General features: G+C 39.1%; 6 protein-coding genes across 6 annotated transcripts; 4 read left to right on the top strand and 2 right to left on the bottom strand.

Annotated features, from left to right (window-relative positions):
* Positions 1 to 5,929: 5,929 nt before the first annotated feature.
* LOC139721067 (scavenger receptor cysteine-rich domain-containing protein DMBT1-like) lies at positions 5,930 to 31,628 on the bottom strand. The gene is made up of 6 exons (XM_071632397.1): positions 31,397 to 31,628; positions 30,452 to 30,781; positions 29,455 to 29,802; positions 11,156 to 11,485; positions 9,633 to 9,950; positions 5,930 to 6,240 (listed from the first exon to the last, which is right to left on the bottom strand). Exons 1-6 carry the CDS (start codon positions 31,626 to 31,628, stop codon positions 5,930 to 5,932), a joined length of 1,869 nt encoding a protein of 622 aa, XP_071488498.1.
* Positions 31,629 to 58,109: 26,481 nt separating this feature from the next.
* LOC139721066 (focadhesin-like) lies at positions 58,110 to 106,878 on the top strand. Its single transcript, XM_071632395.1, has 34 exons — positions 58,110 to 58,227; positions 62,591 to 62,755; positions 64,119 to 64,399; positions 65,327 to 65,428; positions 65,795 to 66,002; positions 66,619 to 66,910; positions 72,062 to 72,303; positions 72,883 to 73,146; positions 74,329 to 74,526; positions 76,104 to 76,237; positions 77,420 to 77,605; positions 78,230 to 78,305; positions 78,752 to 78,886; positions 80,910 to 81,078; positions 81,902 to 82,093; positions 82,564 to 82,685; positions 83,380 to 83,472; positions 84,714 to 84,850; positions 85,106 to 85,328; positions 86,098 to 86,331; positions 89,693 to 89,917; positions 90,555 to 90,842; positions 91,669 to 91,791; positions 92,614 to 92,760; positions 93,460 to 93,562; positions 94,732 to 94,950; positions 96,343 to 96,461; positions 98,045 to 98,296; positions 99,114 to 99,206; positions 100,229 to 100,313; positions 101,599 to 101,792; positions 104,212 to 104,547; positions 106,214 to 106,292; positions 106,746 to 106,878. Exons 2-34 carry the CDS (start codon positions 62,615 to 62,617, stop codon positions 106,820 to 106,822), a joined length of 5,769 nt encoding a protein of 1,922 aa, XP_071488496.1. The 5' UTR covers positions 58,110 to 58,227; positions 62,591 to 62,614; the 3' UTR covers positions 106,823 to 106,878.
* Positions 106,879 to 113,383: 6,505 nt separating this feature from the next.
* On the top strand, positions 113,384 to 233,257 carry LOC139721054 (sorting nexin-27-like). Its single transcript, XM_071632384.1, has 12 exons — positions 113,384 to 113,776; positions 180,076 to 180,307; positions 182,983 to 183,175; positions 192,926 to 193,008; positions 217,627 to 217,737; positions 222,551 to 222,629; positions 223,965 to 224,131; positions 228,326 to 228,418; positions 229,709 to 229,858; positions 230,866 to 230,994; positions 231,940 to 232,140; positions 233,112 to 233,257. Exons 1-12 carry the CDS (start codon positions 113,532 to 113,534, stop codon positions 233,157 to 233,159), a joined length of 1,731 nt encoding a protein of 576 aa, XP_071488485.1. The 5' UTR covers positions 113,384 to 113,531; the 3' UTR covers positions 233,160 to 233,257.
* An 8,919-nt stretch (positions 233,258 to 242,176) lies between these two features.
* Positions 242,177 to 251,794, bottom strand: LOC139721041 (mitochondrial outer membrane protein SLC25A46-like). The gene is made up of 6 exons (XM_071632371.1): positions 251,614 to 251,794; positions 248,199 to 248,299; positions 247,456 to 247,533; positions 246,442 to 246,542; positions 245,718 to 245,832; positions 242,177 to 243,527 (listed from the first exon to the last, which is right to left on the bottom strand). The coding sequence occupies exons 1-6, from the start codon at positions 251,744 to 251,746 to the stop codon at positions 242,925 to 242,927; spliced, it is 1,131 nt and encodes a 376-aa protein (XP_071488472.1). The 5' UTR covers positions 251,747 to 251,794; the 3' UTR covers positions 242,177 to 242,924.
* A 9,180-nt stretch (positions 251,795 to 260,974) lies between these two features.
* Positions 260,975 to 269,999, top strand: LOC139721040 (proteasome subunit alpha type-4-like). Its single transcript, XM_071632370.1, has 8 exons — positions 260,975 to 261,036; positions 263,546 to 263,588; positions 263,925 to 264,087; positions 264,347 to 264,424; positions 265,846 to 265,934; positions 266,577 to 266,707; positions 267,937 to 268,060; positions 269,615 to 269,999. The coding sequence occupies exons 1-8, from the start codon at positions 261,034 to 261,036 to the stop codon at positions 269,755 to 269,757; spliced, it is 774 nt and encodes a 257-aa protein (XP_071488471.1). The 5' UTR covers positions 260,975 to 261,033; the 3' UTR covers positions 269,758 to 269,999.
* Positions 270,000 to 275,916: 5,917 nt separating this feature from the next.
* Positions 275,917 to 282,716, top strand: LOC139721039 (stabilizer of axonemal microtubules 2-like). The gene is made up of 4 exons (XM_071632369.1): positions 275,917 to 276,113; positions 279,855 to 280,031; positions 280,784 to 280,986; positions 281,673 to 282,716. Exons 1-4 carry the CDS (start codon positions 276,076 to 276,078, stop codon positions 282,671 to 282,673), a joined length of 1,419 nt encoding a protein of 472 aa, XP_071488470.1. The 5' UTR covers positions 275,917 to 276,075; the 3' UTR covers positions 282,674 to 282,716.
* Positions 282,717 to 288,358: the final 5,642 nt, after the last annotated feature.

Genomic DNA, 288,358 nt, shown 5'->3' with positions numbered 1-288,358 from the left:
TACTACACACACTCCCATAATGATATGTCTAAAAATTTAAATTGTGACATGTAGGGTTTGGATTCACCATACCAAGACTGACACACAAGTTTTTATTATGATCCTTTCTCTCTCTTTCTATATCCATATTTCACTCGATCTCTTCGAATTAAATGAAAAAAAAAACCACCATCTTTCCATAAATCACCATTATTTAGGAGTCATTTCTGTAAACAAAGCGGAAGATAGTGGAGCAATGAATTCGCAGGTTCTTCGAATTTGAAGGTGTAAATATCATTGATTTCGCTATGTCAAACTTGAAAGTTGCTTAACGTTGTACCTTACCCCCTTTGTTCGAATGTTATCTTTACTTTATTTCATTCCGTATCAATTTCGAAAAAAATAAATCAAAATGTAATAATAAGACGTCAAACAATACGCATGCGTATATGTGATTGTTGACCAAATTCATACTTCGTCTCAAATTCAATCTTATAAGAAATTTTTTATCGTATTAGACAACTTGTAAGCAAAAGAAAACTCAATTAGTAAAGTGAAATGACGTATGGAGAGGGATTTTTTGTAAACTTCATTATTCTTTTTCAAAGGAAGAGGAGAGATGCAACCAAAAGACAATTTGCCTCTGAACCAACGGCAAAGCGAATTGATTTAATAAGCACATTAAATAGTCAGAAAATTAATGCAGATTTACACATTAATGTTTGGTTTTGCTAATCGTTATATCATACAAGTCATTGAAACTAAGTGGAGATGTTTCTTTTTCAATTAATTATTGTCGGTTTTCCGTTGTTATATATCGAAAGAAGTTGCTGAGAGAATCTTACAGCTTTTTGAGGCTAATCTGAAGTATTTGTCTATAGTAAAGAAGCAGGTCTATTGGTAAAGAAACTTGTCTGGCCCGTTTGGAATTCACCTTCAGAAATGGCATTTTAAAATGGTCCAGTTATATTATCGCCCTCCTCATTTCACGGCACATGCATTGTCTTATAACAATGACTCAATTTCTCTGACATGGCTGGTTTATAGACCTATAGCCTTAACAAAAAGACGAAAGCCCAACGTCTTCGACGTATATCACATGCAATGAAAAAGAAACAAAATAATAAACTTGCCACTATTTTGAGCAGATGCTGTTCCAGCAGTGATCGCCAACAATGTCCAAATGAATCCAAAACGCGCCATATTGATTCCTTCCACAATGCTGCTTTCCCACCCCGTTGTGTTTTTCTCGATGACGTATTGTATACTATAGTATACGCTATCCAAGGTGTCTTAAACTGACCAGTGAAACAAACTGGCCAGAGGGTGCGTAACTACACCCTAACTCTTGTGACGTATTTTCCATCATCTCATCAAGCAGTGTGGGCAAACATAACCTTTGGACCAACTGACCACTGGCCAGAGTGAAGATTGCACAATAACATATCATAAACAAATAGGCTGTCCACCTCCCTATCTCAGTGTTGATCGTTCCCCTTCCTCAAGGAATCATAATGGAAGCCTTGCTATAGGTAGAAAGACAAACGTTTTTAAGTTAAAGGGATGATACAGTTTCAGTTGAGATGTGGCTTCAGGTTTCAAAATGCTTTTTGATGATGATCTTCTGAGATAATGAGAAACCTGTTATAAAATATCAAAGAGCATATAATTCTAAAAGGAATCCAACGTTTATTGGATGAAAATTGGTTTTGAAATGGCCGAGATATCCCAAACAAAGGATCCTTATAAAATATGGGACCCACCCTTTATACATTATATAGGATTGCTTTGTTTTACTTTGTTTTTGGATATCTCCGCCCTTTTAAAAACCGATTTTCATCAAATAAATTTTAAATTCTTATTAGAATTGTATGCTCTTTAACATTTCATGAAGTGGTTTCTAAGTATCTTGCAAAAAGTTTTAAGCCGAGTCCTCACCTCAACCAATACTATACAATCCCTTTAAACCCACTGATGACAAACTGATTTTACTAAAACACGCATTTCCCACAGACATCTTCCCGAATATACTTAGGACCAGTCTTTGATGGGTTAAGGTAGATAGTAAGTGAAGCCTGTTAACTCATCAGTGCTTTGATCTTATAGCAAAATGATGCTACTCGTAATGCAACAAAGATAATCATACCACTGATGATACTTGAAGGTAAAGCGTAATTATGGAGAATCTTAGGTGCTTTTTTCTTAGGTGTGTGTTTTTTTTTTAATGTTGAAGGGTTACTTTCACAAAATGATTATGACTCTACATGATAGCACAATGATGTCTGCACTGTAAGAAATGTGTTTCATACTTGTATCAACGTAGACCTTTTAACAAAATGATTTGTCTTTGTTTTATCAAGGAGCTTCAAAAACAATTTCTTTAAATTCTAGAAATGAATTAATTCATATAAGAATTAAAGATCTGCATTAAAAAGTCCTTTGAAAACTGTGGAAACAAATGTACTTGTAATATACAGAGTTTTGCGTCTGACCATTGTACTTGCAAAATAAGAAGTCTGTAAAATAACACTGAAGCATCCACTTAGTGATTTGTGCTTTTGTATGAACAGAAATATTCAACTTTTTTAGCTGAAAACGATCCCATAACAATGTTCCCTCAGTAATAGACACAAAAGTTGATGTGTGATGCACATATTATTACTGGAACTATTCTTGCAGATATGTTGAGCTAAGCTTATGGAAGAGGATATTCTGGAAATAAAAATAATGGACAGATAGTGTAAAACATAACAAACGGATCATGAATTCTAAGCTCCTGAATAGACAAACACGCTTTCTTCAAAATCAATGTCCCTCGTGAAGAGAGGTGAATATCAGAATACAAAATCAAATTTATAACTGCAACACTCCGTATTTTGACAGGACAATTAAATGGCCTGCATGCACTCAATGATTAATATAAATGACGCGTAGATGCATATAAAGAAGGACTTATCTCCGTGTTCTCAAAGTGTCTTTTACGTCCTCGGGGGAACATAAAGCGCTTATATGAGCACTTAATATCGTCGGAACAGTGATGACTACACTATTGAAATATTCATTCTCAGGAAGGTGATTATCAACTTCAAACAACTTTAATATACATACCGAAACAGATCTTCCGTGTTCCTTGGAAAACTGTCTAATCATGGAATAAAAGGACCTTTAAAGAAATAAAAGAAAAAAATACATCCTTTTACATCCATTTCTGGCGTTGACCACGTGAATAGAAATGATATACGATAAATCTTAAGAGCATTTTCCCCACGAAGTAATTTAGCCTGTCCAAGGAACGCTTCTATTCTTCAACAATCATTAAAGGCACAAAGTGTGAAGACAATAGACCTCCATAGTCTTCTATTTCTATGGACGCAGAAAACTTCTTCTACTACCCCCCCCCCCCCCCCCCCCCCCCGCCCCAACCAAGCCCTGATCGGGAAGGCAATGAACGTATAATTGCCAGTACTCCGGGTTAGCACTATATTGCGAGTTGCGATGACTAAGTGCATGCATTGCTTAATGGCAAACCGCTGATCACGTGTGGAGGTAATAAGCTTGTCTCACCGCCTTGCGGACATAATGTTAATTATTAATGTATATTCAACCCAGCTTTAAATGACATCAGGGATTTCCTTCTTTCTTTCTCCTCACCTCACCCTACATAATTATTCTATCATGTTTGTGTGTATGTACGTGTTTGTGCTCTTGCGTTCCCTCCGAAACATGCGCGTTTTCAAGTATTGTAAACTTTGAACATCCTTATCAAACGTTTTTGGCTCATGACTTATGTGTAAGCATACGTGCAAGTGGATCACATATAAACTAGCTAGGTTTGTGTGTGTGTGTGTGTGTGTGTGTGTGCGCGAGTGTGAGTATGTGTGTGTTAGCAAGGAGGGCCTCTTGAATGATTGTATATATCATGGGTCTTCATCATTTGACAAAAGTTGGTGTATCACTTACTATAATGATTTGTCATGGTCAAGCTACATGATTATATTTCACCTATCTTATAATTCCCTAAATTCATGTACAACACATACATACACACACAGACACACACACGCACACACAAACTTATACATTTCGATATACATGTATTCATAATAGATCACCTTTATACACAGTTTGCAAGTTTCCAATTGAAGATTTCATGTCGACCCTCTTGGCATATTGATATAATACCTTCGAATCTATACCATGCTTCATCACATCCTGTCATTTTGTGAATTATTTTAAAGTGTATAAACAAAATAATGTTAAGTGAATAGTGCCATAAACCACCTTATCTTCTCTGCGATGTCATGTGTGATCATTATAACCGATAATGCCGTTTCATGGAAACATGTGGAAATTCGATATAGCACTTCTTTAAAATGTTCTGTCTAGTCTGTTGAAAAGGCAAGCAATCTATGCTAAATGCTACTCTGGTTATTAAAGCCAATTTGAATAATTATATGAAGTAGAGTAACATTTTGTTATGGTTTCACTGTGGAATTTCCGAGAAATTCTAAACAAAACTGCGATTGTAGGATCAGATTTAATTCGAAATTTCAGTTCATTGTGTTGAACTCTAAACAGAAGACGATGGTAAAAGGAAACAACCAGGTCCCCGTTGAAAAATGAGACATGAGATATGTTTATTTCGCAGTAATATTACGACCCCATTTGAGGACTTTCAAAACGCACACTAATTTCCTAAATACTAACGGATTTATTGCAAGACTCCGGTTTTTTTTTTAATCTTTTCAATTTTTTAAGACTATCAATACATTCGTTATCAATTTATCGAGATTTCTGTTCTTTAAAAAAAAAAAAGTAAAATGAAATCCTCTGCTTGAATGGGTGAAACTTCTCACATTCACACACGCAATCACACACACATACACACACACACACACACACACGCACACACACGCACACAAACACATACGTATAGCCTATAGGCCTACATGATAGGGCCGACATTTTGTGACCTAAAATGAAAGAGGGCAAAACCATGCATTTCAGAAGATAATTGGTGTTCAACTCTCTGATTTATACATATTATTGCTTACACTGGCATTACTAAAATGTTTTGTAAATAAAGCTTGGAAATTGTTGTAGGTAATCATGTTTATAAGCTTGAGTTTAGAAAGGTTTGAATAGTGATTTTATTGACTTCATTGAATCGGTCGTGCGGACAGGCGAACAATGAAAATGCATTGAATTCACAACTTAACCCTGTAGGCCTATGTAATAATAGGAGACATCTTTAATAAGAAACTCTACATGCATTGAATGTGAATTGGAATAGGTACGAGTAAAAAACGTGATTCTTTCAGCATTGTTTTATCTAAAATTAGTAAAAAAACATTTGCCACAAGTTTGGGCGGTCCGGTACAGAAGTAAAATGTTTGATTATAGATGATTCATCAAATCCATGGGTGTATTTTAATAAACCAAACATAAGTTAAACAAAAAAGCTGCAGATGACAATTCCGATTAATGAACTTTACAATATCATTTGTCTATTTCAGAAACGTTATAAGAATATACGCACTTGAATACAGATGTGGAATACAATGTTCACATTTTCTGGGTTAAATGACAATGTTTATACGAGTATGATTCTGATTATGGGATAGACGCACAAAGTACGCATGTGTACACAAATGTAAGTGTGTCATTATGTATGGATGTTTATGTACAGTCCATGTATGGACTCTATTTCAGAAACGTTATAAGAATCTACGCACTTGAGTACAGATGTGGAATACATGTTCACGTTTTTTTTTAAAGGTTAAATAACAATTTATATACGAGTATGATTCTGATCATGGGATGGACGCACAAAATACGCATGTATACACAAACGCACGTGTATAACATGTAAGTGTTTTTGTGTATGGATGTTTATGCATAGTCCATGTGGACCGTGGACTGTGGATGAGTCCACCAGGCAAAGCACTGCTTATTGCTGAGGAGGAGGGTAAGCGTAGGAAGCCATCATTGCAGGTGGCTGGGTCGGAGGCGCCATTGTCGCGGTGTAGCTCGGTGGTGGTTGGGCTACTGATCCAGCTGGGGGCACGCTGGGGTAGAGGGTCACGTCAGCAGTACGCGAGACAGTCGCCATGCCGTGTGCGTTTCTGACATCTACAGCTTGAGTTCGCTGCTTCCTCTTTTTCTTTGATGAGCACACAGTGCCGATGCAAGCCACGACCAGCACAAAGAAAAAGATAGAGCTGATCACGATCACTGATATCAGCCAAGCCTGCATACCACCTAAAAAAGATGGAAACACAATGGACAATTCTGACAAAGGGTCTTGTTTTTTAAAAGTGAGAGATGGTTATACAGAGAAATAGTGATATATATATAAACATGTTGAAATTCCACGTATTGGTTCCACGAAGAAATGAAGAAACAAAATGGTAATGCATTTTTGGCCAATTAAGCATGAGTTTATTCGACTCAAATTTTCGGCGTCCTACGCCTTCTTCAGGAGTCTTGACAATGACGGTATCAAAACAAAGCAAAAAAAAAAATTGAACATGCAGAGCGTGCATCTATGAGTGCGCGCTCATGATATAATGATTTATAAAATGGGTTCAAGAATGTAGCCAATAGGAAGCGCTGAAATGAGACACACCTCCTTCCTTTGCTTCAGTACAATTGCACTGCCTGTAATCCTATGGTAGATTGCCGATCGTCTGTGCGCGCGGCGGCTCCTTTGATGAATTGCATGCATACGCGCTGTCAATCCTGTAAACAACTTCTAGTTCGGGCTGCCGGCCGGCCGGCCTGTCTTCCCTTGTGCATAACATGTGTGGCGTACGTACGTATACTCTACGTACACTTTGTACATTACAGTAGACCAAGCGTTATGGGACCGGACGCGTACATGGAGTCACTTTGAAGAGCAAATCCAACGATTTAGCAGGTTAATTCTCACGCCGTTTTCAGAGTATGTTGTCTAGTAGGCCTATATGAGGAGTCTATATCAAGTCTTTAAGGTAAAGGGTGCATATTCTATGTAGAATAAGTAAGTTTTCATGCGGGAACTTAAGTGTCCGGAAACCCAACCCCCGCCCCCCCCCCCCCCCCCCCCCATTATACTTATACTGTATGTGCGGGACTTCCGCGAGTGCGACGTGCGTAAATGTTTGGGACGAACATCTTCGGACGTCTTGACCCACAAAGGTACGTGAAAAACGCTGAAAAATGCTGTTAGTTTTGGAATTTTCGACCCATTTTATAAAACAAATGATGCACAGGATTATTTCGTGGCGTTAGTGGAGGCGTATAGCTCACTCTCGGGTATTTACAATGTAGTGCATGTTTCACAATTGTAAATACCCTCGAGTGCACTATACGCCTACACTAACGCACTCTATCCTGTGCATCATTTGTATAATAATAGCGAGAGAGAGAGAGAGAGAGAGAGAGAGAGTAGAAATCTTGTAGTCGGGTCAAAGAGGTTGACGCGTCATGTGCCAGTTAAAAAGGAAATAATCCTTATAAACAGTAATAGTCAATACGCTACTGGCATCATTATGTATCTATATATCTATCTATCTGTATACATATACAAATCTATAACATCTGCAAGATTGTTTTGAATGCATGACTCAATAACTAATTAGTATCGTACTATGTTAAAATGTTCATGTGCTGTTGTTGGTGGGAATAAAGCATATACATCTAAGAGCTGGAAACCACTTATATACTCGTCGCATACCTAAATCTTGCAGAATGAATATCAAGCAGTGCTATCTATACAGATACTCATGATGAAGACAACGTGACGATGTAATATTATCGATAAGCTCTCACAAATATGAACATGCTTGGCTTGACATACCATGGTCAATCATACGTTTCCAAAGTTTTTGGCAAGCAGTTGGAAAAAAAAATCACTTACCTCTGATGAGAAAGGATTTTTTTTTCTTAATGGTTCCCTTGAGTAGGAATCTTAAACAGCGACAATGTTTACTAGACATTGACTTCCCCTTTTCTGATACTAGTATATGCCAACAGAAAAACGAAGTTGTTTATTCAGTTAGTCTCCCCCTTTAATTTCTTTCTCTCTTATAGCTCTGAAACATTACTGACAAACTGCAACAACCTGGGGGTGATTCATCAACGTTTGTCAGCGCTGAAAATTGTCAGCGCTGACAATCACCATAGTAACAGTCAGTGACCAGAGCATCTCATCCAATCAAAACCAAGGATTTTGCTGAAATTGTCAGCGCTGACAAACGTTGATGAAACACCCCCCTGTTTTAATGGATAGTTTCGAATCAGGGAACGAGGAGTATAAACGAAGAGTTGGTGTACAGTGCTAAACGGCACGATATATTAACTCTTAATTAAAAAAAAAAACACACACACACACACACATGAGAAAGATGGTCATAATTATATTTTACAGCAATCAGAGAATGAAATTCGTAATATCAGTTCAGTTCAGTTCAGTTCAGTTCAGTTCAGTTTTTATTTCTGCATTTCAAAATCAATACAAATCAACAAATCAACAAAATGCTTACATAGTCATTTACAGAGCTAATATTCGTAACGTTTGGATCATACATACATTTTTTTTTTCAAGAACGAATATTATACATATATAAAAGGAAGCAATGGGAAATGATAAAAATGAAATGCAGGGGACCATCATCATAAGCTAAGCTTGACGGGGAAGATGGCCCCAGGTAAAGAGATACATAAAGAAAATCTTGCCACTCACTGAGTGGGAGGTAATTGTGCGAAGGGCACAATAAAGAGATACATAAAGAAAATCTTGTCACTCACTGAGTGGGAAGTAATTGTGCGAAGGGCGTGCGGTGCAGTGCGGTGTGCATTGTGCTGGGATGAATCTTGGTTTGTACGTTGAGTGTTATTTTGTGTATCAGCGTGATGAGGTGAATGTTACTTCAGTTATGGCCGTGAACTCATTGTTTAGGGTGTTTGTTGACCAGGTGGTATGAATATTTATGTGTCAGAAGTATACTGGATTATGAGGGTGTTTTTTAGTTCTCGTTTGAAAATGTTCAACGACGTACTTTGTTTTAAATTAGGGGGTAAAGAATTCCAAATATCTGGTCCATTATGTTTTAATGATTTTTTAGCTAAAATGATTCTGGGGTTTTCGAGATGGTAATCGGACGACTGACGTGTTGGATATGAATGAACGGTGGAATTTGGAATGAAGAAGCCATCAAAAATTTTTGGAAGACAATTAAATGTATATTTATACATAAAAACAGCACTTTGAAAGGTGTGGAGATCCTCAATTTTCAATGTTTTTAGTTGACGAAATAGGGGATTGGATGGGGATAAGTATTGGGAATTGGTAAGTAAACGTACGTAATATCTTTAAGCAATGATTTTTGATGCGATTGACACCTTTTCATACAGATTATGCTGTAAAAGAGATTATGGATGGCTGTTGACACTTTGCATCAAAATATTCCTTTTGCTGAAAGACTTAAAACGCGGGGAGAATGTGGGTGAGAAGGATTTAGATGTTTGGCAGTAACTTGGTCCATTTTTTGTCTCATATTCTTCAGACAATTTTGTTATTTTCATCATTATTATCATTTTTTTCTCTGCTTTAGATTGGCAATCAAAATTCGTGTGATATATTTACGTCTCTGCCATAAAGAAATACTTACTGTATGTGGAGCAGCGCACGCCAGTGTCTTCGGAATGGTCGCAGTTGTGTTGTCCCCAGGGATCGTGCAAACAGTCGGACAGCTCGCTTTCATATCCAGAACAGACGACATCGTCTAAGTGAATAGGTCCAGTGCCCTGTCCGTAGTAAGTGTGAGAGTCGTAAACGCCCGGGTACCCCAGCTGACGACACACCACCCTAGCTTCGTTGGACCCCCAACGGTCATTGCAGACCGTGCCCCACACACCGCTGTGGTAGATCTCTACGCGGCCATTGTATGGTACACTGCTTCCCGCCAGACGAACTTGACCTTCGTAGCCTAGAATTGGGGGGGGGGGGGGGGGGGGAGTTTAAAAACCATCGCGGGAAATTGACCAAAAGATAATTTCATATCACTTCCGTATTGAAGTTTATAACTTCCGTATCCTATGTCATCGGACAAGGAAACATTTAATTATGTTTGATTGGTGTTTGAAATTCACAAATTGACTTTTAGGAACCCTAGATGAAACGAACGATATTGTGTGTAACATGGTACAAGCAAGAGCAATGCCGAATTTCGGTTCATTGGAAGTTACTATCGTCTTGATTTTGAATGTTGAAACGAACCTTTGGTCATACTTAATCAAAGGTAATAACCAAACAATGTTTGTTTTGTCCAGTAGTGAAGATGAAAAGGATTCATAACTTTTTTTCAGAAGTAGGCCTGCTGTTCTGCTAGTGGAACTGTAATGATTATGCCACACTACAGTGTGTCCCGCAAAAAAAAAAAATACAATCGGATTTCTGCATTGATAACACAAAATATGATTAAACCTTCTAATGGTTACCTCAGGGTCTTAAAACGTAACATCTTAGCTCTATTTTGCAGAAAACCCTAGTCAGTTTGGTTAAGCGGTCACAGAGAAATGTGGATTGTTGTAAAACATGTCATGAGTCTGATTCTTCCACGTTTAGCACTTGGATGCTCTTGGAACTGCATAAAAAGAACTTGGAGGTATAAGGGATTCCTGACATGCTCTCCAAAAATCCTCATTATTTTCTCTTTGACCACTGAAGCAAATTGAATGGGATTTTCTGTAAGATGTGGGCAATGATTTGTAGTTTCATACCCTGAAATTGTGCTTGGATTGATTTACTATTTTTAATGTTATCGTTGCGGAGGGCACCATTGTATGTATATATATATATATATATATATATATATATATATATAACTTTTTTTTGGGGGGGGGAGGGGGGAGGGGGAGGGGGATGGGGCGACATACGGTATAGTACACCTGAGTCCAGACAACTCAAGAGGGTAAAACATATCTACGGCCGTACAAGCCCGGCAGGTTTTGGACTCGAGATCTCCTGTAGAGTCCAGATCTTTAGGTCTATTTACTGTATTTTACCTGAATTGGTTACCCCCAAAGTAAAATGGGTACCATAAGATGACGATGATAATTGGGGAAGAAGCAACGGGACTACGGGACTATCACAGATAAGCTGAGGATAACCGATAGGGCACCGTCGATTTACCAGAAGATGTGTCGCAAACCACTCCCGCGTCTTCACTGTGAAGGCAGTTGGTGTTGCCCCATCCCCGATGACTGCAATACATTAGTTTTTCCTCGCGTCCCGTACAGCCTACGTTGTCGAGCCAGACCGGCTGGTACCGGTCTCCCTGGCCGAACTCAGCGTTGTCGGCGTACCGTATGGCGCCTCCGCTGTAGCCGAGCTGACGGCACACGACTTCCGCGTCGTTCATGCCCCAGCTGTCATCGCACACGGTTCCCCATTCTGAGTTGTGGAATATTTCGATCCGCCCTATCGCAGCAGTAGTACCACCGACTAGACGAACGTCACCCTCTGTGTGTTCAATAGGAGGACATTAGGAGCACATCAATTTTGTTTGATTGATAACCTTGTCTGAGCATTGTAATATTCCACTTTTCTGACTTACAAAAGTTAGTGTTATGGTGTTGTGTTGGATGATTGCCACACTGACCAATTTGCAGTATAGTTACTATGATATTCACTGGCTGATGGAACGTTTAGAATAACGCACCAGAGGAATAACGAACGCAGTTAGAAACCTTCGAAATAACAAGTGAACCATATTCAGATGTAGTGGCATCAATACGAAGGGTGGGTCTGGTGGGTCAATTAAAATTTGATTTGATATTTTGCGCACGTGCTAAAGCCATGATCAACAGGACCTAATACTCGTAGTTTTAGTTTTTTACCGATTGGTGGAAACCATCTTACTATATAATCGAGTGTACAAAATAACTCGCCGTTTTGTGTCCATACTCCTTCGACGAAGAGAGCCAAAAGAACTCCTAGAACACAATGCAGCATCATAGTATTCACTCTAATTAATCACTTTTTTTCAGATTGGTTTTAATGTGTCTTCCTTTGTCTTGGAGATGGCAAGTTAGACTTTTGTCCTTGAACTACAATATTCGCTTACAAGATACAGAATGGTGAACAGTAGTCCAGTCGGGGCGCAATGGATATGGAATATACCGTCCTGCGTTTCTGAAGTGTTTATGGGTAAACAAGGTCTTTGGACTCATCGTTAGTTATCGGTTCATCTACGATAATACAAAGAGGAGAGTTATACCGCGCCTATCCTATGGTTAAAGAATAACCGAATCATAAAGCATAATTGTGAAATTCCTTAATCCATTGATTTCAGAGTATAAAGCGAGTGACGTATTAATGTAAACTTTACCCGACTGAAAAGTAAAGTGACATTAAACAATGACGGAATGTGGTAAGATAGCCTTATCACCATTAGACTGACATTTGTTATGTAAATAATGATTGCATTTTTCTTCTTGTTTTTCTCATTACAGAGTTTCGAACACATACCGAGCGGCAGACGGTATGAAATAAAAATCTAGGATAAAATGTGAGTACGCGTGGGTATAGTTCACACGCAATCCAAAACCATATCCAAAATAACATTGGTGCATTAAATGAAATAATAGGTTAAAAGTATAAATTGGACATGAATAAGACATCATTGAATTTACACTTCCACATGTTCTCACTGAAATCACACAAATTGAATAAGGTAAATTATTCCCTCACAATTTTTCTACAGATTAGCACACAATGATAGATTTCATATCCTACTGTTTGTTGATGATTTTGTAAACAGCAACAACTCTCCAAAATAATGCGTTGTTTAAGATTAAAACAATTTAAATAAAAACGACGCGTCTTATTTTGTACAATTCCATGTCATAAAAAGGGACGCCAGGCGAAGATTTGCATGCAGCTCAATGAGAGACTTCTGTTCCTTACCTCTGTCAATTTGAATGTGATGGCGAGTTATGTCCTTTCTTGAAATAAAACTTTGGAAACATTAAATTCTATAACTTAACAACACAATCTTATTTTTTTTTCATGGCACGTCTATCATTTATTCATCTAACATTACTTGAGCCAAATTGAACTTTGTGTTGTATTGCATAATAATTTTGTTAGAGTCACACGACATAGTCTACGTCTTACCCTCTATATACTCCCTGGCAGTGCTAATAACTTTGATGACCAGAACATAATGTTGCCATAAGCCGCAGTCATACTGGCCAAAGATCGCAATCTTTAAGAGCTTGATTTTAAAGATCGCGATCTTAAAAATCACGATCATTAAGATCTCGATCTTTTACCAGTGTGATTGCGGGTAAAGACGATGATTAAAGGTCTGGAATAAGGCATCTGTCATCTCATCTCTCTGTGGAGATTATTTTCATTTCAACAACCAAACAAAGCCAGCTTCGTGGCATAGAAATGCGGAGTGGCCAACTTGTGTTTGGTACCAACACAACTTTAATAATGTACGTAAGGATACTGTGGGGACCTTTTATTTCTACCATTGTCAAAGTTATCAAACACGAGAAAGTAAAGATTATATCAAGTGATATAGTCTGGGTGCCGAAGCCACTTTTTGGGCCTAACCTTGTTTTACCGTCCACCCAATGTTTTTAATGGTTTTGTCCTATTTCGAGGGTGCTGAATCCGAATCTGCATGATGCAACTCTTGCATCCTTGAGGGTTTTGAGATATTCAAGATAGCCGCCAAAGTGGCCGCCGAAATGACCGCCAATTAAAACCAGAAATTCCGATGTATTTCCTTCTAAATGGTGAGAAATTGAAAACAATTGATGGTTTTACCCTATTTCGAGGGTGCTGAATCCGAATATGGATGATGCATCTCCTGCATCCTTGAGGATTTTGAGATATTCAAGATGGCCGCCAAAATGGCTGCCCAAACCGGAAATTCCTATGTATTCCCTTCTAAATGGTGAGAAATTGAAAACAATTGATGGTTTTACCCTATTTCGAGGGTGCTGAATCCAAATCTGGATGATGCAAGTCTTGTATCCTTGAGGATTTTGAGATATTAAAGATGGCCACCAAATGGCCGCTCAAACTGGAAATTCCTATTTATTTCCTTTTAAATGGTGAGAAATTGAAAACAATTGATGGTTTTACCCTATTTCGGTGGCGTTGATTCCGAATCTGGATGATGCATCCTTGAGGATATTGAGATATTCAAGATGGCCGCCAAAATGGCCGCCAAAACCGGAAATTCTCACGTATTTCATTCTCAATGGTTCAGAATTGAGAACAATTGATTGTTCTATTCCGATTTCAAAATGGCCGCAAAACCGGAAATTTCCACGTATTCCAATTTTAATGTTTCGCAATGGAGAACAATTTTATTGATGATTCTACCTTATTTCGATCACTTTGCTGAATGCGAATCTGGACGATACCACCCTTGCATCATTGAGAGTTTGGAGATACAAATTCAAGATAGCCGCCAAAATGCTCGCCGGAATGGTGAGAAATTGATAACAATTGATGGTTTTACCCTATTTCAGGTTTTCGTCAATGGCAAAATCTAAATCAAATCATAGTCTGCTGATAAACGAACATATTGTACATCCCAGTTTGAACTGTGAAACCAGCTTTACCGGATATCTTGGAGTTTGTAAGATACAGCTGTGCCAGGAATGAATCCTGCAAGACTACAGATGCGGTTGAATGTTTGAAAGATTACACTGTTTCATCTATACATATCATGGATATGTTTTGAACACTAACAATCAGTGGACAAGACATACCCATCTCGATCATATAGTGATAGTGATGTAGAGAAGTTTACCATATTCAGATGTAGTGGCATCAATACGAAGGGTGGGTCTGGTGGGTCAATTAAAATTTGATTTGATATTTTGCGCACGTGCTAAAGCCATGATCAACAGGACCTAATACTCGTAGTTTTAGTTTTTTACCGATTGGTGGAAACCATCTTACTATATAATCGAGTGTACAAAATAACTCACCGTTTTGTGTCCGTACTCCTTCGACGAAGAGAGCCAAAAGAACTCCTAGAACACAATGCAGCATCATAGTATTCACTCTAATTAATCACTTTTTTTTTCAGATTGGTTTTAATGTGTCTTCCTTTGTCTTGGAGATGGCAAGTTAGACTTTTGTCCTTGAACTACAATATTCGCTTACAAGATACAGAATGGTGAACAGTAGTCCAGTCGGGGCGCAATGGATATGGAATATACCGTCCTGCGTTTCTGAAGTGTTTATGGGTAAACAAGGTCTTTGGACTCATCGTTAGTTATCGGTTCATCTACGATAATACAAAGAGGAGAGTTATACCGCGCCTATCCTATGGTTAAAGAATAACCGAATCATAAAGCATAATTGTGAAATTCCTTAATCCATTGATTTCAGAGTATAAAGCGAGTGACGTATTAATGTAAACTTTACCCGACTGAAAAGTAAAGTGACATTAAACAATGACGGAATGTGGTAAGATAGCCTTATCACCATTAGACTGACATTTGTTATGTAAATAATGATTGCATTTTTCTTCTTGTTTTTCTCATTACAGAGTTTCGAACACATACCGAGCGGCAGACGGTATGAAATAAAAATCTAGGATAAAATGTGAGTACGCGTGGGTATAGTTCACACGCCATCCAAAACCATATCCAAAATAACATTGGTGCATTAAATGAAATAATAGGTTAAAAGTATAAATTGGACATGAATAAGACATCATTGAATTTACACTTCCACATGTTCTCACTGAAATCACACAAATTGAATAAGGTAAATTATTCCCTCACAATTTTTCTACAGATTAGCACACAATGATAGATTTCAAATCCTACTGTTTGTTGATGATTTTGTAAACAGCAACAACAACTCTCCAAAATAATGCGTTGTTTAAGATTAAAACAATTTAAATAAAAACGACGCGTCTTATTTTGTACAATTCCATGTCATAAAAAGGGACGCCAGGCGAAGATTTGCATGCAGCTCAATGAGAGACTTCTTGTTTGATAGATACTTTATTTTCTGCAAATCAATATACATTGTACATAAACTGAATAATCGTGAACATGGGAAATATACAAAGTATATTTGAAACAGAGTCGTTTGACTTGCATAAACAATGATATAAAAGGAATTTAATGATATTACAGTATGCATGTCTATGCAGCTGGGATTACAATAACAATATTATATTTAGGAAATGATAATGCAGAGGGCCGCCATTGTAAGCATTGCTTGAAAAGATGGCCGGCCCGAGGAAAAGGTAGGTAGGTAAATTGGTAAACAATACAAACTCTGCTGCGAGGATAGCAGGGGAAAATAAACTCTGATGTGTGAAGGTGGTGAATGTGCGTGCGAGTGCTTGAGAGTGCACAGGGGCAGATAGGCTGGGATTTGGAATGATAAAATTGGTTTGCTGGAAGAGGGAATGACTTACGATGTTGCTACTATCGGGAGACCAACATAAGTCATATAAATTATTCGGGCTTAATTCGTATTTGAAGTATACTGTGATAAAATATGCTTCTTTAAGTTTGCTTTGAATGAAAACAAGGAGGCACACTGTTTCAACTCTTCAGGAAGAGTGTTCCATGTATCCGGACCGTGATGTCTAATCGACTTTTGAGCAAGTAAAAGCTTTGGATTACTTAAATGAAAATCATGGGAACGACGGGTAGGGTATGAGTGAATATAATCATTAGTAACTAGGGCATTATGGAAAAATGGTAATAAATTTCGAATGTGTTTGTACATAAATATAGCAGTTAAATATGAATGTATATCATGGGCCTTTAGGGTTTTTAGGCGATAAAATATGGGATCAGTGTGAGCCAAAAAATTTGAATGTGTGCATATACGAAGAGCCTTTTTCTGAAGAAGAAAAATTGTGTTCAATTTGGTTTTGCTACAGTTGCCCCATACAATATTACAGTACATTACATATGGTAGAAATAAGGTGTTGTATAACATCATTAAAGTTTGATCATTAATTAAGTATTTTATTCTCCTTAACACACCAGTTGCCTTAGATATTGCTGTTATAATATTCTGGACATGAGTATTCCAAGTTAGATTGTTATCTAGGGTCACTCCTAGGAACTTGGTTGAATGTTTCTCAGCAATGTTTATATCATCAATAGAAATACTTTGAGGAAGGGTGGGTTGAGATTGAAGCGTATGAAAATGTATAAAACATGTTTTATCAATATTCAATGAAAGCTTATTACTTCTAAACCATTTCGAAATATTACTTAATTCCATGTTAAATGTATCCACCAATGTTACAATATCCTTGTGGGAATAAAAAACATTGGTGTCGTCTGCAAATAAAATGAAGTTTAAACGAGGAGAGGAATTAATGATATCATTAATATAAATCAAAAAAAGTAGGGGCCCGAGGATAGATCCCTGAGGGACACCACATGACACGTTCAAATGGAACGAATGACTGGATTTAAATGCAACATATTGTTTTCGATGACTTAGATAACTTCTAAACCATGACAAAGTAATCCCTCTCACGCCATAATTATGTAATTTTTCAAATAAAATGTCATGATCAATAGTGTCGAATGCTTTACTAAGATCCATAAAAACTCCAATTATGTGCTCCTTTTTAATAAGCGCATCAATAATATTATCAACAGATTTAATTATAGCATAATCGGTAGAAAATCCTTTCCTAAAACCAAACTGATTCACATTTAATATTTCATTTTCAATCATAAACGAGGAGAGACGCTTATAAACTAATTTTTCTAAAATTTTCGATATTGCAGGTAACAATGAGATGGGTCTATAATTTTTCACCAATGATGGATCTTCTCTTTTATAAATGGGGATAACTTTGGCGATTTTAAAAGAGTCTGGAAACTCACCGTTAAGTAAGGATAAATTAAATATATGGGTGAGAGGGGCTGCTAAGGGGTAGATTATTTTTTTCAAAAAATTCACCCTTAATTTGTCAGGCCCACAGGAATTACTACATTTCAGAGATCGAACAATATCGATAATTTCTGATTCATTTATTGGAGTAAAAAACAATGAGTTTTGATTACTTTCAGGTAAGTAATCTTTATAATTTTTGATATCATTTATGGGAATAGATGCAGCTAAAGAAGGACCAACATTAACAAAAAAATTGTTAAAAATATTTGCAATTTGATCAGAATTAGTAATAACTTTATCATTATGGGTAATGCTATCAGGACATTCCGTAGGTTTCTTTTTGAGTATTTCATTAACAATCCGCCAAAGAGCATTTTTATCATCCTTATTAGATTCGAGTTTATTTGAAATATATGATTTACGTGAAACTCGAATCAAAGAAGTTAATCTATTTCTATATGTTTTATACCTTTTCACGTTTTCAGGAGTAGGCTTCCTCAGAGATATTTTATAAAGACGGTTTCGAGTAAGAATGGAATGTATAAGACCTTGAGTAATCCACGGTTGCCGGGCTCTTTTCCTTCCATTTACTTTGGGAGTTAAAGGAATATGTTTATCATAATAATCTAATAGTTTTTGTAAAAAAATTTCGTAGGAAGAATTAACATCTTGGAGTTCAAAGACGTCATTCCATTGTTCTTCGAATAAATCTTGATTCAATGACTCAATATTTTGTGGCGTTTCATTTCGATACATTTTCAAATATTGTTTGGGTTGGCGACGTATTGGAGTTATTACAGATTTATCATTAATCATAAAAATCGGTAAATGATCAGATATATCTGAATAAAGGATACCGTTCATACAGGTTTCAGTTATAACATTAGACAGTATATTATCTATTAATGTTTTACTGTTGGTGGTGTTATTTATTCTGGTAGGTTTATTGATGTGGGGATGCAGTGAGTTGGAAAGTAATATGTCATGGAAATGGGTAGGTTGTAATAAATCTATATTGTAATCTCCCATCAAAAAAATGGATTTTCTTTCTCCAAAAATTTCGTTAGCACATTGGTCGAAGTTGTCAATAAAAGATTGAACGTCATTTTGTGGAGGACGGTAAATAGTACCAACTATAATATTTTTCTCATTATCATTTAAGATTTCAATAAATAAACTTTCTGCTCCCTGAATACCCAAATCAGTTCGAATTTTAAATCTAATATGATTATTAACGTACATGGCAACCCCACCTCCTATGCCATGTTTTCTGTCATTACGAATAAAATTATAATTTTCAATGCCAAATAGGTCCGGGGAATTGGTGTGCAACCATGTTTCGGTGACTCCTATAACGGAGAATGGAAAATCATTGAGGGAACTTAAAAATAATTCAAACGTATCGAAATTTCTAGTTAAGCTTCTTGAATTAAGGTGAATTAAACTGAAATTAGCACAAATCTGATTTGCCTTATTGAAAAAAAACTGACTGTTGAATTCATTGATAGTGAAATACTGGCTTGTGTGGTTGACTAGCTGATGGTCATCTATTCCAAAATCAAAATCCATTTACAATGAGTGACATTACGCAGTAATGGCCTATCATGAAGTATGGTGCAACGGGAAGTGCAGTGCACACCGTATACACGGGATGTATACGATGAGGTGCATCGGTGCGTGACGTGCTGTAACTGACCATTAGGAGGAGTGACTGAAACAAAATTACTGACATGATCTGCAGGACTGCAGAGCATAGACACACAAAAACACAAGAAAGAAAAAAAAAGTATTGAAGAGTAATAATCGACCGTAACTATCTGCCTTACGCAAAGCAACATAGAATCAAAACGGCAATAAACCAGCTCTGAATTTATCGGTTCTAACATTAACTTTAGAAAATAAACGTAAACTTTATAACTGAACTGAGAACAATATCACGATTTCGGTAATGAGAGTGACATGAACAGCAAAGTTTCTCGTAAATTTTACCACTGAATACCGGCAAAACCCGCGGTTGGTAAAGAGAGAGGGAGAGAGAGAGAGAGAGAGAGAGAGGAAGAGAGAGAATCTTTAGAGATTTTAGGAATAAAGTTTGAAACTTAAATCAAAATTGCAATGAGAAATCAATGTAAGTACACTATGGTCTAGCATCGACGTCAAGTCAATGAACCCATGGATCACCCCCCCCCCCCCTTCCACCCTCCGCAACAAGTCACCCAGTCAACCCGACGTACAACAACACATTATAACAATAAACAGAATTCTGCATTCGGGGCAACCTCATGCAGGCCACCGGTAATCATGGAAACCTCGGTGAGGCATGACAGAGGCATGCATAGAATACTTTGATCTAGTTTCAATAGTTAAAAAAAAAACAAGAACAACAACAACAAAACTTGATATTTTTGGTCATAAATGAAAACGTACATGTATATGTTATGGGCTGAATGGGGACCCTGTTTGTGAGGCATGTGGTGGGTCGGAGAACGTCCCTTCGGCTGGAACAATTAACAAACATACATAACTTATGTTTACAAAAGTGAATATGCCATTACCGACTCAATGATATACATGTAGGAGACGTTGGTACAGGATGATTCCCATTGTACCCTATAGGGTCGCCTCCAATTATCATACGGTTACAAAATGTAAAGGGAAGAATATAACACATTAGTACACTATCTTGTATTTCAGTGTAAAGTGAAATACACTGAATATTTAACATTCAATAAAAGGAAGACCCCCAAAAATACCATGTACCATGTAAAGAAGGAGGAGGAATCGGCCATGGCTATCTCATTAGATCCACGAAACTGTCGAAATGAGCTTTGATGTAAGCGATTTTCGAAATCAGAGTTTATGCATGTACATATGGATATTTCGGTAAAGAAACAGAATTTAACGAAAAATAAGTGATTCTTATGAATAGCAGAGGATGTCTCTACCCGACACAAGTGTTGCCAATTTAAAAATTCACTGATTATTTACATTTTACGTATTGGCAACTAGAATGGTATGTATAACAGGGAATCAGGGAAGAGGGAGCTCCTCTCTCCACTGGGTTAAGGAGCCCTTGAATTTCATACGTATTGTACATAAATTGTAAGAAAGAAAATGTAGAAGACGGAATAAGGTGTAAGAAAAAAAAAACAATATGGGACAGATTAAGGGGCTGAAAATAACGGCCAAAAGGCATATTAGGGATTAAATTACTCAGGATCACTTAGTTTTACATGGCCAGAATACGCGTGGGTAACCACAAAAGAAAACAATAACAACTAATCTTATGCGGTTAAAAGATTGAGTAATCTTATTAAACATGCACAATATGATAAACCACATTCGTATAAACATGCATATTTTCCGTGGATCAATGAGTAGCAAAAATAATTTCCGATCTATACTATCAAGTGACTCGCCAAAAGGATTGACGGAAATCACATCAAATCATTCAACATCGAATAAAACGACATACCCTTGAGTTGCGTGAACTCGGGAACCAAACTCATTCTGATAGTCATAGCCTAAGACCAAGCAGTGTGGATATGTGAAATACAATGATAATTCCAGATACATTTTTCAGCTAGTTCAGTCAGGTTTTGCGGGACATAATCTCAATTGTAAATGAAATGCGTGCTTGACAAGTGATAGAAGTAATCGCAAGAATTGAGAGCAGCTGATATCATAGCTTGGTGGTATAGTTGGTAGAATGTATAAACACAAAAGATATAAGACAAAATCACCGCATACATGTAGGTTTAAGACCTTTTATCTATGGACTGGTTGTATCACATGAGAGAAATTCAAAGACGTATGGGGACAAAAAGTATGGATTGCCAAGCACTAAAACATGAGGACAGGTGAGAAGGACTTCACTTCTATCACAGATAGACATTGATAGCATAACAGTTTGGGTTCATTCACCTGCGATTTCACGGCAATGTGAAAGAAATTTGGCCTTTGAAAAAATAGAGTCTGTTGGTTTAATAGACAAAATTGCTCACAGTTTTGTAGGTTAATTGTTGCGAATAGCTTCCTAAGCCGATGATTGAAAACATACCACTGTGAAGCCAACGTTTGGCCTGTATGTAAACACTTCATTTTTCTTTTCAGACTTAAAAAAAAAAATCGTCTTTTAGAGTGCATTAAAGCTTTCGCTGTGTATGAGCATGCTTATGACTCATTTGTCATATTTCGTTGAGGTCGAAGAGAAGAAAAAAAATCATTCAATCAATTGTAATCCTTTGTTGGGAGAAAAATAAAACAGATTTGTAATGAAGGGAACCAAAATAATGACCTTTCTCGATGGATTTTCAAGCATGTCGCTATATACATAAACTTCACATGATATGGATACATTTTGGATAATCATAAACTGTTATACTCATTCAAAATATTTATCCGTTTTATAAATGCGGAACTTTTATTTGCTATAAAGCAACAAATCATTATTCCTGTTCTTTTTAAGTGTTATAATCATTTGAACAAACTATTCATTAACTCAGAATGAATGTTCATGGGGATGTTGCTTCCAAATGTGTTTTTTTTTCCTATGTTGTGTTATCCAGGGAAAGAAAAAAGAAGAAGAGAGTAACATATATAAAAAGAACAACTTACTATACGTTATACAAAACATCAAGGTAAATCAGGGTAACAACACATTTTAGGAAAGGGAATTACCTTCAGAGGTGATTACAGAATGAATCGTCAGCCAACCGATCGTTGTTACATTATTTAACTGGTGCACGTTGTCCAAGTGGATCCCGATTCGGATGGCTTCTTGGATTGGAGAACAACTTTAGCTCCGAAGATCTTGATTCGGGTTTTGAGACCTCGATCGTTGGCACGTAGATTGTATGCGATGTGGGCGAGGCGACCCCGCTCACGTTTCATAGATGGCGGAACTTCTGTTCCTTACCTCTGTCAATTTGAATGTGATGGCGAGTTATGTCCTTTCTTGAAATAAAACTTTGGAAACATTAAATTCTATAACTTAACAACACAATCTTATTTTTTTTTCGTGGCACGTCTATCATTTATTCATCTAACATTACTTGAGCCAAATTGAACTTTGTGTTGTATTGCATAATAATTTTGTTAGAGTCACACGACATAGTCTACGTCTTACCCTCTATATACTCCCTGGCAGTGCTAATAACTTTGATGACCAGAACATAATGTTGCCATAAGCCGCAGTCATACTGGCCAAAGATCGCAATCTTTAAGAGCTTGATTTTAAAGATCGCGATCTTAAAAATCACGATCATTAAGATCTCGATCTTTTACCAGTGTGATTGCGGGTAAAGACGATGATTAAAGGTCTGGAATAAGGCATCTGTCATCTCATCTCTCTGTGGAGATTATTTTCATTTCAACAACCAAACAAAGCCAGCTTCGTGGCATAGAAATGCGGAGTGGCCAACTTGTGTTTGGTACCAACACAACTTTAATAATGTACGTAAGGATACTGTGGGGACCTTTTATTTCTACCATTGTCAAAGTTATCAAACACGAGAAAGTAAAGATTATATCAAGTGATATAGTCTGGGTGCCGAAGCCACTTTTTGGGCCTAACCTTGTTTTACCGTCCACCCAATGTTTTTAATGGTTTTGTCCTATTTCGAGGGTGCTGAATCCGAATCTGCATGATGCAACTCTTGCATCCTTGAGGGTTTTGAGATATTCAAGATAGCCGCCAAAGTGGCCGCCGAAATGACCGCCAATTAAAACCAGAAATTCCGATGTATTTCCTTCTAAATGGTGAGAAATTGAAAACAATTGATGGTTTTACCCTATTTCGAGGGTGCTGAATCCGAATATGGATGATGCATCTCCTGCATCCTTGAGGATTTTGAGATATTCAAGATGGCCGCCAAAATGGCTGCCCAAACCGGAAATTCCTATGTATTCCCTTCTAAATGGTGAGAAATTGAAAACAATTGATGGTTTTACCCTATTTCGAGGGTGCTGAATCCAAATCTGGATGATGCAAGTCTTGTATCCTTGAGGATTTTGAGATATTAAAGATGGCCACCAAATGGCCGCTCAAACTGGAAATTCCTATTTATTTCCTTTTAAATGGTGAGAAATTGAAAACAATTGATGGTTTTACCCTATTTCGGTGGCGTTGATTCCGAATCTGGATGATGCATCCTTGAGGATATTGAGATATTCAAGATGGCCGCCAAAATGGCCGCCAAAACCGGAAATTCTCACGTATTTCATTCTCAATGGTTCAGAATTGAGAACAATTGATTGTTCTATTCCGATTTCAAAATGGCCGCAAAACCGGAAATTTCCACGTATTCCAATTTTAATGTTTCGCAATGGAGAACAATTTTATTGATGATTCTACCTTATTTCGATCACTTTGCTGAATGCGAATCTGGACGATACCACCCTTGCATCATTGAGAGTTTGGAGATACAAATTCAAGATAGCCGCCAAAATGCTCGCCGGAATGGTGAGAAATTGATAACAATTGATGGTTTTACCCTATTTCAGGTTTTCGTCAATGGCAAAATCTAAATCAAATCATAGTCTGCTGATAAACGAACATATTGTACATCCCAGTTTGAACTGTGAAACCAGCTTTACCGGATATCTTGGAGTTTGTAAGATACAGCTGTGCCAGGAATGAATCCTGCAAGACTACAGATGCGGTTGAATGTTTGAAAGATTACACTGTTTCATCTATACATATCATGGATATGTTTTGAACACTAACAATCAGTGGACAAGACATACCCATCTCGATCATATAGTGATAGTGATGTAGAGAAGTTTACTGAAATTCCCAACATTACCTGTTTTGATCCATGAACAGTTTTAATCGTTTCATCCATGAACACTCACATTGGTTAATTGGTTCATATTGGTGGTCTTGATGACATTGTTGACGACAATGTCGGACATTTTCATAGTTCTGCTTCAAAATTTTCTTCAATATGATGTAATATGTATAATAATGAGGCGAAAAACCTCGTATCTACAAAAATTATCTGACTGTTTATTCAAAAAAGTCTTTTTCACTAACATTTCAGATACAGGGTCTTGTCGTCAAAGCGACGATATCATATACACACGAGGGAATGGAAAAATCACAGGTAACGCGCAGTAAAAAAAAAAACAAACAAACGACAACATGTAAGGTAATAGTTGATAGTCCAGTACTTACGAATATCATAATCACGCTGAGTGCTTTTGAAATTACCCTTATATTGATATCTACGATAGTGGTCATGGATCCAACCATTTCTAGTGACGTAATCAGAATATGCCACAAGTTTCATAAGAGTACGCGGCGAGACTCATAATAATACAAGAAAAATTTCAACACCAAATACCAGCAGGCCATAATTTGATATTACTGTTATATCCAAAAGGATTAACTTTACATCAGTCTGCAGAGTTCTTATTGGCTACCACAGGCATTACTTTATAACAATTGTGCATATAAAAAAAAAAATCAGTCTTATCTTTGTGTTTGTACGTTTCAGTATGATGTCAATATCATTTTTCTTTCAATTACGTGTTAAAGTTCCGTTTGAGACATATCGGAATATCTCAGTATATTACAATACCATTGTGACAGTCATTTTGGATGCCATTAATTGTTGGCTGATTTGACAAATTTGCTCAACCGAGTTGAATTCAAGAATACGGATTATTGCTTTTAATCCCTCGCTTCACGTTATAACACAATATTTCACATTATTTATAAGAAAATATCAAGGAATTTTCGTTTATACAGGACATTATTTTGTAAATATCTCAAAACCTTCAGCATCCTCGAAATGGGGTGAGACCATCAATTTATTTTCAAATTTTCACCATTTAGAAGAAAAAATATCAACATTGGAATTTCAATTTCTGCCAATTATTTTGACGGTCATCTTGGACATCTGAAAACCCTAAGGAATGCAAAAATGGCAACAACAAAATGTCGAGGGTGCTGGATAGGCTCTCAAAAAATTCAATATTGACAGTTATTTTGGCGGTCATCTTGGAATTCTCAAAACCCCCCAAACACAAGAGTTGCATCAACCAGGTTCGGATTCAGCACCCTCAAAGGGTAAAACCGCATTGTTTTCAATTTTACACAATTTAGAACGAATTAGGGGGCCTACATGGGAATTTCCGTTTTTGACGGCCATTTGGGGCCATTTTGGCGGCCATCTTTATCATCTCAAAACCATCAAGGATGCAAGAGCTGTATCCTGCAGCTTCAAATTCAGCAAACTCAAAATATAGGGTAAAACCATCAATTTGTTTTCAATTTTACACCATTTAGAAGGAAAAAGGGGGTCTACATGTGAGTTTCCATTTTGGGCGGTCATTTTGGTTTCCATCTTTATTATCTCAAAACCCTTAAGGATACAAGAGTTTTATCAAGATTCTGATCCAGTACCCTCGAACTAGGGTATAAAACCATCAACAGTTTTTCAATTTCTCACCATTTAGAAGGAAATACAGGGGAATTTTCGGTTTTGGCGGCCATTTTGGCAGCCATCTTGAATATCTCAGAACCCTAAACGATGCAAGAGTTGCATCATCCTGATTCGGATTCACCACTGTCGAAACAGCTTCGAACTATCAATTGTTTTCAATTTCTCACCATTGAGAAGGAAATACATAGGAATTTCCGGTTTGGGCGGCCATTTTGGCGGCCATCTTGAATATCTCAAAATCCTGAAGGATGCAAGAATCGCATCAGCCAGATTCAGATTCAGCACCCTCGAAATAGCTTAGAACCATCAATTGTTTTGAACTTTTCACCATTCAGAAGGAAATACATAGGAATTTCCAGGTTTTGGCGGCCATTTTGGCGGCCATCTTGAATATCTCAATATCCTCAAGGATGCAAGAGTCGCATCAGCCAGATTCGGATTCAGCACCCTCGAAATAGGGTAAAACCATCAATTGTTTTCAATTTCTCATCAGTTAGAAGGAAATACATGGGAATTTCCGGTTTGGGCGGCCATTTTGGTGGCCATCTTGAATATTTCAAAACCCTCAAGGATGCAAGAGTTGCATCATGCAGATTCGGATTCAGCACCCCCGAAATAAGGTAAAACCATCAAAAAACATTGGGTGGACGGTAAAACAAGGTTCAGCCTTTGGCACCCAGACTAATAATTGAAACTCCACTGTTCATTAGGGTATGTATTCAAGTTGACTTTAATGCCTAAAGTTAAATAGGAAATAAAAACCTATGTATGGAATATTTAAGTATTCCAAGTTCCATGAAAATTTCATTTTCTGATTGATGAACCTACGGAATAAAGCCACAAAATTTATTTTCGGATTTACGTTCATCTGAATGTAAATTGGATTGTGTTATTCGGAATAACGAACATTTCGGCATAATGAATGGGGTGTGATTCGGAATAACGAACGTTCGGTGTACAAACATTGTGAAAGTGTTGTATTGCTTACTGATACATGCATCCAGATAATGATAATGATAGCACTTTTGTCAGTTTGCTTTCCAGAAGAAGTTTGATGTCTTCTTTCGTCTTCCATACTCTAAAAATGCCTTTTGGTTCACTCATTAAATTTGATCAGAAATCATAACAAAAACTTGTCTTCGGCAGCTCTTTACATAATATATCTATACGCTTAGCCATTTTGCACATGTCCTTGCGAAATGAAGCAAAAATCACTAAAAATAAGTCTCTGACACAATATAGATAGAGTTCATGTCGCATTTAGTTGTTTTTTCTTCAAATGAACAGTTATTCAAATTGACGACACCATAATGTGGAAGGACCAAAATCGATGTATTGATAAAATGTATCTGGCACAAAATCGGTTTTCTTTTAAGTTACGATATCATGTGCCTAGACATATTGCCATTCTTTTGAATTAATTCTTTGTACAATCACACTGTACCTTATGGAATTGAAGTTTATGGAAGTGTTTACAAAACCACCTAAATTACATATTTCTGGCACAGAAAATGGCCATGAGAACAGGTACATTTTCCCCATTTCGAACAAGCTCTAGGCCTTTATTCGCCAATCTAGAAATAATGGATGTTTATAATCTTTCTGAATTTGCAGTATCAGCAATTTCGTATACGATTTACACAAAGATTATTTACCACATTCTTTAATGCAATATTACGATACTTTGATGCATTATACACATAGAACCAATGGCAAAGAACACCCCATGCGAAGACTCCTGAATGTAAAACAACCAGTGGTATGCATCCTACAATTTTCTTTGCAGGAACAAAGTTTTGAAATCGTTTGCCGCTAAGTATTCCATAGGTAAAACAAGTTTTTCATTTCGTAAAAATCTCAAGATTTCATTGTTAACAAAGATTGACGATAAAGTATGAGCTCTATTATGAACTAAGCTTAAATTGTACAACATTATGCTCTGATTTCTTTTTTTCGCCCTCAATGTATACACTAGCACTCGTGCTATACATACATAGCATTATATACGGTGTGTATATAAATCTTCGTTTGAATCCATATTGTCATACTCACACGCTCATTCAATATATATATTCAAGTACTCAATGATTAAAGTGAGGGAGCAAAAACCGATAGTCACATCGATAGTGGGTTATCGTTTGCAATCGTTATATTTTGCGTGCACTATAACTTTTGACATGCACTGTCGCCCTGTATCGTAAGTATGTATGCTATTTTATATGTATATATATATATATATATATATATATATATATATGATACACAGTATATATATGATTACATATATGTATAGTATATGTATAATTATATATATGTATATATATTATATAAATTCAAACCTGGAGTTAGAGCAGCTGCTACTGATAAGCTATGATCTCTTTTTGACTTGTTTTTGTTCATTTCCTTTGACCTTATTGGCCGAAACCCTTGTTTTTGCGGGTTTTTGTTCATTTCCTGTGACCTCACTGGTCGAAACCTTTGTTTGTGCGGGTTTTTGTTCATTTCCTTTGACCTTACTGGTCGAAACCCTTGTTTGTGCGGGTTTTTGTTCATTTCCTTTGACCTTATTGGTTGGAACCCTTGTTTGTGCGAGTTTTTGTTCATTTCCTTTGGCTTTATTGGTTGGAACCCTTGTTTGTGCGGGGGGTTGTTCATTTCCTCTGACCTTATTGGTTGGAACCCTTGCTTGTGCGGGTTTTTGTTCAGTTCCTCTAATAACCTTATTAGTTGGAACCCTTGTTTGTGCGGGTTTTCGTTCATTTCCTCTGGCCTTGTTGGTTGGAACCCTTGCTTGTGCGGGTTTTTGTTCAGTTTCTCTAATAATCTTATTAGTTGGAACCCTTGTTTGTGCAGGTTTTCGTTTATTTCCTCCAATAACCTTATCAGTTGGAACCCTTGTTTGTGCGGGTTTTTGTTCATTTCCTCTGACCTTGTTGGTTGAAACCCTTGTTTGTGCGGGTTTTTGTTCAGTTCCTCTAATAACCTTATTACTTGGAAACCTTGTTTGTGCGGGTTTTTGTTCATTTTCTTTGATCTTATTGGTCGGAACCCTTGCTTGTACGGGTCTATTCAATGGTTGTCGTTCATGGGACGTCTTCGGATGCAATTTTCCTTTCTCACTTTCCTTCGGTCTTGCCATACACTCAACGCCAGCATCAAATTTGTGCCCACATGATGGCGCTCTTCCAGCTGGCCTGGCTTGAGGACAGTTCCTCAGCCAGCCTTCTTTTCCTTTACACATCACCATATGGCGGAGGACGTACTGATGTCGCGCCCCTTCGCCGAAGCGGCCCGCGTTCTGCCGGGCGGCCAGTGCCGGTCCCAAGCCGAGTTCGCGGCAGACCACCATGGCGTCCCTGATGTCCCACGAATGCCCGCATATTGTGCTCCACTCGTGACGATGCATGATCTCCACGCGACCTTCGTGAGGCGTGGAACCCCCGACTAGTCGCACGGAACCCTCTCTCGCTGTCATCAAAACATATGGATAAAGTCATATACAAATAAAATGTAAGTAGTCAAGTAAAATTTGCGCTTTGAACTACATATGTGCACCGATGATACAGAAATATGTAAATAAAGTTAAACAACAGCTACCTATATCGATTATCTAATCTTTTGTTGCCATAGCTCAGTTGAAAGAATGTCCTCATTGCCATGTAGTTCAATAAGGAAAGAATGAACGCATTTTTAAAATATTTTCATAATTAATTGATAACAACTGAGTTAGGAAAGCTTCATCGCCGATACCTCTTTGTCTTACTCTCTAAGCTTTTACAGGTTTTTGTTTTTTCTCTCATCTACGTGTGATTTCTGGGTAATATATGAAGAGTTTGTTCGCAAAAACCGATAAGTCCATTTTTGAAGATTTTGAAGTACGGTGTCTGTCATAAAGTACAAAATAGTACCTTTTAAATGATACATTGGTCACTACATATAAAGGTACATTTTTGAAGTTATGGTCAAAAGAAGCAAAAAATTTCTTATCATTCTCTTTATTTTTCTTGACCTTTCATTGCAAATATCTCCATTTGGCAAATATGGACTTATCGGTTTTTGTGAACAAACTCTTCATATATTACAGAACACTTGCTCTTGTAATGACTATTGAACCAACCTTCTTTACCGCAGACGATACCAATATCCTGGAAATTTGAGCAGTTTCTCTCATCTCTGAGCCTGCTGCTGAAACATTCCTTGAAGTGTGTTTCCCGCCCTGAGCATCTGAAATCTGCGGCGTAGAACGGTTGCCTGTCGTTGACTCTCCCGAAGAGGGAGGGTCCGTTGGTGATCGTTGCCGACAGGAACCCCAGTTCACCGCATATCACCACGGCATCGTTGAATTGCCAGGATGTTGTGCACAATCTCCCCCAGTGATTGTTGTAGAAAATCTCGGGGCGCCCTCTCCCATTCATGTTTCCGACAAGACGAATGTCACCATCTTCATCTGCAGAATACAGAATGAAATCAAACACAAAATGATACAAAATCTAATGTATCTGGATTGACTGACTGCATCAATAAAGAAAATGATAAAAAATAAATTCAATGTAATATGTTATTTGATTTGCTATGACAACCGAGCTCTCCCTTATACATAGTCGAAGACACCATTCCTTTCTTATTGCAAGGAAACGCGCAACGGTCAAAACTTTATAACTGTCAAAGGGCATTGGCACTAGGTCTATAATGAGAAAACCCTCTAAAATGTTCTGACGAAATCTGCTCCGTCGTGAACTATAAGGGTGGACTATAACTTGTGATTATGTATACCTTTGATAAGTTTTGATAAGTACAGGCCCTATGATCTGCTGTCGGCCGTCTGATCAATGGATAGAGGTCAGATCGAGGCATCAGCACATGACAAATTGTGTAGAACGTGAAAATGAGTCAATCTGAAAACAGGACAGGCTTCTCTGTGTTTACGTCACAACATTACTATAAATGGGCATCAGGTCTTTTCAGACAAGAGGTGATTTGCAACCTTAATTTCGTAGTTTTCCTATAAGAGGGATGGGGTAGGATTTGAAGTGGTATAAGAGTACCCCTTCCATATAATTACCTTCATCCACTCTGCTGCAGACAACTCCGACGCCGCTTCCATGAGAACAGTTAGTCTTCCTCCAGACGTTCTCACTCCTACAGTCGACAAGCCGCCTTTCAAAGCCGGTGCACTGAACATTCTTAAGGTGAACTGGCTGTAGTTTGCTGCCACCACCAAAGAGGGCCCTGCCACTAGAGAGGGCAGCTCCGTCGAACCCCAGCTGCCGACAAGCTACAGTGGCGGCATTCATATCCCACGTGTTGTTGTCACAGATTGTTCCCCATGAATTTTGATGGTAGATTTCAACTCGTCCCTCGAACAACCGAGATCCGTTGACCAGTCGGATGTTGCCCTCTATCAAGAAAACATTTTTCCCCTGTTTTTGTGTTTTTAAGCGATACTAGGAACATTCGTGTTGCAGACAAATGGATTTAGATTTGTGTCCAAAACACCTGATAATTCCTATATGTTCTTAAGATCTTCTTTTAACATTTTGGAAATCAATACTCGGTAGACACCAAAATCATACAAAAAGAATGTCGTGCATATCTGCAGTGATATAAATATTGTTGAAGATGATGATGATGATAACACCAACAACATTATTAGTGATAATCATAACACTAATAATAAGAATGATAAGAATGATAATGATGATGATAATGATTATAAAAATGATAAGAATAATGATGATGATAATGATGATAAAAATGATAAGAATGATAATGATGATGATAATGATGATAAAAATGATAACAATGATAAAGACAACGATAATGATAATGATAATATAGTAATTGGACTTAATGATCATGTCTTATTTACACAGGTTAGCTTTTCTAGTTTTTGCACTGTATTTTCCGCATTCCCTGGCCTGGTAATCTAGTGTATGCTTGGACTAATCTATCCTGTCCAACATTTTGAACAGGGATAGGCCTATACCTCCAAAGCTTCATCCATTAAACCACAGTGGGTCCTCTTAGAATGTCCTTAAGGAAAACGAATAAGCATACATAGTTGATTCAAACACCCACCTTAAAAATTCCTATATATCGTCAGCAGATGTTCGTGGTGTGTGTATATGTTAAATTTGAAACGTCTTATATACTTTGAAACTCACCAATCTCACATCGTGTTGAGTGCAGGAAAAGAAGGACGAGACTTACGCAAACGATCCGAAAATTACCCATTGTTTGGGAGGTAAATCTCTGCAAAGATCCAATGTGGTTCTCGATAGGTCCCTCAGGAAGCGCGACTTTAACTCCTGGAGCAGACACTGTAATCGGTTAGTATGTCTTCTCCGTTAATTACTGACCCTAACACAAGCAAATACCAGACGACAGTTCTCGTCCCTCCGTGACCTTCTTAACTGGGTCGGTCAATTAAAACTCTGAGGAGAAAGATACATACATTAGATACCGCTAATCTGTCGATAGTTATGGGGGGTATCAGACTGCAGTGTGGGACAATAATGGTTTGTTGCAGAAGGCTGAGTACTCTGCTATCGGAACTCGCAATGCTCCACTTCCCTTGTGCGTTTGCCGGTGATGTGTTTTAAATGTGGTCGATTTGTGATTTGATCTGTTTGTCACTTACATCAAATTGTTTGTCTCATTGAACTTTCGTGATCATGCTTTGTGAATCAGCGTCGATCAGGAAATACAAAAGACAGAAGGTTACTTGTTTCATTTCAGTGGCTGCTTGTTATTTCACTTCTCATGCCAACTAACTCTTGATGATTGTTGCATGTGTTACTGCTCAGTAGCTCTCCAATATATGCCCCCCCCCCCAAAAAAAAATACAATGGGATTTCCGCCTTCATGAATTTCAAAATGATTAAACAATCTGCATGCTATTTCACGGTATGAAACTATAACTTCTTACCTACATCTTGCAAAAATATCCCATTTAATGTGGTTAAGTGGTCAGAGAGAAATGTGGATCGTTGTAAAGTATGTCATTGGTCCGTTTCTTCCAAGTTTAGCACTTGGATGCTCTTGGTATCCATCTGAACGAAAAATTATTGCTCACAACTGACAGGGCAATTAACTTATAGAATTCAAATTCTGTGCATGATCCCATATCAGTATGTAGTGATGAAATGAATATGTAAATATTTGAATATTATTGTTCATTATCGAAAAGAGGGGAAAAAGAAGAAAAAGGAGGAAGAGTTCAATCCAATCTTCAATTTGTTAATAATTAAATATCTATATACCTTAATCATTCATTTTCACACTTTACCAGCGCTTTTGCAAACTCAGAAAATCTGCTTCCTTTGTGATGTAACGAAACTTTCAGTTTGTAAGTTGAAAGTGTAAAGAGACAAGAAGTCACTAGAGTCAGAGATATTTTTTTTTTTGTGCGAGAACACAATAAACAATTACTGTGTATTTGTAAGGTGTGCACACAATGAACAAAACTTATTAGAGGGAAGGGATTCCTGACATGCTCTACAAAGATATCCATTTCTCTGTTGACAACTGAAGCAAATCCGATGGGGTTTTCTGGTAGGATGTAGATAGGTAGTAAGTTATGATAATTATCATGTCTTCAAATTGCATTTTGATTGTATGACTCGCTATTTGTAAAGTTATCATTGCAGAAAGTCCCATTGTATTTTTTTTTGACAAGCGGTACTGTTGTCAGTACAGCATGTTCCCGTGACGTACTTCTTCCTTGCTCGTTATTTGAAGGCCTCGTCACTCACGTAATACGTTGTTATGTGGTTGATGGTTTTTGTAATAACAATGATAATAATAATAATAACAATAACAACAACAACGACAATAATAATAGTGATGATGATAGTAATAATAATGATAGTAATAATAACATCATCATTACAATGATAATAATAAAACTAGGGGGTATTCATAATGCACTTTACAACTCAGTCTGAGTGCTCAAAGGGCATGAAAAAATCTCTAACATAGCATAAAAGAGAGAAAGAAGTATATAGAGGAAAATGAACTCATGTTTATAAACTCATGTTGTTGTTTTTTTCTCTTAGAATGACGGAGGCAGGGAGAGAGAAGACCTGGTAAAATGAGTAATATTAGAAGGCTATAATTAGCTGCAAAACAAACTTTCAATTTTTGTCGTATAGTTTATTGTCTTCTACAAGCCCTCCATCCTCTAACAAAAAAATCATGTTAAAGGTCGCAATTTTGTGTCCATGAAAAAAGTGACTTCTCAAATGCATACATGAATACATGAGAAGATTGTAGGGCCTATACGAATATGACATAATTAGCCCAAGATCACGGGGGTGGAGGGGTGGGGAAGGGGTGGGGTGGAGGGTTGGGGAGGTGGCACCACACTTCGGTGAAACACGAGGAGTGCCTCAAGACTGCGAGGCAGACTTCGCATTACTTGTAAATACGTGTATTTGGTTATAGTAACAGTGTATAGGACCAAAAACAATGTATGTCAAATAGTGCTAGATTAACCATCTACACATTAAGATATGAATAATGTTTACTTATGATAATGTAGCTTTGACTTTCTTTGGCTTGGTTTAACAGGAGCAAGCATCTTTCAGTTGTTTGAAGATAAGTCTTGATTGTCATTTTCATGCCTTATTTATAATGTGTAGGGACAAAGATGATTTTCTGTAAGGCATTCACTGCACAGTGTATAGTTCAGAGGTAATTTAAGCTAAAAAACAGCAGTGGCACACCCAATTATTTTATTTGAAAGCAGGGACAAATGTATGTGTCCAGTTCATTTCATTCTATTCCATTTAGACCTAGGCCTATATCTTATCAGATTGAACAAAAAGATGAATGTTGTACGTGAGGTTTTTTGTTTTGTTTTGTTGTTGTTTTTGAAGGGGTGCAATCTGGGCACCGTTTCATGAAAGTTGTCAGCCCTGACAATTTCAGTAAAATCCTCGGTTTTGACTGGCCGAGAAGCTCTGGTCACCTGACTGTTACTATGGTGCTTATCAGAGACTGACATCTTGTCAGGGCTGACAATTTTCATGAAATGGTGCCCTGGAATTCAACTTTAGATGTCAACCTTGGAACGGTTTTCATGCCATGTATATAGCTGGTAATTACTTAGCATAGCGTTGGATGATTTTGACGAAATGATTTAGCGAAGATAAAGACTTTAACTGCGATTATAGTGATGAAAATCAAAGTGATTATAACAATGATTATAAATATTAGTCACTATGAGATAGCTATCATTATCATCATGAGTGGTATTATTTTCATCATTCTTATCATCATTGATAATAAAAACAGTAATATGTGCATCATATTCATTATTCTGATAACAAATAAGATTATATAGGAACAATAATGATAATAAAAAGTAGCAATGACATACGAAGATGAGTAGATGGAATCCAGTTAAAGAAAATCTGACATGGAGACAATGCTGCAACATTAACGAAAAAAAAATCGAACTTTGCACAGAGAAGATGTGTTTTAAAAGATAAACTCCCACGAGCCCGTCACACACCAACCCACAAACAACACACATGGTTTGTATAAACAATCACGACCCAGTTATTGTCACCCACATAGGCTTCCTATACGGTTCTGTGATGTTGCTGTAATGGCAGTGCAAATGGCGGTCTGTTCTGAAGTGTGACTTCATGCACGCCATACATGTTCAAGTTGACCAATTGGATGGAACAGGGAGGTGGAAAGAGATGGAACGTCTCTGTATGAATTGACTTTGAGGAAACTTGTGGACACTCATGAGAAAGCTAGGGAATATTGTTGTATCTGAAAATATAGATGTTGACTGTGGAGACATATGAAGCAAATTACCTGTAAGGGCATGGTGCATGTTATATTAATATCCTCACAATTCTTACATTAAAATAACACACACACACACACACACACACACACACACACACACACATATATACTTATCATAAACATGGTTTCGGTAGAATGATCTAGCGATTATAAAGTTTCTTCTAAACATAAACACATAATAGATTATACTTATCTTGATTTTGGTTGTCTTGATGGTAAACAGAAAATGTTAGTAAAGGTGATTTCAAATTTGTAATTGATGATCAGTTGTTTTTGTTAATACACTGTTGATGGAACTGAGAGCAGTGACAGTTCTATATGCTATTCGACAGAAAAAAAAAGGTAATAAGAAGTAAGAACAGAAAATTATCTTGTTAATAAAATAGTTGAATTAGAAAGATTGTTAGATCAAAATATGAATATCAGAGAAAATGAAAATATAGATAGAATTAAGTCATTGAGAGAAGAATTGGTACAGCTTAGATAACAGAAATTTGAAAGGGCAGCAATTAAATAGACTACGGCTGAAAGAAATGCAGTTTGGAGGAAAAAAAAACCCAACAAAATATTTTTGAACTTACAAAAACCATTGAGGATAGTACAAAAAAGTGAAATTGATTGATTGATATCTGCTCCAACATTATTTTGATGGAAAAGAAGCAAGGTTCCCTTTTTGATTCCTCGTAAAAATAATACAAACTTGAATGATGAAGATTAATAATTTTTGTAAGTGTCTATATTAGGGGATTATTGAAAACTTGTGGGACAACAACGCAAATCACTCATATTATCATTTTATTTGCATATTGGTTGTTTTAAATCACCAGGGATATCTATTCAGGTATAGAGAAACTATTGTAAATTATTGGCACATGCACCTTACCCCTATGACACACACTATCACCAAGTTCTGCAAGAATCTTCAAGGTTGAAGGAAGCAGACTACTGACAAGAAGAAGAAGAAGAAGAAGAAGAGAAGAGAAGAAGAGCAATGTTTTCGCAATTTGTATACAATACAGTATGCGTATAGGTTCTACGTGTATAGCATGACAACTGAATCTGTTTGGACCAAAGAGCTAGCTAGACGAGGAGAAAATATATTTTGTTTCGACCAGAGTATAGAAGAGCCATGGGGCTACTAGCTCCATGGAAGAGCTAGCTTCTTACCCGTAAGTTTGGTTTCGACTGGTATTACGGCACTGATACAGGCCAGTGCCGTATATTAATAGAGTCTGGCCAACTCGGTTTTCGGCTTATGTGTTTTAAAGCCTGTGATTGGTCAAAAGCTGGTCCCGTGATCTACAGGCGCCATGTCGTTACCAAAGTCAATCACGCGGGCGCGAGCAGAGCTCATACGCAGTGCCCATTGTTCAATATGCGCAGCTACGCACTAACATTGCTGGACTTTGGGACATCCCCAGTATCAGTCAATAAACTGCCAATTGTTTCTGGAAGATACAATCAGATTCCAAGAAACGAAAGATTTTGTACCCATTGTAATGAAGAGAAAATTGGTGATGAATTTCACTACCTTTTTCAGTGTAGACTTTTTAATGAACAACGAAAGAAATACTTAAAAAAATATTACTGGAAATACCCCAACACTATGAAGATGGATCAATTATTTAATTGTCAAAAGAAAACCGTCCTTTCCAATTTATCCAAGTTTTGTAATTATATAATGACACATGTTTAGATTATTAGTATTTTTTATCCTTTTTGCAAATACTACATGCCTTTTTTACAGGCTGTGCCTTCTTTACAATTGATTTGTAACTTATTTGTCTTTTCATTCTCTCCTCCTTTTTTCTTCCCCTCTCTACTTCTTCTTCTTCTCGTCCATATTTCCTTCCTTCTTGTTCACTTAGCGTATGAATTCATTTCCATATGTCTTTGTGTGTTTTCTTTTTTTCTGTTTTTTTTCTTTTTTTCCTGAACCAAAAGTCACTCGTATATCCTTTGTTAATTCACCAGTCTTGTGTCCTTCTCACTCTCCCTCTTCACCTCCATATATCCCCTCTTTCTCTCTCCTCTCTCTCTCTCTCTCTCGTCATATTTCCCTTTCTTTGTTTTTTTTTCTCACTATATATCGTGTATATATTGTATATTTCTGTACATTTTTTTTTCTTTTCATCAATCGCATTTCATTCTTATTTTGTTTGTTATAGTTGTTTTGTACACTTTTCAGAGTTATTTGCAATTATTATTTATTGATATTATAATGTGCTATATGTTTTTCATTGGACTCCGATACCCAGAGTTTGGGTTGTGAGTAAATAAACTTTCAACTTTCAACTTTCAACTTTCAACTTTCAACTTTCAACTTTCAACTTTCAAGTCACGGTGCAGTGAGGGTCTTGCCGTTGTCTACTTTATTGAAGTAGAACAGTGGCGGATCCAGAGGAGGGCGCAACCGGCGCACGCCCCCCTTTATTTTTCGTTAAAAACAAAAGAAATAAAAAGAAAAAAATGAAATGAAACCCGAAAGTGGCACCTGAAAAATTAATCACGCCCCCCCCCCCCCTTTACACAATTCCTGGATCCGCCCCTGTAGAAGATTAATAGGCCTGCACGAAAGATATTTTGATATCTTACTGCGATAAACTGAAGATTCGTCATGCCTTAATTCCTGCGCAGCATGGCGTTGCGCGAACTGACTTGGCTCAAATGTAACGATGTACCGCTTTCCGACAGATCCAAAACGAAAGAAAAAAGAAGTGGGAAATCCGAGTGCGAGGGGAAAACTTTATGATCTGTCTTCTTTAGGTTCCTAGCGGTGTCTTTCAGACTATCCAAGTTTTTATTCACATTTGTATGTCACCGCCATAACGTACGAAGTGTCGCCTGAGGCATTAGCTTGTCTTGGTCGTCCCGTCCGTCCTTCCGTCTGTCCTTCATTCCGTATGATCAATTTTGTGGACACCGTTTGTAATGAAACTTGACATTCATGCATGTGTGAGTGGACGAAGTTCTGTTTACCTATAAACTTTTGTGTAAACACGCTCAAACACGGTCAAAATCATGTACATAATGGTCAAATTCCTAAAATATTACTATTTCCCCCATAATGCAATTTCTGAAGGTGAGTACAGTCGTATTTCCAGACGAAAATTACTGCCCGACCGTGATTCTCTTGTGATTTTATTTTTTTTTTTTTTTTTTTTTTTTTTTGGGGGGGGGGGGCGAGTCATGGGGGGGGGCAAAAATCAAGGATCAATGTTAGGTAACATGTTAAAATTCTACTATCTCATTGTTGAAATATTATTTTATACCCAGTTCCTCCATACCTTGGAGATTGCCCAATGCACAAACTCAAAACCAAACACGATATTTGCATGCCACCATTACTACATAATGACGCGTAGGGAAGATTTTGGCTTTGATGGTCAAAGGTCAAGTGAATATACAAAAAGGACAGGATTTTCCATATATCTTTCAAATAAGCGCTCAAAATATTGCCATGAAAATAGATTGGTCAACTTACGGGTAAAAATGCTCAAATGCCTAATACTTGCTCTCTTAAACAATAAAAGTCATCCATTTATTTATTTATTTATTTCATTTTATTTCATTCTCCTTTTTCCAACAAAACACAACACAGTATGAATTAGGTTATTATCACAATCGTATACACACAACTTACAAATGATATCAAATGATACAATAATAAAGTAACATTTTATGTATACGCAAAATAATATAAGTCTTAGTTTCAGTTGAAAAAAAGGAGAACTGAGAGGTCCACTAAAAAGCAAGCTTGTAGATTGTGAACCACTCAAGAAACTCTAACTAAATACTTATTTGTATATGCTGGACACAAGTATGATTTACACAAGACGGAAACAAACGGGAGACACACAATAACATGACACGACTAGACAGAAAGGTGGAAAATGAAATGAAGGAAGGAAGAAAGAAGGAGAATGCCTACACGCTGATCAAAGAAACGAAAGAGAGAATTGAAGAGGGAATTGAAGAAATTCTTTAAACAGCCGGTGGTTGCATACAGCTGTGTAGAAATTATAATGGCTATTTCATAAATTAATGAATTCAGAAATCAATTGATTGATGGTTGGATGATAAACTCTGTGGTTGTTGGAACTTGATTAACAAAAACGAACATCAGAGAGGGTTTAACAGAAAGGATTTCAACTTACGCTTAAAGGAATACAAAGAAGGAGAATTTTTTATTTCGCTACTTAATGAATTCCAGAATCTAGGGCCTGTGTATATAAATGTATTCTGAGCCAATAATGTTCTCAGAAGAGGTAGATGAAACTCAGAAGATTGTCTGGTGGGATAATTATGGAAAAATTGATTCCTTGCAAACATTGAATTGAATATACAGGGAAGTGCATTTGTGTTGAAATTAAACATAAACTGTCCAAGCTGAAAAAAATACAAATCTTTAATTTTTAAAATCTTATATTTAGTGAATAATGGATCTGTATGGGAACGTGGCGGGACGCCACAAATAACACGAAGTGCCTTTTTTGTAATACCAGTAATCTATCTAATAAAGTTTGATGAGCGTTACCCCATGCTAAAAGACCGTAGTTAAGATAAGGTAAAATTAAAGAGAAATATAACGTTAGCAAAGAAGACAATGGAATATGAAACTTAAGTCTATTAATGATTCCAATATTACGTGATATTATTGTACTTATGTTAATAATATGCGGCCTCCATGAAAATTTATCGTCTACTGTAATCCCCAGGAATTTTATATGAGATACGCGTTCTATTTGAATGTCATCAAAAATAATCTCTTTACGTAAAACTTCTGTAGAGTTACTAAATAACATATACTTAGTTTTCAAAAGATTAAGAGATAATTTGTTAGCTCTTATCCATTGGGTCACTTTTTTTAATTCGGAATTAACAATGTGCACAAGTTCATCTGGATTTTGATGTGAAAAGAAAACATTTGAATCATCAGCAAAAAGTATAAATGACAACACGTCGGATGATCTGCAAAAATCATTGATATAAATGATAAAAAGTAAAGGACCTAATAAGCTACCTTGTGGGACGCCACACTTAATGAATTCGAGACTTGAAACGTTCTCGTTCAGAGATACGTATTGTTTGCGGTTTTGCAGGTAGCTCCTGAACCACTCCAAGGCCTTCCCCCTTATCCCATAATGAGACAACTTGTAAAATAAGATTTCATGATTTATTGTGTCAAAGGCCTTGGAGAAGTCCAGGAATATACCAATAAGATGGGAATGATTATCAATAGTATGCGCTGCGTGGTCGATAAACTTCAAAAGGGCATGAATGGTACTGTGTTTTTGTCGAAACCCAAATTGAGAATTTGTAAAAACGTTATGAAAAGTTAAAAAATTAATTGTTCTTTTAAATATCAATTTTTCCAAAACTTTAGATAAAGATGAAAGCAAAGAAATGGGCCTGTAATTACTCATATCAGAACTATCGCCTTTTTTGAATAAAGGGAAAACCTTAGCTATTTTCATAAAATCAGGAAAAACACCACATGATATAGATCTATTAAAAATATGTGAAAGTGGGTCAGCGATTGAAAATATAATTCCCTTTAAAATAAAATTACTTATGTCATCGTAACCAGCACTTCGCTTGTCATTCATTGCAGTAACAATATCAATAACTTCATATTTCGTAGTTGGAACAAAAAAGATAGAACTTGGGTTTGGTTGACCTAAAAATGTTGAAAAATGCGTATTTGACTGTGGTACCCTTCTAGCCAAATTCTCCCCAATCATTGAAAAATAAGAGTTAAAAATATTAGCTATGTCACTTGGATCTTCATATATTTTGTTGCCATATCTAATTGTTGTAATATTTGATTTCTTTTTTGATATATTCATGGCCTGGTTCAAAACCTTCCATGTATTCTTCATATCATGTTTATATTTTTCTAACTGAAACATATAATATTTCCTCTTTTCTAACCGTATAATCTTAGTTAAAGTATTTCTATAGGAAGTATATTTTTCTTTTGACTTCTCAGTTTTTTCCATTTTGAATTTATAATATAGCCTATTTTTCCTATTGATTGAACGAAGAAGAGATTTTGATATCCACGGAAATCTGGGGGATGTTTTATAATTAACTAACTTATCTTTTGATTTAGGTATATACTCATCTAAATAATTACTAATTATCCCTGAAAAATTGTTAAATGATATATTAACGTCATCACTATCGTAAACACTAGACCAATCAGCCCTTTCTAGGCTAGCACCAAGGCTAGCCAAATTTTCTGGTGTAGCTCTACGTCTGGTTGGAGAAAAACCAAATTTATCTACCGAATACCCGAGATCAAAACACGCTATAATAGGGAAATGATCAGTCATATCAGATAAAATAATAGAAGAGTTTAAAATTTGCAATACATTAGTGAAAACATTATCAAGAAGGGTGGCGGAATGATTTGTAACACGTGTGGGTTTCGAAATTAATGGCAAATATGAGGCTGACAAAAATATTTCAAAAAATTCTTGTGACGTATTATCGTCATTTTTAATCAAATCAATATTAAAATCACCCATTATAAAAATATTCTTATTTACCAACAGGGGATTTTTCAATAAATTTACAATACAACTCAAAAAATCTTTAGGATTAGAACTTGGGGGTCTATAAACAATACCAACAATGATGTTTTTATTTTGCGGAATGGAAATTTCCACAAACGAGGACTCTATAGTATCATTCATAATTTGTAATTCCTCACAAACAGTAAACTCAAATTTCTGTGATAAATAAAACGCAACACCCCCACCCGTCCTATTCACTCTATTATTGACAATTAACTCATAACCATTTAATGCGTATGGTAAATTAATATCAGAAGATAACCATGTTTCCGTTAAACCTATTACAGAAATTTGTTTTTTCATTTGATTACCTAATAATATCTGTAAATCATCAAAATGCTTATTTATACTCCTGATATTCAGATGTAACATTGAAAATGTACTTTCTGAAAAACTTTTGACAAGATCTGTGAATTGATCAACTGTAACATACTTTGAAGAAATATGGGAGGAATCATATTCACAATCGTAATCATCATATAAATCTTTCGAAGATAAATTAACATTATTGGCAATGAGGTTATCAAAAGTAGCGGAAGAACGTGAATTTATCCGACTTAATTCTGTAGGGGAGCATCTAAACAAATCATAGAGTTCATCATCATTAAGGGAATCAAACGCTGAATTGAGTTGACTAGCCATAAGGAGGAGCATAAAATCCAAAATGAAAGCATATCAACTGCCGGGGTTGAGGTATAAGATATTTTGACATACATGTAGGTGAAGCACAAACAATTCCGGTTTCGCGAATCGTACAGCGAGTAGGCAAATACACATAAACATAGAATTCTGAAAAAGAAGATAGGTGAGAGAGGACAAACATAAGGAAGATGACAGAGAAAGAAGGACAGAAAGACAACATACATACATACATACGCAAATCGTGTCGTAACATGAGAATTGAACATTGCTAGTCTCAAATCAGATAAATTTTCAAAGTAGGGGACAAAAAGGACAACTAAACACCGTTAACGGGTTTTTTTTTTTTTAGTAAACAGTAGCAAACACGGAAAAGGTAGTCATGTATACGCAAAAAAGGGAAGAAATCAAATATATCAAACTATATTCCTTGATTATTGTGAGGTAATCAGAATCATATGTAGTGGGAATAAAACTTAACTGGATAACTTAATGGGACAGTCATGCATACATATAATACATGACTGTTCACATTATAAACAAAGGGTTCTTTATCCCAATGTAGTAGGCTGCATACCGGGACGCAGGGTAAGTGACCACGACTCCATTAATGTGAACAGCATACAAATAGAACCTACCCACACGTAAGCTCAAACAAATGAAAAGTAGCCGTGAACATTCTTGGGGTCGATGAACGAATCACTATTGAGAAAGAAAAGAGCTACAAAGCCAGAAGTTTTAGGAGAGTGTTTACAGACTTAGAACATAACTGGAAAAAATTTCCCGGTGTCAGACAACCGTACACAGATCTCTATTATATAACATTTTAACACAACTGCAATCTGTTCAAATTAACATTATAACAGAACTGCATAACTATGAGATGCGTGTGTGTGTGTGGCAGGTTGACATTGTGATGCAAACTTATAAGGATAATAGTAATGAGAAAAAAAATCAGATCGTTTGATTATATATGAGTCCATGATACAACGACCCATGCAAATACTGGGTTGTTTATCAGCAGAGGCTTACACGAAACAAGAATTTGCAAATCGAACTCACATGCCCGCATTCTCGAACAAAATTCTAACAAACAAAGGAACCGTATGACAATACATTTCAGAGGGACCCCGTCGTTGCAGTGTCACGAGGGGCAACCAAGGCAGACAAAAACTATGGGGTAGGGTTCATAATCACTGATTAAAGAGCCGATTGCTTTGCCAAGGTAAGTAGATAATCATCAATGACAGGGACCAGTAATGATCGTATAAGTAAAAATACTACTTAAATGAAAAGGAAATTAAGAATGAACAAAGTGCAAATTTCCGAGGGCGTTCTGTAAATATCGTGTGATACAAATATCATAATTGAGGACGGACATTTCTGTGGCCTATTTATCCAGCTTTACTGAACACCATGGAAAACTTTGAGAAAACAAAGTTACGGAGAAAATCGGCAGTAAGTCGCTTTGTACAATAGTTCACTAAAACGTGGATCATGTCTACCATAACTATAAATATAGTTGCGCTCGTGTATGGAAAAGAAACATTATATATTCGAGTTGCGGGGAAAAAGAAAATGATTGATGGCTAACGTTTCTGCATAAATGAAAGTAGACATGTCATTGAGAAAAAAAAGCGAGAAATATTCGTAAATGACATTCGTAATGTACACGTAGACGACCTAGTCATAAACGTGCGTTATGTGACTTGCTTTATAGATTGCACATGCACATCAGTTTTACGAGTCAACTAAAGAACTATTCCGTATAATGGTGTAGTAGAAGATGAGTATTCCTATTTATAACTTCAAGTCAACTAGGACACTGCTATACATACAACTTACATCAAACAGATAGACGTTGTATGGGTGCAACAAAATGGAAATTCGAATTTACAGCCGTTATTGCATCTATAAATGAGAAAGAGGAACAGTTTATATAAAAACAGCTCTTCTAAAGAAATTCATTTATAGCTCATAAAACTTGATATATATTTTTTTTTCCATTGAGAGAAAGAAAAAAAATGAAGTCACCGTGAAAACTTTGCAAAGGTGTATCGCTTGTTATTTGAGTGATGGTCAACAACAGTTATAAAATTTGTGTCCTGTTTGATCCATTTCTTTTAAACAACCGTTTCGTTTTAGCTATGATGGAATACCAAGGATCAAAACAACAGGGCTATCTATAGTGACTCAATAACGAGCACCTGCCGTCATGCAGCTGTAAATAAAAAAGGATAGTGAAAAACACAGCATGTTGTAACAAGTGGGAAATAGCTTCTTTTTCTTTTTGCGATGATCTCAATGGATACATGAGAACAACCTAGCAAAATTATGCAAAAAAAAAATAAATAAATAAATACTGATGGGGGCGAACAGATTGAGAGACTGTATAGTCGGTCCTGGATGGCCAAATACATTGTAAGAGGCGATTATGGTTGTTTGCATTTCGACTGTAGTGACTCAAAGAAAAAAAAAACACACAAATCAGCTAATTACAAGCGTATGTTATCAAACATAGCGCTTGCAGAAGCCCTCCGAAAAAAAAAATCATGTACATTATCTAGAATGTTTTATGAATTTACATCATAGAACAACTATAACAACAATCATAGTGAATGTTCCTTTAATATGACTGAAAATTTTACGTACACCTGTCATATTGTGTCAGATATCCATGCAGTAACTCCATTCTATTCAGTAAATGTTGCCATGATAGGATGGTGTCAGGAAACTATCTGAATGCCAAGCAGCTAGTGTATAACCAGCTTGAGCTTGTACAACGGATTGGATGCAATATCAAAACTCCATAAAACAAATTACACAATTTATATCAAATGTCCGAGCATCCGTATTTAACTCTGGTTATTGTTTCTTTTAACGAAAGAGAATCGGAAATTAATAAACATTTGGCTTATTCAAATTATAGATAATCGTTTATAGGTCACCGTTTTTACCGTTAGTAATAATACTTACAGAATATGAATACGTTCATATTAAACGTGACTGTTTTATTATATCTTAAGATTACAGACAGGCTAATTTATCCCCCCCAAAAAACAACAACTATGCAGTTCCTATCAATGCAACAAGAATGGGAGAGATAAAAAAAAATAAGCAATCATGCCATGGCATGAAGATCAAAAAGTTTTTTTTTAAACAAATACGGTAAATTTATAATTTTTCTACTTTATCACTCCATGTTATAGAAAAAAAAATACTCCTTCTATTTCAAAATCACTTTTCAATCACCCAAAAGTGATTGAGGACAAAAAAGGTGAGTATATAAGCACTGCATCAGTACCAGTTATTTTTAAAACTGTCGGTTTGTCTTATAAGAAATTTTAACATAAGTTTTCAGCGTCAACTTTTATATACAATTCTGATTCCCTATCAGAATTATACACTCAATACATGGTTGTTAAACGGATTCCTGCCTGTCTTGAAAATTTAAACCTACATTTAGTAAGGTAAGTTTAAGTGGTGTAAAGAGAATCCTCACTCAAAGTTAAATGGGACACCACCGGTTTGGCGCCACTTTCCTGCAAAAAATCGAAGTTTAGTACCTTGTTTGTACAGGTCTTGGACTTTCTTGACATGTTTCTGTTTTTCCTGTAGGTCGCTTGGGGTGAGATCATCAACCATGAAATATGGCTCGTTTTTCAGGACTTCACGCGCACGTTTCATCACATCTACTTTCTGCCTGTAGGAGAGCAACTTGACCAGGATATGCCTCGGCTTGCCTTCGGATCGTCGTCCATCTCTGTGGGCTCTTTCCACCTTGCAGCTCATATCAAATTTCTCTCGCAGGACTTCCTCTACGATGTCGACACAATTTTCCCGTTGGCCCAATGGAACCTCCTGTATTCCAACAAGACGGAAGTTATTCCTCCTCAGGAACCGCTCACTCTTGTTTGCAGCTGCTGCGTTTCTGCTCACGTTGGCTCTCATTTCTTCCATTTCTCTTTCCATTTTCTCCATTCTCTCCTCCAGCTTGGACTGATTTGTTTGCAGGTTGTCGATTCTTTCCCGCTCAAACTCCAAGGAGGCACCAATTTTTCCTTCCAAGTCACTGAGCTTTAAAATGAAGCTATCCACCGCGTTTCTGATCATGCGTTCAAATTTTTCTGTTGTAGATGCGAAGAATGCGTCAAGCTTCAGGGACATAGGAGACAGGATGGAGTCGGAGATATCAGGTGGTGCGAGCGGGACTTCAGAGTCGTCCACGGCGGCCATGTTGTCTTGAATATCAGGTTCAGCGATGTACGAAGCGCCGTCTTCCTGCTGCGCCGTAGGTGTGGGCGTTGGTTCAGCTCCAGGGCTACAGGTGCTTGCGACGGCAGCAGACCCGGGCAACGTATTTGAATTTGGCGGGCTTTTCGAGTTAGTAACAGGCGACTTGCGGATGGTGTGAGTTGTGCCGTAGTTTTTCGGTTTCGTGGCGGCCAGCCTCTTTGGTCTTTTCTGAAGCTGCTGGTCCATTTTGAAAGTTTACGTCGATGTTTCAAAGCAGGCTTTACGTGAGTTCCACAGAATGTGTCCTTTTGACTCAATTTGGGAAAAATTAGATGCCTTTTTGAGACAAGCAAAAAATTGTGTGCTCACTCCATTGACGCCCTCTACGTTATCCATTCACACCTAGTTCAATGAAAGGAAACACTCGACGCATTAAATTTTGTGATAAACATGCCATTTTTTTTTGTCCTGCCAACTTATGTGAAACTGTCGTTTAACATTGTCAAGACGTACTCTACACTTGCCAAGAGAACATTGTAATATGGCGGAGGTATACCGGTCGCTTTTTGGACATTTTTATTTTATGTTTCTTGACTTATTTCATAATCTTCTATTCAACTGACGTGATCATCGTTTCTTTTGGTACGGATGTCACTGAGGATGTCCCACAAATCATGTTATTCAGGTACTTGTGCTTTCGTTCAATTACAGGTCTTTAAAAGTATTTTTAAACAATCTGAGATCCTTTCACATACCTTAATAAGCACTTGCCGATGACGTTTTATGCTGTACACTGTACATGTGTAGGCCTATATAATTCCTTTTGAATTACATACTAGTATACCTTCATGTCAGTTTAATGCATACATAATAATGGTACTAAATAAGATGGTAATTGATGGTTCCTTATGACGTGCGAAACAGATTTGTCTATTGTCTGTGCACAGCTATAGACTTGTAAATTTATGTCATTATCATTTTGTTATACTATACTTTTGTTCCTTGGACAACTTGCTAAATACAATATAGCATACAGTTTAGTGAAAGTTTACGAAACTGCATACTCTGATTTCTTCTTTTATTTTGACAGCAATAATCTATCTTATCAATATTCAGGAATTATGTCCTTTAGACAGCCGCCCCATTATTTTTCTGTGTATACAAAACCTGTGTCTATTTGAATGTATAAAAATGATTGATTGTTGGCTTTGTTCAACGTGGATGGAATGAAAGAATATGTTCCCCCAACCTACACCCTTCTCTCTCTCCCTCCCTCTCTACTCTTTCTCTATAAAAAAAAAAAAAGTCAAGCAACACAGTCTTGCGCCTTTGGGACGCTAACCCCCAAGCGCACACGCTAAAACCATAAGCGCACTGTACGCTGGGTAACGACATGGCGTCCAATTTATGAGTTGGCCAGACTCTCTTAATATACGGCACTGATACAGGCCAGTGCCGTATATAAAGAGAGTCTGGCCAAGTCGGTTTTTGGCTTACGTGTTTTGAAGCCTGTGATTGGTCAAAAGCTGGTCCCGTGATCTACAGGCGCCATGTCGTTACTGAAGTGAGCTCATACGCAATGCCCATTGTTAACTGCCCCTTATTTGGCTTGGTTATTTTGTTACGTCTGAGCGTACACGCTAATCCTGTGACGCGTAATACGCGCGGTAACGACATGGCGTCCAAATTAGCAGTTGGCCAGACTCTCTTAATATACGGCACTGATACAGGTAGTGTAGATGGCGCTGTTGATGATACTGCCGAAGATTACCGAAGTAGAGCTGTCATCAAGAGTAAAGTGCGTAGGTGTTGCTAAGTAACGTTGCCTTTGTTGTCTTCTCTGCGCATCGCGCAGTCTGTAGTAATGCCAGGGTGCGTGCATATGTGCTTCTTATTATGACATCACAAAAGAAGTTTGCTGAAGCTGTCATCCCCCTCAGCCAAATCATGAGCCGAAGTGTGATCGGACCACTGACTACAGAGAATCGGACTTCTTCGGACTCGGGAAAGTGGGCCAAAGCGTAAGCGCCAAAAGAAGTCGATAGCGTAGGTCTCTATAGGAAACTTGCGCCGTGCGCCCGCGTACGCATTTGACTAAAACACGGGGACCATGCACCTTTAAGAGAGTCTGGCCAACTCATAAATTGAACGCCATGTCGTTACCCAGCGTACAGTGCGCTTATGGTTTTAGCGTGTGCGCTTAGGGGTTAGCGTGTACACGCAGGCGTCCCGAAGGCGCACAGACTTTTTTATTGAGAAAGAGAGAAAGAAAGGTTGTAGGTTGTGGGAGGGACATTCTTTCATTCCATCCATGTGGAACAAAAGCCAACAATCACTCATTTCTACTTTAAATAGACTCAAGCACATAAGGAAGCTGTCTAAAGGACATAATTCCAGAATAGGTACCCTACCAATATCATGAGAAATTATCGCTGCAAAAATAAAAGAAGAAGCCACATTATGCCGTGTCATAAACGGACTTTTATTTTTTTGAAAATCATTGATTTTCATTTTTTGGTGGCCCGAAAGTATAATCTGGCGGCCCGAAAAAAAAAAAAAAAACACATAAGAAACACTAAATCGGTCCTACTTGAGATAGAAAAATAATATAATATTAAGTATTACTGAAGTGATACAGGTACCCATATTTAAAATAAATGAATAGAAAATTCAATCATCTTAACCGTTATTCTGAGTTCTAAGATTTAGCAAACAGGCTTATAGATTTTTATAAAAGTTGATGCCTATTCAGGTGGTCAAAACTTACGTTTGAAATGAGAAAGTGGGAGCATTTGCAGACATTTGTAAATATCCGACATCTGTTTTTAGTATTGTAAAGAGCCGAAAGTTGCCGTTATTCATTTCTGATAGTAAAAACAATCATCCAACATTTACTAGTATTCTAACACCTTTCGGAGCCGAATATCACCGTTAGTCATTTTCAAATATAAAAGCAAACAACCGGCATTCATTTTAGCATTTTACGGAGCGGAATATTATCCTTATTCATTTCCCAACGTGAAAGCAAACATCCGCTATTTATTTTAGCATCTAACCACGTGCTAACTGAGCCGATTCATACCCTTAATCATTTCCAAATGTAAAAGCAGCAATCTGTTATTTATTCTAGCATCGTACTGAGCAGAATATTGAAATGAAATGAAATGAAATGAAATGAAATGAAATGAAATGAAATGAAATATTACCGTTATTCATTTCCAAATTTAAAAGCAAACATCCGACATTTATTTTATTATCGTACGGAGGCAATATTACTGCTGTCCACTTCCGAAAGTGAAATTAATCAATTATCTTAGCATCGTATGGAGCCAAATGTTACTGTTTTTAATTTTTGAACATCAAGGCATACATCAGACATTTACTTTACCATCAAACGCAGCTGAATGTTACTGCTATTCATTTCAAATGTAATAGCAAATGTCCGACATTTATCTAAGCATCGTATGGAGCAGAATATTACTGTTATTCACTTTCGAAAGTAAAAGCAATCATCTGACATTCATTTTAGCATCTTCCTGAGCCGAATGTTATTGCTATTTACGTTCGAAAGTAAAAGCAAACATCCGACAGTTGTTTAATCATCGTACTGACTTGAATATTATTGTTATTCATTTCCGAACGTCAAATGGATCATTCCACATTTATTTCAGCATCTTTCGGAGCTGAATGTTATTGCTATTTACTTTCGAATGTAAAAGCGAACACCCGGCATTTATTTTATTATTTGTCGATTTCTTATGTATTTTTTGTTTTCTCGACCTTTTGTTTTCTTTTTTTTTTTTGTTGCCAAAATCTGTTGCAGGCACCTTTTCAAGCTTATCTACATTAGAATTGATTAATTTCAATATTCAAAAGTTGAAATAATCTAATTTATATCAATTAAACCCCCCCCCCCAAAAAAAAAAACCCAAAAAACAAAACAAAACACCAAACACACAATTTGCATTGGATTTGCACACGAAATCATGAGTTTGAGCTGTTTTCGGGTTGACATGCATATGCAAAACATTGCGTAATTGCAGAACGGTGTACCCGGACGTCGCAAATTTGGTCTCAAAATATGCGGGAGATGAGATTCAATGAAAAAAGTCATGAAACGACGCGGCAAAAAAAAAACGCGGCGCGAAATGTCGAGGGGAGTTAATTTGACACCCCCAATTAAAATAGGGTTAATCATCGTACGGAGTTGAATATTATTGTTATTCATTTCCGAACATCAAAGCAAATATCCGACATTTATTTCAGCATCTTCCGAAGCCGAATGTTATCCTTATTCATTTCCGAACGCAAAATCAAATATCTGACATTAGTTTTAGCACCGTACGGAGCTGAATCATAAGGTTATTCATATCCAAAAGTATAAGCAAACATTCGGCATTTATTTTAGTATCGGAGTCGACTATTACCGTTATTAATTTCCAAAAATAAAAGCAAACATCTGACATTTATTTTAGCATCTTATGGAGCCGATTGTTACTGCTGTTCATTTCCAAAAGTACTGAAGGCAAACATTCGACTTTTTTTGGTGGGTCGATCGGGCCACCAAAATCTTCTGAAATTTTGGTGGCCCCGGGCCACCGGGCCACCGTTAAAAATCTTTCCCTATTATACGCGTCATTGTGTAGTATTAATGATGGCATGCAAATAGGGCCTATAAATGTTTGGTTTCAAGTTGGTGCATTGAGTAATCTCCAAGGTATGGAGGAACTGCATGGGTAATAATATTTCTACAATAGATAGTAGAATTTTACGTGACATTGGTCCTTGACATTTACGCCCCCATCCCCCCGCCCTCCCCCCCCCCCCCCCCCCCCAAAAAAAAAAAAAAAAAAATCACAAGAGAATCACGGTCGGGCAGTACGTTTCGTCTGAAAATGCATGCACTTACCATCAGAAATTGTATATAGATATCGAGGAAATAGTAATATTCTCAGAATTTAACCATTATATACAGGATTTTCTCTTCCCACCTCCCTGTTTCGACTGTTCACCTTGAGCGTGTTTACACGAGTTTATAAGCTAAAACAAAACTTTGTTCACTCATTACATGCATACATGTCAAGTTTCACAAACGGTGTCCACAAAATTGATTATGGAATGAAGGACGACAGACGGAAGGACAGACGGAAAACCAAAATAAATGCCTCTGGCGACTATATGTTATGGCGGTGACATACGAAGTGAATCAAAACCCGGATAGTCTGAAAGACAACGCGAGGAATCCAAGGAAAACAAATCATATAGTTCTGCCGTCGCACTCTGATTAACCACTTTTTTTCCTTCGTGAAGGAAAGCGGTGCATCATTACACTTGAGCCAGGTCGATTAGCGCAACGTACGCCATGCTGCACAGGAATTAAGGCGTGACGAATCTTTAGTTTATCGCAGCTAGTTATCAAAATATCTTTCGTATACTTTCTACTTCAATAAGTGGACAACGGCAATGTTTTTGTTTTTTGTTTTTTTGTTGTTTTTTTTTGGTTTTGTCCCCAGGCCACTGCACCGTGACTGATATTGGGGATGTCCCAAAGGCAGGCAATATTAGCGCGTAGCTGCGCAGGATAAACAATGGGCACTGCGTATGAGCTCTGCTTGCGCCCGCGTGATTGACTTTGGTAACGACATGGCGCCTGTAGATCACTGGACCAGCTTTTGACCAATCACAGGCTTCAAAACACATAAGCCGAAAACCGAGTTGGCCGGTGTCACAGTCGATCCGTTCCGGGTTCCGGGGGAACCGATATACTGGCCGAATCCAGTCGATTAGTTCCGCGGAACAAATATACCGCACAATAGGCAGTACGCAGAAACGTTCCGCAACTGCCGATCCTATCCGGATTGTGCGAGGTAGGCCTCATTAAAAACAAAATAATATCTGTTTATTGTGGATGCCTATACCAAATCTAAAAAAAAAAATCTAAGCAAGCTATTTCTTTATTTTTTTAAATGATATTAAGGACAAACCTATTTTTACGTTCTGATAATTTCCCTTTAAATGAATCATATTATAGCCTCGTACAAGTAGCGCGAAGAAATGAATTACTGTAGGGCCTACAATGTATTAGCTAAATAGCATGCACAAAAAGTACGAGTCGATCATCTGGAGCCGTTGCACAGACAGTGTGGTGCGATTAGCCTTTATTCATAGACAAAACTTCAAAGAATAGTTCAACGAAAGAGCATGATAAAACTATAGTTAAAGGTCCTACATTTATAAGAGACTGCTTGAAGTGGGAAGGAAGAGAGAGGGAGGTTTTTCTGGTAGGGTACAGCGTGGATAAACATTTCTTTTTTCAGTGAGCTTTGTTCTGATAAGAAAATGATTGTTCAGCTGTACTTCAAAACAAAAAAAGAATGTTGGTCTAATAGTCTGCAAACAAATTGTTAATGTGTATGCAGGGGACTAAAATGGAGCTATGCATGTGGATTTCATTTCATTTATCTATGTTATTCTCATTTTTCTTTCAACAAAACATAATACAAAGTAAATCAAAAATGCAATCATAAGCAAATATACATTACAAAGTATGGCATTCAGTGGTAATTAACAAACTAATAAAGATATGCACACATACTGGAATTACAAAGTTATGTTTGCAGGGTAAAAATGAGAACTAAGAGGTCCACTTAATAGCATTGCTTGTAGATTTTAGACCACTCTAAAATATCTACAAAAATACTTATTTTAATTACAAGTACGTAATGCATAATGCAATAAAAAATAAGACAAAATGAAACAAACAACAGAGACACAACAACATAACATGACTAAACTGAGGGAATATACGTATGAAAGGATTAGAGCAAAAACAAAATCAAAGGAAGAAGGAGAGAAAGAGGGAGAGAGAATGCCTACACGCTGAACAGAATAAACGGAAGAGGATATTTATTGATTGATTACTTAAATTGTCCACTCTGGAAATTCTTTATACATTGGATATCGCCACTATATCACTTTCATATAATTATTCCACTCATAGATATATTTGATAATATCCTTTCATACATCATCATTGTACACCAAACAATTATATCACCTACATATTTACGTGAGTTTGTGATACCCCATATTTTGCATGCACTCTAATTTCTTTCAAGGGGAGGGCTAGTAACTGATCAATGGGAATCAGTGGGAATGCTCGGGAATGATTGTTCCAATTCTAGTGGGACTTATTACAGAGTACATTAATATAATTATCTATTGTTGTATGAAAATTATTTACTGCAGAACGGTCTCATATTCAAGTAATGTGCTGTTTAATTCCCCGTCACTGATACAGGCATGCTAACCCGGAAACATTAAATTGCTCATTACTTGAATATGAGACCATTATGAAGCAAATAATTTTCACAGAACAAAAAATGTACTCTTAAATGAATCCCCGAAGGATAGGAACAATCACCCCCTAGCATTCCCACCCATTCCCAATGATCAGTTACTAGCCATCCCAGCTTTTAACAGAAGATCTTTTTTGGGGCCGCAGTCCCTATCATGAAAAGGGAAGGCATTCAAGATGAAACGGATGGTACAGTTTTGAATATAAGATGGTGTTTAGAACAAACAAATAATGAGAAACCTGCAATACTAAAGAGAATTCAATTCTTTTAGGAATTCAGAGTTCATTTTACACAAATTAGCTTCAAATTGCTGAGATATATGTAGCTATAGTGCGTAAAAAAAAAATGCAACAAGATCTTCGTGCAAAACTCTACAGAGCAGAGTTCTGTGACTGTACCATGGCCACCATGACGACGAAAGAGATAAGGGAGGAAAAAAAAAAGAATCGCTTTGCAGTCCGGGTTTCAAATTGGCAACTTCGTTCGGTTGGCTGGTCAGAGAGATTTGGAGAAGTTCATTGGCTGTAGAGGGAGACTGGAAGAGTACATTTTACTGCAGGGGTGTTTCCCCATTACCGCTTTGCATACATTGTACGGTAGAGACCCGGATCGAATCGGCGGTGGGGGATCTTATCGGCGGTGAGGCAAAAATCCCGCCGATTGGATCCGGGGGATCCGATATACTGGCCAAAGCCCGCCGATAAGTTCCGGGGGAACTTATCGACTGGCCGGAACGGATCGCCTGTGACACCGGCACTGATACAGGCCAGTGCCGTATGTTAAGAGAGTCTGGCCAACTCGGTTTTCGGCTTATGTGTTTTGAAGCCAGTGATTGGTCAAAAGCTGGTCCCGTGATCTACAGGCGCCATGTCGTTACCAAAGTCAATCACGCGGGCGTGAGCAGAGTTCATACGCAGTGCCCATTGTTGAACATGCGCAGCTACGCGTCAATATTGCTTGCCTTTGGGACATCCCCAATATCAGTCACGGTGCAGTGTCCTTGCCGTTGTCTATTTTATTGAAGTATACGAAAGATATTTTGATATCTTATTGCGATAAACTGAAACTTCGTCATGCCTTTCCTGCGCAGCATGGCGTTGCGCTAACCGACGTGGCTCAAGTGTAATGATGCACCCCTTTCCGACAGATCCAAAACGAAGGAAAGAAGTGGGAAATTAGAGTGTGATGGGAAAGCTATATTTTTTTTTCTTTGGATTCCTCGCGGTGTCTTTCAGACTATCCAAGTTTTTATTCACATGAAGATTGTATGTCACCGCTATAACGTACGAAGTGTCGCCTGAGGCATTTGTCTGTCCTTCATTCGTAATCAATTTTGTTGAAACCGTTGGCCATGAAACTTGACATGATTGTGTGCATGTGGGAGTGGACGAAGTTTTTTTTTTTAGCATATATTATTTGTGTAAACATGCTCAAAGTGAACGGTCTAAATCATAATGGTTAAAATCTAATACTGCCATTTCCCCCATATCTGTATATTTCTGAAGGTGAGTACATGTATTTCCAGACGAAACTTACTGCCCGACCGTGATTCTCTTGTGATTTTTTTTTTTTTTTTTTTTTTGGGGGGGGGGGGGGGGGTTGGGGTTGGGGTTGGGGGTCTTGAGGTGGCAAAGGTCAAGGATCGATGTCAGGTAAAATGTTAAGATTCTACTATCTATTATTACCCAGTTCATCCACTGTGCCTTGGAGATTATACCCAATGCACAAACTTAAAACCAAACGCGGTATTTGCATGCGCTCATTACTACACAATGACGCATAGGGAAAGATTGTGGCCATGATGGTCAAAGGTCAAGTGAAAATACTAAAATGACAGTAATTTCCGCAGATTTGTAAAATAACCGCTTAAAGTATTGCCATGAAAATAGATTGGTCAACTTACGAGTAAAAAATGCACAAATTCCTCAATACTTCTCTTTTAAATAAAACTCATCCATTTACACCTAGTTCAAGGAAAGTAAACACTCGACGCATTAAATTTTGTGACAAATTTTTCTGCCAATAATATGTGAAACTGTCGTGTAACATTGTAGAGGCGTACTCTACATCTGCTAAGTTATGGCGGAGGTATACCGGTCGCCATTTGGATATTTTCATTTTTGAAACTCATTTCATATCCATTCAATGGTCCTGATCATAGTTTATATTTGGTACGGATGTCACTGAGGATATCCCTCATGATTATTATGTTATCCAGGTACTTGTGCTTGTTCAATTTTTCAATTACAGGTCTTTTTTTGAAATTATTTTTAAACAATTTGAGATCATTTTACATGCCATTGTGCACTTGTCGATGACGTTACATGTTGTATCCATTGTACATAGGTGTATTCCTCTTGAATTAGGGCCTTCTTATACTAGTAGGCCTTCATGTCAGTTTATGGTACTAAATAGGATGGTATATTGATGGTTGTTTATGTGCGAAACAGTAAAACTGTGAAATTCGTCTATCGTCTGTGCACAGTACAGCTAGAATTGTAAATATCATATAGTTGTACATTGTATCATTTTGTTATACAATATTCTTGTTCCCTGGACAACTTGCTAAATATACAATATAGCATAGGGGCCTACAGTCTAGTGAAAGTTTACTACACGACATACTGTGAATTCTTTTATTTATACAGCAATAATTTATCGTATTTTTATTCAGAAATTGATGTCCTTTAAACAGCTTCTCTATTGTTTATATACCTGTGTGCTTGTGTCTATTTGAATGTGTAAAAATGATTGATTGTTGGCTTTGTTCAACATGGATGGAATGAATGAATGTCCCTCCCCCAACCTACACCCCCCCCCCCCCCTCTCTCTCTCTCTCTCTCTCTCTCTCTCCCTCTCTCTAAAAAAAAGTCAAGCAACACAGTGCCTTGCGCCTTTGGGACGCCTGCGCTAACCCCAAAGCGCACACGCTAAAACCATAAGCGCACTGTACGCTGGGTAACGACATGGCGTTCAATTTATGAGTTGGCCAGACTCTCATACGGCACTGATACAGGCAGCACCAGCGCGCCCTCTCTCACCCAGTGCCCACGGTACTGCTGCTCGACCGATCACAGGTGCATCTCCGCCACTGCAATCTGGGCCACAGTACAGAACTCTTCACACCTGGGCCCGCATCATCATCCATCGATCCGCGGTACGGTCCCCATATCCCCCATACATAATGCATCAGCAGACGTAGCGATCGCGATCGTTGGGTCACGACGGAGCCCGGAGCTAAGTGGAGTTTGGCGGTATGTTTGAATACTCTTTCTTTCACTCGTATTATTCGTATTTTATATTCGTCTTTAGGCTACGTGTATTTTCAATCATTTGAGGAATGCCGAGTTGCACTGCACTTGCAGCAGAGTAGATTACTAGTAGTACACGTACAGTTGTATGGTACAAACTGTAGTTTTGATTTCATCGAGGCCGCCGAGCGAGCGAGGCCACCTTCATCCAGTTTCACCCGTGGGCGCTATACAATGTAGCTAACATATTAGGCGTAACGTTAGTAGGCCTCAGCAGCTCGGGCCGTATGTGTGAAGTCATTTGTGTACAAACATGTATTGTGTGGATCACAATCTACATGTATGACAATAGTTGTAATATCAGTTCGGGAAACCCACTCACAAGGGGGGCCCCTCCTTATAAGTAACCCGTCCCCCTTATAAGTAACCCCGTCCCCCTTATAAGTAACCCCCGGGGCACCCCTTATAAGGAGTCTCCACGCTTTTTTGCAATGCAACGCGAAAATGAAAGGACTGCGGCAATTCGCTTGATTATGTCCATAAAGCTTCACAAGTTTCCTAGTTACTCAAGAAATTTGAGCAAAATCGGTTTGAGGCATCATATCTAAAATCATGGATTTAAATGCGATGTCCAAAGACCCATGCGAATGCTGAAATGCGAGCGATTACTGGCGCGAGTGTCGCCAGGCGCGGCGGCGCGGCAATGCTTGAGTGCAGACGTGGCGACTGAGTACGGAGACTCTCTCGTACTCAGTCGCCACGTCTGCACTCAAGCATTGCCGCGCCGCCGCGCCTGGCGACACTCGCGCCAGTAATCGCTCGCATTTCAGCATTCGCATGGGTCTTTGGACATCGCATTTAAATCCATGATTTTAGATATGATGCCTCAAACCGATTTTGCTCAAATTTCTTGAGTAACTAGGAAACTTGTGAAGCTTTATGGACATAATCAAGCGAATTGCCGCAGTCCTTTCATTTTCGCGTTGCATTGCAAAAAAGCGTGGAGACTCCTTATAAGGGGTGCCCCGGGGGTTACTTATAAGGGGGACGGGGTTACTTATAAGGGGGACGGGTTACTTATAAGGAGGGGCCCCCCTTGTGAGTGGGTTTCCCGAACTGATATGTTTGATACCGCATGTAATGCTACTAGTACTACCGTATATACCGTGGATGGGCTGTTCAGGTGGCAATGGTTGGAGTAAGGAGCTAGGACTGGGACTTAGGAGCTCAGTTTTATTTTGGAGTTTTGGCTGTCAAGTAGCCCGACCAGACACTGTAAACGCTGTCGCGACGTACCTACACTTTTTTTGTTGTTGTATGTACAGCGACTGGGCTGTGTATAGTTACCCGACCAGACGCTGTAACTACGTACAGCGACTGGGCTGTGTATATATGTGTATAGACTGTATAGTTAGCTGTCAAGTAACTATACACAGCCCAGTCGCTGTACATGGTACGTCGACATACCTATGTACAGGCACAGCGACTGGGCTGTGTATAGTTAGCTGTCAAGTTACAATGACCAAAACAAGACTGATGCCTGGTGATCTCGATGGTAAATTTATCTCATGAGTCCTGTCTCTTCACGGTGGGCTTCTTCTTCTTCCATGTTGTACACTCCACTAGATATGTCTCAGCATATCTGGGCAGGTGTGGTGAAGGCATGATATATATACAGTGTCAGTGCCATTAAAATGTCTACAAAGTCACTAGACTCTATATATGTGCAGCTAAAAACACCCCTGGTTGTTAACAAAGTTGTATGTCCTGCTATGCACCCTCTTTTTTAATGTAAAGGTGAATTAGGAATGTCTTTTGAGAGCGATGAAAATCCGTTGCCCCAGCTGATCTCCGATCGCGGCGCGCGTTTTAGGTAGTGGCAACTAAATGGTAATCAACATTAGAGAGGTGCAGTTGACGGCATTCATTCTTATCTGATGTTGTGACATGTATGGTCAGCCCTAACTGTGACCACACTCCTTGAAATGGCAATCTCTTGCAGAAAGAAGGGCCCAGCTGAAAGTCATCATGCTGTTCCGCATCTTACATCAACTGATTGACCAAAAGATCGGTCTGTATCTGTCCGTCGGGGAATGTTCCGCGGAGACTGCGTCTGGCTTCACGGATCCCCTCCGTATACAGACCGAAGTCAATGATTGCGGCTCCTGTGTGGAGCAGTCGCGCACAGATCAAACGTTACGATAAACCAAATTTCAGACAGCTTTTTTACATTCAAACAAGTTTGACATGACATGACACATTATGCAGCAATATTTGGGATAAATTTCTCAATTGTGCAATCGAAATACTCACATAAACTCGGTTATAACGCAGACATTTTATCGATATCGCAACATCGCCGTTCGCAAGCTGTAAGTCGCCATTTTGAATCTGTAAGCCAATCACATGCGAGGTACGTGTTTTAGTAAAACAAACACGTAGAAACTACCTCGCATGTGATTGGCTAATAGATTCATAGTGTATGTTTCTGCAGTTTGAACGTGACGACGCGACAGGCTGTGTTTTACGTTGAAAATTCTACTAAAATTTTGGATTATTCATTAATCTGGTGAGTTTAATGTATTCTTAAAAAGCTAATTTCACTATACAAGCTTAAATTTGCCGACCTAGGGCCGTGAATTAGACGCAATCGAGAAGGGTGAGGTACCTCACCCAATTTTCCATAGAGATAGTGGTTAAGAACATCCACACAGCAATGGGTACTGCAACCTTCCGTCTGTCTACGGAGGACAGCGTTAATGGCAAAATATAAAAAGAGTCCTCCGGACAGACGGATCTTTCTGTCTAATCAACTGATTGCTATTCCACCTGAACCACCTTACATTTACCCGGTAACACGATCATCTGGACGAAGACCTACTCAATATCGACAACAATTCTGCAGGACCTCTGGCTTTCAAAACTCCTTCTTCCCAAGTGTCATACTCTCCTGGAACCAGCTCCCCATCAGTGTGACAGCTGCTTCTTCCCTCGAACAGTTTAGGAGGCAGCTGGTCGGGGTGACACTGCGTCAAATCTAGTTGGAAGAGGAGCTAATTTTACTTGCACAAAGAGCACTTTTTACTTTTTATAGTGTATATGACATCAATTGCAACAACAACAACAACAAAAAAGCATCAAACGATGCAGCGTGGCACACTAGTTTCAGCACTGCACAAAGTACGAAAATACTCTTTCCAGAGGTTAGTACTTCACCCGGAAGAAGAAGAAGAGAAGACCAGCCCCAATGCTTCGTGTTTGGCTCTCACAGGGGTCGTTTAACCAGGGGGCTGCACCTCCCTTACACTCTTGGCTCATCAGAAAAAACAAAACAAAAAACTTTAAAAAAAAAATCAAGAAAATAATCACAACGGTACCGAAGCCCCCCCCCCCCCCCCCCACTGAAAACCCAATGGCCCCTGGGGTACAAGGACCTCGACACCCCCCAATCGGTCCCGAACCCCCCCCCCCCACGCTGAAAACCCCCGCGGCCCCTGGTGTACAAGGACCTTGACGCCCCCAGTCCCGAAGCCCCCCCCCCCCCCCCCCCCCCCCACACACACACACACTGAAAAACCCTGCGGCCTCTGGTGTACAAGGAGTGCCTCGGGGTTAGGTCAGCCCCTGTCCCAGCGTCACATAAGATTCAAGAAGCCCACCGTGAAGGGACAGATACCATCTGTCTACCATTTGCATAAATTTCCACGTTTACACCTCACTTGCCATGCTTGATCTGTAGTTTGTAAAAAAGTGCAGGATTGTGTAAACCATAGCCTAACCTTTTGTTACATGTACGTGTATATGTATGATGAACCATGGCTAAAGTAAAAAGTAACTGCAGGTAAGCACAGCTGGCAAACCACCCGGTGGAAGACTGCACAATTCATCGCCAGGCGGGAGGATGGACTGCCAGCAGCTCCGCAGCCTCACTCCTCCTGCCAGGTCCTGGCATGGTGCTGGCTGAAAGATTCTGACCCAGCCTTCAATGCGTATGATACGAGTGTACAGATCAGAAAGACCACAACTTTGCACTAGGCAAGAAGAAGAAGAAGAAGAAGCGCATTCTAGGTCCTCTGGGCTGGGATGACTATTGTTAATGTTAGAATCTGTTTCTGAGTGTTGAGTTGTTTATGATAGTAACACAACAGATTATTAAATATTATTATTATTTAATACAATCATACAACAACTTCAAGCAAAAGGCAAAGAGATACACTGTATGTTCATATTTTGTGATTTTCTTTTTGTTTTTTTTATTTGTTCGAATTTACTAAGGCTGATCCCATGTTTTGAGGGTATTATTGTTCATAATATGACCATGTGTGCTCCTTATTTTCATCGTTGTTGTATCCTTTGTTCTGTGCAGTTGGAGCATTAACAACTTGTGGAGATGGAAACAATAAAGGAAAAGTTGGAGTTTAACTCCGTGCAGTACCAGTGCTCAGCTCTGAAGGAAATCGTAAAAACAATAAAAAAGAAGAAGTCTTCACAGTCAAGCTCTAGTGAACCAATAATTGCAGCAACCGCTAGGGTGAGTACACTACAAAATGCCGGAGCCGAGCTGGTATAGATAAGTCCAGTTTTTATGATATGAATCATCGATGAAATTATTTAGAACTTTGATATTGCCTTGTTTACTCAGTGTTCTGTGTTGTGTTGACACACTGCTCTGATTTCTTTTTGTATCTGAGAACAGTACTTGATTTCTGATGTGAACATTTACCAGATCAATACTGTAAAAGCAGAAATTTTTGTGTGAGTGATTTTTCATGCATTGCCGGGTGAGATGAATTTTGCATATTTTCTATTCTGCAGGATCAAAATCTAGAATCATATTACATATAGCGAGCAAAAATATATGCGCACTTTTATTTTCATGCTAGCTTCACATCGCACAAAAATTTCCATGTTATAGCACATGTCATTAATGCCTTGATCTGGAGACTGAACATAATAGTGATACTGTAAACATCCATATTTTTGTGTGACTAATTTTTCATGCTGAGTGGGTCAGAAACATATTCTTGAATTTGTGCTGCACAATTGTCAACCCATTTTACAATATGCAGAGAAAATTGTGAACATATTTTTGCAGATTTTAGAATTTTTGCTAGCCAGAAGTTGCATGAAAAACGTGAAAATTAATGTACTACGAACATTTTTGCGTTAGCAGGAAACATGCTTTAATAGTAATCTACCATTTTGACCAAGATGTGAAAGGGGCCTCCTGGTAAAAGTCTAGAGCAATGACAATAGCAGAGTCCATTAGAAGAGCAGTGCCGATAATGGAAAAGCAACTCTAAGAATGAATTAATATAATTGATATCATTATTATCATTCCTATTATTATAATATTATCATCATTTTTGTTATTTCCATCAAAAATAGGTAGTACATTCCAAATAACTTTGTCAAAGAGTCTTCACAGGTGCTGTTGCTAGGGTTTTTATCTTGACAATTTAAGTAAGTTATGTGCAGCCCTTCTTACGTCAGTCACACACAATGCTGTCTCCTCATACAATGTGAAATATAGCACTCACTGTGTACATGTATAATTTTAGATTTTTGGTGTAAGATGTGTCTTATTAACCCATGAAAAAGGAGGAGTCCCGAGTATACTAATACTAATACAGAGTATACTAATGTCTATGGGAAATGCATGTTGTAACAAAATCAGCCTGTCCTCAACGGGTTAAGTTTGGGGGATGAGAGGGATGAAGTTTGTTTGCATGTTGATTTGGGTTGGGCTTTGGTTTTGTTTTTGTATTTGTTTTTTTGTCATTCATCAAGAGTTGATCGGTTAGAATAGGGTAGATTTAGAAAAGGTTTGATGAACTCTTGCTTTCCCCAGTGTGTTTTTGCCACCATTTTTTTTAACCTGTATTACAAACTAGATCGATGAGCTTGAGCTGCTGTGGGGTATGTGTCGAGATGGAACGCCCTCTATCAGCTCTCTCTGTGCCCACTGCCTCTTTGAACTGTGTGACGATGGAATCCTAGCCTACGAGTACCTGCTCACCAACCTAATCAACCTCCTGCCAGTGTGCAATAGCATGCCGCCCATTGTGGGCACAGTGAGCGACATGCTGCTGATGGTTGTGAAGCGTGCGGTCTACGCCCAGATGGGTGCAGGAGGGGAGGTGGTCCCCACATCTCAGCAGTATTACTCTATGAGGTTAGATTTAGTCACTGTCGTAGTTCTAGTGGAAGCAACTTCATCCTATATCTTAGCAGTGAGCTGGCCTTTTTGAGCCAATGCTGTGAAGGAACAAGGGCTGATGGTTCAGGTTTCCAGATTGCCTGACAAATTTAAGTAATTATTAAAATCAATGACTGTTTTCAATATCTGCACCCTTTCCAAGTGTAAAATCATTCTGAGATGCCTTTGGAGTGATATGGGATGACAGTAAGCATTATGATCAGTGTTCATCATAGATCTTTGTTGCATGTTGTGTACATTTATGCAGACACGTACCTTTTATAGTATCTGCTGTTCTTTGATCGCATATTAATGTGCATTGTATGCCATTACACATTGAAGCTGTCTAATTGTAATGTTTTTATCATACATTGCAACACACAGAGGAGTCAGAAGACCACTAGCATTCTCTCTTTTTTCCTACCGCATGTTTGACATTAAAGTCCAGGGTACCGTTTCATGAAAGTTGTCAGTACTGACAAGTTGTCAGTCTCTGACAATCACCATGGTAACAGTCAGTGACCAGAACATCTCAACCAATCAAAACCAAGGATTTTACTGATATTGTCAGAGACTGACAACTTGTCAGCGCTGACTAAATTGATGAAACACCCCCCTGTTCTTTCTTACACAGTAATTTTCCTGACCATTCATTGCCATGGAAACTGGCTCTGAACAACCTCACCTTTATTGTTGCTAGCCATGCTTGCACCTGGTTCCAACCCAAGCTATAACAAAAGACTGTGACATCATCATTTTGGTACTCTGTTGGTACAGAAACGGTTTCATATGGAGCTTTGTTTGTGCGTTGGATCGAACACTCTGTGCAATGCCATTTCTTGTGTAGCAGGAAGGGAGATGTCAGTGTTGTATCTCTTCATCCCGTCTCTCCATTTCCCCCAGAAAGCCGCCCCATCCCTTCATCTCCATGCTCCGCAGCAGACCGGAGTGCTGGCCATCTCTACTCTCAGAGGTCCGTGCCTTGCTGTCACAAGAAGACGACAGGTGAAGTAGTCATTGTTACCCATGTTAACCCATTCCCTATGTAAACCTAGTGGCCTGTGCATTAAGTCTATGGGGATTTCAGAATTCAGTATGGAACAGGTTAATTGTGGGTCATTTCAGTGACAAACTTGCCTTATAGAAACAAATGAAGAAATGTATGTCTGTATTGTTTGACCTTGCATCATAAGATCCACAAAAGGTCACAGGTCATTTTGTGGTATGTTTTGAAATGCACTCTTCTGATCAAAGATACCTCACAGTTTTGTAAATTTGTGATATGTAAAGTGCATTACTTATGTGTAAGATTTCCTGACATATATATGGGTTTTGTTTTGTTTTCGTTTTGTTGTGTGTTTTTTTTTTCAGGTTGAATGTTGAAGTGCTGTACATGCTGAAACCGTTTCTCCAGAGTGTGCTATTAGAGCCAAATGTTAATCCAAGGACAGGGTCATTTCGCATGCTCTTGATGACATGCCTTCAGGAGGCCTGCTCTGGACTCAGCTCCACCCCACCAGGATCCCTCTTTCCCCAGGAGGTTGTAAGATATCTCCTGGCATTCCTCTCCTGTGTTCAGGTTAGAAAAACAAAACAAAACCCAGTAATCTCCATGTGTATAATGCCCTTGAATTTGATTAGTACGTTGTATGATTTATACTGTGTTAGTAGCAACAGGTGTTATATGCGTGGAATACTGTAAAAGTTACATTTTTGCAGTGTGGAAATTTCGTGCATTTCGCGCAACCAGAAGCTTGCGCGAATATTTTTGCATGACATAATGTTCTAGAAGTTAAAGTCCTGATGCTGCGGAATTGGTGAAAGACAATTTCTATTTGTGATCTGGAGAAGTTTTACCGAAGGAAATGTTTGAAAAAGTTGTGAAAACTCAACCTGAAAGAGACACTGACATGCAAGAGATATTTCTGGGCCCTGTTTCATAAAGCTGTTCGTAAAGTTACGAACAACTTATGAGCGACTGGTGATCAGTTCTGATGTGCTGTACATATCAGAATTTCCATAATTCAGCACAAGAACTGATCACCAGTTGCTTGTAAGTTGTTCGTAACTTTATGAACAGCTTTATGAAACTCCCTCCAGGTATGTTAAGTGTAACCAAGGTTCATCAAGTACCGGCCCGTATGCATAAAAGATTGCCTTAAAATTCATACTTCACCAATTATTGTCCTCTATAGACCGACACAGAAGCAATTCTCGAGGCGGTGCATATGGTGAGCGTTGTCATGGGGACCTTGGCTTCCAGGCCTCAGTTTGTTGACGCTAATCTTCTGAGGCAGTTGTTCCACCACTCCCTCTGCCTAGCCCAGTGCCTGCGGGGGAAAGGTATGGACATGAGCAGCGTGCTCAGCCACCTGTCGAGGGCTTGCCAGCGAGGCTTGCAGTGTGGAGATGGCGTCATGATCTGTTTGGTGGGAGATCTGCTTCTTGGCAGCTCTGTGCGTGAGCAGCACTACCTCCTTGACTTGTGTAAGTGGTGTGATCTCCCATCTTTGTGGGTTTGTGCCTGTGTGTGCCCAAGCGTAGCTACTAAAACTATGTTGTAAAATCTGAGTAAGACCCCCCCCCCCCCCACCAAAAAAAAAAAGATTAACCCATTCCTTACGGGAACGTGGTATACCAGGTTCTCGTGGGAGCAACTGATATACAGGAACCTGGTATACCAGGTTCCCAAGATGAAGACATGAGTGCCTGCTTTCGTGGCCTAAATTTATATTTCTTTTTGTTATAATGCCCAGAAAATGGGTTTGATAAAAAGATAAGAGTTTATTCTATCAGCATTTGTTCTCCTTCTGTTGGAAAAATGCATATATCACAATATCATTTACCTTTTTTTATGCCTCCGCAACGAAGTGGCCGGAGGCATTATGTTTTCGGGTCGTCCGTCCGTCCGTCCGTCCGTCCGTCCGTCCCGTTTTGTTTTTGTCGATATCTCAAGAACCGTGTGGTGGTTTTACATCAAACTTGGTATGAGGGTATATCCTTGGGGGATAATACTTTGTGTGTATTTTAGGGTCACAGGGTCAAAGGTCAAAGGTCACAGGTTATTTTGTGGAAAAAAAGTTGAAATTTCATGTTTTTCTCCATATCTCGTAAATGGTTCAAGGTATCTTCGTGGAACTTAGTATATATGCTTGTACCGATGGGCAGTGATTATCTAGGGAAGTTGGGGGTCATGGGTCAAAGGTCAGGGGGTCAAAGGTCAAGGTCAACTCCTCAAAATATCACTACTTTCCTTATATTTATGCAATGAATGAAGGTTTGTTTTTTTTAAACTTGATGTATACATGTATTACCCAATATATATTCTGTGGGAAGTTTCTTGCCAAAAGGTCAAAGGTCAAGTGAAAGTGCAGAATTGCACTTTTTCCTCCATATCTCAAAAGTAACTCAAGGTATCATCATGAAACTTCCATGTTTATGCATGTTCAACCTAACAGTGATTCTCTTTGGAACTGTGAGGTCAAAGGTCAAAGGCCAGGTTTAGATAATGCTATTTTCCCATTTGATACTGAAATTATACTTTTTCTCACTACCTTGAAAAATTACTCAATGCATAAACTTATAAAAGGGTCAAAAGTCAAGTAAAAATCATCAGTTCCCCAAATACCTGCACTCTGACATTTTAATCATTCATCCAATTGAACCTAGTTCTAGGAAAGTGAACATTCAGCACATTTGTGTCAAACCTGTCATTTTAATATTTTGCCAATTGTTTGAAACTGTCATCACACATTGTCAAGACATTGTACTATAGACCTATTAGGAGAACCATGCATTATGGCGGAGGCATATCAGTCGCCGTAGCGATATATCTAGTTTCTGATTTAGTTTGCGCTTGTTTTGCTGTAAACCTCGTATGAACATGTACATGGCGATCAAAGCTGAGCTCAGTAGATTTCTGTGTTCGCTGACCCCAGTCACCCTATTCAGGTGCCTGGTTTTGTGTAGAACAAAAGATTCTGTGAGCCCATCAGCACACGCTCTATTTATACCTCGCACCTGATTGATATTTCCATTGTTCACTGGCACATGTAGTTGACCGTGGAAAGAGGAATACATGTACTGCTTGACTGCCTTTGACAGGTGGATTACCAACCTATACGTTCCCTGCCAACGGGCAAAAAGAATCTCGTTTGGGGGCATTTAAGGCACTCAGAAAATTGCGGAAGGAAGGGGATAAAAAGGGTCCATACATTACAAGGCACCACCTTACACATTGTGGCATAACGTAATATACAAATGATGCACAGGATATTCGCCTCGTGCATGTTTCACAATTGTAAATACCCTCGAGTGCACTACATCTCCACTAACGCCATGAAATAATCCTGTGCATCATTTGTTTTATAAAATGGGTCGAAAACTAACAGCATTTTTCATGTACCTTTGTGGGTCAATACCAGTCAGCTACATGTAGCACTCGCTCAAGAGTCAAGATGTCCGAAGATGTTCATCCCAAACATTTACGCACGTCGCACTCGGAAATCCTGCACATATAGACCGTCTAAGTACTGTACATATAAGAGTATACGTACGCCACACATGTTATGCACACAAAAAAGGCCGGCCGGCAGCCCGAACTAGAAGTTGTTTACAGGATTGACAGCGCGTATAGCGTGCGACGCACTTGTAACAACTGATTGAGTGCGCACTGCTAGTGTAAACATTGTGACGTCAGGCCGTGCATGTTAGAAATTAATACACGCACACGTGACTATTTCAGTGCTTCCAATTGGCTACATTCTTGAACCCATTTTATCATATACTAATGATGCACAGGATAGAGTGTGTTCTCGTGCATGTCGCACCATTGTCAATACTCTCGAGCGCGCCGGACCTTCACTAACGCCACGAAATAATCCTGTGCATCATTTGTTTTATAAAATGGGTCGAAAACTAATAGCATTTTTCACGTACCTTTGTGGGTCAATACCAGTCAGCTACATGTAGCACTCGCTCAAGAGTCAAGATGTCCGAAGATGTTCGTCCCAAACATTTACGCACGTCGCACTCGGAAATCCTGCACATATAGACCGTCTAAGTACTGTACATATAAGAGTATACGTACGCCACACATGTTATGCACACAAAAAAGGCCGGCCGGCAGCCCGAACTAGAAGTTGTTTACAGGATTGACAGCGCGTATAGCGTGCGACGCACTTGTAACAACTGATTGAGTGCGCACTGCTAGTGTAAACATTGTGACGTCAGGCCGTGCATGTTAGAAATTAATACACGCACATGTGACTATTTCAGTGCTTCCAATTGGCTACATTCTTGAACCCATTTTATCATATACTAATGATGCACAGGATAGAGTGTGTTCTCGTGCATGTCGCACCATTGTCAATACTCTCGAGCGCGCCGCACCTTCACTAACGCCACGAAATAATCCTGTGCATCATTTGTTTTATAAAATGGGTCGAAAACTAACAGCATTATTCACGTACCTTTGTGGGTCAATACCAGTCAGCTACATGTAGCACTCGCTCAAAAGTCAAGATGTCCGAAGATGTTCGTCCCAAACATTTACGCACGTCGCACTCGGAAATCCCGCACATAAGTACTCTACGTACGTATAAGAGTATACGTACGCCACGTACTGTTATGCACAAGAAAGGCCGCCGGCTGTTGTGGCAGCCCGCGGCCCGAACTAGAAGTTGTTTACAGGATTGACAGCGCGTATAGTAGCGCGTGACGCACTTGTAACAACTGATTGAGTGCGCACTGCTAGTGTAAAACATTGTGACGTACGTCAGGCCAGGGAGGTGGAAGAGAGACTCTTCTTAGTGCATACCTGAAGAAAATAATGCACGCACACGTGACTCATTTCAACGCTTCCAATTGGCTACATTCTTGAACCCATTTTATAATAGCGGTTAATGTCTTTCAAAAGAATACATGTATCTACACAGTGAAATGTTAACAAACCCAAAACAAAGCTGGGTACAGGCACCAAGCCCCCATTACAAGCTTGCTCCGTGCATGGCTTTTCAGTGCATGGCCTTTCAGAAGGCAGCGTTGCTCCTACAAGCACATCATGTACTGAGCTATGAATCAAACAGTGCGTGGCATTTTCTGATGCACGTAGAGTACTGACTACCTTGTCATAGTGCTTTTCGACTTGCCAAGCTGAGCTTGGTTGCAAGCATGTTTAGGAATGGAATTCTTAATCACGAGTCATCTCCCCTCTGACTCTCAGCAACGTGGGCCTTAAGAATTTGAATTTGAAATTATATCAGTGTATTTGTTCCCACATAAATCAATAGATGCTTGGAATAATGTGAGAATCTCCCTTTAATCCCATGTCTATGTAGCAAACAGCATCTCTTTTGTAGTGTATAACACTTCTCTTTTTTTTTTCAAATCAACATTTTGATACCTTGAGATATCACCATCAACTGAAAAGTGAGTTATCAGAAAATGTTGAATTTTTTTTTTCATCATCTCTCCTGTAATTAAGACAGAGCTGAAGGTGACACAGACTCTCATTGTTGGTAGTTCCCTTGTTACAATTGTTGAATTTTGCCTTCAGGACTCTTGTGACAGATATGTATTCCAACTGCTACTCCATTTGCCACCAAACTTTGATCAGAGCTGTACTTTAGGGATATTCATGTTATGTTACTTTGAAGGGTCACAGGTCAAAGTTTACATTCAAGACTGTCTTTCTGGCATGACAAATGACTCTGCAGCTGATACTCAAATGACAACAAAACTTGGCTGATAGATGTGCCCAACCTGTCTACAATATGTTATTTCCATCAACTATTCCCCCACCCTCTTTCAATCTCATAATCAATAGATAATTTTGTGATGGAAACTCACATGAGATGCTCCTTGTTGTCAACTGTACAATGTAACACTGATACCCTTTTTACACTTCTAAATACTGCTTTTGATTTCTTTTCCATGTATCTAATCTAGAATTCAAATATGCAGCCTGAATTGTCCCAAGTGGCAAGACACAATCTGACAGTTTTCAGGGTGTATTCATGATTTTTTCTGGGGGGGTCGTAATCAAAATTTTTGGACCTTTATACCTTTGCGAGGGAGCGGAGCGACCGAGCGGGGGAAGGGTGTGGGAGGGGGGTGGGAGGGCGGTGTCCCCCCTCCCAATGTAGGGAGTTTTTGAATTTATATCTTAAAATGGGGCCATTTGGTGCATACAAAAGTGACTTTTTCGGCATGGCAGTGCGGCTTAGAAATAAGGTACAGTATGGTATATTAAAACTTAATTACAAAATTTACGAGGTTTTTGACAATTTGCTGGAACACCACCTGGTCACTTTTTTTTCTGTTGTATATACCTGGTAGGGTAAAAAGTCCTCAAAAAACAAGAATGTCTTTTACAAAAAGTGGACCTTTTGAAAATTTGGGGGGTTGTATGACCCTCCCGACCCCCCTTGCATACACCCATGCAGTTGCCATGAAAATTGTACTGCTGTGTCAAATTAATGTTTCAGTTCAAATCTCAAAACATATGTAGAAACTTGTTTCATTGCCATTCAATCTTATTCAGATAAGTAGCAGTGTTTGCAACAGTTCCTACATTGTACATGAAAACTTGTCATTTTCTTCATCAAAACTGTTGTTTTTTGGATCGTCCGAATGCAGTGCTGATGTTGCAGAAGCAGTTGACTGGAGCTTTGGGGACGGAGAACTGGAAACTGCTGCTATGGCCTCTGACTCAAGTGTTGTCATGTATGTATATGAAGTCAGACATTGAGATGAAGTCAATGGAAGCCGGACAGAGGAGGGGAAATATAAAAGTGGCCACAGACTTTGTCCAGTGGATCGCCAACGATCAGATGCCCCAAGAAAATGAATCGTCTGTTGTTGACTGCCGGAGGGATCGGGTGAGAATTTGGATCACATCCACTGCAAAGAGCTGGAAATGATAAAAAACAAAAACAAATACGAAACAAGAACAACAACAACAAAAAACAACAGGAAGAGTAACAGCAAAGTTTTCATACTCAAAGTACTTTTAACAAATTTTTGTTTTTTCAGTTTCTTTGCTGAAAAGTTGTGTGTGTAGCCTAGTTTTAAAGTCATACTGCAGAACTAGAAATGTTCATGTGCATTTTAATTCATGACATTTAAATTAAAGATCCGTAAAATTGAAATACATGCGAAGTTGTTTCTACACTATGTGCATTGAATGCCAGCAGCAATTTGCAAAAATTTAATGCTGTGAAAAAGACTGTAGGCTACAATTTGCTAAAAGTTCTTGCTTTACAGTAATTTTCATGTTGGATAACCAGCCATGTTCACAGAATCTGTGGTAGCAAGCATTTTGCAGTTATTTAACCCTCCGCATGTCCACACACTTAACCAGACATATGTGGGACGATCAATTTGTGTGTGACATTCTTCTGTGCAACTCTCTGATCGTGGGATTGAACTGACTGAGTAATATTTCTTTACCATTCCAGGAACCAGCCATGCCACACTTGCATTCATGGCACACAGCCCTTGTGGCTACCGAACGACTGACCAGAGTGGTCTTGTCCAACATCGACAAGGCCCGACAGTGGCTGCGCTGCCAACAGGCCAGAGTACAAGCAGGAGATGAAGGCGATGAGAGCTGGAGTCGCGTGATTCCCGTTGCAGTGGCCATCATGTACTCGTTTGATTGTGAGCTGATGAAACCAGCTAGCACTCTGGTGGTTAGCATTGCCACAAGACGTCCACCACTGGTATGTGTGTCGAAAGACGGAGTCCACCTCGTCTCTGTATTGTGTGCTTTCGTCACTCTGCTGTATAGCTTGTTACCCTCTCAAATCATCTTAGGAGCTTGTGTGTCTGTCAAACAAAGGGAATTCTTCTTTGCCAGAAGAGTTTAAAAAAAAAAGCAAAGCAAAAGATGCGGTAAAGGCTCTTTTAGACATGCCTGTATCCACAAAACATTTCCCTTTATAGGAGAAAAGAATAGTGATAAGTAATGGCACTCAACCTATCTAGCTCAGGGTAGTCCATGAGGGGTTATCTAGTGAGTCACAGGGACATGCTGGGATTTTTGCTCAACGTCTTACAAAAAAATGCAATATTCTAAACACCATGGCATGCCCAAAATGGACAACACCCTGAACCTGAAGAAACTTGCAAGTGAGTCAGTCTGTAGGGAAGCTTCCCTATAAATGTGGCCAAAGATATCTACCCTTGGATTACACCTCATTCACTGTCTTGAAAAGATAAATCTGGGCTAGCACCAGAGAGCATTTGCAACCCTAGAGCTCCCAAGATGTTAAGCAGATTCCAGGTTAAAAAGGACTTTATGCATCGCAAATGTGATATGTATGCTCTTTGCTCCCTCACATTTATACACAGGGTCAATATCGATATTTTTACATGTGATATATTAACATTTTACCTTGTGGGCCTCTCTCAGGTGGTATATCTAGTGTGCACAATCCTAATAAAAAGCTGCAATGGTTTAGAAATAAGTAATTTGTACCAATCTGAGGTTTGTCAAGATGGTAGTCGTACAGACCCTATTTGGAGACTTGTTTCCGTCTGCAAAACATGCGCAAAGCAGGGGCTGATCTAGGAATTCCTTAAAGGGAGGCACACGCACCCCCCTTTTTTTCTTTTTATTTCTTTTGTTTTTACCAAACATAAAGAGGAGGCGCGCGCCCTGTGCGTCCCCCTCTGAATCCGCCACTGCAAAGTGCATTATGACTCCCAGCTTTTCAGTAATGTTGTGCATCTTTTTTGTTCTTTATTATTTCATCTCATCGCTGTGACAATGAGAGTTGTATCTCCTACCTAGCACCTCCCTGCTCCTACTTCCGAGTAGACTTGTGAATGCTGATGTCATGGTGTATGTGCGATCACTAATTCAAAAATGAATGTCTGGCGCCCTTGTCGCATGCTCGCAGGCCCACAAAACTGTGTTTCTTGCCATGAACTGCATTGGGAGAATGAAGTACTACTTTGCTGATGGAGATTCTTTCATGAGGCATCTTCCCCGCCTGGCCTGTCATCGATTCATCACCAACAGGGTTCTCCGTCTGATAGCAGCAGAGGATCTCGGTCCCAAGATGCTGCATCTCCTTACAGACTTGTGGGAACGGCAGGTGAGAATTAACCCTTTAGCGACTGAAGATTCTGTGTATAATGGTCTATGGTTCCGTGGAAGGTATAGCATTATTGCTCTCATTATTTTGACAACTTTCTAAAAGATTTGAAATAGCTCACTGCATGTGTATTTTTGTCTTTTATAAGTTACATTTATTTGAGGGCCTACTGAGACTTAATCAAGAGACTTGTGAGTCTCGGAAGTAATTCTGATATACTTTTGTTGACCTTTAACCTCTTTTGAATTTCATAGTTTTATATTCTATATGAAAACAAAAAATGGTGAAGCATAAAACTTTTTTTTTTTTTAATGGATGGGTGGTTTCGGGCACTTGAGGAATTCTTGAATGATATTGATTAACACAAGCTTTCACATCAGTTGGCAAGTAATAGACCGTGGCTATATTATCTTTGGACTAACTCTTTCTAATTCATATGTGGCCATGCTCTGTTTCTTGCAGGGAACTGAAAAGCTGTGCTTTGTTTGCTACTGATTGACGAATACATCATCATAAAATATGTACCAAAATAATCATTGTTTTATTAGTAGCCATTAGAAATTATGGGCATGCATATTTTTTATGCACATTTCTTATCAGATTTTCTTCAAATTTGGCAAAAAGGTGCATTATAGTGAAATGAAGATGCCTATATTGTTTTTTTCTCTTGTTCCGTCTTTATACACGAAAAGGTAAATTTAACAAGGTCTGCTTGTGTGTGCAACGCTGGCCTTGTTTCTTGACAGTTTTTTTTTCAAATTTGGTATGTAAATGTATCACAGTGAAATCTATACACCTACACCTATTGATATTGCTGCCCTCACTGTTCCACCTTTTACAGGGTCAAAGGTCACCCTGATCATGTCAAAATTTGCAAAAATGCATGCTTATTTAGGCAATAACTTGATTGTGACTGGATTTTACTCAGACTTGCTAAAGAGGTGTATGGGTGGTCATTCTGCATGAAGGACACAACAGTTTGTGGTGACGGCGCCCTCAGTGTTCCGACTTGGAGGCCATGTCACATTTCTTGTATATGCTGTATAAGCCACATTTCTTGTCAGATTTTATTCAAACTTGCTATGGAGGTTTATGGGGAGTTATTCTGGGTAACAAAAGTTTTCGTTGCCAGCGCTCTCATTGTTCAAACTTTTGTAGGATGACATGTCATATTCCTTGTATGTGCTATATATACTAGCCCAACTACTAGATTTTAAAAAGTTTGAGTTATCACATTTGATGCATATATACGCATAGGTCAGTTGTATCACAAAACGTCCTACCATATATACACTTTGCAAAGAGCCTGAAATATAAGGATCTATCATTGTTTTCTCAATAAACTATAACTGTAAACGGTTTATTCTAGAAGCAGTTTCATTATAACTATTGTTGACATTTTGTTTATCTAACAATACTTAATATTACTTACACAGATAAGTGTTTTTACATTCGTTGTTTCAATCCCTAACTCACATCGTAGAACTATTTTGAAGTATTAAAGCTTGGTTTTTGTTTCATCAGCAAAATGTAAATAATGCTGTTAATGCTACTTTCTCCAATTTTTTCTTTTGTAGGAGCCTGTGTTCCATGTTCTCCTACAATACCTGACCAAATGGGTGGAGCACCTCGACACCATCAACAAAACTCTTGGAGTCAATGAAATATCACTTGCCATAGCACAGTCTGTGTGTAGGGTCTGCCAACGGAGGTATGCAATATGTTTCAAAGATTTCACTTTTTTTTTTACAGCTTCCCTAAAATCCTCCCAAATTTGCGGATGCACAGTATTAGCTTAGAAACTCCACTACTGTTGGAATTCCTTCTCTTAGCAATTTCTTTTTCATTCCATGTGCCACGCTCTCTATCACAGCAGTGAAATACTAAAAGGACAACATGAGTTAGGGTTAAGATAGTACACATTCCATTCACTTTTAAGGAGGCATGTCCACTGATCGACAAATATTGCTGGAAGAATCAGGTCAACAGCTTGTTCAATGTTTTGGAAGAGTGATCTTTGTGAAATTTCTTTTCTGTTTCTTTATATTGTTTCACTACCGTAATATCACACATTGTAAAGTTCCCGTTGAGTCAAGGCAACTAATGGAAGTAACCAAAACTTTAAAAACTCAGAGCTTTTTAACATATTGTCAGATTAAAAATGCATTTTGTTAATCCATCTAATTCATCTTGTAAATGCTGTAAAGTTCTGTGCATTTGATTTTTATCATCAGTTCATAGTTGTGAAGGGAGAACAGATCGCATGGTGTATGTGAAGAGAGAAAAAGAGAAGTCGAGAGAGACCAGGAAGAAGAGAGAGAAAAAGAATAATTAAAGCTAGGTGGCAGTAGATGATATGCCATTGATGACTGAGATGGAATCTTACATATCTGTGTGTATGTTTTGGTAAACATCGCCTTCACTGGGATGAGGCCGCATACGCACAGTGATTATCTGAAGGAGAGCAGTATTTTCTGAATAAAATCATGTTTTGCTTGAATGACTGAACACACAAAGAGGACAGATATACCACATATACATGCACTTGTTATACATACCTAGTACGCAGTCTGTTTTGTGTTTTGTAAAGTCATAGGTAAATACTTCGAGTACTTTTTAGTGATTTCATTTTGAAGGAACTTAATATACAAGGCCGTATTAGATAGTCATTTGTTGTTTCAACTGTGCTTTCCCTAGCCCAGACTTTTGCATAATTTACCATCATTGAATATACCTTTGTCATATTCTATCATTATATTAATTTAAGCGGAAACAACAAGGATAGTAGGATTGAGTAATGGATCACTTACTTTTAAATGGGAATCTCAGTCTGCTTGTAAATGCAGTACCCAATATGTCACAGTCTTTCCCTTTGTCACGTCTGCCACCATAGGCCAGAGACACGCGGGAAAGACTTGGTGCCCATCTTGTCGAAGATTCTAAAGAAAGCCACCGGCCCACAGGGCACGCCAGCCGTCTGCTTAGCCTTGGATGCGCTCATTGCCCTTGTGAAAGAGGAGGTTGTGGACGTTGTATCCGTCATCAGCATGTTACACGATCAGTTTCAGAGAGATCAGAGGTTTGTTTTAAGGCTAGATTCTATTTCCAGTTGATGTTCAGCATTCTGCACCAGACGACACTCCCCACATCGACGTAAATAAGCACTGAATGGATCATTGTTTTAGTAGTAGCCATGATTAAAAATCGTGGGCGTACATACTCAAGCAGGATTTGAACCAACGACCTCTTGATCTCCGCACAGGCGTCGTCTCCACTAGACCACCGAGCTTCCACCCGGCAGCAAGCGGTGGTTCTAATCCTCATAGCATGCAGCGGGTACTGCGTAATTATTCAAATGCATGAAATTCTTCCGTCGGCATAACTTTTGCTGCGAGCTATTTTGCAGTCAGTGTGAAGTAGTTTGAATTGAACTTGTCATAAATTTGAAAGTGCAAATGGGTGGAAAAAAAAGAGGGAATTAGTCAAAGGAAGATCAGGACAGCATTAGCAAAGTGACCTTGATGTCTGCTGTTTGAATAATGCATGAACGTCGGGGTCACATGATGTGAAAGATATTTGTAGGTTCTGTAGAAAAGTCAGTGTATATGCTCTTGTTTTGGTGTGTTCCAACACTCAAATTCATCCCACCATGTCTATAATCAATTATTGTAATAGAAAAAAAAATGTTTTATCTTTCTTGCAGGCCACTGGTAGTCGCCAAGTGGTGCGAGTTGCTTGGCCTTGTGCCTGAATTTCCTGTTGACATGGATAGATACACGGTACTGCCATTTTTTTTTCTCTTCATAGTATGTGTAGTATTCGTAAAATTGATCACCAGATATAGGCAGGGGTTTGTTCTTGTATACTTCTCTACCAAGGCTGTGTGATATGTACAGTAATTCAAAAAACACATGGATAGAATCAGAATTTGGCCATCAGATTTCCCTTTCAAAAATGATATTTTACAAGGCAGTCATGTGCCTAGAGTTTGTTGTTGTTTCTTTAAATCATTTTAAAAAGCTTGCCAGTCAAAGGTCATGGTCAAATTTGTCAATTTTTTTTGCTGTAAGTGCACTTCACCAAAGTTTTGGTTTTACTTTATAAAACTTTCACAAGGATGCAAGATGACAAGGCGCTTAATTAAGAAAATTTGGGGCAAATGTGATGATTGTTGTGTATTCTTCTGCTTCATCTCCTCTGTCCACATGATGTATGCGCCTGTCAGGTTCTGTCCAGGCACGTGCTAAAAAATCTGTGCGCCTACCTACACCATGAGGATACCAGGGTCGTGTCGGCAGCCCTGGAGGCTATGGCAGGATACAATCTTGGGGACTTTGATATTAACTACTTGCCAAAACAGGTAAGTAATGAGTGGCAAATGATTTTTTTCAATCATTCTGTACAAAAATCCTCTTGCTGTTAACACTTGTAGCAAGCTCAGGTGCCTTTTTAATACCGGTAAGAGTCTCTACTTACGAAGAGCAATTGCATATGAACAAATGCTCTATTTCAATCATATCATTGTTTGTGAGATTGTTGTGTTAACGATACGTTACTAGCATGCTCTCATTGTCAATGTAAGTTTGTTGCTGGTCCAATAGATCTCAACATTCATTGTCCCCGCCGAACGAGTTCGAGCAGGGGACTATGAAACGGGCTCCGTACGTGTGTGTGTCCGTGTGTGTGTCCGTCCGTGTGTCCGTCCGTGTGTCCGTGTGTCCGTGTGTCCGCGCGTCCGTGCGTCCGTGTGTGATCAAAATCTTCAATTTGCTACTTTTCTGTCATTTATGAGCCAATTTTGATTCTGTTTGCTTTATATGATAGCACTATGTGGGAGCTTTGAAACTTCTACACACAATTTCAGTTGTGACCTTTGACCTTGACCTTTGACCTATATTGTACATTTTGCTACAAAATGCTACTCCTTCGCCATTTCTAACCCGATTTCGATTCCGTTTGCTTTATGTGATGGCACTAGTTGAGGGCTTCAAAACTTCTACACAGAATTTTGACCTTTGACTTCTTTGACCTTTGACCTTGATTTTTTGACCTGTATTGTACATTTTGCTACAAAATGCTACTCCTTCGCCATTTCTAACCCGATTTCGATTCTGTTTGCTTTATGTGATGGCACTAGGTGAGGGCTTCAAAAATTCTACACAGAATTTTGACCTTTGATTTCTTTGACCTTTGACCTTGATTTTTGACCTATATTGTACATTGGCTACAAAATGCTACTCCTTCGCCATTTCTAACCCGATTTCGATTCCGTTTGCTTTATGTGATGGCACTAGGTGAGGGCTTCAAAACTTCTACACAGAATTTTGACCTTTGATTTCTTTGACCTTTGACCTTGATTTTTGACCTATATTGTACATTGGCTACAAAATGCTACTCCTTCACCATTTCTAACCCGATTTCGATTCTGTTTGCTTTATGTGATGGCACTAGGTAAGGGCTTCAAAAGTTCTACACAGAAATTTGACCTTTGACCTTTGACCTTTGACCCTTGACCTTGATTTTTGACCTGTATTGTACATTTTGCTACAAAATGCTACTCCTTCGCCATTTCTAACCCGATTTCGATTCCGTTTGCTTTATGTGATGGCACTAGGTGAGGGCTTCAAAACTTCTACACAGAATTTTGACCTTTGATTTCTTTGACCTTTGACCTTGATTTTTGACCTATATTGTAAAATGGCTACAAAATGCTACTCCTTCGCCATTTCTAACCCGATTTCGATTCCGTTTGCTTTATGTGATGGCAGCAGGTGAGGGCTTCAAAACTTTCTACACAGAATTTTGACCTTTGACTTCTTTGACCTTTGACCTTTGACCTTGATTTGTGACCTGTATTGTACATTTTGCTACAAAATGCTACTTCCGGCGGGGACATATATAACGCACCGCGTAATTTCTACTTTTCCTTGTTTTCACTGACATGGTTCATAGGACTTCATAATGACATAGTGATGGGTTATGAACCATGCTGCACTTTTAAATGGAATAGAAACTTTTTGATACATCCTTGGGATATTATACTGATTATTATGTAATGTGTGGAGTTATATTGATGTGACTATGCAAGGGAAACAGCCACTTCAGCTACAAAAACCACTTTTTTTATGCATTTTTAAAAAATGCATTAAATACATACAACTTTGTTTTATTTGAATTTGTCTGATAATTGTTTAGTTGAAATGTATTAATAATTGTTTGTAGGGGATCATTTCCAACAAGCCTCGTGTGAGCTTTCTGTGATCCCTCCATTCAAAATGTATGAATTGTACCAAGGCAATTGTGTTTTGATATTTGTAAACGTTATATTTTGATATGGAAATGAATGAATGAATGAATGAATTTTTAAATGACAATTTCTGTAGGTTACCAAAGACGTGAAGTTGAAGAGGGACCAGGAGAGGCAGAGGATAAGAGACGCACGAGAAGCGAGGGGAGAAGAGGAGGAAGATGACGTGGAGGAGGAAGATCTGTCTGTCCCAGGGAGCTGTGTCATCAAGCTCCTGGACTGGGTGTCCCAAGATGCTGTGCTAGGTAAAGGCCTTGTTCGTTTAGTGCCAGGGCACACCCCATTCACGTTTGACTTTAAGCATGTCAAGGACACAGTGTCCAGAAAACTTTCCGAAAGAGAATCCATCCTAGGTAATTCTGTGAAGGTATTTCAGCTGGAGGGGAGAGAGGTCTGCTTGTGGACTTTACCCCTTTCTGTGCCAAAGACTTTGGACAATACATACAATGCTATGGAGTTTTCTGTACAAATTACCTTTTAAAGCACACAAAAGGGTTAATGTGTGTTGTAGTGACCTCAGCTTTCCAAACCCTCTATGAAGCAAGGAAGTCTTGTGTGCTTTATCATTGTCTATCCTATCAACTTCCAACTGCAAATGAAAGATGGTATGTGCTCACCATTGTGAAGTTTTAGTGTAACAAGACACACCCATAATTTTCTCTTGTGCATCACAACTGTAATCGTTATAACAGGAGTGCACTGTATTGACCGTTTAGCCTGGAGGAAAGTATGAATACACCTGTGAAATTATCATTGTGGGTATTGGTTTGCATATATGTGTGATTTCTGCCAAAGAGGTAGCATGGCAGTTACATTAGTATGAACTATTACCAAGGGAATCACAGGATAATTCTAGCATGCTTGACTTGAATACAGATCAGAGTGAGATAGGTATGCTCATAATTGTGACAGTAATAGATACGTGGCCTTATTTGTTACAAATGTATTGAGGAATAACCATGCTCAGTATAATGAAAACAACTCATTAGCACATTGAATAGGAGAGACTGTGTTGCTATAAAAGTGAGGGATGCAATACAGATTTGATTTCTGTTTCTCGTATCTTAGGCATGAAAACGCTGCTGCATTCCTTTCTGGCGGACGAGCTTTCGGACCTACCGAGGCACGTCTTCACCAAACCCAGCCAGCCTCGCGGTGCCTCGGACAGCAGTGAGACCAAGAGCCTGGCCGCCATCCCGGCTACGGTGGCTCGGAAGGAAAGGGACAACAAGCAGCCTAATCTCAGGCAATGGCATTCAGGTAAGGGGTGTCTGCCAGGTGGCCTCTGTCAGTCACAACAGTAGCTTTTTTCTTACCCGGGAACTTCATCATATCAGCACTTTGTAGAAAACCATCACTCAAACTGCTGCCCCTGCACTCCCATAAAAAAAAAATGCAATAAGCAGATAAGATGTGAACATTGCCAGTGTATTTACAAGTGTTGATGAAAAGGCATCTTGAAATATTGACTTGAAAATGATTGATTCAGGGGTGAAATTCTGTATGTGGAACCAATGCCTTTCGGTGAAAAGTAGACTAAAACTGCTTCCAAATTATGTTTTATCCCACGTGCCACTGTGTAGCTTGGGGATTGCTTGGTCTTCAGATGTTTTTGTTGTTGCATTCAATTTATATCTTATTTATGCATATCTAAATCGAATGTATTAACTGTTGTTGCATAGACATTTACGTTTTATACTGACTTTGAAGTGCTCTGTTTCTTATGTCAGCTGGACTACTGTTTTCGTTTGTACCTGGTTCGGACAAAAAGCGGGATTCACGGGCAGCGAGAGGGGGCTCCGCAGCCAAGAGCCAGATGTGGCTGGATGCCCTTAACCTACGACTTGCCGAGGTACAAATGTTGAAGTTTAATTCTCTGTGGTGCCTGTTTCTTGTGCATAGCCAGGGTCATTCCATATAAATGTGGATTGAGGAAATGCAGCAGTATCAGAAGAATTTATTTAAATTAGCATAGTTTGATGAAAATTGAACAGTCTGTCGAAAAGTTGTGTACATTTAAAGTTTCTGTGCTGCCATTGTGGATGAGAAGTTTATCATATTTGATAATATCATACATGGGCAACAATATAAAGAAAATATAAAGGAAATTCAGCATATCTTCACTTTCATAGCATTAATGAAAGTGCGCTTGATGCACATTTTTCAGAAAGCAGAGGAATAATATAAGCCGTAACATTGATATGTCTGTAACAAGTCAAGAGAATGTGTACTTTTCATCAAAATATGAAATTTTATAGAATTCTGTATTTATTTTCTGTATGTCGTTGACCATATTTGACATCACAAACTGTAGTCTTCTAATCGAGCGATGGCCATACCAAAACTTAACAATTTTAAATTTTTTCGATAGATTTTCAGAGTTTTCTCAAACTTGACTGATGTGTTCTACAAATATTGCTGTATTCATGCAAACCACACATACATTTGGATTTCATGCCCTTTTTAAAATTCAGACAAGTAGCTTTGGATCCTGCTTGACAGTAAGGGCTCTCTGTCTCTCCCCCCCCCCCCCCCCCCCCCCCCAGGTACCAGTGGATTCGCCTGATTGGCTCTACATCATGGTACTCCCACAAGCATGGGTGTCTTTCATGGCTGGGGCCCTGCAGGCTGTCATTCAGGTATTCATTCACATATTCATTCACTTTGCTTGTTTCAATCCTCCTTTTAAATCCCATCAATTTCAAGAATTTGTGTGTGTGTTTGTGTATGTGTGTGTGTGTGTGTGTGTTTTGATGCTGTATCTTCAATCATACTATCATCCTTAACCCTCCTTGCGTCATGCAGGCTTGACTGAAAAAAAAGAAGAAAAAAAGAATGAATACATTAAGAGATCAAAATTACAAAATATGAGTACAAATGGGACTAGTTGGGGAAGAAGTGAAAGGAAACTGCCAAAATGTACAGAAAACAAAAAAACATTTCTAACTTCAAACTTAAGTGGTTTGCAATGATCTTGGACCACAAACTAATTAGCCATTTCCCTGTTCATCTTGTAGCACTTTGATCTGATCATTTGGATTTGTACTCAACCATCAGTTAGTCTGAATACTACTCTTCTACACTAATATGTATTTTAATCTGTGTAGAAAATGAAAAAAAAAGTGAACACAAAATCATTACCAAGCGTTTTGACGATAGTGTAATGATGGTATAAACCAGTTTGATCCATCATATTCATGTACCCTACATAACTTGTGTATTGGGACGATATGTTGATTTTGGCATGCTCTCATTTTATATTTCTTATCAGCAGCAATTTCCTGAAAGGAGAATTAGATGTTTATCTCTTTATATGTACTTAATAATAAATGATGATAATAATAATAATATTGATTAATGATGATAATAATAATAATAAAAATAATAACAACAATTATTATTACTGTTATCATTATTATAGTTTAGTAATAATTATGATAATGATATATTTTGCTACATTTTTTTTTTCTTTTGTAAACAGGAGAAAGGATAGTACTTTACTGTTCGTTTTTAACAAAATTTAGATATAGTGAAAAAAACCCGCTGGTCCTAAGATCACTGTAACAAGTTGTCGTCGGCAAGGGGAGAAAAATGTGTGAGTGTATGTGGGTACTTATTGTTTGTTGGAGAAAAAAAATCTGTAATGGAACGGAGAGAAAGAGAGAGAGGCTCTTCTGGAAGATAAATATATCTCCGATAAGGTGGAAGATCTTGTTCATCTATTTAATATGTAGTACTGTGCAGTCTCTGCCAGCACTGTGCGAAAAAAAGAAGAAGAAAAAAAAAAATGTCTCTCTGGTTCGCGAGTAGCAAAGGTTACATACCAATAATGTTCTATATTCTATTCACTTTATATTCTTTTTCCCACCCTCATGGACAGGGGCGTCGTGCGGACATTGAAATGAATGTGAGGCGAGGTCATGATGAGCCCAACGAAGAGCTGCTGAATGAGAGACTCTCTCAGGCATGGCTGTGGGCCAGGGACAGACTGGTGGAGCAGTTGAGAACCAAAGTGATGTGAGTGCCAAGATTGTACATTCTTTCTTCTTTTTTTTCCTCTCAAAATTCTGCAGATAGAGGAAAGTCTGTTTCTTTTTCATCATATCTACTGAGTGGGCAAGTCAAGGTGCCTCTACTCAGCCTTTGGTTGACTTTGTCATGACTTTGTCTTTGTTTTCTTTAAATTACAGTGCCATATCTGTCCAGGAGCATGTATAGAGAAAATTTACCAATATCTGATTTTTATGTCTCTTGGGTGTGTTTTACTTGCAGAGATATGCCTAATGCCAAGGCAAATGCTCTATTGGCCCTGGCTGGACTAGCGAGTGCGGTCAGTGCCCATGCCTTCAGTCTTGGGGATGAGGCAGCCTCCAGTCAAAGGTCAGCCACCCAGTTTGAGGGTCAGAAGTCGTGGATGACCAAGGTCGCCGACTCGCTGATGGCTGTCGTGGACCCCACCTTCACTCCTCAGTCCGTCTTGCCTTGGTGCACCAGTGTGAGTCTCAAGCTTTCAGCTTTGTTGGCCATGACACATGGTTTGGCATGCCATAACCCGGGATGCCGTCATACCCCGAGTTGCAGCATTGTGTAGCGTCATCATAAGATGTACAGTTACACACTGCTGTCGTCGAGGCCAAATCTAAGCAATTGCGATTATGATATCCCAATGCCAAATTATCTCTGTTGTAGCATGTTTAACATTATTACAATGATAATAACATTAAATTTGTTAATAGTTTTCTTTTTCTAAAAATGTTATAATTTTTGGACAGCATAATTCAGAAAGAGACCATTTTGATCCACAAACTCGGTCCATGCTCACTTATTTTCGTCTGTGGACTGGTATTGCGAGTGTGGTGCTGCTGCTTCTGAGCACTGCTACTGAGTGCACATGCATGCACTGCCTATACCACTACTGGGGCAGACCATTAGTGTCAAACTCTTAAGTACCGTATTGAGAGAAAGAGATAAAAAAGAATCAAATTACAGGATTTAATTGATGAATTAGCATTCATTTAATGTTCTGGTAAGATTAATGAAGATTGAGAATTGTTTTTAGTATAGCAGTGGCATTATTTAGCACGTAGACTTGTTTATGCTTGAGCTACACTGTACAACTGGCTCCTGCCAAGAAAAAGAAACCACTGTTGCTGCTTGTGAAGCGTGACAGCAGTGGACTTTTGTATACTGCAGAACCAATGATATCTAAGATCGAAAGTCACCCAGTCTGTCTGCTCCCTCTCTGTGCAATCTGTTGTCCTCAGGACGGGGCTCAGTCCAACATGGCGACCAGACATGCCCGGGCCTGTGCCGTGATTGGTCTCTCCGCCCTCGTGCCACACCTCCTCACCAGGCGCTCGGCCGTGGTTGCCGGGGTTGTTGCCAAGGTGACCTCCCTCTGCCCGGAGTCCCTCTCCGTTCAGTGCGGCGTTGGCGCTGGGCTGCTGCTGGCGAGACTGAGCAAGGAGCACTACGTCGATACGGCTGGAGATGAAGCGGTTTGTCAGTTTGCTCCTTCTCAACAGCATATCCTCAAATTTGTCCAGATATCTCTTTCACACATTTGTCTTTTTCAGAATGAAGGGACTTTCTTGTTTGTTTTTCAGAGAGAGTGTAGCCACAGAGTTTCTTTTTTTTTTTCATATTTTGCTGTTAATACTCTCCTTGACATATGATTGTATACTTGATCTGTATTAACCCGTTGAGAACGGACTGATTTTGCAACAACTTGCATATCCCATAGACACCTGCCCGAGTATTCTTGGGACTCGTCTTCATGGCTTAATTTGAACACCAGGGGCCGTATTCTGAGAGCTAATTAAGTGTCTGATTAGCACTTAATTACCGAATTGGTATTCTGAGAGCATGATTAAGTAGGGGGTATATTAACTACCATAGCAACAAGCGTTTTGGCGGGAAGGACTTACGCATTTGCGCGTATCAATGCGCGTGCACCTCTGAGAGGACTTAATCACAGAGTTAATTACGAATCGGTATTCTGAGGGTGTAATTAAGTATGAAAGTTAATGGAAAACTTAATGATACCAGAGAGTGTCATTAACTACTCCGATATCACGCAATACATCATGTTTTCTCTGCCACAACGATGCTTACCGTCTTCGGTAACCGAGGAGCGGTTGAGTGTTGTTATCGTGGTATCCGTAGAATTCAGAGAAAAAAAGAAATATAGCCGATCTTCGAGGAATTTTGTCATTTTATGTGAGCAAAGAGGTTGAGATCTTCGCGTGCGTAGATGAGGGGTTGTAATCAAATACCGGAGAGTGCGCACGGAGCTCTTGGGTTGTAATTACAGGGGGCGTGGAGGAGCGCGCATTGAGGGCATATTTGCGCGTGTAATCATCATTTTGGCTTCTAACAACGCGTCTGATTGGATGGAATAACAATTAGATGGGAGGGACCTAAGATAATTACAGGGGACTTAATCATACCTTAATTACGTCCTCAGAATACTGATTTTGCCCATGATTAAGGGATAATTAACTTCACGACTTAATCACGAAGTTAATTACAGACTTAATTACGACCTCAGAATACCACCCCAGGTGAAAAAGTAAGGAACAAGACTGAAATTTGAACATGAGTCACCAACTGCTTTAACGAGGAGCGGCACTATCAATGAGCTATAGCCAATTCTTAGCAGTGACATGATGATGTTTGAACAAATACCCAGTGCCTCCCTCTCTTTCATTCTCTCTCACTAAACAGTAGGTAATGCAAGTTCAAATTGTAGGCTAATTCCTTCTATACAGAACGTATAAAAAAAAAGGTAATCCAACTTTGGAGGGCTACCATTTCTTAGTTATCAGCTATGAAGAGCACAATGTTGGTTGTTGGGAAAGGGGAACTCTTCTTCTTTCCGTTGATACCTAATTATGTTGACAATTCTCATGCATGACTGAGCACATGAACTTTAAAGACAACAGGGACAAATTGCACTTTTTCCAAGTTTGCATGTTATCGTGAAGGAACAATGCATGTCTCACTGCATGGATGAGATCTGTCAATGAAATGTGCCGAATAGGCCAGCCTGTACGAATGCAGTTTGTGTTTAGGATGTGTGTTAGGGTTTGTGTTTAGGTTTTCTCCGAACATTTTATGGTCCATAACCTTTAACATGGCCATTTGTCCGATAACTTGGCACTCCAACAGAGGCCAACCCACACAGTCCATTTTTCTCTGTTCATATTCAGCATGTATCTCCCAGTGACAAACCGTGTCTTAAATATGAAGAGAGTAAAATGGGTGATGATTTTGCCTTAATGGGGAGGACCAAGTTGTCGACGATGTGGCATGTTGAAGGCTATGAACTATAAAACGTCAGAAGAAACTGTAAAACACGAAGCTGCAGTCGTGCAGGCTGGCCTGATGATTTGACCACTTTCATTGACAGCTCTCATCCATGCAGTGAGACATGCATTGTTAGTTCGCAATAACACGCAAACTTGGAAAAAGTGCAATTTCCAAGAGCATCCAAGTGCTAAGCTTGAAAGAATCAGACCCATGATATGATTTACAACGATCCACATTTCTCAATGACCACTTACCCAAATTGAATGGGGTTTTCTGCAAAATATAGATAAGAAGTTATATTCTAAACCCTGAAATACATATGTAGCATTCAGACAATTTAACCAAAATGGAAGTTATCAATGCAAAAATCTGATTGTCATTTTTGTCCCCGCCGAACGAGTTCGAGCAGGGGACTATGAAACGGGCTCCGTACGTGTGTGTGTCCGTGTGTCCGTGTGTCCGTCCGTCCGTGTGTCCGTCCGTGTGTGCGTCCGTGTGTGATCAAAATGTTCAAAATGCTACTCCTTCGCCATTTCTAACCCAATTTTGATTCTGTTTGCTTTATATGATAGCACTACATGGGAGCTTTGAAACTTCTATACAGAATTTCAATTGTGACCTTTGACCTTGACCTTTGACCTATATTGTACATTTTGCTTCAAAATGCTACTCCTTCGCCATTTCTAACCCGATTTTGATTCCGTTTGCTTTATATGATGGCACTAGGTGAGGGCTTCAAAACTTCTACACAGAATTTTGACCTTTGACTTCTTTGACCTTTGACCTTGATTTTTGACCTATATTGTACATTTTGCTACAAAATGCTACTCCTTCGCCATTTGTAACCCGATTTCAATTCCGTTTGCTTTAAGTGATGGCACTAGGTGAGGGCTTCAAAACTTCTACACAGAATTTTGACCTTTGACTTCTTTGACCTTTGACCTTGATTTTTGACCTATATTGCACATTGCCTACAAAATGCTACTCCTTCGCCATTTCTAACCCGATTTTGATTCCGTTTGCTTTATGTGATGGCACTAGGTGAGGGCTTCAAAACTTCTACACAGAATTTTGACCTTTGACTTCTTTGACCTTTGACCTTGATTTTTGACCTATATTGTACATTTTGCTACAAAATGCTACTCCTTTGCCATTTGTAACCCGATTTCAATTCCGTTTGCTTTAAGTGATGGCACTAGGTGAGGGCTTCAAAACTTCTACACAGAATTTTGACCTTTGACTTCTTTGACCTTTGACCTTGATTTTTGACCTATATTGCACATTGCCTACAAAATGCTACTCCTTCGCCATTTCTAACCCGATTTCGATTCCGTTTGCTTTATGTGATGGCACTAGGTGAGGGCTTCAAAACTTCTACATAGAATTTTGACCTTTGACTTCTTTGACCTTTGACCTTCATCTTTTTACCTATATTGTGCATTTTGCTAAATGCTACTTCCGGCGGGGACATATATTACGCACCGCGTAATTTCTACTTTTCCTTGTTTTTTTTTTTTTTGACATACTGTATAACCTGTCACTTTGCAGGCTGAAACGGTACTTTTGAAGGCTTTTGACAAGCTGGAATCAAAGGCACTGGACAAGAGAGATTTTGATGAGGCCTCGGTGGGTTGCGCTCTCGGCCTAGGCATAGGTCTTGCGGCCCAAGCGCACGAGAAAGCAGCACATGCCAGAGTACATGTACAGAAGGTCAAGGGTCAACTTGTGACAGCTATTGAAAGTGACAGAGAAGACATGGACTCCCACACAAAGGTATGAATGATGGTATTGTTTCCTCATGCACTCTCGTGGTTGGGTATACGTCACTTCCATTAAAACTGGAGTGAAAACAAGCAGCTCACCTGTACAATACATGTGCGAAGCTAGAGTGTGAATTGGTGTGAATGCTGTGCTTGCGCAGGCGTACATGAATCTACGTTGTGATAGAGCTACAGACGACATAGAGTCGGCATTCAGAATCCTCTATCTACCATTCTTGTACGTGTATTTATCCAAAACATTTCTTGTGGCTGTCAGAAATGTTAAGGTGGACCATATCTGATAATTACATGGAATTTGAAAGCCAATACTGGCAGAAAAGTAGGTAAGTAGAAAAGTAGACAATGAATAATGATAATAAAACATACTTGAACCCAGGAACTCCTCAATCTAGAATACTCTCCACAATACCACGGCCCTCCCACACGCATCTTGCATCTTTTAGCAAGCTGATCATAGCTAGGAAGTCATTTTGTAGCATTTCAGCTTGGTCCTGAAAAGCAATGTCAAACTCTATACTCTTGCAGCATTTTCCATAAGCCCTCACTTATCACTCTCTCTCCAATCCTTGAGGTACCAACACTCAGAAATGACATCTGTGACTTTGTATTCGTGTGTCTTTTTTCTCCAGGCCCTGGTTATGTCTCTGTCTCTAATCACAGTGGCATGTCATGAAGCCAACCTTATGTCGCAGCAAGATGCCTTCCAGATAGCCCGCAAACTTCATTCATTCTCTGAAAGTGACACAAAGGTTTGCTTGTTCACACGTTGCTGTTTGGGTAACAAGACCTCGTATCTCAAAATTTTCAAATGTTCAGGAGAGCAAAAAAAAAAAGAAGAAGAAAAGAATGGCAGCCAAAGCACTGTAACAAATGGGATAGACTTTCCTTTGAAATGCTGTGGTGGCTTTATTTTGGGGGTAAGACAGCTTGGATTTGGATAGGACATCACTTGTCTGATTTTTATCTGGCAATTAATCCACAAAAGTGATTTTCACCAAAATTGGACATACACTAGGTCTTGTCACCCCAGCGACGATATACACAGATTACTTTAATGCATTATTTCTTTAGTATGCGACATGATGTATTATGATGTCTTTTCATCGAACAAACTCATTCATGTCTTAGATTTGGGCATTGCATACTGTGTAAATTGCTACACTATCAGTTTGAGCTTCTAAAACACTTACACTTTTATCATTCAAGTGTGTATTTAGTCATTATGTCCACACATCCCTACTAGAGACTGCTTTTAGACACTAGTACCCATTGGCAAGCCTATTGAAAATGTGTGTGTGGCACTTCACATTTACACAAGGATCTACCTGTTGCTTTTGTCCACATGCTGAAATGTTGGCAGTCATGCTGTTATTTTTGTTCAAGAAGAGGCATACATAAAAACATGAGTAATATCTGTTTTTCTGCTTATCTATAGATGAGCTTGATGGATAGATACATTGTAGATATATAGAATGATAGATAGATAGAATGCAGGAGATATATTGATAGATGTTTATGAGCTTGATAGATGGATAGATAGATAGATAGATAGATAGATAGAATGCAGGAGATATATTGATAGATTTTTATGACCTTGATAGATGGATAGATGAATGGATAGATAGATAGATGATGACCAAAAATATAAAGATAAATAGATGGATAGCATGCAGAAGATATATATAATAGATATTTATGTTCTGTTTGTAGTAAAACACACTTGTGTATCGTGTATTTGTGTAGTGCCCTTCATTAGCTGCAAGCCTAGCCCTCTTGGTCCATAGTTTGGCTAGCCTGGATAACCCCCAAGCCAAACACATGTACGATGACCTTCATTCAGTTTGGCTGAGACAGATCCAAGCCCCGGTGAGTGCTGTAGATAAGAGATGCAGGCATGGAAATGATAAAGCTGAGGATGGTGATGGTGGCGGTAATAGTGATGGTGGTGGTGATGGTGGTGGTGATGGTGATGGTGGTGGTGGTGATGGTGATGGTGATGGTGATGGTGATGGTGATGGTGATGGTGATGGTTATAGTGATGGTGATGGTGATGGTGATGGTTATAGTGATGGTGATGGTTATAGTGATGGTGATGGTGATGGTGGTGGTGATGGTGATGGTGGTGGCAGTGATGATGGTGATGGCGATGGCGGCGGTGGTGATGGTGATGGTGATGGTGACGATAATAGTGATGGTGGGGATGATGATGATGATTAAGGTGGTGAGGAGGAGTTAAGGAGGAGGAAGAAATGAGAGAATGTATGACTTGGAGTAGTTGGTGATGGTGATTGTGGTTGTGCTGATAATGAAGATGGTGATGAGGAGTTGAAGGAATAAGGGGAGGAGGAGGTGACATGAGATGATATGTCTAGGGTTAACAAGTTTTACTGTCACCCTAATAACAGGAGGAAGAGGAAAAAGAAGAGAAGATAAGACTGCTTAGGTTTAACATGTTTGTACCATTATATTAATAATGGAGGAAGAGGAGGAGGGCCACAAAAAAAAAATGAAGAAAAACAAAACAAAGAGAAGATACACTAATGACACAAGAAGGAAGAGTGTATGGAGGAAGAGGAAAAAAGAGAGAGGAGAAGATAAAAGTGCTTAGGGTTAACATTGTTGCACTATTACACTACTAACATAAAGTGTAATAAGTGTAACTCAAGAAACTGATATACATTATTCCAGGGAACCTCGGCTGATACACTGAAGTCATCTGTGGCAGGGCTTGTATTCCTGATTGTCGGTCCTGGTCACCTCGTCCAGACCAGGCTGAAGACAAACAATGACCACCAGAGGGGAAAGCTAACTTCAGTGGTCAACACTCTCGCAAAGGTAGGCAGCATATCTATTTTGAGTTCAGTCACCTACTATAGCAATTTCTGCTACATTGTTCTATATGAAAATGTCACGTTGATGATAACTACATTGTATATACAGAATAACATGTCTTGTATATGTACAGAAAAAGTCTCCTATCAGCCTTTGTTCTTTTCTCTCTTTCTTTTTCCTGTAAGATTCTGAAATGGATTAGTTTTTAAACCCCTCCTTTCCGATGATAGAAAAAATTCTCTTGTAATCGTGATTGTAATCTGTATTAGAAGAATTGTGATTGTGATCTAGCTATTTCTTGGTTCTGAATGCAATTCATTTTTATCAAGATTCTAAAATCTTGATTGCAAATTGAGGTCAGGAGGTGTTTTCAGATCTTGATTTGCTCAATTTGTGGTTCACACTTCTTGTCTGAAAGGCTTGACCTCCAAAACATGATTGAGGAGGCGGAGCTTTGGGCCTTGTGGGAAAAGCGCATTATAAATAATAGTAATAGGAATAGGAATAGGAGCTTAGCTCGACCCTTCATTTATTTCTGCTCAGAGACCCCTCAAAATGTAATGCCATGTAGCGCATTGAGTACCTACCATGCATTTACCTTTGGTTCTTCCGTGATTAATGTATGAATGTTGACAGCCCTGTAATAGGTTTATTAGCTAGAAGTCACAGAGGTAGAACTTGTTATTTTTTTTAATGTTTTAGCTCCATGAAGACTGTAGTGTCCACGCGCTGCAGCATGCGTTGCCATGGTTACTGGGATATCTTCACCTCAGCCTCTCGTCTGTGACCACAACCAGATCATCAGGTATATGGCCTCCCTGTTACATGATGCATTGCACTTATGAGGATATGGTTGATTTTTGTCTTTCCCCTTTTTTTGAAATATTGCAATTTGAAACTTGTAGTTTGCCGATTGTAACCTTGAATAAGAAAATTCTCAAATAGTTTAATACACATTTTGATTTCCCAACAGTCATCAAGGGATGTGTGTAAGATCAAATATGTAGGTTTCCTTTTTTGTGGACATTTTTGAAGAAGTTGACCTTTAATTAAATCAGAGGTATGGAAGCACAAAATTATGTTGGTGACAGCACTGTGTTGTAGTCATTTCTGTAGACCCACTCTTGAGGCTGAGGAAAGTGTACATGATTACCCTACAACCCTAACTTTTCAAAACAGTCAGCGCATGTGTTTTAATCGAAACAGAAGTATAATGAGGAATTTATTTGAATTTATTTCCTACATGGTACAAGGTAGCCTGCAAAGTTTGGTACTGTATCCAGTTCTTATGCATGCTTTTTTAAACGAAAGTTTCTCTTAACAACCACGAACCTTGTTGGAGGCTTCCCTGCAACTGTACCTAGTAACAACCAAGTGAATTCTTGCCTATTGAACTTAATTGGAGGGGGCAAATGAATGAAATGCTTTGTTGCTAGGCTTTAGGAAAAGAGACATCCATAGATTGTAACACATTACAGAAATGGCCTATTGAAAGTGGCAGTTCTCGAAACATCTCACAATGTGTCATTATTCCACAGAGATTTCCTCTCATCAGTCACTCATTGGAAACAAAGTTTATCGCTTCCGGCCACCCACCGAAGTGTATCAGATTGCAGTCCGATGAATCCGACTTAAGTTGGTCAACTACCAGGTGAGTGTCAGACATGTCGCATGTGATCCTCATCGGACAATCTTGCCTCATTGAATCACCACCCGACACGTCTGACACTGACCCGATAGTCGACCAACACAAGTCGGATTCATCGGACTGCGATCCGATACACTTCGATGGATAGGCGGAAACGATAAACTTTGCTTCCTATGAGTGACCGATGAGAGGAAATCTCTGTGGAATAGGGATATTACTTCTTTTTTTTTCAAAACTGAATGCTGCTGCTTCCTGACTGCACGTAAAAAGGCTGTATGAATGGAAGTGAACATCAGTTTTCATCAGGCATCTTTTGTGTCATCCAGTTCCCTGTAACTATGGTTACCTGGAGGAGGGGAGCCTGCTGAGGGCTGCTGTGGAGCTGCTGCTGGAGGCAGGGAGGAGGGGCCAAGAGGTCGTCCCCTCCCACCAGGTGGGGGCGGTGCTCTGGGCTCTGCACCGCTGCAGCAGATCGTGCGACAGGAAGCTGCCCCCGCTCAATCTGGCGGCGCTGCTCAACCCCATCATGCGACACACCAGCTACGGTAGTCACAAGTAGTATTTAGTTGTCCTGTCTCTCTTTCTCTCCCACTCGCTTTATCCTCTTCATCTACAGTGCACTCCCGTTATAACGAACACGGTTATAACGAAATTCCGGTTACAACGAAGTAGAATTTAGGGCGGCAACATTGTCATCTCTATGTATCTCTATTGTTTATTCATTCGGTTATACCGAAATTTCGATATAACGAAAGAAAATTGCCCATCATGAAGACTTTGTTATAACCTGAGTCCACTGTATATACATGTACAGTCGAACCTGTCTTAGCGGCCACCTGTCTATAGCGACCACATGCTTATAGCAGCGACTGAAAAATCTCCTGCATGAAATTGCTGCGTTATAAACCCTTTATGTAGCGGTCACCTGCCTAACGTGGCCAGTGGCCACTCATTTTGTATCCTGTGGTGAATATCTAACTGCGTATAGCGGCCACAAAAATTTAGCTGAACTGTTAAAGTCAGCCATGAATACATTAGCTTTTACGTTCATTGCTCGAATTTCACCGAGTCCCATTAAAAGAACTGAAGTAGGCCAGGGCTAAAAGAATTGCACCAAAAATCCCCATATTGTAGCTGCTCATGCAAACTTGTATTTGCTGGGAGGTTTTTCTTTAAAGAATAACATGCGGTGTTCTATGCTCTTATCCAATGCAAATGTTGAAATTCAAAATGGCCACTGACCTGTCTATAGTGGCCACCTTGGTAATTTCCCTTGGGTGGCTGCTATAGACAGGTTTGACTGTATATATGATATCTTATAATCATATAATATCATTTCATCCAAGCCATAAGTATCACCCAACAAAACTGCAAGATATGTTCTTGTAACAGAGTAAGGGGATATACAAGAAGCAATAGCATTTTGAGGAACCAAAGCTTCATTACTATAAATGTATTTTGCATTTAATCCCATTTATCTAATTGACAAGATAACTATCAATCAAATTGAGTTATAGATGTTTCAATCACCATGACAGTTTATGGCAATTGGACTGAATATTGAATATTATGATTTCAGAAGGAAAAAAGAAAGATAAAAGGGGGAGTACGTCTCTCCAAACTTGTATGTATTGACAGAATGGTTTATCTTAGATGTGCAGTGAAGTGAAGTTGTCATCATTTTTATGCAATAACTCAAAAAATGTTTTAACAGACATCAACCACTCAAGGACTTTGACAGAAGACTTCCAAAAAATGACCTTGTGTTTTTGATAAGAGTAAGGTTTTAGCTTATCAAATATTCTCTTACTATTAGTCAGAACTTTACCACCTCCCTTCCCGCTGAGTTTGACCCTGCTCCTCAGTTTTCATCAGAAATTCCACATGTTTTATTTTTTTGTCTGTTTCTGCTTATTTATTTCTTTTTTTAAACTCAGGAAGTGGTGAAATTTACCATGGTTGTATGAGACTTGCCATTGGTCAGTGTGCTTCATCGCAAACCACCGCCAACTTCATTGCAGCCTGGCTTAGGGCTCCATTGTATGGCACTATAAAGGTAACGATAAAATATGTGTTTATTTCCTGAATACCAGAGGTGCCGAGTTGCCCTGACTCTGCAGAAGGCCCATACAATTTGAATATCTCTTCATGTCCTGACAGGAGAATTTCAAAGACTCCCTAATCGGGAAATAATTTTCCCCTCATGAGCTGCAGTATATCTCTGATCCCTCTTTAGATCCCCCTAGAATTTGATATGGTAAATGCAGGCAGACTTGGAATACACTTGAAAATTTTCAGCTCGCACCTTTTGTGTCTCTGCAGTGAATGATAGGATGCCAAAATATGCTGTATCTGGTGATGACTTTGATGGCTCCTGGTTGTCTTTTTTGTTCAAATGCCACCATTGCAAATTGATCTGGTAGATCACAGCGATAGCTTAAAGGGATCGTATAGTTTTGGTTGAGACCTAATTTAAAGTGTCTAACATTTTTGGGTGAGATAATGAGAAACCTCTTATGAAATATGAAAGAGCACGTAATTCTATGAGGAATTCAACGTTTATTTGATGAAAATTGGTTTTGAAATGGCTGAGATATCAAAAAAAGAGCAATTCTGATAAAGTGTGGGATCCACACTTTATTACATTTGCTTTGTTTTACTTTGTTTTTGGATGTTTAAGTCATTCCAAACCCGATTTTCATCAAATAAACTTTGAATTCCTCTTAAAATGGTATGCTCTATACTATATCATGTGTTTTCTTGATATCTCGCAAAAAGTTAAAAGCCCAGTTCTCATCTCCACCAATACTGTACCATCCCTTTAACACCTTCTCACCATCTCTTCCTATTTGGGGCATTCTTCTTTCTGATACCTTAACTAAAAGGTCTTTGGACTTGTGACCTAGTTGTACATGCAGACAGATTCATCTTTGTATATCATTGTTTGCATGCAGAGTTTCATTGACATCATTGAATTTAGGGTTTTCTATGTCTGTCTTTCCAACATCTTTCCAACATCTGACTGTTTGTCAATAATTGTTACCTGTTGCACTGATAACATGGAAATTGAGTTTTGATGTCAATGGCATACCTGCCAACTGTTCAGTGTTAATCTGAATATTCAAAATTTTCACTGAAAGAAAACACATTGATTTCAGTGTGTTCTGATTTTTTGGAAATATCTGTGTATACATTTGTAGTAAAGTATATGAAATTTATGAAAGTAATTTTTATTGTTTGTTCAGATTTATTAAGTCTCAGGGTTGGTAGGTATGAACTCTGCATGCAAACAATGATATACAAAGATGAATCTGTCTGCATGTAGGTCACAAGTCCAAAGACCTTTTAGTTAAGGTATCAGAGAGGAGGATGCCCTAAATCGAGAGAGATGGTGAGAAGGTTTTAGAGCTATCGCTATGAGGTAATTCCAGCCACCCCTGTTATCATGGACAGACCAGGATAAAAACTGTGATGATGATGATGATGATGATGATGATGATGATGATGATGATGATGATGATGATGATGATGATGATGATGATGATAATCAGGATGTCAGGAAAATATGAGATGCAGAATGGAACAAGAAGCATGATAATGTTTTTATTTCAATGCATGCATGTGTGCTTGGCCCTACAGAAGAGTTGCCAGGAGCTTGTGTACAGTGCCTTGCCCTCCCTCGTCCACTACATCCCACTGGACGATCTCAGGGCCTTCATCAGTGTCCAGCTCGTTGGCTCACTTCAGGACGGCAGCCAGGATCTCCAGCCCAGCATCGCCGCTCTCTGCGGCCTGAAGTCGGCCCTCTCTGTGGACGATCCACCTCAGGGCGTTGTCAATATGTTGACAGAGACTGTGCAGAAATTGCTCAAGCTGTTGCCTCTTGAACAGGTATCGATCGTTCAAGAAACCCACCAACTGTACAAGAATTTGTCATGATATTGCCTATATGACTGAAATCTCCTGACTGAAAATAATGATGTAATATGAAAGATAATACTAATGATATACTGTATACGCTATATATTTCGCGGGGGGTTTATTTTCGCGAATTTCGCGAGTCGGGAGCTATTCGCGAAATTAACAACACGCGAAAATATTACCTTCCAAAATGAATCCCTTGCCTTGATGATACGAACATTTCAGTACTAGTTTACCATGTCACGGCTTACCGAACAGACCATACTGGCTAAGCTTGTTTACGCACGTCCACGTCTACTTACGAATACTGTAGAGAGCCAATCCATTATCGCAAGGGGACCACTCGTCAGAAATCTAGTGCGATGAACTTAACCACTTCAAAAATGTTGAATTCCAACTTACTAGTTCGCAGAGTTTGGTAAGTTTTTTTCATGCAGTGTATAACTAGTATCATTCTTATTTGCTAGTAAGTTGAAAATTCACACTTTCTTTGCCACTTCATATTTTCTCTGGTCCCCCAATCGCGAATTTAACCACTCGCGAAAATTTGTGACGGCGGCAATTCGCGACAATTTGTGACGGCGGCAATTCGCGAAAATTTATGTACGCGAAAATTATAGCGTATACAGTAGTAGGCATATGTGATTTGTATTATGTCTTTCAAAAACATTTGTAATAGCTGTCGTGGCTGAGTTGACTTTTCACTGCCTTAATTGACTAGTAGATTCCAAAGGAATTGGTGCTGATAATAATGAAGGATGACATTGCTGTATCACATATCCTCCAGGAGAGCCACTGCTTGCTTTTTTCTCACCTATCTGACTGTGTTGCTGAGCTGAGCTTGGAGGACTTGATAAAACTGACAGCCCTTCCCTCAGAGGTAAGTAGCCCTGAGCCATCCTTGATAAAAAGTATATATTTCCTCATATTTCCAACCTCTCTTCTTCCCTATGCTGTCTAATAGACAGGCAGCATGGGTCGTTGTGATGTGACAAACTTTATGAGCACCCAAGTGTGGTATTAAGTAGATCTTTAAATTCTTAACCTTTTGAGGACGAGTCCCGAGTATACTCGGGCAGGGGTCTATGGGAAATGCGTGTTGTAGCAAAATCAGTCTGTTCTCAGTGGGTTAACTTGAATGAAGATGAGAAAGCCATATGATACATCAAAGATTTCCTGCAGTTTGCTTGGGTATCTATGAGTGTGGTCAGTCCACACAGACAAAGAGCCACCCGTGATGGTCTCTGCTGCAAAGCCACTGCTGTCATGATACCCAAGAAGTGAGATGAGGAGCTGTGAACAAGTTTACAAGTACCTCCGTTCATCTTCACATATGCAGTAGGACAGTATAGCAACCATGATTTACAACTATGCAGTTTATGTCATTGACATCAACCTCTCTGTATTAAAAAGGAGACTTACTTCAGTAAATTGAATGAGATAGCATAAAAGAACAGCAGCTATTGCTTCAAGGTGCCTATACCATGCTTTCTAGGCTGCACAAAAACAAACATAAACACAATGTGCATGAAAAGATGTCATTCACAGTACTTGACTCATTGAATTCTACTTCCATGCAGTGCAGGGAAACCCTATTGAGCCACTGCGTAAATGGCGTTTGATATCGCCAAGTAGAGCCAACTGAACTGCTGGTAGTGTGTATGATTGTTTCATACATCCTACACCTTGCATAAAGGGAACAGCCTATCATGTCACGCCCTGTCCATTTTATTGATCAGGTATACACAGCATTGTGTCCGTGTGATGTTTTAATAACGAATGCAAACTTGGCGCAGCATCCAATGACTTAATTACATGAGCTTGGCACTGTGGGTCTGCTCCATTCAGTGCTTCATTTTTTGTGCAACATAACAAGAGTTGAATCATTAACTGTGCAATTAGGTTGGACTCCTGAAGGTCACGTTCATAAGGGCGCACCTCATCAAGCAAGGACAACAGCCTCTGGGGTTCATGACTGACTGTATTGGTAAGTTCAGGTGATGCTGTTCAAGAGACTGTAACCGGTGTGCCGTGGGATACTCACTGTAAGACCATAAATTTTCATATGGATGAAATTTTCGTGAATTTTGCAAGGAGCCAAGATTTGCGAAATTGAAATGCGCATGAAAGTTCTTTTCTACACTATGCATGGAATCCCAGTGGCATATCGCGAAAGTTTTATGCCACAGATATTTCTGGTTTTATCTTCTCTTTTATTTTCTCAGTTATTTTTATTATTTCATGATGTTCTTCAAAGATTAGCACTACTGAGCTATTGGCTCAGGTATGTAGCACTTTCAATCACGTCTTGTAGGTTGTCCGTCAATTGTCAAAACCACAAGTTTCATCTTCTTCAAAAAGTTCAATATCCAAATTGTTACCCTCTTTAGCAGAAGTAAAGGGGATAAGCAGTTTTCAGATTGCATACTAGCTGGTCCTCAAGGGGGCAATAAGGACATGGCCCCCGAGGCTCAAATCATATTGCGTTGAGATATTCTTATACAGTAGTAGTGGTGGCTCCGTAGAAGTTGGGATGGGGCCAAGGAATGAAAAGCATATTTTCAAAAAACTCATGTCATAGAGGGTTCATGAATTGCTTAGACAGCCTCATCCCTAGGAGTTGAGGTACACAAACTTACTCCATCCGCCAAGGAAGTTATGTTTTTGCCGGCATTGGTTTGTTTTTTGTTTGTTTGTCTGTGTGCAAAATAACTCAGAAAATATTGAACGGATTTAGATGAAACTTACAGGAAAGATTAATAATGACACAAGGAACAGATGGTTAAATTTTGGTAGTGATCCAAGAATTTTTATGAATTTTTGAAGGATTTTTTATCTGTTGGCAGATGGGGAAAATGAACTTGGGAGTTTAAGCTGCGTATATTTGAGGTTTGCATACGCGCACTAATGTGCGTGCTCTGCTTGGGCGAGGCGCCGTGCAGTTGGAAGCTGACGACACAAACCAAAGGCTTCTATATTGGGTAATTGGGCGATTTTCAGCCTGCATGTATGAGTGGAAATCACTGATCTGTGTGGAAGAATAAGATCTGTGATGGAAATTCTGCTTGGCAAAGGTCTGCGCTCTCAGAGTGCTTTTCTAGTTCAAGAGAGCATTTTGTTTTTTTTTAAATGCACTTTTTGCACTCCTGTGCATTATTAGCATAAAAAATAAAGATCACACACGTGACTCGTAGCAATGCTTCTGATTGGCTACATTCTTGAGCCCATTTTATGATACAGTCAATGTGTAATCACTCCACTCTTCTGTACAGATGGAGCCATGAGGTCTGAGTCAGAGAGTGAGAGGAACGGGGTGCTGTGGTTCCTCCTGGCTGGTCTCAGCCGCCCCTCAGTCTTCCCCGATGAGGAGAAGGCCCAGTTCCTCCAGCTAGTCATGCTCCGTCTCAAGGCCCTGGCACTCAGCGAGGACCTTCCGGACAGCGCCTCCCCACAAGAGCATTGCGAGGTGAGGGTCAAGGGTCAAGGGTCAAAGATCAAAGTCATGCCTTGAGTCTGCACAGGCCATCCAGCACGTAAACATCTTCAAAATGTGTTCATACCTTTGCAGAGTGTAAAAATGTTACAATATAATTTAGTTCAGGGAAACCCTGTTATAACGAGCTTGCGTAAGGGGTACTGCTTTTAATGAGGTAAATTTGTTTTTCCCAGTACAGTGAAACCCCGTTATAACGAGGTCTGTGGGACCGGCGATATTACCTCGTTATAACCGGTACCTCGTTATAACCGTACACATCAAAAACAAAGAAAAACATAAGCATTACATCATATACCCATCAATCAAACTTAAGAACATCCTTTGTTTTTACACAATTTCATTATGGATCATTATTATTGAGAGAATAAAGGGAAATTATTTGTGAATTGATTCAAAAAAGACGGAAAAAGTAGGGGTGAAAATGCGTTAATTCGTTATTTTTCTTCCGAAAATCTCTTCACATAATAGTTGCACATTATATTCTTCCTCTTGTATTGAACCATTCTGAAAGTTTATTTTTCATTTGTGAAATACAGTGTAAAATGATTAATGAACAAAATCATATGGTATAAAATGTGTTTGTTGCGTTTTTTCTAAACACCAGCGCAAATAGAGTAACATACATGCGTTCTTAACCGTAACTTTCGAGGTATTTTACGCTGTTGGTGCCCAGCGGGAATGCGATGATTTCATGAATCATTTCAGCTGTAATCTTATACAATGTATGATCGTTGTGCCCGAAGGGATTAAAAATGCGTTCATTATTTTCTTTGGAAAATCTCTTCGCGTTTTGTACGTCCGTTCTTGAAAATTATGCGACAGGGAATTTGGAAGGTTGTGATCCTTTTTACGCAAATCTGTACCTCGTAGACCATTCTGAAAGAAAGAAAAATCTTCGTTCTGAAATGCAGTATTGAATGATAATGAACAAACCCAGATCTATTCAAACCGTTGAGTGTGTTTGTTTCTTTTTCTGAACGCAGACTCAAGTAGATTAACATGCGTTATTCAATTATTTTTACGCTAATGTCATCCGGCGGGATCGCGTTGATTTCATTAATTATTTCGGCTTTAATCATACACAATCATATTTTCATCGTCATTTGTTAAATGATAATGAACAAACCCAGATCTATTCAAACCGTTGAATGCGTTTGTTTCTTTTTCTGAATAACGATTGAAGTACAAATGTAGATTAATATGTGTTATTCAACTATTTTTACGCTACTGTCACCCGGCGGGATCGCGATGATTTCATTAATTTCGGCTTTAAACACACTTGTATTTACTAACCAGCAAAACACGTGTAATTCGGAACGAAAAATGGAAAGTATATAATGATGAGTTACACACGCATTCCATATGTCCATTTTTGGTCACTAGTGTCGCTACATGAAAAAAAAAGGAAATGAAATGATAATATTCGATAACTTAGTCGGAACTTCGGAAGGTATTCCTGTGTCTTATCACGTGGATTGGAAGAAAACATGGAAGGAACAGTACTTTGCTAAATGGGAAAGAAATATGGATAGCGTGAATTCGGTTTTCAATGTTTCGCTTGTTGTGTGTTTGAAAGCGGCATGTCAAGAAATGGAACCTCGTTATATCTGATCAAATTGCTTATGTTTTTCTTTATCATGATGCACCGAAATTGTCCTCGTTATAACCGAACTCGTTATAACCGATTCGTTCTGCCATAGGTTTACACGCAAAGGAAAATGGGGCCGACGCGATCACCTCGTTATAAGCGGTTCCTCGTTATGACCGAACTCGTTATAACGGGGTTTCACTGTATTGTATTTAGCTAGTCTCTTTTTCAGTGTGCTTTATAATATGAGGAGGTACTGGTTATAACGAGGTAAGATCAGTGGTCCCAGTGACTTCATTTTAACAAGGTTTCTCTGTACAATAGCATACCAAATTCTGTTTATCAGAATGCAACATAGAGGAGGTGAATTGAAAATCTTATTGCCGAGTCCTTCAGGAACGACATTATTCATAAGTTCTAATATACTGCACCTAGTAGGCTGACCTCTTACTGATTGTGGTTTCCATAGTACAAGGTGAGTAAGGTCTATGTGACTCCCTTGCACACCGGCCTATCGAAGGTTTGTTCCTGGCTCTGGCCAGATGCCAGACTGCAGTTGGATGGACTAGTGGTGGTTGGAGATTGACATGATGCTCAAGGAATTTGTGTGTGGTGAGGTCTGGATCAAACTCTTGACCCAGTACTGTGACAAACAAACAAACAAACAAATCATGCGAATGCACTAGAGTTATAAAAAAGTAAAGCAAGGTGCATTAGATATGAGCTTCATAACAACTTGGCACAATAACTCTAGAGCTATATTTTGTCTTACAGCCGTATTTCATTTCTCCCACTTTCAAGAACATTCAGCACCTGTTTGATGTCTTTGCCATTGCTGTGACATCATTGTCGTCACGGTGCTTCCCCGTCCTCTTTGGGCCACACCCTCGTCACTACGAGACCGGATCTCAGCTGGCCGACCAACCAACGGGGGGCCTGGACGAAAGCAGGGAGGACGACTCCAGCTTGGGCGAGTTGCGCGAGATGCCCGACTGGTGGCTAGCCAGCACCGCCGGGGCCGGTCCACTGGCGTGGGGGGAGGTCGGAAGAGAGCTGGCAAGAGAAGCCCAGATACTGCTGCCCGAGGCACTAGACAGACTCATGGGTCAGTCTTGGTGGACAGGCATGAGAGACAAGGTGAGGGTCATGTGCGGTTGAATCTTCACTCTTGCTCTGTGGCTTTGCTGCCTTGGACAAAGATGATGATGATGATGATGGTGATGGTGGTGATGATGGTGATGGTGATGATGGTAATGATGGTGATGATGGTGATGATGGTGATGGTGGTGATGGTGGTGATGGTGGTGATGGTGGTGATGGTGATGATGATGGTGATGATGTTGATGATGGTGATGGTGGTGATGATGGTGATGATGATGATGATGATGATGATGATGATGAAACAGCATTTATCTGTAGAAATATTCAAAGGTGCCCGGCTCCCACAATGTGTCACACATCTTTCACAAAGTTGCTTGAAAAAATAGGTCTTCAGTTCAGATTTGAAGTTATCAAGGTTGTTACAATGCCAAAGTGGGATTGGTAGAGAGTTTCACAGACATGGCGCAACTGAAGAGAAGGCTCTATCCCCTTACTCGTTAGACAAAGACCTGAGATGATGTCTGTATGTGGTCATTTTTTTAAAGAACCAGTCTTATGGAGATATATGGGTGGTCCAAGTCATTGGCTACCCACCAGAGTACATACGAAAACCACAAACAACACCAGTCAGTGAATATGTGCATCGAAGCATTTGCTCATTGGTAACGGTCAACTCAAGTCAAGACTCTGCGGCTGTGACTGTGTGTACTTACATAGAGATCAGTCATAAAGCTGTACACAATTCGTCAACAAGGATTCTCAGATATGTCTGAACAGGGCCAGCCTTCCCAGTCCATGAATCCTCATGCTATAGGGTCTTCATTCCATGTAATATTGTGAAGTACTGTATAAGCTGTTATTTTCGCGAGGGTTTAATTTTCGCAAATTACACGAATCACAGTTGGATCGCGAATTTAGCAACACACGAAATTGTCTCCATGCGCTTTGTTAATAGAGCATTAACGTAAGCATCGGCGTCGATTCACGAAAACAACATCTCGCGAAAATGTCTACAACCTCATCAATCGCGAAAATATCTGTACGCGAAAATAAGGGTATACAGTATGTGGATTGTATACAGTGCACTCCCGTCATAATAAACACAGTTATAACGAAATTTTGGTTTACAAGAAGTAAGAATTCAGGCCACAACATAATTGGCTCTATGTTTTTCATTGTTTATTTGTTCGGTTATAACAAAATTTTGATATAACGAAAGAAAACTTCCGTTCCCGAGGACTTAGTTAGAATGGGAGTCCACTGTACAACATTGTTGTCATGTGCTTTATCAGTGGACAATGATGCGGCACCTCTATTCATTTTTTTTTTTTTCAACTAGGCTCATTTTTCAGTGCGCTGTCAAACCTCATAATGACAGTGATTAGGTATTGTCATAAGTGTGCATAAACATTGTATGATGTGTTTCTATTTTGTTGTATTTTGGGGGGACATGGCTTTAGTTACAAAGTTTAGTTAAGATTTAAGGGATTTTGACTAATTTGATGTTGCTTGAAAGTCCTGCTTACTTGTACAATTGCTGTACCTCCTCTGTGTCATTCTTTATGGACATGATTACAGTGATACCCATGTCATGAAATTACTAATTCCATTCAATTTAATTCAATTCACTTTATTGATAATCATAGAAATGGCTTCGTCATTATCGTATTTAACCTGCAACCCTTTGTTTGTGCGTCTCCAGATGATAGCCTGGCTGATTGAGTTGTTCATACACAGTCATGAAGAAATCGTCCCTGGTGCTCTGAAGTTGGAACTGAAAGGTAATGATGCTGAGAAAATATACCACCCTTTAATACCAGGGTGTTATATTGCACCTGTGTATCAAACATGCCACCGACCTGGCTAGTGAAAACATTGAACGAAGTTTGGGTGCACTTCAACATCTGCAATTCTTACTTAGGGTTTCATGTTCATTGTATTAAGACTATGGAATTCATAGCAAATGCATGTAAAAAAAATGTGCTTATTTACCACTATTTCATACTCTTTGACTCTGAATTATACAAGTTTCCACTCATGAAAGCTGCTGGTTGTGAGCTCTGTGCTGACAACTTTACACTTGGAAATAATTACGCATGGGCCATTGTGTTTTATGATTTGATACTCTGTCTGTCTATTCTGTTTTGTCTGTCTGTCTGTCTGAGAAGGGACGAGAGGGAATGAGGAGGAAGAAGTCTTTCATATAGCGTCGTTTCTCCTTTTCTCTGCCACAGGTTGCCTCAATACTCTGCGTCACTACCCGGAGTTTGCAGCAGGGGAGCGGTGGATGAAGGTATGGGACCATCCGTGAAACGAGCCACAGGGGCCTCAAAGATTTTGATGCTCTGCAACCGGAGAACTCTCTTCCAACTACACCTGACCTGCAGTGGTGTATGTCAACATTCAATGGGACAACAACTCTTCTCAACAGAAGTGGAAACCCCAACACCATATTCCATTTGACTCTATGAAAGGAACAAACTCACACACTCAGAAGAGTTCAAATTTTTGTTACAGTTGAATTAAGAATATGGATGTGGAAGTTTAATGTGCCCAAGTTATCACAAGAGAGTGATGTTAGCTACAAATGTGTAATCAAATTACATGTGTAGACTGCTACAATGTCATTATCTCTCAACTCTCTGATTTGGTCTGCAATATCAAAGATGTTACAGAAATTGTTGTTTATTTTTGATTGATTCATAATCAACCTGTAAATTCGAGAATTTATAGATTATTAAGACACTCTGGTCAAGAGGAGTCATGATGAATCATGACAACTCTAGAATGATACAATGCTAATGACGTTTTTCAAGCATTACAAGTACGGAAAAACTTGCAAAAGTCTATGAGAGGCAAGTAAGATGGTGACATCCCCTCATCCAATTTGCTTTTAAACTTTTTTGACTTTACTGTAACTTGCATGTTCTCCGTGCATGTGTTATGTCTGCTTATCTAAATGGATTTGAATATACAGTAGAGTTTAAGGTGGGGGGGGGGCATGAGCCCTCAAAATCAGTTATTACATAATACCCTTTCTTTACTCACTGTAAAATGAGTATAATCAAGTAAGGTCACATTTTTTACACCAGTGATGTGAGTCCTGCTCATGTAAAGTGATATATTGCCTGCAGGAGATGACTTTTGCCTGACATGTGACCGCTATGTACAAGGTCTTCAATACCTAATTTCTCTCGAGGAGAGTATTAGTTTCCACATACAACAAATGGCTGCTATAGGTGGTGACTGTACTCGTTGGGTCCTCGCTGGGTGTGTTGGAGTGCTCTCCTAGAGCGTACCGCTGTACCATACCCATGCCAGCGCTCCTAAAGTGTATCGTACCCTACTACACCAAGCCAAAAGGAGACCACCTTCTGATGTGCTGCAAAAGCGTACCATAACCGTACCAGAAGTTGGCATGAGAAACAATGTGTGTAATACGCACATACGTCATATTGCAAAGAGTTGATTTTCTCTGTTTTGGACCTGTTCGAGTAGTGGAAGTATACCAGATGCGCTGATCCAGTTGCTGCAAAACATGTGACCCCCCTCTGAAAATAACTCATGAGGTGCGCTTTCTCCACTGAGCACTCAAACGCTCCAAATCTGAAATAGTATGGTGCAGTACACATTGGATTGGTTTACCTTGGTTTGCTTTTGAGCGCTCGAATGCGGCCTTTCTTCTCTATGAAGCGTCTAAGCTGTTCCTTTTGAGTGGCAGCATCAGGCATGTTCACACATACTCCCAAACATCACATTTTTTTTTTTTTTTTGTGAGTGTGAACCCCAAAGTTGTGATCTTTCATGAGGTCTGGACGTGTGGGTCCAAACCATACCGCACTTTCTTAAAAGTGCAGGCACATTTTCAACAGAATAGTGAACAGATCAGGAATTCTGCTATTTCCTTTTGCATCCTTGAGCAGGACAATTTTATCAACACTCCTCTCTATCGAGGTGCATGAAATGATACAACCCGATTGCCTGTGGAATGTATTCTGTAGTGCTACTTATCCTGTGTTCAGACTAGGTCCTGCATCTTGGGACAGTCAGAAGAGATTTTATCTTTTTAACGACTAACCTTTCACACTACTATCAACTGTCCCTGAGCCGCTTGGACAATCGCACTTTGGACCGTGCATAGTTCTGAAGTGGCAGGCCCTGCTATTTGACATCAGAGTTCAAGCATGTGCTGGGAGTTATCAGCTACAAGCCCAAGATCAAAATTTGTCCCCCTGGACTTGAAAAGTTTGAGTAGGGACACCAGGAGAAAATCCCCTTGAGCATCCACACTATGGTTTTGGAAGCAGAACCTAGTCTGAATGTGGTGTAGGTTAACATAGATGTACCAGCGAATGGCTGGTTGGCTGGAGTCCTCCCCTCCTCTAGAATGGAGGGATATCTGTGAAGGTGCGAGTTTTAATTACAGTGACCTTGAGTGACGATGCGCTGTTACGCACTGACAGCACCAAGGCGCAACGTAGAGGCTTGTCATTTGAGACCGATGCCTTGTAGTAATTATTTCACAAAGTTATTGTGCCAAAAACAATGTAGCAATACAGTCGGATCTCAAGCAGTAATACAATCTTGTTGAATTACGTTACAAGTGAAGTAGAACGGTGGCAGTTATCGAGGTTCCATGTGGAAGAGAAAGTTTGGGAATGCATGAAGTTCCACATATTTCTTCTTTTTTTTTTTTAGAATTGGAGGTATTGGTCACAATCTTGATGAGATGATTATGTCATTACCCCATGTCTTCCACTGAGCTTCCTGTTTGAGATAAAATCATAAAGGCTAATATTTCATTTGTCGTATGAAATTATGGCAGAGTTGTTATTGCCTAGCAATGAGGACCCAGAATGGGTAATGTGTGCATATTGCCCCCCCCCCCCCCAAATTGGTTGTGCTATGTGTAATGCTTTCTCAGTATTTGATGAGGAGCACTAGATTAATTGCATACTACTCTTTGAATATATGTGAATTTGATTATTGTACCAAAGCAATATTATATTCAACATAATTGTACGTTACCAATTTTTGCTGTGGAGTGCAATTCTTTTGTGTCGTGTATAATCTGTAAGTCTAAGTTGAAGGGAAAAACATAGTTCTCATATGCCTGCAGAACTGTCAGTTTTTCTCCAAAATGTACACCTATATGGACAAGAAATGTGTGAAAGAACACCATAATAGCACAATTTCAGTTTAGGCAATAAATGAAAATGCAAAATACATGTATCAACTAAAAAGTTCCACCCGAAGTATGACAGTGTCAGAGCTTACTCGATTATGGTTGCTCTTAAGTTTATTGTATTATCGATTATCAATAATCAACAAATCTGGCCAGAGCAGTGCATCCACTGATCTTCCCGCTAGAATGAATTGCATGCAACTTGCTGAAAAATACAATTGCTAGGGCATTATCGATCATCACAAAATGTTCTACCCACCCACTACTGAATACCGTTGGGTACTGAGGTGCTTCTGGAATAATGGTCATTTGCATATGATCAAAATCATTTCAATAGGACTGCACAGTACTGGTTGAGGTGAGGATTCAGGTTTATAACATTTTTTGGTGAGATGATGAGAAATCTCTTATGAAATATGAAAGAGCTTGTAATTTCAAGAAGGATTCAACGTTTATGATGAAAATTGGTCTTGAATAGCTGAGATATCCATAAAAGCGATCCTAATAAAATTGACAGGCCACGACTTTTATTAGGATCTCTGTGTTTTAACTTGTTTTTAGATATCTCGGCCATTTCATAACCGATTTTCATCAAATGAACCTTTGATTCCCTTTGGAATTGTATGTTCTTTAACATTTCAGAGTGGTTTCTAAATATCTCACAAAACGTTACAAACTGAATCCTCACCTCAACCAGTACTGTACAGTCCCTTTAACCTTCAGATTGCAAAATACTCCAAATCAACTCATTATCCTGGCAAATTGCATCAGTCTGACAAGTTTCTTGGTAGACCGTTTCAATGCAATGTAAGCAAATTTCAGATAGTGGAAGATGAATTTTGAGCCCTTCTGAGAACTACAGTACATGTATTGTATGTTTTAGCATTCACAAATGGTGGTTCCTGAATAATAACATAATTCATTTTTTTTTTTCTTAATCTATTTTTCTATATTTATGTCTATGTAGCTACATGTATACACAAATTTCTGTCTATCCATCCTTTCATCCAATTACTAATCTACCTACCTACCCACCTACCTATCTACCTACGTACCCACGCCCAGACCTACCTACAAGCTGTACCTACCTGTATGTATACCAGGTATACACAGTGTTAAAGGCATAATTTACCATTAGCAGATGAAACAAAAACCCACCATTAGTGCTTTAAAATAGTTCTAAAATGTGAGTTAGGGATAGAAACAACCACTGTAAAAATTTGAATCAGTAAAATCAATAAATATACAAAATGTGAACATTAGTTATAATAAAAATGCTTCCAGTCTAAACTGTATACAGTTACGGTTTATTAAGAAAAATACTTATATCTCCTCATATTTTAGGCTTTATCGCGAAAATTGTATATGGTAGGATGTTTTGTGGTACAACAGACCTACACATATGCATCAAATGTGATATCTTGCACATTTTTAAAATCACTGCTCCCAAAGGTAAACTGAACCTTTAACATAAAATATGCTACATGATTAAAACAAGATGTGCTGCAAAGATTCAGGCTAAATCCCTCAAGGTCAGAGTTCAAAAGTCACTGAACTTAGGCTAAGTATGACAAATTTCAGCTGTAACTTCCTCTAGGAATGTCCTTTCCTGATATGAATTAGAAGAAGGCGGGGGGGGGGGGGGGGGGGGAGTAAAGGGTCTAAGGTACAGGTCAAAGATCACTGTACTGTTTAAAAAACAAAAACAAACAAAAAAACAAACAAACATTATTTCCTGTCATGATTGTATCTGTAAATACCAAGTGATGTTGTAAGTAGTTGGACAGGTTAGAAAAAAATCAACCATTACGGTACTAACATTGGAATTTGAAATGGGTGATGGGTCCATGGTCAAGGGTTATCGCACTTTAATAGGTTAAAAATGAAATTCTCGGGCCATATCTTTTGTTAGGAAAAACAATTGAAAATATCTGATAGCATTTGAACAGAAATAAATCAACAGAATAACAATCAATTGCCTGAAATGACAGGGATAGGAGGTTAAATGTCATGTTCACAGGTTTCAAATATTCAGCTGACATGCTTGGCCATGATTTCCATTTTGTATAAGTCCAATAATAATATTATATGTGGTGTATGACTGGATAGAAATTTGAACATTTTTGTTCGTGCAGAAAGAGTTGAGGTCCAATGGTCAGAATCAATAAACTTATAATTATCAAAATGTTTGTGAAAGGCCAAGGTCTTGTGACAGATATTGTGAAAAAATTTAGAAGCCAAAGTGATTGGGCAGAACAGTCAGGTTGCTCTAGCTTTCCTCTATCTTTTTTTTTTTTTTTACTCACTTTGTCCTACCTCTTCCTCCCAATCTTATTACGCTTGTCCTTACCTTCTATATTTTTATTGTTTATTACCTTTATCTTTTACCCCTCTCATTGTGAATTCCGACATTAAAGGGATCGTATAGTTTTGGTTGAGACCTAATTTCAGGTTTCTAACATTTTTTGGTGAGATAATGAGAAATTTCGTATGAAATATGAAAGAGCATGTAATCCAATGAGGAATTCAATGTTTATTTGATGAAAATTGGTTTTGAAATGGCTGAGATATCCAAAAACAGAGCGATTCTAATAAAGTGTGGGACCTACCTTTTATTACAATCGCTTTGTTTTACTTTGTTTTTGGATGCTTCAGTCATTCCAAACCCAATTTTCATCAAATAAACTTTGAATTCCTCTTAAAATGGTATGATCTGTACTATTTCATAAGTGTTTTCTTGGTATCTCGCAGAAAGTTAAAAGCCCAATTCTCATCTCCACAAATACTGTACCGGTACTATCCCTTTAATATGTCTCATGTGTACAATCAAATTTCTCCATCGTGATCCTCGTTTGTTTTTTTTTCTTTCATTTGTTTTTGATCATCCCCACCTTTCACTTCTTTTTCCATTCAGTACCACGGTATCTCTTCCCTGAAAATCTTTGCTCACCCAAACTCCTTTCTTTTCATTCTCCCGATGATAAATGTCTCCAGCAGCTTGATAGTACCGCTACACTTACAATTAATCCGTCCAATATATTAACTTATCATAGTACATGCATATAATACTATAGACAAATTGCATGAAATATATATATATATATATAGGCCTAATGTATGTGTTGAAACCTGTTACATGTAATCGTGACAAAGCCAATACATTAAAACCAATAAGAAAGAACAAGTTTGATTTTTCTCAAATACGAAGAGCACAAAGCTTATTGAAAAGAATGTCCCAAGATTTGTAGTTAACATTGCATAATTTTCCATATTCTGAATTTGCCTCGGATATTCTGCACGTATGCTTCAAAGTCTACTCCTCAAAACTCAATGCTTGACAAGTAACGTTTTCTATTGTTGAATTTTCCTGAATATCAAGTCTGATTCACTTTGAAGACAACTGTACAAAAGGTCTTGTATCTAAATCTCAGCTTTCAGGGTCAGATGCTGATGCGCAACGCAAAGAGCCCGCGCTGCGCGAGCACAGCTACCTCATGCAATACACACATAAACACATGCAGTGCTTTCGATCGACCGCTGGTTCTCCGTCGCAATCCTCGCTGCTGTATATGCTGCGCGCAAAGCGGCGGAGCCTGCGCTGCACGCACTACTACGCACCGGTTGGAGCTAGAGCTAGAGAAACGGAGAGGGAATACGAACGGCATAATGGCATGGCCGTGGTAGAATGCATTGTAGCGCTATATCCAATACACGTCTTCTACGCACTTCGACGGAGGAGGTGGTTCCAGGTTATCACTATCAGTGCAAACTGACTTTTAGAAGACCTTTGAAGCTGATGAATTAACTACGAAATTCTTTACAAACGTGGACAACCATGGCGGATGACGAGCCGACGGATAAAAGCAGTCCTTCGGATATCTACAACACTCCTCGAGTTGTAACCATTTGTAAGAGCGAGACAGGCTTCGGATTCAACGTTCGGGGCCAAGTGAGTGAAGGGGGTCAGTTGAAGTCGATCAATGGCGAACTCTACGCACCACTGCAACACGTAAGCGCCGTCTTGGAAGGAGGGGCAGCGGAGCGAGCTGGGATAATGAAAGGAGATCGGATCCTCGAAGTGTATGTATAATATTCACTCTAAATTTTACATAAAAAAGTCTTCCATGCGTATGCTTGTTTAGGAGCGTAGTGATAAGCTACAGCAATACAGGGTGACTGAAAGTAATGTAGGATATTCTAGTAACAACTAAAGAAATGGTGTAATTTTTCCTGCAGCAGTAGCCTACACGTATATATACGTGTGGGACTACTACCGTTTCCGGTGCACTTTTTACCTATTTAATTTAGGCCGTGTAGAAGTCTAGAACCTATACTAATCTGCAATCTTTACAAGCCAGCAGGGATGCCAACTTCAAAAAATTTTTATGAGTGAGATTTTCATGACTCGGCATCTCGGCGCGCGAATGTGCACGCGAGCCAGGGTGTGGGAAGGGTTTTCTCCCCTCCCACGGCCCGTTGGGCGTTAGGGAGCTTTTTCAATTTTTAGCTCTTAATGGTGCGATCATGTGCATACTTAAGTGACTATATTTTTCACTTACTCTGAAAGACAAACGGGATACCTTCAATTGCAACAATCACTTTAATCCCTTGAGCTATGCTCATTATCATATCAGTTCGGGAAACCCACTCACAAGGGGGGCCCCTCCTTATGAGTAACCCGTCCCCCTTATAAGTAACCCCGTCCCCCTTATAAGTAACCCCCGGGGCACCCCTTAGAAGGAGTCTCCACGCTTTTTTGCAATGCAACGCGAAAATGAAAGGACTGCGGCAATTCGCTTGATTATGTCCATAAAGCTTCACAAGTTTCCTAGTTACTCACGAAATTTGAGCAAAATCGGTTTGAGGCATCATATCTAAAATCATGGATTTAATGCGATGTCAAACGACCCATGCGAATGTTGAAATGCGAGCGATTACTGGCGTGAGTGTCGCCAGGCGCGGCGGCGCGGCAATGCTTGAGTGCAGACGTGGCGACTGGGCTGTCGCCACGTCTGCACTCAAGCATTGCCGCGCCGCCGCGCCTGGCGACACTCACGCCAGTAATCGCTCGCATTTCAGCATTCGCATGGGTCGTTTGACATCGCATTTAAATCCATGATTTTAGATATGATGCCTCAAACCGATTTTGCTCAAATTTCGTGAGTAACTAGGAAACTTGTGAAGCTTTATGGACATAATCAAGCGAATTGCCGCAGTCCTTTCATTTTCGCGCTGCATTGCAAAAAAGCGTGGAGACTCCTTATAAGGGGTGCCCCGGGGGTTACTTATAAGGGGGACGGGGTTACTTATAAGGGGGACGGGTTACTTATAAGGAGGGGCCCCCCTTGTGAGTGGGTTTCCCGAACTGATATAGGCCCAAGTTGCAGACATCGCCCGATGCGTGAGAATAATGGGCGCCATGCGTGAGATCGTGAGACAGGGTAGGCCTAGGCCCGTTGTCAGGTTCTACATTATTTGGAATTTGTGTTTTTTGCACTTGAGTCGACTTCTGGGGAGCCGCTCAATGCGAAAAATTAATCTTGCGAAAATATTGATGTTTACATTAAAGTCTAGTAAAATCTAGTCTACAGAATCTAAATTATTTGGTTTTATACTTCTAGTCTAGTTTAGTACTCTACAATAAAAAAAGGTTAATTTTTCTTATTTAGTAGATAACTTTGGTTTATACGTCATCCACAGTATTAAACATTGTCCTTTCTCGCTCTTTTCTCTTTTTTTTTTTGGTCTTGTCACAAACCTTCATCTTTTTAACTGCAAGATTCTCGAAGCTCTTACATGTACTTCCTACTCTAGGGCCCCTGGTTTGCTCCATTCTGATTTCACAGTCGCCGGCGGCGGCGACCAGCTAATGTAGTGCTACCATGTGTTTTGTGCATGCTGCTGTACGTGTACATGGAGAGTCGTACAAGCAAGCACTATGATTTAAAATATGTGGCTAGGTTATGCATGCACTTCAATATGCACATGTTCTTCTAATGGTTACATGTTGTGTACGGCCAAAGTCCCAATATGTATCAATTGCAAGTCCTCCAAATAATAGAGTAACTGCGTCAGTAAGCGGCCGTGCAGCCGTTCGCGGCAGGTACAACATACACTGTAATATACAGCTAAACACAGCATTGCACTGTTACATGCACACTACACATATACTAACACACTAGCAATCAACAAAGACCAACCGATAAAATGGGCACGATCTCTGACGAAAGTGAAATTTTCTCACCTAAATGACAACATATGGCATCCAAAATGAAATTTTCGGTACTTCTTAACATAACAGTTAAGAAACAATGGTCCAAGAAACTGGACTTTTTGTCGTTTTCTCGATGTTCATGGATTTTGAAAACATATCCTCACGTAAAATAGAATTTTCGCGAGCCGATGTGGGCCGCCATTTTTTTCGGAAAGTGGATGTTACCATCGAAAAAAAATGAGAAAAACACGAGAAAGACATCAACAACACCGCCAGAATTGCGATCTTGTTTGCGGCCAATGCATGTGCGCACGCTATTTTCACGTGCTTTCGCAATGGGAATTGGCGCTTACGCAATGTTCGCGAGACATGTGAAGGCGTTCAGCTAAAGATCGCGGAGCACGCGCGTATTGCATAGGGATTGTACATCGTGCCGCAAGCAGAAATACTACGTCGCATATCGCCCTTATCGGCGAAAATTGTGTCGGGTTTTGCCCTGGTAAATCATGAAAACTGCGTTGGTCAATGGTAAATTTCTTTCATGAAAACAATTGCGTTAATGAATAATCTTGTCTATGATATATGAAATGGTTGAAAATAATTTGCCTGATTTGTTTACAAGTTGGAAAAACTCTTAACAATGCTTAAACTGCCGCAAACGGGATATTTTACTCTATAGCTTTTCATTTCAAATCTATCCTAAGTCAAAGATGATGAGATTGGAGTGAAAACACTGTAGGAAAATAAAGTAAAATATGACAAAGGTACGATAAATGCAAGGCTGGTTAAATGAGGTTATTTTTATTGCTTCACGAGGTTGTGCGTGATGCACGTTGAATGTTGAGGTGTCTACATACAGTATCTATTTTCCTTTTTTCCTCGATGTAAACATGTGGATATAATACAGTCTCGTCACACACGTGTGGCTGTATCTGACCACTTGGACTATGGATACAACCACACAAGTGTGGCTAGATGGTAAAGACACATGTATGCGAGTGGTTGTATACTGCTATTTATTTGATTGGCATGTGCTTTTAATAAGTATACCAATTGTAAAACTAGTTACGGTATCTAACTATATGGTCTAGACCTCAGTAATTAAAACTTAAAGCCATTGTATTGAAAGGCTACAAGGTGGCACAGTTAGTAGCTTTCTGCCTGGCGCTTGTGATAAAAAAAAATGGCTCGATTTCGAGGCTGACCACCACAGATCATCTCAGTGGACCTTGCTGAGTATGAGCGATGTTTAACTTGTTATCATGCGTCCCCTCTAGCAAGAGGCAAAACGCTCTGATCCTCAGATAGGACATAAAATGTAAGTCCTGTGTGAGTGTAAGAGTCACAAGCCCCGCACTCGTAAAAGATCCCGCTTCATTCATTCATAGCAAAGAGCAGGGTGCAAAACCTGGTGAAGAAGTGGTTCATCCCCCAGTGCAAAAACACACTGGGAAACAAAAAACTGAATGATATCTAGAGGAATCTTAAGAATTTGAGGTGACAGATTTGTACCCAGAAGAAGTAGGGGAAGATTGGTAGTTGAGTGCACAGCTCATCAGTCATTGGTTAGTGTACAACTTCACAGTGAATACCTAAACACACTCACTTGTCTTCAGCTTTCTCGGCACAAATCAACAAATCACTTTCCTCCAATCGGATAAGTATCTGAAATGAGACTCTCATTCTGGTTATAGATAGTCTGAAGTTAGGTTGTATTCCGGTAGAGTCTGCTAATTTATTGTTAAAGGGGATGGCTAGTAACTGATCAGTTGGAATCAGTGGGAGTGCTGGGGGATGATTGTTCCAATCCTTTTGGGATTCATTTAAGAGTACATTATATGTCTATTGTTGTGTGAAAATTATTTGCTTCAGAATAGTCTCGTATTCAAGTAATGTGCAGTTCAATGTTTCCAGGTTAGCATGCCTGTACATTGTCGGGGCAACCGTTAATGGCCCATTAACAATCGCCCCGACACTGCACAGGCATGCTAACCTTTCCACTTTTACAGTATTGAAAGCTAAAAAATTGTAGGCCTATGTACTGAGAGTGCTGTTTGGCAGAACTATCAAAGAACCAGTATCAGGCTGTCTATATTATCACTGAGGACATGCAGACTATGTGTAACTTAAATGTATCCTACATATGAATAGGCAATAACAGGTGACTGTATGGTGAGTGATTTTTTTTTTTTTTTTTTTTTTGGGGGGGGGGTGTCTACAATGTACAGTGAGTAAGTTGTCTTTATCTGCTTTCTGTAGCATTGGACCATCTTGTTGTCAGTTTTCATCTTTTTTTTTTCTTATAAATTTTGATAGCACTTCAAGTGATTGTGCTACCCCTGTATCTCTGGTATGGCTCTCCTTTCTCTATTCTGCTCGGAACTGAGACTCTTATTTCAGCGCTTTCTGTATGGCCTACCAGACTGCTCTGTCTGCTGTGCCTTGTCTTGTTTCTGTCCTACTGCAGCACATCTGGGTACCATTTCATGAAAGTTGTCAGTGCTGATGAGTTGTCAGTCTCTGACAATCACCATAGTAACAGTCAGTGACCAGAGCATTCCAGCCAATCAAAACCAAGGATTTTGCTGAAATTGTCAGCGCTGACTAAATTGATGAAACGCCCCCCTGATGAACTCTCACCAGATTTCTGTGTCAGTTCAAGGGCATTGACCTTTCATGTCGAGATCCTGTGATAAGACTGGTTTTGGCTGAAAAATTGTTTTCGATGGCAGGGTCCTACGTTTAGAAACCAACTCGCAAGCTTCTCTGAGGCTAACTACAAAAAAGCTCAGTCTCAGGCAAGTCGAGTTAATGAATGCTAGTCTGTGTAAAATGTGTAATGCATAACACTCATTTACTGATACAATGTATACATTGCATAGTAAAAGGTATATGCATGTCATGATAAGCACACAGCTGTACCAATCTGATGGAAGAGGAAACTCAAGTTACTGTACATGAGAGTTGGAGGGAATCTGCCAGTAGCTTTTCTTTGTCTTGTTTTTGTTTTGATTTTGTTTTTGTTGTTTTGGGGAGGGGAAGAGTTGCTGGTGTTTCAGAATAATACAAAAATTTATGTTCCAGTCCGTAGTTGGGTTGTTTGGATTTTACTACAATACAACAAATATTTCGGTTATTGTTCTGAAATCTTTAGTACTTTGTATAAAGACCTACAAGTCTCAAGAATGTGATACATGCACTGTACATGCAATACTGTATTGACCTTCAATAACTTGTAGGTAATGATTATACAGACAAGAATCAAAAATAAATTTCAAACTGGTTATGCCAGTGCTGTATACCCACACATGGATGAAAACAAAGAGAAAGTGGTCAAACGTAGAGTTTATAATTAAATGACTGAGCTTCAACCAACCTTGAATTGTAGAGGGCAAGCTTTCGTCCTCTCCTGAGGACTTTCTCAAGCCTTATGCTTGCCCTCTACAATTCAAGGTTGGTTGAAGCTCAGTCATTTAATTATTCATCATCCCCAGCAGATGAAAGTTTTTAGTATCAAACGTAGAGTTGTTGTAACTTTTGTAGTCACTGTGCAAGTGCAAGATGTGGGCCCTTATATTGTGCAGGTTGGTTTTTTTTTTCTGAATTTATGCCTTGATTTAAAGACATTTCAATGTGCAATAATGTAAGTGTAAAAAATGCTTCGTAATTGGACAGAAGTGACATTGATTCCCCCTCTCACAGAAAAGGAAATGGTCAGTAGAAAATTGGCCCAAGGTCAGAGTCATGTTATTGCTTGTTTGATTTGTTTGTTTGTTTTTTGCATTTCATGAGAGTGTGAGCCGTTGTATCCCCCCCCCCCCCAACATTTCTTATGATGGTATCGTGAGCCTGCTGCAAGCTTCGACAAGTCCGTCATAAATTCCAAAATTCCAAAAGGAATCCCTCACCTTTTTAGCATGGAGGACAGCCACCGTAAGTGATATAAGTGAATTGAGCTGCATGTCATTCTGTGCCCACTGTTTTCACCAGGCCCCTTTTTGCCCAGACGCTTGACGACAGACAGTTGGAAGAGCAACCGGCACAAAATGTTAACAGCCTCACTGGCATTTGCTGAATTAAAGATCCTACCACTAAACCTACAGGACATTTGAACAAAATTCCTGAAGTGCCTCCTTTTATACATAAATCAAAGATGAGCCTTGTAATGGTACAGTAACCCATTTTCAACAGACAAGAACCTGGTATAGTGGTCCTGTGTGCAGTCTGAAATTGAGATTCTGACTTTCAGAGGCAAAGGGTTTTGAATATATACTGATGCGGCATTATTTCATCACCTTCTTAAAATTGTTTTGTCATTCCATATGAGAGGGAAGACCAGAAGGTGACAAAATGACTAAATTTAAATTTTCTCACTACCTGTAAGAATGATAATGACCTCATTAAACCATTTGTGATAATGATTCTAATACTAACTTAATATAATAAGAAAGGTAGTGATGATAATAATAATATGATAATGATAATACTTGTAGATGAAATTCACAATTTTAGTTTTGCATGGTATGGCATTATACAGGCTATTTAAAGTGCTATTTCAAGCAGATCTAAATTAAACTTAACAAAGATTATTTTTAGTAGCCATCATAATACCATAATATAATGAGCACTGTATCAATGTGCAATACCATAGTTTGTTGATCTTGGCCATGGACATACTTTTGTTTTGTTTAGTTTTCTAAGGAAATCCTGCTTTCATGTCCTGTAGCTATATCCAGTATGTGTCTAATGGCTATAGGGTACTATATTTTAACATGTGTTTTTTTTTTTTTTCTGTCACCCACTCTACTCATCCTGGCATAAGCATGACCAAACCCCTTGATGCTTTTAACTATGCTATATTTAAATCTATCAGAATTTCTGTGATAGCGCTTTGCATCCAGTGGAAAAGGGGCTCTATAAATGTCTACTATTATTATTATTATTATAATCAGCGTTGCAGTACTGCATACGGCATATCAAAATTCAGCGCGTCTATTTTTTTTTTTTTTTTTTTTTGCAATTGAAGACTTTCTGACAATGTTGTGAATGGTTGTAAATATTCTATCTTTGTTTCATTTCTCGGGTTTCTTTCTTATCAACTTACTCTGTGAGACAGGGTATTCTTCATCGATTCTCAAGACACCCTCAGTCAAATGCACTCACTTTGTGATAGCCATACATATTTTCCCTCGCATGGTAATATTTTATGCAAACAGGTGTGGATGTGTGTGTGTGTTTGGCTAACATGTAGTGGCCGTGTCACCCTGTGGTATTGAGGTAAACCTTGTGTGAGATACAAGTGTGCAATGTGTACTATATATACTCAGCAGATACTCAAAGTTCTACAGTCAGGAGTGGCAGCCTTTTTTTTTTCAGTTAGTCATATGTGCAGTTTACAGTTTATTATATTTTATATAGAAATATTTTCCATTCTGTCTTACCTATCCAATAGAAGAAATGAAATATTATGCCTATGTTAGATGTTTTAATCATTTCATAGATCTATACAAATGTATGGTATCATGGAAAATCATGTTTATGCTTTTATTCAATATTGAATGTGTTAGACTTTCAGTCACAGTATAAAGCCCATTATCATACTTGCCAAATTTCACACAATCATCATGGTTTAATTGTCTTTTTAGATTATTTCATTTGTTCATGTTTTCCTTTCTTTCTCCTGAGTATGTTTTTCATTCTTACTCCTTTGATAATCACAGTGCAGTGTACAGTCTGTATGTGGCATTTGAGGTATTTTATTATGCAATGTACCTGCAAATCAATTTCACGTAATTCTCATGATTTATTATATTATTTTGATATCCAGTGATTTTATATTTGGTAGTCCAGTGGATATGATGCCTGTCTGGCAATCAGGAGGTCATTGGTTCAAGTCCAATCTGATTGTGTGCCCATGATGTTTAACATGGCTACTGCTAAAATACCGAATACTGAACTTTATTTGGACAAATAAAGAAATGAAATGAAATGAAATCTGTGATGATTTTTATACATCAATTAAGGGCAATTTGTCAGTCAGTTGCGATTAGAAAAAAACAACAGCACAGCTTAACACAAGAAATATCAGTTTACTATATATCCACATGACATGCATATTCTGCGTTTTTCCTCTCCTTTTTTGCCACAAAAAAAAAGAATAAATGATAAGTTTGATGATTTTGGTGGCCCCCCACCCCACCCCCACCCCCCCCCCCCCCCCCCCCCCCCGCCCCGGAAAAAAGACAAGAAAAAAGGTTAGATTCAACCCTTGCCAAATGCAATCCCTACATGCTGCCTACATGTGATACAACAGTCCAGTGGCAGGGAATTGGGGCACTACAATCATGGGCAAATTTGCTGTCAGTGTGTAATGTACTGTCTGTTCGTTACTGTTCAGAGTGTTTTCTTCTGGCATTGTGGCACTTGAAATTGTGAATAACACAAATGTATGGGGAAGTGTTCAGACAGGGTGAAAATCTCATCATGTGCAGTTGATGTGTGGGGGATGTTAATATTAGCCCATAATAGGCCCAACAGAATGTCTACGAGGATAATCAACCGAGTCCTTTTTTTTTCTCTTTTTTTCATGTGTTGGAAGAGAAAAGATTCATGTAATGTGTGTGCATTGTCGGCTGCAGGTGATCGTGCATTATTGTCTGAAATGCGGCCTGGGATTGGTTTCAATTCGCAGCAGCAAATCGATTTTGACACAATTTGAGAGTCATTGCAGCGCAGCGCTCAGGCAGCCATCCGCTCCATCTCATCCTGTCCCAACCTGGCATATTGCCATTTCCGCCTCGCAACGACGCAATATTTCAAGCCCGCTGGCTGCTTGGTGTTGACCAAGATTGCCAAGTTTAATTGAAATCTTAAATACACCTGCAAGGCCTATTGGAGAGAGAGGGGATGTAAACATCTAGTTAGAAAGTGAAAGAGAGGAGAGATTACTGAGAGAGAGAGAGAGAGGGGGGAGAGAGAGATCTTTATCCTGGTTTCAATTTACAAACAGCTCATCTTCTGTGCCCAAAGTTGATGAGCACTTTCTTTTAATTGTGATAGTGAAGACAAAGCAACACATATGACCAGGTTTGACCTGTGTGCAATGCAAGGAATACCAATGCATGAATACGGTGAGAGCAGGGGATTATTAGACTCTAAAGATGTTAGCCTCAAGATTTCATGGAATTCGTACGATAGTTTTGCTCTGGACTTGGTTTGCTGATTCCTTGGTTTCTTTTCCAAGAGCCTGAAACTACATTGTAATTCACGCTATTACAGAAAGGGAAATCTGTATTTTCTATAAAGAAGGTATTGAGAATTGTGATCAGAAGAATCCAGTTGCTGTCAGTCATGTCCAAGACAGCTGTCTTCAAGGGTTTCCCCACAAAGCATATTAGGAAGTGGTGATAGTGATATTAAGATAGTGAAGTGATTTCAATTATTTGTGCAATTTGAGTGACAAACTGAGATTTCTGATAAGTGCTCTCAAGAGGCCGATTCACTGTACACAACTTTTTTTTCCGTGTGGTGTATTTTATCTGATGACATTCACAAGTTGCAGAGAGGTGCATTTCTATCAAGTTGAGAAGCAAGAAGCACATGCTTTCAGCCTCCCCCCCCTTCTCTATCCCCGTTTGGAACTGATGTCATGGTTCAAGCGTTACAAAATATTCCTTGATTACTGCACTCAGCATAGTGCAGTCATTTGGCTCGACTAGGGTCTGATCTCTGTTTCTAGACTAGTAAGAAGAAGAAAATTATACTTAGTCTGCTTTTAGCCACTAGTCAAGGCATAAATTTGGTAAATACTTAATTTTCTTTCTTCAAATGATAATATTTGATTTTCTTTCTTCAAATGGTAAAGATAAACTGAAAGAGTAGGGCCTACAACATTTTGCTTTCAAATTCTGTGTAGGTTAAGGGAGGGGTAGAGGATATGCAAGGGAATTTTATAATGTACACATCCGAGAGCCACGATTTCCTCCCGTGTATAGGGCTCTGTACTCTGACGGCCGCAAGGACTTTTCGAGAATTACGAGCGCATCATTGAGCACTAGTGTCTCTGCCTTCCTTGTCAGCATGTGATGTACGGTAACCTTACACCTGTCAAACTACTTGTGTCATCTGCTACATCAGGCAATCATTACTCGCATGAGAAGCGTTCGATCCGCTGTCCGTGCCAAAGATGTCTGCTTACATCATACCGTCCTAACTGGGCATGTCGGCATTGTAATTACACCCCACTTGACGATCTGCGTCAATTTACATTTTCATAGTAGGCAATCAAAAGTGTGTGTGTTGGGCGGGGGGGGGGGGGGGGGGGAGGTTGTGTTGGGGGAAGAGGACCCTGATGCTAAAACACAATCCATGATACATACACCACCCCAACTGTCTCACCACATTTTGATATCACCCTCTTTTTTTTACTTTTTCATCTTCTTCCTCCTCCTCCTCCTCCTTCTTCTTCTTCTTCTTCTTCTTCTTCTTCTTCTTCTTCTTCTTCTTCTTCTTCTTCTTCTTCTTCTTCTTCTTCTTCTTCCTTTTATCTCTTTTGCCAAAAAGTTTTGAAGAAGGCTCTAGGGTGAAGTGTTTATTTCAGATGGTGAAAGCAAATTTCAACACTTGTATTGAATAAACTCCGTACTGTATGAGTGCAGGTTGGGAAAGCTATCCCAAGCGTAGAAGTAGGTAGTTTCAGGAAAAGGAGTTAGTTTCATGATAATTTGATCTGCTCTGATCATGATACAGCTAGCTATGTATTGATCAGATTTGTTTGAAACTGGGAGGGTTTAACAAATCCAGGAAGGTTGCAACAAAACACATTTTGCTATTTAATGTACATGTACCACAAATAGTAAAGCTAAAATATCAGTTTTGTTGTGTGATATTTAATTACAAGTGAGACATGCCCATACACTTTAAAAACATTTAAATATTGGAAATTGGAAATGATATATTTCTCTGTTTGTTTATAGTTGCCAAAAATTTTGTTTTACCTTCCTGTGATATATTTTTTTCCCAGTGGCAAGGCAAGCAGTATTTTGTCCAAGTTTTAATATCCTGTCATCATAGATGTGCATACATGTATGTACATACAATGCTTTGATTTGTATCCTCTGTGATGCATGAATCTTGGGCAGAGTCACAAAGAAATTATTCCTGTATCAGAAAATAGGGATTATGGAGAATATCATGCAAGTAAGCTATCAAACATCCTATAACCAAAATGACTTGGTATTGGTGCCCATCAAATCGCATCTGTAATTATATATCATCGTTTGATTATCAAATTGAATTTTTCCAATATTTTGCCCGTTTTGTGTGAATGTTATACTGACACAAGCTGTTGCAGTATTGCATTTTGGCAATCGGTGCTTTTCCTGTTGAATTTATATGCGCTTCAGATGGCTTTTTGACCAATTGTTGCTATACAAGGTGACCACTTTAATACGGTGTGATTGCCTCTTTACACAATGACCTGTACGTAATAACAGGAGTAGTGATGAATGGAAACCTACCCCAAGCTATATTACCTTGCCACAAGCTCTTTGCAGGCTTGCCTTGCAAACTGTGAGTAGAAGTTCCAAGCTAAGGTCAGTGGGATGGTTACACAACAGCTCCTTCGGACGTGTGCAGTTATTCATCGCACTGATACATTTGGGCCCTCTTCCCTCTTTTTGAACAGCAGGCAGGGTGATGTATCTATCACATATTTGTGCATAAGTGATATCCAACCAGAAATGGTTTTATAACTGGCTCTTCTTATCCTCATTATTATAAAGGGGGTATGCAAGTGTACAAATGTATGATTTGGAATTGATGTTTTGATATTAGAAAGTGTTGATTTAAAAAAAAATGAACATGATTATTGCTTGTGATGAAAAATTTGCACAGTGTAATGTTTTAATCAATCAGAGTAGTGCCAGCTACACACATGGCGTAATAAATGATTATATTGTAAGTGTTGTGATAGTGAAACAAAACTTAGGTTTTTTACTGGAAATAAGAAGGCTAGGTTGGTGATTGAGTTCAGGCTTGCTACACACAGTTGCCAATGGGGGAAGACTGCTCCATCTGTCCAATAACTGAATCAGGAGTAACAAAATTGCCCATAGAAGGTGACGTTTATTGGCCTGAAACTGGCAGTTGTGGCCAAGGTAAAAAAAAAACGGAAAAAAAAAACCCACAAACACAACCCCCCCCCCCAAAAAAAAAAAAAAAAAAATGTAATTCAAGAGTAGATTGTCAGGTGAAATCATCTAAATGAGCTGTGAATGGTTTGTAGATTCTATCAAATGTCAGCATCATACATGTAGGCATGGACAGTACTGTAAAACGAGAAATGTTCGCATGCATTTTAATTTCGCGAATTTCGCGAGCGCCAAGATTCGCGAAATTAAAATGCACGGGAAATTTCTTATCTACACTACAGTGTATATGCATTGAACGAAGAGGCAATTCGCGAAAATTTCTTGCCGCGAAAAAGGCCGTCGGCTCCAATTCGCAAAAATTTCGTGCCGCGAATATATCATGTTTTACAGTATACCAGATTTGTATACAACGGCTGGTATCATGTACATGTACGCATACACTCGTATGACTGGGGACCAAAGTAAAACTACATTACAAAATGCTTCTTGATTGCATCAAGTCAGGACTTCATACCGTAATAAATCTCTACATTTGATGGCGTGTTAAAATCTACAGGAGAAGTCTACTCCTATGATATCATTAAATGGTCAAATAACTTGCATTTTACCTCTTTCTGCAAAATGGCAGTTCACAATATACATATGTAAGTCTCTTGAGTATTCCTATTATGTTCAATTGTAGAATTTCACACCTAACAGATTTCAGCCTACAGTATTCAACCTTTGCCTTCTCCTATGTTATATAGGGAAGTGCCAAATATTCCTAATGAAAGACTGGATGCAATTTAGATTTGTATCTGATTATTCTTGTTCGTTCTCAACGTGATTTCCTCGCTCGCACTTCCTTAAACAGTTTAATTCCCGGTTTAGCCACGGAAAGGTCCGTGTCCTCTACTGAATGAGCTTGGGCATTCTCATTCCTACAGTGTACATGTACATGTATGTCCTTTTTCCTGTGGCTATTTTAAATTGTATGATATATTTGCGGCATGAAATTTTCGCTGCATGAAATTTTCGTGAATTAGAGCCGACGGCCTTTTTTTGCAGCATGAGATTTTCGCGAATTGCCGCTAGCATTCATTGCATTTAGTGTAGACAAGAGCTTTCAGGTGCATTTTAATTTCGCGAATCTTGGCTCTTGCGAAATTAAAATGCACGCAAACATTCCTCGTTTTACAGTAGTCTCACTTTGCATTTTTTTTTAACTCTCTGCACAGTGCTGTTGTTTTTTAGCAACTTGACCATACTTTTTACGAATTTGAAATAGAATAAAATTGACTTGAATATTACTTTTGACAGTGTTAACAACCCTCTGGTTGTCAGCAGGCGATATAAAATATCGTACAATATGTACCATGTGCCACACGATTTAAATAATAGATGACAATCTATTCGGAAGATCTCAACATCTTTTTCAAAATCATAACCCAGCGACCTAGAAGGTTGTTATTCTCACTAAAAGGTGATAAACACCACTGGTGAGTTGGAAAGAATTGAGCATGTGACATGATGTATCCATTTACAATGTTCGGTAACAATTCCCAATAAATCACCCTTTATATCTACATAGCCTAGTGAGATATCCATGATGTTTTCTTGGATTGTTGGTTTGTGTATGGGGGGGGGGGGGTGGAGGAGAAGGGCACAATCCTATGAAGCTTTTATTACAGGCAATAAAACAAAGAAGGGCCACTTAAGGAATGTCATATTCAGAATATCGGAACAATACAAAGCCATAAAAGATATTTACAACTTAACTTTTGCATGTTTCACTTTGGATATTGAATTTCTGAACAAGCTGCACATTCACCAGTGTGATATTGAGATGTACGCAAAAGCAAAATATCTTTCTCAGTGCCTTCTAGAAAAACTGCAGCCCGAGTGCTTCTGTGATGTCTTACAGTTTCATGTCCCAGAGTGGAAATTTTTGCAAATTTTGTGCTCTTTTGAACTATAGCATGACAATATATAACATGAATATATTTCATCTACAGTGTAGTTCTGAAGGCATTAACCCTTCAGCAACTGAAGATTTTGTATATAATGGCCTAAGGTTCCCTAGAAGGTATAGCAATATTACTCTCATTTTGACAACTTTCTAAACGATGTAAAATAGCCCACTGCATGTTTAATTTTGTCTATTATAAGTTACAATGTACTTGTTTAATTAAAAAGCCTATTAAGACTAAAATAGAATGGTGTGTCATAGAAATAATTCTGACATACTTTTGTTGACCTTTGACCTCTTTCAAGTTTTAATAATGCTGAACGCGAGTAAAGGTAAAGCAAAAAACTAAAAAAAAAAAAAAAAAAGAAACAGGTGGTTTAGGGCATTTTAGGGAGTAATAAGACAGGCGGGTTTGTGCGTTTCAGTTGCTAATGGGTTAAAAACATACTCCTGTCTGCGAACTCATGAATAATGAAAGTTCATTGGTATTGGCCCAGTGCAAAAAAAAAAACCCCAAAAAAATCTCATACTAAATCTAATACAGTGTTATTCCAGTTGTGGAATTCAAACGCACTCAAGGTGACTTCTATTGAATGTCATTATAAAATGGGTTCAAGAATGTAGCCAATTGGAAGCGCTGAAATGAGTCACGTGTACGTGCCTTAATTTCTCACTAACATGCACGGCCTGACGTCACAATGTTTACACTAGCAGTGCGCACTAGATCAGTTGCGATCAAGTGCGTCGCGCGCTACTATACGCGCTGTCAATCCTGTAAACAACTTCTAGTTCGGGCTGCCGGCCGGCCTTTCTTGTGTGCATAACATTTTTGACGTACGTATACTCTTATACATACAGTACTTATATGTGTGTTCCGAGTGCGACGTGCATAAATGTTTGGGACGACCATCTTCGGACATCGATTCTTGAGCGAGTGCTACATGTAGCTGACTGGTATTGACCCACAAAGGTACGTGAAAAATGCTGTTAGTTTTCGACCCATTTTATAGAACAAATGATGCACAGGATTATTTCGTGGCGTTAGTGGAGATGCAGCTCACTCTCGGGTATTTACAATGTAGTGCAACATGCACTCGGCTTCGCCTCGTGTATGTTTCACAATTGTAAATACCCTCGAGTGCGCTACATCTCCACTAACGCACTCTATCCTGTGCATCATTTGTATACTATCAGTCTCATACTGATGTGCTTGACTTACGATAGATGAGCAAAATAATTATAAATTGCATAGTGTTGAAAAATTCAGATCCCCCCCTTAAAGGACAAGTTCACCTTCATAAACATAAGGATTGAGAGAATGCAACAATATTAGTAGAACACATCAGTGAAAGTTTGAGGAAAATTGGACAATCGATGCAAAAGTTATGAATTGTTAAAATTTTTGTGTTGGAACCGCTGGATGAGGAGACTACTACAGCTTGTGAGTCATATGCGTACAACAGTATAAAGAAAATGTAAAGAAAATTCAACATATTTTCACTTTTTTCGCATAATAAAAGAGCACTTGACTTGCCTCTTTCTAAAGGCAAGGGGAATAATATTACCCATAACATTTTGTCGGTAACGAGTCGGGGGAATGCATTCTTTTTTTCAAAAAATGAAATTTTGTGAAATTCTCTTTATATTTTCCTTATATTGTGGTACGCATGTGACCTCTAAGTTATTCACACACTGCAGTAGTCTTCTCATCCAGCGGTTACTGCACAAAAACTTCAAAAATTCATAACTTTTGAACGGATTGTCCGATTTCCCTCAAACTTTCAATGATGTGTTCTACTAATATTGCTACATTCTCTCAATCCTTATGTTTATGAAGGTGGACTTGTCCTTTAAAAAAGAGGGTGGGGGTTGACTCAGTGATAAAGGAGATATTGTTTAAAGGAAAATACTCTAATAGGCAAACAATTTAGAAGCAAGTCTGATTTCTATGGAATTTGCTGTTGTGTAGACAAGAGACAAACAACCAAATAATAATTACCAAATAATAAACAGGGCAGAATGAAACCTTAATGACCAAACATTTTAACATTTTTGATAGTAGCCAATGATTAAAAAAGAGTGTAATTTCTGTCAAAATGTTAGTGTGTGATAGAATGCTATATGTGAGGCAGCTGCGCTCATGAGAGATTAATAAAGTGAAGTTAATGAGAATGCATCCGCAGGAAATAATTTAACTCCTCGCTCTCACACTTACAAAGATCTCATTAAGAAAAGAGCTTCCAACTATCCTTCATGCCCATGGAATAATTTTGGTTTCAGACGTCTGACTGACTGCGAACTTTAATCATATTTCTCAAACCACGCGTCTCAAATCACGTTTGCGCGATCACGTTGTGGAGATGTTTTCCAGTTGTGTTTTGCTTGATTCTGGGTACGCATTTGTAATGTAAACAGTTGTACATCGTACCTCCAGAGCATGATCGAGGGGGTGGAGCTTAGGGTTGACCTTGTGTTCTCTTCCACCGTAGGGCATGCTTTATTTATATATAGTTTACATGTGATACATTCTTATGCGCAAGTGCACAAAGGAGTACCTGTTTTGACTATCACGCTGTGGTTTTTGTGATGCAGCTAATATATTGTGTGGCATGTTGTTTGCTGTTTATAGTGGCAGCACGAAGATTCATTTCTGCTTGTGAGCACTTGGTATCGTCTACACACATTTAGAAACACATTTTAAGAGGTGTGTTTATGAGGTCTTCTGAAAAGTGATCTAGCCTTCAGTGTAGCACAGTTTTTGTTGGTTATTCAATTCATGTGGCCTCCTACACAGTAAATCCTGACCCAGATAACGCTGCGGAAGAAAGAGGAGTACACGCAGCATGTAATCTCAACAGGCCCTGGAGATGTAGCCCATTATGTTCACCAAGAATTCAGAATCTTTTATACCACTGTGTGACTTGCGAATGTGAGATTGCATGAGTACTGGGGAATGTTTCATGGTATGTGACAAGGGCGAGGAAGGTCACACTATTAAAGCCTTGTCCACACACTGCAATTTATTGCGCACCAACTCAGCCTCCGAGATGAACTGCCGCACAGTTTGTTTGCACCTCTTTGGTGTGCTACTGGTAGATTGTATGTGAGAGTGTTTTGAAAATTTAATCCCTAACAAGTAGAGATTCACATCAATGGGGTGTGATTACAAAAACTGTTTAAAAAAACATTCAATTTACATTATCATAGTTTGAGGTGTGTCATTAAACACTGAATTCACAATCTTTTACAGGTTCATACATGATTACATCATTACTTTTTCCCCCAATCATATTAATATGTTTTTGCCCCTTCAAATTTTGCTTTGATTACATGAATGAGTGTACATCGTGTGACACACCTGCCATTCATTGTAACTTTCTTTTCTTGTATTATTATTGAAGTTTTGTTCTTTTGCTGGAATACAAGATGTTTTTGAATTATGCTAAAAGAGTCAGAGTAAAAGCTAAGAAAAGAAAATGTACACAATATGTTTGTAATTTTTGCATATTTCCTATCAATATGAATATACACTATGTAGAATGCTCTTTTCACTGTAAATCATATTGTAGGCCTAGATGTGGAAAGGTATCATAACTTAATTATCCAAAAGTAGAAGTATAGCCCTACATATGTAGCCCCGCACATGCATTCCAAAGAAAGCTATATCTTAGCAAGATTTCATTTTAAAAACTTGCAAGTATATTTTGCAGTTTTGATTAAAGCTAAACCAAACCGCAACAAACTTGAATTCATTAAAAAAAAAACCTGCAATCATTTTGTGATGAAAAGCTGTAGCCAAACTGTAGTGCCTCTGGTGTTCCTAACAATTGGATGATTTTTGCTCTGTAGGGCGAACACAAAACCACACCACTCTAGAGATCATTTCATACAAGTTTGCAATTGTTGTGTGTGCCACATTGTTGCAAGTTACAGCTCTGTAAGTATCATAGAAGATTCACTGGACATGAAAGGACAAGAGCTTTGAATTCTGAAAAGGTCATGACACCCTCTGTCCTATTCTTTGCACATTGTACACAATATGTAGTCTGGAGTTGTGCGAACGCATTTTGCACTTGTTCCGAAATTTGAGCCCCATCCTTTGTCCAATTACTTAGCAGCAAACACTCGCACAAAGCGTCACGCTTTCCTCTAGCCATGACTGACATGGTAACCAGCCTTCGGCTTTCTGTCAAGACGTGCGATCATTTGCGATTCCTTGAAATTGGTCCATTGTGGCTTCATCTTGCTTGAAAATATACAGTGTATGCTGTAATTTGCACTATCAGGTATATTTTGAATGGTGGCACATGCTGTAAAAGTGCTGAGATGTAGTTGGGCTTTTTGTTTTTATTTTAGGAGAGAGAGTATATTGTAGTTGCATTTATTTCTTTTTCCTTTTCTCTTTGTCATTCTGTTTGTGTGTAGTCCAATAATCAGCTCACCATTTCTTGGAATGTTGTGCAAAAGTACAAGAGTTTACTACAAATCATCATTATTATACTATAATTACAATTTTCAAAAGTTGAGCTTAACTCCTGAAAAAGAAGGAAGAGGGGAAAAATAATTGGGAATTGATCTTTAAAGCGGTCTTGTTGTACAATCAGTGTATGAGTTGTACCACTTTTGCTATTTTATTCTGGTGCTTGAAGAACGTTCTGCCAAAGTTGTGAATCTATCAAAATTTGTTGGAATTTATAGGTGCCAGAAAAGACACCTCAGGTGTGCAAAGCAGCTGCTGCTAATGAAGGCCTGGGCAAGCGGTGGTCGTGCACGCGGTCACCTGATTGAATATCCCCCTGACGCTGCTGTCCAATTGCGGACGTGGTAGCTGGGAGCGAAAAGCCGCAAACTAGGGTTCCTCAGCATGCAGGTGAACTACACACAGCAAAGTTATTCTAATGCCATTTCTTCATGTAGGAAAGGACAAGGAACTACAGTGTTGTATGCTGCAAACAGCTCTGACGCCATCACACATCCTTGTTTCAATGTCATTGTGTACCATGACCAGACCACAATGTCTATGGTATGATATTGTACATGTTGCTGCCCTTGTTGAACCCGATGACCAGCCCCATCTTCAGCAGCCATGACTTAAAGGAGACTTCCCTTTTTATGCCTTCACACTTGAAGAGTTTTATTGCAAAACGAGCTAATTCCATTTTTGTTGAGTTGAGATATTTATGATATAAAGCTGCCAAAAAACAAAGAAAATGATGAGAAAATGCAAGATATTTTAGTCATACATGTAGTTTCTAGAATATTCCGTCTTGTGTCACAAGTGAGGTATTACTGGGAAGGTTTCATTTTGCTCTTTCTGATGATGGACTTGCTTTGAAATGTAAACCCATTGTAGCAAAATAGAACTGTCCTCAACGGGTTAAAAGTGGCGCTTCGCTCATTTTGCAATAAAACTCTTCACTTGTATGCATACAGTTTAAATACGACAATTATATGGAAAAGCCAATCCTCTCTGGCATGGGCCTGTTTTATGATAGCCTAGCCTGTGAGAAGATCAGAGATCCACTTTATATGATATCTAGGGTCTTCTAGCCAAATGTTGGAAGGAATGGGATGGTGGAGGGGGGGGGGGGGGGACAGAGGGAGCGGGGCAGGATGGTGGGGTAGGAAGCAGAATAGTGGGAGTGAAGTGAAAGTGTTATTCACTGGGGTGACATGAGTATCTGGCTGCGAGACATGAATTGTCTGCGCCCATCAAACTTTCATCCGACTGCCCCGCAAACTGGCGCAGCCCTCCAGTCTGTGTGATGGGTGGAATTAATGGCAGGACTCATGAAATCTTCATGAGATGTGAGGAGAACTGAGAATAATGAAGTCCTTCGATTTCTCTCCGCGGGACGGCGGCTGCACAGTGTTTTCGTCTGTCCATGGAATGGAGTCTCACTTTTTTTTTTCCTTTTTTCAGACAACCGCACCATTGATTTTGGTTTGGATTGAAAACGCACCACTCTACTTGCAGAGATAGGCATTCGTGTACAGTGGCTGTGACAAATTATGCAAGATGTTCAGATTGTGCTGCACTCCACTAGTACACACACACACACACACACCCACACACACACACACTCACACACACACACTCACACACAACACACAATGCACAGAAAAAACACTATGTCTTTTGAACAGCCTTTATCTTGTTTCCTTTCTCACTTCTTTCTTTGTTTATCAAACAGTTCTTTCAGTTTTTCTCTTTTGAAGTGCATGTGTGTCTGCGTGTATTTACAACATGCATACAGTCTACAAAGTACTTGTGAAAGGAACATTTCTGTGCAGTTTGATGCAATAGAACTTCCAAGTTACTATATAAACATGCAAGCATCTTTTTAGAGATACACTGTAGCTCAACCTTTGACTTACTACAAATTTGCACTAAAATCAAACAAACTTTGGCAGCATACGCAGCACATTGTACATGTATGAAGGTGTACCAGTATACCCTGTTCTGATATTCTTGTATGAGCACATGTGGAGATGAATATTACATAATAATCTCACATTGCTTTTATGAGAGATTGAATTCAAACAGTTTAGTTTAAAAATGGAAGATTGGTACGATTTGGCCTCAAGTGTCAGTGTGACAGGATGGTTAAGGAGCTCTTCTAATTATGTTTGTCATATGATTTTCCTTTGCATTGATTCTACCAAGTACGCCTTTTACACTAAAATCATACATTGATTCATCCACAAGCTATAGTATTTATAAACTTTTGTGCATCATAACTTTTTTTTTTCAGAAAAAGTATTACAACACTGGCAGCACTTTATATGAATATTTCACTTCATCTGTACATACATGTACAATGTAGCATGTCTTTGTCTCCTCTAAATGTATGTACTTCATTGTTTAAAGAAGGAATTACGATCAAATTCTGAAATACACCTGCGATGATATTGTGACAAATGTTAAGCTTAATTTAGTGCTTTCTTGATACAAAATACAGAGTACAAACAGATTATTTATTTGGACATCTCCTGTGAAAATGTACCATGAGTGTCTGAGCTTAGGTTTCTTTACTTTTTGTTTGTCTTGTTTTTTATTTTTTGTTTTTTTTGTGTGTGTGTTTGTTTTGCTTTTTATTTTGTGTTTGTTTGTTTGTTTGTTTGTTTTTGCTGTGAATATTCTTGTGATACGGCAGCTGATGCCTTAAGTGCATGTTTACCTCTGTGATGCGCACGAGTGAGGATGCTCCCTTCCCATAATGAACACCCAATCCCAAATGCCATCTCGCCCGTTGTCAGTTCTATTGATTAGTGAGTCGATGAAGCGTCAGACAGTGGGCCCGCTCTCCCTGTCGACGCACAGGCCAGCGTTATCAGCGCCAGTGACAAGTGATCGTGTGGATATAAGATGCATGCATGGTTACTTAACTTCTTTAAAGATTTAACGTCTAAATGCGCACGTCATATTTGGGCGTGAAGCAGAGATGCCGTGAAGTAAGGAGGTGTGAACAATAAAAAGTCGTAGCTATAACTCCCTGTAAGTTTATTAAGTTTATTGAGTTATTCAGTTTGCTCTGTTTCGTATGTTATTACCATTACATTTTTCTCATTCCATGTGTTTTCTTCTCTCTCTTTCTCGCTGCATCCTAATTAATGGCTTTTTTAACATACACTGTAGGGGTAGTACAGTTTTAATCACTCATTGTGTCTATGCTTTGCAGCATGCAATGTGTGTATTGAATATCATTTGTTTACTGCACTCAAATCACCCTCCTTGGGTATGTGAGTATGTACAAACAAAAATGATACTTTGATAGAAGCTGGCTAATGATAATAACAAATTGATGAAACATGAAAATATCATGGGTAAGCTGGACTGACTCCTGTGCTGAAAAGTCGCACATTATCCCTGTCGCAAACGTCACAGAATTTTGCATGGTTGAAGAATGTCTCCCAACATTGTGTATGAAATGGTAATTAATATACTTCAGAGTTTTGGGTTTGTTTGTTTTTTTAAGAAATGAAAAACGAACGCCATGACACTCAAGATTATGCTCCCCTTTAGTACCGAGAATACCAACTGCATTTTTTTTTTTTTTTTTTTTTTGGGGGGGGGGGGGTAGGTGAATTCAATTAAAATCTGAAATATTCATTCCCCCTCCATCATGAAGAAGTCTCCAGTTTTATCATTCTGAGGAAAGGCCTGAATTACCTACCTCTACAATATACTGGCTTGTGAAAAGAATCTAATTTTCAGAGTTGCCGATGGGACACACAAACTTTAATGCGTCAAATTTGTTTACAATAGGCACTGCGCGTGCTTTTGGAATAAGTGTGCTTTGAAGAGGAAATCTTACAACCTGAGGACTGGGAAGTACCTCATAGCCCTTCAGAACTGATAGGAAACTCAAAAGAATATCTTCATTTTGCATGGCCATGGGAGTGGAAGTGGGGGGGGGGGGGGGAATGTGCCATGTGCTCTTTACTGTGTACATTGTACATGGACTTGTATAGCTATCGGGAAGTCTGTCCTAAGAAGGAAATGAGAGGGTAGTCAACACCTTTGAGATGGGTAAAAGACATGGTTGCACCATCTTATGCTAGGCTGCGTTGTTTACCAATATGTTCAGTACCACTTCAAAGAATTTCATCAGAGTAGATGCTGTTTCCTCAGAACTGAAGACAGGTTAAATGTAATAGAAGAAAGAGAGGAAAAAAGATACAGTTGCTAGGATACATCCATAGGGGGAAAGATGTCTTATCTCGGGTAAGTTGCTAGCTGATGGCAGCGGAAATGAAATCACTTGGATGCAGTCGTGTGGGAGGGAGCTTCCCCCTCCTCTTTTTTGTTTTATTGTCAACATAGCCACAAGCTCCTGTTGACATTGGTTGCCAATTGTTCAATATTTGATATGTTAGGAATAAAAAGCCACACTGGATAAACCGGCTTTGTAGGCCTCGAAGTGAATGGTAGGACACTAATACATCAGGGATATTGCCATTAAGTCTATTCTTGTCACCCACTTTCTGTGAAGATTGGAGTTGTTCTGGGCTCACAGGATCTCTGCTGCACTTAAAAAAAGGACAACATGACACAAAATTGTGCCAAGATGCCCACACAATAAGACACAACAACACAGTATGTGAGAGTGTACTTTGTGCGCTAGGCAATAGGCACATAGTAGAAAGTACGATGTCAAAATTAGACTCGACAGAAAGAGAAAAAATGATCTGTATGAGTTTTTGTTTCTAATAAGTGTCTCAAGACCCACTCCTTTCCAATACCACGTCTATAATTTCTAATTTAGAATCATTGTTGTAGTACTGATATGGTTGATGGTTTACTGATTTGTCTGCACAGTTAGGGAAGACCGCCTGTTCTGGCATTGTTATTTTGGCATTTGGGGGGGGGGGGGGTACAGGGATTATGGTACGGACGTCTTCAGGGGAAAATGTCTGCATGGAATTCATCAGCTTCTGTCTTGATCTATCATCTTCTTGTGAGGAATTGTTTGTGGATGAATTTATCAGATTCCACCAGGTCCCTCTCATGTGAATTTTTGTGATGTATAAAATGTAATAAAGTAAAGCACACTGCAGCATGGTATACCAAACAGCTGCAAATCTAAGTTGATGCATCATTTCCCCAAATGCTCTTGATACTACAGGGCTGAAGAAAATGTTTGTTAATTACTTTGTCATTGTTTCTTTGGATTAATTCCCACGAAGCCCATAGGCAAATTTTCAGGCAGCTCATTCCGGCAAGCTCCTTTCTGAATGGTGCCTTTCACAGGCAAGCAGAGGTTAATATCTTTGAGAGAGTACAAGGAAATCCCAGCCCTACCAACCATCTTCTACCACTAAGTACGTTACCATCTAAAGAAGACGCAACTGGCCTTGGAAGGGACTTCGTACAGGAAGGCGCCTGGCATTAAGGGCTTCCTGCGTTAACGCAGTCGGCGAACGTGGCGTGGCCGTGGCCGCGGTGTTAAGTGCCGGAGGTTGGATTGCGTCTCAATGGGCTCCATGCAGATCACGTTGGCTGGAGGGGAGTGCATCCAGCCCTGATCATCATTTCAATGTGCGTGGCCATAATGATGGTTTCATTCACGGAGTGTACTTTTCACTGATCCAAGCAACACTGCTTCAGCATTTTGCTTCACAGCTGAATTGTACATAGTATGTACATTACCACATCATGGGCTCTGTATTTAAACTTGTCACTCACTCATTCAGGAACTTACTTTTTATTGTATCCAAACTTTGCTCTCCATGAATAAGATTACTGCCCAGCACTGAGTAAAAAATAGGAAAGTTCCTTGTAAATGTCTTCACTAAATGGTTGAGTCTTTGTGTGTGTGTATGTGTGTGTGTGTGTGTGTGTGTGCGTGTGTGTGTGTGCACGTGTGTGGCTCATATTCATTTTATAAGAAGAAGCAAAGTACAGCTGTAGTGGGAGAGGAAATGTTTCTTGGTATAACAAGATTGTTCATCTATTTCGAAAGGTTCATACACGTGTGAGGAATACATACAAATCAGGATCATATAGGCTGTATCTGCTGCTCCGACAAATCTAAAAACGTCTCAGTACACCTACTCGTCCATTACGGAGAAAGTGCAGCATTAGCTGAGGTGTTGATTTCATCCTCGTAATGTCGAGTTCAATCAGTGTAGAGTTGCAGCAGTATTCTTTCTTCTGTATGGCTTCATCACCAGTGGACTGTGAATGTCAGTATCAGAAAGTTAAAACCAGATCGTAGTTGTCTCACCAAAAAGAGCATTCCACTATCCAATGTGACAAGAGAATTTTCATTATGAGTACCACACTTGTATATGTTTTGCTGGTTGTACTTCTGTTTTTGTTGTTTTTTACAAACCTGTGAAAAAGCAAGCAAAAAAAAAAGAGATGCAGCAGTAAGTTAAACTGTTGAATGTTGCTTACAAAAAAAAAAAAAAAAAACATATATATTTATATATATTTCTTTTGAGGGGGCGGGGGGGGGGGAGTTGAAAATGACTTACTGAGACCCATTCTTCTGATTAGTGCGAAGTATGCCTCAATTTCTTGATTTTATTTCAAGGAGATGTGATTGAAAATCCAGTTCATCTCTTATAATGACAAGTAGCTGTGATTGTGACACACACACACACACACACACACATACACTTTCATACGTGCTCTAATGATTTGTTTGTCCTGTTGTCCATACTTGTGTGTAGTACGGCAGAATAAACATTGGATGATTGGAAGAAATCTATGTGGTCTAGAGGGACCAAGGGGAGGGGGGAGGAGTGGGTTCTCCAGGTTATTTTTTGTTGTTGTAATGTTCACACTTGTTAGCACCATAAACACATGTAGTTTGTACACTTTGTCTAGTCTGGAAAAGCCCCTTTTTCACTATATAATGCATTTACCATTTGTCCCTTCCATGAAAAACAAGCACCGGGCGTTCCATCTCTGTATGAAAGACAGTTACTGTATCAAAAGAGTGATAAAAGCGGGGGGGGGGGGGGGGGGGGGGGGGGGGTGGGGTACATTTAGCAGCAAATAAAATTCATTAGATTGCTCAGTTGCATATCGTCAACAAGCAAAGATTTTAAAGAAGCCATTCTTCTCTGCTATACTGTGTGTAGTTTGCCCAGGTTGCTCAAATCTCAGCTGAAATTGAGAGGTACCGTAGGTGTCGTGGAAGACAGATTGACAGATAGACTACATTAAAAACACTGCTTAGGTGCCAGACACTGTTGCTAGTCAAACACTCCCGGCCCATTGACAGTCTACCGCTTTCAGATGAAAGACTCAAAAGATTGGCGTGGCTATTTTACATCGATGGTGTTTGTTTTCACTGCTAATGTTTACCAAATCCTTCATGAGTTATGTCTTCTTCTCCTTGTCTTTTTTTTTTTTTTTTTTTTGGTCAAAACCAGGGCAGATGTGAGAAGGAGATAAAGATAGAGGATAGGTGAGAACAGAAGAGGGGGAATATAATCTTTGGAGCACTGTTCATGTTCATTTAGAGTTGAATAGAGCTGAATAGAGATCAGTTATATAGAGCTGATTAAAAAACAACCAGAGCAGTACTTATTCTATTCAAATTGGGCATGATGTTAGTATTAAATGTGGAATGTAAGTTTTTGCATTTTTTCACGAAACAGTAATCAGGGCTCAACATTAGTGGTGGCCCTGTGGCCAGGAGCCACTTAAAAAAATTCTGTGAGGCCACCAAATTTTTAAAAAGGGTATCTTTTGGTGGCCTGATCAGGCAGCTGAAATTCAAAATGAAATTTAGATTTTCTTTTATTTCATACCACTGCATTTCATTTTTGGGCCACCAAAATATCACATTTAAAGATTTTAGTAGCCCGAACAGGCCACCAGACAAAAAAGTTAGTGTTGAGCCCTTGTAATACTGGGCATAGCCACACATACAAGTTAGCATAGTGACATGACATTTGCTCCTGCGACAATTGCTCCTTTCTTTTTTTCCTCCAGGGACGTAGGGGTTAGGGTTAGGGTTGTGATAGGGATTTAGGTTTAGTTTGATGTGAGGGTTTGGATAAAGGGTTAGGGTTATGTTTGTGGATGGAATTTATCTTTGGCGTAGCGTGCAGATATTTCATGGGAGCAATTGTCAAGCAATTCTCACGGGAGCAAATGTCGTGGAACCATGCAATCTAGATGAGGCAGTGATGATTTCACATCACAACTCTCATAAGTATTGTATTTTCATCATGGTTTCACTCTCATAAGTATTGTATTTTCATCATGGTTTCATTCCCAAAAGGAGCTTTGATGATATCCAAAGCATGAGTGTAACAACAAAGCAAACGAAGGCAATGCAGTTCTCTACTGTTGCACAAGGCACAAAAATATGTGTGCTCTCTTATATTATGTGTATTTTCCTGCCAATTTTTTTTTTCTGGGTGACGACATAGCGTCGCGTGTGTCCTCCTTGATGAGGGGTTTAATTAAAAGCTTGGCATTTTCATCCCGGGCTGAAAGAAGCGCTATTACAATAATGAACCACTGCCAGTGCATCTCTGCTCGGAAGGAATTTTTTCCCCCTCATTTTCATTTTTGTTTGGATGCTTTCTGTCTTGTTTTGTTTTTGCTTATTTTATTTTTTTTATTTCTGCATTCCATTTGAGCTGCTTGCAAATATTTGATGAAAAAAACTGCAGGGCAAGAACAAGTTTATGCATGTATGTGATAGCTAAGCATCATAGTAGGATGGGGAAATTTCAAAAGATGCACTCTTATCTTGGCGCAGGCAAGGACCCTCACGAGTGCGTTGCCTGGGTATGTTTATTAATGCGCAATAAATGTCAATATGCGGAAGATGCTGTAGAGGAGGGGAGTAGGTAGAGACGTGTATCATGAATGATGATGAAATAAGAGATGGTCGGGGGAAAAAATGAAATGATTTATTAACAGTTAATGAAATGCTGAAGCTATATTCTTTGCTTGTCCATCAAAGGCATGGTTTGTTATCTCTTCTGTGCATCGCCTTGAATATCATTTATGTGCTCTTTCGCTGAATTGCATCAGCCGTCTCATGCAATACACATTTAAAAATAGAAAACATTTAGGAATCTTTGCAGTGATAGGGTGAATTCTTCTTCCAGCATCATCCGACGGAAATTCGGGTGGATTCTGAGGCAAGTTTTTGCCCCTCCCCCTCAAAAAATACACGTGCTGTTTTACTGATCAGAATGAAATCATTTGGGAGGTCTTTCCGAGGAATTTTTCTGCAATAACGACATAACATTAAAATGTACAAGCTCATTTTATTGCCGGTGACAACGTGCATTGCATTTTTAGCTAAAAATCTGATTCCCATCTTTTCTGCGAGAAGCTGGGTCGAGTCAACATGGCGAAGGGAGTGAGAGGAGGGGAAGCTAGTGAGAGAGGTGGGACACATAGGATTACACTCAACCAAGCCAGTAGCTGATGCCTATCTCAAGAAGTTTTCGCAAGGGTTCCTCAATCAGCTCCGCAGATCGAGCGCAGCTCAGAGCCGCGTAAACATCCATGGCTGTTGTGCTGTGCGGGCGGGCGTATCGCGTGAGGGATGGCTGCGAGGGGAGAGGGCTGCCGATGCCTGATGTACATTGTACAATGCAGGAAAGGTCAACATCTGAATCTGCTTGGTGTAATGATCTTGGAAATGTTAATGAAATGTAGTACATGTTTCCTGAATGGTGGATATCACTTCTAGAGCAGTCTGAGCTGCAGAAAAGATGTAGACATGTCCCCGAGAAGTGAGCAAAGTCTGTATCATCCTTGGCCTCGGCTGAAGGATGCTAAAGGCAGATTGATCCCCAGTTTTCTGTAATTTCCTGCTGTCTTTTTTTCTTCTTTCTAAGGGTGAACATGTCATTGTTTAAAGTGAAAACTAAGTTTCGGTAAGTGCTCGAGAACCCGTCTAGCACCATTTCATTTTTGCTTGCAATATACCGAAAGAGTCCACTAAGAAACTTACCTGGCTGACGCGGTTTGCCGGAATGATGAGTCCTTTTGGAGTATTTTGAGAAAAATAATAATAGTAGGAAAACCGACTTTTATTCCAGAAGGCTCCAGACTAACTCGGGCTCGGGAAAAATTCGACCCTACTTCAGACAATTCACACGCAGTAAGTGATCGCCACATTCTACTGGCCACTGCATAATACCAAATGAGGCCTAACTGAATGGACAGGAAAGTGCGTGCTAACGTAATCCTATACAAAACAAAACAAAAATGACAGCGCGCGGTCCTCAGTTGCTGAGACGCGCGGTCTTTGGAGTTTTTGTTGTTTATCAAGCGCCTTTCGGCGCACACTAATTTTGCATGCGCGCAAAAGAGGTTTTTGATGCGCGCGTTGTAACAACTCGGACCATTACTGCGAGTAGCCAGAACACGAAGCGCTAGTTTATACAGGCCGCTCCCATAGGACAACACTGTACAATCAGAGGGACAACCATTATAACTCACCCCGCCGTCAAAGCGAAGCCGAGTTATCCCCGAGTCCGAGTTTAGCCTGACCCCGTTCGGGTAAGTTCTGAGACTGAACCTTTTTGGTTGATATTTCGCATTTTCGTCGTTACCCATCGAATATCTTGTAATAACATCGTTATCCTGCACATTTCCTAAGCATACGTTCACATTTGGGAGCGAAATTTGACAACTTTTGCAGGCGTACCAGAACTTTGTTTGGGCTGTAATATCACTTTTAAAATTCAGTCCTACCATTGAAAAGGTGTGATAAAGCCTAGAAGAAAAAAGTTAGAATGTGTGTAAATACTGAAATGCATTTAGACTATAGAATGTCACAAAGAGATAGCACTTCTATGAAGATGGGAAGGATCAGTAAGTGACTTATAACATTTTGCCAAAATATGTTGTGGTGGGTAAAGAAGTCAAAATAGATATATGAAACATTATTTAACGTGACATATGAGAGATGTATTTAAATATTATCATTACTGACACATGGACATCATGTTGTAAAGCTAAAACCTTCAAAGGTTTTGTGTAAAAATATTACTGCTTTGGTACAGTTGTATGGGGTGGTGAGGGGGGGGGGGGAGGGGAATCAAGCAAAACTATTCAAAATAGTCAGCCAGTGTTTTGTAGACTGAAATGTATATAGGAAAGATTGTGATCCTTGGAATGGGAATAGTACATCAAAGAATGTAAGCCATTATAATGTGTGTATATACAATGTACAGTGTATGTTTGCTAGTCAGAGAAGGAAGGAGCGTGTAATGATTGTGGGATGACATGTTGGAATGGGGAAAATAAGTGGATCCATGTATAAAGGAAATCAGAGATTGATGACTTTACTCTCTTGTGGGTCCTTCTGAGAAGTGAGTTGATGATAGTAACAGGAGGAATAGCTAGCGATGGAAGTTTTAAAGCATGTGCTCTTGCAGGAATCTTGTGACTGGGAGTGTTTCTATACATAACACGTAAATTTGTACTTTAGCTCAAGAATTACATGAATGCAGAATATCTTTTTGGTACTTTTTCTTTATTTTGCGATACAATATTATAAAGAATGTGATGTGTTTCCTGTTTATACTGGATCATAGGATACTGTTAAAGGGAAGGTAAACCCAAAGAGCAATGTGGATTGAGTGAAAGCAGCAACATTAGTAGAACACATCAGTGAAAGTTTGAGGAAAATCGGACAATCGATGCAAAAGTTATGAATTTTTAAAGTTTTGGTGTTGGAACCGCTGGATGAGGAGACTACTAGAGGATATGACGTATGAGTGGACAACAATACAAACAAGATATAAAGGAAATTCAACAAAAATTCACTTTTCTAGAATTATGAAAGAGCAGTGGACCAACCGCTTTCAGAAAGCAGGGGGAATAATTGCTACCCTTAACATATGTCAATATCAAGTTGATGGAATTTGTAATTTTCATGAAAAATGGATTTTTGTAATATTTTCTTTATATTTTCTTGGTATTGTTGTCCACTCATACGTCATTACCTCTAGTAGTCTCCTCATCCAGCGGTTCCAACACCAAAACTTTAAAAATTCATAACTTTTGCATCGATTGTCCGATTTTCTTCAAACTTTCACTGATGTGTTCTACTAATGTTGCTGCTTTCACTCAATCCACATTGTTCTTGGGGTTTATCTTCCCTTTAATAATGTCACTTATGGACCCCTTATTTTTAGCAAACAGCCTTTCAGTTGTACTTTGACTTGGGACTGTTGCATGGTAGACCCTCCCTAGCTGGCTTTTGCTGCACCAGCACACTGAGGAACACCCCACCCGAACATGAACCCAAACTCTGTTGCATACAGATTTTTTTTTTTTCAGTGTTACCCCTAGATACACACTAAAGAAAGTTGGCAACTTTCATCCAGTCTTGCATGGGTGTGGAAAAATTGCTTGTGTATACTAGACAGAGATGTAATTTCAGAGGATACTGATGATGCAAGGATGATCATATGCTGTGAACCAGGCAAAGAAACACACACATATTCACATGTACTGTACCCCCACATGCATAAGCACACACCCACACACCCATACGCACACACACACACACACACACACCTACGAGAGAGTGACCTTGGGCGGTTCAGTGACTTTCGAGATGGGCAACCGCTTGTGGTTCAGGAGCTCCAGGGTTAAGGGTGTATCTCAGTGAGACCGGCCTCGTGTAGTAGCGGTGTTTAGATGACGCTCGAGCGTGTTTACAACGCATGATCGCACACAGCGCACTGGGACTCGGTTCATATCTACTTATGCTGGCTAAGATATCAATTTTGCATGTAGGTCACCTTTCATTGCGACGCATGTTATTTTCCCCTTTCCTCCCATGATTTTTCTTGCTTGAGGGCCAGACAAGTCCAATTATTTTGTCAATTCAGTTGTTGTTGTCCTGATAGTCCGTGTATAGTCTGTAAAGTGCATGCTATAAGAATCAAGAATGCTGATTTATCTTTGCACAAGTTGTGGTCATTGAAAAATCTTGAGTACAAGGTATTATATCCGTGTTTGTTAAAGGCATAAGAATTAGAAATCTGTCAATCTACTATCATATCTGCTGCAGCACTTGTTTTAATATCTCCAAAACTTAGCCTCCTTTTATTCTTCTTCCTTTTTTTTTTCTGTTCATAGAAAGGGAAACTCGTAAGGTATTTTTAATCAGTGATTGCACAAAATTGTGCTTATGCTCTCCATACTTCAGTTTGATTTTGGAAAGCAATTATCTTTGGCCAGGTAAATTAGTCAGTAGTATGCATTCCAGCGATGTGCCCTTATTCGTATTTGAAGAGTATCATGCTAACAGATACATGTATCACCACTTTGAAGTGTATGAGAGGATATCTATAGGAAGCTAATGTCAGAGACCCAATAAATTTCGCATCTGCTTGATTTCTTTCTGTTCCTGGACAACAACAAAAAAGAGAAAAAAAATCACTTCAATCATAATGCATTCTGACACGCAAGTAGCGTCTGTGAAAGATTTTTCATCAAAGGCTGGCGCCAGTCATCAAGAACCCTCAATTTCATTTCCAGGTATACGTTTCTAATATCGAAATGCGACAAATGTGCATTGGATTACAAAATCCAATTTGGATATTGCGGCGATGTAGCCGCTCTAATGTTACTTCGCAGGTGCAATTGCCATGGCCACCGGGGCACCCATATCTGTGTATTTAACTCTCTGCTGTGCTGGGCTCTCTGGAAATGATACATATTTCAGAAGTACTACCAGCACATGCACTAACAAAAAAAGAAATGAGTAAATTAATTTTAAACTGCTTTGCATTACAAGTGCACGAATAAAGCAGGATTATAGATTATGATGCTGCTAAAATAGATTCAGCACTTTTTTTTTCTCAGTATAATCTTGTAACTGCTATTTTTCAGTTAAAAATTTGCTGAGCTTTACAGAGTCTGTAAATGTTTAGCAATTTACTGCAAGCAGCTGAAATGCATATAAATCAAAAGTTGTTATCCAGTCGTAAGTGCACACTGCACATTAATAACAACAAATCTGTATTTCACAATGTTTACACATTTCAGCCTGGAGCAATTTGGAAGAGTGAATAGCGACATGTACATAATTCAAATATTTGCGATCAAAAGCCACCATCTGTTTTATACAGGTTTATGAAGTCACTTTATACTTGTACACATTGTATTACTGTGATTGCATTCTATTCTGGGGTCTCTTTTTATTGTTTTCTGTAATTTGATGTGTGCATGTGTGTGCATGTGTGTGTGTGTGTGTGTGTGTGTGTGTGTGTATGTAAGTTATGATATTACAGCAGTAAGCACACATTAATGTGATGAACTTTGAGAATTCTTCCAAAAGGTATGAGGACACTGTCGCCTTGCACAGAGCAACAGACACTACTACTAGTCGTCCAGTGGTGCCATGATTTAGTCTTTTGCCGCATGCACCACCAAACCGATCTACTCTGCTGGAGGTGGGGGGTCTTATTTCCTGTAATTGAATTTTCCCTCTCATTCATTAACTGGTTTGACGTAGGCATTAGGCGGTTCCCGTCCCTGATAATAGGGCGGTGGAAGTGGGCTAAATGCTTCCAGACCCTGGGAAGTGTTCTATAGCTTGCCTTTTATGTCTTTGTAGTTTATCGAAACCTTTTATTCCCAGAACCAAATGACAAAAAGAAAAAGAATAACATTAAAAATAAGATAAAATAGTTTGATCTCCAGGTCCTCAATTATTTTAAGTTGTGCAAGATAAGTTCTGTGGAACTTTCCATGTTCTCAACTTGTCAGCATAGGAGAGGCACTGTATATATATCCTTTAGTTTGGTACACAAGAATAAGAGAATACATCACAGGCACTATTATGACCTACGACCCCTCTCATTGTAACTCAATTAGCCTAATGATCATCGTGATATAGCCAGTCCGTCGGACAGAATTCCTGGGTTGTTAATTGAATACTTATGACCGCTGCGTGGATGTAATCACTCGTGCATGGGTAGATCATGACAGATGAATCAATGATGCTTGTCGTTCTGTCAAAGATAATAAGAAATGTTTTCCATGTCATATCCTCGTTAAATTTTCAAACAGCCATTGAAATGCATTTAAAAGGGATTCCTTGACTTGTGCTGTTTGACTCACGTGGCCAGCTTGCCCGTGAAGAAGGGAAATGGTAATTTGAAAACAAATAAAAACACATAGTAAGTGATCATGTCTGTTTCTCTGCTGGTATTGAGGTGTCATTATTGGTAGCATAAACGCTATCAGCATTCTCGGCTTGCTCAGTGGTTTAGATCTGAATATGTTTTAGATCTGAACATGTTTTGTTTTTGTTTTGTTTTCTTTGGTGCCCTGCAGGGTATCTTACATGCCTGTGTCATGTGATAATTGCATATTAGTGCTCCATCCTGTTGAATTGAGACTTACGGAATATATTTCATGATTCCCCAGAGTTTCAGACCATGACATACTGAACAGTCTCTCGAATGTCTCTACAGGGTCCCCATGGTCTAGAACTTTGACAATTGTAGGGCTATGATAGCTTTGATGTGAGGGATTAACATTTCATGTAAAACAGGGTGGGAATCAATGTTTGATGAATGAATTTACTGAATGTCATAGTTGGATGACATGCATTCTTTATTCAAATAGTGTGGGAAATCATCGGTGAATGAACTATAACAGATCAGGTGAAACTAATGTTGAAATACTAGGTTTGGTTTGTTTTTTTTTTGTTTCTTAATGTGTCAAATGATAAGGTAAGAAATACCATAACAGTTGCATGATGATTACTGTAAAAGATTATGATTTGCGATAAAGAAAGCCCCAAACAAAAGAAATATTAAAATTGTAAACATTTTCATTTTGTACTCTGACTTGTCAGAGTACCAAAACAACAAAAAAGTTTAAAAACGTTTTTGATTCGTTTATGCCTTTCAAATTGATGAAATTGTTGTGTCAAGTTGTTTGTATTGCAACTGATTGACAAATTGTCTTACGTCCATGCAAATAAGCACTGAATTGATCAGTATGTGATAATCAATTTGTCAATCAGTTGCAATGGTAAAAACTTGATACAAGAATTTCATCAATATGAATAATGACGGAGTACACGCTGCATGGTATAAGGATTAGAACCAGCACTGGCTGTTCGCTGGAAGCTTGGTGGTCTAGTGGATAAGATGCCTGCCAGGTGAACAGGAGGTCATAAGTTCAAATCCTGCTTGAGGGGGTATGCCCATTATTTCTTTTGTCATGGCTACTACTAAAACACTGATCAATTCAGTGCTTATTTTTGTCAATATAGGGCAATTTGTCAATCAGTTGTAATAGTTTATGACTATTTGTTGTTCAATCGGTTGTGAACATGATATTTCTTCAGTATGATACTATTAGCAGGAAAGACAGTTGAATCAATGTTCTTGTATGGATACCAATTCAAAAAAATCATTCGTTTTCTATATAAATGCAACTTTTATTCCAAACTACAATGGTATGTCTAAATAAGACTAGACCTTTGAAGATTCCTTCCCCTATGCATATTTGACTTCAAGTATAAAGGGAGAGAAAACTGTCATATTTCTTTCGCACTGCTTGTGGTGTATACCTTGAAATACACACATACATGCACCCAGATGCAGACACATGGTACACACATGTGCACTTTTATTTCTACACTCAAAGAGTATGTGATGATTCTGTGCGTGCATTGCCGCGGATTTGCCTTTCGTTCTGCTGCAGGAAATTGATATTGATCCCCAGCCAATGTGGCTGAGTCGCCTCCAATATCAAGCACCCATTTTTTTTTTTTTCCACCGAGTCGTGGTAAGACAAGCAGCAACAAACATAAGGTTAACCCCACCATAGCTAAAGGTGAGATATCACTGTACAAAGGCAATGACAGTTAGAGACGAGAATCTGAAAGTGTTAAATCCTGACTTATCCAGGGGTCTGGCGACAAACATCTTAAAACTGTGGTAGAGCATCAAATGCTTGTAATGAGTAAAGGAAAAAAAAAATGGCATTGTATAGAATGACAGGCTAATTCTGAGATGGGACCTTCTCATAACTATTACTTCTGATTCCTGCTAAAATTTTATGTGAAAGCTCCCTAACAACATCAAATTTTAATATGTTGACGTTTTTCCTACCTATGTAGATCATTGGAAAATAAGAATTTGAAGTAATCTTTGCCCCTCCCCCCCCCCCCTCTTGTTTGTCTTCTTAAAGCACGTAATGTGACTTAGAAGTTACCTTAAAGGGGCATTCCGGACGATTTTCATAATTTCACATCATGTAGTACATAAATCGACAGTTCCATGTATAGATTCGTGGAATTTATTGTGATCCTTGAGCAGAGAAACCAATAAATTAAAAATCTTAAACAAATTACACTGAACTGTGTTGATGACATCAGAGCCTCATATATTTCAGAAATGTAGCAGTGTAATTCCATTACAATACCACTTGCTCAACAAGTTCACCTGTGAAAAATCCATACATGCCTTTTTCTTTTGTTCTGCTTCCTTGAGCCCCAATTCTTACATTCTTATGGTGAGGCTGCCATGTCACCATCCTTGTTCACTGCAATTTGTTATAGATTTTGAAAACATTCTTATTCCTCATCCCAATCACTATAAATGCTGAAACTCTGTACTCAGTTTAGCTAATTTATAGTTGTTCAAATGTAAAAGTCTGAAAATCATCCAGAGGTCCCCTTTAACTCCTTATAGGAAAGGTCTTACTCTATTAGCCAAACATTAGCCATGCAAGTCAGTACTTTCTCTTGATGAGAGCCATTCACGCTCACATTTCATTGTGGAAAGATTGTTACAGCATCAAGAAATTTTGCTCAGATTCATGTGTTGGAACGACAAGTAATGGCTATTAAAAGTCGTCACAAGTAGTAAAATTTTAAGTTCAAGCAAGTAAGCTGGCACCAATGTATTTAAGTGTGAACTTGTTTGCATAAACTTTAGCATAAGGTTGTATTTACTGATCTGTTTGTCAACTGGCTATTGGCAGGTGAAGTACAGATAGTGCATACTTTACCACAAGGATTTCAAGCTTGCCAGCAGTGGGTTTCTGATCGAATGTGAACAAAAGAATGGTTTTTATAAATTACCATAAATTCCTTTCTCCTATCATTTAAATAGCCAGTGAGAACTGCTAATAATTGGGCATGGTTAGATGACGTCTTGAATAGTAAACCCTCCAGGATTGTGTGAAATTGCATGATCAGCTGACCAGTGGAACCCCAAGAATCTACATCAATAGGTGGTGCTAGTGTAGCTGATATTCCAGCGATAAAGCAATACCATGAATATCCATCCTTCCCCTCAGGGTAGGTGTCCATACAGTGAGACAGAGGCAGGGAGATGTCTCTCGCGACAGTATGGCATGTTATGACCAACCGCAAGCATGCAAGTGTTGTGATATAGTGTCTGCTGTGGAATCTTGTCAATTAGGGCTACCGTAAACATGTCTACATTCTTTGTTTGATAGAACCCCACCCCTCTTTAAAAAAAAAAGAATGGTTGCAAATGAGAACCACCAGCGTACGTTACAGTGGCAGCGTCACGATGACATTGCATTGTATTGATGATGATTGTCATTGCAACGTAGCCTCGGATGGTGCCACAATGAAATCAAGGGACGCTGAGAAACATGGATAAATCAAGGTGCACTCACATTTACAATGACATGGTAATTTACGTGATATTTCTTGTCAGCGTAGATAGACTGCAAAATATCATGTTATTCAGGGTAATGATTCAAACTTTGCATGAAATACACATGCAAGATTTGTTTGTGAATCGTGGTACGAAATACAGCCGATCGTACAGCGGTGTAATTCTCCTTGACTCGGCACACTTCATGTCTTTTCCCATTGAAGATATGTGCATGCGCATTGCTTAACCCAAAATACCAGGATATTTTGTGAATGAGAATGGTACCAAGTGAATTACCGCAGTGTCTATGACCATGGTATTACGAATCACCTGGGTATTTAGTACGATAGTACTTCTGATGAGAATGCGCCTTTTGCTAGTGGTGTTATCCCTGCACCAATATTGCGCGGAGTATTCTTTGAAATGAGCATCACAGCAAAATGATGCGAGAACAACTGTCTTCAAACAATACATGCCTGTCTTCGATCTCTATTACTAGAACCAGCATGGTAAAAAAAATGAATGTTAATAAAAAAAGTTTCTAGGCATTTAATAAATATTTGTGCAAGATGGATACAGAGGACAGAATCCCATTTCTATCATCTTGATATATTAAAGGACAAGTTCACCCTCAGAGACATGTGGGTTGAGTGAATGCAGTAATATTAGTAGAACACATCAATGAGGGTTTGAGGAAAATCGGACAATCCGTTCAAAAGTTATGAATTTTTGAAGTTTCTGCCCAGTCATGGCTGGATGAGAAGACTACTATACCTTGTGATGTCATATGAGTACAACTATATAAAGAAAGTATAAAGAAAATTCAAGATATTCTCACTTTTCTCACATAATAAAAGAACACTCGACTTCTCTCTTTCAGAAGTCAGGGGGAATAATATTACCCCTAACATAAGTCAGTAACAAGTCGAGGAAATGTGCACTCTATTCAAAAAGTCAAGTTTTGTGACATTCTCTTTTTATTTTCCTTATATCGTTGTACGCATGTGACATCATACACTGTAGTAGTCTTCTCCTCCAGCAGTGATTGTACAAATATTTTAAAAATTCATAACTTTTGAACGGATTGTCGGATTTTCCCCAAACTTTCACTGATGTGTTCTACTAACATTGTTGCCTTCACTCAATCCACATGTATATGAAGGTGAACTTGTCCTTTAAAGTTATCTTAAGAAGTCTGTCAGTTGTGAGCATTATTTGTGAAAAGGACATGTAATGGTGGTAGTCTGTAATTGTCCTCTTGAATGAGAAATAACTGATTTTGATGAATGAAATGTGTTAATTGTGTTGAAATATTCATCAAAAACCATCATGAAATGGCTCTCAATACCAAAATACCAGTTTGCTGCCCAAGCCCATTTACAAAGATATAAAGTAGATGTAAATCATAGACCTGTTACTTGCTAAGTGCATAAACTGCATATTTTGATTGTCGAGAGCAAACCATCCGGAATGAGTTGTCTGAGAGGCTGGTAGCCCCCAAGTGACCAATGCTTCTTGCGGTAAGTGAAAATTGGGCAGATTACTTTTTATTTTCCATCTTGCTGATGCGTGATACAAAATAATCAACAGGAGAAAGGAAATATATTGCTGCTGTTCCCAAGGCGGACACAGTCGCCAGCAATGACCAAGATGGCTCTTTTTGATCTGTTGTCTCTCGGAGGGTCAGGAAGGAGAGGCATCATCTCGGTTTCCATGACGACGTACTCTTCAGTTGCCGGGGGAGGCGTGTTTGCGATAATAACAACTTGATGGGCATTGCGTGCACGTCATGAACCCGTGGTGACTAGAATTCCGCTTGAATATTGAAGTGGGCTGTGTAGATTAAAACTGCCGGATCTACTGGATAAAACCCACTGCTCCTGGTGGATGAAAAGGTAGATTGTATGGAGAATGCTAGCACTGCAGGATATTGTTGTTAGCTCTACAGAGATGCACTAGAGGGGAATGTAGGTCTTCATGTTGACGTTCTGTGGGGACATAATTGATTTCTCAAGGAATACATAAATTACAAGAGCAAACATATTGTGATATATTTCCGTGGCATGTTAAGTTTTAAACAACATTCTCCTTTATTCTTGTTCCCCTTCCTCCCCCCCCCCCCCAAACATCCACCATAATGCCAGTGCCAGGATAAGGGCTACGCTGTATAGGGAATGAAGAGTAATGAATATACGGGATGTGAAGGTATGTGATGTGACTGATGCAAGGCGATGGATCTAGCAGAGTGTGCATAGATATAGATGGGATCAAGCCACCCTCGTTTACATTCTGTCTTAATGTTTGTATGTGTGTTTATGTATGTCAGAGAGAGAGAGAGAGAGACAGAGTGAGAGACAGACAGACAGAAAAGAATAGAAAGAGATAGGGAAGATGGTTGTGTGTGTGTGTGTGTGTCTTTTATATGTGAGAGAGACATACAGGAAAAGAGATGAGGGAAGAGAAAAAGAGAAGAGAGGAAGAGAATGATTTGTGTGTGTGTGTGTGTGTGTGTGTGTGTGTGTAGGAGAGAATGAAGGGAGGAGAGAGAGAGAGAGGTAAAAGGGGAGATGGACAGAGAGTGCTCGATAGAGAGGGGGAGAAAGGGACGGAGAGCTGATGGCTGCATCTTATGGATAGACAAGGTTATCGATTGTGATGCAGGGGTAGAGGTGATGGGAGCAAGAAAATGGAGGCAAAGTAGCTCTAGCAGATGGATGACATGGCAGACACACGATGATCAGAACAAGTGCATGCAATAGTATGTCTGCCGTCTTAACATTCAATTTCATCGGTCGAACTACAACTTAGCAACAAAACACATTCTTGTTCACTTTTTGTTGCTGAAGTATAAATGCTGCTTTATATGAAACTATTATTTGTTCAGTTATCAAATCTTGCAATGTTCCTCTGTGTGAAGAAATCTCTGCCTGTTTCAGATGTTTGCATTGATCACAATAGAGAGGGTAATAATTGATCCTGCTGTAAAAAAAAAAACCCTGTCCTAATCCTCACCATGACTCTTACTAGAAATATCTGTAAGAGGTGGAAATTTTCGCGGTGTTGAAATTTTTCGCATTTTGCGCAACCAGAAGCTAGCATGAAAATAAACGCACAAATATTTTTGCGTGCCATATGTTCCAGTAGTAAATATCCTGATTCTGCGGAATTAAAGCATCGCGAATTTCATCTTACCCAGCCGAGCTCAAAAAAATTACTCCCCCAAAAATATCCACTTTTACAGTACAATGTAAGAAGGTAAATCCTACAGTATGCTTTGGCAAAATGTGTCTGAAGATTACCCGATACAGTTGTTCTACCAGTGTGCTCAAAGAAGTAGATCCAACAGATGCAAGGTATTTGAGATTGTTGTAGCATACAAGATTACCACAAATATTATGTGCTGCAAGACTTTGGTCACACTGTTTTGAAGTTTGTTGAAACATATAAAGGTCTTGAATAGAGGCTACAGTAAGTTCACTTCTGATCACAGATCCCTACTACATGTAAATATGCCAGTACAGCTACACCCCCAGAGCAGCCTGCAAACACATTGATTGGGAGGAAGTGCCAGAATTTGTTTTGTTGTTGTGATCATTGATCAGTATTCAAATACATATTTCCATTCAAGACTTTTCTGGAAAAACACCTGGAGTACTTCAGGAAAATATAATCTCTTGTGTAAAATGTGATTCCTGCAAGGATGTCAAGTCTTTTATGACACCTTTAAAAAGGCAATATCTGTTTTATAGAACCAGTTTGTACTGAGCAAACCATACATATTGTGTGTCAGTTCTCTCTCTCTCTTTGGTCTTTTGTGGCCATGCCGTTTGTCTTTGGTATTACATGGGAGCACTTATTCCTAGCTACACTACTAGGAAGTAAGCAAGGATAAATCTCCTAATTGTGGTCCTACATGTATCTGATTACTGTATACACCATATATTTAGCGAGTCTAAATTTTTCGCGAATCGTGACTCCCTGACGATTTTGCAAGTGGTTAAATTCATGATCGTGGAGTACTGAACTGAACGGAGAAATGTGCATACCAATATGTCACATTCATATCGAGATCAGAGTCAATTTTTTCGCTTGCCTTTAATTTCGCGAATAGCACCTGACTCACGAAATTCGCGAAAATAAAAACCTCGCGAAATATTCAGCGTATACAGTATATGCATATCGTTAGGTCCATTTATACTTTGTGGAAATATATACGACCTTGAATAAATAAAAAAAGGTGTCTTATAAGCCTGCCCTCTCGCTCAAAGCTGCACTATAAAGAGTGACAAACCTTGCAGAGATTCAGGAGTATGAAACTTTCCAATTTAGGGGGTGGGGTTTTAGTGTAAACATTCCCATGCTGTTTATGTACAGTGACTGTACATCAGTATTTTCATGTAAAAAGTGTGGGTAAAATCTGGCACTGCCGAAAGTTATGTGATCAAAATCTATTGGTACTTTTTTCCCCCATTTTTATTGCCCGTTTGCATGCTGACTTGGGGTAAATTCAAATGTTTCGAAAGAGGATTTTTTTTTTTTTCTGTCAGGCTTGTCAGGAGGAATTGTGATAGTTGCTGTCCAGCAACTCCTTTGTGAAGTCCACAATTTTTTCCTAATGTTTATATTTTTTTTTCTAAGCAATATTGAATAACATCTGTAAATACATGGTTTTGCTCATTTTTTTTTTTTTGAAGCGTGAACTAATCTAAGGCTGTTTTTCTTTGATTTATGTGAGATATTACGTGCCAATCCAGACCAGAAAAAAAAAAAATCCTTCAAAGATGCAAGTAACCTCTGTCTCCCCTATAAAAGCTGAGTCAGGCAGGTAGAATGTCTGAAGTTGCCTGAGGAGTTGGGGCAGGAGAGAAAGAGAAAAGAAATGTCAAAGAGGATATTTTATAATGTTTAAGGGTCATAGACTGAAGTCTTCCGAAACATAAATGCAGGTCAGGTTGATGCTAAAAACATTTAGTATGTGTCTTTTGGAAATAGTTTTTTTATGCACTCTCAAAGAGAATATTATAGTGAACCGTGATTTTTCTTTTTTTGCCAAGTTTATCATGATGCCTGCATTGATACAATGTGGAAGCTGCTACTTTTTGTAGTGTCACAAAGAGAATGCCATGAATCAACTATTTCATTAGTTATGACGTAAGTAATGACATTTTCAATTACATGTAGATATCAGTTTGGTAGTATATTATTGTATGATGTAAAAGAACATCAAAATTTTATAAAACCAGATAAAATATAGAAATTTTCTTGTGCAGATGCAAGATATTATTAGATAGTATAATGAGACCATCCAAACAACTCCTTCAGTGTTTGGAATGTCTACAAAATACTGGATAGAAGAAAAGGCTGTTTTTGTTGCATTTGTTTTTGTACCTGCAGATAATCGTGGAAGAAAGCCAACTTTTGTGTGTTTTTTATTCCTTATAACTGTTTACCATATAATATATCATATATAAAGTGAGTCTAATGTTTTGCGGATCAGACTTCCTGACATTTTTGTGAGTGGTTAAATTTGCAATTGTGGAGTACAGCAATGGGTGGAGTTTAATACTTCTGCATGTTTTAAAATGCAAAATATACAGCTTAAACAGTATTTTTTTTTTCACGAAGAAAGAATTATGTTTCACAATGGCTTCTTGTTCTTCACTTGTAAATTTACACATTTTTCTTTCTTTTTGTTGTTGTTGTAAAGTGAACCAGCAAATGCAGACACAGTCTATGCATGAAAGGAACCATTTTCACAAATTTGTTTGTTAGTTTGTTCTGTGGTTGTAGATTCCCTGTTTGATATCGAAGTCCTCAGCTTTTCTTCCCTGCCACATGTATATTCTCTATTAAATGATATCACGGAGAAATCTTCTTGTTAAATTGGGTGGCTGAAATTCTAGAAACATTGATACTGAAGACAGAGGACTTTATTTGCCATGTAGTCGACAACAGCGATTAGGTGAAAATGTCAACTTCGATGCCAGAAACTCAACCCTGCCATCTCACGGCCCATGAACGCACATGGAGTCGGGAATCCACCAGTTGAAATCCAACGACGTATCCATATATGCCAGTGTATTTTAGGCCTCAACTGGTTTCACCTACTTCAAATATACATGATCAACTTGTACCCAGAAGAAGTGTTCTGAACTGTGCCGGGATGTAATATCAGGAAGTACATGGCTGCTCGGGGGATCCCTGGGAGTTGCTATGTTATCCAGTATTCTTGTACTTTGGATTTTCGTTGGGAGTATCATTCGTTCCCTGTACCCATAGGTCCATGCTGTACCCAACGGAAGCATTTTTATGGCTTCAGTGGAGGCATGAATTCAGACTAGGTGACACCATTGAAATGCCTTCCCCACCCCTTTTAAAAGTCTGTTTATCTCGTCTCTGTACTGTCTCTCTGTTCAGCTAATGTCACAGGTCTGCCTGTGGATATGTACAGTTTTAGGTGGTGTGTCATTACCTCTCTTTGTTGGCTGTCTGTCTGTCTGTTTGTACATCTCTGTCAACATACATCTAACTACAGTGTGTCCTGTGTAGATGTACATACATCTGTCTGTCTGTTTGTACATCTCAGTCAACATACATCCAACTACAGTGTGTCCTGTGTAGATGTACATACATGTCCACCCCTTCTCTCTTCCTTTCTCTCTCCCTCTCTATCTCTTTCTCTCTCTCTTTATTGCTCTATCTCTGTATGTCCTTCCTTCATTCTTTCTACCTTTATTTGACCCTACTGAGAGAGGTCATTGAGGTCATTGAGATCATGCTGGTTAGCAGGGACGAACTCCCCCTTTACACCAGGCAATGTTGGTCAATGCTCCTGTGTGCCTAGATCTGTTTGATTCACTCTAATTTCTATTTGAAGAACTCCAGTTGAGACTCACATATCCAGTTATCTGTGGACAGACATAGCACTACTACAATGTATCTGAAGGAAAACTTCATGGATAATGAAACCTGCATGTATATGACTCGAGGGAATGCAGCAATGTTTGTAGAACTCATCGGCGAAGTTTTAGGAAAATCAGACAATCCATTCAAAAGTTTCAAAAATTCAAACATTTTTAAAGTTTGGATGCAGCCATTTCTGTTTGAGAAAACTACAGCACTTTGTGACATCATGCGTGAAAAATGGTATATAAGCGGTCACTGATGTTTAGAGCAATCCAGGAGCGGTGACCGCAACCCGGTTGGGTTGAAAGTGCATGCGTAGTACGTGCATTGAACTGTCTTGATCGCATTTGCAAAATTATTGGATAAGAAAACACAATCGCTAAATATAGAAACAGCTTATGTTCTGTGAGCTGCAGTGCATTGTACAAGCATATTATTATGTTTGAAATTCCTGGGCACACAATGGTTACCATGACAGTTATGCCTCCCTCAGCCATTCCGTGTGCGGTCTCGGCAGGCAGTGACTCTGGATATAAGAGAGTAAAGGGCATATAAAGTCAAAGAGGTGTAGGAGTGCTTTGTGCTGAACTCTGTGTAAATTGAGTATTAACGTCACATTAAAAAGATGACTTTATGACAGGAGGTTGAACCTGCAGAATGTTTTGCACACACAATCACAGGGCTCGTACGCGTCATGGAATTTCTGGAAAGTCAGGGAATTTCAAAATACTTTTTCCAGAAGCAAAAAGTCAGGGAAAGTCAGGGAATCCATCTATTTCTTCTGGAAAGTCAGGGAAAATAATTTTTTTCAAGATATTTGTTAAAATGATATTTGATTTCTCTTATCAACAAAGGAAGAATAGTTTGTCAAATTTGTGGTTTCTCGTATTAAGACCGTTTTCATAACAAACTCCACGCAGATTGTGTCTAATTGCGTCTTTCATGGGCATGTGCACGTGTACTTGTGTGTATGACTATCGACTGGCTGTGATGTAAGGTGCCGTGGTGCCTTTGTGTACACATATGTACATACGTGACATGAGCGCTGCTGATGATGTGATCGGCATTATTTTAAATTGCGTGCATGATCGAAGCGTCAGTCATCTAATACAGGGCTCGACACTAAGGGTGGGATTTCACGGAGCACGCGAACGATTTGCGAAGGACGCAAATGGCAAAATCCAGCATTCGTATTTTGGTCTGCAAAAGATCGCCAAACGAACGTGAGGGTTCGGAAGCGTCGTCAATCGTTCGCGAATGTCGTTTTTACTTCGACGAGAGTTTCAAAAAAGTTTGAAATTTTCTGCGAACCTTTTCCGCACACTTGGTCGTGATTTGCTCGTGAATTGTTCTCGAAAGTGTCTTTAAAGCCTCGTCATATGCGCAAGACACGCGCGATGTTCGCAAAATGTTCGTGAAACCCATAGAGATGTATAATAATATACGAGAGCGCGGACTGCGTGTGGCGCGTACGCAGTGCTCGTGTGCCGAGATGAAGAGGCCGCGCGCCATCTTTGTCCGGGCAAAAACAAACATCGCGTCCGGGCAGCGCAGTAGTGGTGGACACGTGAACACGTATACAACAAGCGTTTAAACACGTATTGGCTTTCAGCAAGAAGATGAGGGGGTCGGAGATGAGAGAAGGAAACAACTCAAAAATTTAAGTTGCTAGCAATCTCTTATTATGAGTGGTAAGGAAAATGAAAATCAAACAAAATTTTACTTTATTCCCAACGAGGTAATACTTTCAAGCCGACCAACACGACCATGGTCCATGCAATACAAAGGGTTCTCTTGGTCTCTAGACAGCCGGATGCCCCTTGTGATACAGTATACTGCGTCAATTTTTTTTAATTTTTTTTTGCAATTATATTTTTCCTGTATGAGGGGACTGCATTCGTATCTGTGTATACGAGTGTTTCATTGTATTTTTTTTTTTTTTTTTGGGTGGTGGAAATGAAATAAATCATTTTTATAAGTACGTGTGGGCATATTGGTTCCATGACATATCATGTTCAATTCAATTCAGTTCAATTCAATTCAATTCAATTTATTTGTTCCAAGCTCGAAATGCTAATGTTGAAGCTTACATAAACCCTAACCCAAATCATAACACCTAACCCTAATCCTAATCCTCACCCTGCCTTGAACCAAACGCCCAATCAGACCCATGATGCTAAATTCTATTTTCAGAAAGATATCAATGCCGGAGCATAATATGTCCTGTCACCAGGCATATTACGTATTCTGAGCTTTTCTCACACTATCACCATCGTGAACTATAGCAAAGGGTGGAGGAACGATTTTTTTTTTTTTTTTTTGGGGGGGGGGGGGGGGCTCAAGGGCCAAATAGGGCACTTAGAAGGGGAGTTTTTTATTTTGGAAATGGGGCAAATGCCCCCCCCCCCCCCCCCCCCCCCCCGTTCCGCCGACCCGGTGGTGCATATAGTTATGTACTGTAGTAGCTATCTATAACAGTATATAGTAGCAATAGATCGAGAATAGCTGAGGGAGGGCGGAGTGCCCCTGACGAAGAATTTTGCAAGACCTTTTCTTTTCTTTTTCTTTTTTTTTGTCTTGAATCAATCTGTTTAACACACACTATAAATGTAATTTTAGTTACTTGTGAAAGGAAACTCCGCTCCCCTTCTTTTCTCCTGTTTCTACATCCAAAAGCAGCGCATGAACCAGGCATTTTGCAACATAGATCTATGCTACTTTAAGTAGAATTTGCGAATTTAAGAACATTTTCTATTTCCAAACTCCGATGGAGACCTTGGCATAGATGCTAGCCTACTGCCGTTGCATCCCGTCGTCGATCTCCCTGCATGCTCCGCTAGCGCTACACGTTATCGGTACGGTCGCTAGTCGAAATTTGCCCGGACCAAAATGGCGAACGCCTCTGCTCCTTCTATCGGTCACAGGGATTTTACGGAGTCCGCCCTCTAGTGTTCTTAGTATATATCTCTATGGTGAAACCCCAAACAGACTCCGAAACTTTGGAGAGTGTCTCGCGTATGTGATTATACGCGAAATCTGCGAAGTTTTTCCGATCATTTTACGACGTGATCGCAAACTGTTCCAGTACCTTTTGAGACATTCTCGCGAACGTTTAGCGCACATTTGGGGGATGTGTGACCTACGTTTTCTACAAATAAAAATCGTAGCATACACCTAAACATTTAAGTGTTAACAATTATAGTAACAAAAGAAATTAAAGACTAGCAAAGAGAAAGAAATGTTTGATATACAAAAAAAAAAAATCGCAGAATACACTTAGAATTAATCTAAAGTATGTAAAATTTCATTTGAAGTATAGAGATTATGTATGGGAGAAACTGCAAAAAAAAAAAAAAAGATCAAATGCTTTACTAGTGGAGATACGTCCTAGGAAAAAAATGTAGGCAAGCACACGATAGAGAAATGAGAGAAAGAAAGGAGAAATAGAGGAAAGAAAAAAGTTCAACTCAAGACAGCTTCCACCTCTCCTTGGGTACATTTTCTCCCATGATTATTGAAAATTTTTCGTTGTTCGCATTACCGTCGCGTGTTCTTCGTGTACGTAACATGCTGTACTTTAGCAATGATACACACGACATTCGCACATACGTCGTGGAAACTTCGCACAAATTGCGCAAGAATAGTTTTCGGCTTCATTATCGGAAAACATTCGGAGAAAAACTTTTCCGAATGTTGGATTTTGTCATTCGCGTCCGTCGCAAATCGTTCGCGTGCTCCGTGAAATCCCACCCTGCAAATCGTTCGCGTGCTCGTATTCGCATTCGTATTTTAGTCTGCAAAAGATCGCCAAACGAACGTGAGGGTTCGGAAGCGTCGTCAATTGTTCGCGAATGTCGTTTTTACTTCGGCGAGAATTTCAAAAAAGTTTGAAATTTTTTGCGAACCTTTTCCACACGCTTGGTCGTGATTTGCTCGTGAATTGTTCTCGAAAGTGCCTTTAAAGCCTCGTCATATGCGCAAGATCTTCGCAAGACACGCGCGATGTTCGCAAAATGTTCGTGAAACCCCAAACAAACTCCGAAACTTTGGAGAATGTCTCGCGTATGTTACGCGAAATCTGCGAAGTTTTTCCGATCATTTTACGACGTAATCGCAAACTGTTCGCATACCTTTTGAGATATTCTCGCAAACGTTTAGTGCACGTTTGGGGGATGTATTACCTATACGTTTTCTACAAATAAAAGTCGTAGCATACATCTAAACATCAGACAATTATTAACAACTACAGTAACGAAAGAAATTAAAGACTAGCAAAGAGAAAGAAATGTTTGATATACAAAAAAAAATCGCAGAATACACTTAATAGTAATCTAAAGTATGCAAAATTCCTTTAAACTATAGAGATTATGTGTTGGAGGAATTGCAAAAAAAAAAATCAAATGCTTTACTACTATAGTAGTGGAGATATGTCCTAGGGAAAAAATGTAGGCAAGCACAGGATAGAAAAATGAGAGAAAAAGAAAGAAATAGAGGAAAGAAAAAAAATCAACTCAAGACAGCTTCCACCTCTCCTTGGGTACATTTTATCCCATGATTATTGAAAATTTTTCGTTGTTCGCATTTCCGTCGCGTGTTCTTCGTGAACGTAACATGCTGTACTTAAGCAATGATACACACGACATTCGCACAAACGTCGTGGAAACTTCGCACAAATTGCGCAATAATAGTTTTCGGCTTCATTGTCGGAACGCATTCGGAGAAAAACTTTTCCGAATGTTGGATTTTGTCATTCGCGTCCTTCGCAAATCGTTCGCGTGCTCCGTGAAATCCCACCCTAACGGTGGCCCGGCAGCCCGTGGCCACAAAAAACGCACGTCGGGCCACCAAAAAAAAAGTTGGATGATTGCCTTTACTTTTGGAAATGGACAGCGGTAACAATCGGCTCCGTAAGATGCTAAAATAAATGTCAGATGTTTGCTTTTAATTTTGGAAATGAATAACGGTAATATTCGACTCGGTATGATACTTAAATAAACGTCAGATGTCTGCTTATACTTTTGGAAATGAATAACGGAAATATTCAGCTCCGTAGGGAGCTAAAATTAATGTCAGATATTTGATTTTGCGTTCGGAAATGAATACGGATAAAATTCGGCTCCGGAAGATGCTGAAATAAATGTCGAATGTTTGCTTTGACGTTCGGAACTGAATACTAATAATATTCAACTCCGTACGATGATAGAATAAATGCCGGATGTTTGCTTTTACGTTCGAAAGTAAATAGCAATAACATTCAGCTCCGGAAGATGCTAAAGTAAATGTCGAATGATCCCTTTGACGTTCGGAAATGAATAACAATAATATTCAACTCCCTACGATGATTAAATAAATGTTGGATGTTTGCTTTTACTTTCAAAAGTAAATAGCAATAACATTCGGCTCCGGAAGATGCTAAAATAACTGTCAGATGATTGCTTTTACGTTCGGAAGTGAATAGCAGTAATATTCTGCTTCATACGACGATTAAATAAATGTCGGATATTTGCTATTATATTTCGAAATTAATAACAGTAATATTCAGCTGCGTTTGATGGTAAAGTAAATGTCTGATGTCTGCCTTGACGTTCAAAAATGAAAAACAGTAACATTCGGCTCCGTACGATGCTGAAATAATTGTCAGATGATTCATTTCACTTTCGGAAGTGGGCAGCAATAACATTCGGCTCCGTACGATAATAAAATAAATGTCAAATGTTTGCTTTCAAATTTGGAAATGAATAACGGTAATATTCTGCTCCGTATATGATGCTAAAATAAATAACAGATTGTTGCTTTTACATTTGGAAATGATTAACGGTATCAATTGGCTCAGTTAGATGCTAGAATAAATCGCGGATGCTTGCTTTCACGTTCGGAAATGAATAAGGATAACATTCACCCTCATGAGATGCTAAAATGAATGTCAGTTGTTTGCTTTTAATTTTGGAAATTAATAACGGTAATATTCGACTCCGTATGATACTTAAATAAACGTCGGATGTCTGCTTATACTTTTGGAAATGAATAACGGTAATATTCAGCTCCGTATGGGGAGCTAAAATTAATGTCAGATATTTGATTTTGCGTTCGGAAATGGATAAGGATAACATTCGGCTCCGGAAGATGCTGAAATAAATGTCGAATGTTTGCTTTGACGTTCGGAAATGAATACTAATAATATTCAACTCCGTACGATGATAAAATAAATGCCGGATGTTTGCTTTTGCGTTCGAAAGTAAATAGCACTAAAATTCAGCTCCGGAAGATGCTAAAGTAAATGTCGAATGATCCCTTTGACGTTTGGAAACGAATAACAATAATATTCAACTCCGTACGATGATTATGTCTGATGTTTGCTTTTATAATGTTCGAATGTAAATAGCAATAACATTCAGCTCCGGAAGATGCTAAAATAAATGTCGGATATTTGCTTTGACGTTCGGAAATGAATTAAAATAATATTCAACTCCGTACGATGATAAAATAAATGCCGGATGTTCGCTTTCATGTTCGAAAGTAAATAGCAATAACATTCAGTTCCGGAAGATGCTAAAATAAATGTCGAATGATCCCTTTGACGTTCGGAAATGAATAACAATAATATTCAACTCCTTACGATGATTAAATAAATGTCGGATGTTTGCTTTTTACGTTCGAAAGTAAATAGCAATAGAATTCAGCTCCGGAAGATGCTAAAGTAAATGTCGAATGATCCCTTTGACGTTCGGAAATGAATAACAATAATATTCAACTCCCTACGATGATTAAATAAATGTCGGATGTTTGCTTTTACTTTCAAAAGTAAATAGCAATAACATTCGGCTCCGGAAGATGCTAAAATAACTGTCAGATGATTGCTTTTACGTTCGGAAGTGAATAGCAGTAATATGCTGCTTAATACGATGCTAAAATAAATGTCGGATATTTGCTATTATATTTCGAAATTAATAACAGTAACTTTCATCTGCGTTTGATGGTAAAGTAAATGTCTGATGTCTGCCTTGACGTTCAAAAATGAAAAACAGAAACATTCGGCTCCGTACGATGCTAAAATAATTGTTAGATGATTCATTTCACTTTTGGGAGTGGGCAGCAATAACATTCGGCTCCGTGCGATAATAAAATAAATGTCGGATGTTTGCTTTTAAATTTGGAAATGAATAACGGTAATATCCTGCTCCGTACGATGCTAAAATAAATAACAGATTGTTGCTTTTACATTTGGAAATGATTAACGGTATCAATCGGCTCAGTTAGATGCTAGAATAAATAGCGGATGCTTGCTTTCACGTTCGGAAATGAATAAGGATAACATTCAGCTCCGTAAGATGCTAAAATGAATGTCAGTTGTTTGCTTTTACTTTTGAAAATGATTAACGGTAACATTCGGCTCTGTAAGGTGTTAAAATACTAGTAAATGTTGAATGATTGCTTTCACAATCAGAAATGAATAACGGTAACTTTCGGCTCTTTACAATGCCAAAACAAATGTCGGATGTTTACAAATGTCTGTAAATGCTCTCACTTTATCATTTCAAACGTAAGTTTTGACCACCTACATGTAAATAGGCATCAACTTTTATGATAACTCTATTCATTTATTTTAGACATGGGTACCTGTATCACGTCAGTAATACTTAATATTTATTTTTCTATGTTTAGTAGGACCGATTTAGTTTTTCTTATGTTTTTCTTGATTTTTTTTTTTTGGGGGGGGGCCACCAGATTTTACTTTTGGGCCACCAAAAAATAGAAATCAATGATTTCGGTGGCCGGATCGGGCCACCAAAAATAGAAGTTAGTGTGGCGCCCTGTCTAATAACACGAATGTATGATTACTTTTGGATTGAGATAGTGCTTTGATTTTGATATAGAATTTGAATTAAAGCATTTTACCACAGAATATTGACAACACAATCATTTCAATGTAAATAATAATCATCTTCCCTCTCCTTTATACTTTATACTTTTCGTGTAAAATGGTCATGGAAATTTACATTTTCTGCTCTGGAAAGTCATGGAAAGTCAGGGAATTTTGAAAATGTGGAAGCGTATGAACCCTGCAATCAGCAGTGCTTTTTTTACACTGGTAAGCCTCTCCCTCTGTCTCAATGACTCCTAGTGAACATATTCAGTGTAATAATAGGGAGCTTTAGATTTTGACGCGCGGACGTTTGAGCCGACGCTTGCGCTGGACGTTCTCCTCTCCCTGCGTCGTGTGGAAAAGGAGCTTTAGATTACGCTGGGACGCAACGTATAAAAAATAAAATCGCGCCCCCATATGATCAGTGCATGAAGAAGCTCTCTGCGTCACAAACTGTGCGGACGTGAAAATAGCCCAGTATGCGTAGTAAACAACTCAGGCGACGCAAGCTAAAAATAGATTGACTTTACGCACGCTACTGCGCAAGCTCAGAACATGTTTTTTTTTCCTTTGAACGTCCACGTGTCTAAAATCTAAAGCTCCCTATTGTGCTAGGCCTTCGACTGGTCAACTTCATTAAATCTGACAAAGACAGTCTAGACAGAAATTTGTAAAAGTTTGCCAATTTGACCCCAAAAAAAGTATTTTAAGAACTGTAATCTTGGTTGAATTGCTTTTGAATATTCTGCAACAGATTGTATGTGAAAACAGATCTCAAATCAAAGGGATTATTTTACTGTAACTTTTGAGTAGTAATAAAAAAAAGAATAATAGTATGAAGCACCAAACCAACAATTTTTTTTTTAAATGTCTTGAATGATTTTCATAACAGGTACATAAGGGGTGCTCCAGACGATCATTAATTTGTCGCTTTTTGTCTTTTTGAAGATTTTTTTACATAAATTAATATATAATGGACCTGTAAGAAATGTTGTTACTTAGATTTAGATGGTATAAAGGAGAGCAGCCATCTAGGGCCAAGAGAAAGAGGGAGGGAAAAGTAATCATTCTGAGTGTAAGGTTTGGGGCTGGGATGAATCAATTTCTTCACGGCTCCGGAGTCCAACGTCAACATTTGCTCTGCTCTAGCAATGGTTCTCTTCACAGGGATGTGGTTCAAATGTTGTGCTGCCATAGGCATAGACACTGCAGGAATGATACGATGCATTTGAATTCATGAGCTAACCTTTCATGTTTTGTGGTAAACATACAGTTTCTTGATGTACTCTTAACTCTTCTATCCCAAAGTCATAGACTGGTGGAGCGCCACAGAAAGTCTGTCGACCAGCTTTCTCCATTCCATTAGTATTAAAGTGCATCTTAGAGGGGTTGCTTAGATAGAGAGATAGTTTGTTTCTTCTGCATATATAATCTGAAGAATCTTTTCAAGTAAAAGGATCTCTTGTTTATTGTCAAAACTTGGTTTTGGATCTGAAACTGCTCTTGCAGTGGAGTGAAGTGCTTCAAGCTCTGAGTGAAATGTTGCGGCCATTGTGGGAGCAAAAGTTGAGTGACCAGCTGTCTCTTTAACAGTGGCACGATTGGATGCATGCCTATACTTCATGTGGCTATTGAAAAGAGCTGCTGAATACATGAAAGGGAAATGTGCATTAAGTAGTAGACCTGCGGTTACACAGCAGGCAAACAGCGTTGCAATATTTTGGATGTTTTAGCACAATGCCACTTTAACCCTTGGAGTCCCTCAAAACTACATTACCGTGGCTTGGTGCTGTATATCTCTGAATATGGAATTTTCAATTTTAGTGTTTCTTTAGCTAAAGGTCATATCTCTTTTGCAAATGTCTCCAAAGTTTTGCATGATTGAAGAATAATAATGTCTCCTTACAACACATACTAGATCTTACAGTAATACACTTTAGAGTTTTTAAAAAGGAAATGAAAAACTAACCCTGCGTCACTTGAGAATATACTCCCCTTTTGTACCGAGAATAACGGCTGGATTTTTTACCTAGGTCCGAATAAATTCACTGGAAATCTACAGTATGGTTTCCCCCTCTGTAGGAATGGGTTCTGTTCAAGGAGCATTTTGAGTTATAGTAAGAATCTTCTTCCTTCTGTGTGGCTTCTGAAAATACTGAGGGGTTTCACAAGAACTGTATTGCGATTGGTCAATGATTTAACCAAACAAACAGAACAATAATAATGAAACAGAAAATGGATCAGACTGATAAAGCTGTGCTTCAAATGATTCTTTAGAGTTGAAAAGGCATTCAAAAATGAAGCAGTGGTATAATGCACAATAGCCTTTTGCTGCCTAGATGCAAGAATACGAGTTTCATCAAGCATGTCAAGGCTGACCCTCAGTGTCTGATTTGTAATCTCAATTACATTTTTGCTGGGGGGAAAAGAAATGGGCTAGAGAGGTGATGATTAGATGTATAGATATGGTTGTGTTGTAGATTATTGATGAAGGGATGGGCAAATCTGGTTCCTTATCAGTAAAGATGAGTGGTAAAAATAAATGAATGAATAAACAACAAACAAATAAAAAAAATAGATGAATTACATATGAATAAACAAACAACAAGCAAAGACCTGCAAGGAGAAGATAAGAGCTCTTGAGACAGAGGTCATAATATGGGATGAGGGGAGGTTGATGAGATGGAGTGATACTGGGTCATTGTTTCCTCAGACAGGGTGATGATGTTTACTACCAAGATAGACCACCAAGGACCAGAGAGACTTGCAGGAGAAGAGGAGGATTCATGGTGTTTACCTCTTTGGAGATGGAGGATTTGTACCACACCAGCTTTGGCTTCTCCAGGTGATGGGTTGACCAAGAGTAAATCCTACCAAGGAGGCTGCTCCACAAACTTGTTACCAGGAGCTCATTGCATCTTGCTTGGAATTTTTGAGGTGATGGATGGGGAGGACAGACGGGCACTTACTGAGCCCTCTTCAGATGAACAGGGGGTAATTCATATACTGGAGAAAGACAGCACAAGTCTGCAGCTAACAGGAGGACTGACTGGATGCAGCTCTCTTGGTATCCAAGGTGATGCGCTAGGAGACTGATGGCGATACTCAGCCTGCTCTTCAGACAGTCAGGCTCCTCAGACGGTCAGGTGACAAGTGTTGCCATGGCAACCGGATACGGGAGAAACTGCAAAGAGTAAGGGGATGATGACTGGAGGTACCGTTGTAGGCCCGGAGAAATCCAAGGTGATTGATTATGAGAGGGGAAGTACTTGGGCCCTCCGCAGACAGGATGACAAACAACACCGTACCAAATGTAATACGCAGCAAATTGCGAGAAGAAACTGAAGGATGAGCAGACGTCTTAGAGTATCCAAGTTGATGGATGACAAGATTGGGAGTGTCACCATGTTCTCTTCAGGCAGACAGACACAGGTAGACAGATACCAAACAATACTGTGACGACATGATGATCAAGATTGAGGAGCATAGGGGAACTTGAAGTGCATCAGGTATCATCCTGTTAGAGATGTTGAGATGGGGCTACCAGGCCCTCTTTTCTTGGAGAGATGGTAGTAAATTATGGTGTGTCAAGAGGATTCATTAAAGATGTTAAAAAGATATATTTCTTTCTTAATGTTTAAGCAGCAGTCAGTATTTCTGTTTCTGCCATTAGCATCAATTGCTTCCCTATGTTTATTGATGCTGCCTACATAGAATAAACTCATCTGGGTTGTGTTCTTTTTATCCTTTGCTACAGAAGGCAGAATTATGATAATGTGAGGAAGCACCGTGAAGACTCTGCATGGTTGGCAAAAAAAGAAAGAATAAAAAGGGGGTCATTGTGAGATATGTACCTTTAAGCCTGTGTAGTGAGATTTCAAGTTGTTCATGATGCCAGTATCTGGCTCTGAGATATCGATGGCTAATACCGGTAGAAACGATGAAGAAGAGTTATGTGCAATCTGTCCCGGAGACGGTGAGGGAGATCTCTATTCTCATTTGCCGTCCGCTGAGAGGAAGGAAAGTTGATCCTCGTTTTCATTTTCGTAAGTAGGGGCTGATCAGATGAAAAATGCGAGATGCCGACGCTTTAGTACACCACCGCTAGTTCCCCGGATTTTTACTTCCTTGCTGCAAGGGTACCGCAGGTATAACTTACCTCATAGATCAGCATGTTGTTCAAACGACAATACACTGGTCAGATACAGTGCGGTTATGTATGTTGTAATGCCTCTTAGTATTGTTTGTTTATTTCTGTGTTTGTTTGTTTTCTTGCTCTGGAGAGACTGATTAAAATACTAATTCCACCTGCCACTAATGGTGTGAAAAGGGAAGAGAAAAAAAAAGAATGTGTGGGGCCTGTGGTGCGATTATTTCACCAGTGAAAATGAGATGTGTGTAGTCTGTGGAAAGGTCAACTGATGCGACCTCCTTTCTCAAAGCAATGTTCTGCTCCCCCCCCCCACCCCGCAGTGCATGATTTCAAAATTAAAAAATGTCTGCAAATCAGCTACAAATTACCACTGGCAGCAGAAAATGATATGACCCTCATAGCTAACCCCTCCAGGGAGAAAAATGCTTGATAAATTGGCAAAAATTGTCCTGCAAAATTGTCTAGCAAAATTGTCTGGCAAAGTCGGGAATCCTGGTTGCCGTGGGATGGGAGGAAGATCAAATCTTGTCTGTTGTTTAATTTTCCTCCTGTTAGCCCTGGGGTGCTGTCGTCTAGGTGTCAGGTGCATGTGTCTGGGATGGTTTTGATCCCTCACACACACAAACACACACACACACACACACACACACACACACACACACACACACACACACTCTGTCTCTTGAATCAAGGTGCTTTTCTCACTCCACCAATGTGTAGCTGTGTTTCACACCAGAATGTGCATCTCTTGAGTAGTTTTCAAGGAGATGGATGAGAGATGATTCTTAGAAGTGTCTCTATATTCTCCCGTCCTCTTGAAAAACTTCAGATGGCAGATGAGTTTCAGATGTCTTTCCATGCTGCCGTGAAGACACTGATGCACAAGTCTGCTGTTGCTTTTGTTTTACATACCAAACAACCTGTCGTGCAACCCCACCACGTGGCCAGTGCTCATTGGACAATTCTGCAGAGTTAGAAAAGGTTTTCTTCTGCGAGATGATATTTTACTGCTAACTTTACAGGAATAAAGTTTTGCAAATAATTTAATATTTACCATATTATGGTTTTTTTTGAGGATTGGGAGAATGATGGCCTAGGCAAGGTTATTGTCTCTCTCTCAATCTGATCATAGGTTCACAAAAAGTCAGATACCCACACAGTTAAATCTCCTTAAAGATGTGACTCAAAAATTGTGGAACTGTCTTCTGTCCGATATAATCTTCATGTAGCCATTTTATACTATCACATTTATTTTTTTCTGCTCTTTACATATATGCATGATTTTTATTGTTTTGTAATCAAGTGCTATTTGCAAGAGCTCTCATTTACAAATGTATGTAATATGGTGTCACCGGGCTTCAAGCATCATGTACATATATGAAGATCACAAGGTCAAATCAGTGTAAAATCACATAAATTTTGTCTCTAATGCTTATGCCACCTTTTGACCAAAAAAACCCAAAAAACCTTTTTAAGCCTCTTGAGTTAAAATGCTTTCTTTGAGAAGAATGCTCTACTTTGGTATATTATGTTAAAAAACAAACAAACAATGAAAACCTTTCTTGCCTACGTTAAGTTGTTTAAGATCCTCCGCATTGCATCGAAAAATCCATGCTGCTATACCTTCAGGTGCACACACAACAAAGGCACCGGTATTTACAGCGAGCGTGGCCCGCGTTCTCAAATCCAATTTGGCCGCGTGAGAATCTGTAACAGCCGCAGTTCATGAAATGGGGGTCATCCCTCCGCTTCCCTCGACTCGACGCTGGGAGGCGGTCGAGGTTCACCGAGGCTTGTGGCTTTACTGACCCAGTTCCCAAACAATACCGGCTTGATGAGTTCCTTCCTTTGCTTTTCCTCTCTTACCTGCCTTCCTTTTTCTCTCCTTCCCATTGTTTTTTTTTCCTCCCTTCTCTCTTTCCTTTCTCTCTCCCAGTATATTTGCAATACCCTACATTGTTCCTCAGCTTGATTACTTTGTGTGCATAATGAGAGAGCTACATCCAGTGGTTACTAATTCTTGTCATAGAAAGTGCTCAGTCAGTTTTGTGTAAACTTGTGTGTTGCTCATATGTCCCTATGACAGAAGAATTCTTCACGTACTGGAAGAGAAAATTATTTTTAAAGGATAAGTCTATTTATTCAAAGAGAGTTTTTTTTTGTGTGTGTGCAATTTGCATATCTGGGAGGATGAAATTCACAGATGTTTATTATGTAGTCTACTGCTGATGCATTGCTAGTGATTGTATTGATATAAACGAACAGGGTGAAAAAAAAACCCAATAGTGACAGATGTGTTTTCAGTTTTGCAATGGTGTCACAGGGCGTGATATGCACTAAATCTTCAGTGGCTATACCCAACCATATAAGGAATAGGCATGTTGGTATGAAATGTCCACATCTAAAGAAGATTGCTGCTGCTGCCAGCTTCAAGCTGTTGCTCGTAGGGAATTCCCTATTGATGCAACAAGGCAGCCATGTGACCTTCAGTCTATCAATCATGGATCTCAGGCATACTATGAAAAGCCATGAAAAGGGGGAAAAAAGAAGGTGTCAAACTGATGCAAAATCTTATGTGTATGATGTGATCTGCCATGCAAGTTGTATGCTAAGCATACAGAGTGAGCCATGCAGTGACACATGAGCTCACATGTTCAAAGTTAAAAGTACCCAAAGCTGCACACTGGCACTGGTCCAACGGTCCAGGACCAGTAAAAATTACTGTTAGACCAGTCAAAAAATAGAGAAACTGGGTACCTACTGGTCCGACAGACAGGTCAGACCGGTAGAAAAAATAAGTTAGTGTGCAGCCCGGATGTACCTGTCCCCTTAAGTCTACTTTTTGTTTCATATTGTATCTTATGCTTTTGTAGAACACTGTATAGTTGTATCTGTTCTTGTAAAGAAAATAGCGTAATTTTACTGAGAGCATCAGGATTTCTCATTGACAGTAAATGGGTTGATATCCCGTCTTAGAAACGCTGCATTTGTTGTCGGACTGGCTGGCGTGTGTGTGTTAATCCTGCTTCAGTGCATACATAGAGGGTTTGCTGTCTCGCTATTCCACCCACACAAACCTTGCTGCTCAGTGGATCAACATCGCTGGGGTACATTAAAATCCCCCTTCCCAATGGATGGATTATACCAGTTAAGTGGGGTGTAGGTGGCTGTCTAGACTAAGATGTCTCAAACACCCACTGATTACCAAAAATCAATCTCCCGAGTAGATCTCCTGTTAGATCAACTGCATTAAGCTCTCAAAAACTCTCTTGAACTGTCCCTCAAAATCTAGGGTCTGCAGAGTGGTGCCATGGAAAGATCTCACTAAAAAAAAAAAAAAAAAAAGGGAAAGAAAAAAAGGTTTCTATGTGCAGTTAAACTTCGCCACATGCGATAAATGATACTGGACCTTATTTAGTGGAGGCTGTTCTCTGCTATACGACATACAGTTGAACCTGTCTTATCCGGCCTCCCTTTATCCGGATCTCTCTATTATACGGACGCAATCTCGCCGTGATTTTTCTCTTTTTAAAAAAAAATAATTACGGGAAGAGAGGGGGATTCCCAACTCAATCTATAACAATGGCGACCTACAGTCGACTTTGCCGAGCCGTGATGATCGAATTTTGAAGCGTAGTATCGTCGACTCGTACTGTTTATTTTCAAGATCTACTTGATACATTTCTTAATAATTATTTAGGTAAATCATCCCAAGAATTTATAAAAGAAAATGATTTCATTCTTGCAAACACGAACCTCTATTTTGGGGTCTGTTACTGAGTGTAACAATGAAAAGGTTGCAGTATACACATGTACTGATGTAGCCCATTGTAGTACCACATGGGCTACATCAGTACATGTGTATGTATATGTACATGTTTAAAGCATTGAGTCTCCCGTATCCGGCCAAATCCCTTATCCGGATGAGCCCCGGTCCCGACTTGTCCGGATACGAGAGGTTCAACTGTACTATAAACAGGAATGTCATTTCACTACACTGAATATGTGCTGATATGAGACTGTGTCTCCCATAGGCACATTTTCAGTGCTGCTGGAAGGAAGCAACATGATTGTATACGATACAATGTGTTCTTCAGCTGCTGTGTTATTACATGTTGATTCAAAATGAAAGTAGGAAAAATTACATATTTAAAGACCTACTCAATCATGAAGGATTATAGTTCCACAAAGAAATTACTCCTTCCTTTCTTTTCTTTGAATTTACCTTTAACATGACAGGCAGTTTATTCTGTGAAGCTTCCTCTCATTTCAAGAGCCTGTCCTTTTGAATATTGGATATTTCCTTGAAATCATTGTTGAGGTGCTTGCTTTGTCCATACACACTATGTTTACGAGGCCTGTGCTATGTTATGTCTGAAGTAACGGATCGAAAGTGCAATGAAGGAGCATGCATTGTTATTTGATGGGTAGAAGGATCTAAGTTCCATGGATTGTACCTTATGCAATGCTAACGCCTTTATGCTTCTTAAATTTTGACATTCAAGTTGCGTAGGCAAGAAAATAATCTCACACAGAATGAAACATTAAACGGCGAGAGTAGCTATTTTTGGTGAGACAAAAATCATACCTGTAATGGGGCTTTTTTTTTGTGTGTGTGTGTGTGGAGGTTGTTTCTGGACCTGAAGCGTGCCTTTATCCACCACAGGAGTAGACTGCGCTTCAGTTATCTGGTCACAATCGGGCTGAGTTTCTCCACAATCCGTAATGATCCATCAATGAGGATTGGAATTGTCAAAACCTGTGATTGGAAAGGTCAGCTCACATCTTGTGATTGAGATCAGCATGTAGCCTAACTTCAAGGCTGAAAGTTGTCGTTTTTTTCGGGAAAATTTAAGCCTTGAAGACCAATGTTCCTCCATCTACAATGAAATTGACAGCCATCCCAAAAGTAAAATTAAACGAGCAAATGGTGGAAGTTTCATTTGAAATGAGCATCGACGAAGAAAAGTTTGAGATTTCATAGTTCCACATGTTTTTTGTAGAACAGTGATATTACAACTTTGTAGTTGTCATCACATACGTACATGCCAGTGAATACCAGAGGTGTCAATGATGTAATTCTTTTACAGTACTCCTATGCAGCCTGAAGGTTTGTCTATTTAAAAGATTTCTTCCTTGGGTGATAATTCAGCAAGTATAACCCCTACTACCTTGAGAGTCATTGTTGCTCAATTATTAAAGGGTGTGTACAGTTCTGGTTGAGGTGAGGATTTAGCTTTTAACATTTTGCAAGATATTCAGAAACCACTCTATGAGATGTCAAAGAGCATGCAATTCTAAGGGGTATCAAAAGTTTATTTGATGAAAATCGGTTTTAAAATGGCTGAGATATCCAAAAACAAGTTGAAACAAAAAGATCCTAATAAAAGGTGTGGCATGTCGCCTTGTATTATCACTTTTTTTGGATACCTCAGCCATTTGAAAACCAATTTTCATCAAATAAACGTTGAATCCTTTTTAAAATTGTATGCTCTTTCATATTTCATAAGAGGTTTCTCATTATCTCACTTAAGAATGTTCAAAACATGAATCCCCACCTCAGCCAGTACTGTACAGTCCCTTTGAAACCATGCGATGACTTGATTCGAGGAATACAAGTACTTTTCGTTTCATTTCAAACACAGAAATGTAGCAAAGATTGCTCTGCATGTCGGTGATAAAAGTTCCTTTCATTTTACATTCCTTTCATTTTACTTTATGTATAATGTACAAATGAGCTTGAACACTGATTGGCTTTCTACTGTAAACCCATCAAGTCTTAGAAACCACATATGCTATGTCTTGAAGGCCGTGTCACACCATAACGCGGGCTTGTGGCGAGGAGGTAGTTTCCAGCACGTAGAAGATTTTCAGCGGGCGAACAAGAATGTTTGCAATTTTCATTCATGCCTTGTCATACCAAACGGGGGAACTTCTGCGGCTTGACTTGCGGGGAAACAAATTTACTCCAAGGAGCTCTCCGCAGTTGGTCCGCACCTGAGAGTATCTAGCGCGTAGTTGCCCGGAGGTGCTCACGCAAGTGCGATTTAACCGCAGCCAAGTTTTGAGCATGACCAAAACTTTTTCCGGGTGAGTCGCGGGAATGCCCGTAGAGGTCCACGCAGAACGCCAGTAGGAGACCCTTAGCGGCAGTACTTCCCAGGCAATTCCCACGCAGGTACTTCGCAGTCCCGTATGCAGCCAAGATAATGAAATTCTGTGATATTTCAGCCATTCCATTAGAGGAATTCCTTCACTAAGTTGTCAGCCCCCACGCGACTGGTACAAAGGTTACACAGTATACTCGCAAGTATAACGCGTCCCGCAAGTAAGACACATGCGCTGACTCGCACAAATCCTTTTCCGCCCTCGGGAATGTCCGGTATGCTAGAAAATCCCTACACGTAACAAGCCCGAGTAGCTTGCCCGGAAAGGTGTGACAGGGCCTAAACACGGTTGCGGGTAAAAAAATATGCGTGCGCACCTACGGGCGACTACTTTTGAGATACATGCTAGGTACTGTCATGTGCGGATATCTACGGGGACCTCCGGGTAGTCAAAATTGTTCTTTGCAAGTCACACGCAAGGCTGGTGTGACACGGCCTTGACTTTCTTTCTATGAAAACCAAATGCTGCAATGCTCATGTGCACGCAGCTGTGATGCACAAATGAACAACATGAACAATGAGGGGCATGAAATACAATGGGGCAATAACCTCATCATAAAATATTGGACACGGTTGATTGACCAATCAGAATGCAGAATTAGCATCACAAAAAGATAACTACAGATACAACAGAGCTGCATACTGCAGTACACTGTACTTCATTTGTACCAGTATTCAGTTGAGAATTTCTCAACAAGTACACTGAACAGGTGTGTCCATGCTTTGTGTTCTGTATTTAAATATGTGAGTGTCTGTGTACACAGTATGTGTTTGTTGAGTAAATTTGTGCTGCTATGTTGTGAGTGTGTGTGTGTGTGTGTGTGAGAGAGAGAGAGAGAGAGAGAGAGAGTGTGTGCGTGTGTGTGTGTGTGTGTGTAATGTCAACATACTTTCTAGTTCCTGCCAGCCTCATCATGCTTAGGCGGATGGGTAGATATGACAGCCAAACATTCCTTGTCAGTTGGACTTTAACCTTTTCTGTACCAGGGACTTTGGACAGTTATCCGCAATGATGCTCCTTTTCACCCTTGCCTTGCACTTGGATTGTCTCAAGTCAAAACAAGACAATAGCAGCATTCACACTGACACAAATTAGCGGGATTCAAATCTCGAGAGATATTTTTAGCATGATCCAAATCTTGATATTATATTGGATGGCTATGAATGGGATTCCGGGGAATATTGGCTCTGACGAGTGCAGTATTCTCTGGTATGCCATGAGTTAAAACCATCCAATATTATTATTATCATCGATGATCATTTTGTAGAGAAGGAATAAACTGTACAAAAGTACCGTACTTTTACTCGTCTTTGAAGTTAACTCAGCACTGAATAAGGAGTAGGCCCTAGGCAACTGCATATGAAGCATGCAACTACCAAGATGTTTGCGCGCTTGTGAATAATAACAAGAGTTTGTGCACTACACGTAGTAGCAAGCGTTTATGCACTCAGCAAGTGCTTGTGCATGTGATCATACTTAGATCTTATATGGTTTCTGGTACTATTCAAATTCTAATTTGGTTATTCATACAATCATCAATTTTTGTTGGAATTTGCATTATATGCAGCTACATCTAAAAATTTAAACAAAATGTTTGATATAGGGGAAATAGATTGTCACTACCTATCCTTCATGATTTTTGTTGTGATTTTTAAAGAAAACATTCTAGTGTAGACTCTGATCCAGTGGAGATAAACAATTGGAAACCAAGGCTACGAAGAGACATCTGTCAAGAATATTGACTGAGATTTGAAAATAAAGAATTCTGTTGCCATAGCAACATAGCAGATTAAAAAAAAATCGGTGGTTATTCTCAACTATGCTTGGATGACGATCGTGGGGCATCGTGTGTGATGTTTACATGCAGATGGCATGCTGTTCAAAGGTGATAATTTTGAAGAGCAAAAATAGAGAAAAAATCAAAATAAAAGGAAGATGTGCAGATGTATATCTTTTTTTTTTCATTGGTGATGAGGAAACAGAATAGTGTTGTTGCAAAGAGATGCATCATAAAGATGATTGTATGCCGATGATTGCTTGGAAGATGAGATGTGGATTGGAAAAAAAAAATCTTTATGCCCAGGGAAGTGATGGGCGGGGGCTAGGCGGAGTTGTGCACTCTCAGCGGGGAGGGAGGGGGTTGGAGTCTTGAGTTGGGGGAGGGGAGGGGAATGGAGAGAGGACATCTCATTGGAAGATACTAATTATGTGTAATGATGGATCATCGCAGTGGGGGGACATACGATATGTGGAAAAAAAGAGCATTTTGATGGATTGCTTTGCAATTGGGTCTGGCATTACAGCTGTCTCCATGTGCTTCCCTCTCACATTAGTTACCAATGACAACGATGATGATTGCCTAGGAGCTACCAGGATCATTTTATATTTATATTTCTCACTTTCTCTTTTATTCTTTCCTTTTTTTCCCTCTCCTCCCTGTCTTCATTCTTCTTTATCTTCCTGTTTTTCCCATTCTTCCATATCTATGTACCTTTCTGCAAGAAATAAATTGCTAAATTGCTCCTCCTTTTCTTTTTTTAATATTGCACAGAGCTAAGAAAATTGATATGATCATTTACCTTTTTCTGGGAAAATGCATTTTTACTGGTGTTTTTTTTTTTCTGTCAATTGTTGTGCTGTTTTCCAGAATATTTTACACTGCCATATGTTCACAGTGATTTATCACCTCCGCTCTGGTTCAGGTTGTTAAGGGTTCAAATAGAAGACTTGTGCCCCTTGACAACCGTCGTAGTAATTTGCAATTGGAGAGGAAAAACAGAGGGGGCTGAGATAACTAGAATCCATTTCCTGCATAGTTAAAAGTGACAGAGATGCATGGATGCTTACCTGTGATTTCTTGGAAGGCCAGATCTAATATTGAGCTGCCCTTGTGACGTGAGCGGCAATATGGCGAGATTAAGCATTGCTTTGAATACAGATGATATTAGAGTTGTTGTAAATGATCAGAGACTTGAATTTTAATGTCAAGCGGTCCTTCTTTGTCTTCTGGAAATGGGATGAAAACAAATGTATAATATGCATTATCCATCCCCCCCCCTCCCCCACCAAATCTTCACTTTCTCTAAACAGCAGAAGTAATCCCTTCCAAAGTGGTATGCCTGTAGTGTGGAGGATTTGTATCAATACCATGAATGATAAAGGAGAAATTATTTTTGTTTTATTCATCACTTTATTCCCAGGCATCAAACGGTAGAAAAATAAAATGGAATACAGGAAAAAACAGTGCAACGGGGGAAAAAATAACAAATATGATATATGAGATATCAGTGAGTACCTCCACTCAATGAGATTTTCAGCAATCTGTCACTAAGCTCCAAACATGAGAGCTACATGACTTGTAAAATGAAAAAAAAAATAATAGTCATGTGTGTATGTATTGATAATTTGTGAACGAAATTGTCATGTTGAATAGTTTTCTAGTCTCGCAGTGGTAGAATGATGGTGTATGTATGGGAAATAGATAATTTGTAGGAGGGCGAGTTTATCCAATGTTGATTTTGAATAATCCTATAGATGAATGATGTGAAGTCACAGTTGCACAATACAGTCAAACCTGTCTTAGCAATCCCATGTCTATAGCGGCCACCAGCCATATACAACCACTTAAACAATTCCCTCTAAGAGAAAAAGCATGGTAAAGAACCTGTCTATAGCAGCCACCTGTCTGTAATGCCCACTTTTTTCCTCTCCCTTTAAGTGGCCGCTATAGACAGGTTTGACTGCATATTCATGCATGTTTGTTTTAAACACACACTTATAGTTATGTATGTGACATCAAGTGGTACATCTCATGATTTCCACTCATATTTTCTTGTTTATTTTTTCTTTCAATTTGTTATTTCCAGGAATGAGGTTGATGTAGAAGGAGCAACACACAAGTTTGTGGTGGACCTCATCAAGCAGGGAGGCAACGAACTCACACTCACCGTCATCTCCGTGCCAAACTTTCGCGAGGACAAGCGGGACCTGAGCGACGAGTCCTCGGGCTACTCATACTGCGACTACAGCGACAAGCGCCCGGTTCCCATCACGATACCGGACTACCAGCACGTGACCAGCAATGGCGAGAAATACGTGGTGAGAAACAAATCTTTCAGGTTTGGGTTTCTTCAGTTTGTCTCCCTCTACAAATGAAAATTTATGAAGATCGCAACTGCTGGTCTGTAAATTAACAAACAATGTCGGAATTTCTGAGCTTGGGTATTTGTTCCATGTTCATCGTGTCACTGCCAGCAACCAGGGACAGCCTGGTGGTAGTGTCACTGCCCGGAAAGCAGTAGATGACAGGTTCGAGTCCCACTGATTCCTTTTTTCCGACATGTTTGTTAATTTACAGATCAGCAGTTGTGATCTTAACAAATTTTCATTTATAGAGGGAGACGTATTGAAGAAACTCAAATCTAAGCCTTCCCCCCTCTGGATAGTATCTTTTTTTCAAACAAATCTTTGTTGGGGGCTGTTGTTGAAGTGTGATTCTACATCGTTTGGGATTCGACCTGTCAGCTAATGAATCGCATGAATAGAATAGTAGACATTTATCAAAATCAGACAAAATAAGAAGGTTATGAAATTATAAAGTTTTCCATTTTTTCATGTGAATAGTGACATCAGAAGAAACCACATTATGCAAATTAGGAGAAAATGACGATGTCATCCTATCACAATTCTCCCGTTGACCTGTGCATGAATTTTCACTAAAATTCATTTATTTGACATGAAATCAGTAAGAACAACATACATCCATCACACCAAATTATTGCAGTCTAACAATAGCCTAGTCACAATGACTTGATTTCTGGTTGCTAAATCACAGACCAAAAAAATGTTATGTTTAGAACTAAAAAAAAAAAAAACACAATATTTTCTCTGTACAAAACGTGCAGTAGTCTTGAGATAATCCACTGTTGCTGTTTATGTGTGAAGATGTATGTCTGAGTGAGTGTATGTATGTGAGAGTGTGTGTGTGTGACCTAATGATTGCTGAAGTCAGACTCAGTTGAAAACAGGTGGTATCATCTGGACTATTTGCCATCCAAACATCATGCACAACAATGCCTCGACCCCCAACAGCCCAAATACTCTGTTGTGGATAGTATAAGTCACATCTAAAGTTTAAGTTTATGTCAATCCTGTATTTGATGTGCATACATTTGTCCCTTCCAACAGTGGGAATGAAATGTGGAAGACTTGCAGAGAAAACTCGTCGAAGAATACAAAGTATCCTTGTTTCCTCGCCGCCTTCGTGCGTCACTCAATTCCTCTCGGGCTTCCATTTTTCGCAGTAAATTTTATAAAGTCTTGTGGCGAATCTGGGTAGTGAATCGACAGTACATCAAGCTTCTTTTTTCTTTTTCTTTTTTTGATCACTGACGCTTGACACAATAGCAGTTTGAAAGTGGAAGTGGAATATATCTAGTGGGAGAATACATTTCCTCAGCTTTGCACCTTAACTCCATTACTGCAATCAGCACGCTTTGGGCTAAACCTGTCTGGGTAGAGCTACATGCAAAGGGGGAAAAAGAAAGAAAAAAAACTCTGCAAATTTGACATTTTTGGAAGAGGACACAAAAGCCTGCCCGGAGCATTTTACACATGGGAAAAGCAAAGATGGTGCGAGCATCATGGTGTAATTTTTCTTACGCCTTCTTCTCGCTGTGCCCCCCCCCCCCCCTTCCTCGTCATCTTTTCCCCCTCTTTGCATCTGTTTGCTGCTCTTCTGCTATTTGGTGTTTGTGTTTGGTCTGATTCTCCACAATGTTTGGGAGGGGAACTCAAATTTCAGCGCAAGCCAGAAGTCCGGTGGGCAATCACGTCGCGAGATTGATGCCTCGATTGTGTGACTTCTACTCTCGGTCAACACGTCGTCAGGCTGCGTGGTGCAGCGCAGCGAGAAGAGAGCCGATGCTGAATGCAGTGTAGGAAAAATTTATGTCGGACCGAAGTCGCTCGCTTATGCCTGTGTGGCATAGTATGTGAGAATGTAAAGCATTGAGCAGATTTTTTTTTGTAATACAATGCATAGGACAGACGAGGCTTGGAAAATTGAAACAGAAGAAAAGATAACTGTTAAAATCTTTATCATCACATTTGTAATGATAGTCAAGATCTCTAGTAAAATCCAGATGTTACATGTATGATTTCCTTCTATCTTCCTTTTCCTGTCTTTATATGTCTGGTTTTCTGTTTATCATCAAAGAAATGAAGATAATGTTTCCTTTTGTGGGAGGTCTACATATGTTGTGAAAATCAAGTACTTTGATTCCAGATTTGGGATGTGCAATGCTGATAATGGACTCCTATAAATATGTGGAAAAGGATGATATTCATGAACCTATGATGACTTGCACAAACAAAGTTCAGACAACTGGCTATATTTGTGAAGTTTGAGTTTGTTGCTGTAACGAATGTCAATAGTGTGTTGCCTGTGCCATAAGAGTTTACAGTACTTCAAGGACTTTTTTTTCACAGTACCATATTAATGATAGTAATACTGCTAACTACTATTAATATTAAATGATAATGAAAATGGTGATGATGATGATAATCATGATGGTGATGATGATGATGGTGATGATTGTGGTGATGTTCATAATAATAATGGTGATGATGATGATGATAAGAAAGAAAAGATGAAGAAGTAGAAGTAGAAGAATAAGAAGACGAAGAGAAAGAAATAGGAGGATGTTAAAATGTTTAAAAATTTGTTTAAAAATTTGTTGAAAATGTTAATTTCGGTTTTCTCTCCTCTCCAGGTATACAACATCTACATGGCGGGCAGATTGCTGTGCTCACACCGCTACAGCGAGTTTGCCAACGTCCACGCCAAGCTGAAGCGCGAGTTCATCGACTTCCAGTTCCCGAAGTTCCCGGGGAAGTGGCCGTTCACGCTGTCTGACCAGCAGCTGGACACGAGGAGGAGAAACCTGGAGTATTATTTGGAGAAAGGTGAGTGCTGGCATCAGCAAACAGCCTCCTCATTTGAGTCAGATGAAGTTTGCTCTTTCTCACGTGTTTTCCCTTTTGATAATGAATACATGTACAGTTGAACCTCTCTTATCTGGCCTCCCTTTATCCGGATCTCTCTATTATACGGACGCAATCTCGCCGTGATTTTTTTTAATAATTACGGGAGGAAAGGGGGATTCCCAACTCCTTGACAACTCTACCCAAACACACATGAATTACATATTACTTCCAACATGATTAACATACATTACATCAAATTTCCTTCCAAATTGCTTACCTCCAGACATTTCAACATCCCCAAACATCCCCAAATGTAACAATGAAAAGGTTGCAGTATACACATTACTACATGTGGTACTACAATGAGCTACATAAGTACATGTGTATGTATATGTACATGTATAAAGCATTGAGTCTCCCGTATCCGGTCAAATCCCTTATCCGGATGAGCCCCGGTCCCGACTTGTCCGGATACGAGAGGTTCAACTGTACTTGCAATCTTTTGTTGCGGTTATGGTGTTCAATATCTGCTCCTGATTTGTTGAAAAGTCATTGCCAAAGGCAATAAAGGAGCTCCACAAGGATTGGCAGAGATGCCAACCCTCACTTTTTTTTCTTTTTTTGGGCAGTATTTTGTAATGTTGTTTTAGACGTAGATACTGTAGGTTTCATGGAAATACTGCTTTATCCAAATTGTACGACTACACATGCCTATTACAAGACAGGTAAAAATACTTAACCCCCCCCCCCCCCCCCCCCCCCAAAAAAAAAAAAAAAAAAAAGATGCCTTTTTCAGCCCTGGGAATACTGCAGTGCTGTTTACAAGGGGGGTGGCATCCCTGGAGCTGTAGATGTGTAGCAATAATAGTGGCATGTCATACCAGAAGATTCTAAAAAAAAAAAGGAACCCAGGTAGCTTTGTCATATTGTACATGATTGTAGATGGTATTTTTCTCATATTATGTTTATTGGTGCATTATGACTTTACTAGTATTGCTTAAATCTTGCAGGGTATTATAGTCATGTAGTATGACTGCTTTCTTGTTTGTTGCATAATCTGTAATGTTTCATATCATTACATATTTCAAATATGACCAAGATCTTAGTCCATTTTGACCAAACCTGTGACTTTCCGATCCATGCTCCCGTAAAAATGCTGTGGTCTCTGTATAATTCTTTAAGAGGAGACACAGAATGTGAGCGCCACAGCTGTTTGTGTGTATGTGTATTCTTAAGATGGTTATACTGGGTACAGAGTTTCAGAATTTATAGTGATTGGCATGAGGAATAAGAATGTTTTCAAAATTCATAAACAAATCACAATGAACAAGGATGATGCCATAACAGCTTCACATACAGTAAGAATGCGTGATCGGGCACTGAATGAAGTAAAACAAAATAAGAAAGCATGCTTAAATTCTACACTGGTGAACTTGTCAAGCAAGTGGTATTAGTTACGTTCAGACTGTGATCCTTAACGTTGAGGATAAACCAACTTTAACGATAAGCTGGAAGTTAAGTAATGGCGCCAAGTGTCGCATGGTCTCTTTCGTCACAAAATTGTTTTGTTCGTTGACCAGAGACAACGTCAATGTCGTCAACAAAGTGACAATTTCGTGACAAAAAAGTATTTCATTTTGTCAACAAAATTGTTATTTTGTTGACAGAATTGTAATGTCGTGATAAAAGAGACCATGAGACACTTGGCACCTTATACTTATCTACGAGAGTTAGCTTATCCTAGAAGTTACGGATCACCGTCTGAACATAACTATTGTATTGGAATTACATTGCTACATTTCTGGAATGTATGAGCCTCCTATGTCATCATCCTTGTTCAGTGTATTACTGTAAAACATGAAACATTCGCGGCATGAATTTTTCGCAAATTGGAGCCGACGGCCTTGTTTGCGGCATGAAATTTTCGCGAACTGCCACTGGCATTCAGTGCATACAGTGTAGACAAGAACTTTCGCGTGCATTTTAATTTCGCGAATCTTGGCACTCGCGAAATTCGCGAAATTAGAATGCACGCGAACATTCCTCGTTTTACAGTATGTTTTAGGTTTTTCAGAGTATTGGTTTATTTGCTCAACGACCACAATATATTCCAGAAATCTGGAATTTGCACTATCTTTGTATGTAACTACCTAATGCAACATTATATGAATTGTGTGGAATGCCCCTTGAAGCTTGGAGAGCATTGGCTTCTGTAGCTGTGAGTTGATTTAGTGACAACAGTGGTGAAAGGATGGATTTTGAACGGAAGAATGTTGTGGTTGCGATGCCGCTCTCATGGCAGAAAATGATGAGGAGTCGCTGTGCGTGTGAGTTATGCACACACACGAAACAAGCACCAGTCATCCGTGCATGCTCCACAGCCGTCCATGAGTGTGCATACACATAGGTGGTTTGTACTGGCTCATTAGAGTTCGCCAAAGAAGCATGGCATTATAGGTCCCAAGGCAGACATAAAACCCCATGGAGACCAGTCAGTCGTCATTGCATGGCCTCCCCGCCCCGCCCCCTTCCTTTACCCTCAACCCCAGCCCCCCTCCATTTTTATCTAATCAAATCCAAAGAGACAGCTGTGGCGTTTCCGGCCATGCAGCGGAGGAATCAAAGGTGGCGTGACATCTCTCATTTTCGGCAGTTTGATGAGTCCCGCTCGCGCTAACTCGCCCAATATGAGCCTGCCCCCATTATGTTTTTGGACGTAAAATGGATGAACTTTCGCTGGCAAATTTACATTCAGAAAGGAATGCGACTTGCATGCAGAATGGGTTGTGTTATCATGTAAAATCAGATTTGATGCTTGACTGTGTAGAAGAAAAAGTAAAATGTTTTGCCGAATAACTTTTTTGTTGTTGTTCGTAAGGGTAGTGCACGAAAGGTGAGAGTGACCCAGCTTTTAATAAAATTAGAAGGTTAGAAGGTTAATGCCCCCTGTAAGCTGCAGACTCTTGGTTGTAACTTGTGGAAACGGCTACAAGCTGTAGATCACCATGGAATGCTAATGCTTTCTGAGGGTAAATTGAATCTCCTTTCAGCATCCATTTAATTCTTGGTGACTTTCTGTGGCCTTGATGTGAAATGTCAGTTTCTCATTTCAATCTTATCTTGAAGTCTGAAGGAAGTCTCGGACATCATCAGAAATCCACAGTAGTCGTGCTCTTCGTCAAAAAGAAATAAAAAGCTCTAATGCTTTGAGAAAAAAGAAAACCCTCATTATATTCCTATCTTGATAACATATATGGCTAAAAACAATATGGGGACATCGGGATCTGCTTGTATGAACAATGCCCCCCCCCCCATCATCATTGGTGAAGTATAACTTCTCAATGTGGAGGCAGAGTCACCAAATCTGTTAGGTGTCCAGGCGAAACTATATGTACTGTAGAAGTGGAAATTTTCATGTGATTAATTTTTCGCTCTTGTCTGGGCAAGATAAATTTTGCCAGTTTTTAATTTTGCAGATGTTCATAGTTGAGTGAGCACTTCAAACAGCTAACCGCTGTCACAGCACTTAACTAAAAGCTCTGACAGCATATACTGTGGTTAGAGATACAAGGTGTATAGCTGGTCCACATTATGGCAGCAACTTCACTAAAAATGCCACAGGACTAGCAAATGTGAAGAGCATGACAAATAACATAACAAATCAGTGGTGGATCCAGAGGGGGGCGCAATGGGCACATGCCCCCCCCCCCTTTATTTTTTGTTAAAAACAAAAGAAATGAAATGAATCCCAGAAGTGGCACCAGAAATATTAGTTGCGCCCCCCCCCCCTTTACAGAATTCCTGGATCCGCCCCTACAAATATACCCCTACGATGAACTTAGCTTGACATAAAAAAATATAAAATATCATTAAATAAAACAGCAAAAACTTTACATGCTTTCATATTTGTCCTAAGATCAAAATGCACAAAATGTGCACAAATTTTCATGAAGCCTATGATGCATGTAATGCTCCATTATGCTCTCTTTTATACAAGAGAAGATTCAGATTCCACACCCTAGAAAATATAGTTTTATGTTTTATGCAAAGAGGAAAATCAAGAAAAGAAAGCTTGTCATGGGAACATACATTGTATGGTAGCAATTTGAGAAAAAAAAACCCAGAGGAATCCCTGGACAGAACGCTTTTTATGGGAATCATAAGAGCATTTGAAATGGAAGAGGGTTTCTTAAAATGAAAGAAGAATGAGAAAAACTCGTCAAAACAACACAGTGGCAGCTTCTTTGGTCCATCTTGTTCGTTTAGGCTGAGATTGATGGTAGTGGATATTTGTTCAGCCCGTATGATGCTGACAAGTGCCCCCAACTGGCACTGCGTAATGCAAGGGGCGATACATACATCGTGTTCACTTATTTAAAGGACAATTCCCAATGCCTGTATACAGATGATCATCACCCGACTCAAGGCTTTTCTTTATTTTTGGCAGTTTTGTTTTGTGACAGTGTAACATCTGACCAGAAAGTCTTCAATACGATTCCTCCTCGGCCATAAACATTGCTTTGCGGTGATTCTGTAATAGAATGTATGCATGATGCCTTTGCTTAAAACAAAGATTTTAGCCCATGAACATTCATTGTCAACTAGAATAAGATGAGATAGATCTTTATTAGTTTCAGCTGAATGGGACAGATGATACTAAAGATTGTCTATATGCCAGTATGTCCATATTGTACTCTAGTGTACGTAGGCCAACCTGAAACAAAAAAGCTATATTGGTCATGTAATATTAACAATTCATGATAATGTCATTTACTTTATTTCTTTGAAGTAGAAAAATTAGAAAATTTGATTTTTAATCTTCTTGAAAGGAATTCAGTTCATCAGATTAATGTGAAGTCCTTTTGTTGTATGTCATTTTTATTTTTCTCTGTTTTCCCTTGACAAGAAATGTATAGACGTTACCTGTACAAAACTAGAAATACGCAGGATCATGGTGACATAGGCAACCCAAAATATCTACCATGTAGATTGCCCTATAAGTTCCACTTATGCACAAATCCCCCCCAGCCTGGAAGAAATCCGACAGCAACTGAATGGCATTTAAACCCTGCTCTCAGCGGTAGGAAGTTAACAGAAATAGATGGCGCTGCTACCCCAAGAGGGCTCTTTGCAGTATAGATCATTGTCAAATCTCATCAACAAATTGTTTTGCAAACGGCGGGGATTTCTTGGCCGGGCTTTTGAACAGATGTTCAGATGATCTGCTTGGAGCTAAATGTCCAATGCGAAAAAAAGAGTAAAGCTCTAAGAAATGCAGTGCACTCACTTCAGACATCATTTTATGTGTGTGTGTTTGTGTGTGTGTGTGTGTGTGTGTGTGTGTGTGTTTTTTTCTTCTTTTTCTACCTTCCAAAGACCAGGTTAGTAATGTCACACCATGCATAATTCATAGCATTGAATCCTAAACGATAGGGCAGCAGAGGTTTATCATTTATTCAGTAGTGTAATTGGATGTGGTTTAGGGCTTTAAATGTAGCCCTGCACAAATGGCCAGGGAATTGCAAAATGAATTTTTCATGTTCGGTGTTGTATGCAGTAACATTATCCATGGGTTTCTGTAATACTGGGCATTTTCTTTATTTATTTTGCTGTCAGACATGGGTTTCCACTGTCAGAGCAAGCTACAGTGACAGCAAGTGACTTACTACATGCATTTACTGTAGGTTGTCCCATTTTTCAAGTCATCTAAAGTCTGTATTTGGGCCATATCCACTGAATGCTAAGCGTGTGGAGTCTTGAAATTCTTTGACAGCAGTCTTTGCAAACAATGAATGTCATGAATAACTGAGTAGATTTATCACTTTCATCTTCAGAATGTCATGGTGTCTCATTTTCTTTGACAGCTACTTACAAGTAGCAGTTACAGCAGGTCTCTCAGCGGTAATGAATTTTTCTCTCCCACCCTGCCCCCCCCCCCCCCCCATGATACATAATACAGAATGCAGAAATTGTACTGATAGTGACATTCATACTGTAAAGCACGATATTTGGCAGCATGAAATTTTTGTGAAATTCCACTGGCACTCGATGCATATACATGCAGTGTAGACAGGAACTTTCATGTGCATTTTACTTTCATGAATCTCAGCTCTTGCAAAATTCATGAAATTGAAATGCACACAAACATTTCTGGTTTCAAGATATCCTGGATGTGCAATAATGGCAGTAATATGTCTATTCTAGCTGCGAGATTAGGTCTTGCCTGCAGCTTTGCTACCATAAAATATGACTGCATTACCCACGTTTCACCTGAGACTCGTATTTTGTATTTGCCCCACCCCCACCCCTACACACATACGCCGAACCACTTGTGAACCTATTAATCATTAGTCTACGATGCCAATGTACGAGGTGCCACTACGACAATTAAAGTGGATCTCTCGGGCAAGGCGCAACACCTGCTCTCCTCAAGCATGCGACAGAGTTCATGCTTGAGTGGTGGTGTTGTAGTGGCCAAAATACTTCCAGTTTAGTAGAGCAGAAGGTTGTTACCCTGGGTACAGAGTGTGGACAAACTTTCCTATTTGTCTGTGCTATGTTCCGTGTTTCTTTCAAGATGGGTAGTTCAATTTGTCCTTCTCATGTGATATGTAAATAGCTGAAGATATTTCTCCCACCCCCCTCACCCAAGAAAGTAACTAGTGTGTATGACTTTGAAGAGCATTATATGAAGCGTTTTGTCAGATATTTTTTTTCTGACGAATTTGTTCTCAGCCAATCAGTTGCAATGATGTCAGTAGCCTGTAATAGTTTGTCAGAAAAAATATCAGATGAAACGCTTCATGAAATGCCCACTAGTTGTGGCTCAGTGGGTAAGACAGTGGACCATTAATCTGCAGTTGATGGTTCAAGTCTTCTGTCTGTGGCTGATGTGTCCCTAGACAAGGCAATCTATTTTCATTGCTTAGTGGGGGGGGGGGGGGGGGGGAGGCAGTTCCCATGGTTGCTGGCTTAAAAGTATTTACTGCTTCCATAGCAGCCATGTTAAACAGATCACAGTACAAGTTGACATTTTGTTGGCTGAGAACCAGAAGGCATTATTGCAGTTTTTACCTCCGCCAAGGGAGGAGGTTATGTTTTCGTTACCGTTGGTTTGTGTGTGTGTTCGTTTGTTAGTTAGTTTGTCTGTGTGTAAATTAACTCAAAAGATAGTTAACGGACTGGGATGAAACTTGCAGGAAAGGTTGAGAATGACACAAGTAACAAACCATTAAAGGACAAGTTCACCTTCATAAACATAAGGATTGAGAGAATGTAGCAATATTAGTAGAACACATTGAAAGTTTGAGGAAAATCAGACAATCCGTTCAAAAGTTATGAATTTTTGAAGTTTTTTTGCAGTACCCGCTGGATGAGAAGACTACTGCAGTGTATGAATAACTTAGATGTCACATGCGTACAACAATATAAGGAAAATATAAAGAGAATTTCACAAAATTCCATCTTTTGAAAAAAGTACACATTACCCTGACTCGTTACCGATAAATGTTATGGGTAATATTATTCCCCCTGCCTTTAGAAAGAGGCAAGTCAATTGCTCTTTTATTATGCGAAGAAAGTGAAAATATGTTGAATTTTCTTTTATATTTTCTTTATACTGTTGTACGCATATGACTCACAAGCTGTAGTAGTCTCCTCATCCAGCGGTTCCAACACAAAAATTTAAAAAATTCATAACTTTTGCATCGATTGTCCAATTTTCCTCAAACTTTCACTGATGTGTTCTACTAATATTGTTGTATTTTCTCAATCCTTATGTTTATGAAGGTGAACTTGTCCTTTAACTTTTGGTAGTGATCCGAGAATTTTGGGGGAATTTATGAAGGACTTTTGATATTTTGGCAGGTAGGGTCAATGAACTTTGGAGTTCAGGCTACGCGTATTTGAGGTTTGCCTGTGCGCACTAATGTGCGTGCTCTAGTTTCTGCTGGGGCGAGGCGCGCCGTGCAGCTGAGGGTTTATGACGTAACAAAGACTTCTATATTGGGAAATCAGGCAACTTTCAGCACACAATGCTATAAGTACGTATGGGTGGAAATCAATGATATCTCTATGAAGAACAAGATCAGTGGTGGAAATGAGCTGCATGCTTGGCGGAGGTCTGCGCTCTCAGAGTGCTTCTCTAGTTGTTTTTGTTTCTGTTTTTGTTATTGATTTTGTTGTGTTTTGTTTTGTTGTTTTTTGGGGGGGTATTGAATTATTGATATCACATTGTAGAGCTCAGTCTCCTTTACATCTTGGTGTAAGTTTAGAATTATTTTCATTTTCAGCAAAATGTTAAAAATCAAAACCATGGTGCTATTTTACTTGACATATGGAACAATAATTTTACCCACTTTTGATTAGATAAGCTCATTGTTTTGTGAAAATTGATTGCTTTGTCTCTGTTTATGATCAAATCGTAGAATGCGATAGTGCCCTTTTGGTTCTCAGCTGACAATATCAATTTAAGGCCACTTAAGCATTGTGCGCAGTGCGCAGATGATGAATGGAATATAAATGTAATTCCTGGCTACTGTTTCTTTTGCTTTTGAAGTATTTTTGCCCTTTGTTTTGGCATTTTTATGCCTCCAAATGAGTATGGTTATCAAATTATTTGAATTTATTACACATCATTACAGGCTATTTTGTGTCCTATTTTTACCCAGTGACTGTGCTGTTGTTTACAGTACCAAGTATTAGAGAATGCATTCCGAAAGTAGTTCAAGGTCATGAAGCATCTAAAGAGGAAAAAGGAGCAATACAGATTAATGTGTATCCATACTTTTGAGACTGATTGGGTTGAAGTGCATTAGGTCTTTATTGGTGATGCAGAGGTGTACAAGTTCATGCTCTTAAGATGACAGTTTGTTTTTCTGATTTTATCAAGAGCTTGAAAGAGAGAGAAAAGATGAAAGAATGACAGATGTGTAAATGGGACACAATTTACCACATCAATGTCATTTGATGAAATTTCATAAACATGTCAAGGTCCAGTCCTTTGCGGTATGATGCTAACATTACATTGAAATGCACTGAAACTGCCATGACAGCATGTAATACTGACATGATTCCAGTAATAAGTCCATATCTACATCAGATAGCAACTATGTTGAGATGACCTTTTGTGGCATATTCATTGTGTGGGAACTTATTCATCATGTTCTAGTATAATAACAAAGAGGATAATACACACATTTATGCATACACTTATACACATTCTCATGTATTGCGTAGACATACACATACACACACACACACACACACACATGCAAAGATACACATACTTGCAAACATACACACACATACGCAGACACACACACCCACTCGTATCTGTATTCCCAAATACACATACTATGCCTCCACTGTTCAATGTCAATTTGAGTGCTTGTAACATGATAAAGCACATACTGCTCCTTTAATGACTGTGGATTGTTGTAAGACCTTCTTTGGACAGTTGTGTCCATCTGTGAATTCTGCACTCTGTTATGTAAATGCACCAACCCGCAGACAAGGCACGCACAAGCCCAGAGTGTATCCAATGTAGCCTCTGGATTGTTGTGGTACAAACCTGATTTAGATGCTAACTTAATTTGTTTGACTTCTCCCGTTCCATTGCTGCATATTATCTTTATTGCAGGCAGAAAAGTATACATTGTAGTGCAATGTATACACAAATCTTACATTCAATTCCTATCTGTCTCTCTCCCTCTCTTTCTCTCGTTACAGTGGCGGCTGTCAGGGTGATCGGTGAATCTGACATAATGAGAGAGTTTTTGAACTCAGAAGCAGTAGACACTGAACCAGAACGGGTAAGTTGGTCATTGAAACCTGCCCTTGGTACATGATATGTTTCTCCTTCTTCCTCTATTTCTCCTTTCCTCTTCTCTTCTCTATCTCTCCTCAAAAGGTGGTCATTGAAACCTGCCCTTGGTACATAATATGTTTCTCCTTCTGCCTCTATCCTCTCTTCTCTTTATGCCTATCTCTCCTCTCCCAATGCCTGTCTCTCCTCTCCCTTCTCCATCTTTCCTCTCCCCTTCTCTATCTCTTCTCTCCCCATCTCTATCTCTCCTCTTCCCATCTCTATCTCTCCTCTCCCCATCTCTATCTCTTCTCTCCCCATCTCTATCTCTCCTCTGCCCATCTCTATCTCTTCTCTCCCCATCTCTATCTCTCCTCTGCCCATCTTTATCTCTCCTCTCCCCATCTCTATCTCCCCTCTCCTTCTCTATCTCTCCTCTCCCCTTCTATCTCTCCTCTCCCCATCTCTATCTCTTCTCTCCCCATCTCTCTCTCCTCTCCACTTCTCTATCTCTCCTCTCCCCTTACATAATATGTTTCTCCTTCTGCCTCTATCTCTCTTCTCTTTATGCCTATCTCTCCTCTCCCCTTCTCTATCTCTCCTCTCCCCATCTCTATCTCTCCTCTCCCCTTCTCCATCTTTCCTCTCCCCTTCTCTATCTCTCCTCTCCCCATCTCTATCTCTCCTCTTCCCATCTCTATCTCTCCTCTTCCCATCTCTATCTCTCCTCTCCCCATCTCTATCTCGTCTCTCCCCATCTCTATCTCTCCTCTCCCCATCTTTATCTCTCCTCTCCCCATCTCTTTCTCCCCTCTCCTTCTCTATCTCTCCTCTCCCCTTCTATCTCTCCTCTCCCCATCTCTATCTCTTCTCTCCCCATCTCTCTCTCCTCTCCACTTCTCTATCTCTCTCTCCCCTTCTCTATCTCTCCTCTCCCCATCTCTATCTCTCCTCTCCCCTTCTCCATCTTTCCTCTCCCCTTCTCTATCTCTTCTCTCCCCATCTCTATCTCTCCTCTCCCCATCTCTATCTCTCCTCTCCCCTTCTCTATCTCTCCTCTCCCCATCTCTATCTCTCCTCTCCCCTTCTCTGTCTCTCCTCTCCCCTTCTCTGTCTCTTCTCTCCCCACGTCTATCTCTCCTCTCCCCATCTCTATCTCTTCTCTCCCCATCTCTATCTCTCCTCTGCTCATCTCTATCTCTCCTCTCCACTTCTCTATCCCTCTCCTCTCCTTCTCTATCTCTCATCTCCCCTTCTCTATCTCTCCTCTCCCCTTCTCCATCTCTCCTCTCCCCATCTCTATCACTTCTCTCCCCATCTCTACCTCTCCTCTGCCCATCTATATCTCTCCTCTCCCCTTCTCTATCCCTCCCCTTATCTCTTCTCTCCCCATCTCTATCTCTCCTCTCCTCATCTCCATCTCCTCTCCCCATCTCTATCTCTCCTCTCCCCATCTCTATCTCTCCTCTCCCCATCTCTATCTCTCCTCTTCCCTTCTCTATCTCTCCTCTCCCCATCTCTATCTCTTCTCTCCCCATCTCTATCTCTCCTCTTCCCTTCTCTATCTCTCCTCTCCCCATCTCTATCTCTTCTCTCCCCATCTCTATCTCTCCTCTCCCCATCACTATCTCTCCTCTCCCCTTCTCCATCTCTCCTCTCCACATCTCTATCTCTTCTCTCCCCATCTCTATCTGTCCTCCTCCCATCTCTATCTCTCCTCTCCCCTTCTCTATCCCTCCCCTATCCTTCTCTATCTCTCCTCTCCCCTTCTCTATCTCTCATCTCCCCTTCTCTATCTCTCCTCTCCCCTTCTCTATATCTCTTCTATCATTCTTCTCTTCTATCATCTCTTCTCTATCTCCCCTCTCCCCTCTCTATCTCTCCTCTCCATTCTTTAACTTTCTCCTCTGTTTCTCCTCTCATCTTCTCTATCTTTCCTCTCCCTTCTCTATCTCTCCTCCATCATTCTTCTCTTTAATCATCTGTTCTCATCCCCTCTTTCCCTTCGCTATCTCTCCTCTCCCTTCTTTAACTTTCTTATCTCTCTATTTCTCCTCTCTACTTCTCTATCTCTTCTCTCCCTTTACTCCCATGCTCCCCCTTTCTTGTTTTTTTTCTCTCTCACAATATTTGTCTTTTGTTTGCCTTCATGGTACATATTTGTCAAGAAGCTGTGCCCATGTTACATGCCATTTAACATGAAATGCTGACATTTCTTCGCTGAGCTCCAGTGATAGATATGGTCGTGGAATCATGGAGTGGGGGCTATGGATGAAAAGGCTTTCAGGTGGCCGATGAGAACTAGGTCATCTAGAAATGCTTATTCATTCATCTAATGAAGAATGTAATGTGGTTTGGTCTGAAGCAGGGGTATGGAATCATAAATTAATGTGAAAATGTCTGTGACCTATTAATTCACAAAAAATATATGTACGGGAAAATAACAGCTTATACAGTAACCCAGGGCAAGCATAACCAGGACGCCGGGGGGGGGGGGGGGGGGGGGGGGGGAATAAACCTGGAACATTTAAGAGCATGTTTGTTAAACATGAAGCCACTATGTAGCAGATTTTTTATTGGGCATCGTACCATATTCTAGGCAAAAATATCTATACTGCAAACCTCTCTTCATTTATGCATGAAATGTACCCAGTAATGATGCAGTCATGTGTAGGTCTGAGAACACTGCAAGAATGATCTGTAGAAGCCCTCTTTTTGTAGCAGGGTGCACTGCATTACATGCCTAGTGGAGATACAGTTTTAGCTTAGATGTGGAGATACCAACTATTTTGTACTGTGTTTTGCCAAAAATACTGCAGGTTTCTTGGAAAATATTTTTTTCCCAAATTGTAGTACAATACATGTCTATTGCAGAAAAGGTCAAAACACTGTTTTTCTTCTAGAAATATGCCATTACAACCCTTACAATACTGCAGTGCTGTTTACGTGGTTGGTATCCCTGTGGATGCAAAGAATATGCGAGATCAAATCAATACGAGAAAGTGTTGCATTTCAGGCATTAGCTCTTCATCCACCTCCATCACTGTATAAGTGACCCCGTCGTGTGCCACACTTCGCACTGACCTTTAGGGTTTCACAGGTTCCACGAAGTCATCTTCCATCCTCCTGTGGATTCACCCAACTCTTTCAGGTCAGGAGAAACTTGGGCAAGAGACACATTTACATGTCATTAGTTTCCAGTCTGTAACATTTTGATATTGATGGAAAGCTTGGCATGTTCTTAGAGGGCCAGTCAATAGGCCAGTGAGAATAGATAAATTAGAGAAATTGTTGGATATATACCAGTCTCAAGATTCACACAAATATGTTTAAATTAAGAGAGCACTTGCCTTGTTGCATGTGTATTTGTGTGTGTGTGTGTGTGTGTGTGTGTGTGTGTGTGTGTGTGTTTGTTTGTTTGTGTGTTTGTGCCATGATGATACGACCATTTGCTCCTGCAACAATTGGTGGGGTCTTATTTTCTCGAAGGACTTATGCGTAGGGTTAGGGTTGTGATAGTAGGGTTTTACGTTTAGTTTGGTAGGAGGATTAGAATTAAGGTTTGTGTTATGTTTGTGGATAGAAGTTATATTTGGCTTGGCATGCAGGTATTGCATGGGAGCAATTGTTGCAGGAGTGAATGTCAGGGAACCATGTGCACCACACATATCTATCAAATGTTCTCTTTTTTTATCAATTTCTCTGTCTAATTTGAAAGGTCCCCCCCCCATCTCCTCCCCTCCCCTTCCTTCCCTGTCCTTCTGATATTGGCCCCATGTTGCCTGTTGATCAAGCTGGGTTGTCTCATCCTCCCTGAAAACATATTTTGACACCTTCTGCGGTGATGTGGGGGCCGCGCATCGGTCCTGCAGAGATTCCCACTTAGTGCTATTTAGAGGCCCTGATGAGATTTTGATGGGGAATTTAATAAGCTGGGAGCCTTAGAAATTGTGCGGAGACTATTAGATTTGGAGACACAGAGAGATTCCTGCGCATCTTTGCTGCTAACTTTCTTCGGAAATTCTCCCCTCCCAGTGATCATTAGAGGCAACAAGATGCTAATAACTTTATGTGTGAGTAAAGATATATGTGCTGACAGCCATCGAAATGTGTTTAATACATAAGAGTAAATAAAAGTAATGGCACTGAGACATCTGCACAATTCCTCTTTCAAACTTTGCCATCTTTTATATATGAACAATGCAGGATTGACATCTTTGGGTCTGCGTCATTTAAATACGCCTGTTTACTATTTACCGGTATACTGTTGTAACAAATTGACTGTTCTTGTCACTGTTGTTCTACCTCACAATCTAACCTGATGTTTGTATATTTCACAGGTTTATAATCGCTTATCAAAATATAAGCTTCAGTATCAATATTTGTGGACTGCAATAATGTATGATGTTACTTCATTTAGTTCATAGATGTTAAGCATGTGAAAAAAAAAATCTATTTGAACTACCTTGAACTTTGTCATGCATGGGATACTGTACACTTCAATTAAAGTAAATGTTACATGTCATAATACAAAGCAGATATGCAGGTGAAGAGGGGAGAGAAAAAAGACCTTGTGCATGTATCATGATACTCCTCTGTATCCATCCAACCTATTTTAATTTGTGAAATTCTGTTTGTAAGAATCTTGAGAATCTGCTGACTACATTGTCATTTTCTCTATGTACACATTCAAAGTATGTGAAATGGTCACAAATCAACTAGTGTACACACTCTGTTCTCATTGAAAGAAAAAAAAGAAGCAGTCTAAGAAAGCAGCCACCAGACTGCAAAATAAAGAAGGAAAAATCCAACCTGTTATTTCAACTTGTCAAATTGTGTGTAAGAATCATTAGGATCTTTAGACAAATTAGTCAGTCCCTATGTTTATGTATAAGGATGTGATTTGTCACAGGAGAAGAGCATAATAATTCATTTATCTTTGATATGCTTCACAAAAGTAGTTTCTTGTCTGAAACACTGCAATTCAATTCTCTTTTCGATTCAAATTTTACTTCATTTCTTGAAAAGAACGTAGACATTTCACTTTCTTGGGTAGCAGAGAATAAGGTATCATAAGGAAAACAAAGTAAACTGAGAAGGGTATGAAATTATGTGTAACCTTTTAGTAATAATAAAACGTTATGAAAACTGAAGTGATAAAAAAGATGAAATAACAATGCACAAACTTCGAAAATGCAAACTTACCTGTACAAAAGCAGGAACAAAACAAAAACAAACACAAATCTGTTCCTGGATGATCCTGACAAGGTGCAAGAGATGCTTGTAGGTTGCGATGTGCAGAAATCACATCAATTTCTGCTCCTATGGTAGGCTCACACAACTCCACCGCATCAATGCTGATTTGCGTTGATTTTTGTCTACGTTTTTGTCTATGTACAGCAGTCTTGCTCTCGAGAGTCTTGTCTTAAAGCAGACTCATAAACCGTAATTTTGCATCCAGACATCAACTTCTTTCTGTAATCTCATACACTACTATGACCCCCCCCCCCCCCTCCTTCAAATTGGCAATCAGACACACATTTATATAAAATTACCCTTACCCCACAGGGGAAGAAGCGGGTTCACGAATGCCATGACAGCACCATCTGAATTGTTGAAATGAAAAACAAGTCACTTGCATTATTATAAACACAATTGCCCAGATTATGTCATGTACACCGGGCACAAAATATCCATTGATTTTTAGGAGAAATTCTTCTTAATTTCTCAGAAAATGTGAAAAAAAGAAATCTGAAGTGAAAATACGAGCTATATTTTTGTTCAAATTCATGAAATTCTTCTGTCGATATATTTTCATCGCAACTGATTGACAAATTGCCTTACATTGACGTAAATGATTTGTCAATCAGTTGCAGTAGCCGGGTTCACACGTACACCAATTAGCGGGATACAAATCTCAAGATTTGCATCGCGATCGTCATCCCGAGTTTTTTGCACATGTGGACAAAAAAAAATCCGAAAATTAGCGGGATAAGCATCGCGATGCTAATCCCAAGAAATCTTGCGCTGGTTCGTCAATTAGCGGAATAATTGGCCCCGCGCTGGTACGTGTGAACGGTCGGGATTAGAATCTCGAGTTTTTATATCCCATCATGCAATGCGCACATCACAACAGCGAGGCCTCCACGAAGAGGTCCTTCACCTCTTTGGAGCACAACAACAACAGCGCGCGAACCACACCACTGACGCGTAAAAGACAATGGACAAAGGTAAGTGCGCACAGGCAGTGATAGAGAAGGGCGCTGTGTGATCCAGTTTGCAGGCTTTGCTGTTATCTCTATCGGCAATTAGCGGGATGATTCGGTATGTGTGGACACTCGCCAAATTAGCGGGATACCGATCGCAATCGCTATCCCGCTAATTTGGTACGTGTGGGCGCTTGCAAAAAAACTCGGAATGTGCATCGCGATCGTCATCCGCTATTTTGTATGTGTGAACCTGGCTAATGAAAACATCTCAATGGAAGAATTTCATGAATTTGAATAATTATGCAGTACCCGCTGCATGCTATAAGGATTAGAACCAACACATGCTGTCGGGCGAAAGCTCGGTGGTCTAGTGGAGATGACACCTGTCCGGTGATCAGGAGGTCGTAGGTTCGAATCCTGCACGAGTATGTACGCCCATGATTTTTTATCATGGCCACTACTAAGACACTGATCAATTCAGTGCTTATTTATGTTGATGTAAGGAAATTTGTCGATCAGTAGCAATGAAAACATCTCGATGGAAGAATTTCATGAATTTGAATAATTACGCAGTACCCACTGCATGCTATTAGGATTAGAACCAACACATGCTGTCGGGCGAAAGCTCGTTGGTCTAGTGGAGATGACACCTGTCCGGTGATCAGGACGTCGTAGGTTCAAATCCTGCTCGAGTATGTACGCCCATGATTTTTTTATCATGGCTACTACTAAAACACTGATCAATTCAGTGCTTATTTATGTCGATGTAGGGCAATTTGTCAATCAGTTGCCATGAAAACATCTCAATGGAAGAATTTCATGAATTTGAATAATTACACAGTACTCGCTGCATGCTATAAGGATTAGAACCAACACATGCTGTCAGGTGAAAGCTCGGTGGTCTAGTGGAGATGACACCTGTCCGGTGATCAGGAGGTCGTAGGTTCAAATCTTGCTCGAGTATGTACACTCATGATTTTTTATCATGGCTACTAATAAATTTCTTTGCTCATGATGTCTTTTCCAAAACAATGTGACCATGAGTGTGAGCTTGGCTGAACACAAATGAGGTTTCTGTATTTATACAAGTTTTGGAACCTTTGTCTCTTGCTCATAATGGTGCAGTAGCAAATGTTAAGTTGACATTTTAATTAGGGACATTTAATATGAAAAACCACCTGAAATGATATGAACACTCCCATCCCCCCCCCCCCCCCCCCACGCCTCCCTCTAAAGAGAAAAGTTTGCTAATCCCTACTGTTGAGGGCCATTGGCTCACTGTGTGCTAACAAAGATGCATTTTACAGCGCACATATTTTTTGAAAGAGCATTGCCTTTCAAGAGTGACCCCCTGTCACTCACAATCATCAGTGTCACTTAATGGGTCAGTGTGCATTACAAAAAACAATGTAGTGGCAGTCACTGTCTGCAAAGATTAGCATACTGGTTTTATAAATGATGCAAGGTTGTAAAGCCACTCTAAGCAAGAATAGGATGTTCTGTTTGTTTTGTTGGGTGTTTTTTTTTTCTTTTGCTTTTTTTTAAAGGGGAGATTTGGGTATTCTATAGAAATGTATGTTTTATTCTGTGTAAGTTCAGAATATGTATTCCTTGATTTTTACATGAAGCTGAGGCCGGATATGATTGAGGTAAAGGTAGAGGGGAAAAATAGCTTTGCTGTTAACATGCCTTGTGAAAACAAATAACATTATACACACAATTTAGTGAGATATGGGAACTGACATAATACTTACCAAAACGCATAAAGAAGACCAGTTCTGGAAGTGGCACAAGACGGAAAGCTGGTGGCCTCTGTAATTAAAGGTCAATTCTTTTGTCAACGACATGTAGTAAGAAACGTTCAAACACAGACTAATTTTAAAAACAAACAACAAACATTTCTATGGATCAGGCTAGGCCCATATGGCTTTACTTCAAATCATAGATCAGGTTGGCATTGATTATAAAAAAAAAAAAATGATTTGATGATAGTCTGATATATGCTCTAGCTAAATGATGTATATTATCAAATGTCCTTTTAAACTGACATGTAACCAATGGGCTCATGCACAGATAAACACTTACAAAAAAAACAAGAGTGCTTGTTTTACTCTTTTCTTGTGGTCATCCAATCCAGTGATTCATAACTTCACTTTTGCCCTCTTTTCCATCATAAAATGTTGCCTGCGTGACTGTTTTTGAAAGCGAACGAACATTGGGTTTGTAAAGAATCTTTTGTTTGGTTTGCCAGAATGTAGAATTTTCTATTTCAACTGCAATTTTATGTAGCTAGAGAAGCATTGAGGAGAAGGATAACATTCATGTTGAAATGTTTGCAAAGTGTATATTTCCTTACAGAGAATATCTTTGTATGGATAGATGAAAAGGTAGATCTATACATTAGAAAAAAAATGATAGATGCATGTCCATACCTATACCTGTTGTCCATACATACAGTGTACATACAGACATACGTATACAAATGTACATACATGCATGTACTAATATACATTTAAATAAAGATATTTGACATGCTGCATGTATTACTTTAAATTCAATTTCTGCAATATAATATCTGGTTTGGTATACCTCGTTCCCACATATCTCTGCCACAAAGGACTCGACTTATGTGCAGTCGTACTCTAAGAGATGTGACTCCTTTTATTTGGCCACCGCCGTCTTAGGAGCAACACATTGCTTTACATTTCCCTGGGGTTCGTGCGCAGTGAAGGAGCGTACTTGATGAAGTTACCTGAAACATATCCTGCATGTTCGACATTTCATGTGTATCGGTGCCAACAAAGGAGTGCAGTGCTTTGCGTGCCTTGTGGTTTTATACGGCCTAACCTGACTGCCGCGGAAGCCCCGAAACATATCCATACTCACTTAGCTTGAAAATAATATACTGCACATTTTAGGCGAGTGCACGTTAATACGATGGGAAGAGAAAATGAGATGGGAAGAAGTGCCAGTTCCCTTGTTATTGGTTGCCAGTAGCATTTTTATCCGAAGCTGTAAATTTGCAGGTACATTTTATGATTTTGTCCCTTCTCTTCAATGATTTTTCCCTCTTTCTCTCTCGTTCTATTTATCAATCTGTCAAGATATCTGTCTTTCTATCTTTTCATTTCTATTTATCATTCCTTAGTATTCTATGTGAGTGAGTGGTACTGAAGGCATTATATTGTTGAATCGTCCACATGTTGTGCCATTGCGTTCTGCCATGAGCACTTCTAGTACCACAGAAGACTTCATGATCAAGAGTACATATTCACGAATATACAAAGATAAACAACTATAATCAGTGCTGTTGAGATAGTGCAATTTCCCATAGAGTTAATGCAGGACTCATCCAGGTCATGTAAGCTTTAAGGGTTAGCATGTCCTGTCACAAGGTAGAAGGTCAAAGGTCAAAGTTGATATAATCACATTCAGAGGTCAAATATTCTGTTTCAGATTGGGATGATTAAGGATGAATTTGATGAAGTTCAATCATGTGTGATCTAGTGATAGACTACATGTATTCAATGAGGCAGCTCATCAGTTTAGTCTGTGGTATGCCCATTATTACAAAATTTAGGGATCTACCCTTGTGTTATTAAAAGATACATTACAAATAAACAGAAGTTAATTTTCATTGAGTTTTGATGAAAGAGACGTTACATATAAACAGAAGTTAATTTTCATTGAGTTTTGATGAAATATCACATCTACCATCTCATACATTGTATGTACTGTACTTTCCATAAAGATTTGATTTCAGTTACTGCAGAGGTAATGATATGTAGTAAAATACTTTGAGCATCTCCACTAGTGGAAAAGTTTAGAGTCTCCTTTTGATTAGATCGTTTTATTAGATTTTATGCCCAGCATCCATTGTCGATTTCGATACCATCATCAATTAAAAGAACAGGTATTCTATGCAATAATGTAGGGCTTGACAGTTGACGCATGGCAGGATACACTATAAAAGAGAAGACAAGCGCATACAAGGCAAGATTATGTTTGAGATATTTTGGTCACTTTCAACGGAAATGTAGTGCTTGTACCTCTGCGCGCATTATGTGAATTATGCAAAATATACAGTATGAGTTGTTATGGCAAGCAGGAAAAAGAGTGCAGCTGCACCAGATTATAATATTGAGCCGCCCCAGCTGTGGGCAAGATTTATCAAGTCAGCGAGAGGGAGATAGAAAGATAGAGAGGGCGAGAGAGTGCTGGAGTTGAAGAAAGTGGGCGAAGAGTAATATTTGGCTGAGGGATAATTCACCATTAATGTCAGTGAATTTAGATAGGCCGCTGATGATTTATGCCCAGGCAGCATGAATACTTGTATGGGAGGGAATGAGAGAAATATGAAGGGATCGGTTTGATTGCTACTGCACGGCCAGGCAGTCTGTGGAGATACTCCAGCGAAGTGTGATGGAGCTCCGTGGAATCAGGCAGGCTGGGCGTAATGTGAGCTCCGCTCGAGAGCTGTTCGCGCGAGGTCGTACTGCACTTTCCTGCCGCACTCTTAATTCGTTGCCAGCACAAATTGTTCCTTATTAAAAATGTTTAATGTAATCATCGTGGTACTGTAGGCAGCAGGTGCGCTCATCGGCAGGTGAACTGGGAGAACAGGACATGGTCTATGTATTCAGAGGTGCTGCAGTGTAAACTTTAAAGAATGCTCGTCTGCTTAGCCCATGAATACAAACTGATTCTTATTCTCTAATTATATGATGCTCATTAGCTGTTGAATTGATTGTGCAACACCAAGTTTGTGTGCATTTGAAAGTACAGCAGTGAAAACATTAAAAAAATCCTTGTGACTCTTTAGACATTGAATGCTAGTTGATTCTTACAAGTATCAATCTATGATGCTCATTAGCAGGTGAATTGGAAGTTCAACAAACTTTGTGTATTTGAAGGTATAGTGGTGTAAAGTGCAAATACCACAGAATGCTCAACATTACAGCCCATGAATGCATGCTTGTATACTGTATACGCTATAATTTTCGCGTACATAAATTTTCGCGTATTGCCGCTGTCACACATTTTCGCGAGTGGTTAAATTCGCGATTGGGGGACCAGAGAAAATATGAAGTGGCAAAGAAAGTGTGAATTTTCAACTTACTAGCAAATAAGAATGATACTAGTTATACACTGCATGAAAAAAAACTTACCAAACTCTACTAACTAGTAAGTTAGAATTCAACATTTTTTAAGTGGTTAAGTCCATCGCGCTAGATTTCTGACGAGTGGTCCCCTTGCGATAATGGATTGGCTCTCTACAGTTTAAGTAGACATGGACGTGCTATATGTACGTAAACAAGCTTAGCCAGTACAGTATATGGTCTGTTCGGTAAGCCATGACATGGTATACTACTAGTACTGAAATTTTCGTATCATCAAGGCAAGGGATTCATTTTGGATGGTAATATTTTCGCGTGTTGTTAAATTCGCGAATAGCTCCCGACTCGCGAAATTCGCGAAAATAAACCCCCCGCGAAATATATAGCGTATACAGTATTCTTTCAGTCTATGGTGCTGTACAAGCTGTCTTGTTATAAATTGCCCACATATTAGTTCTCAAGCTGCAGAACTGCTATAGATACCTGTTCTTGCTCTAAGCAATGAAAGTTATTGAAAAGCTTCACCGAGGTTCAGTTTAGAATAAATTGGGTGATCAAGTCTGCTTCTCACTGACAGTGCTTTAAACTGAAAGAATTGCTGCTGTTATCCCAAACACAAAGCAAAGAATACTGATTTTAAAATAGTGCTAGGTGATAGATGCGAGCTGCAGGTGTACGAGATATACATGTACATGTCATGGTAGATATGCAGTGGCACATATACATTGTAGTGTTCACATTGTCACATGGTATTCATTTTGAGGTGCTTCATACCTTGAAGTTGTATTGAATGATATTTATTCTGTTTACAAAGGATGCCAATTAAAAGATGCCAACATTTCTGCAGGAGGTACACTTCAGTGCCCATTTAGGCTGGTGCTGCGTGAATGGGGTCGTTGCATGCGACACTAGATACGGCACCTAGCTACGAAACGATTCCTGCTCCCTCAATCACGTGCATAAGTGATCGTGACAAAACGCCGTCCTGATGGGAGCTGAAGTCAAGGTTGCCTCTGTAGTGTTTGCGCTAGTAATTCAATTTTCTATTCATCTAACACTAATATGACAACCTAGCCCCCCCCCCCCCCCATGCTCTCCTTTGCATGAGCAGTGCATGTGTATGTGTGTGTGTGTGTGTGTGTGTGTGTGTGTGTTTGTGTGGCGTCCTGTACCCATGTCTGTCTCATGCACCTGACACCGAGTTTGCATACACCCTCCATCACACCGGAGATGGCGCGACGGGATGATAAACTACAGTGGGTCCTGTTTTACTTGCCATAACGGTTGTCATGACATAAACTACCATGGCTACATCATCTATGGTTTGTAGCCAGAATAGAGGAGTCCTTTCCCTTTAGCATACTGCATTGTAAATTGTTTTTTAGACTGGCTTATTATTTAATAAGAACCATTATCAAGTATTAGAGGTATTGAGATGGAGATTATGCAGCGTTTGACAGAAAACAACCAACAGAATTGCGTGCATTACATTCAGTGCAATTCTTTGATACCAGATCATGCTTCTCTGGGAATGCAAGGATTGATGAATGAAATGAAATGACATGAAATGAAATGAAATTTATTTACCAAACAAACAAACAATGTGAACAAAGTCACAACAATGAATAGTTGAAATATGCTAGAAGGAGAGATTAATTTGCTGTGTACAAGTACTTGAAGAAAGGAGAAATAGATATTGCAAGATTGTTTTTTGGAAGAAAGGAAAAAAAAAGTTGTTTGACAGTTAAATTCTAAGTCACCTGAATAGATGGACAACTTGTTTATGTGCAGATATGCTTTACCTGCTTTATGTTGCTGTGTAGAAGGGTTCCGAATGCTGCAATGAATGATTTTAACATTGATCCTCAAAGAACTGACCTGGAGGAGACTGTTCAATTAGGATCTGCACAAATGTGACCCCCCCCCCAAAAAAAAAAAAAGTGCTGTGTAAAGGTTACTCATATAAATGGTAGGAGATTATATCTGTATCATACTACATTATAAGTAGATTTTATGTAGATATCACTAGCCGCATTTACACTTACTAACAACCCGATTTTTAAAATCATGTTATTTTGGTCCAACCATTTACACTTGCGCAAAAACATGCGAAGTTTGAGCTTCACGAAACATCGCAATTTTTTAGTCGGTAGTGCGCATGTGTAATTTACCTCTCTTCAACACGGTAGACGAGTGGAAGCGTGCGCTATTCGTATTCACTACAGTGCAGTCTATTTTGCTCACAGCTACACCATTGAGCCAGGGGTTTTTATCAGTCTAATGCACACATAAATTTGTGTTTCTCGAGAGTGTAAACTTACGGTAAAACTATATAGCTTGCCACATTAGATCACATACGTAGTAGGTGTGTAAAACTTCAGGTAAGTATGGGAAAGTTGATGAATGCAGCATTCAGGAGGATCATGAAATTTCGCCAATATGACAGAAGTGAGAAGCAGGCTCGTTTTTTTTTTAGTTTTTTTTTTTAGGACTGGTATTTTATCAGGCGACAGCAAGAACTCACCATTGTTTTACCGACACTTGTTACGTGCTCCTGTATTCCACGAAGTCAACGTATACCGAGAGAAGTATAATTATGGGCACTCCTAAATCAATGCATTTCTGGGAGAATATTATTTTCATAAGTCGTCATGGGGTGATGATACGTGGTTGGAGAACTTCAGGTTTGTTACTAGTTTTCATATACTATAGTGTCATCAGGGAGGTGAGAGACCACGAGCCAAGGATCGACCGTTTACCTGTACAGTATGTATACCGTTTACTCTGGCCAATGGGCGACGTACTCTACACATTCCAAAGAGGGATCTGGAGCGCGCGTAAACTCCCGGTGCAATCCAATACCGAAAATCACATGATGAAAAATTGTGATATTTCTTCAGCTTGGGTTTACACTCGCTAAACTTCTCCTCAAACATCGCGATGTTTCAAAAAATCGCACTCCGGCTGGCGATTTTTTTTGGTGATGTTTCGAGGGCGTTTCGGGTGTAGTTGCTTAGCAACTTGCACCCAAGTGTCGCGATTTTAGAAAAATCGTGATTTTTCCAAGCAAGTGTAAATCCCCCTACTGATGAATCAGTTGCATTCTTTATCTGTTCATGTCATGCTATCCCAGGTGGAGTTTAGAGAAAAAATTGTTACACTGAGTACTGTATACGCCATATATTTCGCGAGTCTAAATTTTCACGAATCGGGACTTCCCTACGATTTCGTGAGTGATGAAATTCGCGATCGTGGAGTCCTGTGCTGATGGAGAAATGTACACGCATACATCATATTCACATCAGGATCAGAGTCAATATTTTCGCGTGTCTTTAATTTCACGAGTAGCACCTGACTCGCAAAATTCGCGAAAATAAATACCTCGCAAAATATTTGGCGTATACAGTAGATGGAATGGAAGGCATGGGTTTACAAGAGGAAAGAGTTGCATAGGACGTGTATGCTGACTGAAAGATCATCAGCGATTCTTGGAGCATTGTGCCTAGGTTGGAGGAGGGTAGAAATTTGTTATGATCAAATATGGGGAGGGGGCAGGGGCTTAAAAAAGAGATCACATCCTATATTAAAAGTTTTCAAGAAAATCATGGGGGGGGGGAGTTGATGAGAGAAAGTACATAGTACATAGTTAGCATCAATTACACTGAGTGTAACTGAATCGTGACCTAATTCATAGGTGTACAGTATCTTACTCTCTGCAGGATACGGTGTCTCTTACTGTGTTTGCTTGCGTTAAATCTTTATGGATGTTGGTGCATTCCCTTCGCATCTTGTTTGCCGTAATCTAATTTTCATGAAACCGACCCTGTTACATCTTGCACGGAACATGTATGGGCGAGCCCCTCTCCATAGCACAAACTCGTTTCTGCATCTGGGTAAATATGGTCGTCCGCCGTTTCTTCATTTCGGAGCCGGGGAATCTCATTCGGGTTCGATTTGGCCGCTGTTTGCTCACAGCACAATGCTATTTGCCCCGTTGCAGGACAATCTGGTGTGAAAAACAGATGATTCCCACATTGATGCGAGCTGCGTGTCGCGTCATATTTGCCGCGTGCTGCATATCGTGGAGGTTTGGCAGCGGTGTCCCAGATATGCCATGTGGGGAGTTCCCCCCTAAGCAATAACTACCAGGAAATGGATGTGTAGGAGTAGAACTATCGGGGGTAAGGTGAATGGAGGGGGGGGGGGGGTCTGGGGAGGAATATACTATAGTCACATGACATAGTTGTACACAGTGTAACTGCTCATGAGAAAGTAGACACACTTATCAAAATTTTAAAAGCTAGCCAAGGGAAATCACCAGTAACAGATAGCCCTCCCATCCCGCCCCCCCCCCCCCAACCACCATACCTTACTCTCCCTCTGGGGTCAGAATGACATGGGGACATCATTGGTCCCAGAATTATGCTCCTAAAAAATATGTATATACCTCTCAAGATTTGATTGGATGCTATCCTTCTCCTTGTCTCCACTTCCCCACCCCTCCCCTCATACCAGAAAGAACTGGTAGTACCCAGTTCCCCATCTAGCAACCGGGGATTTCATGGTGTCCTCCTTTTCCTGCACGGGGAAGCCGGTGATTGCTGAAGCCATCCAGGTCTCTTTCCCTGTCCAGTTATAAATTCATTATTTCCTCCTTTTTATTAGACTCACAGTCCGGGGGAATACGCTTTATCAATATCATATTGGCAGCCTTTTATTGGGTTCCGCGACATCTTCCTCAAGGGACCTTTAATGTGTCATGAGGCACGGGGAAGGTTTACCGAAGCAGATTGGATATTTATTTGGCTGCGAGTCAAATCGGGCGATACAAATATTGCCGGCCAGTGTTGAGCTAAGCCCCAAACCTTGTCATGTTCTATTTCTTGAATGTTAATCAAACCGCTGAAATGAAATGTTTGGCACTATTGAAATCTAAGGCGGCGTCTGTATTGGACAGTCCCAACAACAGGTCGTAAGAAATCAGGGTTACTTGCTTACATGATGTGAGATGCTACAATAGACTTGAGTTGTAGTTTTAGCTTTTGTAAGCTGTTGCCTAGTAGAAAAACCTGATGAAATATACTGTAAAACGAGAAACATTTGAAGCATGAAATTCTTTGCAAATTGGAGCTGACTGCCTTTCTTGTGGCAAGAAACTTTTGATTGCATATTACTTATGAGAATCTTGATATACTTAGCATCTATGTTGGCATTGTTTTCATAGCTCATATTTAATCTATATCTATCTGTCTGTCTGTCTGTCTGTCTGTCTGTCTGTCTGTCTGTCTGTCTGTCTATCTATCTATCTATCTATCTATCTACCTATCTATCTATCTATCTATCTATCTATCTATCTATTTATCTATCTATCTATCTATCTATCTATCTATCTATCTATCTATCTATCTATCTATCTATCTATCTATCTATCTATATCTGCTATTGTGTTTGTGTGTGTGTGTGTGTGTGTTTACCTGGTATTATTAACTTGAAGCCCTTCCAAACTAGCAGGAGTGCTACTTGGTAAACTTGTTCAAAAGCATATTTCATCACGATCAGATTCTTTTTGAAAGCTTGGAATCAGATTTAAATTGCATTCCTCGCAATAGGCATATTTCTAGATCATGTTTCATCATTTGCGGGTGGAAGTCACCTATTGAAAGTGAAAGTGACATTGAACCAATAAAGACCGTGGCACACCAATGTAAATAGATAAATTCAATCTATTCGGGAGTCTATGAGGATTGATTCTATCGATTTTTGAACCGTACTCTGTGCTTAGCTGGGGAATCAGATTCCTGGAAATGACCCAGTCTTCACCGCTTTAGGAAAAAAAAGAAGAAAACTGGTGATAATGCCTGATAGCGTTACTGCACTTGTCTATAGATTGACCTTTGCTTATTTCCATGATTAGCTGCACAGACTTTGTAAGTAATACATTTGCAAAGGTCTCATAGAACTTCAGGTAGCCTTTCCATGCTTTTTTTTTTTTTGGGGGGGGGGGGGGGAGGGGTTGGGTTGTGTTTATGCATTATCTATGAGCATTTATCTGATAGGCCAGTGTTGACATTGAAAGCTAGACAAAATTGGGTCAGTCCGGAGGGTTGGGTCATCTCTTGTGACATACTAGAACTCAAAAACTAGGCCTCATTAAATAACCAAACAAATATCTGCCAGTAATGACATCAGAAAGAAAATGGTATCCCACCAAGCTTTACTGCTCAAGCGTCATGGGTATTGCAATTTCAGGCAGGAGGATTTATTGACAGTGTTTATATACTACATGTGATGTCCATGTAATGGAGGTAAGAAAATTAATTTGCGATGCAGCAAATCCATGAAAGTTTCTGATTTAAAGATGCATCACTACAGCAGGGGGCAGACTTGATATTGACACAGCAAAACTTAACCACATTTGAAATGATCTGCGTGTATTGTGAAATGAAAAAGTTGATACCTCCATTTCGTGGACATCATGCAATTTGTTGACCCAACCTGATGGACTGACAGACCACACTAGAGAAATGCTATTTGCAAAGGTTATTGACCTCACGAGGACACTGGAAGGGACTTCAGTCGGACAGATTGACCATATACCAATGCAAACCACTGAGCTGTTACTCTCGCAATCACTAGAGAGCGAATCACATTCTATAACTTCCCGAAGATAAACTGTTGCCCCATTGTAGCAATACTATCATCTTGATGGCAGTAATAACTTGCTGTTAAAGTGTTATGGCAGTTTAGTGGTGTAATAGCTGCCATATCAATGGCCAATCGGCCTGAAGATTTCCAGAAGTTGCCCATGTAGATGAAACGAGCATCAATCAGAGGAGTCATCCGTGTAATCCAACCCCACTGCCAGCCACAAACTGTTTGTCCAGCAAAATGCCAGAGGCTGCCATCACAGGAAATCTTGTAGATTATATCTCACAACAACTTGGACTGCAGCTATGTTATTTATGAATATTTTTGTGCGGCAGTTCCTGATATCTCCTTCCCTATCTCTTCTTCTTCTTCTTCTTCTTCGTCTTCTTCTTCTTTTTCTTCTTCTTCTTCTTCTTCTTTTTCTCTTTATGTATTTATCTGTTCATGTCAATCTATACATCCATATTTCTGTCTCTGAGTCAGTTAATCTGTCTGTTTTCTGTGTATGTGTTTACAGCATGCACAAATGATGTTCTGTCGATGCTGCAAAGATACAGCAAATATACACAAGAGTGAAGTGATATTATCACATTACTTCCTAAAACCTTCCTGGATTTTTACAATGTTCTGTCAATCAGTTTTGAGTGTAATCATTGTTGGAGAATTCAAAGTTAGGTCAGGTAGCTAGATTCTACTTGTAATAGTACTCAATAAACTAAAATGTGTAGTCCTTTGCCAGCTGTAAGATTATGTCGTTTATCAGAATTAATGACCTGTTAGCATGAAAAGTGACAAAAAGTGTGCTCAAAATCAAGATGATATCAAGTTTTTTTTTATGTGATGTTTACTACTGTGCTCATATGCTGTCCCAGATATTGCAGATTCTTCTTCTTCTTTGTCTTCTATTTCTTCTCCTTCTCCTCCTCCTCCTCCTCCTCTTTCCTCTCCTTCTTGAAATACTACTTCACAAGTCTGCAGATGATGCACCAAACTACAAGGGTCTACTTCCACTTTGTCTAATCACCGTTTAGTCTCAACCCACATGGTCTAATCCTGTTTCATCTACAACCAGTTCATCTAATGACCATTTAGTCCAATTGCCACTTAGCCTCATTACCAGTTGGTCTACTTCCAGATGGGCTATGCCCATTTCATCTAATACCCACAGTTTAGATGCCTATTAAACAATGAAAATGGAAAAAAAAAAATGCAGGGAGTCAACATTGCAATTAGACCATCTGGTCATTGGACGAAATGATAATTAGCCAAACTGGACATTGAGACCAAGTAAGGATTAGACCAAACAGACATTAGACAAAATTGATAGTAGACCAAATGAGTTTAGCCGTAGTGATGTTAGACGAACTGGGAAGTAGACCATCTGATATTATAGACCAAGTGGCAATATACCACTACGAGTACTTGTTACCAAAATATGTTTAGAACTACTCTCTGTGATGCACTAAAGATTCAGTCTGTTTTTTTCTAAAGTATTGTGGCTGCCAAGATTTCCCGGAAAGTCAGTTCGTATTTTTTCAGGACATTCCTCAAATGTTGTATACATGTGTCGCAGCTAGTGTGGCAAACACCCACAGATCTTCAAGCCTGCAAAAGTGCTTGTCTTCACCAGAGTCATCTAGATAGTGTATGCATATTTTGCTTGCTATGTCAATGGTGCCAGTGAACTTTCTGACCTTCATTTTGAGCAAGTGTTTCCCGCATCAGATTTGTGTGCTAGTTTGAAGAAAAGAGTACAGAAATTAAAAGTTAAATCAAGTGCTCAGATATTTCCCATGTCAAATTGTGTGCTAGTTTGAGGGGGGGGGGGAATGCAGAAATTGTTAAAGTCAAATCAAATCAAATCAAATCAATTTGAAGGGGCCCATGCTGCAAGTTTTTAGTTTTTATAGATCATGAACTTGCCATGTGAAATCAGGTTTTCAGGAAATAATGTGGGACTGTATGCACAGGTTTATAGTGAATGTTATAGGGGTACTAGAGGGCAAAAGCAAATATGATTGCCCCAAATTGTGAACCCTGAAAGCATTGTCTTATTCCGTCAGCAGGTAAATTTAAACATAGTAGTAGTTGTAGGAGGGGCAGGGAAATTGAAAAAGAAAATGTTGCAACACAATTTTCCCTCCCACTTACCGTGGTATTGAAAATATGATTTGCAATATCAGCCTTCATTGCGATCAAGCACACGACGTTTGCTGGCTTGTTACAGTATGATTCAGAAGATCTTTCATGGCAAACAAATGCCTGTACCTCATGTACTTTTACGTTTTGGTTGATTTTTTTCCTATATTCTATCAATTGATGTTTGTGTATTATTTCATCCTGTTTCTTTTTTCTTTTTTTACAACTTCAGTTTGTTTTTTAATTCGTGTATTCATTCATTTGTTTGTATTTTGCATAGTTGTTTGGTATGTGTTATAAATAGGTGCTGTGATGATAGTGGTCTTTTCTTGTGAGCCAAGATTGTGTACGTAGAAGCCGGGATGTCGCCCAACTCCCCTCCCCCCCCCCCCCCAACATTACCTCATCCACATGTGACGTCATACCATTTATCATGCAATTTATTCTGTCTTTGCCTTCAATGGGGTTCAACCAACAAGAGTGGTTTCTATCTGCGTCGTGACGCAACGGCTAAGGCCCGGCACAAGGCTTTTGTACAGTATGCCATAGCTGCAGTGACGTGCAGTAGGCTGCCAAGCCAGATGATAGTAGATAAACCACATTTATATTGCGCATACTCAAAAAAAAATATGAACTAACGGCTCTATGCAAGGAAGGAAACTGTAGATATGTAAGGGAAAATAGACATAAGACTAAGAGAGAAGAAAAGATAAGGTGAAATAAAAAGTAACAAAACTTTGTAGCACAGAGCCTAATTCATTGTCAAGTTAAATATATGTGACCCGCTACAACAAAAGGGTCCTCAAGTCGCGCACGGTCGAAGCCGTGAAAATCGAGTTTGAAGTCAGAGCATCAAAATTGGTCAAAACTTACGATTTTCTGATTTTGACATATCTTCTATCATCTGTCGAAATTTTGAAGCAAAATGGTGAAAGGAAAGACCAAAAAATAGCGTTTTTCTGGGCCATGTTTTTTGGCGTTTCAACGAAGCAGAAACTGGTTCCAAAATTTGGATTGAGCGCCACAGATAGGCTCTGCCCCTAACAACAACCAGAGTGATCTCATTGGTCAGTTTGCTGCTTGCCGCTAACCGAAGCGTGAAGCTCACACACTGCCCAGTCGACTGGTGCGTGCAGGCAGGGTGCGCTATGCCCAGCCGCTTCTCCTGGCATCCTAGTCACTGATTGGTCGGTGAGGAGACCGCCGACGCTGTGCTTGAATGAGCATTTCGGGAGTTGCTCGGGCTTGCCTTCTATTGTCCGGAGGCGAAAACTGACTTGCGTGTCCCTTGATCGTGATTGCGTCGCAAGGAAAACTTTCAGGGTGCTTTTCTCGAAACAGTGATTTCCCAGACGTCTCGACATGCTCTCTTTTAAACATCGATATCTCCGCAGGCGATTATTTCTATAAGATGTGTTATATATCAATTTAAAGCAGAAAGATTAGGAAATTATGACATGCAATTTTCAAATAATTGACCTCGCCCGACTTTAGGATCATTTTGTTGTAGCGGGTCACATATGTTTTCAAAGACTCTTTAAATTAAGAAGGTACATATGTTTTTCGTGTTGTGATATTTGCCACTGAAAATGGGCCAAAATTCAAAATTTTCCTCGTGACTGAGAACTGTGTGTTCATGTATCCTATCACAGAATCTAAAAAGGAACGTGATTATTGCGACAAGGCAATCATGTGTCTTTCGCATAAAATTTTCCTCTTTATTAGTTGGTTCTCTGCTGTCTAGCTGAACATTTGTGAAGCATTGTGGCCATGAACCAAGCATGTAACCCCTTATTTGCCAGTGGCTTTGGACAGTGTGTAGAATGCTATGGGGTCTTCTGTTGCAATCAGCACTAAAAACACACATACACGTAGGGTTAACCCCTTCTCTGTCGGTGACTTTGTACATTGTGTACAATGCCATGGAGTCTTCTGTTCCAATCAGCACTCCAGGCATGCAAAGGGGTAATAACAGAATAGTTTATATTTTTAGAGCGCCTTTTCAACTTGGTACAAAGCGCTATGAGATGTCATCCCTGGTTGCCGTAGGAGATAAAATAGATATAAGAATTACCAGGCAGTGACAGTACAAGTCCAGTGCATGTATAGGGAGGGATATCAAAATAAGTAGGTCTTCAAATTTTGTTATATTGGGATCCAGTGTTGGTGATGATTTCAGAATAGGAGGGAGCTTATTCCACAGTCTGGGAGCAGTAGACGAGAAGGCTCCATCACCAGCTCGTGTGTTGGTGTGTGGTTGAGGGAAGGTAACTGATGATGCTAGACGAGTGCGCCTAAGAGTGAGAATGTCATACCAGACACTCCCCAACATACTCTGGAGCTCTATAGTTGACCATTTTGTAGACCAGTAGGAGAAGCTTGAAGGATATTCTTGCTGTTACTGGCAGCCAGTGGAGTTGACGTATGAGAGGAGTGGCATGAGAACGTGAACGAATATGGTACACAAGGAGGGGTTGTTAAACGTGAAATACACCTAATATACTGGAGTGATTATCTTCCTTTCCCCCTAGCCTGTGACATAACCTGTGTAATTGCCAGCTGTGCTTACAAGGGTGGCCCGTCGGAGATGTGAATGTTCAGCAAATGAGCCCGTTTGTCCCAATCAGTGCCAAATGGTGAAGCATTCATAGGTCCACTAGCAATGATTGCCCTCATCAATAGAAATGATTTTGGAAGAAACTCTGAAAAAAATCTGCTCTACTTCAGACAGTTTGTATAAATGGTAATGGTGCCTTCGGGATGGGGGGGGGGGGGCACTACATTATGTTAGTGTCCATATATCCAAAATGTAGAATTGTGTTGCCAAGGGGACCTACTGCAATCCCTGAATCTCAAGATTCTGAAGCAGTTACTGTCTATGCCGAATATTTCGTGATGTTTTTATTTTCGCAAATTTTGCGAGTCGGGTGCTATTCACGAATTTAAAAATGTGCAAAAATATTAACTATGTTCCCAACTTGAACGTGACATGCATGCATGCATTTCTCCTTTCAGTACTGTAATTCACGTTCTCTAATTCAACCACTCGCAAAATTGTCTCGGGAAGTCCCGTTTCGCAAAAATTTAGACTCGCTAAATATGCGGCGTATACAGTAGCCTGAGGTGGCGTGCCTTGAATGCAAAGTGTGCAGCACTGTTCTCTATCTCTATCTCTCTTTCTCTTTCTCTTTTTCTTTCTCTCGTTGATTTTTCCTTTACTCTTCCCATTGATTAATTTTTTATCTTTTATATTAGGCAGGCAAGTTGAAAAACTTAAATTATAGCAATTTTACAGAATTTCTCCCAAGTAATAGATATAACAGTTGCACTAGATGAGATAATAACTTCTGTTTGCATTGTCTAGTACAGCTTGATATGATGTGATACATGTTTTAAAATCAAGCAGTTTCTTGAGATCAATTGTGAAGGATACCTTCTAATTCATTTTCAAAGTTGCATAAATTTTGATTGTCTCTGTATGTCGTTAACCAGATCTGTTGTGCATATCATGTCTTATCTTATGCAGAAAGAGTTTTTTTGTATATTCATATACTTTACTTGGGGAATCTGATAGGTTTGTTTTTTGAGTACAAACTATTGTGAAGCTCCCAAAATCAGGACAGAGCTGTTATTCATACTCATATTGCATAAGATAGCAAAATCAACCTGCGGACGAACAATGAACAGTACTTCACCCCGCAAACACCGAGGATTTGTTTTTCTCTCAATTCTGTGTGAGTATTGTTTCATCCGCATTCTAGTCGTTTTTGTTGAGATTTTCAGGGGGAAAAAATGAGGAAAAATAGGAGAAACTAAATACTCAATCTACACTCAGTCAAGGACAGTAATCTTGAAGTTGTTTTCTTCATGTAGAATGTTTCTTCTGTCCTCGTTCCGTCCTTTTGAAGCATTCTATGGAAAAAAAAAAATGAAAATTTTGAGATCAGATTGTCAAGGCCTCCCCAGGGTACACTCCAGGGTCCCATTTCATAAAAGATGTTAGGATGGCAACTCCTGCTGGAATGGAAACTTCCAGTAGAAACAGCCAATCAGGAAGCTGGATTCTTGTCATTGCCATGACAATTGCCATTCCAGCAAGAGTTGCTATCATATCAACTTTTTTGAAATGGGTTCCAGTTCTGAGATTTTAGTGTATGAGTTGCATGGACTCCAAATGATGTAACAGTCTGTATTTAAGACTGCTTTTGTTCTAACAAATTTGATGTTCTTGACAGGCCCATGGTGAGGTAGTGATGCTGGGGAGTGATTATATTAACGAATGTATCTCTGTGGCCATGCATGTATATAATATGTGAAAAGAAATGGGTATTGTAAACGCACAAATTTTCGCGCATTTCGCGCTACTTTCAGTGTGTGCGATTCTAAAACCCGCAAAAATATCTTCACAATTTTCTCCATACATATTCACTGGGTTGACAATCGTGCAGCGTGATTTCAAGAACCCGCAAATATGTTTTCAAATTTTTATTTTGTATCCTCTCTATCTTGCAGTCGAGTCCAGAGCCCCCCAAAGTGCAGATTGAGATGAGGATAAACCTACCAGACAGGACTTCGGCCACCGTGTCAGTCAGGAGAAACAACACGGCAGAGGATGTATATAATGTGAGTATGGGAGCTCAACGTGATCTTCATCTAGTACCATTCCTGGGCACCCCGCCCCCCCCCCCCCCCCCCCCCCCAAGGCGACACGGGAAAAAGGAGTGTACATGTATGTTTGAGCATTGATTGCATAACGGGAGTGCATTCCGTCATGGTTTCCTGACATCCGCTAAAGTGTGTCTGGAATTCAACTTATGATATTTCATTGCGTGCATTATTTTTCTCATCCCTCTCTCCTGTTCCTCTCTCCTTCTTTTCTCTCTCCTCTTTCTCCCTGCCTATCAATCTCTCCCTCCATCTATTAGGATGTCGTATGTGGTTCCATGGCATTTTCTGCCATTACAGTTGCTCCCATGAAATATCTGCATGCTAAGCCAAACATGAATTCTACCCACAAACATATAAACCCCTAACCCTAATCCTAGTCCTCACATCAAAATAAACCTAAGAACCCTGTCACAACCCAAACCCTCACCTTATTAAAGGACAAGTTCACCTTCATAGACATGTGGGTTGAGTGAATGCAGCAATATCAGTAGAACACATCAGTGAGAGTTTGAGCAAAATCGGACAATCCGTTAAAAAGTTATGAATTTTTGAAGTTTCTGCTCAGTCACGGCTGGATGAAAAGACTACTATAGCTTGTGATGTCACATGAGTACAACGATATAAAGAAAGAATAAAGAAAATTCAACATATGTCCATTTTTCTCCCATAGCAAAAGAACACTTGACTTCTCTCTTTCAGAAGGCAGGGGGAATAATATTACCCTTAACATATGTCAGTAGCAAGTCAAAGAAATTTGCACTTTATTCAAAAAGTAAAGTTTTGTGAAATTCTCTTTTTATTTTCCTTATATAGTTGTACGCATGTGACATCATACACTGTAGTAGTCTTCTCTTCCAGCAGTGACTGCGCAGATACTTAAAATATTCGTAACTTTTGAACGGATTGTTCAATTTTTCTCAAACTTTCACTGATGTGTTCTACTAATATTGCTGCATTCTCTCAATCCTTATGTATATGAAGGTGGACTTGTCCTCTAAGTCCAGGGAGAAATATAAGACTGGACTAGAGCAATGGAGCAAATGGATTGTCACCGTCTTATAGAAGAAATCCACCCCCAAAAATGAATAAACTTCAAAAGAAATAGAAAAATATTCCCTACAGAACGATATAAAGATGACAAAAATTGGATAAGAAATGAGGATCATATGACATTTTGAAATTTCACATTTTTTTGGAGAACATTTCTTGACCAGTTCTTATGAATATTCAAATGAGTGATTTCATGATGTTATACCCTCACAATTTTTCATGTATGTTACATATGAAATTTGAAGAAAAAAAATTTAGCTAATACAAATAAAATAAAGTTCACATACCAAGATATATCATAGGTAAGTAACATTTGTTCTTTTTATTTTGGGTGGTTTTAAGGCAAGTTTTGTATTTATACGACTGAAGTATTACATTTTTTTCATTTCTGTATACGAAATGAAGTTACAAGAAATTGTGAGAGCATGACATCATCAACTTGGTGAATATTCATGACTACTGGTCAAGAAGTTTTTTTTTTTTAAATATGCAATTTAAAAATGTCATATCTTCCTGATTTTTTATCTGATTTTTGTCATTTTTGTATCATTCTGTTGGGAATATTTTTCTTGTTCTTTTGAAGTTTATTCATTTCTGGGATGGATTTCCTCTATCTATGTTTGTTTCTATCTCTCTTCCCATCCTCCCATTCTCTGTGTATCTATGTGCATGTACGTTATACTATGTGTTTATAATTCCTACTTTTACTGTGTTCATTATAGCCTTGTCACATTCCCTTCACCTTATTTGGCTATTTGTGTGTGTCCGTCACACACAGCCATATCCATATCTCTGTGTGCTCATCCCATTTGATGGAGCTTCAATATTCTCGTAATCTCATTTTATCCCTCCTCCCCATCCCCCCCTCCCCCGAAAACAAGGATATGTATTTGCTTCACTTGGCCGAACACTTGATTATCATTAGCAGATGTATTTCCTCAACCAAGGGAAAGATGAGAAAAGGGTCCCTAGGCATCCAGTTCACTTTTTCTTCATTTTTTTTTCTCCAGCTCGTTCTCTTTACTTCAACTCTAATTAAACCTCACCTCCCCTCCCTGCCCCCCCCCCCCCACTCTCTCCTTCGTCCTGAGGCAAGCACTTTGTGGCAGAGGAGTGAATCCGCTGGGATTAGGCAACACATTAAGGCAGAGCGCTCTCCCCATCTGTTCACGTACTGCCAAGGCGCCAACCCCCCCCCCCCTTCCGACTGCAGCAATGAAAATTCACCGTGCTGTACTGCTCGCACGTTCGTTGCGAGCATGATTCAGGACGAGAATTTAATAGCCGCATTTGCACACCGGAGTTATCGGTTTTTACATCGCAATGTGAAAATTTATTTTATTTAGCCACAGTGCACATACAGTAAAATAAGATTATAATTTGGCTGCAATTTAAGCGCTTGTAATCTCCAGACTAACGCATGCCTATACAATGACTAGAGCGTGCCCCTGGGCACCTGAATGTGGGGACCTAGTGTGGCAAGTTGTATTATGGGGTTAAAGAAATTGTTGTTTTCTTCACACGCACAGTGCAGAGCAAATTATCGTGAGAGTTTCCAAGGAAAATCTAGCCGAACCAATTTTTGCATCGCAACACGTATCACGAGAGTTTATAGTGATTTTTCTGCATGTGCCTTGTATCTGCACACAAGAATTTATAGGTTTCGGTGTTGCCTTCCAAAAATCAATTTTCTAAGTAACTGTGACATTTTAGACATGTGTGAAAGAGACTATGGTGGCCAATAGTGCAGTGTTTAATATTATTGGAATTTATACTGTGAGGTAAGATATATTTTTGCAGCATGAAATTTTTGTGAATTGCCACTGGCATTCAATGCATATAGTGTAGACAAGACCTTTTGCTTGCATTTTAATTTTGCAAATCATTGCCCTAGCAAAATTTGCAAATCTTTGCCCTTGCAAAATTTGCTAAAATAAAATGCATGATGTGAACATTTCTGGTTTTACAGTATGCATGTCAGAATACTTGAGCATTAATAAGCTCTCTACAGATGATGGTAGCAGCATCAAAGTAAGGGTGGTGCTACATTCTGATTTTTATTTGGTCCCATCCTGGTAATTTGATAGACATTGCCAGGGGCTCTCAATGCCAGATGTGACAGTAGTGCTGAGTGCAATATCATCATCACCCATATGTGAGTCCAACTCTCAGAGAGATGAGGCTGATGCTGTAATAGCCTCTCACTACTGATCAAGAAGGCCAGATGGACTGCAGTTAAATAAATATCGCACTCCAGAATTGCTAAGCAGCTAACTATATAAATACAAGTGTACCGGTACTCAGGGGTTGCTCTAATAACATGCCGTTCAATTTTGCTACGTTGTCTCTTTGCTAAACTTAAAATCCTTTGCTGAGGAGGTGTATTTGGAATGGAAGTTTGAATAGCAAGAATTTCAGTTTACACAAGGAATAGCTTGTTTTGGGGTTTTTTCAGCCTGTATATTATTTCATCCTTACCTAAAAAATTGATGTAATCAAGAAAAAAGGGGGAGAGAAGGACTCGAGCAACTGTATATCATGTGGTGCTATTTCAGTTTGCCTCCTTGTCCGTGAATACCAACCTCTTTTGTTGTAAATATATAAAAATATATATAGTTTGTTTATGCAAGCAGAGGCACAAAACATGATTGTATGACTACTTCAATACATCATTGGTGGTACTCCCTGTTTGCCGAATTTGATTGGTGCAGACGTACTTCAGAAGCAACAGTTTAGCGAAGTCTTGGTTGAAAATTTTGAAAATCAAAAGTTAATGTATGACGCTTCCATGTGTGTAAGTCACCTCTCTTGTTGATCTGTAAATTGCCTTTAAATGGTTGCTGGGGTTATTACATTTGGTATGGAATATTAAATCTCTGATTTGTATGCGTGAAAACATAATCTATTGTTGACAAGGCTAACTCCTTTGCCTTGGCTGATGTGAAAAAATATACAGATTACTGTAAAAGTGGTTTCTTTCGCGTACAGAAACTTTTGCGGTTTCCATCGGTGCCGACTTTTTCACGTGTGTTTAAATTCGCGGTCGGTAATGATAGCGTTGTAACAACCCACGAGTTCAAAACATTTTCGCCGTGATGTTAAATTCGTGGTTCAACCTTAAAGCTCGAAAATCGCGAAAATAAAACCACCGCGAAAGAAACCACTTACACAGTACATCTCGATCTCTCAAGCAGACACAAGAAAGTATGATTGTTTGGGTTTTTTTTTCACACAGAAAATACTAGGTCAGTGATGTTCTTTGTCTGAAAAAAAATATGATTCCTTACGCAAGCTGTTTTGTAGTCACGATCAAGCCATCTCAGATGTAGTGCCAGATTTTGAACAAATTTTAAAAGACCCCTTCCACTTGTTTCAGCACTTCAATTGTACAGTTTTTTTTTTTGTTTTAGATACCATCTAAATCTCCTTTAGATTTCCTTTGAAATCCCCTTCGCTAGCATCCTTTTATTCCTGTGTAGAGGAGGGGAACGTAGTCTTGTATAGGAGATAATCAGAACACAGTTTACCGTTTTTAGAACAGCCCCGGCCTCCTGCAATATTAGATAGACGATGCCCTTAGGGTTTATCAGACTTAAGCATTACAAATCTCAGACAGGCATTGGGATTACATTGCATGTAATCACAGCAGAGAGATACACAACTCACCAACTGTCTTCTTTTTTTTTATCTTTCTCTTTCTCTGTTTCCCATCGGCCAGTGTCTAGTTCACAAGATTGCCTTGGACAAGGGAATGGTCAATTACTTCTTTCTGTTTGAGATCACAGACAGTGGATTTGGTAAGTATACGTGCGCAGTCATGGCTCAACAGTAGCAGTGGCCTGGGGCCACTAAAAATTTAATGTTGGCCACCAAATTTTCTTAAAAGCTCTCTTTTGATGGCCTGATTGGGCAGCTAAAATTCAAAATGAATATTCATATTTCCTATCATTTTGGATCATTACATTCTTTTTCAGACCATTGATATTCTGAATTCAAAGATTTTAGTGGCCCAAACAGGCTACCAGCGGGGGAAAAAAACAAATTTAGTGCAGAGCTCTGGTAGTGATATGTATGTAGTACATTGTAGATATGTTGAGTGTATGTGTATGTTTGTGTATGTTGATACGTATCATCTGTCTTCATGTATACAGGTACACACATGCATGTATACATACAAACATACATGTATACATACATACAATGTACATACCTGGGTACATACATAATACATACTTGCATACATACACTGTACACTGTACATAAATACATACCCGATTGCATATATCCAGATATGGATACATAGCATAGCATCTCATGTCAAAGAGACAGCAGATGAAAACCAGGGCCCCTGTTCTATAGAAATGTGATACCATGTATCATGCTGCTGGCCAAGACCCAAGTTGCTTCCTCTTATAGGGTCCCCCTCCCCCTCTCCCTCACCCCACCCCCTCACCCCCATCCCCTTGTAAGAATGATGACATGCAACAGTAGTGAGACGTCATTTTGAATTAAGATTTGTCATGTTCCCTTTTAATTTAAGTATCACATCTTATTTAAGTCACACAAGTGTTGACTGATAATTTGATATGTTGGAATCTTTATCTCAAAGTCATTTGAAATGAAAGCATGTGATGATGAATAACATACATAGCTGACAAATCAATATGCTGTAAAAGTGGATATTTTCGCTCAAGAAATTTTTCACACTCGGTTTGAATTTCATGTATTCTTTGTTCCACAGAATCAAGACAGTTATTAGTGGTATATAAAGCAAGCAAAGATATTCTCATGCTTTTATTTTCATACTAGTTCTGGTCATTCCGCACTGCAAAAAAATGTTGTTGTTTTTTTTTTTGCAGTATACTGTTGCACGTGTCCTTCAAACCCAAGGCAAATGTTTATAAGCGGCAGTTTCAGGCTTACTCAGAATTATTTTGACTATATAATGATATTAGAATGATCTTGAGCTTGATTTGAGATGATATCTCCTTTAATATGGTACGTATGCTGAATGTACATGCGGGTTTTCTAGGGTGGTCACAACACTATCTACCATCAGTGTGCCCAGGGTCTGGCTTTACTCATCCCTATCATTTGTGTCAACATTTTCATCTTCACGTTTGATCCCCCAGAGAGGAAGTTACTACGGACGGAATTCCCCCACAGTCTGTACATCCAGAACTACTCGTCGGCCACGCCCACCGAGAGCTGCATCTCCATGCGAAAGTGGGTCTTTGCGCCGACGCAGGAACTCCTCATGAACCACGACGAGAAGGCCATGGCGTATCTCTTCTGGCAGGTGAGCACCTGGGTCAAAGGTCAAGAGATCAGAAGTCAGCAATAAGTTTTGGTTGTGTGTGTGGTTTTTTTTTTTATTATGCCCCATTTTAACAGACCTTACAGCGGCAATGCGCGAGTAGTGTCCGGGTAACAGAATTCCTCTAAAGTTCCAACAAAACCGCAGGAGAGAGCTAGGGGTACTGTTTTAACGGACACACACCGAAAACCTTGCTTGGGTAGGTTTCTACAAAGGGGGTGTGTCCATTGATGCGACTACCCCACCCACTGCGGCCAGCACCACATGTTTGTAAGCAAAATTTTGTTACAGTCACTGATCTCAACTACATAGAGATCAGTGGTTACAATCCATGCATGTGATTGGCATGTCAATCATTTTCTGTCTGCAATGTTGCACATGTGTGTACAGTACAGCATTGGAATGTTACCACAGTTGCATTCTAATAGGAGAGTTGCCAGGGTAATGTGGTGGTAACTTCAGGGTTGTGTCGCGGCAATTTGTGGCAAAAGTTATCACGGCAACGTCGGAGCAACATTTTGGGGAAACCGTTCTAACAGGAAGGGTGAAAAAAGATTACCCTGACGTTACCTGTACGTTGCCACGGTAACTCCAGTTTGAAGGGCTCTGTTAAAACAGGGCTTCAGTTGGTTATGAATCAAGAAATTGAACTGTGAGTTAATTTGTCTTGGGCCGAACTGCCACAGCTCATCAAGGATTAAATTTTGGGCTATTGCACCAAGAATTCAGGCTACAGCTGAGACGGACTTTCTCTTATCCACTGTAGTGGTAGTCTTCGTGCATACAAATGGATAGTAGCAATGTGTATTCAAGCTGATCTTTGAGCGATAAGTGAGAAGTAAAAGCGTGAAGTGAAACCTTTTGCTGACATAAAAAGTGTCTATGGGACTGAATAAATGTTTATTTAGTAAAAGGGATGTTTGCTGCATTGAAACTAAAACAGTAAACTCTTTAAAAAGCAGGAAACAGGGAGAGTTTTAAAAATAGCCCATTTGACATTTGACACAGTAATGAGGTTGGCTGATGCTTCTCACTTTCGACATTGTATTTGAACTCATCAGAGAACATAAGGCTTGCAATACATTAAAAGAGCTTGAATATTTCAAGCAGCACTCAACATGCCCGATGTGCATGCGATGGAGTGTACCACACGCTCACACTGACACAGAGCCCAATATGATGTGATAGACATGTCAATATTGTGAGAGGCCTAGCCCTGTACGTGTCTACCTCACAAAATTGGGAGGGACATGTCAGGAGGTGGTTCCCAAATTGAACAACAGCTCAAGCGTTGGTGTGAACTGGGTCTTAGTTTCTCAGATGAAATTCACAAGTAGCGGCTTCACATCATTTTTAAGAGATAAAGAACCAAAAGTTCAATTATCACTCTCAGGCATGCAATACAGAAAGGGAGGGAATGCACATTGGGTGCTTAATCTCTGGTGATGTGTGTTTTCACATGAAAGTTTGTGTTAAGGTTGTCTAATACCAGTATGGCACTTATCAGACAATGCGTACAAGTAGTCTACCCATTTAGGAACACTTTTCAATTTTTTTATATTTTTTTTTAGCAGTACCTTCAAAAGAAATTCTAAGAGATCACCTGCTTGTTTCTTGGAAGTTGGAAGTAAGAAAATGTTACATTGCCTGCTTGTAATTTTGGCTTAAGTAGGTTAAGACCAGCTGCAAAGTACCAGTAATTGTTTATCTTTAATTTCTACATGGGAATGCATTTGTGTACAAAACATGTGAACGTGTAGACCTTTTAAGGAAAGTGCACACGAGCAGTGCTCAAAGAGAAAATGTGTGAAGTTAGTAACCCTGTGTGTATGACTCAGCAATTCCAGTCAGTCCTTTGCAAGAGCATGGATCTATAAATACCTCGCTTGACAAAGTCGATCCTAGTTTGTGCCATCTGTAAACAGGCTTACTGCACTGACACGAGGATACTTTTTTTTTTCTTAACAGTATGTGGAATGAGGCATTCATGTTGACATACCAGACTCCAGCTGTATGGTGTTTGCCTGCTGTTGACTAGTCTTGTTTCCCAGGTTTATTAATGGTATCCAAAATTGTCACAAGTTAAGTAAGATATAATCGTTTTGGTGTGTTGTTTTGGTTCATGGTTAATTAGGTTAAGAATTTTTTCCTCTTTCCAAATGCATTCATATAGAGGAAGATGGGGAACACTGTAAAGCAAGAAACATAATTAACTCATACTGTACCAAAATGTAGCAGGTAAAACTCAGTTTATGGATTACACAAAAAGCCTCAAAAAGGAGACTAACCTGTGGCATGTGATAGGCATTGGTGATGAGCAGCACTAGAGGTGCCAGGGTTAGGGGATGACTAGATGTACCAAGGAACTAACTATGGTGTGATCGTGAGTCAGTCATACATCAACCCCTACCAACCTCACCCCCTCCCCTTTGTCTCTCTATCTCTGCCTGTCCCTCCCCTGCCACACCCCCTCCCGCCCCCTCTGACACCCCCCTCCCGCCCCCTCTCTTCAATGCCAAGGGCAAGTTCAGGATGACGTATCTGTGAATAGACATTGATACACTAGAACTACTTTCAGCATCAAACATTGAACTCTAGATTTCCCTACCTTTTCTCCCCCCCCCCCTTTCCTCTCCATTTGCTTCTCCCTCACCCTTCCCTTCCTCCCCTCCTTCTTCTCCCCATCTACCTCCTTTTCCAGCCCTTCCTACTTCTTCCTTCCCTCTCCTCTTCCTCCCCATCCTCCCTTATTTTTCCATACACTCTTTCTCTCCCTCTTTTTCTTCCTCCTCTTTTCCCTCTTCCTCTGTTCCCTTCTCTTCCAATCCCCCATCTACCTCCTCCTCATCCCCCCCCCCCCCATCGACCTCCTCCTCATCCCCTGCTCTTTTTCTCTTCTTCTCCCATTTCTCTTCTTCCTGTTCTTCCTCCTTTTTTTTGATCAATCCTCCTATCCTCCTTGAATGAAGAATCCATTGCCCATAAAATAGAGTTGAAGGACCGATATAATTCCCTTCTCCTTGTTCTCTTGACGATAAAAGCACCCAACTTTAAATGTCCCCGCAGCTCTCATTATATAGCTCCTATTATAACAGTCTCGACAAGGACACAATTTGTGTAATACCCTTTCCTTCATTATCTAATCCACCTTGTCAATCACGGGACGAGTGATTCACATGTATCTCAAGTTCGTAGTGAACCAGTGAAACTCACATGGTTGAAATTTCCATTAGTGATAAAGCTCTGTGCATCCATGGTGAAGAGATCTTTGAACTCGTTGCATTGACTGCATTCCCTTACACCCCCTACCCCACCCCCACCCCTCAAACACAAACAGACTCATGCACACAGCTTTTTGGAATCGAAGGCTACAGACTAAATATAGAGGCTATCATATGCAAGACAGACGGGGATATTGAGAAGGAATCGTGCACACGAATGTAGCTTGCTACAGTCAGCTTGTAGTTGTAACCCTACTAAAGCTTCTGAATTGTATTATGTCATCAAATTGACGAGTTGTTTGTTTTTTTCTCTGTGCTTATGCCCGTGTTATCTGAGCTGTAAGTTTACACACGATGTATCATATTTAAATGTCCTAAAATTTCATTGGCATCTTTGTAACTTATGTCGCAAAGGTAAATACACCTACAATGACTCAAGTCAGTTGTCACCTTTTTACAGAGGATATTGGACTTAACTTGATACTTATCCAGTTTACCTACATGTACAACAACTTCATTGCTGTCTTGCAATTAACTACTTCTACATCTTTCAGGCTCAAAACATCAGGGACATTACATGCTTATACATAATCTGAATAAGTAAAGTTACATTTCCGTCAGAAGTTAAGAAAACAAAGACAGAATTCAGCCTTCTTTTTTTATTTTGTACAAAGTAAACAAGGAGCGCTGCACATACATATAAGGTTGGAGTCTGTGACCAAGACTATCATTCTTGGCCGTGAAGAATTGCTAGCCGAAAGTTGCTAACATTCCATTTGTTATAGGTTTTGAAATATTTTTGTGTCTCTTTTTTTGTTGGTGTGTTTTTTCCCCACATTTTTTCACTTATATAGGTTTTATATTCTTTTTTATCTAATCATTCCGCTAAAACTTTATTGGTAAAATTCTCTTGTAATCCTGTATTTTGTGTGTATTTCTCCCCCCCCCCCTAAAGGCGGTGAGTGATGTGTCCAAACACAGAGTGAAGTGCCCCTCCAACACCCTGTATGAGCTGAAAGCACATCAGGACAAGCAAAACAAACTACAGGTAAGCCTGACCTTGGGGCTGATTCACATGGAGGTTAGCCATTCCTGTCAGTAGCAATCATATCAATTACTAATTAGGAATCGATGTACATGCTGACTGCTAATGGGTTTGTTGCCGTGTTGCAATTCATCTACAAATTGACAATTGTGGTATAAAGTACTCTGTGAAAAGGAGTGTTTGAGATGTTTGTGTCTGCAAATCTTTTTGAGTCTCTTAAGTTTGCTGTCTGGGTTTTACAGAGCTAAATTTTAATTTCTATTTTGACCTAGTGTCTTATGTCTGATATGAGAGAAGAATGGTGTAATAACGGCACCTTTCCTTACAATTTCTCTGTTCCTCAGCCAGAGGTGTCTGGAACAACATGCTGGTATAAGTATCATACAGTTGTATGTCATCACATAGTATTGTCGCTGCAACCTTTTCATTATAGCAGTGATTATAAGCTACTGTATCCCAGAGGACAATTTCCTTGCTTTTACATGTTGATGTTTTGTAAAGATAAAAAGCATTTTACTGTCATGCCAAAAGTCTGACAAATATTGTTAATGGAAAAGCAGTGATCGTAAGCTAATGTTTCCCAGAGGAACAATTTCCTTTCTTCTAAATATCAATGTTTTGTGAAGTAAGAAAAGCATTTTCTGTCATGCCAAAAGTCAGACAAATATTGTTAATGGGAGTTAATCCTTTCCTCCACGCAAATAAACAAACAACCAAAGACAACTGAGAAGCTAAATTATTTGTGTAGGGTTAATTTATCATGTATGAATCATTTTGTTTAAAGGGATAGTACAGTATTGGTGGAGATGAGAATTGGGCTTTTAGCTTTTTGCGAGAAACCAAGAAAACACTTATGATATAGTGCAGAGTACACCATTTTAAGAGGAACTGAAAGTTTATTTGACGAAAATCGGGTTTGGAATGACTGAAACATCCAAAAATAAAGTAAAACAAAGTGATCGTAATAAAGTGTGGGTCCCACACTTTACTATAATCGCTCTTTTTTGGATATCTCAGCCATTTCAAAACCAATTTTCATCAAATAAACGTTGAATCCCTCATAGAATTACATGCTCTTTCATATGTCATTAGAGGTTTCTCATTATCTCACCCAAAAACGTTAGAAACCTGAAATTAGGTCTCATCCAAAACTGTACAATCCCTTTAATTCTCGCATTGAATGTGAGTGAAGTAAGCTCACAGAGCACTGAAACTGGGAGGAAATCAGTGGAAGATATGTACAAAGGTTGACCTTGACTACTGACACCAAACCCTCCTTGTCTGTCCTCCCAGTACTTGAAAATAGTCCGGGGACTTGACGGCTACGGGACGGTGGCCTTCCCCCACTGTTCGTGCGACGCCAAGAAGTCGGGTCACGTCATTCCAGTCGTGGGCTACAAGAAGTTCACGCTACAGGCCTGTAAGGAGGACGGAACGTTAGAGGTAGGTCCAGCGAAAAAAAAAGAAGAAGAATAAAGCTTGTCCAAATGTGCTGACATGCAGATGAAATAGTGTAAAAGGCAGAAAATCCTTGATACAGATGTATTATTGTCAGAAGGAGAATGTTCTTGATACAGGTAGACAGAAGTTGTGTCCCTCAAAACAGTGATTTGTGGCAGGTTGTCATGGTAGTTTAAGCTGTGACAGGTATTCAAGGTTTTGAATTATCATCTAGAAAGAACGTTGTAGCAGCACATTAAAAACATGTATTATTATCTGCTCAATTTTTATTCTGCAATATGAGAGCGTATTGAACAAGATGCATAGGCCAATGTAGTAACTCCCCATAGGTTACCGTTGTTACTGGCCATTCAATGATACATCATATTACATTGTCTCATCGGTTGCGCAAGCACTTGCTGAGTGCGCGAACGCTTGGTTTGTACTAAGTGCGCAAACGGTAATTGTCACAGCTCACAAGCATGCAGAAAACTTGCTACATGCAAGTGGGTCGTGCAAAGGCCTAGATCAAGGGGAATCTACCCCAAACAATCCATTTGAGCAGTCAATACTGGATAAAATGACTACAACAATATGTGATGTCACAGAAGTGGAATGATGAAATGAAAATAAACAAAGAAATTTAATGAAAAGTACACATTCTTTCAACTTAAAAAAAGTCTGTTAAATGTCTAAAATAGTCAAGTGCTCTAATTTCGCTGGAAAAAAAATAAGTGGAATTAACGTTATCTTTTTTCTATCATCTGTCTATCTATCTACCTATCTATCTATTAATCTATCTGTCTGTCTGTCTATCTATCTATCTATCTATCTATCTACCTATCTACAAATTGTATCTATCTATCTATCTATCTATCTATCTATCTATCTATCTATCTATCTGTCTGTCTATCTATCTATCTATCTATCTATCTATCTATCTTTCTATCTATCAATCAATCATATAAACACACACACATTGATATGTTATACCTGTGTTCAATGTATAGGAGCAAGCCCCAGCCTTTGACTGGCATGAGATTAGTCAGTACGAGACGGATGAGGAGGGCATGGCATTCTGCTTTGAGTACACCAAGCCGGGCAAGAAGCCAAGATGGGTGCGAGTCTTCACCAAATATGTGAGTAAGGGAGGAAGGGAGTTGCTGTTGTTGTTGCTGTTGCTTTCTATCACATGTTCCTCTTGTCTATGTTTGTTTGTTTGCTTTGTTTGTGTCTGTAGTTGTAGCGTGGTTAGGTATTTACAAATATCTGCACACCTTTCATTTTTATCCCTCAAAGTTTTATAGGCAGATTACTTTCGACATCAGTCTAGACTTTGTCAAATTTTCTGATCAGTTTGCATGTACCAGTTATGCCATGAGAAGTGAGACTGGTCACGGATGATTTGACATGATGATAATAGAGCACTTTTTAAGTCGCTGGAGGAGAAAAGTAATTAAATTATCTTATAAGAGCCCAATTTGGGGTTAATGGAAACTTGATGTGAAGAGAAACTTTGAGAAATTTTACGAGAGTTTGGCAAATTTCTGTGCAGTTTGTTTAGCTCAGACCAGCCAAAAACTATACAAGATCATGTAAGTCTATGCATGAAAATATGAACCCCTGATTTTGCGCAATATGAATCGCCTAATATATTTATGAAGACGTTATGTGATGGGCTTGGGCTTGTAAATGCAGTTCTGTCATGAAATTTAGACCAGCTCAGCTCTCAGATATGCAGAAACGTCTGATCGGCAGTGCAGGCTTAAATTTTACTTTACTGAGATGGCAGACAGCAATCCCTGAGTAATAGTATCCTCCACCAGTTTGGCACAATCTCAAACAAAGACAAAACCCCCAAAATTGTGTCATGCAGCTAGGCAGTGGAAACTGTATGAAGAAGCAGTGCTGGCTCTAGATATTTTGAAAAAAAAAATTGTATATTTTAGAGGTTACTTACATCTTGGTATTATAATGTTTGGGCAATATAGTCTGTATCTAGCTCTTGGTTTTCCTCCATTCTTCCAAACATGATTTGCCTATATACAATGGCTTCTCGTTCCTTTCACCCTTTCCCAATTCAGTACGAATACCTTGAAGAGTGCTTCGCCAGAGTGCTAAAGGAACGGGAGTGGTGTCGGGAAAATGATAACCATGGCAACGGACAACCTACCAACCACCAAGAGGAGGAGGAGGAAGAAGAGGAGGAGGAGGAAGAAGAAGAGGAAGAAGAAGAAGAGGAAGAGGAGGAAGAGGATGAGGAGGAAGAAGAGAACCATCACAGAGTATGTTCGGATAAACATATTTCATGGTTTAAAAAATGATGTGCAAGGGTAGACATTTTTATTCCAGTTTTATCATGAAAAACTCTTAAACACTGTCATAATGATTGACTCATATCTGGAAGCTACCAAACTGTACCACGTCACAGTGTATTATAGTGCCATCTTTATTTCTGTAAGAATAATCCTGAGATAATTGATATCACATTTGTGCAGATTCTCTGACAAAAAAGAAGAAGAAGAAATTGTGTGGTATTATTTTTGTGATAGTGCAGTCAAGCGCAGAACTCACAACAATTTTTTTTAAAGTAACGAAATATTCCACACTAACAGTATGTTGTTTCAGAAGGGACTGCCACTTTGCAAGTTCAGCTGTAAGAATATCATGGAATGCCTTATTTGTACGCTGCTTGTGTGTTAACATCGTATTGCAAAACCCACAAATAGTTACATGGATGGAATTTTAGCAACAACACAGTGGCAAGGGTAGTTATAACTTATGTGCAGTTAATGATGTGGCACCAAAGAGATTTTTCTCCTCCCCACCACTAGAGGGCGGACTCTACAATGGTGTCAGTGATTTCATGGGGGCCGCCATTGTACCCACTTAGTAATGGCGGACTTTGCGTACTAAGTATACATTTCTACAGCGCGTATTACGCGAACTTCTGAACTTTTACGCAAGGACGCACTTGATTTTGGCTGCTCCTCGGTTGCTCCTTTGCTAGCGTGTTAGCACGAGGGGTGAGCCTACCGCCTCGTTGTCATCCAGTGCTCCCCTTGCGCTCACAAAACAATAGTACAGGGTGTATGAAGACTCCGCACTCTAGCAGTCACTGGGGAAAATCTCTTTGTGTGGCACCCATGTTTAGCAATCAGCATTGTGCTTTCAGTCTGTTGTCATGACGATAGCCATGGTAGTCTGTCTGTGCACTGCTAAGTTCAGGAGTTTTTTATCTACATTTGACTCACAGATACTGGAGCACAGAAACGTCATCGAGGAGGACGATGAAGGCTTGTGACCTCTGACCTCTGACTTTTGCCCCTGCCACCAGTTCACTGCATTCGAAGGAAAGGAAGAAAGATGGAAAAAGACAAAGCAGAATCGATAGTGAGAAGGGGAGAAAAAGCAAACAAGCAAATTCCAGCTGACATGTTGGGGTGAGGATGTTGAGGATACACTATCCCTGCCCCCCAACGCACAAACAGCTTGCTGTGATGGGGACTGGAAGTGAAAGGCGGACGAGCTTCGACGGAGATGGTGGTCAACTTTAGCTCCCTGTGGGCACAGGAATGTTCTTTTGTTGCATGCCACTTAGACTGATGGAGTCAGCTCATCACTTGCAGGATGTGACTGGATCTGGATCTGGATTGGTGCACAGAGATAGGTCCTGATGGCGATGGATAGAATGGCAGTTATCGACAGAAAAGTTCTCTTTTTCTCTCCTTCTCGTGTGGCGTTCAAAATATCTCGTACTGAATGGCCTTACGTGGCGTCTGCTCTACGCTCCTCTCTGAAAGGATGCGACCAGCTCCCATCACATACCAATGAGACTGTAGCTTACACGCTGACTGGCCAAAGAATGAACAAGAGGTGGCGCTCTTGCGACTTCAGCATACATTACGGCATGAAAATAATTGACATTATAGACCACTGTACATGTACTCACGCGAGCTGCCATTGCTTTGTATTTCATCTACGCTTTTTCTTTCATATATCCACATATTTTTTTATACATATGAATATCTGCGGGAAAGATGAACTCCTAGAGAGAGGAAAGCTATAAACTATATAAACACTAAACTCGTTACTGTCATGACTACGACGTGTTTTTGTATTTTGTTGTGTGTTGCCTCATTGCTTCGTGTAATGTGTTGAACTTCTCCATACCATCCCAAATTTCATAGTGTGTATATGCCTCAAGTGTATGTTCTTCAGATTGTGTTACATCTTATACCCAGACCCATATATTCTCATTTGGCAAGTTATTCAAAGACGACTCAAGAGATGATGAACATGGTGTCGTTTGTATCATAGCCATAGATTTTTTTTTTTTTTTCAGCCTGTAACTTTGACTTTGCCTAGATAATCACTTTTGGACACATACATACTTCTTAAGGGATCCATGGATGTTTACACTTTGAGTTTGGTTTGTGTAAATCACATTTTATTCTACTCTCGGTTGATAAAGGCATATGTAACACACTTGTCTTTGGGAGCCGATGTGTTCAAAGTTCGGCCATTGAAAGTATATATGAGGGACCTATTGCCATTTAAGAACGAGATTGGTGTGGTTGTGAAAGCATACTTTCACAAAGATTTGCTCAGTGATTTATGCTTTAGAAAGTTCAACAGTTGTGATGATCCCAAAACTATGTGTTGATGTTGTTCATGGCTATAATTGCTTGTAGAATGATATCTTTGATTTGTTGTTGTTTCAGTTGTTTTCATTAAAGATTCTACAACATATAGTGGGCACCTAAATCCTGGAGTGTTACTAGCTAACAAAACTTACAAGAAAGAATATTCAGACACCAGACCAATTAGAATCAAGAGTATTAACCCATTGAGGACGAGTCCCGAGTATACTCGGGCAGATGTCTATGGGAAATGCGTGTTGTAGCAAAATCAAACCGTCCTCAACGGGTTAAACATGGAGGATATTCTGATAAAGTGGTCAATTTGTGTTATCCAATGGAAATTGATGATGATGATTAGATCACCTCATTTTTCTGTTGAAACCAGAAAAGATCCTGTATGATTTTGAATGGAACATACCATGTACTTGCATTTGTCATATGATTAGCAGATTTTCCAAGGTGATTGATATTTGCAAAATTTATTACAAGAACATGCAAAAATATTGCCTCCTCTAAGCTGATATGCAATGTATGATATTCTCCCTCAGCTGGGAAATTGCTTATTTTCCTCTTGAAAAGAGATGCTACATATTTTTCATTCCAGATGTGAATTCAAACACTTGTAAGATTATGAAGTCTTCATTCTGGAGAAATGCTCACAAATATAAATCCCGTGTACGTATTCATTTCATCAGAAATTGACAAAATATTTAATCAAAATGCACATCTATTCTTCAACATGTAGATTTGCAAGTTAACAAAGTCCCAAAAGAAGGTGTGCAAAAAAAAAAAAAAGTCCAACAAAGATATGAAAGTATGCAACTGGCAGGACTGTGTTTTGTTTAGTACTTTCATGAAAGATATATTTTGTCAGAACTTTTTTCTCTCTCAAATTTGCTCATTAAAGTGACCTGTGTTTCTAAGATTAAACTTGTGTATGCTCAATCTTCACAACCTCAAAATGACAGAAGGGTTCACCTTTGTATGTATGTTTGTGCACAGTGAGCATGTATTTCAATCCGAAAATATTTGCCTGGCAATGCAGTACGAGTTATCTGCTTGTCTGGTATTTGCAGATTATAAAACTCTCACTCTCAAGATAGATCTGTTACGTTTTTCAGTGCTTGATTGTATGTTGTGAAGATTTGCTATGGTACCCTGTGTGTCATTTTCATCTCTTTAATTCAACAGTTCTTCAACAAATGAGTTTGTATGTTCCAAACACGATTTAAACAGCTGTGGTATAAGTTTTGGAAATAGGAAAAACAACACCTAGTAGTTCATTGTCCCACATAGGCTTCTGATATACATGCTTGTAGCTTGTACAATATATGCTTGTTCGCTGAATGTTTTCGCTATGATTTCATTTGCTAATGTACCAAAACTCCCTGCGTGGATCTTTGTGTGCTGTGTAATCTGTGATTCAGATTACGACTGGGACAGTTGTTCTTGATAGATTTTATTCCCATATCATTCTCAAGCTAGAAAAGAAAAAAAAAAGTTTATTTTTGCAAGATGTAGTTTGCAGTTGTTTCAGGCAGTTACACTAGATAAAGCCAATGTAGATTTCTTATTCACTGATTGTCCAGCTTGCTCCATGTTACGTCTTCTCACCAAAGAGTAGCTGAGGCAATATATTGCCAATGCAGCGTGAAATACTGCATAAGCTTAATATTTCGCCGGAATGCAAACTTGACTAGATCCAGTGAAGGAAGGATTGGTCATAAAGTGCATTCACGTTTTGTACCTGTCATTCTTTTAAATGGATCCACTGATACCCAGAACTGCCCGTCAAGTTTGCATTTGCCAAGTTATCCATCACTCCTAGATGAAAATATGTGGTACATTTAATGTAGTAGCTGCAGTGTCACTTGGGGTAGTTAGTACACACTTGAGGAGTCTTGAGTAAAGACTATTAGCAGCCCAGCTAGAACAGCACAAAGTAGTGTTGAGCAACAAGTACCACAAGTACCAGAAGTTTCTGAAAAGCCTTTTTTGTCAAGATCAAAGTTCTTTACCAAAGCTAGCTATTAATGAATTGTTCTGAAGCTTGCAAATTGCTCATCCATTCAATAAATTTATAAGGAGGAGGTGTATTTTGTTTTGTTTTTTTTTTTTTAATTGGTGACTACATTTCAGTTCCTTAAGATACAGTTCAGTTATTTTGTTATGTATCATAAGATATATTGTCAAGACACCAGGTACTTGAAATTGTATGTGAATAAGCACTGGGATGTTATCTTCAGGCACTGTATACAGCAGAGTTAGCGCCTGTCTGACATTGTATTAATATGTAGATTGTAAATTTAGACACATGTATTGAAAATTTAAAGATTTAAGACTGAGTGGAAGGTTATTTCTTTATGAAAAAAATGATAAAAATGCTGTAGAAATTAAACCAAAAAAAAAAAAGAGCTAAAATCATATATTATTATGATACTATTTGCTGTATACAGACACAAGAAGCATAATGGTATGAATGCAAACTGACGTTCAATTATCATGTGAACATTGATAATAAAAGAAGCCTTGTCCTGTGCCTGTACCACCAGTCTGTCTTCTATTCAGTCCCTCTACTGTCGGTAAAATTTGGTTGGCTACGTTTGCTGCATGGGAGCGGCAAAATGAGATGTTTGTAAGCCATGCCCTAACCATCTATCTGGCATCTCATATTTGATGAAGATTATGGCGAGACAGTTGAATGGTCAAAGATGGCAAAACTCTTGCCTGTAAGGAAAAGCCTAACTGCATTTCTTCTTCATTGTGGGATGGGCGAGGGCTTCACTGTCTTCATGTTGTTGATTTTTTTTTTTTTTCAATGGGGATGTTTTGCTTCGTTTCATAATTGCAATTCCATACAGGGAAATCCCAGGCTATTCCTGGTTGCCAGCAGCAACTCCTCCACCTTGAGCTATTGACATTTGTAATAGTATTACAATGTCTAAATTTCAGAGCTTGAGTATTTGTTCTATTTCATCATGTCACTGCCGGCAAACCAACAGGGATAGGCTGGTGGTAGTCTCGCTGCAAGGAAAGCAGTAGATGACAGGTTTGAATCCTACTTATTGCTTTTTTCCAACATGTTTGTTAAAAATGTAGTCGCCATTTTACAAATACACTTGTACAGAGGGTGACAATTGATAAAAAATCTTTCATAGCACATATTCACTCCTCTAAAACAAATTGATAATATCTTTCTTTAGTTATATATATATATATATATATTGATAAGGTAGTCCACGTGTTGGCAAGATAAAAAGATAAGTAACAAAGCTGCAACAAAGTTGATGCTGTATTCACCAACGGTTTATTTCTTCACACAAATTTTCGAGCGTCTCGCCGCCCTTTCTCAAGTGTTGAGAAAGCTAAAAGAAACACTTGAGAAAGGGTGGCGAGACGCTCGAAAATTTGTGTGAAGAAATAAACCGTTGGTGAATACAGCATCAACTTTGTTGCAGCTTTGTTACTTATATATATATAGGTATTATATATATATATATATATATATATATATAGGTATCATATATTACCCCATTCAATTCATGCTTTAATGCTGACAATACTTCATAAAACATTTTCCATAAACACTCACTTCAGCTGTATTGTATACAGCAACTGTATATATCATATACGTGTACCTGTGTATTGGGGTGTTTTTTTATGGGGTTAGGGGGAGTGACGTCCTCTGATGTGTATGTGTGTCCATCTGTCTGTATACTACTATGCACTCCCATTATAACGAGCACAGTTATAACAAAATTCGGTTACAACGAAGTAAAAATTAGGGCTGCAACATTATCCACTCTACGTATTTTTTCTTGTTTATTTGTTACGGTTATAACGAAATTTCGATATAATGAAAGAAAACTGCCAGTCCCGAGGATTTTGTTATGACGGGAGTCCGTGTAGTATGAGATGGATTCTTTGTGGTAATTAATTAACTCCTCACACATCCACTAACACCAAAACGCAGAAAAGAGGCACACTACTGCACAGCACTACAGCACATGATAGAAGTACAATAAGAGGGAGGTCACAACATATGTGTGTGTATATATATTATGACCTTTAATAATCCAACTATGAAACTGGACAACCCCTTCCCAGAATATTATTATTATTGACAACTGGAAGAATCCACAGGTGATAGAAACATGCATTGGGTGATTTTCTCAGAGCTTGTGACATGTATACAGCCAACGTGTAACCCCCTCCAGCAATGACTTTTGGTTTAGGGGAGACACAAATGTCCATGTGCTACATTTATTTGGGTTGCACCTAACAAATTCACTGTACGTGTATGTGTCAGATTCCTGAGATATTTAAGGCCCAATTTTGCTTTAATCTCGACAAAGACTTCATCAGAAACATACACTGCGATACGAGCATGAATTCCTTAACAATAACAATGACAGCTGCACACAGTGCTGTGTAATCTACAGGTAGTACGCATTGGCAAACATTTCCCAGAGCTTCCAATCACACATTCGAAAAGTGCTACATTATTTCTGCTGAGATTTTACACAAGAGCTCCATTTACTTTGGCAAAGTCTGCATGATACCATAACAAGCCTAGCATATGGGATGGAGTAGAAAAATCATCGCCTAATACTTTGTGGTTAAAGGGCTACTTATGGCAATAACACACAAAATATTGTAGCCATTTTCACAAGAAAGTGATTATTACACAAGAGATTGTAGATCCCTTTCCATATCTACATCTGTAGTCAAAGATATTGCCACCTTTCACTAACGTCACAAACCACTCCTTTTTTATTTCTTGAAGTATGTGCCCTACACTTAAAATATGCCAGAAAGTTAGAAATGTGTTGAAAATCCTTTTCATTTTCACTCATATTGTGAGCAAAGTTCTTATCACTGATTTCAGCAGGTGTTCAGTACAACGTACTAGTCAGTCTTTCTAATAACTGCTGATTTCAGGCCTAATTTTCCCTCCAATAGAATTTGATAATTGCTGCCAGGGGTGGAATAGTTTTGCCATTCAATAAGGTTTTCAACTTCAAAGACAAACAATATCCACTTGTAAATTTATAAATACAAGTTGGCACATGACAGAATTTCAGCAACGAAAAAAACTGGATCATTTGAACACAAAGACTACTTTTAAAAGCATACTCTAAAAAGCAATCACATACAGGTCTCTCGCATATTTATGTGTGCACATAAAACTACTTGAAGCTTTCTTTAGAAGTATCAGGTTGGATGGCACTGTTTCATCACAGATTATGGGATAGCTGGTACAATCCTAATGACAAGAGTAACTCCAATTCAACATCAGTAACTTCACAGTTGAATTTACAATATATATCTCTTTTTTTTCCCCAATATGAGCAAACTCATCTGTAATGATCTCGACAGATATGTTTTTATTGCTGACTTGAATCCATTGATTTATGGTACACTCACACAGGAAAACCCTGATGGTGCGGGAAAATACTGGCATAGATTATGACAGATTTGTGTAATGCCATGATATTGGGAAATATCCGCATGAAATACCTCCCATACTGTAAATCATACTGCCATAAACATCACAGCAAAAGCACTGGAAAGCAAAAAAAAAAAAAAAAAACAGGTCTCACATATAAATATAAAACCAATGTATGAACAAGGGAAATCATGCTTTCTCGGGTCTTAGGCAAATAATGATGTAACGAGCAGGGCTCTACACATGTGAAAACTGGGGCGGGTAAATATCAGAATTTGCTCACCAAGTCAGAGATGTTTCCTCTCATAAAACCCATGCCAACAGCATGTATTAACTCTTTACGTGCCATGTTTGCACGCCCGACTCGGTCGATGGCGTGCCAAGTTTGCATATTCCGCTCAAAAGCACAAACCCGCCCGAACCAAACGATAAATTGCCAAAGCCACAGTGCAAGAAAGTGTCTCTCATGACTCCATTTATGTCACCCGTAGCTTGCATTTTATGTGGTGATTGACTGTCAAGCAGCGTTCCCCACTGAATTTTCTAGTAAATTCTAAGTTTCTGTCTCTGTTTTGCGTGCAGAAGTCATGCCTCTACAATATTGTAGCTACTGGTCCTTTGAAAGAAAAAACAATCAGAGGTTTGTCATACAATTTACATCAAAGCAAAGCTTGGCATTTTCTCTACAACTTCGCTTGCCATTACATGTCCAGGGTAAGAAAAATCTATAAAAGTTACATGGGTTTGAAAAACAGAATGTTTCCGAAAGCATGACCATGTTTCAGTCTCAGAATAATGTGGTGCACAGGGGTTTTACACCATGGCACATAAAGAGTTAAGGAGCATGTACATGAGGAACACGATAACACAGTGTGCTCATGAAACCAACTAGTATGAGATATGAAGATGGCTGTACACTTGCTTGAGATGTTGACTTTTAGAGCTGATGTTGGCTATTTATCAATACAATTACAAATACCTACTAATAAATAACCTCCATTACATTAAACCATAGTAGCTGCTGATGTTAAGGTACTTTATGTAGCATTTTTTTTTTTAAATATAATTTAATGCACATGCATTACACACCGAAGCTCATTTTTTTCACCTTTCAAAAACCCTTACATATAGGTACATATGCGTATGTGGGACCCTGATGCACAAGTATTAATGGAGAGCGAAAAATGCACATCTCATTCGTGTGTTTTGTAACTTTTGTTGGCTGTTGTAAATGACTGAAGATACATTTGAAGATACCAAGTCTCGTCATCTTAAAGCTCGAGTCTGATTGTGAAAAGAGCATTAAAAAGTGCCCTACAAACAATCCTTACTCGTGATATCACTACCATAACTAAAAATGATGTATCGGTATGTCAATGTCAATAATTTGCCCGTGGGGTCCTGCCAATCTCTGCCCTGGAATATATGCTTCCCATAAAAGTTACACTGGACATTGATAAGAAATTATATAACCTTCAGATGAAATTCTGTGAATACAGTTGTTTTGTTAGGTCTACATGTAGATTTGTTTTGGATCATTTAATGCCTTTGGGGGAGGGGAAAGAAGAACACAGAGTGCTATTAATCTACTTACATGTATGTCTGTATAATCTTTTCTTGATTTCTTTTTTAAATTACATCTAGCCGGACTACAGAAAAATGATTTTAAAAGGGGCATTAGAAAGTTTGGTAAACCTTTCAAAGCCAGTAGATTGCACATGGCAGTCATCATCGATATCCTGGGGCTGTAACATGGCATGGCACGCGGCTATCAATACTGTACATTCACACCTTGGCAAACACAGTTCAGATCTCATGCAGAGAGAAAAACTACCCAGAAGTAATACTTTAGTAATTGCATGAAGAGAAAAACGATTGCTACAAACAATTTGACATGATTCACCTGTAAAAAGCTACAAGATAATTGTCACTGCATGCACACGACCAGGAGAAATTTCTCAAGTCGTGTTTCCAAGAGGTAATCATCACAGCATTTTGACACAACTCCACCCTGCCTAAAGACTTGTCACAGCTATAGGTTAAAACTGCAAACAACTCCAATGTGGGGGGGGGGGGGGGGGGGGGGGAGGAGGGGACGGAGGCAGGATCTCTGATGAATGCACAAAGACATACACAAACCCAGCCTCCTGACATGGAGATGTGGACATTTAGCAGAGGGTCTCGGGAGAGAGGTGCGTGATGGCCAATGGTCTCTCATGCACACCAAATTCATCTCTATTTCTCACATTAAGCTGTGCCTTTTGCAAGGATAGCTCACAAAAATTTGTATGTTCATCCTGTATTATCTTGTACAATATGCAAGAAAAAAAACCATACAAACAAACAAAAAAAAACTCACCTGTATCCTGCTCATATAATATGATATGATTGACAATATGATTGCTGGTACAAATGTTAATATTGGATGTAAAGGCAGAGCAAGGATAGAGCAAGCACCTCTCCATCTCTCAGACAACAAATACCATTTGGCAAGCCCCACTGCATACTGTGTTGCTAATAAAACATTTCTTTTTTTAATGTGCCTATGATTGTAAGGTTACAATAGTCTGTATCAATGTCAGGTCATCTTTTCATGCATATTTATGCCATGCAAAATTGATACATATAAAGTTAGTTACTTGATATCAGCATCTTGTCCTGTTGTAAAGCATACAAAGAAGAAGAAAACTACCTTTGTCATCATACCAGGGAGAGTCATACAAAACGTATCAGTGACTAGAGAAATCTTTGATTACATTGTATATATCTCTTTTATGGTTCAATTAAATACAAGATCTCATCCATGCACCCTCTAATGATTACAAAACCAGGGCGATAGGCTTTTCCAGTGATGTATACTGTACGTTCATTGCTTTGCAAATCGGTTGTCAGATTCCAGCGAGAAGTCTATAAGTCAGAAAGCACCGGCGTTTGAGAAACTTTCACGTGGTCCGTTCTGAAGGCAAGATTTCAAACATCACGACCTGTGCTCTCGCTGCACAAAGTCTTCCATCAACTTCTGGTAGACAAAGTGCGTTAGTTTCAGGACGGCGGCGTACATGAGATACTGCACAACGAGGGCGCCAAATCCTTTGAACAGCCCGGCCACCCCTTCTTCCTCGAGGATCCCCCTCAGGCAGTCGGACACCCCGTCAAACTGCGTGCTGATGGGTACAACCCCCGTGCCGTTGTCAGTATTGTCAATGATAGTTCTGGTGCCTTGGATGTGCAGCTTCACGATGATGGTCTCCAAGGGATACAGGATGACATCCGCCGTGAGGTTCCCAGCGAACGTTGCCACCAGCTCCGGGAAGTAGGCCTCCTTCATCGTGCCCGGGGTGGCCGGGGCATCCAGGCGGTCCCGCCCGGCGTCCCTTAGCTTCTGCCGATGGATGGCCAGGACGATGAATTGCACGGTGGATGTGATAAAGTATTTCAAGATGCCATGCAAGACGGTGGGGAAAAGGAGGGTATAGATGGGGAGGAGACGAGTGGTGGAAGAAGAGCCCCACCCAACAAGACGACAGAATCCTTCCTTGATGCAGTCAAACACACCTGGTCTATCACTTGCTATGTCACTCTGAAGGTTGGAGGAAAAACACAGATCAAGGAATAGAACATGCATCAAAATGTTGATTTTGCAGACAAAATATATAGATATGTGTATGTATGCATATATATGAATACATACAATATATATGGTAAATCAACTATTAAACAGGTTGAAACCATTGGCACCAAAAAAGTGCAATGGTTCATCATACTATGGGACATAATGACTCCATAAGATGACAAGGAATTAGAATATCTTACTTCTTATTTCCACAAGGCAATCGCCAAATTGTGTCTCGCCCATTCGCGCACAAAGAATTAATATTTTTTATAACTCCCAGAAGTTAATTGACCTGCTTATGACCTCTGAGCTTGTGGTGACCTTCAACACCCTAAGGGACATTTACCATCCAAGTTTGGTCACAAACGGACAAAGGGATCAAAAGTAACGAGCTATGATCGAAATGCGCCATAAAAACTTAACATTGGGCCCTAAAAATTTGTTGACACCTTTCTGAGACCTTTGACCTTGTGATGACCTTTAACTTCCCAAGGGACATCTACCGTCCAAGTTTGGTCACAAACGGACATAGGGATCAAAAGTTATGAGCCACAATCAAAACGCGCCCTAAAAACATAACATTGGGCCCTTAAAGTTTGTTGACCCGTCTGTGACCTTTGACCTTGTGACGACCTTCACCTCCCCAAGGGACATGTATCTTCCATCCAAGTTTGGTCACAAACGGACAAAGGGATCAAAAGTTATGAGCCATAAACGAAATGCGCCCTAAAAACTTAACATTGGGCCCTAAAAGTTCGTTGACCCCTGTCTGTATTCTTTGACCTTGTGGTTACCTTCAACTTCCCAGGAGACATCTACCATCACCCAAGTTTGATTGCCATTGTAGCAACATGTGCAGAGTTACGTGTGATAAGAGTCTTGCAAGTAAACTTTAACGTATGACCTCAAATGACCTTTGACCTTATCATGTGACCTCTTACGGCACCATAACATGAAGGTACCCCCAGTGCATCCATCACCCAAGTTTGATTGCCATTGTAGCAATATGTGTCGAGTTACATGTGATAAGAGAGTCTTGCAAGTAAACTTTAACGTATGACCTCAAATGACCTTTGACCTTATCCTGTGACCTCCAACGGCACCATAACATGAAGGTACCCCCAGTGCATCTATGACCCAAGTTAGGTTGTAATCCAAGCAACTTATGTGAAGTTATTTGTCAAAAGAGAGTCTTGCAGGTAAACTTTAACATAGAAAAGAGAGTCTTGCACATACTCTTTAATATATGACCTCAAATGACCTTTGACATCATCACATGACCTCTGACAACACCATAACATGAAGATACCCCTAGTGCTTCTATCAAACAAGTGTGGCTGACATTGCTCTAACAGTTGCCAAGTTATGCATCATAAGAGAGTCTTGCAGGTAAACTTTAACATTTGTGACGGACGACGGACGACGGACGGACGACGGACGGACGACGGACGGACGCCATTTGGATCCCTTAGTCTCGCCTTCACCTCCGGTGGGCGAGACAATAAGTGGGTAAACATTGAAAGAAACTGCATCAACATGAATCAATTAACTTGGTAAGAATCACATGAAACCACATCTTTCATGACCTATGAGTTCAAACCTTGAGCTATGATTTTGTTGTTAAAGTGCACACAAAGGTATTTCAATTTGAAATCATGCAAGTCCAGCCACAAAAAATAGAATATTGTCTTACACCTTACTCCACCTTGACATTACAAAACTCCTAAAATGTTGTGTTAATGAACAGTCCCACCCATACCCTTTATATCTCTCTGCGTTAGCACTTATATTTCCAACCTCTATCTTGGATGTGAACTATACTATGCTGCCCTGTCTTGCATTTGTAATCATTTGCTCTGAAAGAAGAAAAAAAAAACATAATGCCTCCGGCCACTTCGTTGGCGGAGGCATAAAAAAATTGGCTACCCATTCTCAATTCTATGTGCAATTCGATCAAGTGACGTTACCTGCATACATTTATACCACATGGTACCTCTCACATACTTTATAAGAACAAAAAAAAAATTGCCTATATGAGCTTGTTCATTTTTTAACATCTGTTTTCTACAGTGGAGATGCACAGGGCTTAACTCTGAATGTATGTGAAGAGAAATGGGTTATCAGTGGTCAAGGACAAAGACAAATTTTCCTCCAAACCTGGACTGATTCCACAAGACTGGCTGCCAGGAACGGCGTCGTTATGGCGATACTTGTCATCTTGAGGGTGACGTGACCCATGAACTGCTTGATTGTACTGTACGAATGCACTTCCCTGCAGTGAAACAATCATGTGGCATGAGAGTGGTTTCAGTTTTGATGCCTCACTTTGTTTGTGAGTCTAGGGTTGTCAAGAAAAAAATGCAGTAATTTTCCTCTGAAAGGTTGACATTGCAATATTCACTTGAAAATTGCACTTGCAATTGTCTGGAGAAGCTAAAGCATGAACGTAATACAGGACACAGAATATAAAATCAGCAAAGAATTATAAAAACTTGGTTTCTTACCATTTTGTGTGTGAACCTCTCCCTGTTAACAGAGTACTTCATGTTTGTTTCTTTGTTTCTTTCTTTTTTTTTCTAAGACAGAACAGGAGGTCCTATTAACCTTAAGAATCTGGTATAAGTATTTCATGACAATCCAATGACATGAACTTTACCATTATTTCAGATGCATTAACAAATTCCATTGAGTAATGAGGACACACTTATACCTAAAATAACATATCAATTTCACAAGTTGATATTTTTACAAAACATTAATATAACTGGTACAAGCAGGATTTTGTGGAGTAGATTGACAAAACTTTAGACATACATTTGTACACACACTGAACAAAATTAATGTGTAGACCTCCTCTTGTTTGTAAAAGTGAACCAATTACCTTGGAAACGGTGTAAACTCACTGATGAGGGATTCACTGCCAAGACCAATTCCCTGCACCATGAATGCACTTCCAATCCCTTTCCACATGGTGAAAAAGCCCTACACAAAGATATAGACCGATTCGGGTTCGTTGAGGGCAGCAGACAATTTGTGGCACTGGGCGCAGCCATTAGCTCATTTTGCAGTGTCCCAGCATACCCTCCCCCTCCTCTCCCCCACCCCACGGGCAGCATGTTTATCGCGCACTTGTAACAAAGGTTCGCACTAAGCAAGCATTCGCGCACTCAGTACGAGACGCCCATTGGCTAAAGCAACCATGCATCAGTTTTTCATTCCGTGCGCGTGCTAATGTAGGGAGAGGGGTGGGGGAGTGGGAGGGGGGTCGGCTGAGACACCGCAGTAATGGCGCTGCCCATGCCAAAAATACACATAGCGCGTCACAGAATCGGTCTATACAAATATATGGGATCATATCAACATGAATGGCAGGTACGCAAATGAAAAGTACCATCTCCAATGCTATGATAGAAAGACAGATAAAGAAAGGTGGGGGCAGCAAATACAAGCATATTCTTTGGGGTACTTTGTATTTTTGTCTTTAAACCAGCACTACCAAATTACTGCATCTTAATCATGAATACCTACAGGTACATGTATACTGTATACAAAAAATGAATAAGAAACATATTCATACATTGAGCAAGCTAAAAATGTCTTAAATTTTGGCTTCCGTTATCAACAATTAACATACTTGTACCACTACTTTATTATACTAACTCAGGGAATAATTTTCCAACTCAAATTTGATTAGCAATTTCAGCTGATTAACAATATTTCAAATGATATCCTGTACACTTCTATGGCAAATTGCGATGCGATACCAAGAAAATTATTCCCTGTAACTTCATGAAATAACAACATTTTGTTCCACATATATAGAGCACATCATGGGAAGCTCATTCTATTCCATTTTATGCCACAATTTAAGCAGTGATGTAATCGAACAGCTTACATGTTGTCTCTGCAATGTGACGATGACTGGTATGACGGAGAATGGGTGAATGTGATACCGGTGTGCATGGTGATTCACCTATTGAAGGTAAAATGGGGAAAAGCATTGATGTCAATTACTGTGAATGTGCATTGTCCCCAAAGGAGACTCAATACACATATACTTGTATGAAAAATACACACAATGTCCTGAATGAGGCCATGCATATCAATTTAGAAAGCAAATGAACAAGAGCATTGTCATTAATACTGATAAGGTTTGTTAAACATCAGTATCTTTCTGCTTTCTGCAATATGAAGTTGATAACTCAGTACTAATCTATTGACAGACAAAACAATACTGCACATAAATTCTTGTTATGCAGTACATATTCTCTGCATTCACACACCCTTGATAGATGAAATTTCCTTTAATATCACACAATCTTGGGAACGAGTAAAAATGTATGTAATAATACATAATTCTGGTTTATGTCTAATTGAATACCTTGGAAAACTGACCAAGTCTACATTTTAGAACTTATCTCAAGTTCATGATAATCCTTATTAGATTACAGTCATCGCACCTTTTGCTTTCATACACATCTTTTTCACTCTTTTTTTTTTTTTTTTTTTTTTTTTTGGGGGGGGGGGGGCTAATGCATTAATCCTTACTAGACTGGCACTTGGTTGACCCTTTCCAATAATTCTAATCATGGGAATCAAAGACAAGCATTTGATTATTCTGATGCAAATAAGCATTACCTGACACTGTCTTCTGAAGACGATGAATGGATGCGACAGGATATTTTCCGTCAGAAGACTTGCAAGCCCAATCCCAAAGCCAGCGAATCGCTGAATATTTTCTGTTTAAATGAAACAGGAAAAAAATTAAACAAGGCAGTGTGGTTAGTCAATTTATATATGGACAGCAAAAACAAAACAAAACAAAACAAAACAAGGTTTTGTTCATATGCATGTTCTTGGTAGTGAGCTACTAGGAAACCATCATACACTTCATGAAATATCCAAAGTGAAAAATTGCACTACTTGAAGATTGCTCTACTGAATAAAACAAACCAACCGGGAAACTCAAATTTTTGCTAACATTGATAAACAAAGTTTTCCACAGGTACATTTTCCCCCAACTATCATCACGATTCTTTAGGCTACACCAATTACTGTAAAAGTAGATATTTTTGCACTACTAATTTTTCGCGCTCTGCCAGGTAAGAAGAGTTTCACATGTTTTTAATTCCACAGAATCAAGACATCACCTACTGGAACATATGGCAAGCAAAAATATTTGCGTGCTTTCATTTTTGCGCTAGTTTCTGGTTTGCGAAAAGCGCAAAAATTTCAACTCTGCGAAAGTTACCATATTTATCAATCAATTTTATTCAATCCCAAGAAGTGTCCAGTTTTACAAATTATAGGTGACTCACGTTCTAATAAAGCCCTCGGGACTGGCAGTTTTCTTTCTTTGTATTGAAATTTTGCTATAACCAAACAAATAAAGTGTTTAAAGATGTATAGAGGATAATTCTGGGACCTGAAATTTACTTCATTGTAGTTATAAACAGGAGTGCACTGTACAAGTAAGAAGAATCCCATCATCTAAAATCATTCAATCCACATCCACACTCTCGACAGTCCAGATACATTGAGTGAAATATCATCAGGTCTGTCTGTCATGGGAATTCAGCTAGAATCATCAAATTCCATTATGAAGAAGGCCAGCTTGTCAGCAAGTGCCTCTCTGCAGAAAATCATCTGTGCTTGTCCTTTGCAGAATAAAGGGTTACAGTTTGTTATTATTCCGAAGGTTCGTTATTCCAAAGGTTCATTAATCCAAAAATGAAATTAGGTTCATTATTCTGAAGGTTTGTTATTTCAAAGGTTTGATATTCTGAAGGTTCATAATTCCAAAAATGAGATAAGGTCTGTTATTCTGAAGGTTTGTTAGTCCGAAATCAAACTAGGGTTTGCTAATTCGAAGGTTCATTATCCAAATATGAAATCAGGTTCATTACTCTGATGGTTCATTAATTCAAAAATGAAATAAACTTCATTTAGAGACAAAATATGGTGTAATAAAAAGAATATCAATAAATTGTAGGACATAACTAAAATGCAATGAAAATTGAATAAAAAAACACACACACACGTATAAATAATGACATGTAGAGTAAAATACCCTGTTGGCGGCAGTTTAAGGGTTTTTCCACACTGTAAACAAATCAGGCAAATCATTTTCAACCATTTCATATATCATAGACAAGATTATTTATAAACGCTATTGTTGTCATAAAAAAATTGACCAATGAATGATAAACACAGTTGTCATGATTTATCAGGGCAAAACCCTGCACAATTTTCGCCAATATGCGCCGTAGTAGCTCTGCTTGCGGCACGATGTACAATTCGTATGCAATACGCGCGTGCTCCATGATCTTCAGCTGAACGCCTTCACGTCTCGCGAAAATTGCGTAAGCACCAATTCCCATTGCCAAAGCACGTGAAAATAGCAGGCACACATGCACCGGCTGCAAACAGGGATCGCAATTCTGGTGGTGTTGTTGATGTCTTTCTCTTGTATTTCTCATTTTCTCAATGGTAACATCCACTTTCCAAACAAAAAAATTGCGGCCCACATTGGCTCGCGAAAGTTCTATTTTACATGAAAATATATTTTCAAAATCCATCAATATTGGGAAAACAACAAAAAAATCCAGTTTTTTAGACTCTTGTTTCTTAACAGTTATGTTAAGAAGTACCGAAAATAAAATTTTGAATGCGATATGTTGTCATTTAGGTAAGAAAATTTCACTTATGTCAGAGATTGTGCCTATTTTATCGGTTAATTTTTGTAGATTGGTAGTGTGCTAGTGTATGTGTAGTGTGCATGTACACAGTGTGCCGCTGTGTTTAGCGGTATATTACCGAGTATGTTGTACCTGCTGTGAACGGGCGCACGGCCGCATACTGCCACAGTTACTCTATATGAACACACCCAAATGAAAAGCACACGTGATACACATACTTATTGACAAAGTGGAAATGGAATAAAATTGTAATCTGCAATTGTATCATTGATGAAAAAAAAAAAGAAACTTGTATTTTCTCCTTCTCAGTAGTATGCCACCCTCCCCCGTGCCACCCCCCCCCCCTTAGTTCTTCATTATCATCATCAGGAAGAGCTATGCATGATGTAGAAACAATCATCTTTCCACCACTGATAATGTTCTTCCACAGAGATATCACTGATTTCCACCCATACGTACTTACAGCATTGTGTGCTGAAAGTCGCCCAATTTCCCAATGCAGAAGCCTTTTTGTTACGTCATAAACCCTCAGCTGCACGGCCGGCACGCCTTGCCCTAGCAGAAACTAGAGCACGCACTTTAGCGTGCGCATGCAAACCTCAAATACGCGCAGCCTGAACTCCCAAGTTCATTGACCGTACCTGCCAAAATATAAAAAATTCTTCATAAATTCCCCAAAAATTCTCGAATCACCATCAAAATTAAATTATCTGTTACTTGTATCATTCTAAACCTTCCCTGCAAGTTTTATCCAAATCCGTTAACTACTTTTTGAGTTATTTTGCACACGTACAAACTAACTAACTAACAAACAAACCAACGGTAACGAAAAGTCGGAAAACATAACCTCCTCCCTTGGCGGAGCGGGGGTAATAGATCTAAAATTAATGATCAACCATCCCCCTTTTGCCCTTGCTTTTTGGCCTTGCCCTTGTCTACTCTTGAAAAGCAGTAAATTTAGATCCTACAACTGCACTATATATATTTTATTATAGAATCTAGTGTCTATTCTGCATGCTCGATGCAGAATAAACCCTGACAGACACTGTCGGCCTGCCTGCGCCTGTGGCCCTGGATAGCTGGACCTGGTCATGCATGGCACATCCATTACCATTCACAGATCAACCCCTTCCCAGCCCCATTATAGGCCATAACTACTCGATAGAAACGATGATTCGGTCAACGAATCATCAATCATCAATGCCTCAATCTATTTATGCCTGCATGTAGATCTGCTGCATGCTACACCACCCACGCCTACGCTGTTTGAATGAAGTGAATTGAACGCGTACGTGTACTGACGTCTGCCAAATAAAACACCAAATCATGTGTATGGGACCAAACATAAAACTAACCGTTCTGCTGCTGATTAGGTGTAGCCATCCGGACTGCTGCCATTATTTGGTCTTGAGCTGTACTAATTGAGTCCTCTTGGGCTTTGGAAGATGTTTCTTCCTCTGTCGCTCCAGGAATACGCCTAAGTGTCATATTTATGTATTCTTACTTCAATCCACGTTAGTCCACACTCCCCATGCTTCCCCCGTAAATCCTCACAAGTTTTCCGTGTTTTACGTGCATTAGCTACGAGTATACTGCACTGTGTGCATGCAGTATACAGCATCTAGCACCTATTTGTACAGTTATATTATGCGTGCCCGTTTTTCAAAGTTCAAAGTTCAAAACTTTCTTTATCTTTATTTCCATCAAAATGCCTATCATAAATAAAGATAAAATTGATAATGACAATAACGACTCGGTTGAGGCCTGTATGATGATAATGTTTATGATAATGATAATAACAATAGGGGCCTACCATGTATTCCTAATGATGATAAGTCTAATAATGATAATAATGAATCATCATCACCATCATCATCATGATAATCAGCATAGAAGTTATTATTATTGTTATTATCATTATTATCATTATTATTATTACGATTATTATCGTTATTATTATTATCATCATCATCATCATTATTATTACTATTATTATTATTATCATTATTATTATTATCTTCATCATCATCATCATCAAAATCATGTTATATTTCAATGTTGGTATGATATGATTGAGTGCTGATTTTATCTTCGTCAGACAGAACTCAAATTGTAATACATTCTAATGATTATAGACTCCTATGCATGTAAGAAGTTTGCTTTGTCATTCATAATTAACCTACAACAAAGACGCGTTAGTCAGGGTGCATGAGGGGCCTTTAAACCTTAAGGCCATTTTGATTTTGTGGAGTTTTTTTATTATCATTATTATTTTTTTAGCAATTGATATTGCCCAACATTTTGTAGGCAACCTACTTGGAAACACAGATGGTATTGTACAGAAAAAGAGTAGCGAAAACTTGATTTGATTTGAGTTAAATCAATTCAACTGGATTTTTTACATCATAAGGCATAATTATAACAATAGGGCCAACCAGAATATGCACATCTTTATTTGATCAAAGTAATAAAAAATCATACACAAGAGGCACTGTGGAACAAAGGAAGCAAAATAATGCAAGACTATACAGTTATTCAATCATGATAACAGGAAACCATGCCGTGAGGTTGTCCATGTTATTTAACGGGACTGTGACATATTTGTGGTTATGTATAGCCCTTCTGGGAAATTAAAAACAAATCAGTCCACAAACATTGTTCATATTAACATTTCATGTCAGACCATGAAGGAAAAGCACAGAACACCTTTATCAATATGTGAATAATCCAAGTGCGATGATTTCCCCCCTTTTCATCCGTTTCCTGTGAGCAATAGAGCTATCCATAGGCCATGGGCGTCACCAGGGGGGTGCGCTGGGTGCGAACGCACCCCCCTTCAGAACCTTAAAAAAAAAAAAAAAACGCTTCAGTCTGCGAGCGACCTCAACGCCGGACACTAAAAAATTGTTCTTTTTTCATTTTTCTTCTTATTTTTTTTTTCCACCAGGAGGAAAACTAAACAAAACAAAAACAAAACAAAAAACAAAAACAATCGCACCCCGGCTCTGGCAGCACTGATGCTATACATGTACATCACGTGTTTACTATCTATCGCCCGTACTGTATACGTAAGGTATATTTCATTCATTGTGCAACGGATTATCACTTCAGAAAATACAAAAGCTCCGTCGCATGGTAGGGAGATACCACGCCCACCCCCTCCCCCATTATAGGTCTCCAATCAGTGGCGTAACGGGGGGGGGGGGGGGGGGGGGGGCGGCGCTGGTTGAAAAAAAAGATCAAAATGGTAATTCAAGGGTTGGTAAACTGCTTTTGAAATTGACATGAAAGGGTGAGCAAGAATTTTTTTTTTTCTCTAAGATTTCTTTTAACCATAATTAAAGAGGCATCAATAGTGTGAAACATTGTTCAAAAAGCCCGGAGCCGACAAAAGATTGTGATTCAGCGTGATTCCTGGTTGGCATTCTGAATGATAAGCAGGATGGAGCAGTGTACTCAGAACATCCGAACGGCAAAGAGTCGCTGCAATGTTGCGCCATGTGATGTAGAATGTACACCTCTGTACCTTACACTTTGTTATATCAAAGCTAGATCACTGAGTGTTGTTTTACATACTATAGTCTATAAAAAAATGCCTTGCATTGCCAATAATAAGACTTGACCTGGGCTATTTCCCAACTTTTCCATGTATAAAACACACACACACAAACACAAACAATTAGGGGATGCTCTAAAGTGCAGATTTTAGACGTCCTTCCCCCGCTTGGTCACTTCGACGCCCCCTCGCTGGTCACACCTCCCCCAATCATGAACATAAACCGACATCCTTGACTATCAGTGGCACACCGCCTCCCCCTCCCCCCTAATTTCCAAAGCGAAAAAACATAGTTACAAACGGCAGTTTTGGGACTGTAAAATGTCAAAATTTTCACGCTCGCTCGCTCCGCTCGCTCGTTTTTAATCGCTGTGCCATTCTCCTGATGTTGCTGCCAGTATTAAATTGCCAGCAGTTGCGCCCGGTGCGCCACCCCTCCTTAATTTCCAAAGCGAAAAGGAATAGCTACAAACGGCAGTTTTTAGAGTGTAAAATGTCAAAATTTTCAAACTCGCTCGCTCCGCTCGCTCGCATTTTAATCAATTCAATTCAAACTTTATTTCATTTTTCGAAAAGAACATAAACATTTCACTTTCTTTGGTATCATAAAATAAGGTTGCATAATCAAAACAAAGTAAATTGAGAAAACATAATTGCGGAACCTTGGGGTGACAAAAACGTTGTAAGGAAAATTGATTGACTGAAGTGATACAGACAATGTAATCGTTATGCCATTCTCCTGATGTTGCTGCCAGTAATTGCCAGCAGTTGTGCCCTGTGCGCCACCCCCCCCCCCCTTAATTTCGAAAACGAAAAAAAATAGCTACAAACGGCAGTTTTTTTGACTGTGTCAAAATTTTCAAGCTCACTCGTTCTGCTCGCTCGCATTCAATTTTATGCCATTCTCCTGATGTTACTGCCAGTAATTGCCAGCAGTTGCGCCCTGTGCGCCCCTTAATTTCCAAAGCGAAGAAATATAGCTACAAACGGAAGTTTTTTTTGCCTGTAAAATGTCAAAATTTTCAAAGTGGCTCGCTCCGCTCGCTCGCATTTGAATCGTTATCCCATTCTCCTGATGTTGTTGCCAGTAATTGCCAGCGGTTGCGCCCGGTGCGCCCTGCTTAATTTCCAAAGAGAAAAATATAGCTACAAACGGTAATTTTTTAAATTTAAAATGTCAACATTTTCAAGCTCGCTCGCATTTAATCGCTTTGCCATTCTCCTGATGTTACTGCCAGTAATTGCCAACTGTCGCGCCCGGTGCCCCCCCCCCCCTAAATTTTCAAAGCGAAAAAATGTAGCTAAAAACGGCATTTTTTAAACTGTGAAATGCCAAAATTTTCTCGCTCGCTCGCTTCGCTCGCTCGCATTTAATCGTTGTGCCATTCTCCTGACGTTGCTGCCAGTACTTGCCAGCAGTTGCGCCCGATGCGCCACCCCCCTTTTAATCTCCAAAGCGAAAAGATAGAGCTAAAAACGGCAGTTTTTGGACTGTAAAATGTCAAAATTTTCAAGCTCGCTCATTCCAATCGCTCGCATTTACTCGTTATGCCATTATCCTAATGTTGCTGCCAGTAATTGTAAGCAGTTGCGCCCGGTGCGCCCCCTTCATTTCCAAAGCGAAAAAATATAAGCTACAAACCGCAGTTTGGGATTGTAAAATATCAAAATTTTCAAGCTCGGTCGCTCCGCTCGCTCGCATTTTATTGTTCTGCAATTCTCCTTTTTTTTTTTTCTTTTTACAAAAACTAAGGTCCCTCCGTGGGAGGGGTATCCCCCTCTTACACCCTCTCCCGCTCGGTTGCTTCGCTCCCTCGCCGAGGATCTCACACCGTCACATAATGTACACTGTAAAAACATCGGTGTTAGATTTAACACCACGGGTGTTAAATCTAACACCGATCAAACTTCAATAAAGGACCACACCCACAGGTGTTGAAAATGCACTGTGATGGTGTTGAAAAGTGTTCACCTGACACTTCGTGGTGTTAATTTGACACTGTACCTGGTGTTATTTTGACACTGTACTGGTGTTAATTCAAAAATGACACCACATGGTGTTGATTTGATATTTGTTGGTGTTAATATTAATAGTTTAACACCCGTCCAGCTTCAATAAGAGACCACACCAGCTGGTGTTACTGTGGTGTAAATTTATTTTCACATTTTTTCAAAAATCTAGTATTTTAATGTAAAATTCTTAATCGTCTTGTTTAAATTAAAAATCAACAAGAAGTGCAGTTACTAAGAAACTCTTCAAAAAACAGTTTAAAATTTGGAAATGACACCCGGAGGTGTTGATTTAACACCATAAATGAGCACCGAAAATTTAACACCAGCTCGGTGTTCACTATTTAACACCGGACTTTTTGCAGTGTACCCCCGTAATAGTCCTTCATGATATTTTTATTTTTCCCATGCTCTGTAAACGCGACTTTTACACTCTTGTTTTTTTCAAAAAGTTCCTACAGTGGGAGGGGGTATCCCCCTCCAACACCCTCCGCACTGAAGGAGCGGAATGGATCATCGCCGAGGATCTCACACCGTCACAATAATGTACCCCCGTATATAGTCCTTCATAGCGAAAGATTCGTGCATGTATACAATCACATGTAATATAATGTACAATATACAGAGTATGTGTAAATGTACATGATGACACAGGAGCCAATGAATCACATTAAAAAAAATCTCACAGTTTACATTTACTGTCAAAACGCACCCCCCTTGAAAAAAAGCTGGTGACGCCCCTGTAGGCCTATACATTGAGTTACTCTTTATTCCTCCTTTCTTCTCTCGAAGTATAAGCCATGCACTTCGAACCGCCGAGAACTTGATTTATTTGCTGTAAGGGGCTGCAAACATAATAAAGTATGTTCTGTGTAGCCTTTCTGTTTGCTCAATGTACTGTATTCGGATTTCATTTTTTATATCATTGTTTACAAAATCATACATGAGATGTATCTGCGATCATATAGTTTTTTTACTGTCTATTTCAAGCCTATTACATTAATTCTTCTTCTTGATACGCAGAACACGTTTGAAATATTTCATCTTGATTTATCATCCTCACCTAACTCTTGTTTGCACATAAAAGCAGAAGCAGTAATGCCAAAGTCAGAGAGCAAGTACAGGCGTGAGATTTTGCGTTGCGTTTGCTGCGCCGCTCGAGAGAGAGGAGTTACCAAGCGGGGGAGGGTATGGGAGGGGGTGGCCCGGAGGGGAGATGCCCCGAAAGGAGCTTAACATTTTAAAGCTGTGAATCGTGCATTCTGGTGCACACGTATTGTAATACTTTGACTTATTCTCATTAAAAAAAAAAAGATGTCACAAAATGTGACCCTTTTTTTGGTGGTTGGTTATTCATGTTTGTTTGTTTGTTTGTTTGTTTTTATTTCTGCATTCAATCAGATACAATTTGAATACAAATTTCCGAAGTACAAAGACAAAGAATAGCAAGTGCAGTGAAATAGATCGATAACAGTACACAAATAGATACACATAAGTGATTGCATTGAGCAATGTAGATACACACAAACATAAAATAAAATATATACAGTATTTTTCTGTAAACAACAGAGATCATTGAATGCAGGAGACCACCATCGTAAGCGATTAAGCTTGAAATGGATGGAGGCCTCATAAAATGACTATCCAACAACAAAACTCTCTTGGAGGAAAGTGATCAGGTGGGTGCAGTGCAGTTGCAGGTGTGGGTGCAAGATGCAGTTGAAGGAAGAAAATAGAGATTGACAAAAAAAATGACAATCATCAATATTTGTTATCTTGATTGGTTTGGAGAATATGATTGTATCAAATATCGTTTTAGTGAAGCTTTCAAAGAATGAATACTTGAGCTGGACTTTATATTGTCCGGGAGATTATTCCAAATGTCCGGACCCGAATGTCTTTTGATTTATGTTTCACTAATAATTTTGGATTCAAAAGATGGAAATTTCTACATATACGAGTAGGGTACGAATGGACAGAAGTATTAAACCTAAACATGTTATTAAACGATGATGGAAGTTGATCATGTATATATTTAAACATCATTACTGCTACTTGAATAATTTTCAAATAAAAAACCTTCAATGTTTTAAGTTCACGAAATAAAGAATCAGTATGAGCCAGAAAATGCGATCCTGTACAAATACGTATAACTTTCTTTTGTAATTTGAAAATATAATTTATTTTGGTAGAGCGGCAAGTTCCCCATACAACATTGCAATAACTTATATATGGGAGAATTAAGGAATGATATAATAAAAATAAAGTTGAACGAGGAAGAAAGAATTTCAGCTTGGAAATAATCCCTATATTTTTAGAAATACACGCTGTAACATGATGCAAATGCTCATTCCAAGTCAAACTTCCATCTATATATACTCCCAGAAATTTCGAATTTGTTTTCTTTTCTAATGGGATATCATCAATGTTAATATGTATCAGCGTATCTACATTATGAGAATAAAGTTTAAAATAAATGAAATGAGTCTTTTTTATATTCAAAGAAAGTTTATTAGACTTAAACCAATTTGATACTTTACTAATTTCAATATTCAAAGTATCATTTAAAATCTTAAGATCCTTATGAGAATAAAATATGTTGGTATCATCAGCAAATAAAACAAAAGAGAGAAGAGAGGATGTATTAATGATATAATTGACATAAAGAAGGAATAATAGTGGGCCCAGAATTGAGCCTTGAGGAACACCACATTTAATTAAAAGGGGATCAGATTCACAACTATTAATAGTAACATAATGTAATTATTGTCTGCTATTAGTTAGATAATCTTTAAACCATAAAAGTGCTTGTCCCCGAATACCATAATGACTAAGTTTGGAGAGTAAAATAGAATGGTCAAGAGTGTCGAATGCCTTACTCAAATCACAAAATATACCTGCAACATGTTCTTTATTTGCAAAAACACTCGTAATTTTATCATAAATTTGTATCAATGCTAAATCAGTGGAATAATTCTTTCTGAAACCATATAGATTGGGAATAAGTAAATCATACTTATCGATAAACTTAAGAAGTCTATTATAAACAATTTTTTCTAAAATTTTCGATATTATAGGCAACAAAGAAATGGGACGGTAATTGCTAATTTCATGAGGATCATTTTTTTTTATAAATAGGATTAACTTTAGCTATTTTCAGCAGATCTGGAAAAATACCTTGTGATAAAAAAAGATTGAATATATGGCTTAACGGTTCTGCGAGTGGATTAACTATTTCTTTCAAAAGCGTCATACTTGTTTTATCAAAACCACAACATCTGGAACTATTTAAAGATTTGGTGATATTGATAATTTCACTGGGACTTGTTGGGTTGAAATAAATAGACTCTTGATTTTGGCCAAAAAGATAATATGTAAAATGAGCAGAAGTATTGCTAATTTTAGTAGCAAGTTCCGGACCGATGTTAACGAAAAATGAGTTAAAGGGGAAGGCTAGTAACTGATCAGTGGGAATCAGTGGAAATGCTGGGAGATGATTGTTACAATCTTATGGGATTCATTCAAGAGTTCATTGTATATCTATTGTTGTGTGAAAATTATTTGCTTCAGAACGGTCTCATATTCAAGTAATGTGCAGATTAATGCTCCGTCACTGACCAGGGACGCTAACCTGGAAGCATTAAACTGCACATTACTTGAATATGAGACCATTCTGAAGCAAATCATTTTCACACAACAATAGATATACAATGAACTCTTGAATGCATCCCATAAGGATTGGAACAATCATCTCCCAGCATTTCCACTGATTCCCACTGATCAGTTACTAGCCTTCCCCTTTAAATGAGTTTGCATACGTATTGGGATCATTTATTTTGATGCCGTTTAATGTGATATCATCCGTTGGCGGAGAATCAGGCTTTTTACCTAGTACCTCTTAGATGATTTTCCATGTTGCATTGATATTCGAGACCTTTTTCATTCTATCAAAAAATTATAATCTACGGCATAAACGAATCAATTTTGTCAACCTATTTCGATAAACTTTATACATATTCAAATTAAATTCAGTTGGGTTACGAATATGTAACTTATACAAAGAATTACGAGTGTTTATGGATTTCAAAATATCTTTTGTAATCCAAGGATTTCTTGGTGTACTTCGGTTATTTTTTATTCTACATAAAGGAATATTATTTTCATAATGTTTTGGTTTGTGAGGCTACTTGTAAAAAAAATGTCAGGCGTGTGTGCTGATGCGTGAGACTTGATAGGTCTGCAAGTATAAAACAACAACAACAACAACAACAAAACCCAACAAGACAAACCGAGGTGATACTTACAGGAGTAATAGTAGTTTATGATAATTTCATGCATATAATTCAAGTTTATTTTGTTGGGAACTTGAACAGAATACCGGTCATACAAACAAACAGAGCATGCATGTGAAAGCTGCAATAAATCGGAGAAAAGTAGCTAGAACACACTTATAGCAACATTATTGACAAATTGCCTTCATCGACTTAAATAAACACTGATTACTTAGTATTCAGTATTTGAGAAATAGCCATGTTAAAAAAAAAAAAAAAAAAAAAAAATCATGGGCATATAATGTTCCGGTCCAACATGCCATGGGCATATTATAATTATGTTCCTGTCCAACATGCCATGGCCCTATGTAACCACACTCTGGGCCCCGTCTTATAGAGCCTCCAAATCAATCACAAGTCCCCAAATCAATCGCAACTTGCATTGCAGCTCTCAAAAAAACTTTTGATTGATTTCTATCACAAGTCTTTATAAGACAGGCCCCAGACCTGGGGCCTGTTCCATTCCATAAAGATTGATCGTAAGATTGACAAGATCTTACGATTGATGCAATTCAAAAAAAAATACGCTCAATCTGCTGTTAAATATGTGCTTTAAATCAAGCATTTAAAGTATTTTTATGAAACAGACTTACGATCATTATTGATCTTATGAGTTACGCTCGACTGGCTTAGTTACGCTCAATAAATCGAGAGTAAGATTAAACGTAACTTGGGTATGTAAAACGGGCCTCAGGCCTTGGAGATCACCTCCCTGCTGTATGATCGTCGATCGAGGATCCGAGGGCAACATTTACAACAGTCAGAGCGGGTGAAGAAAAGTCTGATAACAGTGCTCATGAGCCCTCTGCGTTCGTTTTTGGAAATTCATCGTTGCTCAGCGAAAAAGTGTGCCGTCTCACGACTGAACATCCAGCAAAATGGTATGTTTTAGACTAAAATTCTCCTCAGAAATTATTTTTAATTTATACCATCAACATTTTGAATGCATTGTTTTATATTCTTGTCAAGCTTTTCAAAGAATAACCCAGTACCAGGTACCGCATAAATGAGTTCATGTTCGTATTCGGGATTGTGAGTCATTGAATGATAGTCCCACACATTCATTTATTTTGTATTTTGCGCGATGTAGCAAGTGTACTGATGTAAAGCCCAAAAGTTAACATCAGACAAAGCGAAGCGTTTCATGTTATTGTTAGACAGCTACAGTGCACTCTGTGCAGGAGTACTGGTTTGGACGATATTGAATGAAAGAGACGTTGTTGTTACTTCTGTTTCTGTTTCTGTTCCGGTTCCGTCGGTGTAGGCCCTGCTCAGAATTAACTGTAAATTTTACTCCACCAACGTTAGACTTCTAAGCAATCTAACTAGATTCTAACTAGTCTAGTAATTCAATATGGTCGTTTATGCATGTGCAGGACAGGAAAGGTGTTTCACATTTGAAGTCTCTGTTTGAAGACTGTATTGGATGTAGACGTGACTGTTTCCTCGTCAAGTAGGTTCCTGTCCACTGCTGTCCTGTGGAAGAATGAGTAGGTTCTACTTGTGTACAAGTGTATGGTTGGGGCACCACCTATCGACAGGGCACCTTCCCATCGACACCCTGCATATCATGGCTGTTTGCGTATAGAACGAAAAAGTACGCGCGGGATTAAGTGTCATTAGCTATAAAAACAATAAAAACGAAGAAACGAAAATCAAACTCAAACAAACCAAGCTAAAAATTACACATCCGCTCAGTATTAAACGACGCATGGCTGTGAAATTCACGTGTATTACCTATGGCCTGTGAAATTCATGTGTATTACCTATGCTGTGAAATTCATGTGTATACCTATGGAGGGGAGGGGGTGTCGATCGCAAGGTTCCCTTTTTAGCTGCGCGAAGAAAACGGAACGCACGCACTAAAATTGCGCTATTTTAAAGCGGAGATTCATAATCAACGAGACGGTCACGACATTCAAAACTGCAGTATTTATGGCATATTTGAGGTAAGAATTAGGCGGATTTGTATTATATTTTTAGAATAAACAAGCTACAGATCCTTAGGGTGACGATACGTGGTACCCCCAACCCTACATCTTTTTATTCTTACTTGATCAGTGTTCTTTGGATTCTTCTGCTGTTCCCCAGAAGACAGTGGTTGTTCTTCCCCCTCTGTCATTAACTCTATTAAATGTAGGCGTTGGGATCAATTCCCACTTCCCCATTCATGATTTGGAACAGTAGTCAAAGTCTCGAAATTCTCCTTCTGTTCTCTAGGGTGTCCCATTCCAGATCCTTTAGCATTTGGGAAACACTGCTCTGTTGTTTGTAGTCATTCATACAGAATCTAGCTGCCTTATGTTGAACGGATTCTATGAGATGAATATCCCCTTTGTGATACGGATCCCATGATGAGCTACTGGCATACTCTAAGATGGGTCTAAGTAATGTTGTGTAGGCAGTGGCTTTGATGGACTTGGTACAGAACCATAGGTTCCTCCTCATGAAACCAAGAACCTTGTTGGCTTTGGCGGTGATCTTTTTGTAGTGGGTGTCCCATCTCAGTTTGTTGTCAATTTCTACCCCAAGGTATGGATGCGTGCTAACTTCTTGGAGAGGTTGCCCACAGAAGGTGTAATTCCTGTCTGGTGGATTCTGCTTGTTTAAATCTATGTGTCAGAAAAAGATAGACGGCTCTATAGACCAATTGTTTGAATATTCGGCAATCCAGGGGGTTTAGGGGCTATGCACTCACATGACCATGATGATTGTTCACTTTGCCAAACTTGCTTTTTACTAGATCAGTAGATGCAAGTCCGTTGCTGAATTGGCTTGTGTTTGATTTCAAACACAAATATCAAACACAACATTGTGATTGTGTTTGATTCTTATCAAATGCAAAGTCGCGGGGGATAAAATTTACTTGGGTTTGATGTGAAGTTGGTGTTTAATCGCAAGTCAAGTTTCTAGCAACAGGGCCCAGTGCAGAAGCATTACTTCAAGCCAGCATACCCTGACAGTTCATCACATTTGCTGGCTAATTTCAGCAGAATGTGTGCCTCAGCCAGGCACACACACGTTGGTAATGCATGTGCTGAGTAGCGTGTTCATACTGAATCATAACTCTTTATGTGTGCATTATTTTTCTTATGAAAATTCTTTTCTTAAACAACTTGGTACTCGATGCAAATGTTGGGATGATAATTTGATACCATACATGTAGATGTTGTTACCTATGGTATACATTTTGTGATTTAAGTGTAAAAACAACATTATTTTTTGTCGCTTTTGTATGTTTGTTTAGCAGATAATATTTCAACAGTGTGAGAATGCATAATGCTGTGACAAAAATTGTTATACTACAGGGACGCAGGTTGTGTTACAGTTACTTATACTACTATTTGGCATCACTCTAACAAGTTCCTTGTTCTTATTTTCCTACGGCAGTCTCGGCGCTATGATTCGAAAACCACCATCTTCTCACCTGAAGGTAAATATATTACCATACATTTCTTTCTAAGGGTTTTTCTCTCTCTCCCTTTTTGTGTATTTCTTTGTTTCTTGCTGTATTTTAATATGAGCATTGTTTGAAATATCAAGAATGCAGTATATATTTTAATATGAGCATTGTTTGAAATATCAAGAATGCAGTATATTACTCTATGATATCCTTACACTTTTCACAGAGCAATTACATAGAGTCATTTTTTTTTAACGTGTAATTTACAATGTCAAAAAGTTTTTAAACACATGTGTACCACCACTATCAAGAACTGTACACATCTCCAGATGACTGTATTCTGTATTTTCTTCCCGTAATATTCAGGACGTCTATATCAGGTGGAGTATGCTATGGAAGCCATAGGTCACGCTGGCACATCTCTCGGCATCCTAGCATCAGATGGGGTTCTTCTTGCAGCAGAGAGAAGGAATACACACAAATTGCTGGATGATGTGGTCTTTTCAGACAAAATCTACAAACTGAACAGGTACGGACGTTTCAGTATCAGAATTGTCATGCTTTGTTATATTTACCTTTTTTGAGGAAATTGGTTAGCTACAGTAACAGTGCAGCTAGTGCATATATGTACTGTATACTGTAAAGGTCATTGATGTCATTAGTTTCTGGGAATTGTATAAAAATGATGGCGGATTTGCTTTCATAGCATTATAGAGGGAGCTGAATAGTCAGAGCTTTTTGTCATAGTATAATTTGCCAGCTTAATTTGCTTATTATCTTGTTCACAGTGATATGGCATGCAGTGTCTCTGGAATCACATCAGATGCAAATGTTCTAACCAGTGAGCTCAGACTTGCAGGTCAAAGGTGAGTTTTTATTTACGTATCATTTTTCCTTATATTCTCAATGAAAAGTGTTTAAGATGTCTTTCTTATCTATACCGGCTGTTCCAAAAAAAGCGGAACGGTGGATTTTCAGTACCTTACGTTCTAAAAGTGATATGTTTTTTGACATCATTAGAAAGAGCATTTTCCACAGAAGACAGTGATATCAAAATCATTAAATTTGGTGCAGAACTTTTTGTTCTACGCCCAATTCTATAAATGCAGTCATTTTCAAATTTCGCTGGATTTTTTTGACATATGAGCGCAGAATTTGGGTGCAACACGCATTCCATAAGGTGTATTGTGTAAGCCTGTTGATCCATGTCAACAAAAGATACAGCTTTCATATTGGGCGCGCACACACACGCACAGACACACACACACTCTTTTTTTCCTGGCCCCCGCCCAATGTGAAAGCTGTATCTTTTGTTCACATGGATCAATGGGCCTACAATAATACACTGTATGGAACGCCTGTTCCACCCAAATTCTTCGCTCATACGTCACAAAAATCCAGCAAAATTTGAAAATGACTGCATTTACAGAATTGGGCGTAGAATAAAAAGTTTTGAATCAAATTTAATGATTTTGGTATCATTGTCTTCTGCGGAATATGCTCTTTCTAATGATGTCAAAAAATATATCACTTTTAGAATGCAAGGTACTGAAAATCCACCGTTCCGCTTTTTTTGGGGACACGCGGTACATGTATACTCATTTTTCCTATAATGGAGGATCTCTGTGTGATTGTAATTATTCATTACTGGGAGCCTCAAGTTGTGCAAATTGAAAGTTTGATGCATAAATCTGAATTGATTTATAAGGCAAATATGGAAAATATAGTGTACTAATCTATATGATATGAAACAATATTTGAAGAATGAATTTGAAAATAGGAAATTGTATTGCCTGTACAAAATGAGTGATGAGATGTATGTCCCTTTTAAGTCATCCCAGTATGATATTAGAGAATGCCATTGGGTTTTCCACCAGGTATTATCCACTCCCCCCCCCCCCCCCCCTTGCACCTACATGATATATATGTTTTGTTTTTTTTTATTTCCCCAATGTAGATTTGATTTAGCATTGATATTTATGGTTATTTGTAGAGAGCATGGTGTTCCCTTCTGTATGCAAATAACAAGTTCAGATTACAGTTTACTTAATTGCCTGTGTGCAAGTCAGTTAAGAACTTAACCTGTTAAGGATGAGTCCCGAGTATACTCGGGCAGGTGTCTATGGGAAATACGTGTTGTAGCAAAATCAGCCCATCCTCAACAGGTTAAAATAAGGGTGCTACATTCTATATACATGTATAAAGAGATCAATGCAGTTTTAAGATTATATTTCACACACGTTTTGGGAGACAAAGTAAATGTGAAGTTTTTCTTTTTCTTCATCAGGTATTTCCTCCAGTACCAGGAGAACATTCCAAATGAACAGCTCGTGAGCTCATTGTGTGATATAAAACAGTTCTACACACAAGCAGGAGGTAAGAGAACAAAACAAAAACTGGCTGCCTGGCACACAGAAAACCTGCAAACTTAACTGTAGTTTAACTGCAGTTATTGGGTGTGAATGATAAAGATTTGATTTATATTGATGAGTTAATTACACCAAAAAAAAAAAAGCTGATGATATAAATCATGAATATAACAACATCAACAACAACAGATATTGAATTTGTATTAATGAAAGTCTCAAAATGTACTTTGATTTGACGACAGCTACACAGATTTATGCCATATACATTTTTAGGTTGCAACCTTTTTTACGCTTGGATGTGTGTATTCATATATTATTGTATGTGTACAATTTTTCATCAACCAGCTTATTCCTCCATGAATCAAATTGAATTCTATCCTTTTTTTTAAATGATTTGTTGTTAATTTATGGAGCTATCAAGAATTGATACCATCATTGTCATTTTCATACATGCATATCACATCAATGAAACATTACCATAGTAACATTCTTAAAATGATTTGCTGGATCGAGTATTATGCTTTTTGTCAAATTAGGCTGCATGGATGATGTATATATTTGAGACTAGTCCTTCAAACACCAATTGGTAGATGAGGGCCGAGAATATTACAGAGTTTCTCTCAACTTTCCACCTACTTGTCATTGCCAGGTAAGAGGCCTTTCGGTGTATCGATTCTCTACATGGGCTGGGACAAACACTATGGCTTTCAGCTCTACCAGAGTGACCCCAGCGGAAACTATGGTGGCTGGAAGGCAACATGCATAGGCAACAACAGTGCTGTAAGTATGATGGCTTGAAGGTATTGAGCTCTTGAGGAATATTTGTGTATACATTAAAAAAGCAGACGTACTTGTGAGAGATTGAATTCATTTCATAAGCTCTGATGTTCAAACGTTCTTGTATGTTGGTGATAGATTTTCTTTGCAGTCATCTCAGACAAGACCTTAGCTCCTCCTTAACATCCCTATCTTGCTCATAATTCTAGATGAAAATATGCTGTTTGGAAGTCACAAGCTAATATGTTTCAGGCCAAGATGAGCTAGTGTGCTGGAAAATTACTGCCTTGGTAATCCATGGTACTGGTTTATTTGTTTTTGTGTGTGTGTGGTTTTTTTTTTTCTTTCTTAATAGACAGGCTTTGCATATCTACGAGACATTGTGCATACCATTCCCTCGTAGCATGATTTTTATCCCCAGTAATGTTGTCCCTGTTTACCATTCTACGATACTTTAATTGCTGAACTTCATTCATTTTCACACAGTATACAGTATATCCCCCCCCCCAAAAAAAAAATAAAATAAATAAATAAATAAATAAATAAAAATAAATGAAAAATTAAAAAAATTAAAAAAATAAATAAATACAATTGGATTTTGCAGTGATAACTTCCAATATGATCAACCTGTCTAAATGTTACTTTAGGGTCTTAAAATATAACATCTTAGCTTCATTTTGCAGAAAACCCCATTCAGTTTGGTTAATTGGTCACATAGAAATGTAGATCATTGTAAAGCATGTCATGTTTCTGATTCTTCCAAGTTTAGCACTTGGATGCTCTTGGAACTGCGTATTAATGTGTGAACACAATGGACAGAACTTGGAGGGAAGGGATTCCTGACATGCTCTACAAAACTCCTCATTTGACCTCTCTTTGACCACTGAAGCAAATCAGATAGGGTTTTCTGTAAAATGTGGGCGATAAGTTAACAGTTTCATACACTGAAATTGTATTTGGGTTGATTCACTATTTTCAAAGTTATTATTTTGGAGGGTCCCGTTGTATTTTTTTTTTTTAGACATATGGTAGTCTTCAAAAGTTGTGATTGCTGTGAACACTGCATCCAGGTGATGCAAATTCTTCATGGAGTACAACTGAAGTGTCTGATGCCACTCCTGTAAATCTAATTATATAAGAGTGGTGTCTGTTGTGTAATAATGTCCATAAAAGGGCATGAATTTTGCTATGCCATCATCGACATGGTCTTCATCATAACTTGTCTTTCTCAGGCTGCCATATCAATGCTGAAGCAAGAGTACAAGGAGGGAGACACCAACCTCTCTGCAGCCTTAGCACTAGCCATCAAGGTTCTCAGCAAAACGCTGGACATGACCAAGCTAACCCCCGAGAAAAGTGAGTTCACTTCACGTGACCATACATCTGTATTTCAAAGGCTTATTGGAAGAGAATTGTCATGGAAACAAGGTTATTGGTATACAGCTACAAAGGAAGTTTTTTCTTAATCTTTTAATGGGTGAGGGGTGTTAGTTTGTATTAGGGTTTATCTGTGGCCTATAAAGCATGTAAAAAATCCATTGTATTCCATGGACATATTCATTATGTGCATTTATGTTATTTCTGTGGATGTAAATGATGTAACTGAATTGAATAGAAATATTTACTTTGTCTGAACCACTTCAATTACTGTATCGACCATATATTTACAATGTAGCGAGTCTGATTTTTTTTTTTGTGAATCAGGACTTCCTGAAAATGTCATGAGTGGTTAAATTCGCAGTTGTGAAGCAGTGTAATGAACTGAGAAATTTGTGTGTGCACATCAAATTCATGTCGAGATCAGAGTTTATAATTTCATGCATTATTTTGTGAATAGCACCCGATTCACAAAAATAAAAACCTCGCTCTCAAATGGCATAGGCAGGTGGAGTTGGTGATTCATTTCATTTCACAGTAAGCCCATTTCTTGTCATGACCCGCAACATTGTATTCCGATAAAGACTGGAAGTCTTCTGAATCTCGATCGATGATTATATCTTGTCTATCATTTCTGAACTATAAGATAACTCTGTAGTGTGCTCAGTTGAAGGGGTTCGTAATTTGTTTTTAAAAGTGGTCTGATTTGTGAATACGACAGTCGTGGATAAATTGTATCCAAATTCTGAATGTGGAATCATTCCAACATTGCCAGTGTCATTCACTGTCTCACATACACTCACAAACACATTCACACAGCTCTTATGAATTTTACCAATGCATTTGGCATCACAGCTGAATTATTCTATTATCTCCAGCTTTTTGGTGCACCCACAACATACTGTATATGCCATATATTTCACGAGTCTAAATTTTCGTGTGTCTTTAATTTCGCGAATAGCACCCGACTCGCGAAATTTGCGAAAATAAAAACCTCGCGAAATATTCGGCGTATACAGTAGACAACACACACAGCATCAATCACACCATTCTTATTATCTGGCCTGCTTGAAGTGAGACTAAATATTCCCTTAACCTGTAGAAAAACCAGTTGGGGCAAGCCATTATGAATTGCTAAAAGGGGAAAGAAATCCAAATTTACATGTGGATTGAGAAAAAGATGCAGTCAATATTACTGGTACTAAACGCATCAGTGAAGTTTGAGGAAAATCTGACAATCGTTGAAAAGTTACAAATTTTTAAAGTTTCAGTGCAGCCATCACTGGATGAGAAGACTACTGCAGTTCATGACACCCCGTCTGAATGATATAAAGAAAATAGAAAATATGAAGAGAACTCCGTAAAACTTCATTTTTAATAAAAAGTTAACAAGTTTACCATCCAAGAGTAGCCTTGTTCTTCACTCCATGGATGTATGCATTTAGACAAAAAGACAACCATGATTTTAACCTGTACTGCTATTTACGACCCAGGAGTAATCTTGTTTCTCTTTCCCCCCATGAATTTGTGCAGTCGAGATCGCCACACTGACAAGGGAAGACGGCAAGACCAACATCCGCATCCTTCCCGTGGAGGAGTTGAAAAAACTTATCAAGGAGCACGAGGAGCGAGAGGCCAAGGCAGAGGCAGAAAAGAAGAAGGAGAAAGAGAAATAGTGAAGTGGGCAATTCATTCATAATGCATCTAGTCTGTATCTGTCTCCTAGAAACAATGATGTAAAACTTGTCTGTACAGAGTATTTTGTTTCTCTCTTTTTTTGTATCCATTGTCAGTTGCTAGCTTAAAGACAGCAGAAATAGAAGGAAAAGAAAGGAAGGTAGCGAGATTTAGACATGACTCAGTTTGAAGTGCAACCTTGGTGTCTCTGACTGTATACAGTTGTAAGATAGGTTGCTTTAAAGGGGAAGGCTAGTAACTGATCAGTGGGAATCAGTGGAAATGCTGGGAGATGATTGTTCCAATCCTTATGGGATTCATTCAAGAGTTCATTGTATATCTATTGTTGTGTGAAAATGATTTGCTTCAGAACGATCTCATATTCAAGTAATATGCAGATTAATGCTCCGTCACTGACCAGGGACGCTAACGTGGAAGCATTAAACTGCACATTACTTGAATATGAGACCGTTCTGAAGCAAATCATTTTCACACAACAATAGATATACAATGAACTCTTGAATGAATCCCATAAGGATTGGAATAATCATCTCCCAGCATTTCCACTGATTCCCACTGATCAGTTACTAGCCTTCCCCTTTAACCAAGGCGTGATTTATTGCTGTTGGAGGTGTGACAAAAACACAAACCCATGGTTATTCATCCAAATCCTGTGACATTTAAGCATATGATGACTCCAAAAACTTCTCAGGTATTTACCAACAACCTTTCTCAAAGAATTTCAATTCAATATCACAAGTCCAGCTTTCACATGTTTGCCGTACTGGTATCATATTCTTGTTGGAACTCCTGATAGTGTAATTTACTTTCGATGCGACAGGATAATTTTGCTGCCGTTAATGAGGTCATTATATGAGTATTACCTGTATTCTTTTATTTCCATCGTAAAATCAACTAAACATCAGAAATATTTTGGAAATATCTCATTAAAAGTCAGTAACATATATATAAGTTTTTTGTCAACAAGCTCATTTGCAATCAATTCCTATGATAACCACAAATCAAGACAACACAAAGTTAAAAAGATGAATGAATAAGCAAATCATGCACACATAGATATTTGCTGGCAAATTGGTTATCACCACTATCAAGTAAACATGTAACCTCAATACATTTTATTGTTGATATGCATATTCATTAACAAAAAAATTCAATACTGTACACATTTTACAAACAGGTTGAAAAAAACAGGTAATCATTAGAACCATCATGACCAGATCTTCCGACTACAATCTAGCACATGAATAAAGTTATAGGCACATACTGGGGCACTTAAAAAAAAAAAATTTCCAACTTGTCCAAATAGGCATTGGGCAAGGACCCCTTGCATTGAACAGACAAATGGGGTTCTAGCACCCTGCATAGCATAATTCTTATTTGTGTAATGAATGGAAAGTAAATTGGGATGTCTGTATGCAAAGAATGAGCACAGATGTGTGGTAATTCAGCTTTGTGAACAATGAGCATTATGGTTGAGAATCACAATCTATACTCTTCTTACACCAGAGATCGTTTTAGTATCATTTTTAGAGTACATGTACAGGGTGTACAAGCCAATGTCATCCACAACACCCTCATGTTGTGTTAGTGATGAACTACAGTCACGAGTCTGTTCACTCCTTGTTCCCCCGAGTTGAGAAAATATGAAACAAATATACACAATATGAAAGCTATGTTCAGTTTTCCAGGAATTACACATTTCTGCAATTTGATTCTTTTATACAGTGTACTGGCACAGAGCAGTGTGTATCCACCTCATTTTAGCTGAGGTCACATGTTGAACTGTGCATAAACTTGGCCTAGAATTTATAACTTGTATCTTTGCAAAAGCAATTGACTGTACATTGTATCCTTGACACATGTATAATAAATTCTCAACATTCATGTCAAATGAAACCTTGTAACAGCTGTGTTTGGTATACAAGCATATGATTGCACTACAATTGTATTTTTAATTTGTGCATGTTATTTCACATACAATAAGAGCAGTGGACCCGAAGTGATGAATGGAATAGCATAACGTATAATGGTAAAGTTGTGACCATTTGATATTAATGGGAGAGAGAATCATCCTGCCATCCATACAGGTGTAGTGAGCTTCCATCAAACAGCATAACATCGCTTGGGCGATAAGACCTCGAATCTAGAAAATGTCCAATGTTCAGGAGAGCCAAAAAACATGGCGCCCAAAGCACTGTGTCGAACGGGATAGCCTTTCCTTTGGCATGCCGTGGTGGCTTCATTTTTGGAGTAAGACAGTTGGGATTTGGACAGGACATCACTTAACCCATTATTCGACCAATAATCCAAAAAAGTCATTTTCATCAAAATTGCAGATCATACAAGGTCTGATCATCCCAGTGACGATAAATGTGCATACGTGTATTACCACACATTACATGTTGTTATGCATTGCTACTGCACAGTAAGTACATGTACATGTATAACCTCTCTGCCTCAAGTGTAATGAGGTGCAATAAGTGCCACACATTTGTGTGTGTGTGTGTGTGTGTGTGTGTGTGATATGTAAAAGATGTGTACCTGGTTGTGAAGTCGCCATGTGTGCATGAGGGAGTCATGAATTTTGCCTATTTTTTTTTTTTTTAATATCTCACTGTAACAGGCAAAGCAATGGAGGGAAATTATGACTGTTTTACTGGTAAAATCTTCTCATAGCAGTGAAACCTTGTGTTTTCCAAAATTAGGTTTTTGGTTTTTTTTTTAGTGAGTTGTGCCATGGAAATAGACATGCCTGTTAAAAAAAAAAACACACATTTTACTGAAATCCTCTCATATCCATGTTCATTATAACAGGGTTGGCCTGTGTACACACACACACACACACACACACACAAACACAAACAAACTACACTATATACTTAGTATATACTGTATCAGGGCTTGGCACAAACTTTTTCTGTGGTTGCCATTTCAGTCCACCAAAAATCTTTGAAGTTATCAAGAATCACACTGACCATCGAATCGAGTGATACTGGGTAGTAAAACAAAGACTGCAGAGGACTCCTCTTGGGCAAAGAAACCCATGCATGGTTGAGGACCCCCATGCACAATGATTTGCCATACAATACATACATGTGTAGTTGCTTTTTTCTTTTTCCTTTTACTGTATATCATTACTGTTGGGAAGCACAAGCTGCTGTTCTGCATGTTTTGAGAGCACAAATATTACTAAAATTGCACCTCTGTAAAGAAAAGATGTGATACAATGCTTCACTTTTGTGCCTCGCTTTCTCATCCCACCCCCCCCCCCTCCCCACGACCTACATGTAGGCCCACGATGTAGGACAGGGCTACATGTACATAAAACACACCACTTTCTCCGATGAATGATTGGTAGCCTGTGTAAATGCAGTCAAATATTATTAGTGTCACATTTTTCTTGACTGTTTACTTCACAGTAGATCTGAAGCCACCATGATACATGACGCACTAGTTTTTGTCACGCTCATTGACAGCACCACAGACTGCTGCTTGGAATAATAGCTGCCATCTGGTCCCCCTCACAGTGGTCACATGGAATGGACATCTGGTTGTTACCGGATATTTGGTAGATTTTGGCCACACCTGTATTGCTCACAAATGTCCAGACTGGACCTGCTGCAATTGGACAGAGCTCCAATATTTTCTTTGATCTGCATAATACTGCATCATTACTCTCCATCTTTCTCTGCACTGTGTCACCTCCCCTTGTCCTCCAATTTCAGAAGATAGTGTTTGACACGCCCATCAGGGCTTCTTCCAGACACCCACCTGTCATGTAAGGGAGAAGAAAAAAAAAATTACAATGGAGTAGATCTACAGTAGGCCTATATCCATAACAAAAACAACAAAAAAGGGACAACCAAAAAGTCAAATAAATACTCCCAGAACAAACAAGCTGATGACAATGTCATCACTTGACTAAAAAGTGCATTGTTACACTATCATTTAGTATCAACACTTTGACTGTCACTGAAGTGCCAATGGTCATGTTCGGCTGAAGAGTTTCATGTTGCTCAGTGAGGACTCTTAGCTTTTACTGCAAAATTGAAAGTAACTGTTGGTTTGCGGCCCATCACCACATACAGGGGCGGATCCAGGAATTCCGTAAAGAGTGGGCGTGTTTACAAAATTAAAGGGGGGCGCACGCACCCCTCCCCCCATTTTTTTCTTTTTATTTCTTTTGTTTCAAGAAAAAATAAAGGGGGGGGCGTGCGCCGGTTGCTGTCCTCCCTGGATCCGCCCCTGACATAGATTCTCTCTCGGATAGATTCTCTCTAGGAAGAGCATGATCATGCAAAACTGAACAAAGGATCATCATGAAAAGGATGACAATCATCTTGGAGAGAATTTATGTGGTGCAACAGCAACAAATAGGGTTTAAATTTAAACAAGAACAACAAAAACCAAAGAGCCTGAACTCTAACAAAGCATTTTATTCTATTGGAGAAATTCAACAATTGCTTAGATGTACGTGTAGACATTGATAGAATAATGGGTCTACATTTACTTTCATATCCTTGTATCTGTATGTTGTACTTGTAGGCATCTCATATTTTACATGCTCGTGTTGCATCAAAACCACAGCAATACGACGACAATGGCTTATTTCCATCTACTCACAGAAATTCGAACAAAATCTTTTATAGAGAAGCATTGATAATAGAGTGGCAGGCAGGGTGCCTTTTGCTGGCAGGGGCACTTTGCACTTTCATTAATCAATAAAACAGCTAATGAACATCATGTGTGCTTAGGGCCTAGTTCTACTTTAGAAAACAAGCAGGATCAGGAGTTCATTTACTCGCTACTCGCTAGTGTTTATATGGGAAGCAACACCCGACTGGGCGTTTTCATCAATGAATAAAATGCCAAATGGCCCCTGCCGCAAATAGGCACCCTGTACAAAGTCTGCTGCAAACGGGGTGTTTTACTCTACAGTTGGTTTAGATATCAAACTTCTTCCAAACAAGCTCTTACTTATACACAGTTTTTAATGGAGTCAACTCATGTAATTGTAAATTAAACTCGACCGAGTTGCCTCTCTGGCCCTGCCCCTATTGTACAGTATTAAACCCTAGCATTCACCATTGAAATTGTCTTGCAGGAACTTCGGTTAATGTAACATTTACACCATCTATTAATCTTATTTTTTAAAAAGGTTATACTACTTTAAGCTCTCAGTGAATCGGGATGATCTCTTAAAGTGGCAGATTACGAAAATTCACTGTCGACTCGACTCGACTACTCGGACTAGCGACTATCTTGCAACAGAACCTATTCAGAGTATTCTCTAACACAAGAACCGACGAGTGGGACTGAGCAAAGCAATGTGCGGTGCTATCGAGTGAAAATACAGCTTACCATTGACACAACATTTGCCTAGCTTTAATCCTTTCTCCTTCCCTGAGAAAAGCTTGAATAATAAGCAGATATCCGTTAACCATGGTTACAGGAGCCTTCTAGTTCACACCACAAAGTATGAAAATGATGAAATACAGGCAAAAACGCAATACTGCGCAATGATGCACAACCGGCGGCCGTTAGATTTGGGTATACCACAATTGAGGGGGAACGTACCTACTACTAGTATAGTACTAGAAATTAGCATTTCACATATTTGACACATTTTAGATTTTTGTAAGTATAACAACAGTATTAAGGTTTGTATTTATTTAGTTTGTGGCTTTAGAATAGGAACATAATACTTGATCTTACTCCCTCAATCTTGCTTCCCCAGTAAATAATGTAGCTGCCTGCATGTTTTGTGTGTAGTGTGTACGTGTGTACGTGTGTGTGTATGTGGGGGGGGGGGGGGCGGTACTAGTGCTGTGAGTGGACGAGTCCTGGATCGTGTCACACACAGCGAGTAAACATTCGAGCCACGGATTCGCACGCTATCTTATCATCACACTGCGCGTCTACCGACACGCTCGGCGACTGAGCATGAAGCCCACCGGTGTTGCTTGACAACGTACCAAACAACGCCGCCGGGCTGAGTTACCTTCGCTACGTTTCGCTCGCTTGGAGTTCTGAATGCGCAGTGCATGTGTAGCAGGTGCGGAGAAATTGCTACCAATACCAGTGTTTGTGTTCTTCGTAAGTGGGTTTCAGCAAGTAAGGAAGTGATGTGACTGTATTTTACCATTCGTCAAACAAACAACTTTCTCCCACTAAATTTGAAAATCGTCGTCAGGGGTTAACATATCTCTCTATTTTGGAAAATATCTTCGTGAGTCAACGGAGCACTGAAGGATCGGAAGTAGACGCGGCGCAACATCCAAATACGATCTTTCACCATGACACGGCGGTGTATATGCGAGATATGCACGTGCGGGTAAGATGACATGCATCAACTTTAGAGAACTTCTCCTCACAGATTAGATCTATTTCAGTCATAACTCAGTGAATGTGATAGGATGTGAGTAATCTCTAATCTACAAGGTACACTGATGATTCACAAATATAGCTTAAATTCTGGATTTGAATCGATTGTTTATGTGTATTATTTAAACTTTAAAAGTTTTTACTTGTAGATCTTGGATTTTGATAATCTTTCTACTTTTGTTTTATGCCTGCATGTATATATTTTAATACATGTATTAGGAGATGGGTAGAAAAATGGATAGAGATGGATGCTGTATATGTACCGTCACAGTAATTCATTTGTTGGCAAATTTTGTGAAAACACTGACTGACACCACACCTAATAATACAGTTGTACTACCGCCAGGTATAACATGAATGCACATATATGTTGCCTGCAAAATGGGAAAATACAATGCTAACTTAGATTCTTAATCAGGAATGAAACTTCTTTTTTCATCCCTCTGCTGTGGTTTTTAATTTGTGGATAAAACTGCTCACAAATGTACACGTCCTAGATTGTGAAACATTATTCGCCTGAAATATGCTTGTTGTTTACAGTAGATGGATAAAACACTCAAATGGAGAGAGAGAAAGAAAAAAGAAGGCGAAGGAGGAAAGGAGATACATAATGTACTGATACTGTATGTGCCTTCTCTGCATACCTATGCTTAATCAATCTTATTGTTTTTGAATGAATGATGGTGGAAATATCTCTCTTTAAATTCACTTCACCTTGTCCAAAATGTCTTTTTTTTGGGGGGGGGGCTGGCACATCTTGTGTCTCTGTGCCCCCTTAATTCATCTATATTTTGTTGGTCTCAATGCTCTGAAAACATTTTGTCAGTAAAGTTTTTACAAAAATCATACTGAACAATTTAAAGTTGATGTCCTGAAAGTTGATAGTATTTCCTGTGATTATATTAACTCATGCAAAATATATTACGTTTATAACTGGTAGTCTACTTACATTTACATGCTGAACAGCAACCATGTGAATCTAAATTCAGATCATGTAAATATTCATATTTGCCTTAACAACTGGCATGTTGTACTTCAGTTGCATGTAGTGCAGATGTTATAAATAATACAAAAGCCTCCCCCAGAGAAAGCTTCAGATGTGACAGGGTGGTCCACGAGGGGTTTTAGCATGTCGCTGCAACATGCTAAAATTCTTGTGCAACATCCTAAAAAGTCAGCAACATGCTATGCAACATCCTTAAGAATTTGCAACAAGCTCAAAGTAAAAGTATTCAAAAATGTGCAAAACATGTGCATAACATAAGAAACATCAAACTACCAGGTACTTTAGATATTTGTGTGCAAAACATGAGAGAGAACATTGAATGTAAGCAGCACAAAGAGAGATAAGCTGCAAAATATTGTGTACTACGTACTCATCGTGTGCGCTCCGCGCATATTCAATTTCTGCAATATTCTCAGATTCTGAGCTTGCAACATGCTAAAATTTCAAGTTGTGGACCACCCTGTGTGAGTTAATTATGTTGCCTACTTTCTGATAAAACTATGTCCCACCCACAATTTCATTGTCCATGGTTCATGATAAGTTTTAAGACAGCCTTAATCGATTGTTTAACCTGGATGAATTAGCTATTTCTTGAAGAATATTTACAATTTCTTATGAAAGAATTCCTTATACATAAAAGTGATGTCTTTTATATGACCACTGGAATGGGAGTCAGCAGTACACTAGTTACAGTATATTTCTGAGAGAAACTTGTACAGACTGTGGGAAACACATGTTTAGTTGTACAGAGCAAATGAAATACTGCTTGGTAATGAAGGGCTGTATCTGATCGGCAGTTCTCTCTGCAGCGTGTTTGGATGAAGCCATACCGCTGGTTGCCTTGAGCCACTTTACACACACATACACTGTAGGTCATTGTTTGTCACTTGTCCTACTGGTAACAATAGACCCGCTCTTCACAAAAGCACCTCACATTCAGAAGGGAACGCCTATCGACCCAAGCAGTGAGGGGATCAGAGACAGGGAAAACTCTGATCAATAGACTTTTGTTGGCATAACAGAAGCCAAGCTTGTTTAAAAGCCTATTAGATTAGCATGAAAAGATTATGAACAAACACATTGATAGCTCAAGGCTCAGTGGCTTGGTAGGTTTGATTTTTTTTCTTTGTTTTGTTCATTGATGTTCTGGCTGTTAGGATGTTGAACACACAGCATGTCCTGTGATATCATTTATATTTATCATGAGTTGGTTTGTTTCTTTGTCATTCATGACATAATTCGAAATCACTTATCAAAAAATTGTCCTCATGAGTGTTACAGTGTGTTGAATTGTCTGTTAGAATGGGACCAACTAAGATAGAGAAATCAACATTCATCCTGGTTCCCACATGTTACTTGACTTTGACATCTCACAAACATGGCAACTAAACACTCAATATCTCATGAAGGGTATGCAAATGTGAAGGGAAATCTAGTATGTTTAATGGTAATTACTTTAGTTAAATGTCCAAGACATCCTATCTATTGATTCGTCCACCCTTTATACATTGTTCAATTCAGTGGGATAAAAAAAAAAAAAAAAACAACCTTGTGCAAATTGTTTGCTAACAGAGTTTGCTTGTTTGTAGCCATAGAGCAGGTACCAGTATAATGACAGTGCAATCATATCCACATTCAATGGCAAAGTTGAAATTAAATAATACACTTCCAGCACCTCATGTTTGCAGACAGCGTACGAGCTGTGCGGTCGCCATAGTTACATGTACACAGTTGCCAGCCACACTGGAAGAGAGCTCCGATGAATAGTAGTGTTCGCCGTCTCTATGCAGTGTCAGTGACGCATGAAATGTGTATCGCGTTGATAGGTAGATCAATCAATGCGTTGCATTTGATAGTCGAACTTGGCAGTAACTATATGTAGTGTGCGTAAACAATAGAGGGAACAGATGTTTGTCAGATAACAGAACCAAACATCTTGATGGACAGTTATTAGTGTGTAAACAAGCCTGATAATACTCTCTTTTTTTCTGTGGTTGTATCAATGGTACATGATAGTATTGCTTTATAGAGGCTTCTATACAAAGATCAAAAGGCGCAATGTATGTTGGAGTGTATACTCATAATGTGTACCATTGGCAACTGAGCAGTGCTGTACATTGCAGTGATATATTTGCAACTTTAAACAGATTATTTCATATCCTAATGTATTTGAATCATCATGATCTACCAAAACTCTTTTTAGACATCTCATGTGAGTGTTTTTAGCTAAACCATTCAGACAACCCATATTTTAAAGTGATGTTTATGATCTCCAGAACGTACATTACATGCCAATGCAATCATAGAATTGACACTTTCTTTCCAGAGCTCTGCAAATAATTTCACGCAACAAGTTCATATTTATACGATTGAAGGGGCTCAAAATATGCAATATCATGTCATGAATTATCAACTTAAGATGAAACTTTGTCATGGTGTTTTTAAAAGCATTTGCAGCCACAAACCAAATGTCAATGTCACACATACTACCTATGAGGCAAACACATGCACAGAAATTGAGAGATCCAGCACATGAAAATAGGCGATACTTTAGCAGATCGTAATATCTCTGCACTATTTGTACACTTATCGTGCTTGATGTACATGAAAGCTTGCACATTCATTTGCTGGCACAGTACAAGCTTTATTCCACTTACACTGGTCAAACATTTCTTTCTCTTGCAGGAGGCACCGCTGTCCCCACAGACCAAAAGTGACCACCAGAGCCAAGGGGCCATGCGTGATCTCCGAGTATGCCAACAAGTACAAGGCGTATCCTGGCAACGGGATGCGGGAGAACTTCAAGCCAAAGCCTCAGATGATGAAGAGTGGAGATCCACTTTCTGATGCCACTACCAACAGGTAAAAGAAGGATGTATAGCTTTGTTCACTGGTTTACTTGGTATTTATGATATCAATGAAGAGAAAACTTTAAAGGGACTGTACAGTACTGGTTGAGGTGGGGATTCAGGTTTTAACATTCCTAAATGAGATAATGAGAAACCTCATATGATATGAAAGAGCATGTAATTTTAAGAAGGATTAAACATTTATTTGATGAAAATTGGTTTTCAAATGGCTTAGATATAAAAAAAAAGTGATAATAATAGAAGGCGACAGGCCACGCCTTTTATTGGGATCTCTTAGTTTCACCTTGTTTGTGGATATCTCAGCCGTTTCAAAACCGTTTTTCATCAAATAAACATTTGATACCCCTTAGAAATGAGTGCTCTTTAACAACTCATAGAGTGGTTTCTGAATATCTCACAAAACGTTAAAAGCTCAATCCTCGCCTCAATCCTCGCCTCAACCAGAACTGTACAGTCCCTTTAATGGACATTAAAAAAAAAGACGAAATGTCTGGTGGGATTGATACAGTGTGATATATGATAGATAGATGGGTTCAGTATATGGATGAAAGAAAAGATGACCCGGCGATTTGAAGGAACAGAAATGATTGTCTAGAGATTCATTTGTGATTCCGGATAGCAAGATTCAGGGGGAAACAATTCCACATTTAGCTGGTGAAAGGGAGCTTAGGAAGTGAATTTAATGAAATATTAATGTTCCTAAAGTTGAATAAGCATTCATTTTTCTTGCTTGTGTTCTCACAGACTCGATTTCATTCCTCATGAACTGTGTCGCCCTCCAATGCACGTCCCTGAGCAGTACAAACCCAAGGAAGGGGACATTGACCTCTTGACCTCCTACACCAAGGACTTCCCCCAGCGAAAGATAGAACCGCCCAAGAGTTTCCGTGGCAACCACACCAGGTCTGTGTCTCCAGGGGCCTTCAGGGGAACGCCCACCTATGTTGGTAAGTTCTCGGCCTTAAGATGTATCATACTAAAATCATTATATAGTCTTGCCAAATTCGATTTTGTATACTCAGCGCCTGAAAACCATTTGTGAATCAGTTTAATTTCTCAGCTTACGTGAACATACTCTCACAGTGTAAATAAGTCATTAGATTAGTTACAGAATTGCAATAGCACCTGATCAACTTTTGTATACACTATTTATGTATTTTTAAGCTATGGTAATCAATATTTCTCTGATTATAATTTGTAACATTTAATACTGGTATAATCTAATGACGGTGGATGCCATCTTGTATTAAAGGATCATATTCTGCAAAGCATGAGATATGCAATAAATACCCTTTGCCAAGTAGCGAATACACACTATCACAATGTACAAATGACTGCATGATTCAGAAAGGCAATGTCATGGCAATCAGGATTTATTGGAAAACATTTTAGAGGGCTTGGTCCTATATTTGGTATGTAAGTAGGCTGAGAAAGTAAGTCTGTTATTAAAGATTATGAATAGGGTGTAGGAAGAAATATTGATAATAAGTTGTTCGTGATGGAAATGCATAGGTATGCTCAAAAGTAGAATGTCTGATAGGATTCTCTTTGGAGGAATTGTTGATGGACATTTCCTTATTTTGAATTAAGTACCATGTGTCAGTCATTAATGAGATTCATTCATCTATTGCAGATGATTACAGGAAGTGGGAGTTACCACCAAAGGAAAAGCTGAAAGACCACCACGCCTACATCCCATCTAGTGCCGCCTTTGATGGCTTGTCCACATTCACACGTGACTTCCCTGCCAAGAGGGCAGAGATGAGGGGCAGCATGAAGCCTGACGATACAGCCAAAGTGTCCACATCACCATTTGACGACAAGACCTGCCACCGCATGACCTACATCCCCCACGATACGCAGCCCAAGTTTGTCCCCGCCAAGCCGCAGTACAAGAAGAACCCACACAAGTTTGATGGCCTATCCACATTCCAGCGTGACTTCACTGCCAAGCATGGCTATGTGCCAGAGAGCTGCAAGCCCAGCAACACCCCCCTCAGGTCCGACCATCCCTTTGAGGATAACACTACCTTCAGGCAGTCCTACCAGAAGTGGGACATGGAGCGGCCATATCAGCATGTGCCTGAGGCTTGGGTGAAGCCGGGAGGTAACATGGACTTGATGACCACCCACACCCTTGCATATCCTGCCCACAAGATCAAGCCACCCAGCCCTGTCAGACCCCCCTCTGGCAAGCCAGGGAGAGATGTCCCCTTTGACGACAGAACCAACTACAAGCAGGATTTCCGCAAGTGGGAGAGCATGCCATTCCGTCGAGGAGACCCCTCCCAGAGGCCGTATGAGCGTCCTTCAGTACCTTTCGAGGGCTATTCCCACTACAAGACCAACTATGTGGCAAAGCATGCACATCCTGCCAAGAGCATGGCTCCAGGAAACACAGCTAACCTGAGCTCGGAACCCTTCGATGACCGCACAAACTACAAGACGGACTACATCCCCAAGGATTTCACTCCGTGCCCTGCGGTCAACCTGCAAGGCCACGGCTTCAAATTTACAGAGCTGGACAATCGTGGCCATGAGATCTGGATGAAAAACCAGCTGAATGGAACACTGACAAGAGTGATGAAGACGCCACCACAGCAGCTGAATATAGACCAACAAATGCTGGCATAAAGATGGTCATGAATTCAGCTAATGTGGAAATTCCTGAACTTTGCCAAAGCTGTACATATAGTCTTTTAGGCATGGGTATCATGCAATGTGATGTATGATTTTTCTGTGTTTTCCCTTTTTTTTCATCATGTATATATACAATGTACAAAGAGCTCTAGCCAGCCTTGCAGTCACTGAATTGCAGCCTGTTGTATTTGAAATGTGGTCTGTACAGTACATGATCACAGTTTATTCCGAGATATATTTAAAATTAGTTGATATACCACTTTAAGTAACAGTTGGTATATGTTAGCCTTTTCCTTAGCCGAACAAAGATTATGTAATGATATTGACTAATTTGCACATTTTGAAAGCTATCTTGGGTCAACTGAGAATATACTGAAAAATTTTGATCAGTTTTATTATTATTATTATTATTATCATTATTATTTTGTTAGCCAAATGAAAATTGTGCAATAGAAGTACAGGCACAGTCCACTCTTAATTAATTTTCCACAGAAATTTGAACCAAGCGACTCATCATGTTACATGCACCATATCTACATTGTACATTATGATACATGGATCTTGTCAATGTACCAATGAATTGCTGTATGAGTGCACCCAATGAAAAGGGAAAGAAAGAAATGATCTGCATAACAGAAGGCACAATGCTTGTTGTCTTTCCAGATTTGATAAAAACATGTAGCACACACACATAGGTGTGATTGACTGTGTGCACAGACTAACATAACTGCTTGTGTTGAAAAAAAAATGTAAGAAAGTGTCTCTGTGAGGTGCATGTACAGGTTATTAATTTTTGGTTACCCTTTTGTTTACCATGTTACCATGGCAACATGCACCCATTATCATTGAACCCATATAAACACTGACATATACTGTGAGAGTAAATTGATGCCAATGTCAGTTTGGCTAATGGCTTCCACCACTCATTCAGCAGCCTAGCTGGAGTCAAAGAATAGTTTCATTGTGGTCTTGAAGAGGATAGTCATTAGCATAGTATACAGTACTATCGAATGTTCCAGTCAGAGATACCAAGCGTTAGGTTTGTCTTTGTTTTGCTTACTCTGAAATCCATGATTTTCTCTTTTAACTCTTTATGTGCCACGTTCGCAAGTCCAGCTCAGTCGACGGCGTGCCAACTTCGCATATTCTGCTCAACAAACAAAGCCGCCAAAACCGATCGATAAATCGCTAATCCCGTGGTACAATCAAAGCGTTTCTCGCGCTTTTGTTCCTCTCACATACGGCTTGCATTCTATTGACTATCAAGCGGTGTTCACAACTAGATTTGCTTGTACATTCTAAGTTTCCCTCACTATTTTGTGTGCAAAAGTCATGCCTTTACAGTAATGTAGCAACTGGTAATTCAAAAGAAAAATTGAAAACAGAATTGTTATACATTGTATATGGAAGAAAAGTTTGGCATTCCTCTAACTTTGCTCACTATTATGTCCAGCTTAACAGAAATTTGTAGCAGTTATACAAATTGGAAAAACAGAATTCTTTCTCAAAGCATGACTACCTTCGTGTCTCAGAATAACGTGGCACACAGGGGGTTTCCACCATGGCACATAAAGAGTTAAGGACAGTCCACAGAAATTTGTAAGTGGACTTGAGAAAGAAAGCCAGGTGTTTTTCTTGACCTCAGAATAGATTCTTTGACAGCTAGTCTTCCTCTTAAAACTGTTTTTTTTTTTCCAGCAAGCTGCATATTTGAACCGTGATGGCTCAGACGCTAACTTGCACTACATCTTCAGATTCTTTTGCTCAATGATGAAAACATTTCTGCGATTTGTACCCTCGGTGAATTGTAGCAATTTTGTGTTAGCTGTACGCTCTACTCAGGTTTTGGGGTAAATATTTGTACTCAGGCTCGATGGGATGTCTCTATTATTACCTACTATGTCATTGTGTCTCTTCCATTGTAATTTCACATTTCTAAACTTCAGTAGTCACTGCATGTACACAATGTAACTTGTTTTTTACTAGGCTGATTTCAAAATCCTTGTAATGCATTCTGAATGTGTAGCACATTTTTACAAATTTTCTGAAATGTTAGGTCACCTTAGCTGCTTTTAAGTGCCCCTTCCCCCAATATAATATGTGTTGAATCACACATAACTGTAAAAAAACAAGACAAGTACTTAAATAGATTTCTCTGCAGTTGTTTGCTGTATAATTGTTTGATGTTACTTGTCTAACAAAGTAGTTTCATAATACAAGGCTGTACACAAGAAATGTTTTGTCGAGAGGCAAAGGTACACCCCTTTGCTCATATGATGCCTTATTCTTTTTTTTTTCAATCTCACTTTGCTTCTTTCTTTTTGATGTAACATATTACTATTTTATTTTTCAATAATGTCATCTAACCCTTAGTAAGAATTCTACTTGGCTTATGTAAGTGTAGTCTTTGTGTCATATATAATTGCATGTGATAAAGCTTGTGATGAATATGCTGATATGTTTAGCATTTTGAAATAGACATCTTGTCAATTCAATTGATGGGAAATGGTATACAAAAGAAAGTATAGCAAACTTGAAATAGATATATATATAATCAGAATGTGAATAAATTACAATGCAAAGCAGTGCTTATGGATGTCCATTCTGGGTTTGTCTGTCTGGGTGGTGTTCAGAACCAGAAGGTAATATCATGATACCTCACCGTAGTAATTGCTCTGTGTGAAGTTAGGTACAGTTGATGTTGTCCTTGTTTTAAGGGTGTTGTCCATGGCTGTGTGGAGAGGTCTCTTTTTATGCTGGTACCGATGTGGTAATGATGATGATGGTGAAAATATACGCTTTTGAAGATGATGATTATGATAGTTGATTTGCTATAATGACAAACTACACAATATTGGTACTTTCAGCTGGTTTCTTTCACCGTGATGGCTAGGATTTACTTTACAAAAATACCATCAGTCTATAGTAGCACCCTGGAGTGCATTATCCAGGGCAGGTACAGCCAGAGGGCAGATGAAACCTGGAAGTGGCACCAGAAGTATAGACTGCCCTCCCCCCACTTTTGAAAACATTGCGCCAGCCCTTTTAACATCGTAGAAAACACATCCCCTCTTGGTTTTCAAATCACAATATGATAAAGCAGCTATACAGCTTTCAATATACTACACATATACAACTACAATTTTATGAATTTTTTTATAGATGATTATGTTTAAAATAATGATGGTTGTGATGATGATGATGATGATGATGATGATGATTATGATGATGGTGATTGTGATGATGATTATGACGTGGTGTTGATATTGATATTTGCTATATTCCTTGCTCCGCCCTTTCCCCCATCATTATATAAAAAGTTGTGAATGCAAAAACAGATAAATCCCCTTTTCAAAGCTTGAAAGCCAGGTCATCAGATAAGAAAAATAAAATCTTTTCAATAATACTGCACTCCTTACATAACAAAGAATGATTTGGAAGATATAAGTAAAGTTTTAATTATCAATTTCTTTGTTTTTTCAGCAGCTTTATAATCTAAAATATCTCAGATTGTTACATGAATACATTTGTCTGTTTTTGCATTCAAATTCCATTCACACACAAACATACATACACACAGAAACACACACATACATGTATATGTTTACACATATATGTCTATGCATATTTATGTATATATATGAAGAGCTTGCTTAATATATATATATATATATATATATATATATGTATATATATATATATATATATATATTGATAAGGTAGTCCACGTGTTGGCAAGATAAAAAGATAAGTAACAAAGCTGCAACAAAGTTCATGCTGTATTCACCAACGGTTTATTTCTTCACACAAATTTTCGAGCGTCTCGCCGCCCTTTCTCAAGTGTTGATACTGAGAGAACAATAACAAAATTAAGCCATAACAATATATTGCAACCGTGTTACCAAGGATGCGCGCTTTAACGCATCAATGCTAGGCATCCTAACACCCAGCGCGCATCCTGGCAACAGTGCAATGTTACGTCATATATGTATATATATATATATATATAGGCCTATACATATATACATATATATATATATATATATATATATATATATATATATATATATGAAGAGTTTGTTTGCAAAAAGCGATAAGTCCATTTTTGATGATTTTGAAGTACGGTCTCTGTCATAAAGTACAAAATAATACCTTTTAAATGATATATTGGTCATTACATAATAAAGGTACATTTTTGAAGTTATGGTCAACAGAAGCAAAAATTTTCTTATTATTCTCTTTGTTTTTCTTGACCTTTAATCGCAAATATCTCCATTTGGCAAATATGGACTTATCGGTTTTTGCGAACAAACTCTTCATATATATATATATATATTCATGTACATAGTAAAGTCACTATAATTACAGAGGAATGCATTAAATACCAATTGCCTTGGTTTTTATTCAAAATCCAAATTTTGTGCCCCCCCCCCCCCCCCCCCCCCTTTGTCACGGATGTAATTCATCCCTAACTGACCCAGTCAGAATAATATATTACCTGCCCAATTAGGCAGTCAAAAGATAAATTTGGTGGTCTGACACTAATTTTTAGTGGCCCTTGGCTACTGCCAATATCGGACCCTTTATTATTATGAAGGAATGCATCATTTCATTCCTCCCATGACCCATTGTATAAAAATAGACATTTCGGTGTAATAAACAAATTGTTCATGCTGAACTTTTTCAATTACCTTTACAGTTGGTAAATTTTGTCCAAATCTGAAATATCCCAAACTTCCTTGCTTATTTTTTATTGATATAGTTCAACTAAGTGGAAAAGTTGCAGAAGTTTTCACCAAGAAATCATTTGAAGCATAGTTACTGTATTCATTAGATCGAAAATACATGTTTGAAGGGAAAATCAAAAGCCTGACGAGAAATTATTATATAAAAGCTTGTATGAAATAAAACCAAAAGAAAAGAAAAAATAAATCACCTCTATTCCCTTGCTCCATCGCCGCGAATAGAAAGCAATGACGTGTATGATTATGACAGAGATTCTTGATCTTGGCGGCCAGTTATGATCTCGATCTCTATCTCTTTGATGGCGACGTGAAGGCGCTGGATGGCAATGTCAGAGCGGGTTGATAGATAGAGTTGCGACACTGGGGTACAAAGGTCACGTCAAATAGTTCCCCCTGATCGTCGATGTCGACGAATTGTTTCTACAGGGTTTTCACATAGGCGCGCAGTACCCGGACCCAGCGGCAGCGGTGAGATACCATTGTTGCTTGCGACGGGAGTGTGATTTGTTGAGAAAAATGTCCTGTTTTTACGGCAATCATGTAATCTTAATGAAGTAGAGAAAGGAGTACTTACTGTCGACGTCAAGGAAACGGATGCAAACAACCGGAAAAGATGAAATATTTTCAGAGTTGTTTTAACGCTCCTGGATGATGTTGATGGGCGAACGTCAAAATGTAAGGACGGAAATATCATGTAGTCCCACTCCTTTACAATTGTTGTTGTAATTCAAAATCCCGGGTTGTGGGTCTTTATTGTTGTTATGACGACGAGGGGAAGCTATTTTGCACTCTCGCGCAAAACCCATGCGCGGAGCGCGTAACTCTACTTTGCGCGAGCCACGGAGCAAAATAACAATGAATGCATTGTTTGCGTCATAATAGGGTACGCGGTTTTCTAAGGTCTTATCGACATCATACGACCACGGGGAACTAT

The sequence above is a fragment of the Diadema antillarum genome, unplaced genomic scaffold (genome assembly GCF_040938485.1).
Source record: "Diadema antillarum isolate AM-2024a unplaced genomic scaffold, OU_Dant_1.0 scf00000137, whole genome shotgun sequence".
Lineage (NCBI taxonomy): Eukaryota > Metazoa > Echinodermata > Echinoidea > Diadematoida > Diadematidae > Diadema > Diadema antillarum.
This window is presented reverse-complemented; position numbering and strand designations above follow the sequence as displayed.

Excerpts from the sequence above, each read along its gene's own strand:
- LOC139721067 (XM_071632397.1), bottom strand. The coding sequence starts at position 31,628 with ATGAATGCCGCCACTGTAGCTTGTCGGCAGCTGGGGTTCGACGGAGCT. Across the intron at positions 30,782-31,396 it reads CTGCAGCAGAGTGGATGAAG|ATGAAGATGGTGACATTCGT; the intron begins GTAATTATATGG and ends TGTATTCTGCAG. Across the intron at positions 9,951-11,155 it reads GGTTTGCGACACATCTTCTG|GCTACGAAGGTCAAGTTCGT; the intron begins GTAAATCGACGG and ends CCCCAATTCTAG.
- LOC139721066 (XM_071632395.1), top strand. The coding sequence starts at position 62,615 with ATGGAAACAATAAAGGAAAAGTTGGAGTTTAACTCCGTGCAGTACCAG. Across the intron at positions 98,297-99,113 it reads AGCTGTTGCCTCTTGAACAG|GAGAGCCACTGCTTGCTTTT; the intron begins GTATCGATCGTT and ends CATATCCTCCAG. Across the intron at positions 104,548-106,213 it reads GGACAGGCATGAGAGACAAG|ATGATAGCCTGGCTGATTGA; the intron begins GTGAGGGTCATG and ends GTGCGTCTCCAG.
- LOC139721054 (XM_071632384.1), top strand. The coding sequence starts at position 113,532 with ATGGCGGATGACGAGCCGACGGATAAAAGCAGTCCTTCGGATATCTAC. Across the intron at positions 180,308-182,982 it reads GCAATGGCGAGAAATACGTG|GTATACAACATCTACATGGC; the intron begins GTGAGAAACAAA and ends TCTCCTCTCCAG. Across the intron at positions 229,859-230,865 it reads AGGAGGACGGAACGTTAGAG|GAGCAAGCCCCAGCCTTTGA; the intron begins GTAGGTCCAGCG and ends TTCAATGTATAG.
- LOC139721041 (XM_071632371.1), bottom strand. The coding sequence starts at position 251,746 with ATGACACTTAGGCGTATTCCTGGAGCGACAGAGGAAGAAACATCTTCC. Across the intron at positions 248,300-251,613 it reads ACCTAATCAGCAGCAGAACG|AAAATATTCAGCGATTCGCT; the intron begins GTTAGTTTTATG and ends TCATTTAAACAG. Across the intron at positions 245,833-246,441 it reads GAGTTTACACCGTTTCCAAG|GGAAGTGCATTCGTACAGTA; the intron begins GTAATTGGTTCA and ends GTTTCACTGCAG.
- LOC139721040 (XM_071632370.1), top strand. Across the intron at positions 263,589-263,924 it reads CACCATCTTCTCACCTGAAG|GACGTCTATATCAGGTGGAG; the intron begins GTAAATATATTA and ends CGTAATATTCAG. Across the intron at positions 264,425-265,845 it reads CTCAGACTTGCAGGTCAAAG|GTATTTCCTCCAGTACCAGG; the intron begins GTGAGTTTTTAT and ends TTTCTTCATCAG.
- LOC139721039 (XM_071632369.1), top strand. The coding sequence starts at position 276,076 with ATGACACGGCGGTGTATATGCGAGATATGCACGTGCGG. Across the intron at positions 276,114-279,854 it reads TGCGAGATATGCACGTGCGG|GAGGCACCGCTGTCCCCACA; the intron begins GTAAGATGACAT and ends TTTCTCTTGCAG. Across the intron at positions 280,987-281,672 it reads GGGAACGCCCACCTATGTTG|ATGATTACAGGAAGTGGGAG; the intron begins GTAAGTTCTCGG and ends CATCTATTGCAG.